This window comes from Desmodus rotundus, chromosome 13 (assembly GCF_022682495.2).
Source record: "Desmodus rotundus isolate HL8 chromosome 13, HLdesRot8A.1, whole genome shotgun sequence".
NCBI lineage: Eukaryota > Metazoa > Chordata > Mammalia > Chiroptera > Phyllostomidae > Desmodus > Desmodus rotundus.
The window spans coordinates 39125512-39366358 of record NC_071399.1 but is presented as its reverse complement, the minus strand read 5'-3'; the positions used below and the strand labels follow the sequence as shown (position 1 = coordinate 39366358).

Below are 240847 nucleotides of genomic sequence, written 5' to 3'. Positions count from 1 at the left end.
AGATGACTGTGATTGAACAACAATAAAAAAATGAAAATGAAAATAATGAACAGAGACCAAAAAGAAAAAAGAAAAAGGGAAAATGTGAAAATCTCATTTATTTATTCAAGTTTGTCCCAAGTTACAGTGGGATTAATGTCAACTGAAGAGGATGCAACAAGTTTGTAAGTGATTTTGACACAAACCCTGCTGGTTTGGCAAACCATCATTGAGAAATCCTTCCAGTAGGACTTTTCAATAAAATTCTATTAAAGTCGTAAGACCTAAGAGAAGAATATTATACTCCATTTTCTCCCTGGACTCCTTGAGCTGATCTAGAGTCTTTCAATACATTCAAAGGAATGACCTCACCAACTCAAAGGCAAACACAGTCTCTACCAGCAAACATCAGAATTAGACTGAATGATATGGAAAATCCAGAAAAAACAAAACTAAACAAAACACAGCTCAGCCTTTGTTTGCAGACTCATTTTCAAAACTTTGAAAACCTATTCAGTATTCAAGAGCCAACAGGCCCTGTACCACTTTGTAAGCTAAGGAACTTAAGCTATGAAATGTATTTCACTACAAAGTAACACAATTTACATCTGGATTTTGATATGACTCTATTTAGCTCAATTGCTTTCCCTGGATATAATCTTGTTATGAAATGAAATTGAAATTAATTTTCAAATATTTTTACTTTATTCTAAAATAGATTTTATAGTCTGTTCTCTCCCTGAAATTTTAATTCTCTCTATAATACTAGGGAGAAAACTTTAAATAAAGTGATACATATCTAACGTAAAGAACGAGAAGGTTTTTTCTTGTTGTTGTTCTGTTTCTTTTAAAAGATAACCTAATCTGATATTGGTCATCCTAAAAACATTTGACTGTTCTAGTGCTTTATGTATTAATTAAGCAGCTGGCCAGGTGTAATAAACTCTGCTTACTCTCAAAGGCAAACAATTAGAAAGACTGTAGCAGGATACTTATGGGCCCACTGTGGAGCTCCTGAAGCCACCCACTACTCCAAAACACTCCGGGCAAGTGAACATTTACAGCAAAGAATTTCTAAATTCTCTATGATTTATAATGAAATGATGCTCAATACAATTTACTCTTTACATAGATAGGGTGGACTATTTGAATTTCTTCTATAATTTTTCTAGATAAAGTTTTAGCAAAACATTTTAGAAATCAAACTTATAAGAAAATAAAAATGATGTCACTTGAAATATCAAACCATTCACATTCCCAAGTATTGCTGAGGGATGGGTGAAGAAATCAACTGTCATAATGAATCAACAGAAATAACCCTCCCACACCAGATATGCATGCAAATGGAATGTGATATTAGACTCAATACAATTGACATATGTACATGTAGGTACAAAACACACAGTCTGTAAATACAAATGAGTTCCATCATATTTACTATACAGGACATCAATGGTGACAGACTGCAATTAATAACAACAAGGTTGATTTTTGAGGGGGAAAAGGGAGAAGGGTCTTATCCTGGAAAAATAGTGAGAGAGAGAGATAATCAAAGAGCTAAAATTTTCTTTGGCATGGTAAAGGGGGAAGTTGACTTTACCAACTTATATACATGACATGTCTCTATATTTGTGGGTGATGCAATGCCATTTCATTACATAAAGTTGTTTGATGTTTTCTAATATGCCTTCATATAAATATTTTATTCAATGTTTGTGAATATAACAAATGATATTAAACACAGAAACTATACAATGCAAACTCTTTGTATGTAAATTGAGTAGTATATACCAACAGTTCTTGATACCAACAACCTATGACATGCAGTTCATTAGTGCTGCCCTTGTTCCATGCAACAGATGAGACCAGACACAAAGGAAGTGATCAGAATAATTTACAAATAACAAAGACCTTTTGCAATATGTCTAAACATATATTAGAAGAAAGTATTTTGACATCCACTCATAGGGATAAATGACCTTGTGGAGAAATCTTTTCTTAAAAAGTGCACATTTTCATAAATCTCAGTCTTCAGAGAAATAAATCTTGTCAATTTTAACCAATAAGCAGCCTTGCAGGGGAAAAAAGAAATCAGTAAATAAGGCTGACTACCAAAAACAAATCAGTGGGTTGTTTGGGGCGTGTGTGTGTGTGTGTGTGTGTGTGTGTGTGTGAGTGAGTGTTGGGATAAGCATTTACTTGGAATTTCAAGTTAAATTATTCATAGTTTGCCACATGTGATGGATTATATGTCTTCCCTAAATAATTAGTTATAAAATTCATCTAATGTATTTTAACTAATCCTCTTAAAAAACAATAGGCTTCAAAATGGTATAACAAACCAAGAATGGTCCAAGGAATCATTTGTTACATTTGTATTTTAGCCATTATCAACAATAAATCTACTCAAACATTATGCTAACTTTTTATTTATTAAAATGGAATCCAATATGAAAATTAAATAAGCATAAACAATTAAATTTATACTAAATCTTTAATCAGCTAAGCAGGCCAATATTTTAAAATGCTGGGCAAGAACTGTCATGGAGACTTAGAAAAGCAGTGACAAAATCATTTCCCAGGAAATACAGTGCAGATGGGGGTAAATGGTGACTGGATCATCCTTCCACATAGAATTAATAACAAGAGGCCAGTATAATGATCCCACATGTAGTTTTCTATAAATGAGGTTCAGTTTGGTCTCAACTCTTCTGAGGACAAAACATTGAATTTTATTAAGTATACACGGAATTGACAATGTATTTCCAAACAGTTTAGTATTAAACATTTTGCAACTCTTTATATCCAATGTTGAACATTTTGCACGGTTTCTTCACTGTGCAGTCTCAACTATTTATGGCCTTTCTTGGGAGTCGTTTTCCCTAAGCTCAGAGTTATTTAAAAGGAAATTAAGAAAGCAAATAAAACAAAAGTAAGTTGGTTGAATGGGCTGGCAACCAGATGTTTGAACATGTTGGTTTGCCTTTAATTTTATCTAGAATAATTCAACAGACTGAATTCTGAGATCATGGCAAGGCACCTCTATCCCAGCCATTGGGCAACCTGGGCCCCAAGATGTTGAGTTAGAGGTATGGACTGGTGAAATACACAGTACCTGACTCAGCATGCTGAGCTAAAAAAAAAAATTTTTTTTCCTAATGTGTCCAGTTTAAAAACTTGTCATTAAACACCAAAAAATATTAAAGTCTAATTTGTAACTAAGGTTTGCATTGCTGCTGCAGAAAAGAACACAACAGCCGCCTTGCCCATGCTCTGCTGAGTGTGAGTGGAATGCAGCCAAAACCCGAGATGGCATTAAGTTTGGTTCATTAAAAATAGGAAGGATTATATCTGAAATATATTTAGGTAGCGCAACTCTTGTAAGTTGTAATTATTGATTTTTTCTTTTTTTCCCAAATAATGAAGAATAGTAGATGAAAAATGAACCTTAATCAGGCCTACAAGGCCTACAGAGTTCTTTGGACCCACTTTCTCAAAAACCAGTGGGTCTTGCTCGCTGGGCAAGGCAAATGTTACCATTACCAGTAAGCTTGTGATATGTATAAAACACACACACACAAAGAAACTATAGGGGGATGTCAAACACATATCGGAGAGAACATCCAAGGACAGTGTTTGACCCATTTCTCACCCCAGCAACGCTGACTTCAGGAACACAGTACCTGCCAATGAACAGAGCATATATGTGTGTTTAATTACTAGTGTGAGCCCGAGACACCGCTCTTAATCTTTATGATACAATTTGTAGTAATGGGTTTAGAAGGCTTCCTGATTCCCTGATCACTTTCTGAACTAAGCCAACTGCAACATTTAAGGTTTAGAGAAACACAATCCCTGCAATAGGTCACAGACAGTGGAGCAAGCAGCCTGTAAAAATGGGAAGGAGAGAAATCCATAAGAGCACAGGTTTACAGCTTCTACCTAGAAATTACTCAGTATCTGTGTGCTACAAAATTGAACTTAAACACATGGAGGTTGCTGAAACAGGACTCAAAAAGGATTATGGGTAGCTGTCAGCAGGCAAGGTATCGAGTGTACTTGTGAAGTATATCATTCACATGAAGTGTCACAGTCACAGAAAAGGTATTAAAAAGGCATTCCATATCTGGTAGGGCATTCCATGGTCTGAGTTTAGCTGGTTATCCAGGTGTCTTCTTGTTGGAGGAGGTGCAACAGGTTGAGATTTATCCACTTGCAACCAAAAAGTTCGAAATAGCAAATAGCAAGCATCCACTTACTTCCAGCTGCTCCTCAGCCGCAGGAGCAGGAATGTTTGGCAAGGATAAATCACTCAACTGTGCTCAGGATGAGTAAGTCACAACACCTGTGAGGATCTGGCTATGTTGTCTTACTTTTGTTGACTGGTTTGCCTCCATTCATTATTGCAGATGCACTTGTGCTTTTACTTGGCGTCACCCCAGCCTTTGGGACCGTTTCTCCAACATCATGCAAAGATGGTTCTCGGTACATGGCAACTAGTGACAGGAAGGAGAGCATGAAGAAAGGAGGAAAAGGAAACGTTACCTAGTTCAGTTTAAGAATCAGCATATGTGCAGACCTCAGCAGTTTGCCCAGTCCTGTTTTCCTGTAGTAAATCAATCCCATTGAAAGGGATGCAATACCTTCCAGCCCCCAAACAGAACACATTACTACCTACACGTTATCTGGTTTATATAACTAAAATATGTACATAGGTGTGCATGGACGTTTGTGTAGGAGAGGTGGTTTAAATGGAGCTATGGCCTCTTTTAAAAATATGAAAATATATATACACACACAAGAAGTAGAGGAGAATGGCAAGCCTAAACCTAATTCTCTTTGTACAGCAAGAGAAAATCAGACATCCTTTCCACTGCACACTAACAATACTTGAACCACCCATTCCTATCCAGCTTTTCAAGTATTTACACCCTAGACCATTAAATTTTTTTTCTCTCAAGTGGTTCAAAAGCAACTCGGTCACACTAGTGTCAACTTCAAAGCTATACAAAGCAATAACAAAGGACAAGGGCCTTGGGAAGATCATTGTTTAGATTTCCTCTCCCGCATCTATGAATCGTGATTTTTCAGCATCACATATATGTGAAAGTGCTTGTATACATCAGACCTATATTAAATGACTTGGCAAAGTGGTAAAATACATATCCTTGAAACACTTTCCAATCTCTTACTCCCACTACTAATCCAATTAGGAGACAATAGTATCCTAGCATTAACTTTGATTGTCTAGTGTGAAGTTTTATAAGACATATGAATGCCCCAGAGCATCACTAATTAATCAAGTAGCTAATTTGCTCTGACACTTTCAATGATATAATTTATATCCTGTATGGGTCTTGAAAGCTTGAAATTAATTTACTCTATCAACTGTACTATGTGATAACCTCTGTCATTATAATACACTCTTAATTGTTTTTTAAGAGTACTTCTATCTGCTAATTATTTGAAAATATTGTTTCTCTCTTCCTCATATATAACACACACACACACAACAGTTCAGTGCGTGACTGAAATACCAAGTAATATTATTGTACTACACCTTTAGAGTCTCAGATATTTGTTACTGGATATACAAAATAGTTGGTTTCCAAATTTTGCTTCAGTTAAGAGAGACATTTAGGACTTTTTGCTTTTCATTACATTTCTGCAGCTAAGAGATAAAGTTTTAGAAATTTAGTCAATTCTTAAGTGTCCATATTACAAAAAATTAATGTAATGAGACAAAGGAAGGTAGAAAATAAGATTTGTTTAGAGCTGTTATTGACTAAGTTTTTAACTTTTCACTTGCATTTAAATATTAGTTAATCTGATGCTTTCAAAATTCATTTAAAGAGTATAAAGCAAATCATTGAGGTGTTATTTTAGAAGAGAGAAACCCTCTAATTCCTTATTTATTCTCTAATTTTCCTTATGATTTATCATATAATGAGAATAATTTACTCATATTTCAGTCTGGCATGAGTTTTCTTTTTTTAGATAGACCCTGGTGGTTAATTGTTTGGGTTTCAACGACTTGTTCTAGAGACAAATTTAGTAGAGGATGATAGGAAGTCAATATCATTGAAATTGTAAAGATGGTTTTAGTCAACAAGACTGCTTTTCCAAACTTAGGCAAACTGACAGCTGAATTATAAATTTACATATAATTAATATTTTAATTTTCAAAATTTTAAATTAGTTTATTCTCATAGAGAAAATGTGGATTTATAAAACTAATGTGGATATTTTCTGATGGATAAGGCTTTCCTGTAAGGATAAAAAACAAACATAAAGTCAAACTGTCTAAACTACCTTACGGTGTTTATTTAGTTATTGTATATCTAATTTTCTGTGAAAAATAAGAAGCGTTTAAATAGAAAACACAATGGAAAAGCCTCAATGACAATTTTTTTTGTAATTCACAAGCAACTTTATAAGATGAAAGTCAATGATACTTCTGGCCAAATCCTTGATGAGAAAGGTGCAGATATTTCTGATTAACAAAAGTTTGTAGCCTGCTTTCTGAGAATCTGATCAAAGTAAATGACTTCATTGTTTGCAGGTGAATGTAAAAAGAAGATAATGCCACAATTAAGAATACTAAACAATTATGCAGTTTGGAAGGGAGATATGTAAATCAACAAGTTCTTTAAAAGACAAGTTATTAACCCTTCATTTTCTATAATTAAAATAATTCACAATAATATGACTACTTTAAGCTAGATAACATCAAAATAGGCAAATATATTTATTCCATAATACTCTAAACTGAGTTTTCCTAATATATCTATTGTCACAGCCACAGATTTGTAACATCATTACATCATTTAAAATTTTTTATGTAAATTAATTAAATTATTCTAGGGGCTACAGAGGTTGGAGCAGTGAGGATTTGAGACATTAGAAATAGGTAGACAGGGAGTTTTGCTGGCATTTTTTAAATTAATGGAATATATAGGTGTATATATTCTATCAAATTGTGAATATCAATATGTGTATGTATATATATACATATATGTATAGACACAGATACACATACATACAGCAAAGTGTACACATCTTAAATGTACAATGTAACTATGCGATGTGCAACCATCACCCAGGTCAAGATAAAGAATAGTTCCAGCATTCCCTGAGGGTTCCCTATGGCCAAAGCAGAGTTATCAATATGAAGAATAAGTGTGTAATCAATCTGATAAGGATATGTACACATAACACTCACCTTCCAATGGCTTGGGTAGAAAATGAGCTGCTGGTTTGGTTTTCTTTACTCTGTTTCCTTTCATAGCTTGCCCTTCTTTATTCAATCCCAAAAACCAGGCTCTACCAGATTCCTGTTGTCTGTACAGCATAGATGAGTAGATTACATAATAGTTTTCAAAAACAGATTCTTTAAACTTGCATTCAGGGGTAAAAAGTTCCTGCCGAGAAAAATGGGAAAAAAGAAAGTTAGAGGCAAAAATGGGAGTTTCACTAGCATTTCTCTTCCTTCCTCCAGAACCTCATCCACTATGGTTAAGGAGTCAGGACGCCCTTGGGCAGGGATGACCAGACACTCCTTCTTGCATGCATTAATTGCCCATACGCTTTTTTCAATATACAATGAATAGAGAATCTGCTATTATTGATAATATATTATTGATAATAGGTAGAAGTATAGATGTTCTTTAATAAGAAAATAGAAGACATAACCAAATTCAAAATCCTTTTACTTAAACTAAAAATAATGCAATCAGGCTATAATCAGAAAGAGTACCTTAAAGTAGTATCATATTCACAATACACTAAACAAAAGTCAAATATATATTTAAGGTATTTGCTAATCTGTTTTCAATATTTCCATAGGAATAAAATATGATACCTTAACAGTTGCCAATTGTTCATTAGATCAGTGATATTATAAGGTGGTACATTTTAACTACAGAGACAAATTGAAGCCCCAAACTAAAACTATGACAGTCAGCTGGCACATCAACTAGACACTGGAGCTGAGGCTGTGTGTTAGCTGTTCCAAGTGACAGAAGCTGAAAATAATGACCTAATTCCATGGTTTGGAGCCCCACTGGAACTCTTGAAGAAAAACATCAGAAGCTTCCTGAATGAAATCCACCCAGCATTTTGGGAAAGAGAATAATGAGTTAAATGCTGTGACTCTCAATGCCATGATCTATATTGATTAATGAGTAGCACAAAACTTTACTACTTTATGGATTATCATTAATAACATAAATATTCATGGATGGCTTTTGCATATTTCTGAGATTTAACCTACAAAGGCACTTCTGATAGACCTCTATTAAAATTAATTTAAAAGTTTAACCTATCTAGTTAAAGACCTTGGAAGCTCCTTAACTTGTTTTTATGGCTATTTTTAAAAGGCTCAACACTTTGCTATTATATATGTATATATACACAAATGGTACTATTTATATAGGAAATATACAAAAATATTATATATGTCATATATAATATCAACACTGTGCTATTATATATATATTTCATTTTTATATGAAATATAATACAAAAGAGCTTTATTGTCATTAATCTTTTAAAAATATCACTGTAGACTGACAGCTATGGTGGGGGTGGTGGTGAAAGAAGGTGAAGGAACTTGCCAAAGAACATGTATGCATAACCCATAGATATAAGCAACAGTGTAGTGATGGCCAGAGGGAAAGAGGGGTGGATGCTAGGTGGAGGTAAATGCGCAAAGGGGAGGAAAATGGGGACATCTGGTAATAGTGTCAACAATAAAAATAAATTAGAAATAAAAATAAAATAAAAAGTAAAATTAATATATTCTATTTGAAAAAAATTACCTTAATAATTTTTATGACTGCAGAAATAATAACTTGTTTTTCTTTCAAAGAGCAATTTTTATACACATTCTGAAAAACATCCTTTAGGGTCTAAACATTAAAACTTTTAAGAGTTAAAGTTATGCTAACTATAATAAGGGATATGACATTGTTGCCAGTAAAAACTTTCTTTCAATATTTTCCATGAGAGTGTGAATTATTAAACAGTGACTCTTACAGGTTATAATTTATTCAGAGTTACTTTATCCATAACTTTAGGTAATTCACTGAAAGCTAGTAGTTTTCCAAGAAGAACAGATTTTGTTAATGGTAGATGCTTTTCATGACAAAGATGATGGATCCAATGATTAATTTGATATTAAAATAGCCAAAAGAGAGGCTTAGACTTCTCTCAAAGGAATTTATGTAGACCTTAGTTTCTTCTGGATTATTCTACCTTAGGCTTGATGAAGATCTCATCGAAATAAATGTCATGGTCTACCACTAAGCCCTATTTCTCCAAATCCCTCTTATTAGTTACCTCACTAATAAAAACTGAGTCTCACTAATAATAACTCAGTCTTACTGAGTCAATCTCCAGAGGAAAAACTAATAAAAGGGTGTTTGTTCATACATTTGTGGTGAAGGAAATAAAATGGAATGCTGTAAATCTAGCTTATCCTCAAAAGACTACTAAATACAATATATTGGTTGAAAGTATACCAATATTTCTAGGACAAACAGATGAGACATACTTTTACTGAGATATACTAAGACATCCAAGCATATTACTTATTAGTTAAAACCTATCTCAAATCCAGCTGGAGTGGGATTGGTAAAAGCTGATGCAAGCTGAATTCACTCATGGGTCAGAGGAGCTGGCACCTGCCTTCTAAGAAACCTGGTCTTTGCCCAAAGCCTTTTTCACCTTATTAATAAGATTGCTGATAACTGACCTTTCTCTAGAGAAACCAGGGCCTCCATCTTTGGAAATGCAGGTCCATAGGGTAGTCAACGCTTATTAGTATCTGATTCCCTCTTATAATGTAAGAAACAAGGAAGACAGTACTTCATTACCTTAGCAAATTAGAAATGTGTTGTCTCCACCATGGTAAGTTGACTGGGTTGAATATGAAAGAGAATGAAGACTCCTGATGTGAAAGAATCACTTATTGTCAGAGTGTAACTTAAGGACGTCTGACATTAAGTCTTTGTAGGTAAAATGTTTGCATCTTAGGATTCTAAGGAAGCTGATTCCACCTCTTTTTGTGAGCTGTGGTACAGACTTCACAGGCGATTCTTTCTGCCTTCTATAGTGAGAGCTATGGGCTTCAGTTGCTTGTGTTAGTGGAGACTGGTCAGTACATTGTGAATATTCTTCATTCTTGGTTAAATAACTAATGTGCACAAACATACTACATTCAAAGTCACTACTATCTAATACATTTTGCTAAACTTCACTAGACTTTTCAAGAATTGAATCTGCTCATCAAACATTGGAGCACAGAAAGAATCCCTGCACTCCCAGAAATACTGATAGGACAAATGAAAGTTAAGATTAGTTACTATTGTGTTGACCAAAAAGTTTGTTTAGTTTTTTCCATAAAATAAAAGACACATTTTTCATTTTCACCAATGACTTTATTGATTTGTATATTTTGAGTATGCTGGCTACCCCCTGCATGGTGTAACATAATTTTCAGTTAATGTGTTGATTTGACTGTTATCAACTTTAATTGGTCTACCCAAACATGGAGCACCATCCAGTGAGGGATCTCCAGGAAGAAACTTCACAAACCACTTTTGACACCTTTAATCAGTCATGTGAGCTTCTCCTTTTTTTTTTTTTTCGTTTCAGTTGCCTTTTTACCTTTCTGGAAATATTAAGCATAATTTGGCAAAAATGTTGCTTATTTTCTACCATCTTCAATATTAAAATGACTACCAATTTTGATAAGTTTTTTTAATACATGCTGATATGACAGCTGTCACAATACAATCCAACAAAATTGTTTTGAATGAAGTTAAAGACAACTAAGCACTACTAGAGCCATCTTACAGAAAAGTCCAAATGAACTTTTGGCCCAATACAATATGTATTGGATGTCATAAGTATTAAATACACTTTCAATACATAAATAGGAGGCAGTGGAGGTGTTCACCCTACTCCACCTGTGAACCAGTAAGTGAATGGTGACTATGAACACCTGTGGAACCAGATCTCCTGATTCAGCTCTGGCCTACTTCTTACCAGCTGTTCTTGGTGAAATTACTTAATCTCTGGCTGTCAGTTTCCACCTCTCTAAAATGAGTACAAAACCATAGGATAATAGAATGGTTGGGAGGATTGAGTGCATTGATACACGTTATATGTTTAGAGAAGAATGTGGCATATAGTAAAGACTCACTACTTTGTCTAAAAATATTAGTTATCATCTAAAATATAGCCCATATCAATTATTTAAATTATATCAATATTTCAGCAAACCAAAATTTAGGTAAATAATTATTGAATGAGAATATTTTACACCAAATATTGGGCTCAGCATCAGATACACCAAAATGAACATAAACAAAGCAAACAAGATTCTTCACTGGAAGAATTTTGTTAAAATTCTTGTGCTTAGAAAATGACAGTACAATGAAACATCTGCTGTGGTAGACTTACCTTAAAAAAACTACAGGAATAATAGGTGTAATAAATGCCGTGGTGAAAGACAATGGTGAGAAATGCCATGGTACATTTGGAGAACTATAATTAGTCCATTACTGAGACTTTGTGGAGGCAGAAGTGAATAGGAAGGATTCAATAAATGTGACAAAGGGTCTTGGACAGTCTGATAAAAAGGTTAGATTTCTTATGAGCAAGAAGTATACATGAGACTTCTTAAATAAGCAAGAGAAAAATAGTGGTCTTATCAGTATTTTATAAACACCAGTCTGTTGCCAATGTAGAGGATAATTTTGAGAAGTTAGTGTGCATATCACTCATATACTGATGTATTGAAGCCCGATCTCTTGCAGAATGAACTTGAAAATTATCAAACCTCAAAATTATTGTATATGTGCCCATTTTAGCAATTAGTTTAATATAATAGTCAAGGATACACAAAGTCAGGGGAGAAATATGACCAGAATTATGTCACATTATAAATTGAGTTCTGAACTTCTTGGTAGCCAAGATCAAAATATAAAAGCTATAGGTTATAATAAAAAATATGGAAGAGAGAAAATATTTTCTTTTCCTTGTCACTAACTTCTAAAAGTCATTTCCTTACAGGAAAAGAGTGACACTGGCTAACATAAACAAAAAATTGCTCTTGATAGTAATTGTACAGCTAATGACTTTATTAATTAATGACTTTAGTTTTGTGTTTGAGTCCAACAATACGGTTTGGGTAAGAAATTAAAGTGAAAAGTCCCAGAGGTGAGACTTGAAATAATTGTAATTGATGAGGTCCCCAGGGATCATGTACACAGTGGGGGCCACAAACTCAATGTCCTTACTGACCAGGTAGATCAAGAGTGAAGCAAGCTAGAGTAATCATTGTAGCTTTATAAGGATGAATGTCCCCTTATTGATCTTGGTGGAAGAGACAGAGAGAATAGTAGAAGGGATGGTAAAAGGAGCAACTAGAAAGGAGCAACTAGCTGTTCCCTACATGACTTTCATACAAAAATGAAAACCTTAGACCTTTAGTGGAACTGAAGTAAATTAGAAATCCAGGTTTCTACATAACACCTCCTTTTAATGTGACAACTATTTCTTGTTTTTTTAAACTTTATTTTTATTTTTTACACTATTACAGATGTCCCTATTTCCCCCCTTTGCCCTCCTCCATCCAGTCCCCGCCCCCTTTAGGCTATTACCGCACTGTTGTCTGTGTCTATGGGTTATGCATACACTGTGAACCAGAGGGCTAATATGGGGTTCATGAGCCTCCAGTTTGAGCAGTCCACTGTAGAGTGGCAAAAGAAGTATTAAAAAAGAAGGAACCCCAGGTGGCTTATCAAAGCATCCTTAATCTCACTTAAGGTTTTTATATATTTGAGTGATGTGATAATTGTGCCAGTAAAACTCCAAAATGGGCAGTGATAATATCTGAAACCATTTCTTGAAATTTAAGCTGAAATAAAAACGTTTTCTATTCTTTGGGGATGTTGTCTACTAGAGTTTATCCTGAAATCAGCAGAGATTTATCCTACTTTCCCTCATATTTTATAGTAGTTTTAAAATCAATCATATCCTTTAATGATACTGTTATGACGCTTCCCAGTTCCTTAAAAAATGCAGAGCATTATTAAGATTACATATAAAAGAAATAAAATTCTCACCTTTTAGAAGATTTTATATTTATAAACTTTGAAACAAAAAAGAGTTTGTACTTAACACTCCAAAGTAGAAAATTTAGTTGTCTAATGTGTTTTATTTATCTAAACATAATCAAATATTTATAATATTGGGTTATAACTAATACCCACAGGAAGAAAAATAGTAAATTATTTGTGTATATACTTCAAACTAAAGTATAATTATATATGTGTTTAAGAGACAGCTTTTATTTAATTACAAGACCCAGTAATTTTAACTATATTCCCACTAACAAAGTAGGTTCTACAATACTTATATTTAAAAGACCAGAAGTTGTTACTTCAGTAGTTTCTATGGAAACTAAATTTTAAATGAATGTATATTTTTTGCCAATAAAGATATTATATGATATTTAGAGATATTACATATGTATAAATAAATAAATACATACATATCTTTAGACATCTATTTTAAATTTATTATATGATATTTAATATTGATTTTCTTTTTACAATTTGTTTAATTTAATTAATATAATGTATTTTTATATATTTTAATATATCTCATATATACACAAATATATAAAATCTTTAAATATACATTATTTATTCAGGGTCCAATAGCAACTTTTTTTACCTGGTCACTTAGTGATGCATAATGATAGACCTCATCTCAGACCTATTAATTCAAAGTTTGCATTTTTTTACTTTCAACATGTTTATTTTATTAATTTTTTAAATAATAAAATTTTAAATTGTTGTTCAATTACATTGTCTGCATTTTCTCCCCACCCCAGCCAAGCCCACCTCCTTTCCCTGCCTCCACCCTCCCCTTTTGTTTTGTATTTTAGCAAAACCCCAGATGATTTGTATGCACATTCCAGTTGGGAAGCTTTGGCATATGTTCCAGTTACCATACAGAAAAAATAATAAATGATTGCAGAATTTTTGGAAATACCAATTAAATTGGTGTTATCCATACCTTGTTACCATTTCTTAATATTGGCCTAAAATATATTAAAGTAAGAAAATTGAAGCCAGTAAAACTGTGAAGTATTTATAGTACATAATTAAGAAATTTGAGGATTATAAATAAAAACAGGTACCAACTGACTCTACAATGTTAAATCTGTTTTCTCTAGAACATAGGTATGTACAAATTACTGAAATAATAATGCTAGTAAAATGAACAGATGGTGCCTGTCCTATAAATATTAGCAAGAAATATCACAAAGAAATACACAAGAAAGTTTTGATACAACCATATACCATCTCCATCATATGTAGGGTCATATATTAACTCAATAGAACTTTGCCTAAAAGGGAAATGTAACACTGATAGTGCAAGTGCTTTATGGGAAGGGAACCAGTTTTAGTGTATGTAATAAACTCCAGAAAAGTGCTGTTATGAGTTTTTAATTTTTTTTCTGGATGATCTGAGTGAATAATGCAATTATATAACAGTTGCATACAGTGATATACAGAGTCTCATGGTCTGAAAAATACCCAGGAGCTTCATCAAAATAGAGATTAGTGATGTCTTGAAGTCAGATTATCTGCACTGCCTCATCCTTTATTTTAAGGGTTTTCAGATTGTTAGTGATTTGTTACAGCAAAAAATCACATTAAGTCAATATTACATTTATTATATATATACATATATATGTATACATATATAATACCTATTATACATATATTATATATGTGTATGTGTGTGCATATATATGTATGTATGTATATGTATATATATTAGCCATGATAATATCAGTGAACATTTGAACATTTTAGAAATGGGATTATCTCACTCAGGAGGTAATAATAAAATATATTAGATAGTCTTCATTATAGTACCACTTGACAAATGGTCCATGACCTTGGGCCTGAGTACAAATAATGCCTGTCTGCAATGAAACAAGTGCAGAAAGTGAGCAAAAACAATTATAAACTTCTATAGCTATTTAACAATACTTTTATGAGTTAAATATAAATATTAAAAACCTGGGGGTTTAATTTGTATTTTTAAAAATACTTTTATAGTCATTTAATTTTATTAGATTTTATAAAAATATCTCTGAAAAAATTGGAAATTAAAAAAGTACTGTTCTTCACCATAGACAATCTAGGGAATACTACTCTATTATATACAAGTGTAAATATAAATCCAGTTAAATAACTACAGTGAGAATTAATAATAATCATCATTTACTTATTTATCAATGTAAACCAGTCACAGCATTACATGTTTTACATGCATTATCTCATTTTGTTTTTTTTTAACAGTCCATGACGCTAAAGTTAACTATCTCGATGAGAATTTATACAGCTAGTAAGTGGAAGAGCAGACTTTTGATCTCAGGCTGTCTAAGTCCATGACCTGGAGTCTTCATCACTAGTTATCCCACTGGTCAACCCAGTCTGGTCTAAAAGAGAATCAAAGAGAGGAGTGTGACTTTACAAGAGTTAGGGAAACCACACGGAAAGTTAAAGTAGTTCCAAATTAAAATTTCTGCTTCAATGAATGACCCTTAAGAAAGGAGTGAAAAAGATTATTATATTTATTTGGATATCTAAAAACTGTGAGTCAGCATTTGTACAAAAATTGAATTTTTATAGTTAATGTAGTTAGAATAGATAAACTCAGTATCTTGCCATGTCCTATCAAAACCTGTTCTAGTTACTTTATCTCTCTTTATTAATGTTTTTTTCATCTACTTGTACTTCTCAGCCCATGTTAAGTAATTGAATATCAAATGGCAAATATTTAGATGTGACTTTAACTCTGCTAGATACTATGAGTGAACATGTACTTGTTTTTATCAGTTTTTTCTTCCACTTAATTCCTTGAACTATATTTTAATACTATTCCTACAATTCTATATACTACCCTCCTTAAGCCTATTTCTGCATCTTCAAGCTTTTTCTACTTTCTTTAAACCTCATTCTACATTAGACATTACACTTGTTTTGTATTAAGCTTATGTGTTATAGATGTGTCATAATAAAACATACCCAGTCAAAACTACATACTTATATAAATAAAAAGCAAACTAAATCAAACAGATCAAAAGTACCTTTATCCAACCTTTAAAATGCAAGCTCCCATAGAAAAATAAGAGAAGCTGCCATAGAAAAATAAGAGAAGCTATATAAGCAGACTGTACAATACTCTTAAAATATAATATTCATTAAATAAGTTTTGTTTGTATGAAGCTTTATTATTTCCAAAGACTATTGACATGTTTTGCTTATTTCAATAATGCTATTAAAAATACTTTAAGAAGAAAAATAGCATTACCCCACTTCATAGGTGATAATTTTTAGTCTCAAGACAACACAATTCCCAAAAAGCAATTGATTAAGCTGTTTTAAAATATATCTGTGCATGTGAAATTTTCCCTATACCATGCTACTATTTAGCACATATTTATTAATTATAACAGTTGATAATATGAACCAAATGAAAAAGGTCTAATTTTTTCCCAAAACACCAAAGAAATCATCTTACTGGAATAAGAGGAAAGTCAGCATCTGATACGAATTACCAAAACTAAATGTGTAAACCCACATGGTGCTAAAATTAACCTGAGGATTATGTTATCTTGATTTTGCTTTATTAGCTAAAAACATGTGGGCCATAATTTCCTAGATTCTGGTAACGATTTGTTCAATAATTCCAAAGTTTAACACCAAAGGACAAATATTGAACATGAAAGAAACAGGCCAGGAAAGTAAGAAAAGAGGCAATAGCAATACCCTTCGGGGAAGAAGAGGAACTAGGAGAGCAAAATGTCAACCTGTTGTCAATAATTAGATGAAGCTGAAGTCCCTAATATTCATTTCAGTTATGGACTTAATTCTCTCTAAATTATCCCTGAATGATTTTAATGTTATATTATAAAATATTACAGGCATTGATGAATATGTTGCCTCAGTTTCTAGATTGTTGGTTGAGAATATGACACTATGAAATGGGAAGAATTATTTTATTTAAAATTGGTAAAATAAAAGTACCATTACAAATACTAAACATTATGTCCCAGATATTAGATAATAAATTTTATTTGAATAATAAAATTTGAACATTATGAGCACATGGAAATAATTTGCCACTTATTTCTGTAAGTAATCACGTCTACAATTCATTCATTCATTTATATAATAAATATTTAGCAAGCTTTAGTATTTGCCAATCACTGTTCTCAATCTTGAGACATAACAATGAGCAAAAATTGATATAGTCTGTCCTCTCTTGGAGTATACAGTGGGGGAGACAGATGGTAACATTAATAATCATATAATTACAAAATAAGTTATTACAAGTAAAAGAATGATTTCTGTAAGACTACACAACAAAGAAATGTGACTAAATCTGGACTGGTAAGGAAAGTCATTAAATTCTGATCCGATATCTTAAACATCAGTATGAGTTAACTATGCTTAGTGCAGGATGAAGAATATATCTGCAGACAATTGTAACCGAATAAAAATAAAAAAATTAAAAAACAATAAAAAATAAATATTTTCTTAAAAAAAGAATATATCTGAAAAGGATAATATATGCAAAGCCCCTGGGGCAGGAGCAGGTACAGATCATTTGAAGGACAAAAGGAAACAGTGAAATTGTAATGCAGAGTCTAAAGGAGACAACAATAAGAGATGAGATGTGAGTGTTAGGTCTGAACCAAACAAGTTGTCCTGTTAAAGGCTTTGGTCTTTTCCTAAAGACAATGAGAAGACATCAGAAATTTTATGCAAGGGCATGGCATAATCAGGTAGGCATTTGAAAAGACCACTCTGTCTAATTATGAAGAAGAGAAAAATAATAGAATCAGTTTGGATACAAGAATGCTGATTTAATTACTGCAGTACCCTGGGCCTTGGGAGTGCAGATAGAGAGAAAAAGGTATATTAGAGAAATATTTAAGAGGTCAAATAGTCAGTGCTATGTGATTGTATATGGAAGCTAAGGAGTATCAAGCACAATGTGTAGGTTTTTTGCTTGTGAATATAAACCAAATGAAAAAAGTTTATTTTTTTTCCCCAAGACATGAAAGACGTCATCTGGATGACACTTGGTATGTGTTCACTGCTATTTGTGAAAGATCAAATATTGTAGTTTTGTATTCTTGAGCAAAATAAGCTTACATGTATAACAAGTTCACGTGGTGCTTTCTGTCCTCTTATGAAATGTTATTTCAAATATTCATAAAGTAATTTTTCCACAGAGTTGTATTTATAATTTTTTTAGGTATAGGTTAATTTTATTACTCAACTTATCACCAAATCTATGGCTAATGATAAAAATTAAAAACACACACACACACACTCACAAAAATAAATAAATAAATAAATAAATATAAATAAAGCATGGAGAACAAGTCTGATACAGACTTGATCACAGTTCATATAGTCAATGTTTTTTTTCATTTTTTACATTTTATTGTTGTTCAAGTACAGTTGTTTGCCTTTCCCCCCACCTCTTCCTACCCCAGCCATCCCCTCCTACCCTCCCCTGATTCAACCCCCCCTTGGTTTTTTCCATGTGTCCCTTATAGTTGTTCCTGAAAATCCTTCACCCTTCTCCCGCCATTATCCCCTCCCATCTCCCCTCTGGTTATTGTCTGTTTGTCCTTAATTTCAATGTCTCTGGTTATATTTTTCTTTTGTGATTTGTTGATTAGGTTGCAGCTAAAGGTGAGATCATTTGTTATTTGCCTGGCTTATTTCACTTAGCATAATGTATTTTCAATTTTATCCTGAAGTAGCCTGCTATGTGTGTGTGTATGTTTTCAATTCCAGATAACTTTCTAAAAATGTATTCATTCCTAGAAAAAACCCAAATCACAGTTGAACCATTATTAGTTTCAGAGCAAATAAAGTTGGAAGAGAAAATACTGGAATTTGGTGGAAATAGTTCCTTAAATTCCTTATCATTTTTTAAGTCCCAGCCAGCAAACAAAGTGGTTCCCAGATTAACACTAAAACATCATATGATGATGGCCATTATAGACTTCCCAGTTGTGGGAGAAAATTGCAAAAGGTTTATCTCACAAGTTTACTATAGTAAGAAACTATTCAATTCCCAGTCAGTTTAGTTAAATACATAAGAATGATCCAAAATCTTACCAAAAGAAGTACATTTTGGGACATTTTTAGAAAAAAAATATGAAACAGTTATTCTTACTGATGCCAGAGCAAGGGATTAGTGGTAGGCTCCTATTTGTTTTCTTCATAGATGTTATTTATCCATTACTCATGAATTTAACCCTTTTAAAAATAATTTTCACTTTCATGATGTATTACTGTAAAATAACACAAATTCCATCCTTGTTCTCTGTATTATTCTATACACTTTTATCTTTACTTGCTACATTTATCTTTCTGGATTGAATTGTGTAAACTTTCAGGTCTAGTTTCATAGATTAGTTCTTCCATTCACTCAATTGGTCCAATTTGCTCTCACAACTAAACAGACTGACCAAAAGGTAGGCACTTTGAGGAGGAAAACTAAAAATAAATTAGCAAGTATCATTACATCTTACAAAGCACCAATGAGCTGGCCCTTAGAGAACTATATGGTCCCTCAGGCACTACACTTTTAAGGATAATATATACATGATTGATTTAGAGAAAGACAACTAAATCAGTCCAGGGTTAGAAAGTATTTGGAATTAGGAGACCAATAAATATTAATGTGGTTGTGTTAAAGTCATAAAGAGAGAAAATTACAGATGAAAACCAGTGATCATTGAACACAGCTCACTCTACATGTAGTGAAGGGGTTAAGGTTGAGAAGTTGGAAACTAAATAGACATGGTTTTGTAACCAACTCTGGATTCTCACTAATAATGATCTTGAAAAAGTCATGTAATCTCCAATATAAAATACTTATTCCCATGGACTTGTTAGCTTGAACAAGCATTTTGATGCAAAGTGCACTCAATAAATGTTAGCTATTGTTCTTATGAAAAGACTAAAGATGAAGAGAATTCCAATAATGTCTAACAAGACTCCCCAAAATGAAGAAACTATATAAACAGGTTCTACAATACTCCTAATTGCCATATTCATTGAATAAAGTGAATTCAGATCTGTTTATCAATCATCGAATTCTGTAAATAGGCAAAAATGCAAAGAGGGAAATATAGAAAAATAAAAGTGGGATTTACAGGGGAACAGGAAAGTGGGAGTCACTAGCAGGGACTTCCAGGAGGGAATGTTACCAAGTAAGACCTTGCATAGTCTTAAAATCTGACCTTTGATTAGTAAGGTCATTTGAGTAGTCTATGATTGGGTATCACAGTTTCAGTTAATGTGGCAAAGATCACATTTGTGTTTAAATTTCTTACAATTTTGACCTTATAAGGTTGATTTCATGCCCCATCCCATAATAATTTTAACCTAAGCCCGTCTTTTGTAAAAAAGATGGAAACAATATTCTGTGTTTTGCCAGTCTGGCAATAAGACATTTGTATGGTAGCATCAAAGGAAAACGTGGATCAGCTCAGCAATGTTGTTATAGCGTACAGCAAGATAAACATTGAATATGAAACTAGCTTTGAGTAGTATATGGACAATTAAATTTATAGCAAATACTGAAGGACCTATATTTGTTTCTATTTTTCCAGTGTTATCCAATTCATTAATTTACGTAACAAATATTTGACAATCTACACTGTGCCACTCATGTACTAGTTGCTGAGTGTGGAAAAAGAGATAACATGTAATAATCCCTGTCCTCTAAGAATTTCAGTTTCATTTTAGTGAAGGGAATCAACCACATATTAGTAATCACAATACAGAGACACTGCTATGCTGGGGGACATTAGAATGAGAATCTAGAGAGAATAGCTATTTCTGCCTAGAGGAATGGGAAAAATCTTTATTTTTCAATTTTTACTTTTCTTGTTTTTTAAATGCTCTATTATTTTATTATGATGAAATACAAATGAAATTTATCCTTTTGACCATTTTTAAATGTATAGTTCACTAGCATTAAGCACATTCACATTGCTGTGTAACCATTAGCATCACTCATCTCCAGAATTTTTCATCATCCCAAACAGAAATTTAAATGTGGTGCTATTTAGCTAGGGCTCGAAAGGTAAGTTACAGCTTGTTAGGTGAAGGAAAAAGAGTAAGACATTCCATTTGAAAGGAAAAGAACTGCCCAAAAAGCTCTCTGAGGTAGAAGTGGTTGGAAGTTGTGATTCCCACTCTACAGCATTCTTGAAAGACAAAATTATGGAGAGAGAGTAAATAGATCAGTGGCCGAAAGGAGTAGTAGGGGGAGGAGTCAATAGGTGGAGCCTGGGTATTTTTAAGGCAATGAAACTATCTATATGACACCATAGTGGTAGACACATTTTATTATACATTTGTCAAAATCCATAGAATGTACAAGACAAAAAGTGAATTCTAATGTAACAATGGACTTTAGATAATAATAGTGTGGCAATATTGGCTCATCAATTGTGACATTTGTTAATAAAAGGGAAATGGGTAGGTGGTGATGGTGGCAAGGAGGTGTATGTAAACTCTACTTTCTGCTCAATTTTTCTGTAAGCCTAAAACTACTAAGAAAATAAAGTCTTCATTTACATAACAAAGTCTACTAATTGAAAAAAATTAAGAAAAGAAACTCCCTCAGAGTGGAGGAAGATTTTAGTCCAGAGGCAGAGATATTGCAGGCTCTGTCCCTTCATCAATGTTTTAATAAATTCTCAGTACTTACTCATTAAGGACAATACGTATATTAACAGTACTCAAGAACAATATTTGAAAGTCCAGGTTCGTGAGTCAAAAATGAAACCTCTAGATCAGGGTTGTGCAAAGTACAACCTGTAGGCCAAATCCAGCCTGCCAACTCCTTATGTAAATAATGTTTTTTTGGAACTCAGCCAAGCCCATTAATTTACATATTGCCTAAGGCTGCTTTTGAGCTATAACAACAGTTTATTATAAGAAACTGAGACCATATGACTTACAAACCTAAAACAACTTGATCTGCCCCTTTCCAGAAGAGTTGGCCACCCCCTACACTGGATTCTGAATTGGGGCTGGCTGAATATAGCTTTCATGGGATTCCTTTATTTTAGAACAGGGGTATCAAATGCATTTTCAGCAGAGGGCCACCTCGTGGGTGCCTTCAAAGGCCCAAATGTAATTTTAACTCCTTAACAGTTAAGGAGCAGTTACATTTATACAGTCCTAAAATTATTTTGGCCCCTTGAAGGCAATGGTGAGGCTGATGTGACTCCCAATGAAAATGAGTTTGACCCCCCTGTTTTAGAATAAACAATATGGAAATACAGAAACCTTCTCATAAAAATAAATAAATGTCTGTGGAGAGATCCCTCTGAGAATATCTGGATTTGGAGATGTGATTCTGGAGATCTATAGGGGTAACAGAGTGTTCATTCTGATTCATTAAATAGCCCAATTGTGAAATAGATTGAGCAGCATTCTACACTATAATTTTATTTTTATTTTAATTATCACATGGATACATTTTAACTTCTATTGGTAAATTCATAGAGACACATTTCAAATGAAATCTGTAAATAAAGAAGTATCACTAATTAAAATTAAAAATAAAAATATGAAGCATTTGCTTTTATTTAACCAGAAATAACATTCATGAGACAGATTTATGTCATGTGTATCCTTTCAAAGGTCTCATACACTGTTGATCAGAGAAATAAAAATGAGATCACTAGAATTTATGTAAATAATTTTTAAAATATTTAATATAAATTTTAACCATAAGGTTATATAAAATACAAAAGGAAAAAAGTAATTTACATGTATAAAATACCAAACTAGTTATGAATGATGATATAAAACTGATCACATGAATAATTAAAAGTATTTGGTAGAGTCAATGTTTGTATCATTTTAGAATGCTTGCACCTACAAGGAATGAACCACCTGAATTATAGTAGTTTAAAGAGTAGAATTTGAATTTGTCTCTCTTGTAAAGTCTCTAGAGATCGGTGCTTACAAAGTTGGATCAGTGCCTCTGATTTCACCAAGGACTCAGGCTCTTAGGATAGTTTTCACTATCCTAAGTATTTTGACAATTGTCTCTCATAAAATAATTGTAGCTGAATCATCACATTTTTATAGAACAGTCTCCCAATTAAGATAAAGGGGGGAAAGGGGAAAAGCTTTCTCTCCTTTTTTTTGTGAGGGAGGAAATATTTTCTCAGAAACTCAGTCTTAAAATAGTACTTATTTCATTGGTCAGAATAAGGACACACAGACATACCTAGAATAATTGCTGGTTAAATTGAATGGGGATGCTAATATGTGTCTAAAGTTTAAGCCTTTAAACGAAGCATTATTAATTTACTGTATTAGAGTATTAAATACTGTACTGTATTTATATGTTGCTCAAATAAAAGTGGGGCTCTGTTATTGTAAAAAAATGTTACTTTGGAATTTATATAACATTAAACCAAATTTTCTTATAATAATTTAAACATATGAGCAAACATATTTAATGGCATGATTTTATTGTACGTAACACAGTTTTAAATCAATGACATGCAGATGCAATTCAGTAATACCATGCATTATGTATATGCAAACAAACACACACATATATATGTGTGTGTCTGTATATATGTGTGTATATATATACACACATACCATATACAGGCACATACATAATATGTGGTATTATACATAGCTTTCATAATTTGATCTGTAATAAAGAGCAAATAACTTTTCAACATAAAATCCTCAAGTATTTTTTTAAAAATATTGCTTTTATTCCTTTCAATTTTGTGGTTTGCAAAATTTATTGTTGAAAATTTAATTTAAAAATAATCATTAATAGTGGTTTAAAGAATGCTAATTCTTAAGATATTCTGTGCAATTTGACATCATAAAATACTCTTTCCATTGCCTGGCTTATTTCACTTAACATAATATTCTCCAGTTCTATTCATGCTGTTGTGAAGAGCAGGAGTTCCTTCCTTCCTTCTGCTGCATAGTATTCCATTGTGTAAATGTACCACAGTTTCTTGATCCACTCATTTACCAATGGGCATATAGGCTGTTTCCAACACTTGGCTATTGTAAATAAAACTGCTATGAACATTAAGATGCATAGGTTCTTTTGAATTGGTGTTTCAGGATACTTAGGATACAATCCCAGCAGGGGATTGCCCAGTCAAAAGGCAGTTCCATTTTTAGTTTTTTGGGGAAATCTATCATATTTTTCCACAGTGGCTGTACCCCACCAACAGTCTATATTCCCACCAACAGTATACTAGAATTCCCTTTTCTCCACAACCTTGTCAGCACTTGTGGTTTGATTTGTTTTTGTTGGTCATTCCAACTGGTGTGAAGTGGTATCTCATTGTGGTTTTAATTTGCATCTCTGTGATGGCTAGTGACTTTTCATGTGCCTAAGGGCCCTCTGCATGTCTTCCTATCAGAAGTGTCTGTTCAGGTCCTTTGACCATGATTTAAATCAATTGTTTGTCTTTCTGGTGTGGTGTCTTGTAAGTTCTTTATATATTTTGGAGATCAAGCTTTTCTCCGAGGTATCATTGGCAAATATGATTTCCCATACAGTTGGTTCCCTTTCCATTTTGTTGATGTTTTATTTAGCTGTGTAGAAACTTTTTAGTTTGATGTAACCCCATGTGTTCATTCCTTCCTTTATATCCTTGCCCGAGGAGAAGTATTGGTGAAAATATTGCTGTATGGGATGTCTGAAATTTTCTTGCCTATGTTTTCCTCTAGTTCTTTTATGATTTCATGACTTATATTTACATCTTTTACCCATCTTGAGTTTATTTGGTGTATGGTGTAAATTGGTGGTCTAGCTTCATTTTTTTTCCTGCATTTATTTGTCCAGATCTCCCAACACCATTTATTGAAGAAGCTACTTTTCCTCCATTTAATGTTCTTGCCCCCTTTGTCAAATATTAACTGACCACATTGACATGGATTTATTTCTGGGCTCTCTATTCTGTTCCATTAGTTTATGTGTCTCTTATGCTAGTACCAGAATGTTTTAATTACAGTGGCCTTGTAAAATAGTTTGATATCAGGTATTGCAATCCCTTCTATTTTGTTCTTCTTTCTCAAAATTGCTGAGGGTATTCAGAGTCTTTTATGGTTCTATATAAATTTTTGAAATATTTGTTCTAGGTCTGTGAAATAAGCCATTGGTATTCTGATAGGGATTGTCTTCAATCTACATATTGCTTTGGGTAGTATGGACATTTTAATGATGTTAATTCTTCCAATCTATGAATACAGTATATGCTTCCATTTATTTGTGTCTTTCTTAATTTCTTTCTTCAGTATTCTGTAGGTCTTTTACCTCCTTGGTTTAGTTTACTCCTAAGTATTTTATTTTTCTTTTTGCTATAGTACATGGGATTTTCCCCTAATTTCTGTTTCTCATATTTCATTGTTGGTATAAAAAATGCTTTCAATTTATGAATGTCGACTTTGAATCTCACTGTCTTGTCAGATTCACTCATTACCTCAAGTAGTTATTTGGTGCAGTCTATAGGGTTTCCTATGTATACTATCATGTCATCTGCAAACAGTGACAGCTTTACTTCCCTCTTTCCAATTTGGACACCTTTTATTTCTTTTTCTTGTCTGATTGCTGTGGCTAGACCTTCCAATACTATGTTGAATAGAAGTGGTGAACACGGACACCTTTGTTGTGCCTGATCTTAGGGGGAAAGGTTTTTGTTTTTGCCTGTTGAGTATGATGGCAGTAGATTTCTCATATATGGCCTTTATTATATTGATTCATGCTCCCTCTACTCCCACTTTGATGAGTGTTTTTAACATGAATGGGTGTTACACTTTATCAAAAGCTTTTTCAGCATCTATTGATATGATCATGTGGTTTTTGTCTTTTGTATTTTTATGTGCTGTATTATATTTATTGATTTGCATATATTGTACCATTCTTGCATCCTTGGGATGAATTCCAGGTGATAATAGTGCATGATTTTTTAAAATATATTGCTGGATCCTGTTTGGGTAGAGAGATTTATTGGAAATGCAGCCAGTGACAAAGTGGATGGATCTTAGAATAGATGTTCAAGAACTTTGATCTTTTCTGTCTGAATGTTATTGCTTTATATCACAGATTTAGCTTCAGTTATATAGCATTTGGGTTTAGAAGAAGATGTGGTTGATCTTTACAAACCTAGTTTAAGAAAATAAATCAATTGATTCATGTTTGTGTTAGGTTTTTAGGATGGTTTATTTCAATTGTGAGTCTATAGAGACTATATAGGGTAGTAGTTAAGTGGGCAGGATCATGTTAAATCCCAGCTTTGCATTTATTAGTTGTGTGTTCTTTATTAAATTACTAATTTATTAAATTATCCCCATGACTTCACTTCCTGATCTCCAGAAAGGGCTTCCTATTAAGTAATTTGTGGTGAGAATGCAATGAGTTAACCCTGCAATGTGCTTAGAACAATGTGTGATACCTGAGAAGAACACAATCAACATTATTATGATTTCTAAAAATAAAATACCAAGTAATGTGAAAATAGATACATAGAAATTAATTTGGTATTGTTTCCTTGAAATTAAATTAAAGCTAAAAAACACAACTTCTTATTTTACTTAAACTTCCTTATCAGAAATGAGGTGTATTAAAATAGGGCCCTCTTAGCATGATGTCCCCAGGTTCATCCATAGGGACACAAATGGTAGGATTTCCTTCATTTTTTAGTTGAATAATATTTCATTGTGGTGTGTGTGTGTACACATATTTACTTGTTAATGAACACAAATATCCTGCATATAGTGAATAATAATGCGATTCATAAACATGGGATTGCGGATATCTTTTTGAGATAATGATTTAATTTTATTCAGATAAATACACAGAAGTGCAATTGCTACATTATATGGTTGACTTTTTGAGGAATCTCCATAATTTGTTTATGGTTCCATATATATTTTTGAAATTTTTTTCTATATCTGTGAACTATGTATAACCTGATCAAAACAAACATGCGAGCAAAATAGAACCAGAGGCACGGAAATAGAGAACAAACTAACAGTGACCAGAGGGGAGGGGGAAGAAGGATAGTAGAGGAAAGAAGGGGGAGTCAAGTCAAGGAACATGTATAAAGGACCCATGGACAAAGATAACTGTGGGGAGGACTGAATGTGGGAGGTGTGGGGTAGGTAGGGCAGGGGAGAGTAATGAGGGAAAAATGGGGCAACTATAATTGAACAACTATAAAATATTTATTTAAGAGAGAAAAAAGGATAGCTATGTTGTGCTTCTCTTAAAAACCTAATAAACGATTTTTTGATAACTTAAAAAATTAAAATCCTATGAAATCAAAATTTACAAAAAAAATCACTTTCCAAATACTATTCTTAGCTGCATTCACATAAAAGATATAAAAATTATATTATGAAGTTCTAACCAGAACCACTCATATAGTTTAACAAAATTAGTGTTAACTGAAAAAAAAATTTCATGGTTGACACATATGGCCATATAGTTACAATTTGTTATGGATTGAACTATTTGTGGCCCCAACCCACTTCAAATTCATATGCTGCAATCTATCCCCAATGTGATGATATTTGGTGGTGGTGCCTTTAGGAGGTAATTAGGTCCTGAGGGTGAAGTGCTCATGAAAGGGATTAGTGTACTTTTCAGAGGCCAGAGAGCTAGCTCACTCTTTCTGACATTTGAAGACATAAGGATACCCCAACAGTCTGCAACCCAGAAGAGGGCTCTCACTAGGACCCTACCATGTTGACAAACTGATCTTGGACTTCTGGCCTCCAAAACTGTAAGAAGTAGATTTTTGTTGTTTATAAGCCCCTGAGTCTTTGGCAAGCAGCAAAAATTAAGAATGGAAATACTTATTTACTCTCCTTTCAAACAGTTTTTGGTTAGACTCTTTTAAAAAAACATTTTGATTAGCACATTCATATTGAATGTATTTTCCTTTTTCCAATATTTATTGAAAGATAATGTCATTATGTAATATACATAATTTATCAGGATAGTAGATATTAATAAACTAAAGAGTTGGAGACCTAGAACAAAAATTTAAAAAGTCACTTAGATCATTCAGGTAAAGGATTGGCCAACTTATTTTTTTGTAAAGCATTGGGTAGTAAATATTTCAGGCTTTGTGGACCATATGGTTTCTGCTGAAACTACTAAACTCTGTTACAGCATGAAAGCTGTCATGGACAATATGTAAATAAACAGATTTTGGCTGTGTTCTAAGAAAAATTAACTTATGGACACTGAAATTTAATTTTTATATCATTTAATGCATCATAAAATGTTATTCTTCTTTTGATTTTCACAGTAACTTAAAAAAATTAGAAACTATTCCTAGCTTTTAAGCTGTCCAGTAGCAGAAAGGGGCCAGTTTGCCAACTGGTTTTCCAGGTATTTAGTATCAGAAGGGCCTAATTTGTCAAGAGTTTTGGTTTGGAATTAATGGAGTAGTTCATACCCATTGATAATTTCTAATATGAGAGAAGCTTGCTGACCCCTGATCACTTTATTTAATGTTGCAACCCACTTAAATCTTCCTCAGTACACCCCAAACTCTTCCCTCACTCTACTCATTCTTTTTTCTCTTTATGTTTTTATTTAATTTCTACTATAATGTAGCCTCCATGAAGGAAAGGATCTTTGTTTTATTCCCTTACATATCCAAAGTGTGTAGAAGAGCTACTGGCATATAGTAAGAGTTCCATAAACATCCCTAGAACATCAGGCAGGGGGCATGGTTGGAAGACCTATGCTGGGAGAACATTACAGATTATGGTGACCATACACTCCAGTGCCTGGAATAACCCTGTTTTTTTGACTTTGTATCATTTAGGCTACTTTTGGGATGGATGGTATCATCATCCCAGCTTACAGATGGGTTAAATGTCCCCTAGGCTATTTATCTACTAACCTGAGCTGCAAGGCCTTGTGACCCAGGACCTCACTCAGGCTCTGGGGCTGGCAGTGGCTGGTCCAGGCTACTGCCTTATAGAGAGTCAGCATTTCAGTGCAGATGGCTGCAGACATGGGCAATCTGCACACGTGTCCCTCCTCCTGCCTCAAGGAAACCATGCATCAAAATAAATAAGCAGAGAAAAACCTGCTGCTTCTTTGTTGCCAAGAGTTATAACAGAGTTCTTCCTAGAAGGTACTCTCTCATTTTTAGTGTTTTTAACACTTTTAAGCCTCATAGTTAGAGTATACCTTTATTGTTATGATAAAAATTAAGTTGTCTTTTTTACAAAAAAAATGTGATATTGCCTATGATTTTAATTTTATAAATGGAAAACTGAAAATACAAAATGCCACTAATGATAAAGAGAAAGATAATAGTTTTTAAACCTGGTGAGAAATCAGTAACTGATTCTCCTCATTTACCTATAAACTAAGGTTAAAATGCTAAGTAGAATGCTCTTCTCAAGAGTAACGGAAGTTAAAGCACTTAGATAAAAAGATACTCTATATATCACATCAACCGGGTTGGAAATAACAGGGAAACTATATGTGTGTGTGTGTGTGAATGAACATATGTATATACATAAACAAATACTATAGAACTATTACTACTTATAGTAATCATCGTATGATCACTATACTCTAATGATTCATATAGTAATCAGTAGATTACTATAAGTAATCAATTTATAGAAATCATTAAATTGTTTGGAAACATAAATGGTCAGAATTATTTTTGAGTTTTGTCCACAAAGAATGCAGAGGAAACATTCTATTAATATTTGGAATACATTTATATGCACTTTTTTCTCACAAAGATAAACAAAATAAGAGAAAAATGAGGCTTGGCAATTCTCACTCCACACTACCCACCCCTTAATGCTCATCTACTCTCTTCTAATCATCTTTCTTTATGTCTTTCAATTACCTCTTAAAGTTTATCTTAAAAATAAAGAATAAAAACAGTTGGCTAAAAATAAATAAATGAAGCCTTAAATCTTCAAGAAATTCAGAAAATTACAGCAATCTAATCTTAAACTGGGGACAGAACTGAAGATCCTGCCTGATTAGTTGCATAGGAACTGTCAAATCTTAGCAGGGGATAGACAACTAGTTATAGAGTTTAGTCATAATTTACAATTGGATGGAAAGTCTGAGTGGCATCATCATGAACTAATTAAATTTAATGTTCTTTTTCTGACTCAAAATGAGAATTTAGCTCTATATCATCCTTAGCCTGGAGTGGTTATAAGAGTGTATGCTTAGCCCTGGACAGGTAGCCCAGTTGGTTGGAGTGTTGTCTGGTACAACAAAAGGTTGTGGGTCTGATCCCTGGTCAGAGCACGTACCGAGGTTGTGGTTTTGATCCTTGGTTGGGTGTGTACGGGAGGCAACTGATTGATATCTCTCTCTCACATCGATGTCTGTCTGTCTGTCTCTTTCTCCCCCTTCTTCTCTCTCTAAGGTCAGTGAGTATATCCTCGGGTGAAGATTTTTTTTAAAGAGTACTTTTACACATAACCCCAACATAATTTTCAAGAATGTCTTTTATAATTGTAAAATAAGAGTTATTTAATTAATGGAAAAATGCCTAATCTTAAACATAGAAGTAATGTTACCAGGTAAATAATGTATTAACTAGAGAGAATTGCAAAGTTATCACAGTAGTTCTTAGCAATTCTATATAAAAACATATGCAACTGTACATAGATACTATTTTAATGTGAATTCACAACAAAATTATTTTTTCTTCTGAGAAAAAAGGGTTCCATTCAGTCTGCAGTGTGTTCTTTCAAGAATACAACAATAGTAAAATCACCCATCTTTCAAGGAAAGACTTACAGGTACTACTTCTAAAGGCAATTTCTAGTCATGAGCTTAGATGTAAGTTAAAAACTAATTCAGACTAATTCATGCCACAGAAAACTTGTCTTTTGCATTTTAATAGGTATGCATTTTATAAGACATTGTTTTTTTCTGGGTTTATAGAGATGGATAACAATGAAAATCTGTATCTGAGGACCCAAGTTTAATTTCTGTATTCTTTTGCATAAGGTTAATTGATTTTCTTCTTGGTAGGGTAGCTATCATGTGTTCTAGAAACATTCTTCACAATATGCTGAGAAAATAAGCAAATTTCAGTACAAACTACATATTTTAATAGAATTAGAATAGCCTATGCTAAGCTTTTCTTTATGTTAAAATTATTAAAAATCAAAGTAGAAAATATCTCGTATCTAAAGAATGGAGAATAAATAAGTATTATTTGAATTATTTGTGTTGCAAAATATTGAGTTAATTGTACATGCTACAAAAAGGTATATATACCAAGTAGTTTTTTTAAAATAACATTGCATTCTGATATCTAATTGAGAGATTTTTAGTATTTATAACATTTATAAATATTTTATTTCTTGAATCTAAACTTTGAAAAAGAAACCCAATCTGGCGGTGAATATTAATTTCTTATGATTTGATCAAAGCTGAACCCTTTCATCATGGTCCGAACATCCTGATAGTGTCCTTGTTATTTGGTATATAGAGAATTTGTTCGCCTTAGTTTTAAATCACAAAATGGAACTTCACAATATCCTGCAGCCTTTTGTTTTATTTTGTTTTTATAAATCAAAAACAGAGTTCCCTTTTTCCATATTTTCAGTTGTATCTTTTCCCTGGGAAGGTGGTGAGGAGCATTTGAAAAGGGACATTTGAGAAGAATTAAAATAGATAAAAAAACATTTTTAATCACACCTGCAATTATTAATAAAATAAGTTTACCCTAAAATGCAACAGCTCAATTTTAAATGTCCCCACCAGACAACAAGATTACTTAGAAAAGGGCAGTAATTCAGGTCTGAGATGGCCGGAGATGTATCTATGGCCTCTCCTCACCTTGAATAAAAGGGCAGCACGATCTAATTTAGAGATGGCTGCCAGGATGCCCTTAGTATATCTGCACCCTGACTTAGATAAAGGTCACCCTCTAGTGGGGTTGACATGTATTTCAATCTCAATCCTCAGGCTTGGAGAAGAAAAGTCACTGAACATCCATTTGAGTTTGAAAAACAATTGATTTTGAAAATCATAGGCAAATCCAGTTTCATGGATTTTTATGTGGGTGTCAAAGATGAAGAGATAGAGATTATTATCCTTTAGCCCCAAGAAACTGGTCCCCACCTAGGAGTAAGACATTGAGAGACCCACTAAGCCTATTAATGCCATGCTAAAGTCAAGTCACATGTGAATGTCTTAAAATGGCTTTAAATAATAGTAGAAAAATAGATGGCATGGTCCTAATTTTTAAAATGGAGAATTAAAAAAATAATTTCCATTGTTAAGTACCACAATTTTACAACATCTGGATCCCTTTTATAACCTTTATGTAAAATTTGGAACATAACTGCTTATATTATAGGCAACCTATGGATTTACCTAAAATTAAGCAATTAGAAAATTGGAACAGCTTTAGAAAATTAAACATAGACTCAATGATATTCTTACTATGTTTTGAACACTTACTTTGGGCCAAGTGATTTTGGTCCATTAACTGAGTTTAACAATAATAGGAAATAATATGAAGAATAACTATGAGGTATGAATTATTATTACTATTATCATTATTATTATTATACTGAAGAAAAGGAAGCTTAGAGCAGCAGTCTCAAACTTTGGCATGCATCAGAACCACCTAGAAAACTAGTTACTATATCGGTCTGGCGGTGGTTAGCCAAGAATTCACATTTCTAACACGTTCTTGGGTGATGCTGATGCTGCTTGCCTGGGACCACATTAGAAAGTCACTGCACTGATTGAGAATACATATTTAACTTTTGCAAAGGCAATTCCTTCAGCATAGATATAAGTGCATAGTAGGAGCTTAATATATTTTAGTTTTCTTCCCTTGCAGACCATAAAGACTTAGTATAACTGTAAAGACAAAGTAACCATAAAGACAGTAATGAAATCATTGCAGGGGCTTTGCACAAAGGAATCTAAAGCTAAAAATTTTCCCCATTCCTGGATCTAGTTGATGAACTCCCTAGTTCTCTGTGTGACTGGCAACAAGTTGGGGAGTTAGTGAAAGGATGTAATACCCTATCAGAATATAGATACTTAAACTGAGTATAGATCAATGGTTCTCAAAATTCAGCATGCATCTGTGTTAGGTCCCCCAAATTTTCATTCAGCAGTTCTGAGTTGGGATAAGGAATCTGCTTTAATAAGCAGATGATTCTGATGCACGCAGTATTCCAACATGCTTTGAGACACTCTAACTTACAGATTTAACAGATGTCTGGTTGCTTCTGACATGAGAATAACAATGACAATGACAATAATCACAAAAATTGCCTTTTCTATCAGGGCTACAATTTTGAGTGAAATCTTGGTTCAGGCTGCCTGACCATGCTCTACCCTAGCCCTGGGACTGCTCTAGGAGTCAAGTGCAAACCAGAGTTACATGCAGAAATGTACAGGCATGCATTGGGTACTGTTAATATTGACTACTCCACACTTGAAGGGAATCTCAAGATAAGCTAGAGGTAGGGACCCACCCGCTCCCCCTTCATACCCCTTCTCCCTCTCCTAAGCACTAGGTCACTGCATATAATCTAAGGTGGCTGGTCAGATGCTCTCAAATGGTAGTCTGAATCTGGAGGGAACAAAGCACAAACCCAGTGTATGAGAGCCTGAGCAGAAAATAAAACCATGAATCAAAGTGTGATTGTGATTGGGGCAGCTAAGGATCATAATATCATCAATGGGAAGTAAGTGAGTCATTGGAAATGTCATCAATGGTACATCATATATAGAATATGTCTGATGGGACTGTGCTTCTCTTGGCTCCCATCAAATCTTGGTTATCCTGCATATCTTTGAGTGCTCAGTATGCTGCCAATACAGTTCTATAATCCTTAACCTCGGATTCCTAGGTGGAAGTGTCAGGTTGATATCATTCAATGAATAATTTTCTCATCTATTTCAATTTTATATAGGTCCTTTCTATTGGCTTTGCTTTTGGGGAAATGATTTAATCTCTTGGGTCTAAGTTTGATGAATTGCAAAATTAAAAGGAAGGATGCAATGATCTCTAAGGCATTTCCCTATCTTCAGATTCTGTTCTATTTTGCTTTAGAATAAATGCCCTTGAATGGGACCTATTACGGTGGAGCAAAGTGTATCAGATTTATTATCTAGATCTTTTCTGAAGAAGAAATGGAGTTTATATAAATGAAAGGATTACCCTGGAAGTTTCAGAGGCTGCTCCCTTCTATTATATACTGAATTTAGTGACAGCTAAATAGCCTAATAAACTCCTAAGACAAAAAAAGGATTTCCCAACTGATAGAGAAATCTCATGTCTCTTTATCTAATACCACCCCCTGAATCTACCAAAAAATAGAGGTGACTCCAATGATTTTTTTTTTGTACAGATTACAGCACTAGCAACTCAAGAGAAAATCTACATTTTTTAATTAAGGTAGTATAACAAAGTGTCCTTAGGTGAAACTATTTTTGACAGAGATAAATTTGAGTGAAATATGAAGCAGTTCTGAGAATGAATGGCAAGACTCTTCCAATTAAATTCTTTGGAAACATTTCAGTTCCTGGAGTCTTAGAAATAAATTATATCTTTGTGGGGCTTACTCTATATTCACTGCTTCTTGTCTAGCTTCTACCCTCCATTAAAAACACCTTTGTCTAAAACCTCAGGTTGTTCATTGACTTAATTACCTATCAACACCTATAGTTGCCTATTCACATAATTTCCAGATTCACAAAGACTCTTCCAGGGAGAGTTAAAGTGGCAAAAAAATATATGAGAAAAAAGCATGAAGTGCACTTTTAAAATGGCTTCCCAGTATCTGGTGCTCAAGGCACTGTTCATGCAGTTCCCTTGATTAAAAGCTGTCAGCAGCACCTCACAACTTAAAATAATATAAAGTCTAAATGTCTTTTCATGAGTAATGTGATAAAAGTGCCTTAATCACCCACTTGTTTATCCATGTATTTATTCAAATAACTAACAGGTAGTTACTGAACACACTGGTGTGTTAATTGCCTGGTATTATTATTTTTCTTTAATTCTTTCTAACAAACACTCACATCCCAGCAAAACGGCACTTTCTCATTATCACGTTTCAGATCATCCACTTACTGCATGAATCCTCTATAATGACTATAATGAACACTTCTCTGTATTTTCCTGATAGTGGTCTTATAATTGCATTATAATAATGGCAGAGAGGGAGGGCTGGGTGAAAAAAGTGAAATGCCTTAGCAAAAAACAACAACAATTCATAGACACAGGTAACAGTATAGTGATTACCAGAGGGAAAGGGAGTAGGGGGAGGTATAGGAAGGTGAAGGAGGATAATGGTGATGGAAGGAGAAAAAATAATAGTTCTAGTAACTATCTGCCAGTTATTTTAGTGTATTAAGTGAGCAAAAATCTAGAAATGATTTTTTAAGGAAAAAATCAATTTACAAATTGATTTTGTGAGTAAATAGAAAAAGTCAATATCCTTAAAACCTGCAATGTGTACCCTAAAAGAAATCATTTCAGACTCTCAAATTTCATTCCAGAGGATTACCAGATTGTGATTAAGAATCATGAAGCAGGTACAGCATGAGACATTTGACTAGGGAATATATCTGCTAGAAGTTAACAGTAGCTTGCATGGTTGTATCTAAATAATTTTGAATCTGTGTCAACCTGCCCAGGTTGATAGTGGTCCTACGTTAAGCTTTCAACTTTTTTCTAATCTTAACAATTTTTCTGTTGAATATTATATTTAGCAAATTGAAGATATCATAAGACTAAGAAATTAGTACATATACAGGGTAGGCAAAAGTAGGTTTACAGTTGTGAATACATAAAACAGTTTATTCTTTTTTTTTTTAATTGTTGTTCAAGTACAGTATTCTGCCTTTTACCCCCACCCCAGCCTGACACCCAGCCCTCCACACCTCCCTCCCTTTTCCACTCCCCCTACACCCCCATTATTGTCTATGTGTCCTTTATAATTGTTCCTGCAAACCCTTCACCCTTTTCCCCTGAAATTCCCTCCCCTCTCCCCTCTGGTCACTGACAGCCTGTTCTCAATTTCAGTGTCTTTGGTTATATTTTGCTTGTTTGTTTGTTTTGTTGATTAGGTTCCTGTTAATGGTGAGATCATATGGTATTTGTCTTTGACCACCAGGCTTATTTCGCTTAGCATAATGCTTTCCACTTACATCCATGTTGTTGCAAAGGGTATAAGCTCCTTCTTTCTCTCTGCTGCATAGAATTCCATTGTGTAAATGTGCCATAGTTTTTTGATCCATTCATTTACTGATGGGCACTTAGGTTGCTTCCAGCACTTGGCTATTGTAAATTGTGCTGCTATGAACATTGGAGTGCATAGGTTCTTTTGGATTGGTGTTTCAGAGTTCTTATGATATAATCTCAGCAGGGGAATTGCTGGCTCTAAAGGCAGTTCCATTTTTAGTTTTCTGAGGAAATTCCATACTGTTGTCCACAGTGGTTGCACTAGTCTGCATTCCCACCAACAGTGCACTAGGGTTCCTTTTCCCCCCCCAACCTCTCCAACACTTGTTGTTTGTTGCTTTGTTTATGATGGCTACTCTGACCAGTGTGAGGTGGTATCACATTGTGGTTTTAATTTGCATCTCTCTGATAGCTAGTGATACTGAGCATCTGTTCATATGTCTTTGGACCCTCTGTATGTCCTCTTTGGTAAAACAGTTTATTCTTGTATTATTATTTATTAAATATTATATTATTTCCATACAAACAACTGTAAACATATTTTTGCCCAGCTCTGTATTAAATGATAGAATCTAAATCTAAAAAAAAAAAATTAAGAATTTGGAGTGACAGGTTAGATATAATAAAATGAGATTCAGTGAGGATAAAGTTCTGCCCTTGGGTCCAACTTCACTCTTCACAAGTACATGATGGCATACTCATGGAGCAGTAGATCTGAAAAGCATCAGATGCATGTAGTTGAAAGCAGGCTTAATTACCAACAGAGGGATATGACTGCCAAGGCAACAAAATTCAACTTTAGGCTCTACCTGTAACAAACACTATTAAGGCAGCATTTCTCTGCGCACTCACCAACTAGGTCTACTTGGGAAGTTGATAGGCAACTGCTATGTCAGCTGAGCCAGCCTGGCCCAGAAACTGCTTTTTAATAATATCTAAAGGTTTTCTTCACTCAATTCATGTCTTCTTAGGATATGACAAAGTTCAATGAGAAGAATGAAACATATATTTGTAATTGATGATACTTATGTTCAATGGATAATTTAATCTACATATATCTCATCAATATTCAGACATTTGTGAAAAGAATAACTCTATTCAATCCATTACCAATTGGTCTAGTTCACAGCTATCTTGTTGCCTTTGATTCTCAGTTCCTCACTCTGAGATGACAAAAGACAATGTGAAACAAACATGGGTGTAAGAGAGATGACATTCTCATTTCATACAGCTTTGACTGCAAGAACCATTGAATAAAACTCATCATGTAACAACTTTTAGCCTAATATAAGGAAGAAACTTCTGTCTGAAATAGAGTATAGAGTCATGGAAGTTCATCATTAGAAGGGAGAAAACCCAAAGAGTGGTAGGACCAAGGGTGGGAGGTGGGGATGGCTGGGGTGGGGGGTAGAGGTGGGGAGAAAATGGAGACAACTGTATTTGAACAACAATAAAAAAGGAAAAAAAAGAAGAGAAATATATTTGTTATTAACATGTCAGAAAAAAGAGATCAATCATTCATGAGATGGATGGTTGTTGTAGGTCATGTTATGAACTGACAGTGTGTATTCCCCCAAAATTCATATACTGACATCCTAATCCCTAAAGTGATCATATGTGAAGGTGGAACCTTGGGAAGTCATTAGGTTTAGATGAGATCATCTGGGTAGGGCCCCCATAGTAGGATTAGTGCCCTTAAAATAGGAGGTAGAGACCTGAAAACCATCTCCATGCACATGGAAATATGGGGAAAGGCAACCATCTGCAAGCCAGGAAGAGAGGTCTCACCAGAAACCAACTATTCTGTCATCCTTATCTTGTATTTATACCCTCAAGAACTGTGGGAAACAAACTCCTGTTGTTTAAAGCTTACAATCCATGGTACTTTATTATAGCAGCCTGAACTAAGACAAGTAGCCTTTGGGTTCTCTTCTGATGACTTTGTCACTTTAACATCAACAGAAGAAAAAAAATGCCTATGTTAACAAAATGCTACTATAATTTAATTTATTTCATCTTTAAATGTTAGTGTTTCAATTGCATTATAGTAATCTATCTCCACAAAATACTATTTTATAAACTTTATTTTACATCAACTGCCAAAAAATTCATTACATTCAATTCACTAGGAATTAATGGAAGGTTGTAGGTGATCTGCAGCTCTGATAGTTCTCTGACTTCACCTTGAACCAAATCCTCCTTATTTAGCCCATGTTGGCTTCCGGAGCTCAAAGGTCTCTTTGTACTTTATCATCTATTCTAAGTAATTCCCCACGACAGTGATTCTGCATTTACTTTCATCTGCCCAGAATGCTCTAGCCCTCATATCTACAAGGCCCAACCAAACTTCTCCCTCACTTTCTTAATGTTTCTGCTCATACGTCCCATTATTAGAGAGATTTTTGGAATCATCCTTTATGAAACAGATCCTTCCTCTCATCTTTTATATGTCCTATCTTGCTCATATTACTTTACTTTTCTCTTGCCAATAACTACCATGTTTTTATTTTTTTGTTTAATATCTGTATCCTTCCACTAAAATTCAAGCTTCAAGAGAGAGCACTGATTTATTCACTAGTATTGTCAACATCTAGAATAATCTTTACCTTAATTTAAAAGTGTTCTTAAAAAATTCAAATTGAGCATGCTTGATACTATGTAGAATTAATTATTGTCTTGAAGGGTAAAAACATAGTATTACTTCATCCAAACTCCCTTTAAGAATTTAGACCTTGGATAAAATTCTAATATAGTAATCTTATTGTCAAACCAAAATATAAATTTGGTATATTCCTTCTCCAATACTATTTATTAATAAATGTTATAAATCAAAAGGCTTTAATTTAAAAACATTTGTTACACACAAACCACCAAGTACTAGTGTATGATTCTGTGTTTAATTTATATTAAAATAATTTCTGACTCAAATAATACATTTTATAAATCTCCCAAAAAACAGATCATATAGGGCAGGAGTGTCAAACTTATGTTCACCAGGGGCCATATCAGCCTCGAGGTTGCCTTCAAAGGGCAGAATATAAGTTTAGGACTGTATAAATGTAACTACTCCTTAATAGTTAAGCGAGAGCTCGGTACTTCTGCTGGGTAGAAACAAGGTGCCAGGCCAGATAAAGCAAGGTGGAGGGCCGGATTCTTCCCAAGGGCCTTGCATTTGCCACCTGTGGCATAGACCATGAAAAGTCCTGTGTGCCAAGATAAAAATTTTGATTTTATTCTATTAGCAATAGGAAGCCATTGGAAGTTTTTAGGCAGACAATGGCATTTTCAATCTGATTTTAGAAGGAGAATGCTGGCAGACATGAAGAAGAGGAGGGATTAAAGCTGGAAGTATCTGGAAATAGAAAAGTCAGTTAGGGTATTTTGCAATAATCCAAGGGAAAAATGATAAAGGCCTGAACCAGGACTGTATGGTGGGGATGGAAAGCAGGAATGGAGTTAAAGTTATTTCTGATAAAAAGCTATACAACTTGGTGACAAGGTAGATGTGCAAGGTGAGAGAGAGGGAGGAGTCTAAGCTGATTTCCAGGTTTCCGATTTGGGTGTTTGTGCATCCAGCAAACAAAACAGGAAAATACAGGAGGAGGGGCAATTTGGGGAGCAGAGCATGTGCTCAGCTTTGACTTGACTCTAAGTAAATGGGAAATATTCAGATGAAGTGACCAGAGGAGATATGATGGGCTCAAGGATGGGGACAAGTTTAGGCAGGAGATATTGCTGTGTAAACAATATGGGCTCAAATGAGCTGAGCCAGAGATAGGTTAGGAGTAAACATAAACCAAACTACTCATTCTAATTTAAATAATGTTTAAAAATGAGAAAAAATAAGATGGCATACAGGTTTTCTAAGTAATTGAAAAACTCTAAAGAGAAAGTCATAGCATCATATATGTTGTACTTTGGGATATTTTTAATGCCTGTTATTTGGTCAGCTAGGGAAGAGATCAAAGCTTAGAACCTACCTGAGGATGGGTTCTCTCTAACAAGAGCACTTTTAGTGTTCTTAGCTCTGTAGGAAGTCTGATGCCAGACACTTATTTAGGTTTCTTGGTCAACTTCATAGCAATGAAAAACTTCATTATTCCTCATTGGCTGCAAATGAGTGGGCATTTCTCTGCATATATTCAGTTCACAACCAAAAGACTTTAATCACAATTAAAGTCTCCCATTGCTGGAGAAATAAGCCAGCAAAAGAGTCTGAGGGACAGAGAGAGGGAGAGAGAGAGATCTCTGCCAAAGAATTAGAATTGGGAGAAACCTTTTGATTTTGCTGATTTCAATTTACATTTTTTAACACAAACAGTATGTACTGATGATCTGTTTAGGAAGCAATACCCGGTACTGTATTGTACTGCAGGTTGGTTCATTGTGAGAAGACTTGAGTAAACTCGAAGCCAACACACAATGTGTTATTTTATCCAATCCCTAGTTACAATTTTAAACTTGTTTTTAAAGAGCTTAGAGAGATGTGTGTTTACTTGAAAGAGGGTTTATTACAGAGTGCCGCATAAAATCTCCCCTACAATGCCATATTTTGAAATAGCATGCCTTAATACAAAACTGGTGATATTTTCCATTGGCTGGATAAATTTTTCAGTGAACACTGATAACCCCACTATAGAAAATATAGACATTCAGATGGAATTTGAGGTCCTAAACAATAAACTCATTAATTATTATACCAAAATAGCTTTTTGTTGGAAGGATTACACTCATGTAAAGGCAGGTATCATTGCCCTTTTCAGTCCATGTGCTTCACGCTATCAATTTTAGAGACTAAAAAAGAAATATAACCTTAGACAAAACATATAAACATAATATCAATTCAGTCAGCTATTTTTCATCTATGTTATTATATGAATGAAGAAGTTGAAAAACGGCAAAATGAAAAATAGCTGGCCCATAAGAAATTATTGTAAATGACACTCCCCTAGTTAAATGGAGATAACCATAGCTCTGTCAAAATAACTTTAACATTTTTTACACTTTAATACCTATACACCTTTCTATACACTTAAATACATGTTGGGAACATGAAATATGACAATTTTCATTAAACTTCATGGTATTAGCAATTGTCACATTTCTTTTTCCCAGATCTGTATCATGTCAAATGCTATCTCCTGCCTTGTCATGTTTTTCTATTTGCCCTGAGGAATATTTTCATGCTAGTCAAGGAGTTCTATTTTGGCAAGATGCTGGTACAGCCAAAGGGAATGTCTTTTAGTGCTGTGCCAAACACACACCCAGACTCACCTTTAGCCTTCCATCCCATCATGTAAAGGTCAGGGGCTATCTTTCAGACTACCAACTGCCATTTTTCTGTCTCATCAAAAGAAAAGTCAAATATAGGGCACTGAGCATGTTGAAAGTTTGCAAAATGCACAGAAGTTAAGTGTTTGGCCTAATGAGTTTGGTTAGGTTAGAAGTTGAAAGAATAAAGAGAGAGGAAATGGAAGGCACAGAACAAGGACCTGTAATTACAGCTATAAAACATTACTTTACCTGTCAAAAAATAAATGACCCATAAAATTCCCCAGCCAGTGGCAAGTTCCCTAACAGTGGCAAGACCAACAAAAAGGCAGGAAGATCTTTATGCATCACTGATCGGTATAAAAAGGTTAGTTGACTCAACTGGACCCTATGTACTACTATTAATGTGTAATCTGCCCAACCTATTGGATTTAATAGCATTTTATGGGCCTATGACTTTTTTCCCTAAAAAAAAAGTATACTACTTCAATTTTAAGATTTAGACTGGAATGATGAAGGACCTTTGTGTGCATGTAGAGACACCAGATGTGAAATTTGATTCCATATCTATGAATTCTCATTTCCTCTCTAGTTTGGATTTGGGGCAAGTTACTTAACCTCCCAAAGCAGTGGCGGAACAAGATGGGAGACTAGAAGAGCCTGTCTCAGAGAAATAGTGTTTTTCCTCACTGACATTGTTTAGAATTAGTAATTAATACAAAGCACTGCAAATTTCAGTTGGTTTCACTATTACTCTTTCTTAATTCTCTACCGACAATGCACTTTCCTGCTGTCTGAGCACAGAGACTGCTCCCCCCAACCATGGACCCTGTACCACATCTCCTTAGTGGGTCTCTAATCTTCAGTTCTGTAATTTGCATATGACAAATTCAGTACCTGCTCCTACTCCCTCACAGAATTGTGAAGATCTTATGAGATAAGGGGTGAGAGAGTGTTTTCTAATTGTCAAGAAAATTTTAGCAGTTCAGCTCTTATTATCTCGTGGTATGGAACAGAGTGAATATGGTGAAAGACTGAAACTGACTGGTGATCTTCTAACACCATATTTGCTCCTGGTTTAGAATAGTCCTCCAACCCACAAATGTGTAACAATAAAATGAATTAACTTGAGTGCCAGTTTTTTCATTCTCCTTGATTATTTTAAAGCAAAGCATCTCAACATGGGCACTATTGACAATTTGGACCTGATAAGTTTTTGCCAAGGGGGTTGTTGTCTGAATTGCAGGGTATTTAGCAGCATTCCTGGCCTCAGCTGAGATGCCATCAGCAGCCCCTCCCAAATTTGTGACAATCAAATGTATCTCCAAACATTGACTAAAATTTCTTAGGGTGCAAAATCACCCCAGATTAATAACTCATCTAAGGTAATGTCACTCTTATGATGGAAGATGGTTTGATTTTGGGTGGTGTACACACAGTACAATATACAGGCCTTGTACTATGGAAGTGTATATTTAAAACCTATATGATCCTGATAACCAATGTCACCTCAACAACCATAATAAAAAATTTTAAAACAGAATGAAATGGACAAAGGTAGAGGTGCTCTAGTAAAGGAATCCACAAATTTTTCAAAGTATTTAATTATTTCCAAATAATCTCAAATTACCTTTTTAGGTAACTACTTCTACATTTTAAAACTGCTTATATGGAGTTTAATTTGACCTTGAATGATAATTAGCACTTTAATACACCACTAAGTGATAGTGATACCACTGGTTTCAATATAATCACTCACAGACAGTAATTTTCCCTATCTAGATTCTCCATGTATCTTCCGTAAAATAATGTGTCAAGCACACAATATATGATTGGCATTTTGTGAGCCAACAGCTCTTAATGATCCATTTTGGCTTGGTTCATACATTCTACAATCTGTATATGAAGGCAGTAGCAAAGAATGGTGTAGATCAGTATGACCAAACAGTGGGCTACATTATATTACTATGCTTCTGTCACATGTAGCCCTCTTAATTCTATTCCTTTTCTTCCCTTGTTCATACTTCAGTTGTTGGAAGTTTTCCAGTTAACACAATTTGAATTGATTAAGCAACTCACACACACACACACAAAAGAAAAGGAAATAATTTAAAAGTCCCTTATACATGCCAATTACATACAGATCGTCACTTGGCCAGAGCTATATACATGTCTGAAGACTCTGAATGATGCCATCCAACAACTGAAAACATTGGTCACTGGGACCAGTGCCATAGATGGTAGTAAATGGTAAGATTATGGAAGGTGTTTTGCTGTGAACTCTCAGATTGTGCAGGAAGATTAGGACATTTTCCATTAAGTCCTGCAAGTAAACTGTTTGACTAAGTGAACATTTCAGAAATGGTCTGTGTTGTATGTTACCATTCTTTCTTTGATAGAACCCCTATTTGCTAAATAAATATTTCATTCTACAGATTTCTAAGTTGTGGAACTTAAGATCATATAGCTGGATCAACATATAAATCAAATCCTTTTGTATACATATAGAAGCATTTTATTCCTTGAACAAATATGTGGGGATTATATTTCCAAAAATCATGAGCCTCAATAATTAAAAAAACAGGCCTCCATAGTCATCAATCCTGTTCTGCTTTTATAATCATAAACTGTACTAGCAGACCTTCGTCTTACTGCTGTGTTTAGGTGAGTGGCCACACATTCTTTTCTCTCATTTCCTCTGTCTTCCTTCCAAAACTTACCGAGCAAGGGCTTGCATAAGCCATAAACTATACTAGGTATTCACATACAGACCCGAATAAGTCACTCCCTTTGCCTTGTAGGATTTCACAGATTATGGAAAGAAACAGGTATATAACATACCTTTGCAATATGTTGTTTGGGGAATTATGACAGAATTAAGCAAAAGACACAAAATATATACAGGAGACATAAGGTGGGGAATTTTTAGGAAGACTGTTGAACCACATCAAAAGTTGCAGAGAAATTAAGTAACATAAGGACTGTACTAGGCTCAACAGTGTCCTCTCAAATTACATGTCCATGTGAAAATTCACAATGTGACTTGACTTGGAAGCAGGGTCCTTGTAACTGGTTAAGTTAAATTTAGGTTATACTGGATTAGGGTGGACCATAAATATAATAACTGGCATCTCTATAAGGAGAGGATGCATATAGATGTAGAAATACAAGAGAGACAACATCATGTGAAGATGGGGTCAAAGGTTGGGTTGCTGCATCTACAAGCCAAGGATTGCCAGCAACCACTAGAAACTAAGAGAGAGGTTTCCTTAAAGCCTCTAGAAATAATCAACCATTATTTCAGATTTCTGGCATCCAGAAATGTGAGAAAATGACTTCTTGTTGTTTTCAGCCACCAAACTTGTGGTAATATTTTACAGAAGACTTAGGAAATGATTATAAGGACTAAGATGAACTTTCTTTCTATTCATTCGGTAAAGTAGTGTTATCAATAAAAGAATTCCCCTATGTTATACATAAATTTCCTAAGCTAGAAATGCAATTTGTCACTCTCCTGGACTTTTCTCTATCTTTCAATTTATAATGATAGGAGGTAAAAAATAACTTTCTTAAAGCAGCCTAACTTATTGCAGGCCTTTAATAATCTCTTTGTTCCAAAATATTTTTATAGCTACCTATGTGGAGATTAATTAATGTGGACTAATATTAAATAATTATAAATATTAATGTGATTAATATTTATAAAGACATAAACTGTTCTATTGTGTGTAGCCATGATTTGCTACCATCACTGCATTTGAGAATCATCAGAGAAGCTGTTTTAAATACTGCAACCAGAATGCTGGCCTCTAGAGATTCTGATTTAATTGTACTGGCATAATGCCAGGTCATACTTATCTTTTTAAAGGCCCCCAGGATTTCAGAAGTGCAGCCCATGTTGAAAAATATCAATATAGAGTGGGGTTTTACTAGAAGCCAAGAATGTTAAATGATTACGTGAAGGCACTAAGTTGAAAATACAAATAAAATCAAAGAATAAGCTTTAAATTTGCGTTTATATTTTACTATGTCTCTGTTTTTATACACTCATGCAATATTTTATCCCTTTTTGATTTTAATAGAATCTGGGAAAGTAAAAGATCATGGAATGTGATCTAAACCAGAGAGAAAGCAATATCTTATTGGCTTGGAGGAAGGGCAGACTACAAGGTTGGGGTAGAGAAAATGGTCTTCCCAGAGTAGCAGCAAAAAATGGGGGTGAGAAATTAAAGACAATAATAAAAACATTATTACCTTTTGGGAAAAAAAGAAAAACAAAAACACTCCAGAATAAGCAACTAAACAGAAGGGAAAAAATGGTCACTTTTGTTTCCAAATACATTCTGAAAATGATTATAATGCCTTTTACATTTATCAATGTGGATTTAAATTTAATTACATTGTTACACAAATGAGGTACTTTAGAATACAAAATTGGTACTGTATCTCGATAGCTTGAAATATCTTCCTCATTTTTCTCTTTGCTGCCCATACTTATATTTTAGTGTTTACAAAACTTATAGGAAAGCACTGTTGTTTCTGATATGGACATTTAACTGAACCATAAAAGTCAACAAATTGTAGACATTTTGATGTGAAGAGGGAAGTATCTAATGACATAAAATATTTGTTACCGTTAGAACCATATATTCTTAAAATCATTTTACTAAAAAAAAACCCTGAATCAAGCATAAAATGTGATGAGTATCCACATAAAATATTAACAAGATGTTCTAAAAAGTACATTGTTATTAAAGTTTTTATTCCATTCATGGTGGTGGATCCATTTATAAGTGGTTTATTCTGATCATAACCTTTGAACCAAACATTTGCTACAGACTAATGTGTATTGACACATTCAGGATAAGTAATATTAGTAATTTCCTCATCTTTTATATATATTTGCATCTCCATCATATCACAGTGCACATTAGTAAAAATTAAAGGTACTTAAATATTTTAATTGGAATATTAAGTATTGTTTTATAAGTGAGGCTTATTAAATGTTTGAATAATACATGACAAGTTAAATTTTATTTGGTAATTAGTAAAATAAATATTACATTTTAAAAAGAATTAGCTTGAAATACTGGTGGTGGTCCTATTGCCTAACCTGGGAGTTGAGTAGTTAAATTATTAGTAAGACAAAACATAGTTCTCTAATTATTTTCTTGTATGAAATTTCTGTAACTACTATACAAAATGTAAGCCATATGTTGTATTGATAAATAATTACTATTAAATAGCATAGTCTAAAATACCAAATAAGAAGCTTAAAAAATTAAAATGGTTTAATGCAATGGTCAGATATCGAACCTGATGCTTTAAAAAATTTTTGTTGTTTATGTTTTGGAGAACACTACATTTCTAAACAGCTCAATTAATGGTATTCAGCTATATATTGTAGTATGCCAGAAACATTATTTTGAACCAAATAATGACAAAGAATTGACTATCAAGGAATTTACTGGGAAAAATACAGCAAACAATAATAAAAAGACATATATAAAACCACATGGAAAATTAAATTGAAAGAGTGCATCAATAGTATTTTCATACTGCCATTGTTAATATGAGAACAATTTGTACAACATCTATATAACCTGGCAGCCAAGGAGAATGGACTGGACTGCACATGTGTGAACAATGATGACTGCACTGTATTAGTCAATGGGGGTGGTAGATGTCATTGAGTGAGCATGTGTACTGTGTGGTCATTGCATTCAAAATTACTGAGGAAGTAGAGCAACAACTCTGCATCAGATTTTCTGTTAAACTTGAACATTCCTCTGTAGAAACTATTTAGATGATTCAGAAGGCTGCAGCTATGGGCAACTGGTGATTGGCAGCTTCATCATGACCATGCACCCACTCGTGCATCACGTCTTATGCAGAGGTTTTTGGTGAAACATTAAATCAACCAGGTAACTCAGCACCCCTAAAGCCCAGAGTTGGCACCCTGTGATGTCTGGCTTTTCCCAAAACTAAAATCACTTTCATTTTAGAAAGATTGATTTTAGGAAGAGATTTCAGACCATCATTGAGATTCAGGAAAATACAATGGGACAGCTGATGGCAACTGGGAGAACTGTGTGAGGTCCCAAGATGCCTAGTTTGAAGGGGACTGAGGCATCATTGTCCTGTGCACAATGTTTCTTGTATCTTGTATCTTCTACAATAAATGTCTCTATTTTTCATATCACATGGCTGGATACTTTATGGACAGACTTCATGAGTGCATGTGTGTGTGTACATGGATCTCTGAAGTTCCATAAAACTCCAGCTGAAAAACTTTGCAGAGTTTTACCTAAAAATGTTCTGTCAGCCCATTCTCTAAATTCATAGTTCAGAAAATTGTGCTATATTTTATATTGTGGACCTAATAAATACACAACAACCCTGACGGGGTAAAAAGCCAGACATTTTTTTTTAATGTCTAAAATTCTAAATGAATATAAATTCATTCAGGCTCTCTATGTCATGTTAAAATGCTTCATTTTGTTGGCATGAAAAGATATACACAAGTAAAATTAGTTCACATATATTATAAATATCTATTAATGCTTTTATGTTGATTTCTAGCCTAACCTTAATAAAAATAAATTTCTTATCTCAGGTCAATACTTGAAAAAAGAGGGGGGATCCATTTTTCACATTAAATAATTAAAGCTTGCAACATGCTAAATTCACCTTTCATCATGTGTCTTACCAGCTTCAGTATATTGGCTAAGGTTTTCTTAAACCCTCTTTATGCATTGTGAATGCAGAGATAGAAAACTAATTAAATATGTTACCAACTGAAGCTAAGTCTGTAGAGACTTGAGTCTTTCCACATGGTGGGGAAATATGAATATCCATGCTAATGTATACCGAAATATCCTTCTGCACCATATACATATATGAAGATATTAATGCACTTTTAAGTATCTTCTAAAATCCCTTATGCCCAATGTAAATCAGCTTATAGGGAAAAAAAAAAAACTTAAAAAAACTCTTAAATTGTTAAGTACTTGAACCTCTTTGTTTTGCATATACATTAAAAAAATAATGCCCTTAAACAGATGCTTTTTGATGTCTGCCTTTGATACATTACAATAAAACACAGTAAATGAAAATAAGACACTCAAATACTGCAGCATTCACGTTCCCAAGAAAGAAAAGGCATTGTTAGAACCAGGCATGGATTTCCATGCTGACAAGAACACTGGGGAAGCTTCCTGGCTTAGAGACAGTCTGGAAACATTATGAGAAGCCTTCAAAGAAATGAGAAACTGAAAAGCAACAGAAGAATTTTTTTAACTACAACGTCCAAAAGCTAATTCATTGCAAGTTGTTATTTAATCCACCACGGTTTCATATAATTAACACGACGTTATCTTTAAATGAAGAAATAAAATATTTCCAATATTGTTATTTATAAATGTGCATTCTGAATAGTCTGTCTTCAATAACTTTGTTTTGGTTTTATTTATGGATTTTTAGAGAGAGGAGAAGGAAGAAAGAAAGAGATGGAGGGAAACATCAAAGTGTGAAAAAAACATCCATAGGTTGCCTCACACACACCCTCAACTGGGGACCTGGCCTGCAACCCAGGCATGTACCATAACTAGGAATAGAACCAGTGTCCATATCCTTCACAGGCTAGTACTCAATCCACTGAGCCACACCAGCCAGGGCATGAGTACCCTGTCTTTAAATCACAGTATCAGGACAGAACTTTCCATGTAAAGAGAACACTCATTACATTTTGGGGTGGGTGGTCCCTTATTTTCTTTTTTCTTTGGCTTCTACAATTACTTCCCGTTTATCCCTACTTGAAAGTGGGTGTGTTGGGAACCACCCTGCCTGGTTTCAGAGGCTGTAACCCCCCATGGTTAAGGCTGAGTCAGAGTTGGGACCATAAGCCACTAAGGAGACAAAGCTTATCTCCCTGGCAGAAGTGCCACCTCTGCCCACTTCACCTTGCTTGGCCCTGAGCTTGGCCAGTTAGCCAATGACGGGTAAGAATCCTCAAGGGAGGATCAACCTAAGACAGGCTCTGGTCACCAGGGATAAGCTCGCAGGGAAGGACTCGAGGGGCTGTGGCAAAAGGGGGTGATGGACCCTCGCCCCTCGGCTTTGAAATAGCCTGAGTCCTTATTCTGTCTGCAAGAAGTCTCCTAATCTCTTGGCTGCTTTACTTCCTGGTCTGACTGGAGCCTGAAGCTGATAACAGAGGGCGGTGCAGTCCTGTGCTGGGAGGGGCGGATTCCCTGGGGAATCAGGCCTAAGGAAAATAGTACATTCCTGTGAAACCTACTTAATCTGTACCCTCAGCTTAAAAGATAAGGGTCCAGACTTGTGATGAGTCTGTCGCTTAAAGTTTTATGGCCTTCTAGCTGATTGGCTCAGACTAAGCCCTGGAGGTTCTCTGTAAATCCTGTATTGTTTAACCCTTACTGGCTGACAATGATTGATGAGCTTTATCTGCATTCCTATGCCAATGAACCTAATAAAAGTCCATAGATAGAAAGGATCAAGACCCTTCTCCTCTGAGAGATTGGCCACCTTTCCTCCCCAAGCAGATCACGTCTTGGTAGTCTTTTTCTTCATCTGTGGTGGAACCGGGGGGCTGCGTTAAAGCCCCCCGACATGGGTGAATTTTTTTGTTAATTAAATTTCAATTCTCTCTTACTGACAAATCTAAGACAATGACAAGAATAAATTTTAGCACATATTGCAACCAAAATAGAGTTGATGTAAAATAGGTACATTATGTTACTTAATGAAGCAATATTAAGAAAAAAGCAATCCACAAATTACTCAAATTCAAAGACATAAATAAACTATAGCATTAAATTAAAGTTAGAGAATAAGAATTGATTTTTACTAGGCTGATGTTTGAAAGAGACCTATGAGTAGTACCAGCTGTAATCATAGATCATTTTCCTACACAGAGGAAAAAAAGGGTACTACAGGAGACCCCAAATTATAGATCATTTCTAAGTAACTAATTTGGTTTAATTATTTATAATCAGTCTATTCATTGTTGGTTTCTAAACATTTTTTATTTTTGTATTTTATTTTTTTTACTATTACAGTTGTCCCACTTTTTTCCCCTTCCCCCCACCTCCACCCAGCCTGACCCTCACTTCCATAATCAGTCTCCTCACCATTGTCCATGTCCATGGGTCCTTCCTATATGTTCTTTGACTAATCCCTTCACCTTCTTTCAATCAGTCCCTGTCTCCCTTTTCCCCACTTACAGTTGTCAGTCTCTTCCATGAATCTATGCCTCTGGTTCTATTCTGCTCATTAGTTTATTTTGTTCATTAGATTCCACTTATATGACTCAACACCAGGAAGACAAATAATCCAATTAAAACATGGACAAAGGACCTGAATAGACACTTCTCCAAGGAAGACATACAAATGGCCCATATACATATGAAAAAATGCTCAACATCACTAGCCATCAGAGAGACGCAAATTAAAACTACAATAAGATACCATTTCACACCAGTCAGAATGGTCATCATTAATAATTGATAAACAAGTGTTGGCGAGGATGTGGGGAAAAGGAAACCTTAGTGCATTGCTGGTAGAAATGCAAACTGGTGGTCACTGTGGAAAACAGCATGGAATTTCCTCAAAAACCTAAAAAATGGAACTGCATTTTGACCCAGTGATTCCACTGCTGGGAATATACCCTAAGAATCCTGAAACACCAATCCAAAAGAATTTATGCATTCCACGTTTACAGCAGTGCTACTCACAGTAGCCAAGATTTGGACATAGGCTAAGTGCCCATAGGTAGATGAGTGGATTAAAAAAAAAAAAAAACCTGTGGTACATTTACACAATGGAATACAATGCAGCAGAAAGAAAGAAGGAATTCCTACTTTTTGCAACTGTATGTATGAAACTGGAGAGTATTATGCTAAGTGAAATAAGCCAGTAAGTAAAAGATGAATATCATATGATCTAAATAGTTTTTAAAAATAGATAACTAAAAAGGCTATTGGGGACTTCATGAATCCATTGTCTTAGAGTAAGGTAAGTTTGACAACTATTATACCTTAACTGACCATTGTGTATGATTTTTGGACCAGTGTTTGCTTCTTTCCATTAGCTGATGGGGGCATGATGCTCATCAGTTCATGTCGGTGTATATTATGCATTTTCTTCTCTCCACACCCAGAAAAAAAAGTATTTTAATACTCAGCATATATCTTTAAAACATATTGTATTATAAAACTTTTAATGCAGGGAAATCCCTTTAAAATTCTCAGCCTGGTTTCTTTCATTTCACAGATGAGTAATCAGATGCTTTGGGAAAGGGTGGTATCTGTCCAAGGTCACTTAACTAGTAGAAAATCTCATTTGCAACTAATAACAAGTGTATGCTCTTTCTTTCACAGCAAACACTTGTGAACATTTTTTGCCAGTGATATGGTTGAACATAATTTCATAAAATTTGCAGATGAACAGAAACTGAAAGAAAGAATTAATATGCTAGAGATGATCAAATAAGAGTTTTAAAAATGTTGGCAAGTTAGAGTAATGGTAAGAAAATGGCAAAATAAAATTTGATAGAAATCTATGGAAGGTTCTCCTCTCAGCTGACCATAAACATGCAGACCCTACACAGTTCCACAGAAACAAGATACAGGAGGTCAATCTGAAAAAGAGCTCATAAAAAAAAAAAAAAACTCGTTGCCAAAAAGACTAATATAATTGAGCCTCATTAGTACAAGTGAATATTCACTTCGGTGAAGGTGATGATCCTACTGAGTTTGTTTTGGAGACAGAAGACTTGGGCTAAAGTTTAAACTGTTTTACAATTGTGACTATTATCTGAATATCATGTAATAATTTTTTAATGTATGATATTTCCACAAGATTGTTAGAGCTTTGAGGGTGGCACTACACTTGTTTTATTCCCTCCTATATCCTAGGATTTTGAGTAGTAGGCACGCAATATGTATTCATTGAATCAATTATTAAGGTATATGATTTATCTTCCCTAAGCCTTAGGTTCCTTGTTTGTAAAATTAAGAACCTATAGTTGTTGCTGTGTGTAAAATAAGAAAGTGAAGGGGAGTGTTTGGAAACTACAAAGTACTAACAATTAGTACTATTATTGATAAATGTTACTAATGACACTTAAGAAAACTAAAACAATTCAGCCTGGAAAAACGAAGATTAGTGGAATGTTAGAGTTGTCTCCAAATATTTGAAGAAGCGCTGTAATAAAACAGAGATCAGACACACGTTTGTACATTGTTCCGGAGGGGGCCAATTATCCAGACAGATATGCCTTAATGTAAGGACAGTCTGTACTAATTACAACATATTCTATAATTTTCTCTCTGTTGCTGGAAGTTGGTTGAGGCTCCAAAATTTTTTAATGTAAGGGCTTAAAGGGTAGAGCAACTTTTCTGGCACCAGGGAACAATTTTTCCATGAACCGGGGTTGGGGGGACAGGAGGCGGAACTGAGGAGGATCAGGAGGCGGAGCTCAGGCATGCTTCCCTCGTGGCCCAGTTTCTATTAAGGCCACAGACCAGTACCAATCCGCAGGCCAGGGGTTCGGGATCCCTGTGGTAGGGCATAAGAGATTCATCTTGAAGCAAGCTCAAATCATCACATGGTAACCCCAATGTTTCATTTGGCTGTTCCCTGTACTTATTGTGGTCAGAGGGGCTGAAGGAGAGTATGTTTGTTGAGAAGTCCTGCCAACCCACACCCCCATTCCTATTCCTGTCAACACTTTGACACCACCATTGGTGGAAATTTTTTAAGGGAGCCAATATAAATGATAAAGTGAATCTTTCATTGGCTCGACAGTGAACTTTTGAATTTCAAGCTCACATCCAGCTGCAAGTCTTTGGATATAAGCTAAAGAAACTACAATTTTTGAAGGTGACAATAAATAAATGAGCTTTAAAAGGACTGAAAAGAAGGGATACAAACTTCTTTTTTTGTTTCCCTATAGTAGAGAAAAAACGTTTAAGCAAAATATTACATGGGCTATACTTCCTGCCATCCTAAAACATCATTATATAAAATTCAATTTAGGAAATAATCATAATTGTGTATGAATAGATAATATGACACTTTTATATTTCTAAAATGCATATACATGTAAACACATACATATAATGCAATTACATAGAACAATTCTCTAATTCACAACTTTTATTTTGGCATTTATGTAAACTTAGTTGTCAAATCCATTAACCTGCAGAAGACTTTTTGGGAGTTGATGAACTTTGAATCCATTTAGAACCTTTCTGTGCTAGAAAAAAAAAGGGTGTATGTTTTTAGAAAAACATTTGGCCCAAAGTATAAGGGAAAGCATTTCCCATTTAAATAGCTGCTATTTTTATAAATGGAACCAAATCAACTTATCCGTAAGGAGAAAACACTCTTGTGAAGAGCTGAGAAATTCTGGGAGACTGGGGAGAGAGGGAAAGGAGTTAAAGTTGCCAAGTAGTTTTCTCCTACATTTTAGCAACACATCTTAGGGAAAAGAGAGATGTACTTAGACTTACTTCCTTGAACCTGTGGAGATTAATATAGCAAAGAGTGAAATCTTAAGGGACAATGATGACACTCTGGAGAAAGTGTGATTATGCCTAAAGGATTTCATGGAAGTCGACAGGTAATGTAAAAGCAAAGAGGATATTTTCTCCTTGATGCCAGTATGTGCTTTCATTTGATATTAACAGCCATGGAGAATAAAGCATCTTTATCCTTTAGAATTATTGCTACCAATGTTATTGCTACCAAATTATACATATGAGCTAGAATGCTCAAGCCATATCCACACACTTCTCAGTTAAAAACACTGTATTTCTTGTTTTTTAAGATTTTATTTGTTTATTTTAGACAGAGGGGAAGGGAGGGAGAAAAAAAAGGGGGATAAAGAGAGGGAGAGAAACGTCAATGTGTGGTTGCCTCTCATGTGCCCAATACTGGGGACCTGGCCTGCAACCCAGGCATGTGCCCTGACTGGGAATCGAGCTGGCCACCCTTTGGTTCTCAGGCTGGCACTCAATCCACTGAGCCACACCAGCCAGGGCAAAGACACTGTATTTCTCAGAAGAATTATAAATTATATCACATGGAAATATTTTTCCAAATTAAAGGAAAGTTCATAAAAGCAATGTGTAACTCCCTGAAATTAAAAAACTGCCCAGTCAATAGGGACTATCTTCTGAAGTTCCATTTTCTCATTCACATGACACATTTAGTAGTTCCATTAATATAGATGGAAATTACACCCAGGTGACCAGAAAAGATGTCTCAGGCTTTCCACTTTCCCCGTTGTTATCAGTGGAAATGTCAGAGGGCAGTTTTCTTTCTGTATGATTTTTCTTTCTGAGTGAGAGTTTGTTTCTTAACTGCATTTTTTGATTAATCAGTCAGAACATGAAAACATTAAAAATAAGAATGGGGCTCCAGAAAGGTGGTTTTTCTGTGAAACACAAAAAGAAAAATTGCTTGATGTTATTATTTCCACCTTAACTTCAAGCCACAACTATCAGGATTCATTTCTTAAGAGTAGTGTCTAGGGAGCACAAAGATAAGAATCAGAGTTTATTTTCTCCTGAAGATTGCCATTCAGGGACTCCATTTTCAGTTCACTAAATCCCTTCCCAATTTCTACAGATCAGTGGCAGATCTCAGCTTGCAAAAGGCAGCTTTCAAGCTGACCCCTTCAAAATGTAGAAGGCCACAGCTCCTGATACAGTCACTGAAATCTGGGAAGAGCTGAAGAAAATTCTGGCCGCTGAACAAAAACCACACTTTTTCAGATCACATCCTGGTGTCAAGTTCTGATCACACAGGATGCGTCCTAAAGCTATGCTTGCATCTAAAGTTATGTTTCTGGGTCCCTCCACTCCTCCCTTGGTAATTCTTATGCTATGCAAAGCCTTGTAAGGTACACCACTCCTACTGAATTATCTGTCATTAGAGGCCAAAGAACAAAGGCCAGTGACAAAACAGGAGACTACAAGTTCTTTCTCAATATAGCAAAATGCCCAGGTCATTGCAAGTCTTTCAGGATATTCCCATGGATCCAAACCCTGCCCAGAGAGCTTGTATGGCCCTTCCTGTCTATAGACTGGCATAGAAAGTTAGCCAAGATTGAAGAAAAAAAGTGATAAAAAGAAGGAAAAGGTGTTTGTATTGGTTCATAATTAATTTAACACAACAAGCAGAATAAAACAAATCTTTATTTCTGAAGGGAGAATACTGAATGTCATTCGTCTCACCTTAGAACAAGCCAGCCCTGCAAACCCTTTCCTTCTGGTGTTGGTCTTATCTCTACATCTAACTCCTAGCTTCCTAGAACAGAGCACCACTGGTTTTATACCTCTTTTCCATTGAGGTTTCTCTCTACTGTTGTCAGCAGAAACCTGCTTTGTTACAAAAAGGATTTGTTCTGCACTAGTGAAAAAAGTAGTAGTTACTAAGAGTGGTCATTTGTTAAAGTACCAGTCTTTGTCACACAGGCTTTGTAATACCATAATTGACAAAATTCAGAAATGATGTGAGACCTAGCATAACCATGTTAAAGATCAGGCTGTCACCAAAGAGCCAGGCTGACATCTGAATTTAATTGACACTGCTTTCTTTGAGGCTGCCTTCCCATTGTGTCTCTAACTACAAAGGAGAATGACTCCCTGAGGGAAGCCTTTGGGATGGCAAATGCATAAACATCTGGGATTCAAATCTCTTTTAATTACATTAATGATCTACTATGTGTAGGAGAAAGTTTTGAGTCTAAAATAACATTAATTTAATTTCAAGGTTAGAGAGAGATTTTAAACTTTCTCTAATTCCCTAGTGACCTTTAAAACCCCAGAGGGGAAACATCTATATGCATACAGTGAAGAAATTGTGATTAGACATGTGAAGGAAAACACATCCTTGAGCTACTTTGTGAGGTAGCTGATACATCAAATAGCTATGATTCTTGCTTCAATAAATCAGGCAAAGCAAAGTCCAGACTGCCAAACTATTTACGTAAGACGTGGTTGTCTTATGTTATTTTACCCAATATAAATCGTCCATCTACACACAAGCTTATTGCTCAAATATAGTTAAATTCTTCTGTCCCTTCCTTTGAAATCTCACTCTCATTTTGCTGATCTAACGACGTCCATTGCCATCAGCTTAGCCAAACTATTGTCTACCTATTGCCAATATTACCCAGACCATTTGAATATTAATTATAGCCTTACTTCCAGCATGGCTCTCCTTGTGTAAACAGTCCACCTACAAGAACAAGTATAAGCCTTCATCACATAGCCTCAGTTTGCAGCCAAAGCTCTTTTGCACCATTCCTATAGGCAGCCTCTTCCTGCAGGTACGCAGGCCTCCTTGCTGATTCACTAACATTGACATTTCTGATTCACTGACTCAAGTTTTTATATATACTATACTATGTTCTCTGACCAGAATGCCTTCCTTCTTCCCCAGTTGCCATTATCAAGTGCTCATCAGTCCCAACGTCTAGTCCAAGTTCTATTCCACCTAAGAACTGCAGCTCTAGAAGGCCCTCAAAAATCATCCCTTCTCTGTAAAGCATTTATAGACTATTATGGGTTTATGGTTGTGCATATTTGTGGATATGTATGAGTAAATGTGTTTCCATAGATAGGCACAAACTGTAATTTCTTAAAGTGGCTTATACATTTTTTGTTTTTTTTTCCAAACATCCTGAGACCAATTTGTGGATTCCTCTGTACACATAAAATATTCCCAATACCATGGATTAGTTCTATTCTATTGCCAAGTAACAAAAATAAATGACTAAAAAGTTATAGAATATGTCAAAGCATCATCTTTTTCTCTTGTCCTGGCCTCCTAATTTTTAAGTACCTCTCCTAGCAATCTCATTCCCTTATTTTTATATGACAGTGCAAGCAATCTAAGTGCCCATCAGCAAATAAGTGGATCAAAAAATACTATGGTACATTTACACAATGGAATTTTATGCAGCAGAGAGAAAGAAGGAGCTCATACACTTTGCAACAGCATGGTTGGAACTGAATATCATTATGCTAAGTGAAATAAGCCAGGCGGTGAGAGACAAATACCATATGATCTCACCTTTAATTGGAACATAATCAACAAAAGAAAAAAAGCAAACAAAATATAAACAGAGACATTGAAGTTAAGAACAATCTAACAATAGCCAGAGGGGAGTGGGGAGGTGAAAGTGGGGAGAGGGGATTACAGGAACTACTATAAAGGACACATGGACAAAATCAAGGGGGAGGGTGGAGGGGGGAAGGGAGGTGGGTTTGGCTGGGGTGGGGTGGAGGGGTGGGGAGAAAATGCAGACAACTGTAATTAAAAATTTAAATAATAAAAAAGAATCATTGAAATGGGACACATGCTGCAGCTGGTACAAAAGTTCAGTGAAAAGTGATGTCATTTGTACATATCAACAATAAAAGTTCCCTCCTAATTTGGAAATAACAAATCTAACATTTAAAGCCACAGACAGGTTCAATCTCTCATAATTTTAATCTATTTTATGACTAAGAAAACTTTTAAAGAAAAAGCAAGTGAGGAAATAATGTGCCTCAACAATATTTTTAGATAAAATATTGGGTTTACATGAATATTAGCTCCATTTTGAAATACTTAAGTGTTTTTCATAAAAGTAAAAAAACCCCTAAATATAAAAGGCATAAAAATCAATGCATTTGCATGTGTCTAATATGAAGTTATATAAGTAAATATTTGGGATTTGAACTATTAATATGAATATTCTACTCAAGACACTTCTATCATTATCATCTTAATATGTTCATTTAATGTCCAATGTATTTTAACATGATTTAATATAACTTAATGTGATCTAATAGTAATTTGACTATATTTATTAAACATATTTAATTTAACATAATTTAATGTGCTCTAATAGTAATTTGACTATTGTATTTGTTAAAAAGTAAGCTATCAGGTTCTCTTATAGCAAACAGTAATGATAAAGAAGAACAGTGATATAACTTACTTGAACTATGTTTTTCACTACAGAAAAGTTGGGGGGATGGCAAATTTAAAGTAGTATCTCTTTATTTTCAAAAAATTAATTCTCTGCAAAACTTCTCCACTCTGCTGTTCTATGGTAAGTAATCAAGGGCATAGATTTGGACCCCAATGAACCTGAGTTCAAGTGTTGGCACAGCTGTTTATTAACTGAGTGGCATTGGATAATTCATTTAATATCCTGGAGCTTCAGTTTTTATATCTGAAATGTATAAGGTAGTGGTAGTTCAATATCTACTATTTAAAGTTAAGATAAAGCTAAGATAAATAATTATTAGTAATTTGTCCCAGTTGATTGATAGAAAGAATTATCTCTACTAGCTAAAGGGAAACAAGGTGTAAAATACCACAAACTGTGTGGAGTTATGAAGGTATCTTTGGTTCCTCTGTTACCCTCTGTCTTTGGAAATAGTTGTCACAGCCTCTCAGAAGCCAGAAATATTGCTGCTGATTTTGTGGTTTTCCAGAAGGCACTTGTGAAACAGCATATGCTCTCATTTTTTAAAAGAAGTTCTTGCAACATTTTAAAGAAATGAATTCATCCCTCACCGCCTGGCTTATGATCTCACCTTTAACTGGAACATAATCAATAGAAGAAAAAAGCAAACAAAATATAACCAGAGACATTGAAGTTAAGAACAATCTAACAATAGCCGGGGGGGGGGGGGGGCAGTGGGAAGAGGGGATTACAGGAACTACTATAAAGGACACATGGACAAAACCAAGGGGGAGGGTGGAGGTGGGGGAGGGAGGTGGATTCACCTGGGGTGGGGAGAAAAGGCATACAACTGTAACTGAATAACAATACAAATTTTTAAAAAAAGAAATGAATTCATTATGTGAATGCCAATCTACAACTTAAAGTCTTTGCTACTTTTCTTAAACATCAAGTCAAAGTCTCCATCACTAACTGGTAATGGCTGGTGTCTTTGTCTAAATAATAAAACTATAATGGCATATACTGGGATTTTCATTTATGGTTCTTTGTCTGTTTGAAGTATCCTAAAGGAAAGGTGTGGTGCCCTGGAAATTTGTTTTTCTTAAACCTTTTATTAAACTTTCCTAAACCTTTAACATAGTGTGGTTCCTTTTTCCTAATTTCAGACTTGGAATGGCCTTTGCTGTAGTTCACCAAGAACAGAACTCATAGTACAACACTGATACACAGACTATGTGGTAGGGGAGGAGGTAAGAGACTCATAAAAGCACAATTGAAAGGTTTAGTAAGCATTTCATTAACTGAACTTAGGAACTCTGATTTTCCTCAAAAAAACATAATATTACCTGCTTGGTCTCAAATCCCCAATGAATGACTTCTCATCACCTTTAAGGAAAAAAAAATGCAAACTCTGGATTCTAGCTCTAGGACCTACATGATCTTAACACTAATAACAGTTCTGACCTCTACCCATTACTAATGCCATTCCAACCACAGGGCCTGTCTTCTTGCTGTTCCTCCTAATTACTACTCAGTGCCACCTCATGGACCTTACACTTACCATCCATTACACATGCCTTCTTTCCCCAAGGCGCTGTCTCTCTCTCTCTCTTTTGTCACTTCATTTCACTGTCTTGTCACTTGAGTGTCACATGTAAAATAGAGGCACTCCCACACAAATCCTGCCGTTCTCTTACACTGCTTTATTTTACTTCAAAGAGTTCATCACTGCCTGAAGTTATATACATTTTCAATTTATTTATTTTGTCTTCCACTACTCTATGACCTTCAAGAAGACTAGAATTTGTCTATCTCTCTGTCTCTCTCTCTGATGTATATTCAGCATCTGGGGCATCACTCGCCATGATAGAAACTCCACAATTAAATGAATAAATGAATGAATGACTGTTGTACATAAATATTGAGCAGTGACTTTTTAACACTGCATTTTATAAAAAAGTAGGGAACAGTCATGAAGTAGTATTTACTGGCTATGCTGGAGGCCTTGCACAGTTTCTTTATCTGTATTATAACATTTAATTTTCTATACATAAAAAAATCATTGTGGAGCATCTTTCATCCTCATTTTATAGCTTCAGATTTTAGAATTAATAAACTTGCCCAAGAGTATACACTTAGCAAATGACTGTCAGGATTGGAGTTCTGGGTGAAATAAGAGAAGAGATTAAGCAAAACAAAACAAAACAAACAAAAACACTTCTTATGGTTTTTAAATACCACATTTGATCATTTGTCTATGTGTGTGATACAGATATAGATGTAAAATAAGTTTTAAGGAATCTTAGAGAATGTGACAGACTTTATTTTTTTTAGTTAATTGATTAACATTACAAGGTAACTGACTCAGAATCTGAGATGAGAGAGAAATAATTAAACAAATGTTTATATAAAGAACCAAAACAACCAAACCAGCAAGTGAATCAATAAAACCTAGTATTTCTCATTCTTCTCTGACTTTATTTCTTCCTAATTTCCCTTGAACATAGGTATCTCTTAACATTCAATATGTATTCTTTTCAATCTATAACTTTTCTTGAGATGACTAATTCTTTTTTTATGGCTTCACAACCTTAATTCTGTATTTGTATGACAACTTCCACCTGTCAGCCCTATCTCCTAATATCTTGTGAACATTCTCCTTTTAGGTTCTAGCCACTATGTCCCCAAACACTATTTCTCTATGTCCCCAACTGACTCCTTGCCCTGAATTTTCTCAGCCAACGCCATCATAATCCAGTTACTAAAAAGACTAGCCATATTTAACTACTTAAGTAATAAGTAGTTATAAGTAGTTATATTTAATCAACTGTTATTTGAACTAAGCCTATACCCTGCATTTATCTCATCTTTATTATTTTAACTGCCAATATCACATTTCTAATCTATGTAGACTTACATGGATTATTAAATAGCTTATTAATTGATTTATCTGGTTTGTCTCCCTATTAAAATTCATCTTGCACATCACTGCAAATTAATATTCTTTAATGTTTTCTGAAAAAGTTACTGTCTACAGTTTAAAGTTTCACACTGTAGCTTGGAAGTAGCCATCTACAATGTGGTCCTAATATGCCCTTTCATCATAACTCTTACTATTACTTAATATCCTCCAGTTTAGGGAAGTCTTTTAAATATGCCTTATTCATCTTTGTTGGCAGGACTTTTTTCACACTCTAACCATTTCTTGGAATGCAGTTCCTTCTTCTCTCCATTTGTTCAAATGCATCAAGGCTCAGCTTATGACCTACTGTAGTGAAGACTTTTCTGTTTGGCATGCCACATGACTCAACTCCAGGAGATACCATTACCATATTTGTGCTCCAGGATGCACATTTCTTTTTCATTCTTAGACATTAGCTTTTCTTCCTCATAGCCTTTATTTTAATGTAATGTTTAATTAACATCATACTGAAGATTCTTTAATCTTTTCAATGTTTGAATTGTATCACATCCTGAATGTAGTCTTTCTATTTCCTATCTATTTGTTCATTCTTATCTGGTCTTTCCCTTCTTCCATTTGCCAAGTCCAACCCTGGCTTTTAGGGGTTATCATGTATTTATTAAACACCTGCTTCTTCTCTTGGATTGTTTAAGGTAATGGGTATATAGTATTAAACAAATCTGACTGATCTTTTCTTCTCTTTTTAAAAATTATTTTATTGTTATTCAAATACAGTTGTCTGCATTTTCTCCCCCCCCCCATCCAAACCCACCTCCCTCCCTTGCTTCCACCCTCCCCCTTGGTTTTGTCCATGTGTGACTGATCTTTTCTTAGGTTTGAAGGAAAGGCATCACTGACATCATTGTGCATTAGTATATGCATTCTATGAGGAAGGCATACCAGATAGCAGAGGAGCTGAAGAGTGGGCAGGGGGTCATGAAAGGACTCAGCATTTATTTTATAAATAGCCCTCAGGATCTCTGCTAGCTTTACCCAAACTTCCCCATAAACAAGGAATGACATACTCAACACCTGTTCAAAATTTGTCCATTTTCCCTCATTGCCTCCTAAATGTTCTTTCTATTTGAGCAGTATTACAAGTGAAGTTGTTACATCTTCTACATTAATATACACTTCTCCCAAATATATGGTATGTATGCAATGTGCACATGGTTGTGACATTCATATATCTTCACTTTTAATTTTTTGAATTACACATAGATGTGCAAACTACTCAAAGGTAGGGAACATAGTTTCTCTACGCTTTGGAAGACATTTGTAGTGGGGTCAGCAAGCGAGCTCATGACATCCTCTACTTTAATATTCAAAATTTCAAAGGCCAGTACCCCTCACAGGCTAAAAGATAGAACAATCAATCAAAAAAATATAAAGTAAAACAATACTATTTCTGTGTGCTGGGCAATTTGATGTATAGTTTTTTGCAGCTTTTAACGTCATTGCAAGCCATTCTTGATGTTAGTTAGTTCAGTAACTGGGAACTGTAATTAAATATATCTATCTTTATAGTTGAAAAATTTATATATTGCAACTTTATTCAAATATCTAGGTTCCTATTTTGATAGTAATATATGTCTTAAGGGGGCTTCTTCTTCCTTTCATAAAATGTTTCTGGGTCTTTTCTAATGGGTAGAAATAATTCAGTGTAAAAAATTAAGTTAATTTATAGTGCTTTTTATTTGGGTATCAGCATTGTCCTAATGTTCTAATATTAGCACCTTGAAAATCCTGCTACCCATGCTTGAAAACATAGACCAATTGCAAATGTTATTCAAGTTTCATTATTACCAACCATAGAACTATACTGGGCAAACATTAATGAGTGCTCCTAAAGACCCTTCTTGGCATATGACATACTCTGTGAGTTGGTATCCAAGAGCCTGGCTAATATAACCAGCCACTGGATGTCACTCTTACTCTATACCACCTGGACAGGACTGTCTGGAATAACTGCCATCAACGCATCTATCACTAGCCTGACATCCTGGTACCAAGGCATTGCTTCATGGTTCAGACAATGTCTTTTACCCCATTTTATAGAATTATAAAAAGTATTACTTTCATTAAGTAGTATGAACTGTTTCTGGGTTTTTTTACCCATTTATCTATAAGAATAAAGCTTTTACATGTGATTTAACTATTTGCATATGAAGTTTCATTGATTTTCACTATGAAGAAAAATCACGTTTTCTATCAATTTTCTAGAGTTTCCTTAAAGCACCACCAAGTGGGTGGCTTAAACAACTAAAACTTATTTCCTTACAGTTCTAGGGGCCAAAATCAAGATGTCTGTAGGGTGTTTTTTTCCTGAAGCTTCTCTCCTTGGCTTATGGATGGCTATATATTCCCTGTGTCTTCACATGGTCTTTCTTATTATTTTCCTGTGTCCTAATCATCTCTTTATATTAGAAGGATGATGATGTGTCTTTTAAGAAACTTAAAAAAATCAGCAGTCTCCATGATGGAGAAGTCACCACTGTAGCCCAAGTCATGTTATTATTTAATCCTGTTTCACTTGCTGATATACAATGTTTCATCTTCCCAATTACATTATGTTGTGTACTATCTAAAAGCCAGAAACCAGGGCTAATTTTGCTCTTTATCCAACAAGTGAATATTAAAAACATCGAATTGTAGAAAAGCACTGGACTATAAATGTGACATCTTGTGTTACTAATTAGAGTGTATCTTTCAACATAATTGTCCAAGAGAATTGTCCAAGAAGAGTAAAACTAAGAATACTTTCCCTACCTTTCTAATACTAATACTATTCTACTAAAGGAAGTTAGAATACATATAAATGTCCTCTCAAAGTCATAAAATACTATTCAAACACTATATTTGAGAGCTATTATTATCCATTTTGTGATGATAATTGCATGAATTAATGCAAATTGAATATTTGCTTTTCCCATGTATTCTCATAACTCTCTCAACTTACCTTTCTTATAGTGTCTATCATACTATATTTTAATTAAGTTCATTACTCTGTTTTCCCACTGAATTATAAACCTCTGAAGAACAGAGACAGAATCATGGATGTGGAGAGCATTTTGATGGTTGCCAGATGGGAGGGGCATGTAAGGGGAATGGGTGAGGAGGTGAGGGGATAAAGAAGTACAAATAGGTAGTTACAGAACAGGAAATGGAGTAGCCAAAGAACTTATACATGTGATCCATGGACATGACCAATGGTGTGGGGATTGCCTGAAGGAGAGAGGAGTGTTGGGTGGAGAGGGGCAAAGGGGGAAAAACTGGGACAAATGTAATAGTATAATCAATATAATAAGCAAAAGAAACATTAAAAAAAGAAAGGATCTTGTCTACAAGCAAATCTGCTCCTTCAACGCATAACCCTATGTGGTTCTCAGTAGAAACTCTGTGATTTCTCATTACTGACTGCATCTCCTCAGAGCACGTTAGCCTGATTTTCATTCTCAGTAGCAAACATCCTGTCGTCCTTGCTTCCTCCTCCCCAGAGAGCTCAGGGCCTCCATCCATCTGTAGTGGTTGTCTAGGCACACTTCCGAAGCTCTGATATTGTCACCCACAGCGTGTGGTATGTAATTGGTTTTGGTATTTTCACCCCTGCCCACTGAGAAGATTAAATCACACAGAAATGCCTGGCTCTTTCCAATTACTCCCCCCACCCCAAATCACCTGGGCAGTTCTGCTGTCACACAGAACATACAAAATGCAGGTACTTTAGGGTACCTCAATGATTTAGGAAAACCACCAGATAATTTGAGGTTGTTGAAATATCTGCCTTCTGATTTCCCATCAGTTTGCCACTGTCAGATTAGAGCAATTAACTGGTAATTAGAACTCTGAATGGGAAAATTAATTTGGGGGACTGCAATCACTATCCTTCCTCCAGGAAATCTATACATGTGCATAAGCTCGGAGGAAAATTCTGAAATGTTTGCTAGTGTAATGAAAAGCAGCAGTCTTGAGATGTAATGCTTAATTAACTTATTGTGAACACAAAGCATGTAGTTATCAGAAAGAACTAATCAATTCTTTTAAGATAACTTGGATATTACATGCTTGCCTTCCTTCCTTACTTTGAATGTGACTAAATTTAAAATCAAATACAAAGGGAAAGAGATGTAAACATTTCATTGGATTTTTAAAGTGCAAGTCCCTTATTTTGTATTCGAAATACCATCCAGAAAGATTTGCTTTGAGTTCTAGAAGTATCAGCAGACCCACATATCTAGAGTTTTGGATATTCATCTTTTAAAAAAAAATTTCTCCAAGATTCCCCCTGATTTGTATATGTATATAAGTATTCTAAACTTTCCTCTAGTCATTTGGATCACTTCAAAAGTTAAAGCACCTACTATCGGTCACTTGAGATTCATGTGTTTTAGAACTTTAGAAGATCATAGTATATTTCTAAGGACTATAGGAAATTAAGATCCTGTGAAAACTAGTGTGCGATGACTAATTTTTAAACTGAACATATGGAGTCACACTTTTTCTTTTTTCCTGACCATTTGTTTGGAATATTTTTTTCCAACCCTTCACTTTCAGTCTGTGTACGTCTTTTGCTCTGAGGTGGATCTCCTGAAGGCAGCATATGTGCAGGTCATGTTTTCTTATCCATTCACCCTATGTCTTTTGATTGGAACATTTAATCCATTTACGTTTAAGGTTATTATTGATAGGTACTTGTTCATTGCCATTTTATTCCCTTATTACCTTTGTTCCTCTCTCTCTCACTCTTTTTCTTCCTTTTTGTAAAGCATTCCCTTTAGCATATCTTGCAATGCTGGTTTGGTGGAGGTGTATGTTTTCAGCCTTCTTTTGTGGGGGAAACTCCTTATTTCGCCTTCCATTTTAATTGAGAGCCTTGCTGGATAGAGTGGTCTTGGTTGCAGGACTTTGCTTTTCATTACTTGGAATATTTCATGCCATTCCTTTCTGGCCTATAGTCTTTCTGTTGAGAAATCAACTGCTAGCCTTATTGGAGCCCTTGTATGTCACTTCCTGTTTCTCCCTTGTGACTTTAAGATTCCCTTTGTCTTGGAAGTTTGCCATTTTAATTATGACATGTATTGGAGTGGGCCTCTTTGGGTTCCCCTTGATTGGAACCCTCTGTGTTTCCTGGAATTTGTGTGTGTGTGTGTGTGTGTGTGTGTGACTTTTTCTCTCATCAAACTGGGGAAGTTTTCCATCCTTACTTTTTCAAATAGGGGGAAGGGATGTCAAGGAACATGTATAAAGGAAAAGTGGGGAATGAGGGTGGGAGGTGGGGATGGCTGGGTTAGTGGGGAGGGTAGGGGGAAAATTGAGACAACCATACTTGAAAAAACAATAACAAAATAAATATATATATATATATATAAAAGAAAAGAGGAACATATGAAAATTAATATAGATATTATTAGTTTCCTAAGATGGGATAATGAAGATTGTATTCAATAAAAACAATATCAATGATATTTTATAAGGATCAATAATAGAAAGAGCTGTCTACTTTAAAAAAATTGTTATCCATTGATCGCCAGATACTCTTGACTTTCTTCCCATTGATGTTTCAATGAAATGTCTCTCTGTTTGTTTTTTCAAATAGAAAATATTTGGTCAATCCCTTCACCCCCTACCCTTCTTCACTAGGTGTCATTCTGCTCTCCATCTATGAGTCTCTCCCTATTTTCCTTGTTAGTTCAGTTTGTTCATTTGATTCCATATATGAGTGAAATCATATGGTATTTGTCTTTATCTGACTGGTTTATTTCACTAAGCATAATATTCTCTAGATCCATCCATACTGTTGCAAAAGTAAAATTTTATTTGTTATGGCCGAGTAATATTCCATTGTATAAATGTCTCATAGCTGTTTTATCCATTCAACTACTGATAGTCGTTTGGGCTGCTTCCATATCATGTTGATTGTAAATAACATTGTGATAAAGACATAGGGTAGCTGAATAGGTAAGAAAACAAGACCCATATATGTGCTGCCTCCAAAGGACCCATCTCAGATTGAAATATGCACACAGACTAAAAGTAAGGGGATGGACAAAGATATTTCATACAAATGGAAAAAAAAAAAAGCTGGGGTAGCAGTACTTGTATCTGACAAAATAGACTTTAAAACCAAGGCTATAGTAAGAAACAAAGAAGTACACTACATAATGATAAAGGGAACAATCCAACAAGAGGATATAACCCTAGTAAACATTTAAGCACCCAACATAGGAGCACCTAAATATGTAAAGCAAATCTTGATGGACATGAAGGGAGAGATCAACAGAAATACAGTCATAGTCAGGGATTTTAACACCCCATTGACTTCAATGAATAGATCTTCTAGGCAGAAAATCAACAAGGAGACAGCAGCCTTAAATGACACACTAGACCAAATGGATTTAATTGATGTCTACAGAGCATTTCACCCCAAAAGCAGCATAATATGCATATTTTCAAGTGCACATGGAGCATTTTCTAGGACAGACCACATATTAGGGCACAAAACAAGTTTCAATAAATTTAAGAAGATTGAAATTATATCATGCATCTTCTCTGACCACAACACTATGAAACAAAAATCACTCACAAGAAGAACACCGAAAAACACACAAAGACATGGAAGCTAAATATCATGTTATTAAACAATAAATGGGTCAACAATGAGATCAAGGAAGAAATCTAAAGATACATTGAAACAATTTAAAATGAGGACACAACAAGCCAAAACCTGTGGGACACAGGGAAAGCAATCCTAAGATGGACATTCATAGCATTACAGGCCTATCCCCCCAAAACAAGAAAAAGTTCAAATAAAAAATCTAACTTTACACTTAAGAGAACTTGAAAAAGAACAATAAACAAAACCCAAAGTGAGTAGAAGGAAGGAAATAATAAAGATCAGAGCTGAAATAAATGAACTAGAGTCTAAAAAAAAAAAAATCAGCCCTGGCTGGTGTGGCTCAGTGGATTGAATGCCAGCTTGTGGCACATGCCTGGGTTGCAGGCCAGTTCCCCTGTAGGGGGCATGTGAGAGGCAACCGCACACTGATGTTCCTCTCTCTCTCTCCATCCCTTCCCCTCTCTAAAAATAAATATATAAAATCTTAAAAAAAGTTTTTCTAAAAAAAATACAAAGGATCAATGAATCCAGGACTTAGATCTTTGAAAAAAATAAACAAGGCTGAAACCCTTTAACATGAGTCATGAGAGAGAGAGAGAGAGAGAGAGAGAGAGAGAGAGAGAGAGAGAGAAAGGACCCAAATAAATAAAATCAGAAATGAAAGAGAAGAAATAACAATCGACACCAAAGAAATACAAAGGATTGTAAGAAAATATTATGAACAACTATATGTCAACAAACTGGACAACCTGGATAAAATGGATAAATTCCTAGAAACATATAGTCTTCCAAAACTTTATCAGGAAGAATCAGAGAATCTGAGTAGACAGATTATACCTAGTGAAATTGAAGCAGTAATCAAAAAAACTCTTAACAAATAAAAGCTCAAACCTCATTTTTATAAAGCTTAATTTATTTTTTACAATTACATCTTTTCACTCTCTGCTATTCATCTATTTCACTTCAGAATAAGTGTAATTTTATGCCTAAGACATAAAATACCTAAATTCTATAGGCTAGCTATATTTCTCAGACTTCAGTGTGTCTCACTGTAGCTTTTGAAAAAGTTTTAAAGGCTGTTCCTGGGTCCCACTTCAGTGATGCTCACTTAAAAATGTGGGGTTTTTGCTAAGAAATAAATATTTTAAAGGTGGGTTCAATATAATTTTGATGAAACTGGACTTTGGATCATTTTATGATAAACATTGATATAAGATAGAAAGGAGTCATTAGTTGTACATCTTTAGAATATCAATGATCTACCACTTGTTTTCATTATACCAACTATAATGTGTATTCTGTGTAAAATTTTGTGCCCCAAACTGTCTAGTTTGTTTGCATTTGAAAGCACACACTGTTGTTTTTAAAAAAAATATTGCTTATTCAATAAGCAGAATGAAGTCTAGGATTGACAGAGGTGATGGGAAATATTTTCTGTGATGAACATACAGATTAGATAATCCTGAGGGTAGTTATGAAGAAGTACCAACTGTACAAAGAAACCCTTTGTTCATTCCTGGCACTTTCTTTTTCCAGCTCTGTGGCTTTTGATGAACAACAAAGCCTCTCAAAACTTACTCAAAGGGTTGTTGTGAGAATTGAATGAAAATTTCCTACAAGGTGTTAGGAACAGAAAATAAATATTAGATGGCATTAACATTTTGGGGTATGAAGCAATTTGAGACTGAATACAATATATGAGATGCTCTAGCGTTAAGGAACTGATAGTTCTACCCTCCTCCATTTCTACAACCTCCCTCCCACCCCAATTTAAATTACAATTTTTATAAGTTCAGAAATGCTGTCTTATTCCTTAGGAGCTCTCCAAAATATAGCAGTCTATTGAGGACAGTGGTTAAATAATTGTTTCAAGTGAGTAAGTTTACAAATACATCTACACTTCAGTAAACATTTTTTTTTTTGCTAAATTATTTTCAAACACTTTCTCCAACATATCCTTAGGAGATAGGGGGTTATTATCTGTGAGTCTATCATGACCTTCAGCAAATGTCTGTGGAAGAAAAGGAGCTGTATATTAAACCTGACATGCCAGGAGAAGCCTCCATGGTGGCCTTACACACTTAGATACCTTAAGTAATCACATAGAATGGTCTGAAATTAAACATTTTCTAACTAAAAGCATGTCATGGTAGGTTGTCTATCATAAGCCAGTATTTTACCCTAACAAAGGTCAATCTTTACCTTTCCTGAGCCTATCTATTGTCTTTTTGTATCTATGATAACATGCCTTTGGAATGAAAAATTTCCTTTTTCTGGACCTCTCAAAGCACTGTGCCAGGGGGAGACCACAAATCCCCTCATTGTTATCATTATCATGTAAATTGTTGACTGTTAACTGTCTTATACTCACCTGTGTAAAAAATAAGTGTCTATCATTTTACTTTTTATCTAATTCTAGAGATTTGCCCCATCCATTTTCTAGCCTCCCTAATCTATCACTAATAGGTTTCATGTAACCCTTTATGCCCCCTCTTTTGATTACAATGTATAAAATAAGGTATAAAACTGCCACTCTCCAGTGCATTTCTTAACTTACTGAGGTTTTGATTCCCAGCAATTGTCATCAATTGGGCTCAAATAAACTCATAAAAATTCTTACAGGTTTAAACATTTTTTACATTGACATATCAAAGACAGTAGAATGGCAGATTTCTAGAAACCTAGCTTCCAGTAAAGAACCTTGACCTTATTACCCATCATCCACCCATTAGTATATATTAAATTATACCACTTTCATGGTAGATTTCAAGTAAACTTTACAAATGTTCACTGAAATCCACAGTATAAAAAGGTGTCTAAAATTTAAGAATTTGTGTTTTTTAAGGAAATAGGTGACTGAGTTTACTCATTCCTTTGGAGAGTAAAGTTCCCTGGATATCAAATGACAAGCTGGATGTGTTTACGTATCAGCATTCAAAAAGAAAATTAACACAGAACTAGCTTTTCCTAGAGAATGAATATAATTAATTGCAGCACCTAATAAAATCAAATAGAAAATATTATTGAAGGCTTATTTGGCTTTTGTGATAATGAGAAAATAAACTGTATATTGAAATGGTTACAGTAAAAATATTTTCAGTTCTAACAGGGAATAATATTAAAACTAGAACCCATCTTAGTAATAAAAGTTTAAGAAGAATTCAGGTAGAATAAGTTAAAAGAATGAAAAACAGAAAACAATTGGCCAGGGTGATGTAAAGATGTACTACAGTGAACCATAAACTATCTTCCTTTGTGGGATAAAATCCTTAGATCGGAGTTAAAGAACCATAATTCATACCAGATACTATCATCACTTTGGCTCACTGGAAAAAAAACAGGAAATAAAGCAAATAACTTTTTGACACAAAATGACAGCTTTTCATTTTGGTGTCACTCAGGTTAACAATTGATATACAAGACACATGTCACATCTCATCAGTGCCAATCTTGCAGATATGGGCTTTGCAAGTTTCTGGCAAAACATGGAAACTCTGAACAACACAGTGAAATCCTATTTCATGAGATGAACTAAGATCAAGGTCATTTTTGTAAAGTAAAAAAATCATATAAAGTAGTAATTGATTTATGCCACAGACTGCCATTGCAAGAAGGCTATCAAAAATCAGGCTTGTTGTTAGTTGTAAATCCAATATCATAAAAGAAAGCTCTTTGCTTAAAAGTATTTTTGTCTCTATAATACTTTTTCTTCACCAATTGCACCTACATTTAAAAACCAGGAGAACTAATATAAAATTGAGATTTCTAGCTTCTCTTGAACAATGAGAGGATTTAGCAACACAGGCTTTATATGCCTTTGACACACAGTCAGATGAAGCTGAATAGAAGCTGCCTTCTGTTTCCACCACCCTCTGTTGCTTCTTACACCCAGACTGATTACATTGATCTACCTGCCTGAGCTCATAGACTTATAAGTTTGAGATCCTTTGTTAAACCACAAATGGGACTATTCTCTGATTATTGCCTCTACCTTTTTTTATTGAAATGATTAAGTAACCTTGCTTCCTAGTAGAACTCTAATGTTAGTAGCTCTGTTGACTTTAGCTAATAAAGCTTCTTGGAAAGATGCAGGGAGCTACATGGAGATAGCTAAACATACTGAAGAAGAACTGGATCGGTCTTTGTGTCACACATACACACACACACACATGCACACACAACCCTCCAGTGTCACATCAGCAACCCAAGCAGTTATATCCTGGGAAATGGGTGTACTCTACTTCAGACCACATTCATTTGGTCACTTTTATGACTCAATTTCTTTCCTTGCTTCCTCTGTGTCTATTTTATTTCCTCTCCTTCACTCTATCCCCTCCCACAAGGAAAGGCTGAGTTAAGAAAATTGATAATAGTTAGCAGTATATAGTAAGATTTTAAAAAATATAAAAGTATCTGCTAAAGGCATTTCCTGTCCTTAGATAAGATGGTCTGAACTTTTCCCCCTTTGTCTCCTGTCAGTGTTTGGGAAGCATTTTGTTTTGTTTGTTTGTTTACTTATTTATTCTCAGATTTGGTTGTGAAGGACCTCTGCATTGTTATACAAAACAAAAACAAAAACCTAGATTTGAAATGCTATTTTTTCTAGTGGAAGAAAACAAATAGATCCCAATCTCAACATATATTTCATATTCTCCTTAGTATAATAATAAAAATAAAACATATTAAGAGCATGTAGTGAACAATTTAACTTCACACAGATGTGTTGCTGTGTTGTAAAGCCAACAAGTAAGGAGGTAAGAATTAGTTTTTTAATTAATGATAAGCGCTCTAGAAAAGCTCTGACAAACTTTCTGGTTTTAATCTCACTGTTTGCTCTGAAAATATCCTATGATAAAAGAGTTTGACATTAAAATAGTTAAATTATGTTGATTCATAAATAGCTGACTTTATTGACATTGTAACTCATATGACAATTTGTCCAGAAATTAATAGTTGGGAGAAATCTAAAGTTTGAAAAACACTATTCCACATTTCAGATGTCTAATAGGTCTTTTTGTGGGAGGAAACTGTGCTCAAAATGGATTATGCCTACAAGACAGGAACAAAATTGCTGTGAATAAGCTAATGAAAATTTTAAATCATATACGTCTTGCAAATTGTCATTGTAAGTGTTGTGTGGGAATACCTAAGGGCTGTGTTTCCGTGTGTCTTATGGAGGGTTGCTCAAATATGTGCCTATAGAAATACCTAAAATATGGGATTAGGTAGAGGGGATGTGTGCATGTTAGACTTATGACTGTGGTTTTGGAGTAAATGGAAAGTGAGTCAGCATAACCAATGACTTTTGTAAGATTTTGTGCTTACTTCAATTTTGAAGTTTTATTTCCTAAAACTAGTTACAGTAGTCTGTTATTAGACAAAAGTGTTATTAATTAGAGTACTAATCACTTGGTGAAGAGTTGATCTGAGGAAAAGATTGTCTTGTACAGATAAACACAAAATCATTATTTACTGTATATGAAAGACTTCCACTGAATTTTAATGCAACATGAATATACAAAGTTCTTACACATCTAGTCAAATCTCAGTGTTATTTCACTTTTTCTTTAATTCAAGTCCATTTGGAGATGGAAGGTTGGATTTATTTTTCTCTATCTGATCTTTCTCATTTCATATTTAAGCTATTCTCTCTAATATCCCTTTTGTCTTTTAAATGAAGTTTCTTAGGATGTATGAGCCCAAAGGATAGAGAAGTCACATCAATGCCTTGGTGTGACATTGATGTGATGTTTCCTAAGCCTTTCTTCTCTTTTTCTCCAGATTCAGCTGTTGTTCTCTTTCTAAACAAAGGGGTGCCTGCAAGCAGTGAAGGCACATGCATTGTTGAGGCAGTTTGCTACAACAAAACACATCTTTTCATAGTTTGGTCCTGGCAGGAAAAAATAGATATGGAGCAAAGAAACATGGCTTTAGATTTTATTTTGAATAAAGTGTGGCACTGACAGAAACACTGAGCAGTCAAATGTTTGAAGAAAAATTAATAAACATATGGTGTGTATGTATTGTTCTGCAATAGTCATTATTTTTTTCATGGTGTTGATTTCAGAATTATTATTCTTCTCTGCTTGGAAGACCACTCTCCACTCCCTTCCCAAAGTGAACTAGTCTTAGGATAACAGGAAGTCTACCTAAAGTTAGAAGAAAAGTGAGAGGACAAATGATATGATAAAACTTGAGAAAATAAGGCCTTTATAAAAATCCTTACAATTTCAAAGACTATTTCATCTCCTCAAAAATGATTCAGAAATATAAAATATAAAAACTAATAAGAATTGATCTATTCATCTAATTTAATTGCTAAATATAAAAATCATATTTTATGTATGAAATAATGTGATAATGTAGGTATACAGTAATAATAAATATATATTATAATAATCTTAAAGTATATCCAAGCCTAAAGATAATTAGCCAATATTATTTGCCTTAGTGTAAAAATCTAGTCTCAAGTAGCAACTAGTCATAAAGCCTCTCTTGACCATAATACAAAGAATGATTTCATCTATAAAAGTATATATACTTTGCAAAATTTAAATCAAATTTATCAACAATTTCTATAGCTTGTGTACATTTCCAACTGACTTTTTCTTGGTGATATAGTTGGTAAGATAATTTGACAAAGAGCAGCCCCACTGTATTGTGAATAATCTTCGACTCCCTTCTTGAGAACTTTGGATATAGAGTTAGTGCCTTAGTAGGGCATCATTCACTACCATAATCAAAAGATGGAACAGCCTAAACTTTCACAAGTATTTACTTAATGATGAAAGTGCCCAGAGGATGGGCTGTTAAAAAGTTTTAGAAAATAGAACATACCACTCTGGCATAATTCCCTTAAAAGATACATCAAAACAGGGAGCTAGTATCTCAGGAAGAGACAGTGTCTTAGACCATTCCAGTTTCAGTAACAGAATCCCACAGACTGTGTGGCTTATAAACAACAGACATTTACTTCTCACAGTTCTGGAGGCTGTAAAGTCCGAGATCAATATGTGGGCAGATTTAGTGTCTAGTGTGGGTTTTCTGGTTCACAGATTGCTAACTTTTTGCTAAGTTCTCACTTGGTGGAAGGGGCAAGGGAATTTTAGGGGGTCTCTTCTGCAAGTACACTGATCCCATTCATAAAGGCTTCTCCCTTCCAGCTTAATTACTTCACAAAGGCCTAACCTCTAAATATCAGCACATTGGGTATGATGTTAGGATTTAACAAGTGAGTTTTGGGAGGACGGAAACATTCAGTCTAGGGGAGACATAAGCTGACTCTCAAAGAGCACATATCTGAACGCTAATTCAAATAACTCTTTGGTTCTGTTATCATTGACGCTACATGCACAATTCTTGTGCTCATATGGTTGAGGTCTGAGCAGAACACAAAGTCTGAACTGAACAGAAGTCTTTGTCTACAAGGAAAATTGTAAATAACTACGTGGAGTTCATACAGCAATGAGTCCTATGCAGTATGCAGAACATAGAGCAAGGGTGTTAAACTCATTTTCACCGGGGGCCACATCAACCTCACGGTTCCCTTCAAAAGGACCGAAATAATTTTAGGACTGTATAAAGGTAACTACTCCTTAACTTTAAGAAGTTGAAATTAGGCTTTTGGGGAAGATGGCGGCAACATAGGTGGGAGCGGAGTCCACTTCCCCTCAACGCCAGGGAAATACCTAGCTGATCTGAGGAGCAGAGCGAACAGCCAACAGTATTCCAGCATATACGAAGATCAGAGACCAAAGATAGAGGACACTGAAAGATCTGACGGTAAGAAGAGTGCTGAAGGACAATAAGGTCCACGGGACCCAGGACCGCGCGGTACAAGGGCGGCAGAAGCGCCAGCCCTGGCGCAGGGGCTGCGGCAGGAGTCTTGAGAGAGGGCCAGGCTGCGCTGTGAGCAGCCAGGTGCTTGATTAGACCAGGGGGGCTTGAAAAGGAGGAATTTCTCAAAAAGAAAAAGAAAATAGAGACACTCAGGGGCTAATTAGAGAACTCTCGGTAGTAGCCGAGGCCCCTGGCGCCCCTCCCCCTCCACCCCTGGACTGCTACGCTCACCTGAGGTCCGGTCGCGCGCGCGAGCAGATTAGTGAACGGGACCCACACTTGAAACCCCGGAGGGGCGCCCACACCTGAAACCTCCGAGATAATTTGGACCAGAGTCTAGCTGCTCCACCCACAGGCCCAAAACCTTGGAACCGAGTGCCGCGTGATTCAGTCCCAGGGCGGCCCCGCCCGCCCGAGAGTCTCCAGCCCAGGGCGGCTGGATCGGGCCCCCAAGCACAGAGCCTGTGGCTCAGCGGGCTGCGCGCGCTCACCAAGCACAGGGCCGGCTGGGTGCCTGTTTTCTAAATACAAAGCTGCTGGCGAGTGTCCTAACCCCAAGGCGGTTGAATCCGCCACCTGCGCGCCAGCGTTCCAAACCCTGGCGGCTCTATTGGTCCGCCGGCTGCGCGCTCAGGGCACAAAATAACGTCACAGACCCAAAGCGGCTGGATTCCCCTGCTACGCGCGCACGCGTCACAAGCCAAAGCAGCTGGATTGGCTGATCAACGGACTGATTGACTGCCAGGGACCACACTTACAAAACAGCGAAGAGTGTGACCCAGGAAGAGAGAAAAGTGAAACCAATCCTTCCAAACACCCCCTCCCGTTGCACAGACAGGACACCAGCAGAAATAACCTGACCGGTTTAAAGCCAACAGAAGGTTTTTTTTTGTTGTTGTTGTTTTTTTTATCCTTTTTCTTTTTTTTTCCTTTCCCCCTGAATTCCTTATTCCTCTCTTTTTTTTCTTTTTTTTCATTCCTTCTTCCTCCCATCCTTTACCATTTTTATGTCTTCTTCCTGCCTTCTTTTATCTATTTCTATGTTTTAATTTTTGCTAAAATTCCTTCTTATCTTGCCTCCGATCTTTCTTTATTCCTTCTTCCCTCCTTCCTTCCTTTCCTCCTTTCCTATTTCCTTTTTCCCTCCTTCCCATCTTTCTTTTGGTTTGTTTTGTGTGTGTGTGTGTGTGTGTGTTTTTTTTTTTTCTTTTCTTTCGCCCCCCCTTTCTCTTTTTCCCACAGGTGAGACAACAAAACCTGGAGTGCTGAAAAGACTAGAGTTAGACCGTGTTAAACACATAAACGTCAGCTCAAGACCAGTGAGCACAGGAGAGTAAGGAGACAGCACCACCGAATCCCATTGGCATTCTACCATAGAAGTTCATATCATAAATCCAGGGAGTCAGAACAAAGCAATTTAAGACGCAGAGGCCAACAAGAAGAACCTCACAAACAATGGGAAGACAAAGAAACAATTCCCAAATGAAAGGAAAGGAGGAAGTCTCAGAAAGAATACTAACCGAAAAAGAGGCAAGTCAACTATCAGATACTGAGTTCAAAGCAATGGTCATCAGGAAACTCACTGAGCTCTCTGAGCTCAAAGAGAACTACCAGAAACTACAAGGAAACTACAATGAACTCACTGCAAACTATATCAACATGAAAAAGGAAATAGAAAATATCAACACGAGCCAAGCGGAAATGAAGAATACAATTTCTGAATTGAAGAACACAGTAGAAGGAATTAAAAGCAGACTTGATGAAGCAGAGGATTGGATCAGCGAGCTGGAGGATAAAGTAGATAAAAACACCCAGAAGGAGCAAGAAAAGGAAAAGAGGCTCAGAAAGAATGAAGAGGCAATAAGGGAAATGCAGGACAACATGAAACGTAACAATATCCGTATAATAGGAATACCAGAAGGAGAAGAAGAAGAGCAAGGGATAGAAAACCTGTTTGAAAAAGTAATGATGGAAAATTTCCCTAATCTGAGGAGAGAAAAAGTCACCCAAATCCAGGAAACACAGAGAGTCCCAAGCAAGAGGAACCCAAAGAGACCCACTGCAAGACACATCATAATTAAAATGGCAAATTTCCAAGACAAAGAGAGGATCTTAAAGGCAGCAAGGGAGAAAAAGGAAGTAACAAACAAGGGAGCCCCAATAAGGTTAGCAACTGACTTCTCAATGGAAACGCTCCAAGCCAGAAGAGAATGGCAAAAAATATTCCAAGTAATGAGAACCAGAGGCCTGCAACCAAGACTACTTTACCCAGCAAGGCTCTCAATCAAGATAGAAGACCAAATAAAGAGCTTCCCAGACAAAAAAAGTCTAAAAGAATACAGCTCCATCAAACCAGCTCTGCAAGAGATGCTAAAGGGACTGCTTTAAGGAAAGGAAGGAAAAGAGAAAGACAGAGGAACACAGGTAGGAAATAATGGCAATGAATAACTACCTATCGATAATAACCTTAAACGTAAATGGATTAAATGCTCCAATCAAAAGACATAGAACAGCTGAATGGATAAGAAAACATGACCCACACATATGCTGCCTACAAGAGACCCATCTCAGGACAAAAGACTTACACAGACTGAAAGTGAAGGGCTGGAAACAAATTTTCCAAGCAAACAGACAGGAAAAAAAAGCAGGGGTAGCAATACTCATATCTGACAAAATAGACTTCCAAAGAAGGGCCATAAAGAGAGACCCAGAAGGTCACTTCATAATACTCAAAGGAAGAATCCACCAAGAAGACATAAACATTGTAAATATATATGCTCCCAACATAGGAGCACCCAAATACATAAAGAAAATATTGGAGGATTTCAAGAAAGATATTGACAGCAACACAATTATAGTAGGGGATTTTAACACCCCACTATCAAAAATGGACAGGTCTTCCAAACAAAAGATCAACAAAGATATTGTGTCACTTAACAATACCTTAGAGGAAATGGACTTAACTGATATATACAGAGCTTTTCATCCCAAAGAAGCAAAATACACGTTCTTTTCAAGTGTCCATGGAACTTTTTCAAAGATAGGCCACATGATAGGACACAAAGCAAGCCTCAATAAATTCAAGAAAATTGAAATCATATCAAGCATCTTCTCTGACCACAAGGGTCTGAAACTAGAAACTAACGCCAAGGGTAAAAACCCAAAACACTCAAAAGCATGGAGACTGAATAGCATGCTATTAAACAATGAATGGGTCAAGAACGAGATTAGGGAAGAAATCAAAAACTTCCTGGAAACAAATGAAAACGAACTCACAACAACCCAAAACCTATGGGACACAGCAAAGGCAGTCCTGAGAGGGAAGTTCATAGCAATACAGGCCTACCTTAAGAAGTTAGAAACAGTTCAAACAAACAACCTAACCCTACGCCTACAAGAACTGGAGGAACAACAACAAAAACAGCCCAGAGCAAGCAGAAGGAAGGAAATAACCAAGATCAGAGCAGAACTAAATGACATAGAGACTAAAAGCACAATTGTAAGGATCAATGAATCCAGGAGCTGGTTCTTTGAAAAGATAAACAAAATTGACAAGCCTTTAAGTAGGCTCATCAAAAAGAAAAGAGAGAGGATCCAAATAAACAGAATTAGAAATGAAAGTGGAGAGATTACAACTGATACCACAGAAATACAAAGGATCGTAAGAAATTACTATGAAGACCTGTATGCTAAGAAATTTGAAAACCTAGATGAAATGGACACATTTCTAGACAAATATAATCTTCCAAAACTGAATGAAGAAGAAGCAGAAAACCTGAACAGACCAATATCAGCAAAGGAAATTGAAGCAGTCATCAAGAAACTCCCATCACACAAAAGCCCTGGACCAGATGGTTTCACAGGAGATTTCTACAAAGCATTTAAGGAAGAACTAACCCCTATCCTTCACAGACTATTCGAAAAAATCCAAACTGATGGAAGACTCCCAAACTCTTTTTATGAAGCCAACATCATCCTAATCGCAAAACCAGATAAAGACACAATGAAGAAAGAAAACTTCAGGCCAATATCGCTGATGAACATAGACGCTAAAATTCTCAACCAAATATTAGCAAACCGCATCCAGCAATATATTAAAAAGATCATCCACCATGACCAAGTGGGATTCATCCCAGGGATGCAAGGATGGTACAATATTCGCAAATCAATGAACATAATACATCACATCAACAACAGCAAAGACAAAAATCACATAATCATATCAATAGATGCGGAAAAAGCATTTGATAAGATACAGCACCCATTTCTGATAAAAACACTCAGCAAAGTGGGAATAAAGGGAGCAGTCCTCAACATAATTAAGGCCATATATGAGAGACCTACAGCCAACATCACACTCAATGGACAAAAACTTAGAGCTTTCCCACTAAGATCAGGAACTAGACAAGGATGCCCTCTCTCACCACTCCTATTCAACATAGTATTGGAAGTCCTAGCCACAGCAATCAGACAAGAAAAAGCAATAAAAGGCATCCAAATTGGAAAGGAGGAAATGAAACTGTCACTGTTTGCAGACGACATGATAGTGTACATGGAAAATCCTATAGACTCCACTCAAAAACTTACTCGATCTAATAAATGAATTTGGCAAAACAGCTGGATACAGAGTCAATACCCAGAAATCAAAGGCATTCCTGTACACCAGCAACGAAACTGCAGAAACAGAAATCAGGAAAAAAATCCCATTCAATATAGCAACAAGAAAAATAAAGTACCTAGGAATAAACCTAACCAAGGAGGTAAAAGACCTGTGTTCAGAAAACTACACAACACTGAAGAAAGAAATTAAGGAAGATACAAACAAATGGAAGCATGTACCATGTTCATGGATTGGAAGAATCAACATTATCAAAATGGCCATACTACCCAAAGCAATTTATAGATTCAATGCAATCCCTATTAGAGTACCCATGACATATTTCACAGATATAGAACAAACATTGCAGAAATTCATATGGAACCATAAACGACCTCGAATAGCTGCAGCAATTTTGAGAAAGAAAAACAAAGCAGGAGGGATCACAATACCTGATATCAAAGTGTATTACAAGGCCACTGTAATCAAAACAGCCTGGTACCGGCATAAAAACAGGCACATAGACCAATGGAACAGAATAGAGAGCCCAGAAATAAACTCAAGTCTATACGATCAATTAATATTTGACAAAGGAGGCAGGAGCATAAAATGGAGCAAAAACAGCCTCTTCAACAGATGGTGTTGGGAGATCTGGACAGCTATGTGCAAAAAAATGAAACTCGATCACCAACTTACGCCATACACGAAAATAAACTCAAGATGGATAAAAGACTTAAATATAAGCCGTAACACCATAAAAGTCCTTGAGGAAAACATTGGCAGGAAAATCTCAGACATTCCACGCAGCAACATCCTCACAGACACATCCCCTAAAGCAAGGGACATAAAGGAAAGAATAAACAAATGGGACCTCATCAAAATAAAAAGCTTCTGCATGGCTAAAAAAACAGCACCAAATTACAAAGAGAACCAACAGTATGGGAAAACATATTTGCCAACGATACCTCAGACAAGGGCCTGATCTCCAAAATATATAAAGAACTCACTCGACTCCACTCCAGGAAGACAAACAACCCAATAAAAAAATGGGCAAAGGACTTGAACAGACACTTCTCCAAGGAAGACATACAGAGGGCCCAGAGACATATGAAAAGATGCTCAGCATCACTAGCCATCAGAGAGATGCAAATTAAAACCACAATGAGGTACCATCTCACACCAGTCAGAATGGCCAACATAAACAAATCCACAAACAAATGTTGGAGAGGATGTGGAGAAAAGGGAACCCTCGTGCACTGTTGGTGGGAATGCAGACTGGTGAGGCCACTGTGGAAAACAATATGGAATTTCCTCAGAAAACTAAAAATGGAACTGCCCTTTGACCCAGTAATTCCGCTGCTGGGATTATACCCTAAGAACACTGAAACACCAATCCAAAAGAATCTGTGCACCCCAATGTTCATAGCAGCACAATTTACAATAGCCAAGTACTGGAAGCAACCGAAGTGCCCATCAGCAAACGAGTGGATCCAAAAACTATGGTATATTTACACAATGGAATTCTACGCAGCAGAGAGAAAGAAGGAGCTTATACCCTTTGCAACAGCATGGATGAAACTGGAGAGCATTATGCTAAGTGAAATAAGCCAGGAAGTGAGGGACAAGTACCATATGATCTCACCTTTAACTGGAACATAAGCAATAGAAGAAAAAAGCAAACAAAATATAACCAGAGACATTGAAGTTAAGAACAATCTAACAATAGCCAGGGCGGGGGTGGGGGGTGGGGTCGGGGATAGTGGGAAGAGGGTATTACAGGAACTACTATAAAGGACACATGGACAAAACCAAGGGGGAGGGTGGAGAGGGGGGAGGGAGGTGGCTTCACCTGGCGTGGGGTAGAGGGATGGGGAGAAAAGGCATACAACTGTAATTGCATAACAATAAAAAAAAAATGATAAAAAAAAAAAAAGAAGTTGAAATTACATTTTGGCCCTTTGAAGGCAACTGCAAGGCTGATGTTGCCCTCAGTGAAAATGAGTTTGACACCCTTGAGTCACAGACTATACAATAATATATTATTATTTATTGCAGATTTAATATGTGCTGAATGCAAGGGTCAATAAACTTTTTTCTGTAGATAGTCAGATAGTAAATATTTCAGACTTTATGGGACATAAAGTTTATTTCACAATTTCTCAGCTTTGCTGCTGTAACATGAAAGCAGCCATTGATGGATAATACATAAATAAATGAATGTGGCTGTTACAAAACTGAAGGGCTTCCTGAATTTGGCCAGAAGATTATATCTTGAAGACCCCTGCTCTATTGTATCAACGAAGTAAAGGGGGCCATATGATGAGATTTGGATGTTCTTGAAAGCTCTTTCTAATTGACCTGTTTAGTGGGTTAATTAGAAGACAGTTAATTTGAGATGACAGTTAAGAACTAATTTGTAATTGAGACCTTAGCAAGATAGAGATTGACTTGGACGGGTTACCTTGTGTATTGCAGAAATGGAGAGTAGTTCATGGATTTAATAGCTATGTAGTTGGTAGAATATATGTCTATAAAACTTTATAAACAATTGACTATAGGATCTGGTAGATGTGTCCCAGATGGCCCCCAGTCTCCTGGCATCAGGAATTGGGCAGATGTTGCTGCATTTACTGAGACAGGAAAAACTGAAGGAAGCCAGGTTTGGGGAAGAAGAACATGAATTCAGTCTAACACATAGTACATTTCAGATACACATAAGGCATTGATGTAGAAATTTTGAGCAGGCAGTTGAATCAACATGCAAATTTGGAGTTTAGAAAAGAGATCTAAACTAGAAGTATAAATATAGAAGCCATTGCCATTTAAATGGAAATTTCAACCATGGAATTAAATTAGTAAATTTTTTGTTTTTGTTTTCCTTTTTAAAAAATTATTGTTATTATTTTATTTTTAAAAATTTTTACTGTTATTCAATTACAGTTGTCTGCATTTTCTCCCCATTACTCCACCCCACCCCAGCCAAAGCTACCTCCCTCCCCCACCTCCACCTTTCCCCTTGGTTTTGTCCATGTGTCCTTTATAGTAGTTCCTGTAAACCCCTTTCCCCACTGGCCCCTCCCCTCTCCCCTCAGGCTATTGTTAGATTGCTCTTAACTTCAATGTCCCTGGTTATATTTTGTTTGCTTTTTTCTTCTGTTGATTATGTTCCAGTTAAAGGTGAGATCATATGGTATTTGTCCCTCACCGCCTGGCTTATTTCACTTAGCATAATGCTCGCCAGTTCCATCCATGCTCTTGCAAAAGGTACAAGCTTCTTCTTTCTCTCTGCTGCATAGAATTCCATGTGTAAATGTACCATAGTGTTTGGATCCACTCATTTGCTGATGGGCACTTAGGGTGCTTCCAGTACTTGGCTATTGCAAATTGTGCTGCTATGAACATTGGGGTGCACAGGTTCTTTTGGATTGGTGTTTCGGGGTTCTTAGGGTATAATCCCAGCAGTGGAATTGCTGGCTTAAAAGGCAGTTCCATTTTTACTTTTCTGAGGAAATTCCATACTGTTTTCCACAGTGACCGCATCAGTCTGCATTCCCACCAACAATGTACTAGGGTTCCCTTTTCTCCACATCCTCTCCAACATTTTTTGTGGATTTGTTTCTGTTGGCCACTCTGACTGGTGTGAGATGGTACCTCATTGTGGTTTTAATTTGCATCTCTCTGATGACTAGTGATGCTGAGCATCTTTTCATATGTCTCTGGGCCATCTGTATGTTGTCCTTGAAGAACTGTCTGTTCAAGTCATTTGCCCATTTTTTAAAAAACATATTTATTGATTATGCTATTACAGTTGTCCCATTTCCCCCCCTTCACTCCATTCCATCCTGCCCACCAACTCCCTCCCACATTCCCTCCCTATAGTTCATGTCCTTTGGTCATACATATAAGTTATTTGACTTCTACATTTCCTATACTATTCTTACCCTCCCCCTGTCTATTTTCTACCTACCATTTATGCTACTTATTCTCTGTACCTTTCCCCCCTCTCCCCACCCACTCCCCTGCTGATAACCCTCCATATGATCTCCATTTCTGTGGTTCTGTTCCTGTTCTAGTCGTTTGCTTAGTTTGGTTTTGTTTTTGTTTTAGGTGTGGTTGTTAGTAATTGTTAGTTTCCTGTCATTTTTATTGTCCATATTTTTGATCTTCTTTTTCTTAGATAAATCCCTTTAACATTTCATATAAGGGCTTGGTGATGATGAACTCCTTTAACTTGACCTTATCTGAGAAGCACTTTATCTACCCTTCCATTCTAAATGATAGCTTTGCTGGATACAGTAATCTTTGATGTAGGCCCTTGCCTTTCATGACTTTGAATACTTGCCAGCCCCTTCTGGCCTGTAAAGGTCTCCTTTGAGAAATCAGCTGACAGTCTTATGGGAACTCCTTTGTAGGTAACTGTGTCCTTATTTCTTGTTGTTTCTAAGATTCTCTCCTGTTTAATCTTAGGTAATGTAATTATGATGTGCCTTGGTGTGTTCCTCCTTGGGTCCAGCTTCTTTGGGACTCTCTGAGCTGCCTGGACTTCCTGGAAGTCTATTTCCTTTGCCAGATTAGGGAAGTTCTCCTTCATTATTTGTTCAAATAAGTTTTCAATGTTTTGTTCTTCCTCTTCTCCTTCTGGCACCCCTATAATTCGGATGTTGGAACGTTTCAAGATGTCCTGGAGGTTCCTAAGCCTCTCCTCATTTTTCTGAATTCTTGTTTCTTCATTCTTTTCTGGTTGGATGTTTCTGTGTTCCTTCTGGTCCACACCGTTGATTTGAGTCCCAGTTTCCTTCTCATCACTATTGGTTCCCTGTACATTTTCCTTTGTTTCTCTTAGCATAGCCTTCATTTTTTCATCTAATTTCAACCAAATTCAACCAATTCTGTGAACATCCTAATTACCAGTGTTTTGAACTGTGCATCTGATAGGTTGGCTATCTGTTCACTGCTTATTTCTGGAGCTTTGATCTATTCTTTTATTATGGCCTTTTTTTTTTTTTTTTTTTTTGGTCTGGGTGCACCTTTTCAGTAAAGGAGCGGAGTTTTAGGTGTTCTCGGGGGCTGGGTAACGCTGGTTGCTGTGCTGTGATGCTGTACATGGGGGAGGGGCTGAGAGGGAGGGATGGCGCTTGCTCCACTCTGCTGGATTTCAGTCACTCCCTCCACTACCCACAATCAAACTGGGCCCCTCTAGCGCTGATTCCTGAGTGGGTGGGCTTGTGCACGCTCTAGGCCCCTGTGGGTCTCTCCAAAACCTCTCCTGTGAGGCTGGGAGTTTCTCCTGCTGGCGCCTCAACCCCCATGGGTGTTTTCAATCAGAGGTTTGAGGCTTTATTTCCCCGAGCTGGAGCCCTGGGTTGCACTGTTGCGCTCCCCCGCCATTCCTCCTGGTTTACCTATGCGTGAATGTGGGGTGCAGGGTCTGCTAGCAGCTACACTGCCTGTCCCGTCTGTCCCGCAATCTGCCAGTGTCTGGATCCGGCCGCAATGTACCAAGTCCTATGTGCCCCAGCTGCCCTTCTCAGCCCCACCTACTGGTCTGGATGAATGTTTCTTCTTTATCTCCTTGGTTGTCTGAATTCCATGTGGTTTGATTTTGTGTCAATTCTGGTTGATTTTTTTGTTTTTAAAGTGTTGTTGCCCTTCTTTTGGTTGTGGAAGGAGGCGCAGTGTATCTACCTATGCCTCTATCTTGTTTTTCTCCCCATTTGCCCATTTTTTAATTGGGTTGTTTGTCCTCCTGGAGTGCAGTCGTGTGGGTTCTTTATATATTTTGGAGATCAGGCCCTTGTCTGAGGTATCATTGGCAAATATGTTTTCCCATACTGTTGGTTCTCTTTTCATTTTAATGCTGTTTTCTTTAGCCATGCAGAAGCTTTTTAATTTGATGAGGTCCCATTTGTTTATTCTTTCCTTTATGTCCCTTGCTTTAGGGGACGTGTCTGTGAGCATGTTGCTGCATGGAATGTCTTACGACTTATATTTAAGTCTTTTATCCACCCTGAATTTATTTTTGTTTATGGCATAAGTTGGTGACTGAGTTTTATTTTCTTGCATGTAGCTGTCCAGATCTCCCAACACCATTTGTTGAAGAGGCTATTTTTCCTCCATTTTATGCCCCTGCCTCCTTTGTCAAATATTAATTGACTGTAAAGACTTGGGTTTATTTCTGGGCTCTCTGTTGTGTCCCATTGGTCCATGTGCCTGTTTTTATGCCAGTACCGGGCTGTTTTGATTATGGTGGCCTTGTAATACAGTTTAATATCAGGTATTGTGATCCCTCCTGCTTTGTTCTTCTTTCTCAAAATTGCTGCAGCTATTCGGGGTTGTTTATGGTTCCATATAAGTTTCTGAAATGTGTGTTCTATATCTGTGAAATATGTCATTAGTACTTTTATAGGGGTTGTTCCTTTAATAGATATTTGTTCCTTAAACAGCATTAATAGAAGTTTGATGGGGAATCAGAGGGACTAAAACAATCATTGGGCTTAATTTAAATGGTCACTGAGAGTGGTCCAAGTCAGCAACAAATATTTCAAAGGTCTAAGGGCCTAGTACTGACATCACTAAAAAAATTTATTCATTAAGCGGGGTTTTTTTTGCATATCATAAATGATGTCAGATGAAACTATGAATGTTTCAACTTATTTATAATGGAAGAGAGGTACTCCTTACAAGCCAAGCCAATGGAGAGACAACAAGAAACTTCCTAAAAGTTGTGTTCCCAGACTAGAAACATGGGAACCACCTGGGAGCTGGTAGAAATGCAGAATCTCGACTCCAACCACAGAACCCCTGAACCATTAAACATTAAAGTTTAAGAAGCATTGGCCAAAGAAGAGTGAAGCTGGGGGGGGGGGAGGTGGAATGGGATATTTAACAAAAATATGCAAAACATAACTATGCAAAAGCATAGTTTTTGGAACTTTAAAAAATTGTATCTACACATTTTCAACAGCTCTTTTGAAGCAGAATTTGCATATCATCAAATTTACCCATTAAGTGTACAATTCAATGAGTTTTAGTAAATTTGTACAATCATGCCTTCATACAACCACAATTTAGTTTTAGAACAATTCCATTATCCTCCAAAGTTCCCTCAGGCCTCTTTGCAATCAGTCTTCCCTGGGTAACTACTTATCTGCTTTAAGTGGTTATAATTTTGTCTTTTGTAGCAATTTCAAATAAATGGCCCATACAATATTTAGGATTTTGTTTAGGACTTCATTCACCTTACATGACATTTTCAAGGTTCACCTATGGCAATCAGTAATATGTTCCTTTTTATTGTTGAATAACATCCCCTTGTATAGATATGCCACATTTTAATTAACTATTTACCAGTTAATGGATATTTAGATTCTTTCCAGTTTGTAGCTGACTATACTACAATGAATAATTGCATATATGTTTTTGTGCCTCCACAATGGTTTTGATAACTGTCAATCAGCAAACCAATTTATAACAATATGGAAGTAAAAACAAAACAGTAGAACCAAATAAACTTATTAGTCTCCTTGACAGTTTGTGCCAATAAAGTGGGTATCTCCTCATATGGAGAGAGAACCCCCATACTACCAAACGGAGGAAGGAATGGAGTTGTATAACTCTGTAAGAGAGTTGGAGGGAGATTGACTTTGCTACTAGATCTGGATACCAATATTTGGACTGATGGAAGGGTGGAATAATAATTGGATATTAAGCAACTTTGTCCATGTGAAAGTCAAATAATTGGATTGGCATGATGAGGAGATAAAAAGGTGGACTGAATTTTGAGAAACAAATGGCATATTTGTGAAAGGCAATACAGGAAAAGCAATCATGATGTACTTTTAAAATCAAAGGTAGGCTTACTTTTATATCCTAAAGAGTATCCAAGTCTTAGGTCTTTAAAGAATGCTCAATGACTAAACAATATGGCATTTCCAGTGGGCTAATGACACTGAACCTCCATCAGCTCATAGATGCTCATTTGAAATTCCTTAATGAAGCTGCAGCTACTAGGGATGGGACTCAGGAACCTGAGGCTGCCCTTAACCTTATCTTTTAAGCAGCACTAGAGACAAGAGGAGAACAGAATCAAGACTTTAGCAAAAGAAGATAAATGAGGTAAAGTAAGGGACATTACATTGTTAATCCCCTCCCTTTGTTGATGTGTGAGGGATGTGTTTTCTAGTAGACTTACTCAAGACACTAACCAGTTGCAGCTGGAGGAAGAGATGATGCAGTCATTGTTTCTAATAAGGAACTAGGTGTGAGATGTGGGACGTAAAGTGTCCTCACATGTGAGTGTGCAGAAGTCAAGGATGACTTGGGAAAGAACTAAGAAGTAGAGAGCCGACAGGTGAGTGGTGGGTTATTATTGAGAAAAGGGATAACTTCTCTTAGCTATGGACAATAACAATTTCTTCAAATTTAACACAGAAAAATTCAAACACTGATTATTCTGGCATTAATGTGAAAGTTAGCTTGCCTGAAATCTAAAGAGAGCTTCAAAGTTTAAACATTTTATTTAACATTTACCTCTTTGACTTCTGGAACATCTTGTTCTTTCTCCCCTACCTAACATAGTGCAAGACTGGGAATAAAAATTCACCTAAAAGTGAAATAATATAATTGACTTAAAAATAACATTTATTCCTTAGAATATAATTACCTGGGTCACCACCTTGATCTAAGTTTTTTATTAAAATGAAATTATGTAAAAAACCCTACAGCTACAGATATCTAAAAACAATTACAGAGCATAAATAGTACTTTAGTTGGACTAGAAAAAATTCCATTTATCTCAGCATGATTTTTGTATATTTTAAATAAAGAAAAATATTTTTGTACTTTATTAACCTTATTATAGCCTTATGCATAAGTATTATTCTATTATATATATATATATATATACATATATATATGTCTGATTACAAAACTCTAGGTTAAAACAGGGAAATCCAACATATAATTTATAATCTTTATTTTTATCATAAAATAAAACTCATACATATTCATAATAGAAAGTATATTTTAAAATCATAGTTATTTCCATAAGATAAACACTGCTAACATGGGTAAAATGTTTCTATTGTAATGTTAGGCATAATTGTTCCTTTGCTAAATTCAACTTCTTTATCAATTTTTACTAAATGGACAGGTTTTTAAAACTACGTGAAATCATTTTATCTTCTTTAAAACAAAACATGTTGAATTACCTCTTCCCCTCAATTTCAAAGAATTTTATAACAGGACAAACCAAGCATTCTTTTTTAGATTGCTCTGAAGACTTTAAGGGGCTATGTCCAAAAATGTCCAGGAGTTTATCTTGGTTATAATCTTCTCTATAGAACGTAGGGCCTGGGAGTTCCAGCCAAGATGGAGGCTTAGGTAGAAACCCTTCAGTTCCTCACACCAAAAGGAGGATAACAACCAATCTAAAATCACTAAACAACCACAAGCACCAGAATATCAAACTGCATGGAACTCCAACAACCAAGGAATTAAAGAAAAAATCAACCAGAACAACCAGACCAGTAGGAACCCGAAGCAAGGCTGTGTGGACGGGTCTGGCTCAAAAAAACCGGGGAGAGGCAGTGGACCATGTGGGCATGGCTGGCTGAAGACAAAACTGAGACTCAGAGCTGACTGTGGACTATGGCAAGGGTTGCCATGGTGGGAGAAACTTCCAGTCTCACAGGAGAGTCCATTGGAAAGTGCACTAGAGGTGAGCAGGTGAGCTGAGTTGCTCCCTCTCTGGCCCCTCCCCTACAGGCAGTGCCACAATGAAGCAAAGAGGATTGCCCTGCCTGTGTGAATACCTAAGGCCCCGCCCACTTACAACTTAATAGGTATGCCAAGACAAGGAAATATGGCCCAAATAGCAAAACTTCAGAAAGAGAGCTAAGCAATGAGGAGAGAGCCAAACTATCTGATGGAGAATTTAAAACCCTGGTAATCAAAATGCTCACAGAACTGACTGAACTGATTAAAATGAAAAAAACAAATGAAAGATACACAAAATGAAATAAAGCAAAATATTCAGGGAACAAACAGCGGCAGTAAGGAAACCAGGACTCAAAACTATGACTTGGAACAAAAGGGAAAAATAAACATCCAAACAGAACAGAATGAAGAAACAAGAATTCAATAAAGTGAAGAGAGACCTATGAACCCCTGGGACAACCTGAAACATTCCAATATCCAAATCATAGGGGTGCCAGAAGGAGAAGAACAGCAGCAATAAATGAAAAACTTATATGAACAAATAATGAAGGAAAACTTCCCCAATCTGGTGAAGGAAATAGACTTCCAGAAAATCCAGGAAGCCCAGAGAGTCCCAAAGAAGTTGGACCCAAAGAGGAACAGACCAAGGCACATCATCATTAAGTTACCCAAGATTAAAGATAAAGAGAGAATCTTGGAAGCAGCAAGAAAAAAGGAGACAGTTACCTACATAGCAGTTCCCATAAGAGTACCGGTTGATTTCTTCAAAAAAATCTTGCAGGCAAGAAGGGGCTGGAAAGAAGAATTCAAAGTCATGAAAGGCAAGGACCTACATCCAAGATTACTCTGTCCAGCAGAGCTTTCATTTAGAATGCAAAGGCAGCTAAAATGCTTCCCACAAAAGGTCAAGTTAAAGGAGTTCATCATCACCAAGCCCTTATTATATGAGATGTTAAAGGAACTTATCTAAGAAAAGATGATCAAAAATATGAACAGTAAAATGACAACAAACTCACAACTATCAACAAATGAACCTAAAAGAAAAGAAAAACAACAAAAACAAAAACTAAGCAAACAACTAGAACAGGAACTGAATCAGAGAAATGGACATCACATGGAAGGATTTCAGTGGGGAGGGGGGAGGGATAAGGGGAAAGGTACAGGGAAGAAGAAGCATAATTGGTAGACATAAAATAGATGGGGAGAGATAAAAAATGGTATAGGAAACAGAGGAATCAAAGAACTTATATGTACAACCCATGGACATGAACTAAGTGGTAGGGGGGCGATGCTAGATGGTTGGGGGGCAGGGCAGAGAGGGGGATAAAGGGGAAAATTTGGGAAAACTGTAATAGCATAATCAATAAAAATACTCAAAAAAAGAAAAGAACATAGGGCCTGATTTTCAAATGATATTCTGGAATACTTTCAATATTCAGTCCACACTCCTTTCATTTAATATTCTAGTTTCTTCTGCTCCTCTTTACCCCACCCTGTTTTTCTGGTTCTTTCCTTTAATAAATGGATATTAAATTATTCTTTTAATCAGTTAATTAACCAACCAAAAAACTTTCAAGTATCTGAAACATAAAGAAATGAAGAAAAACACTAAATAAACCTTAAATACAAAATATCCTCTAAAATGTATACAGTCATTACTTATTTGGAACTTCCATACACATTTAAAAGAGACTGACTTTACTTCATTGTATGTTGTTGCCTCCTTTGTCAAATATTAATTGGCCATAAAGTTGTGAGTTTATTTCTGGGCTCTCTGTTCTGTTCTATTGATCTATGCACCTATTTTTATGCCAGTAGCAAGGTGTTTTGACTGGAATGGTAGCATAGTTTAATATCAGCTATTGTGATACCTCCAACTTTGTTCTTTTTTCTCAAGATTGCTAAAGCTATTGGTTCCCTGTAAATTTTTGGAATATTTGTTCTAGATCTGTGAAATATGCCATTGGTATTTTAAAACATCTTTAGATAGTAATATTCCTGGACCAAATCCAAACTCAGCAATTTTAATAAATAAATCAGTCCCTAAACAAATGATTCATTTCTTTGACAGTTTTGGCTCTTCCAAAGAATTTGAGCTTGGATGCCTGCCAAAACAGGGTCTTCCCTCTGATACATAGGATATTTTGGATAATACACTCCATCTTAACTTCTGTTAATCCTCCAGCTTTCTTATAATGTTGAAAAGCCACTGGAAAAGATATTTATACACACACACACACACACACAGAGTCAACTCAAGCAAAAATTAAACTAACAGGAAAACCTTGTTATAATGTAAGATTAATTTAAAATCCTCCTGGCTTCTTTTAGGTATTATAACTATGCTGTTAAGCATTTCAATGTTTTAGAGAGTTTTATGAATATTTATTAATAGGTATCATAGGCAGAATTGCAATCCATCAACAGTATTTCCCAATAAATTCTATTTCAAACTCTTTCAGAATAGTTTAAAATCTTTCAGAGAGTAACACAACTTAATAAATTAAAGATGAACAAAAATCTATTTTACCAAAGGAAGGACAACATGAACATTTTATATATAATGATCTCTATGTAAAGCTAAGCCTATCTTTATGTGTTAGCCTGATTCATTTTTATTAAGGATTTTAAGTCTACCTATTATTACCAACTTCAGCTTCTCTAGACATTATACATCTGTCACTCCAGATCAAAAATTACTTCTTTATCCATTTATTTAGCTCCCTTTCTGTGAGGTTTACCCACACTCCCGGCTGGTCTTAACTATTAAAGTTAAGAGTCAGTTAACTATTTTTAAAAAATAACAAAAAGTGGTGGTCAGTTGTTAAGCATTTACACCAAGTACTTCATATACATTTACTTCTCATAATATAAAGTCTATAAAATAATGAATGTTTGTTACAAATAGAGAAGAGAAGAAACCAAAGCTCAGGCTGTGTAGGAACTCATCTAGTACTGCAGAGTTCTTACATTAATTGAGGTGTTCTATTAACTGGTGGCAAATTAAACTGTTTAGAGAAGAGCAACAAGAATAGGGGAGAAAGATAGAGAAATAGTCAAAATCCTTCCTTTATAGGCATTTTTCTTATGAAAAATAAAATAGACTCAACTGAAAGACCCAGAAGGGTGGCATGTATTAGCCCACATATCTATTATGATAGCCATGTGTAGAAATGGAAGGGCTTGCATAAAAATAGGTCCAATGACTCAGGGTAAAGATGAGAGAAATCCATGTTTTAGGAAAGAAATAATTATCGTATTATCATATTTAACACATCAATACCTGAAAAGTTTACCTACATTGCTGATCAATAGTAAATGATAATATGGCAAAATTGTAGTACTTAAAATAAGAAAATGAAATTAACTCTTTCAAGTAATAACTGTACCACCAATTATCTGCATTATTTTAATTTTGGAATTGAAAATGATGCAGGAATCTGCATTTTTTCTAGGATTGTTGCCCCATTCATTCCCAAACTATCATAATAATGGATTTTTAGAATTTTTTTGAAGATACATGATACATCTACTACAGGTCTTATAATAAGAAAGTAAATGTGTCTTTCTATCTTCCATCTTGGGATTTTAAATCCACATTTGCGTAGACATTAATGTCTCCCTCTATTGTGGAATGTCCTTATTGATGTATATATAGGGCACAAGCTTTATAATTACAAAAAAGGAGAATACTTGACCCTCAACTTTGCACTCATTTTATCATCTAACATCTAGAAGCTTTTGGCAAATCAATTTTCCCTAGCTATTTCTTGTCTGACAGCAGGTGAAAAGATTTAAAATGAAAATTAATTATGCCATAAAGTTACCAAGGGACAAGAGAGATGCTCATTGGCCCCAAAACTATATAAAATACCAGGGAAACAGCAGCAGCACTATATCAGTGAACAGATGATTTCGATACTTGACAAAACACGTATGTCATTAAATAGTATTTGTGGCTGATGTGGCTCAGTGGACTGAGTGCTGGCCTTCAAACAAAAGGGTTGCTGGTTTGATTCCCAGTCAGGGCACAGGCCTGGGTTGTAGGCCAGGTCCCCAGTAGGGGGCGCATGAGAGGCAACCACACATTGATGTTTTTCTCCTTCTCTTTCTCCCTCCCTTCCCCTCTGTCTAAAAATAAATAAGTAAAATATTATTTTAAAAAGATATGTGTTCTATAATGTGATTGTATAAGAAAAAAACAGCACCACTTATCAGCAGATACACTATTTAAAGCTACAGGTTTCCTGATGTATAGCACCAATGGTAAATAAATTAGTCTTATGCAATTATAATATCTTTGCTTAATTTTTAATTAAATGAAGAAATTAATAAGGTGAACATTGTTTAATAAAGTTAAAATTGTGAAATCACACCAAAATTAACATATCCAAGGGAAAATTAATCCTTCACATTCAGTTTTTGCTTTTGAGTTGAATTATTACAGCAAAGTCAAAATTAGCATTTAATAAGTAAAGGTAAATTTGAATTTTGAAAAACCTTACAGGGGTTCCCACACCAAAAACATATCAAAATATAGCTGTGCCACTTTTTTGCATGTAACTGGAGAAAGAATATATAGCAATCCATAGTGACTGGGAAAATAAACATTGAAAGTGATTTTTGGTCATGTTTAGACCCCATGTTTCTGGTCTATTGAAGTATAACATCAATCTTAAATACTGCTTTTGATACAAAAGCATCCAAATATTAAGTCTACATCTATAGCTACATTATATAGACACACAAATACATATATACACATACAGACAACACAAAGACACACATCTACACACACACAAACATATGTGTGTGCACACACACACACACCAGATCAAAATATAAAGCATTTTTTAACTCCTCAGTAGACTCACTGTGCTTCTTCCTAATCAATGTTTTCTCTCCAGAAGTAATCACCATTGTCACCTGGATCTTCAAAGACTGGATTTGCTTGTTTTTCATTTTCATTGATTTTGAATCAATTAGCATGTATCCGTTGGGTTCTGGATTTTTTTGCTCCTTATTATTTCTGTGATATCTGTCCATATCCTAGTGTGTCATGTTTCATTGTGTGGTATTTGATAATATGAAAATATTATAACTTATTTATTTATTGTATTATTGATGAATATTTAGGTTGTTCTAGTTTGAAGCTACTATTAATAACACTGCTATTAACATATTTATGCATATGTTTTTAGGAGAAATAAACACTCATATCTCTTGAATATATACCCAGGAGTGAAATTACTATTTTTTCAGATATATGTATGTTTGAATTCCTGGAACTTGTCAAAAAGGTTTCCTAAATGGTTGTACCAAATGATGTCCCAGTAGAAATATATCAAAGTGGTTGATATCAAATATATCAAATAAATATAACTTTATTTTTTCTTTTGTTTTCCTTTTTCCTCTTTCCTTTTTCCTTTGATCATTGTCAATACTAGGTATTCTCAATCATTTTCATTTTAGCCATTCTGGTCAGGGTCTGGGGGCATCACTTAGTCATTTTAATTTACATTGCTCTGATCATGAATGACACTGAGAAACTTTTCATAATCTCGTTGACTATTTGGACACCCTCCCTTCTGAAAGGCTATTTCACTTTATTTGCCCATTTTTAAGTAATCTGTCAGTCATTTTTCTCATGATGCTACATGAATTCTTTATATATTCTGCACATGAGTTTTTATCAGATATGTACTGCAGATATCTTTTGGTCTGTACCTTGCTTCTCATTCTCAATAATGCTGTCTTATGATAATCATAAGTTCTTGGTTTTAAGAAAGTTCAATGGATTGATGATATCTTAAATAGTCCTTTATACACCTTAAGGAAACATCTATTCTGAATCATCAAGATATTCTCTTATGTTGACTTATACAAACCTTTTTTTGTTTATCTTCTGCAATTTTGTATTCTTAAGTATATTCATACATATGCTTAAATTAATATATGTATGGTATGAAGCAGGTGTTAGGATTTCTTTTTTTCCATATAGATAAACTATTGACTCAAAATCTTTTTATTAAAAAAGATTATCCTATTCCCACTGAATTGCATTGGCAACTCTATAATAATTGATAAAACTCTATATTTGTGCAATTTGATATCAATTGTCTGTTCCATTATTCATTGTTTATTCTTGCACCAAAAGTGTAAATTGTCTTACAATATTTCCATACTAAATATTGAAACCTGTAGTGTAAATCCTCCATATCTATTCTTCAATAACATTGAAATTTTCTTATAACTTTTAGAATCAGCTATAAATTTCTTCAAAATTCCTGTCTGGATTTTGATTTGGCCCATAAATAAGTCCATTTGGGGGATTGAGTCTTCCTGCTCATCACTGATTCCTTTCTTTTTATTTGGGTCTTCTTTAATTTCTATCAGCAATCTGTTGTAGTTGTTCATTATGAAGTCTGGAATATTTTAGTTAGATTTATTCCTAAACATCTAATGCTCTCTGTGGATATTGCAACTGACATACTAAAACATTTCATCATTTATTTGTCCATTGCTTTTATATAAGAAATGGAGGATATTTTTGTATGACGACTTTGTATACAATAAATTATTCAGTTTACTTATTAATTCTAAAAGAGGAGTTTTAGAATCTTTTGTATTTTCTGTAGTTACAATCATATCACTAAAAATAATGACAGCTTTACTTCTATTTTCTCATCTTCATAACATAAATTTATTTTCCTTTTCTTCATGTACTGGCCCAAACTGCCAGTACAATGTTGATTAAAATAGGTATTAGACTTTTTTTCCAATCTCAATGCAAAGTATTGATGCTTCTTTATTGAATGAAATATTACCTGTAGGTTTTGATATGCAAACATTTTACTGTAGGAAAAAAGTTCACTATTACTCCTTATGGACAGAGATCTTTTATTTTTATTTACTATAATGTATAATTGGTTTTTAATGTTATTTTCAATTGGATATCTGTGTTTTTGTGTTATTGATGTATTTTTTACAACTTCATTGAGGTAAAATTTACATGCCCTACAATTCACCCATTTAAAGTTCAATGGTTTTTAACATATCTAGAGATATGAGCAACCATTGCCACAGTCAATTTTAGACTGTTTGCATTACCTGAAAAATAAAATCCTACACTCTTAGTTATCCCCCGCTATTTCCCCATCCTCTCACTTTAGCCCTGAGCAACTACGAATCTATTTTCTGTTTTCATAGTGTCCCTTTTGTGAATGTTCATGTAAATTGAATCATATATCTTTTGTGTCTGACTTCTTTCACAAAGCATATTATTTTCAAGGTTCATCCATACTATAACATGTTTTATGACTGGATAATATTTCATTGTAAGAATATACTACATTTTGTTTATCCATTCATCCCTTGATGGACATTTGGGATGTTTCACCTTTTGGGTATTGTGAATAATACTGCTACAAACATTTGTGTACAACTTTTTGAGTGGACATATGTTTGCACAGCTGTTGGGTATAGATCTATGAGTGAATTTCCTTATGGTTACTGCATATTTATAGCCATATTATTACTCCGTGTTTAATCATTTGAAAAACTGCCTTCTGTTTCCAAAGAGGGTGCTCTTTATACTATCACCATTATATTGTCATTATATATTTAATACATATTCTAAATATAAATTTTGTGAAATATTGTTACTCATGTTTTAAATAATCAATATTATCTTATATGTATGCATATTTAACATTTGGTGTTCTTCATAATTCTTTGTTGTTCTTCATACCTCTCTCCTCCATTTGGTGATGATTTTATTTTATCTTGAAGAATTTTTTATAATAAGCTTTGTATTATGGGTTTACTGGTAAAGAATTAACCCAGGTATTATTCATCCCAAAACGTATTTCAATTTATTTTTAAGCATATCTTTGCTCATTATATAATTCTAGATTGATTTTTAACATGTTATAAATGATTGTTTTTTTATTCCCAATTCCAAACTTTCTGTTGAGAAGTCAACCTAACATTTTATTGTTGATCTGTTGTCTTTTTTATTGTGACTGCTTTTAGAAATCCATTTACTTTGGTTTTCAACATTTTGAACATAATGGAATTAGCTAAGTTTGTTTGTTTGTTTATAGTTATTCTTCATGGGACCCTGAACTTCTTACATCAAACATTTTGTATCTTGTTTTGTTTTTTCCCAAAGGTTTTGGAAAATGCTCACCTATGATATCAGCAATTATTTCCTCTCCACTCTTTCTTTCCTCTTTTGAGATGATGCCACTAATTATATTATTTGTTTTTTTAAATTAATATGCCATCTGCTTCTAATGCAAATGATCATTTTGATATTAAAATCATAAAATAAGTTTAGGATTTTTAACTTGTTATTTTGTGTCTACAATTTAAATCTCTGGCTACAGTAAAAAAACTGAAATAGATTGTGGTAAGCCCTTTCATACCTACATGTTATGGTATATAATAGCCATCACTATGGTTAATCCTGCAGGAAAATCCACTCTGATAGGAGTGTGTATCCTGAATCACATTTTGAGTTATAAATACCATCAGAATGCATTGTTTATCAATAGAACCTAAAGTAGATGGGCCAGATGCTATTAGAATATTGTGAGAAGGTATGATGCAAGTGTCACAAGCTATTTGTAAGGTGGTTGTGAACGTAATTGAGACAACACCATCCAAGAAATCAATCACACTAGTAATATCCGATGAGGATTGTAAGGTAGTTAAGAAGAAGGGTTGAACATTTCCTGAAATAGAGATAAAATTCTAAAACTAAGAATTGTATCCCATATATCCCTAAAAGGCAATATGAGGAATCCTCTGAAAATTGGTTGATAAGGCCATGACATTAAATTTATGCCTTTATTATATATTTGTAAGACATATCTTGTTTCTCAAGTGATAATCCAGTATGCATATGTATATATGTGTATGCATATATATTTTTTTGTAAAGCATACCAATCATTTAAATATGCCTCTATTTTCTTTTGAAATAAAGTAAAAGAGACATTATATTTTGAAAATTAGAAAGACATTTTCTTTTTTCCCAGTTAAAACATGCAAGCCTGGATATACAGTGTGAGGCAAATGTAGGTTTGTAGTTGATTGAATGGAAAATAATGCAATAATTAATAAACATTATTACATGAATGAACTGTGTTTCACATACTCACAACTTTAAACCTAGTTTTGTCCCACCCTGTATTCATTTTCTAGCCATTCCTTTCTGCCATTCTCTCAATGTTCCAATAATTTAATACTCTCATCACCAAATTCTCCGCCTCTCACATAGAAACACTTGACAATGAAGTTTTATACTGAGGCACATTCAATAGAAATTTATTTGGGCTGGATCTAGTTTGACTCATTTGTCTCATCCTATTGCTAAATATCCATATTGATGTGAATCAAATTCTGAGCAGCCAGATCATAAACAGACAACCAATAAAATAGTTATCCTATTTAAATTACAGGCTTTTGTTAGTTAATTAATGTTTACTTAAGTGAATTCATCAACTCAAACCTTCCATATCCCTCCCAAAGCTTTCAAAATTTTTTAAGGAAAATATAATATGTGGAAAAGAAAGAGCACAGAATCATCTTATATTAGTTTAAAATAAAAATAAAAATAAAAATAAATAGGAATGTCACATTAGCTCATGTAGTAATATCTATTAATTGGCAGTCTTAACTCAAATGATGTTAACTTAATGACAGATAAATAAACCTGCTAAATGGTATAAGTAGTGATTTTAAATTATTTTAATTTAGTCTACTTTTAAAGGTAAGTATGGAAGTTTTAGGTAACTGAATCCTTCAAATATTTCTGCAACATGTTTGTGAGATTTTAATTGGTTGATATGAACTAATATTAACTTTTCTGAGATGTATCACTTCATAAGAGTTCAACTAATTGTTTCTGTATTTATAGCAATAACTCCAAATTAAAGAAGTCTTACATATAAGGACAGCTTAATTTCTGAACATTTATTAAAACAGTAAATTGGCTTATAAGAAATAAAATATTTATATATGGCAATTTATATTCTTAATAAAGTAATAGTTTATATTCTTAAACAACTTACATTCTTTGTGTTTAAAAGAGAAAACACTTTATATTTTTCATCAATATGTAATAATACATAGGAGTTTCTGAGACTCTAATGTTAGTTTTTAAAGAGTGGATGTTTAGATAGTATATGTCATCTTTTAAAAGTAAGTTTTGTATAGTGCTATAAAATGTCCTTCTTTTCATTTAAAATGCACATAGCTTGGTATTGATGACAAAACAGTTACCACTGTAATACAAATATTAATATATATTCACACTTAATTAAGGATAATCACGTGTTTTAGCAACCTCCAGCTGTTCCAGTAATTAGGCATTCCAAATTAAATGGGATTTTATGTGTGTGTGTATATATATCACTGCATTAAAACAATTGAAAATCACCTCTGAAAGGGATAAGGGTCAGGAAGAGATGATTTTCAGTTATATTAATGCAGTTGTTGCACTACCTGCTACAAGTCAATTTGCAAACCTCATTGTGTCCAAAATGCCAATAGTTTTGCTTCTACAAGGCTGATTCAAGCTCAGTATAGTAAATCATTTCCTTGAGAATGACTTGGAAACTGCTCATTGAAAATGGAATATCCTCAATTGATCCTCCAAGCCATTTACAATTAGCATACTCATTCTTGGTAGTTGTTTCTGCCACTATTCTCCACTTATTAACTATTGAAAAATTCCTCAAGCTATTTCAAAGACTCTAACAATAAAATAGACATTTCTTGTCAAGGATTTAAGAGAAGGTAAACCTCCTAAAAACTGTTTCTGAGTTCACATGGTATTAATATTACCATGAAGTTTCCACATTGAGAACTGAAAGGATACCTGGAGTTCTCAGTATGCAGCACAGTGCATTGAGTTCTATATAAGCACATGGCCAACACTGATTTTTAGATTAGACCCACAATAATCATGCTATCCCAAATGTATAGGTTTAATCCATGGATTAATTCAATTTTTTATATGATCTAATTTTATTCCAATTACTTTTGCTGGGTTGAGATAAAAATATCTCTGACTTTAAAACAGAAGGAATGCATTTTATAGAAATGTCTACTGATTTGCTTTTGTTGCATTTATTTTTATACACATACTCAGCATGAGAAAGCCAAAAATGAAGGCCCACCCTAGTTCTCTCACACTTTTCCTGTTTTCTCATTAGAAATTCATTACCAGTGTCACACCGGGCTCTATGAACTCCTGACGGCAAACTAAGTCAAGGTCATTGAAATTCACTTGTGGTCTCTGCTTTGATCTGCAATGCTATGTTCCTGATGCTTTCAAATTCAAACCTTTGCTATTTATCCCTGATCTGAGACAAATGTAATTCTAGATGAGTATTGACATCCAGGTAAAAAAAGCAGAATCAAGGAATAATGTTATTCACATTCAAAAACCTTTAGAGAAAGCATAAATAAAGTAAGTTGAAAAAAGAACCAACTAGCTTGCTGCCAGCCTGCTTATTATACATTCTTGTGGAGGAAGCACCTTTAAAGTGCATATTTCAGGGAGCAGGGAGATAACAACTCTGATGGAATCTCTGTGAAAGTAGTTCTATTCAATACCTTAAGCTGTTGTCATAGGCTTCCCCTGTGTTTAATTTATAAGGAAACACTGCAATAAGAGAAAGAAATAAAAATTACATAATTGCAAACAATGGAAGTCTGAAAAGAAGAACTTTAATACTGGTTTAAAAAGTAGTGTTATATTTCTTGTACCAATTACGAGTACATTATTCAGTCAGCGTTGCCAAACATTCTTCAAAGTGTTTTGTTCTTCAATTGTTCTGGAGGTATTGGGGACAACTAAGTCTCTCCTACCTAAAACCCACTTCCAGCACCATAAAAAAAACAAACAAACATGTTCTTTAGGGGAACTGATGACACAAGGCTGAAGTAAACACTAGGATTTGGAGGACTGGAAGAACTTCAGAAATAACTGTTTTGGCTGAATAATCACATCATAAAATGACCCTCTAAAGCATAGGATTCTGAAAACTTAACATTTAGTTAACTTTCCCTGTGACACAAATTTTTATGGCATTATCCTATTCAATCCTCATAGCAAGTATGAGGTGGAATCTTTATCTCCATTGTGCAGGTACTTTTAGACTCGAAATAGTTAAGTGATGTTTCCATGATCTTTAAGCTAATAAGTACTAATAATACTATGCCTTAGAAACAAACAAGGTTTATGGATCTTGAAGTCTTTGTCTTTTTCATTGTAGTATAAGGCACTGAAGAAAATAGGTGGTCCTTATTTCCATCTCTTACTCCCTAGGGGATCTTGGGCAAACTACAGAATCTCCTTGAACATTATTTCCCTTACATGTAAGTTTATATAATGAAGACCATTCCTCACTACTGTAGAGTTGTTATGTCTGAAATGCACAATAGATAGATAGATAGATAGATAGATAGATAGATAGATAGATAGATAGAATATAGATAAATAGCTATAGTGAAAACCTCAGAAAGCAAAAATTAGCTATATGGAAGTATAGAGTCTCCATTTAATTTTTCTTCCACATAACTATCATCATCATTATAATCATTTTTGAAGAGGCTCTTATAGTTATCTAGTAATTGGGGAGGAGCCAGCACTATGAGAGACGGTGATATAATTAAGGGCATAAGAGGGAGAGAAGCAGAGATTTTTACATCAGCAATACCAACTAGAGGTAGACACCCCATTACTTGTCATGCACCCTGGAAAATGCAGATCCCTAGAGGGTCCAAATTTTAAAACTGCTGGAAGTGATTCCAACATGAGACAAGGAGGCCTAAATTCAGAAGGTGGATCCAATTTTTGGTTTTAGATGCCCTAAAAGACAAATTAATATGAGTTTAAAAACATTATCTCTAGAAGAGGACCCCCTGAGTTTGAATCCTTCCTGATCCACTTTCTAGCTGCTTCACTAAGCAAGTCACTTATACTCTCTGTGACTCATTTTCCTAATTTATAAAATCAGGGTAGAACTTGTCATATGTATTAATCTCTAATTATCACTGTGGCATAGACTTAGAGGTTGGATAAAGTACAAGTTTATCTTGGAGTTTTTCAGTTTAGAAGTCTGAAATGGCCTCGCTGACTAAAATCAAGGTGTCATGGTGATTTTACCTTCTGGAGACTCTAGAGGAGTCTTCTTATTGCCTTTTCTACTCTCTGGAGGCTGCCTGCATTCCTGGGCTTGTGGCCCCTTCTTCTATCCTCAAAGCCAGTAATGGCAGTGAAGTCTTTATCCCATTGCATAACTCTGCTCTCTTCTTCTGCCTATCTTTTCCACTTTTAGTGATCCGTGTGCTTATTCCACCTAGATAATCTAAGTCTCATCTCATGGTCCTGAATCACATATTCTAAGTCTCTTTTGCCATGTAAGGTAACATAGTCAATGGTCTTGCAAGTTAGAATGTGGACATCTGGGGGGCAGGCATTATCTTGACCACCTCACCATCTTATATGGTTTGTGAGAATTGAATGACAAGATGTTTGCCAGGTATTTAGAAGAGAGCTAGATATAGTAAGTGCTAGATATGTTAGTTATTATTGAATTTTCACCAGAGAGAGATATAGAATATTCATTCATTTAACCACATATTCTATAGGATACTTTGTGAATATTTCCTATTGAAAAAGCCCAGGATTATTAAAGAGAGGACCTGGATTCAAGAACACTGCCATGTACGCACAGGAGATTCTGTAGGTTCAAACCCAGCATGGCATTCTAGGTCACTGAAAAGTCAATTTCCCAGGATGTAAAAAATGGCTTTGGTATCCCAAGATTTTTTTGGATTGGGGAGTTCATTCATTCATTTACTCATTTAATAAGCATGTCTTTATTTACTGTGTTGATATATTGGCCTCACTTCACCTATTAATGAGCTAGAAAGTTAAATCAATTTCTGGATTCAAATAAAGGTAACTGTCAACACACTCTGCTGCTAACCCTGAATAGGCCAACTGGTCTGCACTAGAGTTGAATCTGTGGGATTATGGGGAAATGGGTAGCAATCCAGTGTTTCTGGAAAAGGCTTGGTAAGTACTGTATAATGGCTACCACACAATCACAGATATGAAATCCTAACTTCTGAAATTTGTATATGTCACTTTATAAGGAGAAAAGAGACTTTGCAGATGTGATTAAGTTAAAGATCTTGTCATGAGGATATTATCCTGTATCATCTGAATAAGATCTGTGTTCCAGCATATGTCTCCTATAAAATACAGGCAAAAAGAGACATGATACACACAGAGGAAGAGGGAGCAATGTAACCAAGGAGGCAAAAACTGAACTGATGGAACCACAGGGATGTTGGCCACCACCAGAAATCAGAGGCGGCAAGGAAAAATGAATTCTATTCTGAATCCTCCAGAAGGAGCATGGCCCTGCAAATACCTTGATTTTGGCTCATTGAAACTTATACCACACTTCTGGCCTCCGAAACTGTGAGAGAATAAATGTGTGTTGCTTTAAGTCCACAGGTTTTTGGTAATTTGTTACAGCAGCCTTTAATACAGGCAGTATTGATCAGATGGGACATTTAGAAGATCACATTGAAAAAAAGTCACTAAATCTAGTAATAAAAGGGCTGAGTTAGTAATTTCTCAGACCAGCTAGACTTTGCAGAGAAAGAAACAAAACAACAAGAAAAAGCAGAATAAGCTACAGAATGCTTAGCATTCTTTTCACCAGAAAAATTAAGAGAACTTAAGAGAAGAGCAGAGTAGAACCAAGTAGACCTAGATAGCAGCTGAAACTGAAGTTATACCACCTTCCCCTACTATTGTGTATCTTGGAAATGGGACTACTTCTCCATGATAATGACATTATGGAGAGAAAAAGTGTGCGTGTGCACCTTTGAAATAAACAGTAAGATAAGATACCACAAGATTTCCTGAGGGAACGTTGTAGGAATGGTGTAGGATAAGTTTATATCATAAAATTAAGATAAAGAAGAAATATTGGAGTTACTCATAAAAGTTATTCTATATTCTCATAAAGAATTTCTTGATATCACTTTTCCTATGGTTTTCTCACAAATTCTGGTCAATTCTGTGTAAGTAAGTAAACGATTACTTTGCCTAATCTCATTGGCACTATTGCCAGAAATGGTTTACACACCAGGAAAACACCTGTTATTTAGAATCAAGCCTAGTAACCCAAAGAAGAGGTTGCTTTCCAGTTCTTGATTGCTTTCCAATTGCTCAAGATGGCTGCATCAAGCTAGTTTGGGTAGGAAATAGAATCCTTCCACACAGTACACAGACTCTTTTCTTACACCTTTCCAAATAGGCATGGCAATAACAACTTACTAGTTTTTAAAGTTTAAATATCCATGATTCTAAACTATTTTAATACAAAAATACTTTTCAGAATGGAAACATTTTTTGTAATAAATGCCTAAAGAAAACATATATTTTGCAAGTCTGCTGCTTTTTTTAATATGTACTTACCCTTTTAACCTGTGAGGGAAAAGAAGAAGGATTTCCATTTAAGAAATATTATCAACTATATTCATTGAATGGTTACTATAGTCATAAACTATTGAACACTTGAGAATACAGATATGAGGAAGTAGGGTTCTTTTCCTTCAGAAAAAATATTCAGTCTATAATTTTTGTTAATTTATAATGAGAGGACTGAAAGGTGGACTCTTGCAAGTTGTTCAAAGGCATGAGATGCTTGCATTTTTAAAAGGACTGTATATAAATATTGCTAAATATGTATCTATATATAAATTATATATATATATATGTATACAGACACACACACAGTCATGTGCCATTTAACAATAGCACATGTTGTTCTGAGAAGTGTGGCATTAGATGATTTCATCATATTTTGAAAATCAGACAGCATACTTACACAAACCTTAATGGTATAGCCTACTACTGTAATTACATGTGCTATAGTTTTATATGACTGGTAGTTCAGTAGGTTTGTTCACCACAATCATGTGAGTAATGCATTACACTATCATATGGCAGCATCACTAGGTTATATAAATTCTTCTGCTCCATTATAATCTTATGGGACCACCGCCAAAATGTTGTTGTGTGGCACATGACTGTATATGCTATATAATAATATGTAATACATGCATCTATAAACATATACATCAGTAGAAAAATTGTAAACTATTTGCTTTACGATGGCTAGTCTACACACTGTTTAAATCTGTAAGGAATTCATCAATGCCACTGGTTTAATTACATTCAGCATCTTGCCAACTGCCATTAAAATTCAAATCCTGTTGTTGTATATTGTTACTTAATTGTAGACTCGAGTAACTAAACTTAGGCTAGATGCAGAAGTTAGTAAACCTCCTAGGCTGATAAATGCACTTTATTATATCTTGATATAAATCCATGAAATTTAATAGAATATTCTCCCAAACAAGATTGCAATTTTAATTCATACTTATTGAAAAGAGAACACCACAGCTAATTTATCAAACCAATAATATATTCCCCTAGTGATCAAACAATTACATCTAAGTGGGAGTATGACATACAAGTTGAAAGATATAATATAGAACTGGAACTGAAATATGAAAGTGTTCCTAGCAAATTTTGATCTGTAAGTAGCACATCTTGATTTAATTTACATCTACTCTGATTTTGCAAATTCACTCATTCTAGTTATCAATGGCCTATTATCATATCATAGTGTTGACCTCTGGATACTTTCTATATTTGCATCACATCAAAGCATTGTTATAATCTAAACATTTGAAACTGTGGTACCTTAAAAATGTCTCCTTTCACAAACAAAATGAAACATTACAAATCAAAAAATAACTAAAGAGCTGGCAAATATGTGGACATTTATGACTATAAGTAGGCACTACCTGAAACAATAAATATAGGCTTTCAGTAATTCAGCATCAGTTCATTAAATGAAGTAAAAAGATTTTTCCAAATGCCATCTTAAATGTTCTAAATGGTAGGGAGTATATACTAATTTCAACACTAAAATAAGGATACTGAGTATCATTCATCATGAAGTAGGATTTCAAAGAAAGATCTGGGGAAAGAACTGAATACTTTTAAATCTCCATTATCAACAGAACAAAACAAAACAGAACTTGAAATTATTGCAGAAGGCAGTCACTCAAAATTTCCTAGATGTCAATAGCGACAAGCCAAAATATATATAAGAATTAGGAATGTGCTAGGGACCTAAATATACTCATTAAGATATCCTGGCACCACAACTTTCTTGCTAATCTTGGTCAAGCCAAAGTACGTATGTAACATTTCTGTAAATAGTACTCATATTTATAAGCTGCACATGGACTACACAGCAAATATTGGTTGCTGGTTTCACAGGGAGAATGAGTTTAACAATAATGGAAAATATACATTTGGAAGCAAGAGAAAAATTTTAATTCTGTCAAAGAATTGCACTTCAAGTCATTTAGGATAAATTTATATATTCAGCTTATCTTATTCTTTCAAAATACGAAAGCTTCAAATTTGCCTTTTAGACTGATACATTGTGATTGGGCAGTTAAATGTTTCTGAAGATAAATGAATAGTGTTGCTTCTACTCAGCCTTCTTAGTGACATGAGTGTGCACATGTGTGATTTATTTTTTCCTTTTCAAAATCCTCAATGTTAGAGAAACTACTTCTAAATTTACCCAGACTGGTCAATTTAGACAACAAACTTTTTTACTCTAAGAGCATGATACAACATTGCAAAACCAAATAAGACTATATAGACACATGATAAAGTTTTCCAAGCTTATAAAAATAGGATAGAATTAGACAAAGACTATGAAAGGAGCAAAGAACAAAATGTACAACATTCTTCCAGCATGTCATAAACCAGCTTCCTTGGTAATAAACTTTACTACTTCAATTCAAATGTTCCTCTGGTTTGGTGTCTCTCCCCCTACCTCTGTGCACATATACCACTCTACACTGGTACCTGAGGGTCATAAGGACCACCTGCATGCCTATTTCCATCACTATTGTATCTTCAACACGAAGAACAATGTGTGGCACATAGTAATTATGTAAATAAATAAAATATAAATAAACTACTTGTTGAGGTGAATGAATGAGGGAACATATTTTTCCATTTAAAGTCAGATTTGAACATGCAAATTGTATATGCTGATTTTCAAAAAAATATATATGTTTCATTTGTGTTGACTCAATAAAAAGGGCAAGAACTTATCTGACTTGCCTAACTTCCTATGACATAGAATGTATCTCAAAGGTTTAATAGTTTTTCTTTCTTTGTTGTATGCAGTTAATGAAATGTTTTTAAAAAACTATATATAAAAGAATGTTGCCTAATTAGTCATTTAGGATGACAATGGGTGAATTTTAATCATGTTCTACTAATCAAAATACTTAACCTCCCCCCGCATTCCTCCCTCTCATCTTAACGCAAGCTATTCTCAAAACACCCAGTCCTGCCTTTGACTGATCTTGTATTTCACATTCTCATTGCTTAGTGGCCTGGGGTGAGGGACGAGTCATGATAAGTGTACATATTGCCAAAATAAAACATATTCTGAAAGTCCTGTGGACATTTGTGATTGTCCAAATACAATGTTTAATTGTGATCTTAACTCAGTCTTAATTATCAACTAAGTTTAAACTTCTCTGACCAGTATTTCATCTTCTCTGATCTGATTGAATAAATCACAGGTATCAAATAGCTTTTATGTAAAATATTGACAGGCTGAATTTATGAGAACTGTATGAACTTTTATATGTTTTACAACAAAAGAATCTCATATTTAAACCAGAAGAATCCATAAAACATCAACAAACCTTATATGGTGTGCCATCAATTTTTTTTATGAGAAGGTAAAACATCTGAGCTCACATTTGTTTATCAATAAAACAAACACTTCATATTAAAAAAAGACATGAAATGAAAGTCAATACAGATCTCTGAGTACACTCTAAACTACCAAAGTTAATTAGAGATCTAAGGGTTATTACTCATTTATTGCCAGCTGAGACCAGTAAAATCATTTAGGTTCCAAACATGTATTAGCCTTATATTTCAGAAATGTTTGCAGCAAAATGTTCAGCTATGACCTGCCAATATTCTTTAAGAAAGTAAGTGGTATAGCTCTTTACCGTATTGTAAAGAAACAATGGATTATTTCATCATTATATATTTAAAAGTGAAATATGAACAATAATATTATATAAAATACACACAATCCAAATTATCCCATTTAACTAAATATTTATTTTTAAAGAAATATGTACAGGGTCTGGCAGAAGTAAGGCTTGCTTGAGTGTGGTTGGTGTGGTTATAACATGGGTATAATAATTTGTAATTTTAATTTGGACAGTTCATCTAAAATGTCATATGGTATACTTGAGTGTGATATTGTTATGTTACATGCTTATGATTTTGTAATAGTTTGTAATAAAAAGGGGATTATTTGTGCCAGACCCTGTATTTTAATAGGAATTGGTCTAAAACATTGTGGTTTTTAAAATATTCTTCTATGAATTTTCCCAACTGTAACACTCAAATGACCTAATCTGCAGAAAAGTGGGCAAAGAAAAAAATTAAAAAAATCCCCCATTCACCAAAACAAACAACCCTGCTCACTCTCACCCCCCTCCACAAACACACACACAACAAGGTAACGGAAGAAAACACAAAATTCCTAATGCTGGGTCAAAGATTTACACTAAATCATTCTCTTGAGGTCTATTGTTTTTGTTTTCCTGAATTATTTAATCATTCTATACCACAGGTGGCAAATACAAGGCCCTCAGGCAGAATCCAGCCCTCCACCTTATTTTATTGGGCCTGGCACCTTGTTTCTACCCGGTGGCAGCGCTGAGCTCTTGCTTAACTGTTAAGGAGTAGTTACATTTATACAGTCCTAAGATTACATTCAGGCCTTTGAATGCAACCTCAAGGCCCCTGGTGAAAATGAATTTGACACCCCTGTTATACTATAAAATCAGCAAAAACCTCTTTGAAGCACTGTCTACATATAAATTGTTTGGGGATATAAAATTAATGTGTTGGAAATATTCAAATGAAAAAAACCTATTTTTGATATGTAATTAACCTTATACACGAAATTTCCTCATTTTGCAAAAATGTAACTAGCAATACTTAAAATTTGCATAGCACTTCACAAATGATACAGTACCAACAAGTATTCTTGACTTATCTAAATCACAACCCTAAGAGACAGGTATTAAAAACTATATATGAAGAAAGCTCAATTGAGATATCTAGCTGGAGAATAATTGTTAGGCTTTACACTTTAGGATTTAACTTAAATTTTTTGAGATAGAGTTTAAGAATTTTACACCTACACCTCAGTAATTGGTTAAACACTGCTAAATTATTTAGTAGCATAAGTAAAATTACAACACACATCTGTTTTTTTCACATTGCTGTAATCCAAATGGAGAAGTCAATGGAAACAAGAAAGTTTAGTATATGTCTTACCTTACACATACTGAATAAATACAGATAGTGGTTAAATAAGAAATAAAAAACAGTACCATATGTATTTATACCTAAAACACAAATCATGGAAGCAACAACAAAATAATCTAATAATAGAGTCAAAATGGTTTGAAAGAAAATATCACATCATAAAACCACTGATTATCAAACTTAGTGTATGCAAGTTTCATATGAAGTGTTTCTTAAAATCAAAACTACAATATTCCAAGTTTTGCTGTATTTGAGGATTCCCTGGGATGCTTTTAAAAATCCCAATGCCCAGGCTAAACCCAAAGCCAGTAAATCAGTGTCAGGAAGGAGCCCATCCATATCAGTATTTTTTTAAGTGTTTTTTTCTTGTGGATTAACTTAGAGTGAGTATTCAGACATACGTATTTTGAAGAAAAATCTAAAATTTTTACATAATTATCCCAATATATTTTGAGATACAAGTTCTATCTGGAGAAAGTCCAACCATTGTTAACATAACGAGAACAGTTTGCATGACATCTATGTAACCTGGTATCCAACAAGAGTGGACTGGAATGCACATGTATGAACAATGATGACTTCTCCATCACAGTCAATGGGGCCATAGATGTCTTTGAGCGAGCATGTGTACTGTGAAGTCACATTCAAAGTGACTGAGAAAGTAGAGCAACAAATCTGCATCAGATTTTGTGTTAGGCTTGAACATTCTTCTGCAGAAATTATTGGGATGATTCAGAAGGCCACAGCTATGGGGAACTGGTGATTGGCAGCTTCATCACGACAATGTACCTAATTATGCACCACATCTTGGGCAGAGATTTTGGCAAAACATAAAATGACCCAGGTGATGTGGCCTCCCTACAGCCCATATTTGGCACCCTGCAACTTCTGGATTCTACCAAAACTAAAATCACCTTTGAAAGGGAAGACATTTCAGGCCACTTATGAGGCAAAATACAATTTCCTCAAATACATTTATTGAGGAAAATACAATGGGGCAAATGATGGCAATTGAGAGAATTGTGTGAGGTCCCAAGATGCCTGCTTTGAAGGGGACTGGGGTGTCATTGTCTTATATAGAATGTTTCTTGAATCTTCTTCAATAAATGTCTATATTTTTCACATTACATGGCTGGATACCTTCTAGATAGACCTCATATATTCCAATTGCCCCCTCTCCAAACTTAATCCTAACTTTGTGTGTGTATACACACACACACTTAATCCTAATTCTGTTCCACATATATATGTTATATATATGTGGGTTCGTCTCTCCATGACCCTGTAGCTTCTCTCAGTTCCTGGGAGTTTTGTTAACCTTCTGCAAGAGGAGGGACCTGAAGCCAGAGGGCTCGCTGGTGACACTTGGTTGCCTCATGGGTGCTTTGCTCCTCCCTTGACAAAGATTTTGTTCCAGGCACAGTGATTCATCCTGAACACTAAAGCCAAAGTGTGCATGGAAGCCACTATTTGGAGATTAAAGTTTATATTTAAAAGAGAAACAGTGGTGTAACCAATGAATGCTAATGCAAGTGATTTTAGTTGCATGGTAATCATATAACCTTCAAAGGATCTCCTTGAGGTGAATGTACTTCTCACCCTTTGCTCTTACAAGGATCTAAAGTAAATAGGCAAGAAGTTGTGGTGCTATACAAAACAGACCAAAAATAAAGCCTTCACATAAATACACGCTGGCATAACATGAGCTTAAACTAACAAGCAACTCAGAAAAATCAATCTTTCAGAAGAAGCAGCAACTAGTGCAAATGAATTTTACCTGATTAACACTCTCAAATAATGATAAAGTTGATAAAGAATGCCCAAGAAAAATTCTGAGGGTTATATCTGGTCAACAAGGCAGAAACTTTTATTTTCCTATGGTTTTCAAAGAAGATTTCCTTTTTTGGACTTGTCTACACTTAGAGTCATAGGAGATGAAACCCAGGGTGTATATTAGAATTATCTAGGGAACTTTGAAAATTATCAATGCAAATTACCATATCCCTTCCCAAACCAATTATATCAGATTCTCATGCAATGCATCAAGGAAGCAATATATTTTAAATGTTGCTCAAGATGCAGCCAAGGCTGAAATCCAAACCTTTAAATTAACACCAAGGATATAGTATTAATAATGGTGTATGTTTATTAATAAACAGAATCTAACAACTTAAGCACTTTTCTATTTCTCTGCACTGTGCAATATCCAATGAATCCAATTTCAATACAGTATTTCAAACACTAAATAAACTTTACTGCAGAGGTAGGTTCTTTTTGTTTCACTCTACCAATAAAGGCCCATGAAATACCATGCAAAATTTAATTTTTAGCCCATATACAAATGTGATATAGAGAAAATCTTTGATATCATTACTGTAAAAAAATAAAAATTCAGTATGTGAAGAAGATACTTGGAAATAAAGAGAAAGATAAAATTATGAGAATCAGAAAAAGAGGTAAAATTAAAGTAAAATTCAACAATCAGTAATACTAGCTCAAGAAAGGCCACACAATGTGAAAGATGAGTTTGGGATATTCTCAAAAAAACATAATTTGGACATAAAGTTTCAGCAAACATTTTTTTCTACTGTGTTTTCCCAGTTGCTCTTTTTACTATTCAAAGCAAATTATAGTTCAAGGAATATTAAAGAAAGCCCCAGGAATATAGCACATGATTTAGAATATCACTCCATGTATTCAGACTGAAAGTGAATAAAATGTAATGTTTGTTCTAAGCTTGGAAAACCTAGTATACAGTCCTTCTTCACTTGAGACATGCTTTTTAGATGAGAATCAATTCTCCTGCACAGTAGTGAGTAAAGTCAATTCTACTCAGGAATAACAATTGATATGTTTTTTAGTGACATTAACACTGGTAGTTTAATAAATACTCATGATTCAATGCTAAATGAAAATATTATTGAAGGAAAATCACTTTCTTCTTGGCAAATGAGAAAAATATTTGTCTTGAAATATAAATAACAGTTCAATTAATTTCAGTGTAAAGTGGATACCTGCTGATATGTCATATCTGCTTAGAGAACACGTATTGACTATATTTAAAAGGGGATTCTAATGTTTTAAATTGTGAAATAATTTTCAGTTCCTCTAGTCTATTCTTCTATTCAATTAATGAAAATTGATGTGGTCATTTTATATAGGTCATTTATGGAGAAGCAATTTCCAATTTCCTATAACTTATTTTATTACTTGGAGACTTCTCTTTACTTCTCATTAATTCAAATCTTAAGTATCTTAAGTGTCAATTATTTTATTTTACCTCACTAATTAAAAATATTTATAAATGTCTTTTAAGTGATATGCAATAACTCTTATCCACAAATATACTTTCTAGTAATGTGAGCAAGTCCATTATGTACATTGGATTTACAAGATACACATTTATAAATTGATAGTTAAAAGATTCACAAAGGGATATTATTGAAGTAATACTAAAAAAAGCATGGCTAATTCTTTAAGTCAAAGAATTTTCAACCTGCATTTAAATCTTTCATTCATAGTAGCAAGTAGATAAAAAGAGATGATTAAATACATACAACAAAGCATGTTTTTCTAAAATGGCTTATACATTCTGTTACCATAACCTTAACTATTCCAAACTATCTACATCCAGAGATAATCAAGAATATGTGCTTTTATGTCTTAATAAATATTCTCACCATAGTTTAGTAGTTTCAAAATTGTTATCTCTAGAGAAAGGATGGATTCATACAAAAATGTCATTCTCAGGACATTTATCATCTGGATCTCCTTTTAATAAGAAGTTTACCCTTCAAGTGTGCAGCTGTTTATAACTTCAAATGTGGGGCTCAAGCAGAAATCTTCCTTGGGCAATATAATGGATTAATTTTGGGTCAATATAATGGACTAATTGGCAATATAATAGATTTATATTTTCCAGTATGGACACTATGAAATCAGGGAAGTCCATATAATTTGTAAAGAGAATGCATCCTGTTGGTATTTGCAATACAAATGGGTATCTTTGTTATTGTAATGGTTATCTTTTTATTTTGAAAACTAATCTTATATGGCATATACAATAGAGAATTATAACAAAGGGATATTTACATTGCTTATTTTATTATTTGGAACCTTTACATGATGTTGCCCACTTAGAATACACTGTGAACTCAGCATAGGGGACAGTGGTTTACCAGGAAATACCACAATGGGCCACCGATTGAACTGAATTAGATAATCCCATCCATATAATATTATACTAGTTTCAAGAAATCAAGATCTGTATAACTGTTTTTATAGAATCTAAACTCTTTCCAAGTTAAAGACTTCTGAGTTAGTCCACTTTAAATTAGATGTTAGCTAGTAGATTTGTTTTTTAACATAACTTACTATTAAGAATGCATACTTGTTATTCTCAAGCATAATGCAAAATCCTATCATGTTAAATGCAAATGAATTGAGCATCTTCCCATGAAGTCATGAAACCTAAGACAGGACAAATGTTCAGAGAGAGAAGGTCGTTGCCATTAGTTATTGAGAATTGGACCAGTAAATACTGTACCTAGAATTAGTGGCTAAGAAGTCAATAGTGACCCTATAGAAGTTGCAGGGAGGCCACTTTCTCATGGCTCTTACTCTGCAGGACAAAAACTATCATTTTTATCAATTCTCTCTTTGAAGCCACCCTCAGACTTTTCTGTTGGACCAGTGAATGGGTTGATCTTCTGAGGGCCCTTGAGTCACAAATGCAAGAATTTCTGCTTCTTCCAGATCTCCTTTGTCCCTCCCACCTTTTCTACAGAGAGTCCATAAATATGCTTTTTGATACATGAAAAGGATATTCACTGTACTCATTTATGTAAACCAGATGATTACTGTGAACAAGATAACTAAGTGTACATGTAATTAAATATATATCAATGTTTAAATATCTTAAGGTTTTTGGTTCTGCTTATGGTATACGAGGTCTGTGCAGAAGGTATCCAGCCATGTAATGTGAAAAATATAGACATTTATTGAAGAAGATTCAAGAAACATTCTATATAAGACAGACACCCCAGTCCCCTTCAAAGCAGGCATATTGGGACCTCACACAATTCTCTCAATTGCCATCATTTGCCCCATTGTATTTTCCTCAATAAATGTATTTGAGGAAATTGTATTTTGCCTCATAAGTGGCCTGAAATGTTTTCCCTTTCAAAGGTGATTTTAGTTTTGGTAGAATCCAGAAGTCACAGGGTACCAAATACGGGCTGTAGGGAGGCCATGTCACCTGGGTCATTTTATGTTTTGCCAAAATCTCTGCCCAAGATGTGGTGCATAATTAGGTACATTGTCGTGATGAAGCTGCCAATCACCAGTTCCCCATAGCTGTGGCCTTCTGAATCATCCCAATAATTTCTGCAGAAGAATGTTCAAGCCTAACACAAAATCTGATGCAGATTTGTTGCTCTACTTTCTCAGTCACTTTGAATGTGACTTCACAGTACACATGCTCGCTCAAAGACATCTATGGCCCCACTGACTGTGATGGAGAAGTCATCATTGTTCATACATGTGCGTTCCAGTCCACTTTTGTTGGCTATCAGGTTACACCAATGTTGTACAAAACAGTCTCATTATATTAACAATGGTTGGGCTTTTTCTGGACAGACCTTGTATTGCTCTTATCATTTAGTTTTAGGCTAACATCTAAACTTTTGAGGAACTTTATATGCTAAGAGATTGAAGGAAAAAATTAAACTCTGATGAGTGCAAAATTTCTTCTGTCCTCCCAGTATTCCTCTATGCTCTCAGAAAATAGTCACACATGGTTGATATGGCATCCTCCTTTTATCTTTGGGCTACTTGTCTCTTTTTCTACTCTCTTCATCTTAATAGCACATGGGGCTTTCCTTGTTTCTTCCTTATCAGCCCGTTAGAAATTCTTTTTGTAAAGTTGACCCTCACTTTTCGGTGTTACTTCCTGTAAAATATTAGTATTACAAGTCGTAAATGGAGAAATAAAGATGCTCCTCCAAGCAGAACCCCACTGGGCAGGAATGCTGATAAATTCAATAGGTCAAAATTCATACCCAGAGAACTGGGTAAGTGAATAAATGTCAGAATTTGTTGAGGAAGCCAAAGGGTAATTGCTATTGGATGATTGGATATGAGGCATTGAAAATACTCTGTGAAAGGGAAAGGGCTGTAAAAGAGAATTATTTGAGTATAAAAATAAATGCTATTCATATATATACCATGTAAGGAAAGGAGAGAGTTGAGAGGAAGAATACAGAAGTCAAGTAGGCACCATTGTAGTTTGAATTGCAACAAGCATCACTAAGCAAGTCTTATCACAGTTTATTATTTTGCTGAAGCATTGTTTATTTCCATGTCATGCTTGTCAATAGGTAAGTTAATTACAAAACAACTTTAAATATAATTATACTTTGGATGACCGTATAATGAATCCTCCAATTTGGAAAAATGTAAGCATTAAAGAGGACACTATCAATGTTTATACCACAACAGCTTATCTGAACTGGAATGGTCCTGGGAAAACAAAAACAAATGGTTATCCCAATTACTATTCATCTACATGGAGACACACATATAATAAAAACTTTCAACAATAAATATGCATTATACATCTGTAGTATGCCAGGTATACAAAGTTGGAAATGGCATTAGGGATGATCAGGTTCTAAAATTAGCAAGTAAGGCAGCAATTAAATTTAGTCAAAACTATTTTTAAATATTTCTTAGGGCTATAACATTTTTGGAGGTTAATATACTGTGTTGATATATTTTAAATAGAGCCAGTTGTTCCCCCACACTAAAAACCAGTCATTACACCTCCCTCCTCATTGTGCGCCAGGCAGTTTGCATTTAGGAATCAACAATGACCAATGAGTGGAAGTTTTTCTAACAGAGCAAATAAGTAATGGCTGGAGGAAGAGAAGGAAAGTATACAGAGAAACAGTAAATTTCATGTAAAAAAGAGCTTTCTGAAAATCTAAGGGATTTACAATAAAAATATCAGACATAGCAAATTTAAAAATGATTTCAATTATCTATATCTATAATTGTGAAATTGTTATGAGAAAGAAAGAACCCTAACAAGAGACTCATGAAATTAAACTATAGTGTCCTATTATGGACAGACAAGAAAACGATTTATATTAAATGAGTTTAAAGGGACAAGGTTAGTTTCAAAGGTATAAGCCTTTTCAACAATGAACATAATTTTGCATATCTTCAAAGCTTATTATGACAAATATCAGGACTTACATTCAAACCATTAAAACATTCTTAAAATCATGACAAATAAGTCACAGAAAGAAGATCTCTGCATTGTTGACATACACACATTTACTAAATAAACTAGGATGGCTGGATACATGACAAGAGTAGTGTTATGAGTGCTTTTTGATGTTATGCCACCTATACATAGACTCACTCTACCAAGATGTGTTCCCTGTACTTTCTACCTCACTAAAAAGCATCATCCCTTGAAATTATCTTGAAGAGTATGCATGAGGACATCATCACCTTCCACTGAAACCTTTTTGCTTTGAAGCTCTGCTGGCTAAAGAACTTATATTTAAACTATTTATCTTAATTTATCACCTTATTTACAGGTTCCAACCCTTTTATTTAACACATTTCACAGTTCTTCTGTCCTACAGAATGGCCAAGTTACATTTTTTTTTATCCTTTGCACTACGGAGGAACAGAATTGTCAATTTCATAATATATGGTGCTCTAGGCTTTGCATTGGCAGATCATTTGTGTTTCTCTTTTATAATACCTAAACATTAAGAGAGAAAACACAATCATTACAAATATTCTCAATGTACATTCTCACTGACTGTTGATTTAGGAAGAACCTAATTTCCTTAAATCATATGAAGCTTTGTGTTTGGGAGATATTTCCATGGAGGTATGCATGTATACTTGAACATACTTAACAAATCAAAAACAATTACTCAGAATACAGAATTATGATGTTCGAAATCTGCAAGTATTGCAAGAGACCAACACTCCCACCTCCCTTTCATTGCAGAAATTTACAGAAATGTATTTAGATCAAGAAGAGTCTGTCATTTGGGCTGATTCTCTCCTAGTGTTTGGTAGAACAATGATAACTCTGCATGATCTACTTAAAATGTGAGATCCTAGCTTGAAAGGACTTGGCTTACATGGTATTTTTCACCATCTTATAATACTTTGTAAATGGCATGTAATGCCAAGAATCAGCAAGTAGAAAATAAGGTACATTCACAAAGAAAATATGCAATACTAAATGTGGTTTAGGATTTAGTGATATTTTTAAATGTCTGAGATAAATTATTATGTCACTTGTAACTAACCCAACCTTAACCGATAAAAGCAAAGTTTCTTAAAAAAATTAATGTTAGTGAAAATTTAGACATCCTGGATTTCTCAATAATCATCACAACTTTCATAACCTGTTGCATCTTGAAAGCACTGTTAATCTAAGACCTTAAATTTTTTGCTTTATAAGTCTTCAGGTGCACATAACTTGCAAAACAAAAAATAACAGCTATAATCTGACATGAAAACTTATGAAACCATTCCTTTAATTTTAACAGCTGGATCAGAAACATTGCTTCTGGCATGGAAAAGAACAGACTTCTAAAGTGCCCATTATAAAGATACATATGAAGGTGAATGATTAACTTGAAAATATCCAGTGGCAGAAACTAATTATGACCTGGGGGTAGTGGTGAACATCACAGGGAAACAGAAAGACCACAATACAGACATGCTGAGAGAGAAAGAAAATCAACAATGCAAGGGAGAAAGGTAACTATGTAAAAGAATAACTTGAGAAAGAATCTGATGCTCACAAATAAATGTCTGTAAGCAAAGAAATAATTGCATTAGAGATATTAATTATGTAAAAATAACATATGGGTGTTGAAAGGTTTCTCCTTGTTTGGGGATGTGGTAGGAGGAAAGACAATAGATCAGAAAGGCTTCATAGGTTAAGTTGGCAGGGAGCTTTGACCTCCAGGATTAGGAGTTTTGGCTGTCCCTCATAGGGGGCAGTGCTGGTGGCAGAGGTCAGTCTACGGGTGTAATAGTGTGGATAGGGAACATATTTGTTCCAAGTGCCAACAATCTGGTCGGTATACAACTGTGTCTGTATTTCCAACATTTCCCCACACTGCCCTATGAAGCTCACTTGAAATCCTGTGGATTGCAACTTTATCTAAATACAAGTTGTGTCTAATTTATTTGCCAAGTAAAATCACTTCATTAGAAGTGCTATCATGACACCAAAGACAGAAGAAGTTAAAAAACAAAGATTACTAGAGAGATCCAGCTACAACAGAGGTGTAGGTAGAAATGCTTTGCTTCCTAGCATAATCTAAAGAAGGATAACAACCAATTTAAAAATAATAAACAACCAGACTGTGAGAACACCAAACTGCATAGAACTCTGACAACCAAAGAGTTAAAGAAACATTCACCCAGACTGGTAGGAGGGGCAGAGACAGGCAGCAAGGCAAGAGGGAGGAGAGGACCCATGGTGAGGCAGGGCTGCCTGACCAGGAATCTAAAAACTCAAAACCTTTAGCTGTAAAATACTATGGTGGTCACAAATGTGGGAGAAACTCCCAGTCTCACAGGAGAGTTCGTTGGAAAGTGGGGAAAGAGTGGAGGGAGCAAACGTCATTGTTCCCTCTCTGACCCCTCCCAACAGACAGCGCCACAACACAGCAAAAGGGTGGGCCCACCCCAGAAAAAATCTAAGGTTCCACCCCCTTACAACATAACAGTTGCACCAAGACAAAGAAATATGACCAAATGAAAGAACAGAACAAAACTTCAGAAAAAGAGTTAAGCAATGAGGAGATAGACAACCTATTTGATGCAGAGTTCAAAACACTGGTAATCAGGATGCTCCCAGAATTGATTGAGCTCGATTGCAAAATGAAGGAAGAAATGAAGGCTATGCAAAGTGAAATAAAGCAAAATATACAGGGAACCAACAGTGAAAGTAAGGAAACTGGGACTCATATTAATGATTTGAGATAAAAGGAATAAATAAACATCCAAACAGAACAGAATGAAGAAACAAGAATTCTAAAAAATGAGGAGAGGCTTAGGAACCTCTGGGACAACTTTAATTGCTCCAACATCTGAATAATAGGGCTGCCAGAAGGAGAAGAACAACAGCAAGAAATGGAAAACTTATTTGAACAAATAATTAAGGAAAACTTCCCCAATCTGATGAAGTAAGTTTTCTTCCAGGAAGTCCAGGAAGCCCAGAGAGTCTCAAAGAAGTTAGGCCCAAAGAGGAACACACCAAGGCACATCCTCATTAAGTTACCCAAGATTAAAGATAAGGAGAGAATCTTGGAAGCAGCAAGAAAAAAGGAGACAGTTACCTACATAGTTCCCATAAGACTACCAGTTGATTTCTCAAAAGAAACATTACAGGTAAGAAGGGGCTGGAAAGAAGTATTTGAAGTCATGAAAGGCAAGGACATATATCCAAGATTACTCTATCCAGCTAAACTATCATTTAGAATGGGAGGGCAGATAAAGTGCTTCCTAGATAAAGTCAAGTTAAATGAGTTCATCATCACCAAGCCATTATTATATGAAATGTTAAAGGGACTTATCTAAGAAATAAAAGATCAAAAACTATGAACAGTAAAATGACAACAAACTCATAACCATCAATAACTGGACCTAAAAAATTAAAACTCAGCAAACAACTAGAATAGGACCAGAATCACAGAAATGGAGACCACATTATCACTGAGGAGGAGGATGGGGAGAATGGGGCAGAAAGGTACAGAAAATGTGAAGCATAACTGGTATGCATAGAATAAGCAAGGGGAGGTTAAGAATAGTATAGGAAATAGAGAAGCCAAAGAACTTAAAGGTACAACCCATGGACATGAACTAAGGTGGGAGGGATGCTGGAGGGTGGGGTACCATTTTTATTACATTGGTAATAAAAGTCATTGCCTGCTAACCCATGTTTCATCACTGGGATCTCTCAGCAGCAGAAGACATGCCAGGAGAGGAAAATATTGCTTCTGGCACCATGCCCACCAGGTCAACTGCACAGTTGGAGAAATTCTGACTTGTTGTAAATGTATATTTTAGGCATTGCAATGTTTGCTGACCTAATGTAATTTATTGCCATCATCATGCTAAAATATAATCACAATATCTGAATATGAAAGAAAACATAATTATTTTATCTACTGCTTGGAAAGCATTTCAAATGTCATCATTATTTTACAAAAATTCATTTGGAATTCTCAAGGTCACCCAGAGGGTTTGAATGCCTAAATTAATGCTGGTGGCACTGCCACTTTTCATTTAGTCTTCTCAGCTGGGTGTTTTCTCCTGTCATTGTACTTGTCCACTTATCAATACCACTATGTAGTCTGACTAAGAAATGAATTGGGCAAGGCATTTGCCTTTGAGGAATTAAAAATAACTGGAGTTGTAAATTACATGTACAGATCCTGTACAATAAAAAAGGGATTATATTTTCACAGTACTTCACAAATGAGTATGAAGAAAAATCCCTAAATAATAGCTAAGAGAAATATACATATCATATTTTTAATTACTTTGGGTGTCCTTTTCATTGTATGATAAAGAATATCTCTTAATGCTTTATGGTTATAGGATAATTATATACAAATACACATATATCACACAGTGCCCATAGTACAATAATTCTACTTTTCCTTGGTGGTAATGTACCCATGTGCTCTGCACTTACCTTTTCATGTTATTGAATGACATTTTACAAACTCATTTTGAATTGGAATGAACAAAAATAATTCAGTAATAGAGTAAAAACAACTCTGGGGTTTTAGCATTCCCTACATCATAGAATATGGGTATTATGGTTCTTCCCTTTATCTTGCCATCCTCATCATCTCTGTCTCAAATATAATAAAATCATCTCAAGTAACTGATAGTGCAATCTACACATTCTTTAAGGCTGAAAAATATTTCAAATGCTTCTAGGTAGAACACTATCATCAATAGAAAGTACAATTAGGTATTAAACAGAATAGTGAAGGCAATTTTAACACACTATTGGGTCAATTAGCACATGCTAATTTGCCAGATATAGAGTGTTGAAGCATACCCTTGGGCAAGTGTCTTGTTAAGAAAAAAGATTGGAATATTGGATGGTTGAAATTAAGTGCTACAATGTGTCACGTTCCATAGTTTTCCATAGTCATACAAGGTGAATAATGTCTAATGAAATTATTATTCATATAAGTTTTTACAGAACATACTTTATTGTGCTGGCAGTTAATGGTTTAATTATTCTGAGGCATTTCTAATTGGTCTAACACTGACCATTAGAGAAAAATTAAAATCAGACTGGTTTTTGTGGCTCAGAGCATCAAGGTAGGACTTAACATCTTGTGATTTTAACTAATCTGGCATTACTGACATGGTGTATTTTTCTCTTTTTATTGTCATTGTATGAATGATGCACAAAAATTATTAATAACTTTGTTTGTATTCAAATTCCTACAAGGTGTTATTTGATTTTTTAGATAAACACAAAGGAACTCTTGCTCAAGACAATTCTTCTGTCTACCCATTTCAATGTGCAATCCCTGTCATGTAATACAATTTTAAATTAAATAAAGGTTCACTTCTATTTCTCCTGGGTATACATTTGGCTTTTCTAAGTCAATAAAATAGTCTTTCAATGGTCTCCAACTTCATTAGGAAAATAGCTAACCCTTTTATGGCACCCATGGAACAGTTTCCTCTTTTATTTTAACATATTTTACATTAGAATTTATTATTTATTGGACATTAAAAGAATATCTGTTATCTCAACTCTGGGTAGGAGTTGTCTAGAGACCTTTAAAAAGCTTAAACATTAATTTTTCTGTTATTAATACAGCTCAAAATATAGATTCTAATTGATAGTAGAATAAAACAATGAAGTTTGGATAGCAACCATTAAATGGTAAGTAGAGATATTTATTTATTTTTTATTTCTTTATTTTTTATTTTTATTCAGTTAGTAGAGATATTTAAATTGCAAATTCTTAATACAAAAGCAATTTTCCATTTCCTTTATTGATATCATTAAGTTAGGATTACAGGGTATAAAACAAATATCAATATTTAAATAATTAATAATATAGTAGATACCATGTCTTCCAAAGTGATGTAATTTTTATCAATCATTTTACCATTTAATACAATAGCAAAAATAATATGTCTTGATTACAGAGGAGGTGCATGAAAATGAATGCTCACTGTACACATTTAACATGACTTCTAATAAAAAGTTGTTTCTCATATTATAATAAATATTCATCTTTCAAGATAATATATCCTCTCATCATAATTTTACTCTTAATTATCTATAAGGAATAAATATATTGATTTCTTCCAAACTATGTCTGAAGTCTGGGACAGCAAATCAACACTCTTGAACCATAACAGTATTGTTCACCATAGAAAAGAATTTGCATGAGAAGAATTGCATGGAGTCTAAGGTTTAGGTAAGCAGAAACAATATCACAAAGTGTTCATAGTTGAGAGACAGATGAGTGAATTGGAGAAGTTTACATTAATGGGGAGTCATTTAGTATCAACCTTTGTTGTTATACCCTCACCAAGGGCACTCACAGTCACTGTATCACATAATATCAGTAAACCTTCTGTTCTCGGTTGTCAGGTTAGTACCTTTAACTACTAATTAATTTTAACAGGTTAAAAGCAAAGAGGATAATGTTTCCTTTTGCTCTGATAACTATTTCTGCTAAATAGTGGACTGGATCTAGGATAAATGACCAAATAAAACGTCTCCATCTTGTCAGAGATGTAGCCTCAAAAAAATATATTGTTTCCATTTACTCTCTGACTTAATTTAGATAGCAAAGAGCAAAGGATTAGGGTGCCTTTGCATGGGATGGGACATGCCTATTTACAATTGACTCATCTCTCTTTATTTCATACAGCCATCACCTAATTCCAAAGTAAACTCTTAGAAATCTACTACATCCTTGTTCAGAAGTGCATTATGTAACCTGCCATGAACTTGCATTCCAAACTGAATACATACTTTAAGATGACATCAACCTTCAGTGAAACCCTAAGTAGCTCAGAGCACAAATGCCCTTCTAAAATGTAGATAAATAATTCAAAATTAGAATACACTGTGCATGGAACTAATATCTATTGAAATTGTATGTTCCATGAGGCCAGGGGCCATGTCTGCTTTTCACCATTATTTCTCTAGGTGCATCTATATTGATTGACAGTTAATATTAGAATAGAAATGTGGTCAGTATTTTCAGCTGAATAAATGGTTATCATTCTTGCAATAATACTATAACTCCAATACCAGTGGAAACAATCAGAGAGCATAAAAAAGAGGAAACAATAAAAATTATCATTAAAGGAACAGTTTTGCCAATTTTTAGTATATAACATACAAAGGAGAACAGCCAATATAACTTTTCAATCAAGGTTGTTATAATTCCTTCTCAAAAAAAGAAAAAATAGTTTTTGTATTTTTATGAATTATTTCATAAATTTTTTCGTTATACTTCTCAAGTGATTAAAAAATGTGTTTTAGCCCTGGCTGGTGTATCTCAGTGGATTGAGTGGCCTGCGAACCAATGGGTCACTGATTTGATTCCAAGTCAGGGCACATGCCTGGGTTGCAGGCCAGGTCCCCAGTAGGGGGAGCACAAGAGGCAAGCACCCATTGCTATTTCTCTCCTTCTCTTCCTCTTTCTCTTCCCTTCCCTCTAAAAATAAATAAAATTTTTAAAAAAAGAAATGTGTTTTAAATTATTGGGGCTATGTTGAGAAAACTGAGAAAAACACCCAATTCCTGTTCAGAGCAACCATGAACCCATGGTTCTTGGATTTTCAGAGTCCCTGGCAGGTAGCCCACATAGAACCCCACTCTCAGAAGTAAGAAGAAAAAAAAATCTCTAAAAGTAAAAATAATCAGAAATAAAAACCAACTGGGATGAATGGGGTATAGCAATTTCAATCATGAGGTTTCCCACAAATGCAAAGAAAATTTTAATAGGTAGAGTCCACTCCCAACTTTAGAAGCTATTAATTGTTGCTTTGATTTTTTTTATTGTTATTCAATTACAGTTGTATGCCTTTTCTCCCCATCCCTCCACCCCACCCCAGCTGAACCCAACTCCCTCCCCCACCTCCACCCTCCCCCTTGATTTTGTCCATGTGTCCTTTATAGTAGTTCCTGTAATCCCCTCTTCCCACTGTCCCCACCCCACTCCCCCCTGGATATTGTTAGATTGTTCTCAACTTCAATGTCTCTGGTTATATTTTGTTTCCTTTTTTCTTCTATTGATTATGTTCCAGTTAAAGGTGAGATCATATGGTATTTGTCCCTCACCTCCTGGCTTATTTCACTTAGCATAATGCTCTCCAGTTACATCCATGCTGTTGCAAAGGGTATAAGCTCTTTCTTTCTCTCTGCTGCATAGAATTCCATTGTGTAAATATACCATAGTCTTTGGATCCACTCATTTGCTGATGGGCACTTAGGTTGCTTCCAGTACTTGGCTATTGTAAATTGTGATGCTATGAACATTGGGGTGCACAGGTTCTTTTGGATTGGTGTTTCAGGGTTCTTAGGGTATAATCCCAGCAGCGGAATTGCTGGGTCAAAGGGCAGTTCCATTTTTAGTCTTCTGAGGAAATTCTATACTGTTTTCCACAGTGGCCTCACCAGCCTGCATTCCCACCAACAGTGCACTAGGGTTCCCTTTTCTCTGAATCCTCTCCAACATTTGTTTGTGGATTTGTTTATTTTGGCCACTCTGACTGGTGTGACATGGTACCTCATTGTGGTTTAAATGTGCATCTCTCTGATGGCTAGTAATGCTGAGCATCTTTTCATATGTCTCTGGGCCCTCTGTATGTCTTCCTTGGAGAAGTGTCTGTTCAAATTCTTTGCCCATTTTTTAATTGGGTTGTTCGTCTTCCTGGAGTGGAGTCGTGTGAGTTCTTTGTATATTTTGGAGATCTGGCCCTTGTCTGAGGTATCATTGGCAAATATGTTTTCCCATACTGTTGGTTCTCTTTGTAATTTGGTGCTGTTTTCTTTAGCCATGCAGAAGCTTTTTATTTTGATGAGGTCCCATTTGTTTATTCTTTCCTTTATGACCCTTGCTTTAGGGGATGTGTCTGTGAGGATGTTGCTGCGTGGAATGTCTGAGATTTTCCTGCCAATGTTTTCCTCAAGGACTTTTATGGTGTTACAACTTACATTTAAGTCTTTTATCCATCTTGAGTTTATTTTCATGTATGGCGTAAGTTGGTGATTGAGTTTCATTTTTTTTGCACGTATCTGTCCAGATCTCCCAACACCATTTGTTGAAGAGGCTGTTTTTGCTCCATTTTATACTCCTGCCTCCTTTGTCAAGTATTAATTGACTGTAGAGACTTGAGTTTATTTCTGGGTTCTCTGTTCTGTTCCATTGGTCTATGTGCCCGTTTTTATGCCAGTACCAGGCTGTTTTGATTACAGTGGCCTTGTAATAGAGTTTGATATCAGGTATTGTGATCCCTCCTGCTTTGTTCTTCTTTCTCAAAATTGCTGCATCTATTTGGGGTAATTTATGGTTCCATATAAATTTCTGAAGTGTGTGTTCTATATCTGTGAAATATGTCATGGGTACTTTAATAGGAAATGCATTGAATCTATAAATCATTTTGGGTAGTATGCACATTTTGATGATGTTAATTCTTCCAATCCATGAGCATGGTATATGCTTCCATTTGTTTGTGTCTTCCTTAATTTCTTTCTTCAGTGTTGTGTAGTTTTCTGAGTACAGGTCTTTTACCTCCTTGGTTAGGTTTATTCCTATGTACTTTATTTTTCTTGTTGTTATATCAAATGGGATTTTTTTCCTGATTTTTGTTGCTTTGATTTTAAACCTGATTTGTCATTTTCTATATCATATATTGGCCTTCTTAGCATTTCTGTAGTTTATTGCAATTATTTTATGATTTTGAAAGTGAAAAAGGGATATTCATTCTGAAATATTATTTATTTATTGTTTTAGGACTCAATCTTTTTGGTAGTTTTTAAATCTCCTTATATATACAAATTTATTTCACCATGTACACACTACTATCCACCTCCACACATACAGATTTTTAAAATTGAAATGTTCTGATTGAACCTAATTTTACTACTATTTATAGTATTTTATAATGTTTTCAACTTAGAAAAAATTAACACAAAATTGCAAACCTTATTGATATTTTTTCTTTGACACTAAAAGGAAATAAGACAAAAGCATTTCATGTCATTTTATGAACATGTAGAAATAATAAAGCCCTTTCTCTAATTATCATTATTCATGTACTTTCTTTGAAATGTTCAAGTTTACATAGTAGCAATATTTATTAGAAATCAAGTTTTATTTTTTTTGCCCTGAGATTCTCTCTTAAGATGAAAATATTACCTCTCACCTTATCAATGCAAATATGACTACATTAGAAGGCAGACATTGCATGTCTGAGTTCTATCTCTGTGAGTTGCTCATGCTCTTTCAGGAAAGAAATGTATAAATAAGTCCTTTTCTGCAATTCTAAATTGAGAGATAAACAGGCTCACATCTCTTCTGCCAATATTTAATGTTTTTCAGTGGAGAGAAAAAGATAAGTGACATGCATAATAAATATCATGAACAGGAGAACACACAAGAAATAAATTAATAAAATAAGCTAATAAAATTATTTCTACCTTAATCATCAATCAAGAATTTCAAACTGAATACCTCCTACATTTACATTACTATTAAAGTAGTGATAGGATATATACAAATAAAATCATGGAAATATAGATTCTGGGGAAATGCAGGAGTCTTAGAATTCACCTAGTCAAGATGTACTCCAAATGATTTCCTTCTGCCTATTGGACTTCAAGGGGTTTTAGTTTGTTTGTTCATTTTTTAATCAGGAATTTTTCATCTATGTTTGAAGCCCCAGCATTTACAGAACAATAGCTGTCTTTGAAAGACATACAGTATTTTCTGTTGAATGAATGAATACATAAGTTCATTAATTCACTCATTCATTCCAAGTACTTGACTCATTCATCAGCCTATATGTAAGTCCTGAGTAATAATATAGTGCAGAAATGGTCTTTCACACATTTCAGGCAAACACTTTTGCTATTAGATACATTAAATTTTTGTTAGGTAGATATTATGGGCTTTGGTAAAGTTAAGAAATTTGTATAATGATGGGCCCATATGGGATCAACCCACTCTCTTTATAGGACCCAGGAAAAGAAGCTCAAAGGTGGGTTGAGCACCAAGGTATTGCTGATCATCTAGGGAAGGAGAAGGAAGTCTCCTTTGCTCCCAGAATGGGACTTGTGTGGGAAGGCCCTGCTCAGAAGAAAATAAAATTATCTCAGACAAAATAAAGGGTTAGGAAAAACAAATGGTGTATTAAATATTGATATGCAAGGGAAGACAAAAGTACATTTATACTTGTGAGAACATGAACCAGTTTATTCTTGTATTATTATTTATTAATTATTGTATTATTACTATCTGTTACAGCTATACACCTTTTTCCTGTCCCTGTATTTATTTTAAAATATTAGCAATATTTCTAATTAAATATTTTTTATTGATGTTCAATTACAGTTGCCTGCATTTTCTCCCCACTTCACCACCCCACCCCAGCCAAACCCACCTCACTCCCTCACCTATACACTCCCCCTTGGTTTTGTCCATCTGTCCTTTATAGTAGTTCCTGAAAAACCCTCTCCCCACTGTCCCCTCCCCACTCCCCTCTCGTTATTGTAAGATTGCTCTTAATTTCAATGTCTCTGGTTATATTTTGTTTGCTTTTCTCTTTTGTTGATTAGGTTCCTGTTAAAGGTGATATCAAATGGTATTTGTCCCTCACCTCCTGGCTTATTTCACTTAGCATAATGCTCTCCAGTTACATCCATGCTGTTGCAAAGGGTATAAGCTCCTTCTTTCTCTCTGCTGCATAGAATTCCATTGTGTAAATGTACAATAGTTTTTTCATCCACTCACTTGCTGATGGGCACCCAAGTACTTCCAGTACTTGGCTATTGTAAATTGTGCTGCTATGAACATTGGGGTGCACAGGTTCTTTTGGATTGGTGTTTCAGGGTTCTTAGGGTATAATCCCAGCAGTGCAATTGCTGGGTCAAAAGGCAGTTCCATTTTTAGTTTTCTGAGGAAATTCCATACTGTTTTCCACAGTGGCCTCACCAGATTGCATTCCCACCAACAGTGTACTAGGGTTCCCTTTTCTCCGCATCCTCTCCAACATTTGTTTGTTGAATTGTATACTTTGTCCACTCTGACAAATCTGAGGTGGTACCTCATTGTGATTTTACTTTGCATCTCTCTAATGGCTACTGATGCTGAGCATCTTTTCATATGTCTCCAGGACCTCTGTAGGTCTTCCTTGGAGAAGTGTCTGTTCAATTCCTCTGCCCATTTTTAAATTGGGTTGTTTAGCTTTCTGGAGTGGAATCGTGTAATTTCTTTTTATATTTTAAAGATCAGGCCCTTGTCTGAGGTATCATTGGCAAATATGTTTTCACATACCTTTGGTTCTCTTTTCATTTTAATGCTGTTTTCTTTAGCCATGTAGAAGCTTTTTATTTTGATGAGGCCCCATTTGTTTATTCTTTCCTTTATGTCCCTTGCTTTAGGGGATGTGTCTGTGAGTATGTTACTGCCTGGAATGTCTGAGATCTTCCTGCCAATGTTTTCCTCTAGGACTTTTATGGTATTATGACTTATATTTAAGTCTTTTATCCACCTTGAATTTATTTTTGTGTATGGTGTAAGTTGGTGATTGAGTTTCATTTTTTTGCACGTAGCTGTCCAGATCTCCCAACACCATTTGTTGAAGAGGCTATTTTTCCTCCATTTTATGCTCCTGCCTCCTTTGTCAAGTATTAATTGACTGTAGAGACTTGAGTTTATTTCTGGGTTCCCTGTTCTGTTCCATTGTTCTATGTGCCTGTTTTTATGCCAGTACCAGGCTGTTTTGATTACAGTCGCCTTCTAATAGAGTTTGAGATCAGGTATTGTTATCCCTCCTGCTTTGTTCTTCTATCTCAAAATTGCTGCATCTATTTGGGGTAATTTATGGTTCCATATAAATTTCTGAAGTGTGTGTTCTATATCTGTGAAATATGTCATGGGTACTATAATAGGAAATGCATTGAGTCTATAAGTCACTTTGGGTAATATGGCCATTTTGATGATGTTAACTCTTCCAATCCATGAGCATGGTACATGCTTCCATTGTTTGTGTCTTCCTTAATTTCTTTCTTCAGTGTTGTGTAGTTTTCTGAGTACAGGTCTTTTAGCTCCTTGGTTAGGTTTATTCCTAGGTACTTCATCTTTCTTGTTGCTATATAGTATGGGATTTTTTTCCTCATTTCTGTTACTGATGTTTCATTGTTGGTGTACAAGAATGCCATTGATTTCTGAGTATTGACTTTTATCCAGCTGTTTTGCCAAATTCATTTATTGGGTCAAGTAGCTTTTTGGTGGAGTCTATAGGATTTTCCATGTACACTATCATGTCATCTGCAAACAATGATAGTTTCATTTCCTCCTTTCGAACTTGGATGCTTTTTATTTCTTTTTCTTGTCTGATTGCTGTGGCTAGGACTTCCAATACTGTGTTGAATAGGAGTGGGGAGAGAGGGCATGTTCCTGATCTTAGTGGGAAAGCTCTAAATTTTTGTCCATTAAATATGATGTTGGCTGTAGGTCTCTCATGTATGGTCTTATTATGTTGAGGAATACTCCCTCTATTCCCACTTTGCTGAGAGTTTTTACCATAAATGGGTGCTGTACCTTATCAAATGCTTTGTCTGAATCTATTGATATGACCATGTTGTTTTTGTCTTGCTTTTGTTTATGTGGTGTATTATGTTTATTGATTTGCAAATATTGTACCATCCTTGCATCCCTCAGATGAATCCCACTTGATCATGGTGAATGATCTTTTTAATGTATTGCTGGATGTGATTTGTCAACATTTTCTTGAAAATTATAGCATCTATGTTCGTCAGCGATATTGGCCTGAAGTTTTGTTTCTTCGTTATGTCTTTATCTGGTTGTGGGATTAGGATGATGTTGACTTCATAAAAAGATTTTGGGAGTCTTCCATCTTCTTGAATATTTTCGAATAATCTATGGAGAATGGGGGTTAGCTCCCCCTTAAATACTCTCAAGAATTCTCCTGTGAAACCATCTAGTCCAGGGCATTTGTTTGTCAGGAGGTTTTTGACTACTGTTTCAATTTCATCAGGTGTTAATGGTTTGTTCAGGCTTTCTGATTCTTCTTCATTGAGTTTGGGAAGGTTATATTTTTCTAGAAATTTGTCCATTTCTTGTAGGTTTTCACATTTATTGGCATATAGTTCTTTGTAGTAATTTCTGAAAATCCTTTGTATTTAGGTGGCATCAGTTGTAGTCTCTCCTCTTTCATTTCTGATTGTGTTTATTTGGATCCTCTCTCTTTTTTCCTTGATGAGCTTGCTTAAGGGTTTGTCCATTTTGTTTATCTTTTCAAAGAATCAGCTCCTGGATTCATTGATCCTTACAATTGTGCTTTTAGTCTCTATGTCATTTAATTCTACTCTGATCTTGGTTATTTCCTTCTTCTGGGTTGCCCTTGTTTTTGTTCCTCAAGTTCTTGTAGGTGTAGGGTTAGGATGTTTTTTTGAAATATTTCTATTCTTTTAAGGTAGGCCTGTATCACTATGAAGTTACCTCTCAGAACTGCCTTTGATGTGTCCCATAGCTTTTGGATGGTTGTGAGTTCATTTTCATTTGTTTCCAGAAACTTTTTGATTTCTTCCCTAATCTCAGTTTTCACCTATTCATTGTTTAATAGCATGCTATTTAATCTCCAGGTTTTTTCCTTGAGATTTGTTTCTAATTTCAGTCCCTTGTGGTCAGAGAAAATGCTTGATATGATTTCAATTTTCTTGCACTTATTGAGGCTTGCTTTGTGTCCTAACATGTGGTCTGTCTTTGAAAATGTTCCATGTGCATTTGAAAAGAATGTGTATTTTGCTTATTTAAGATGAAATGCTCTGTAGATATATCAGTTAAGTCCATTTCATTTAGGGCATTGTTCAATGCCACAATATCTTTGTTGATATTTTGTTTGGAAGGTCTGTATATCTTTGACAGTAGGGTGTTAAAATCCCCTACTATTATTTTGCTGTCAATATCTTTCTTGAAGTCCTCCAAGATTTTCTTTATGTATTTGGGTGCTCCTAAGTTGGGAGCACATATATTTACAATGTTTATGTTTTGTTGGTGGATTCTTCCTTTGAGTATTATGAAGTGACCTTCTGGGTGTCTCTTTATAGCCCTTTTATTGAAGTCTATTTTGTCTGATGTGAGCATTGCTACCCCTGCTTTTTTTCCCCCTGTCCATTTGCTTAGAAAATTTGTTTCTAGCCCTTCACTTTCAGTTGTGTAGGTCTTCCATCCTGACGTGTTTCTCTTGTAGGCAGCATATCTATGGGTCATGCTTTCCTATTCATTGAGCTATTCTATGTCTTTTGATTGGAGCATTTAATCCATTTACATTTAAGGTTATTATTGATAGCTAGTTATTCATTGCTGATTTTTTGTAGCTATGTACCTCTCTTTCTCTCTCTTTTCCTTCCTTTCCTTAATGCAGTCCCTTTAGCATCTCTTTGATAGCTGTTTTGGCGGAGGTGTATTCTTTTAGACTTCTTTTGTCTGGGAAACTCCTTATTTGACCTTCTATCTTGATTGAGAGCCTTGCTGGGTAAAATAGTCTTGGTTGAAGGCCTCTGGTTCTCATTACTTGAAATATTTTTTTTCCCTTCTCTTCTGTCTTGGAGCATTTCCATTGAGAAGTCAGTTGCTAACCTTATCGGGGCTCCCTTTTATGTTACTTCCTATTTCTACTTTGCTGCCTTTATGATTCTTTGTTTGTCTTGTAATTTTGCTATTTTAATTATGATGTGTCTTTAGGTGGGTCTCTTTGGGTTCCTCTTCATTGGGACTGTCTGTGACTGCTGGATTTGTGTGACTTTTTCTCTTATCACATTAGGGAAGTTTTCCATCATTACTCTTGCAAACAGGTTTTCTATCCCTTGCTCTTACTCTTCTCCTTCTGGTATTCCTATTATACTGATATTACTTCATTTCATGTTTTCCTGTATTTCCCTTAACCCCTCTTCATTCTTCCTGAGCCTCTTCTCCTTTTCTTGCTCATTCTGGGTGTGTTTTTCTACCTTGTCTTCCAGTTCACTGATATGATCCTCTGCTTCAGGGAGTCTGCTTTTGATTTCTTCTACTGTGTTCTTCAGTTCAGAAATTGTATTTTTCATTTCCTCTTGGCCCTTGTTGATAGTTTCTATTTCCTTTTTAATGTTGATATAGTATGCAATGAGTTCATTGCAGTTTCCCTGTAGTTTTTGGTAATTCTGTGTGAGCTCATTAAGCTTCCTTATAACCAATGCTTTGAACTCAATATCTGATAGTTGACTTGCCTCTTTTTCATTTAGCATTATTTCCTAAAGTTCCCCCTTTCCTATCATTTGGGGATTGTTTCTTTGTCTTCCCATTATTTGTGAGACTCTTCTTGTTACCCTCTGCTTCTTAAGTTGCTCTGTTCTGAACCCCTGGGGTTTTGGTGTAAACTTCTGTGGTACAATACCTGTGAGATTCAGTGGGATGGTCTCCTTGATCTCCTCAGCTTACTGATCTTGGGCTGTGGTTTATGTTGGCTCTGTTTATGTCTTTGGTTTTTGGTTCTTGTTGGGTCTTTCTTTGGTGGGGCCTTCTCACCAGCTGTTTATCTTATGGTGAGTCTGTCCCCCACATCTTGTTTTCTGTTGTGCAGGTGTGGGCAGGTTGTGTTGGAGCTGGTTATTCCACGTGTACAAAGTTTTGAGGCTTTTCTCTTGCTCTTGTTCAGTTGTTTGTTCTCAGTAATTTCTTCAGTATTTAGTTGTATTTCCAGATAGGTCCTGGGTTGAGTTAGTGTGACTTCCACTCCCTCCTCCACTTTCTCCTCTTCTTACCTGTTGGTGTTACCTTTGTTGGTGGGTTTCCTCTTCCAGCAGGTACCTGGTGTTCACGGCTTCTACCTACTCTTTTTCATGGTAGGTTGTAGGGGGAAGGTGAAATGGTTTAAGAGAGCAGGAGTATATTAAATGATATTTAAAGTACCAGCCCTTAGAGAAGAGATAGGAGATCCTTTGGATATATATATATATATAGTGTTATCCGTTACATTTCATCCACCTAGTCACTTTTTAGAAAGGGTGGAAAGAAGATAAGACTCTTGTGGTAGGGGGCAAGGATTGTGAGTTGGATCTAGAAAGCTGTGAGCTTGTGGGAGGTCAGATTATGAGGTAAATTGAGAGTAAAGGGTAGAAAATAGGTGTAAGAGAATAGATTTAACCACACCTGTAATATAGTCCAGGAAACAGTGAAGTGGACTGAGATCTGGGAGAAGTTCTGTGTAGTATTTACAGATGTATGGAACAGCTATTACTTACAATAGTAATGGAGCAACAATCATGTGACAGAATCTTTGTGATCTGGATAACTAGAATAGGGAGTATAGGTCCTCGAGTAGTGTGCTAATGGAACCCAAGTGAAGTGAAAGACAGTTAATTAACAATACACTGTGGTCTATAGGAGCTACTATAAAAGACACAAGGACAATTCAAGGGGGAGGGTAGAGGTGGGGGAGGGAGGTGGGACTGGCTGGGGTGGGGTGGAGGGATGGGGAGAAAATGCAGACAATCATAACTTACTAAAGATAAAAAAATTAAAAAATTAAAAAAATTAAAAGAAAACCAGTACACTGTGAAAGAGAGAACAAGGGGAAACCAGTCAAGCAATGCAAATTAACCAGTCAAGTGAAGATGATTTAACAGAAACAAGAGATATACAAAAATATTAATAAAATGAGTGATATAAGGATAATGAAAAATATATAATAATACAAATATATAATATCTTGCAATTTCTCTGGAGTAGGAAAGTGAAATTTGTTTCACTGTCTCAGCTGTTGGGATTCCCCCTCTTTGGGTCCAACTTTGGTCTTTTCAGAGTTCCAGGTTTTATTGTGTCACTTGTGGGGATTTAAAAAAAAAAAAAAAAGATGGAAGGAAGAAGAGATATAAAGGGAGAGAAAGAAGGAGTAGAACAAGAAAGAAGGAAAGAGAGGAAAAAGGTGTTAAAAGAAAGAATATATAATAAAAAAAATAATGAATTACTTAAAAAAAAAAAAAAAGCCTGCTGGCCAACCCAGTTTTACTGGTCTTTTTTGGCTGTAGCCTACTCAAGCAGCCTAGCCCAGCTCTTCTGGGTTCCGACTTGCACTCCAGCAGCCTCCCGCCCAGCTTTCCAATGGCCCTGGATCCACCCATTCAGGCACTCACACTCCTCTGGGCAATGGGTGTGTGTGTGTGTGTGCGCAGCCTTCCTTGATTCACACTCTCTCTGGTGCTTTTGTTCTCACGTCTCTCTGATTTGCACTCTCCCTGGTTGGTGCCTGTGGTCTAGGTGTGGTGTGCACTCCCCCCGCAACCCACATGCTCAGGATTTGGGCTCAATATCCCCCACAGCCCTGTGGGGGCACTGGGCAGCCGGGTGGAGAGGAGACTGGAGCTGCTGCTGCAGGAGAGTTCCCCAAAGTGCCCCTGATGTTTTTTTTCTGTTTGATAAAACCCTCCTGCTCAGTCCTACTGTTCCATACAAGGAAGGGTCTGTCCTCTCACACAGCCCGCCTCTCCATCTAGGCCAGGGACTGTCCGGGTCAGAGCTCCACAGGACCAAACTCTCAAGTCTCCCCAGCCGGCACCCATGGTCTCCCATGTGTTTACCACACTTTGTCCTTATTCCCTTCCCTGCAACCTCAAGCAACCAGGCCTCTCTTGGTGCTGCTCAAGCCTAGTTTGGCAGAGGAGGGAGCTGTTAACCGGCTCTCTCCCAGTAGTCCTGCAGCAGGCCCCACAGGCACAGGCCTGGGGCTGCAGTCACCCTGGTCCCTGCACTGGTCCCAGGGACCTTTTTGTCCTGAAGCAGTCCCCTTACCGTCTGTTTTTTCAGTGTCCTCAATACTTTTTGGTCTCCTATCTTCATAAACTCTGGGGTGCTGTTGGCTGCTTCCTTTGTTCCTCAGTTGATCAGGTAAGTGTTTCACCCATGTGCAGGGGAAATGGACTCTGCTCCCACCTATCTTGCCACCGTCTTTCCTCCTAAGCATCTGTTTTGATGATTATAGCTTTATAGTATAATTTGAGTACACGGACTGTGACATCTCCAACATCGTTTTCTCTTCTCCAAATATACTTGGCTACCTGGGTTCCAGCAAAGGTGGGAACAGTTTTGTGTGGAGATACCTGATAAGAGACTGGGTATGGAAACTTTGGGGAGAGTGCAGAGAGAGTACCCACAGGGAACCCAGTCATTAGTAATACTTTTAAAAATCTAAAAAGCATTCACTTTTGAAGTAAACTGTATTAGTTGTCATTGGAAACCTTCTCTGACAAGATACCTTTGTCCTAAATCGCACCCTTTGATTCAGCAGGTGTTCAGTGGCCCCAGGCTGATTCTCAAGATGATTTACCCCCCAAGCTTTATGTGATGAAAACCACCTCTCTTTTTCACAATTGTAAACCACCTGTTATTGGTTTGGAATTCAACGTCATACTATTTTTTTCTTACTTCATTTTCTCAAGATTTAGCAAAGTTCCTGTTTTTCTCTATATTATCTTGATGGTCAGGGACACATTTCTCGTCCTAATCTTTTCAGGCTAAACAGAGTAATCACAGCCAGGACTTTTCTCCATGTAAACTCTCAAAGGCCAGCTCACTTGGTAAATGAGAAAGATGAGCATTACTTGTGGTTATGTCATTCTGCCTATTCAGGGTTCTTGAACTGGACCATGAATTTGTCATCATTATCATCATCATCAACGACAGCATTATAATCAATGGCAAATATAAAATAATATAATGTTAAAGTCATAGTTCATGAGACAGTGATGTATATTGTGTTTATCAAGGTATGCTCTTTTAGGTTCCTACACTAGAAATGCCTGGGCTACATATTAAAAATTCTGATTCTTGTGGCATATTGAACTCACTGAATTGCATTCTTATAGACTAATGTTCTGGGATCTAGATATTTACAATATTATTAGAATAAGTCTTATGTATGTTGAGAATTGTGAACCACTATGAAAGTATCTGAGGGCTAATGTTTGTTCTCATATTACTGTCACTATTTTTATAAAGACACAGATTATACATTTTACTCAGCTAGTTCTCTCCTCTATATCCAGTGTCCAAAATCACCTCTATTGATTATGTATACTTAGGAATTAAGTAAAATATATGAGGATGTTTTTCAAGAAGTTATATTGTTTAATAAACTTTTTTCTCATATAGAACTTTACCCATGCAGATGTTATTTAATCTGTTTCTTCGTCTTTGACTCACATCAGGAGGAAAGGTAAGATAATCATCACCCATCACAGATAACCCTTTATCTGTATACCATTCTTAAGATAGCCTTTAGGCTTGTTTCTTCCTGATAAATGAGCTTGGTCATCATCCAGCAGTCATTCAGTGGGATTATAACCCACTTGGCTAAAACTGAGTGAACTACATTCCTCCATGCCAGTCCCCTCTCCTTCTGGGTTTTGTTTTCTCAGGAAGAAACATCACAACTCACCAGATTCTGAGTTAGTCACATCAGAGTGAGCTGTGACTTGGTCATCTCCCATACCCAGACAACCAGAGTTTTTTTTTAAAACTCCTCCAAAGCCACTTTCAAATATCTCTCATGCTTTACAGTCCCTTCACTGAGGGGTTGGCAACACCAGTGTCTCCAAGCCTAGCAACAAAGTTAACATGGTGCTGTGTCTTCCTTTCTAAATTTAAGAAGTAGTTGTCATTATAGCCCAACTGTGGACTGTAGAGTACATGCCCCACCTAAAGACATTCAGATCATAGACACACACACTCACATACGCTGCCCAAACAAATGTTTATAGTTTGCAAGCCCTATTTAGTTTGCTCTTCTTTATTTTCTTTTTCTTTTATCCCTCCATTTCCCCTACCTTCCTGCTCTTAACAACCATTGTTCAAGTCTCTGCTTCTATGTATTTCACCTGTTTAGACTGCACAAGTAGTCATGCAGTCTTTAGATGTCTCTCTTACTTAGATTTAGTATGTCCTCCAGGTTTATTTATGTTGTTGTAAATGGCAAAATCTCCTCTTTTTAAAAAAAATGAATAGTAATCAATTGTATATAGGATCGGGCAAAAGTAGGTTTACAGTTGGGAGTACAGAAAGCAGTTTGTTCTTGTATTATTATTTATTCATTATTGTATTATTTTTTCATACAACAACTATAAACTTACTTTTGTCTCACTCTGTATACTCAGCATTTCTCATTTGGACTATAGACTGCAGTGGTTTCCACACTGCCACTAGCCCATTTCCACTAAGTCTCACTGTCACTGGTATAATCCTTTGGAATTTGGATATGGCTATATTGCTTCCTTGCTTAGAGAATACATTAAGCAAGCATACCTAGCATTCTGAAAGACGAGGTTAAAGGCAATAAGTGAACATAGTATGGAGCTAGAGCAGAAAAGTATTGTAGGTGTGGTTGGAACCTCCAAGAAGGAGGATTTCATTTTCTCCACCTCAGAGTAGGAATCTGGCACGGGGGTCAGATGGGTTCCAATAACATGATGGAGTGAACAGGAGACATGGGCCTCTTCTTTCTCCTTGTGATGTCTTCCCCACTTCCTTCCCTTTGCTGTCTCCTCTTCCCATCCTCTCATCCTCTTTTCTTTCTCTTTCATCTCTCCTTTTGCTAATGCTGTCTAAAACGGCTTCCTGTTGCTGACTTATCTCCTTTTTTTTTCATTTCTCTTTTGTTCTCTTCTTCCTCTTGAACTCTGAGTATCGTCTGTAGCTCAACTCCAATTCCTTCCTTCAGACTCCATAAAATGGTACTTTAAGTTGGATAGCCTAAAAATTACATTTATTGCTTTATATGTATTTCTTATAATCAACCTAACAATAGAAAAATATTATCTTTCATATTTTTCTTTAGTCCAAAAGGCTACTTAAATTTAATTATATGTAGTTCATCATTTGCATTTGTTTCTCAATAGATTTTTCCTTCTGTTTAGTGACCGAGTAGAATGACAGTGTGCATTAGTGTTCAGTTTTGTGAGGATTATGTGAATACTGGAGGGAAATAAACTGAAGTACTGCACTTGCTTCAGATTATCTTAGCCAAAACACCAAAAGCAGATAATAGCCATTTTCAACCTGTAAGATATACATAAGTAATAATGTGAGAGAAACCACAGGAAAACTTGATGAAAAATATTTTTAAACATAGTAAATAATGCTTTAAAATATGTGTAAATTTAAAAGCTCTCATTTAATATTTATAAAAAGAAACAGAAATACTCTGACCAGAGGTGTAATCATGTGAATAAATGTGTGTATATTTAAGTACAATGCATAACTTCAATGAAACACACAAATATATATACAAATTATATATATTCTCAAAAGATATTAGATATTGTTTGTACAGAAAAACATACATATAGAACCATAGATAGCTAGGATAAGAGAGACATAATAATCATCACAAGTTTGATATTCTTTTTAAAATAACAAAACTGACCATTCAGAGAAATAAAGAATGAAGAATGAAAGAAAGATGAAAACATTTCCATTCTGAAATTTTGTGTGTAGAGGAATGCTGGAATCTCGTTTGTTTATAGTTTTGTTTCCCTCCTCCCAGAGGTCATATCAGATAACAAAAGGCTGGCCCTGAGGATAAGCAGTCCTCAAATGCCCTTAGTTCCCCTACAATAGTTATTGATGGCCAGTGATGCTCCCTGTAGCTCAGATTATTTGGTTAATCCCATGCACTGCCTATTACCTAAAGAGAAAGACACTGGAAGGCATGGATAGGATGCCACCTGCACTGGGATAAATAGCGAGTGGTTTCCTGAGGATGAATGTCCATAGATCTTATTCAGAGACAGGATGGGTACCAGAGATTGGCAAAGAACACACAAAACACACCATGAGCATAGGCATACAGGTGAATGGTTTTGTATGCCTTTGTATTAGTAATTCTCAGGGAAGAATAGAAACATTTTGAGTGAAATTGGGTGAAATTTGTGAAAACACAAAACAATTCTATTTCTATGGTCCAAAGTTGAACAATGAACACAAGAGCAAATGTAAAGAGGAAAATAACATTGTTCTATTCCCTTTTGCTAGAGTTATAAGCTCTGCAGGGAGATGTACAGTTGATGGTAGAATGAGGCAAGGAATTCTGAGGTTTTCCTGTCTGGGAGCCCTTGAAAAATTGAGGAGGGACAACACAAACCAGTACACATGAGTAAGAGATGACTGCTGGCACAGAGGAAGGAAGGTGGAATCATCTGTGTAAAAGAGGCTCGTGAACATATTTTGAAATATGACTGTGATATCAGAAAACTGTCACATATAAAGTAGATAAGATTTTGAAGTCTTGGAAAATAATTTTTTGCATCCTCTTTTCCCCATTAATTAAATAACATGTCATCCTTATGCAGACATTCATTGTATATTGTTCGGTGAGTATATCCTGGCATGTAGAGGTGGCAGTATCCAGGTGTCTCAGGGCTTCTGGGTTGCTGTATTAGTTAAGAATATTGAAGAATTTCTGTAAACCTCAACTTAGTGGTAGATGAAGTTAGGAAAGACAAATGTTTTATTTTACTCAATGTTGCTTTCTCAGCCTGGTTAACCCATCTACCACTCTCCCCAACTCTACTCATACCACTAGGTCTAAAGCAATCATAATCTTCCCCCACTGGTCATTGTAACAATGCTTGTTGAGTGGTTGTTGATTGCTGAGCTTTAGAATCACCAACTAGTGGGTAGATGGAAAAGGCAGGGGAATCCTCGAACTGTAGATTCCTGAGCCTCCCACCAGACCTACTGAATTGAAGTATCCAGAGCTCAATACAAAGAATCTGCATTTTGAGAGAACCAAGATGGCGGCATAGATGGACACACTGTGCCTCCTCGCACAACCAGAACTGACGGAAAATCAAACTGCAAGGAAGTCTGACACCAAGTAAATAAAAAATAAACATTCATCCAGACCAGTAGGAGGGGCGGAGAGGATTCGAGTTGCCCTGGTGGGACTGAGACTGGCTGAGTGTGGAACGAACAGGGCAGGCAGTCTGACCACTAGCAGACCCTGCGGCCCCACATTCACGCAGATAAACCCAGAGGGCCGGACTCAGAGTGGCGGAGAACCGGGCAGGCAGAGCGTGGGTAGCACACTGCGGCCCCACACTCATGCACAGATAAACCTGGACTAACAGAGGGGAGCTAAGCAGACCACATAACCCAGGGCTCCAACGCTGGGAAATAAAGCCTCAAACCTCTGATTGAAAACGCCCTTGGGGCTTGGGGCAACAGCAGGAGAGACTCCCAGCCTCACAGGAGAGGCCCTTGGAGAGACCCGCAGGGGCCTAGAGTGTGCACAAGCCCACCCACTGGGGAACCAGCACCAGAGGGGCCCAATTTGATTGTGGGTAGCAGAGGGAGTGGCTGAAACCCAGTGGAGAGTGGAGGGGGCACCATTGTTCCCTCTTGGCCCCTCCCCCACATACAGCCTCACAGCGCAGCATCACAGCACAGCAACCAGCATTACCGTCCCTGTGAACACCTAAGGCTCCGCCCCTTAAAGTAACAGACGCACCAAGACAAAAAAAAAAAAAAAATGGACCAAATGACAGACCACTTCAAAGCTCCAGAAAAAATACAACAAATACAACTAAGCAAGGAAGAGATAGCCAACCTATTGGATGCACAGTTCAAAACACTGGTTATTAAGACGCTCACAGAATTGGTTGAATCCGAAAAGTAGATGAAAAAATGAAGCCTATGCCAAGAGAAACAAAGGAAAATGTACAGGGAACCAATAGTGATGCGAAGGAAACTGGGACTGAAATCAATGGTGTGGACCGGAAGGAACAAAGAAACATCCAACCAGAAAAGAATGAAGAAACAAGAATTCAGAAAAATGAGGAGAGACTTAGGAACCTCCAGGACATTTTGAAACGTTCCAACATCCGAATTATAGGGGTGCCAGAAGGAGAAGAGGAAGAACAAAAAATGGAAAACTTATTTGAACAAATAATGAAGGAGAACTTCCCCAGTCTGGCAAAGGAAATAGACTTGTGGGAAGTCCAGGAAGCTCAGAGAGTCCCAAAGAAGCTGGACCCAAGGAGGAACACACCAAGGCACATCATAATTACATTCCCCAAGATTAAAGAGAAGGAGAGAATCTTAGAAGCAGCAAGAGAAAAGGACACAGTTACCTACAAAGGAGTTCCCATAAGACTGTCAGCTGATTTCTCAAAAGAGACCTTACAGGCAAGAAGGGACTGGCAAGAAGTGTTCCAAGTCATGAAAGGCAAGGGCCTACATCAAAGATTACTGTATCCAGCAAAGCTATCATTTAGAATGGAAGGGAAGATAAAGTGCTTCTCAGATAAGGTCAAGTTAAAGGAGTTCATCATCACCAAGCCATTATATGAAATGTCAAAGGGACTTATCTAAGAAAAAGAAGATAAAAAAATGAACAGTAAAAATGACAGCAAACTCACAGTTATAAACAACCACACCTAAAACCAAAACAAAAGAAAACTAAGCAAACAACTAGAACAGAAACAGAACCACAGAAATGGAGATCACATGGAGGGTTATCAATAGGGGATTGGGAGGGGGAGAGAAGGGGGAAAGGTACAGAGAATAAATAGCATAAATGATAGGTGGAAAATAGACAGGGGGAGGGTAAGAATAGTGTAGGAAATGTAGAAGCCAAAGAACTTAGAAGTATGACCCATGGACATGAACTATAGCGGGGGAATGTAGGAGGGAGGGGGTGGGCAGGATGGAGTGGAGTGGGGGGGTGGAAAAGGGACAACTGTAATAGCATAATCAATAAATATATCAAAAACAAAACAAAACAAAAATCTGCATTTTCCCTATCTTTTCAAGTAATTATTATAGGCCCTAATATTTGCAAAACACAGTAGGAAAGCATTCTATTGATTCATTTAAAAAATCTACATCAAAGGGATTTTCTTCCTCTCCACTTTTATCACTTGGTTATGAGACTCAAATGAAATATTAATTTTAGGAGCACACCAGGGCTTAACTGACTCCCAGATGCCAGTGTTTAGGTAACAGAAACATTTAAAGCACCATTAGGAAACTAATATTCTCATAAATGTCAGCCAGTAGCAAGACAACAATAATGAATATACAATTTATGTACATTTCTTACCTCATCATTAAGAAAAATCAATCAGACTAAAACTATAATTTTAAACCCCAGTATTAACTTACATCATCCAGGGAAAGCCTTAAGTTATACAGATGGGAATCCCCTTCCCCTCTTTCTTTTCTTATATCAGAAACACAGTATGACTTCAACTGTTCTTTATCTATGGTCAAATGATGAATGATATTTTTCTTTCATTTCACATTTTTCTTCAATGTTCAGAATTTACATTTGAGAATTTTCCTTAGTCTTTCTAAGTTATAGGTTGTTTGAAAGAGGAAAAAAAAAACTTGACAGTTCCTCACAGCACTATAAATAGTTTATAGTTGATCAAAATACATTTTCACCTAAACACCATTTTAAACTCATTTTTAGCAAAGTATTTCTTTGTCAGTTTCTGTTCTGCAACCCTGTGGCCTGCATTCTATCTTCAAGCAAACTGTTCATATCCAACACTAATTTTCTTGAGACATATTTGTAAGTAATATATCACAATCATTATGACCACAAAAGAGATCATCTCATATTAAAGAAAAGATTCCACAGGGAACAAGCAGCTTCATCATTAGAAATGTGATTATTTACATCCCAGACAAGATAACTTTTTTGTTCTCCTGAGGTGGAATTATCTGACAAATTAAATATCTTATTTGGATGGCAAGGGATTATGAGAGTTACTTCCTGAAATATAAACAGAAGAACTTATATACCTTGAGTGAAATCACTAGCATGATTTTTATTTAACAATTTACTGTGATCTGAATATTTTCTTGGCTAGATTCTCAATAAAATTAGTCCCATATTAGACATTGGTTTACACTGCACAGACATTAAGTTGATAGTTTCAAAGTGGGCATAAACTTAAAACAAATTTCTTCATTTCCCAGACTTAAATGTTTATTAACTTTTTTCTTTAAACCTGAGTTCGACTAGAGTTCTTTTAAAAAATTTACTCAACCTAGTTCAACATTTCTTAGTTGGGCTAGTCATCCTGGGTTTTAAATTTTAAACTCAAATGTTACATATAATAAGTGTTAAGAATATTTAATGCTCAGTATTTAATATCAAACATTATCTAAATAAATAGAATTGTCCATGAATTTTACTGTTTTAGTTGAGACTCTCTGAAGAAAACAGATAGGTTCAAATTACACTTTCTCATAACTAAAATGAGGTTTCTTCCTCAGATATCAAATCTGTAAAGGTTTTCATTAAATCATCATGTTTTTATAAGTTATTAAGATATGTGCCAGACTATATTATGAAAATGTCTGGCACGTGGAAGCAATATTGTGTAATGAAACAGTTAAACATGTAAGCCATGGGTAAAATTAATAGTGCTCAAATCTTTTATTTTCTATGTCTTACTTGGTGACTTTGCACAAGTTCTTTAACATTCTTTACATCAATATCATCATTTTAACATTTTCTTAATAGGTTGCCTCAAGGATTAAATAAGGCAACCTATAAATACTTAAATCAGTGCTAAGCAGAGTAATATATATATATATAACATTTATATAATAGCTATTTAGATGTAGTTATCATCATTATTTCATTAGTATAACTATTATATATAGTATAATAATTTTATATTATGTTATTATATTATTATTATTTTAGTAGGCTCTCAGTAACTAATTATGGAATAAATGAATGAATATGCAAAAACGTTCTTTTTACTAAAATATTTGAAGTTCAGTTTTTATCACAAAATATTTTAACTATGGAGTGTTAGTAAAAACTGGAAATTACATTTGATTTTTATCTAATTCCTTTCCTACAAGATAGGTGATGATTCCAAGGGTGTGGCCTAGGCAGAGGGGATCTCTTAGCATCAGAGCTGGGTCAATACAGTGCCTCTTACCATATCCTGGGTTCAGTACAAAGTCAAAGATGGGAAAAGGAGGAAATCAAGATCTGAAAATCAGAGAACCAAACCACTGGAAGGGTAGTCCAGAAGCCAAGTAAACTGGAGAATCAGGGAGGTAAGGGTAGAAATCAATGGATTAGAGAATATGCTTGAAGTTGTCACTGGGACAAATCCTGGGGCAGGTGTGGCCAACAGATCTGATTCCTGAGCAAGGAGGCCATATTTAAGATGCTGAGGACTGGACCAGGCAGTTGGTGCCTTCCTCGCTTCTATTCCTGCTGCACTGCTTAGATTACACCAAATATAACCAGTACTTACTTGTATTTTAGGCTAACACATATACTCCTACCTTTAAAAAATGGCATACTTGTACAACCTTATCAAAAAAATTATAAAGCATCTTTCTCAGTAGAAAAACAAACATTTAAATTTCTCCTGAATCAACACATATACCAGAGAACAACAAAATGATAAAATCATCAACAGAAACCAAGGATTAGAGGCTATGGCAGATACTGAATCTAATAATTTATAAGCTTCTCAAATTACTTGCAGGAAGAAAAACAAAAGTAACAGAATGAATGTCAAATCAATAAAATTGATTTGTATCTGCAATAAGGCATTTTTAGAATCTTATCTGAATAGGATTTTTGCTCAAGAGAGGAGGATAGGGAATTCTAGTTTAATCTTGCTAGCAGTATGTTGAATATTTATTTTCTGCAACAGAATGCAATTTGCATAATGTGGGGCCCAGGTCTGTTTGCAGGAACATCCTTCAGGGAACTCAGAAGAAGATTCCAAATTAACAAGAGAGTTTTCCAGCTCACCACAAAGGAAATCCACAACTCACTTTTTATTTTCTCTGACAAGACTTTCCAGAATTCTTACAGAAAACATATCAAATTTTATGGGAAGCCACAGAGAATGTTTCTGCTTAAGTCTGTGTGCATGTGAATACACCTGTGCACATGTTTCTATGTATGTCTGTTCATATGTAGTTTTTTTGATGATAGTACTTAACGACAGAATTTTAAAGAATGTATATGCTTCTGTTCTTTCAAATTAATGTTTTAAGTTTCTTTGGGTAATTTCCCCAAAATGGAATTGCTGGGTCATAAGGCAGTTTCATTTTTAACTTTTTGAGGTATCTCTATACTGCTTTCCACAGTGGCTGTGTAAATCTGCATTCCTACCAATAGTGTAAAGGGATTCCTCTTTCTCCACATCCTTGCCAGCACTTGCTGCTTGTTGATTTATTGATGAAAGCCATTCTGACAGGTGTGAGGTGACTTTAATCTCATTGTGACTTTAATTTGTATATATATGATGATAATTGTTGAGCACCTTTTCATATGTGTATTGGCCATCTGTATGTCCTCTTTGGAGAAGTGTCCATTCAGCTTCTTTGCCTATTTTTTAATTGGATTGTCTGTTTATTTTGGCATTGGGTTTTATAAGTTATTTATAAATTCTGGATATACCCCTTATCAGATATAACAGTGAATGTGTTCTTCCATTCTGTGGGTTGTCTTTTTGTTGATGATTTCCTTTGCTGTGTAAAAACTTTTTAGTTTGATAAAGGTCCATATGTTTATTTTTTCTTTTGTTTCCCTTACCTGAGGAGATATATCAGATAAAATATTTCTACAAGCAAAGTCTGAGATTCTACTGCCTGTGTTTCCTTTTAGGATTTTTATGGTTTCAGGTCTTACATTAAAGTCTTTAATCTCTTTTTGAATTTATTCTTATGTGTGGTGTAAGAAGGTGGTCAGTGGTCGAGTTTCATTTTTCTGCATATTGGACATATCTGTCCAATTTTCCCAGCGCCATTATTGAATAAAGTATCTTTAGCCCACAGAATGTGTTTGCTTCCTCTGTCAAATATTAATTGACTATAAATGTATGGGTTTATTTCTGGGGTTTCTAATCTGTTCCATTGATCTATATGCCTGTTTTTGTGCTAGTTCAAGGCAATTTTGATTACTATGGCTTATAGTATACTTTGGTATTAAGTAGCATGATTCGTGTAACTTTATTCTTCTTTCTTAAGATCACAGTTGCTATGAAGGGTCTTTTGTGGTTTCACACATATTATTGAAATATATATTCCAATTCTGTGAAGTTCATCATTGGAATCTTGATAGGAATTGGCACTGCAGCATTATTTACGATTTCCAAGATATGGAAGCAGCCCAAGTGTTTGCCAGTGGATGAGTGGATAAAACAACTACAGCACATTTACACAATGGAATACTACTCAGCCATAAAAATATAAGAAAATATTAACCTTTGTGACAGCATTGATTGACTGGTGAACATTATGCTAAGTGAAATAGGCCAGTCAGAGAGAAACAAATACCATATGATTTTGCTTATTTGTGGAATCTAATGAACAACCTAAACTAACTAGTAAAATAAAGACAGATTCATAGAGAGCAAGATGACAGCTATGGTGGAGGGGAGGGGTTAGGGGGTAGAAGGATTAACAAAAAGAAAAAAGAACTCATGGACATGGATTACAGTGTGGTGGTTATGGAGGGGAGAGTGGTATAAGGGTAACAAATGCCAATGGAAAAAAATAAAAAAGAAAATAAAAAAAAGAATGTATATGAAGATGGCTTGCAAACCCAAATAAGAGCATTTTTCTTTGAGGCACTATTGATTTGTGCTCAAAGGATAATAGAAAAAATTAGTTTAATTTAAGTGTGTATTGCTGAAACCTGAAGCAGAAATGAATTCTAATAGCACTATAATGTATGAATACAGCACATCTGAATGCAAATTATTTGCAAATAGTAAATATTCCAAAAAAGGTTATATGGCTGGAAAAGTGCTCAACTTCTGTCTACATTAACACAAAATGAGACTTACTCAGAGTTAAAGGCAATATACATTTTGATATTAGAATTATTTTCCTAGTAAAATGTTTATACAATTTGAATTCTTATTTTAAAAGAACTACTCCCTTTAAAACTTTCTCTTTTCTATTTAGAAATCACATTAACTTTTTATTTTTATAAAATAATCTTTTATAAGACACTCTCTAAATATATTTCTAAATAGAAATAAAAAGATTACATTAACATTAACTCAAAATTGCTCAATTTTCTATGAACTATGTCACTTTTTGAAATATGCAAATATACAATTTAAGAGGCAATATCACTCTTCTGCTTCATATGCTGATATTAACAAAACTGATAAATAATGAATAAACAGCTCTTACAACACTGTAGTAAAGACCAAAAATGTCACAGTCAATGGACACAGAATTTTCTTATTTGGTTATTGCTGCTATTGTTATTTTGCAAACACTGAATGAAGGACCAATACCTTTGGCATGTTACTTACTGAGGGGTAGAGGTAACCTTCTCCATTCATGGCTATGTACAACCCTGTCTTCACTCCCTGGATGGCAACAACGCGCAGTCCCACTGGTATGAGGTTGAACAGTGCTGGAAAGATAAACATGTTCTGTCACAAATGGGCAGAAAGAAGCAGAGCACTGCCATTACTGTTCTCTGTCTCATTTATTTTGTTTGAGAAACATCATCACTGTTACAAACTTCTGAGAAGTGCCAAATAACTAAGTTTATTTTTCTTTATATTAAGAAGTTTCTGCTATGAATAAAATTAGCACTTGAACTTCAGTTTCCAGATCTTTTTTAGCAGTCTTCCTACAGCATTTTGAAGAGCTGGTGGAAAACCGAAAAGAATCAAGCTTGTCATCATACTTCTAGTATCACAATCTCTGACACCACTTGGTACCAAAAGTAATTAGCTGTGAAGTTTCTCAAAGAGTAGAATTTTAAAAGTCTAAGCCAGCTGTTTATTCTGGTCTTTCATGCAAAAGGTACACTTTGTCATTACAATGGAGGACAGGGCATAGTTAAAAAGGTAATTCCAAAACTCTGTTACTCTTGCTGAACCAACCTGATATGCTAGCAGAGCCCAGAAAGGATGTGCATCTGCTAATGTGTTAAATTTAGAAAGAACTAATCAAACTGAATGCAATGTGAATTTTAGAAAGTCAATTTTCTTTATTAATATTTCATAGAACTCTGAGTGCCAACTAAAATGAAAGAGGGAAAAGTGCTCAGTTTTACCTATCATAGAGATAAAATTTTATTTGTTTCCATGTTTCGTTTCTTACCTTATTGACAAAAAGTAATTTTATATATTTTTCACCTAGTGTAGAAAACAATATTATATTCATTTTTTAAAAAGTCTTAACATCTCTTTAACACATTTCCTTGCCAGTGTCTCAACTTGACTATTTAATGAGTATTCTAGCATCATCCTTAGTAATAACTTGATGATTTGGGAGACTATATTTTTGATATCTTTATAAGAGAACTATTAATTATTCACAGTGTGGTTGTATGCTCCCATACAAGTTCTTTTTAAATTCACATCTAATTCTGAGCAATAGAACCATGCCAGAATAGGTAATGTAGCACTAAAATGTTGAAATAAATGTATAAATAAAATATTTTTGGGTTTAGGCTGTCAACTGTATTTCACAAAAGACAAATAATTTGAAAAATGTGACCAATTTTTACTTCAATCTATGGGTCTACTCAGTACATGGCCAAAAATGGACTCTGTAAATTGGGCTTGATTTAATTTGCAGGCATATATTATTTTTTTTGATGAAGGTGGAGAAAGTTAACACCTTATCTTCCAGGTATTACATGTTACTGATCCCAATACTCAAAGATGTCTGTGTTATGCAAGTGATAAAAGGAAAATGGCAGGCCATGGCTATAGATAATTCTCTCTAGAAGAATACTCAGGGGCGTATATGGTTAGGTAGATAGTTAGCTTTCATAATGCAAACTAATATTGTATTGTCTTCCATAGGATTCTAGGGGTTTATGATATCCTTACAGAGAAATGGGGTTTATGGTTGCTTACTTATATTATTTAATATTGAACATGAGTGTGGAGTTGGTGATTACCATGAGGTACTTGTGCCACTGTAACTCAGTATTCCTTCTTTGTGGAAGAAGACCATTGGCCATCTTCACTCTCCTCTAGAATATCTAAACTGTTCTATACTTTGAAAGAATGTGCATCAAGATAATTCCTAATTTATGTGCAAAAGGTTTTTGGAGAAAACATATTTATAAGTTTGCTCATGCAAACTAGTTTAACCTAACCTATTTAAACTTAATTATTCTAAACTTTATATCTCTTAATGGTATTTGTAGTTTCCACATATTTGGTATAGACTAGATGGTATAACTCTAGAAGGTAAGTGCACGATGGACTCACCAAAGTAATGAGATATGGGAAAGATAAAAATTATAGAATATATTCTAAAATGACCATACTGAAAAATACCACTCTGAGTTTTTCTTCCAGGAATTTGTTTTGGAGCTGAATTATAAATATAAGTTATTATCATTTATAAAATGATAATAAGTGAATATAATGGAAGTCCCTTCAGATTTGACCATAATGGACCCATGATACTAATTAAAACCAGAGATCCCCACATTAATTGAGACATCATTATTTTTTTCATTCTTTTTGTATTTTACATAATTATAAAGCAATGTTACAAAGCTTGGGGGAGTAATAATAATGAAGAAATCCATGCTATTTTGTTTATTCTATGGACTACTCTAGTTCTCCACACCATAATGACTTTCAAGTCTGGCTGTACTTTAAAATTAGGACAGCCCTGCCCAATCCTAAACTAAACCAGAATATCAGGAAGTGAGTTTAGGGCATAAATTTTTTTTCGAAAGCTCCTCAAATGACCCTAAAGTATAGCCAAGATGAGAACCACTAGCTTAAGGCTTGTGGAGTGGTGGTCACTGTGAGCTACTGGCAATTTTTAGCACATTAAGCTATTATGTTGGGAATTTCTAAGATGAGAAGGATTGGTTTGTTTGAGGTCTTAACATTGCTATAGTTACTAGCACATTGATATTTATATAATTCTATTCTGTTGGCAGTACCTATTAAGTCTAATAACTAGAACAATGTAGGTTAGCAGCATAGAAAAATCCCAGGGCATCCTCAAATGCAAATTGAGGGAAAGAAAATTACTCCTTAATCAAATATCCTAGTTCATGGTGATGTTGATATTTACTTAACAGAAGGGAAGTTCTACAAATTTTAAAGGAGTTCACTCCTGAAAATAAGTGTAAGTCATGATGTAACCAGGGTGTTCACTTCATTTCATAAAAGATCTTTCCAAGGTATACAGAAACCAATGATAAACAGTCAAGTTGCTACAGTATCCCCTCTATTAGAACAATTATCCATTATTGACCATTTTCTTGCCATTTTTCCTTCAAGAGATTTCTAAATCTCAGACTGGCAACACTGGGAAGACGTGTATCAGGTTCATCTGCCTGCTGGCCTTTTTCCTCTTCTGAACTCATGTAAAACTTCTGACAAATTCAGCTTAGCAGGGTGGTTCTGACTTTATCTAGTTCTAAATAATTTCATATTTAGCAGGGGATATGTTTTGAACTCAAATCATGAAGATTTGAAGGTTTAAGCCTCAGGCTTGTTATTTGGTCATTTTTGGGTGGCATCAGGGAGACTTTGGGGATATTTTTCATTATTTTTCTTCCTTATGGATGACCAATCCTTGTTTTGTGTTCAGAGAATTATCAAAAACTAAAACACATTGGTGAATAATTATATCACACCCTTCCTCAAACCACAAGGACAGTGGTCTAATTAGGACCTGTCAGTATCTCTAATGCTCACTCTCATTTAAGAATACCTTTCTGTGCTAACAATTTCCTTAAGATTTATAAGACTACTGTAAGGAACCAGAGAAAAAATATCTTAAAATTCATCATAAAAACTATACATTTCAACTTAAAAAGTGATATTACACAAAAATAGAGTTAATAAGTAATTATTTTTGCTTTTATAAAGTTTCTATAATTCTGCCGTTTTATTAAATTTTATAGTTGTACAATTTTTATAGCCTTTTGAGAACAGAACCTGCATCTCACCCTGCTTTATACTATTCTGCTATCTTTACAAATGTTGAAATGGTAAGAAAACTGACCTAACTGAATCAAATTACACAAAAAGGGAATGTAACTTGTAAGAAAAAGAAGCTGTGGGCCAGATCTTTGTATAGGAATTTAAGTCTCTCAAGAGAACACACTAAAATTTGGTTTTGATTTGCTTTTACACAGGTGCTCCTGTTCCTGCTTCATGCCCAGGGCTGTTCTTCATCAGCATTTAGGGAGATAAGAGATGATTTCAAGAGTTACTCACAAATTCTGTTCCTGCTAATATAGTTACAAAATAGTACAAAAGAAGCCTCATACATTTAGAGAGCAGAAGGTCAAGTATCTTTTAGTATCTGAGATTTCTAGTTTAGTAGTTAATATCATTCAGATAGCCAGATGTAATCACGTGTGTATGCAAACAATGCCTACATATGCATTTTCACAATTTAGGAAATATTGTGGCACTTATTTAATTCTGAAGCAATATGTTTTTAAAAGACAATATCTACTTGACCATCTGAATTTGATATTGATTGTAACTATTGATCATTAAAAGTAACTAACAAATTTGGCATTATAAAAACCGAAGAAGGTAGGAAAAAATTCATAAAACCTTTATTGGAAGGAAATTATTTTCCCAAGCAGTCCAACTACACAGCATTTTCATACAACTATTTTATTTCCTTTTTTGAAAACTTTTGTCATAATAGGTGACACCATCCTCTAGTTTGTTAAGTCAGAATGTCATAGATCTTAGAGTAATCAGAGTTATGTAAACTAGTCCACATACTCTGCCAGACTGTGGCCAAAGGAAATCAGAGATCATTGAAGACATCAGAATTTAAGAATCTCTCAAAGTTCACGACTGCCACAACTGTAACACATAAGTAAAACAAACCACCTTTTGTCAAAGAATGGGTAAGGTAAAGACAAGGAAAAAAAACCTTGAGATATATGGGTGAGCTTGAACCAGAAGAAACTGACATTTTTAATAGGTCAAATATGGTAAAGTACTAATAATTTTAAGGTTAAACCTAATATCAAAATCCCAACAAGTAAACAATGACATTGGTCTTATAATGAAAATGATTCCTCTTTATTTCTTGTGTCTGAGTTAATTTACCTTTTTTTCTTAAAAAAAGAAAAGAAAGTAAAAATAAACTGATAGATATGATAGGGAAAAATTTTAAAATACAAGGACAATATAACAGACACAAAAAGAGAAAAAGATTAGAGATTGAAACAGAGTAAAATGTAGATAAACAAAGAAAAAATTTTAAGTTGAAAGAAAAATAAAAATAAAGCAATATACAACATTCCAAAAATAAATACAATGGCTATAAAAATATTGATATTTCACATAGTAGCAACAAATGAAAATAAAGTCTATTTCATATTATTAAGGTGCCCTCAGAATCAGTGTTATTGAAAATTGGATTACTAGAATTTAAAATACAAAATGCCTATTATAATTTGTTTACATGCATTCAAATCCTACCTTCTTTTCATGGAATGAAAAGAATAAATAATATATAAAGAATAAATGATAAATGGGTGAATCATATCCATTCCTGATCCACTGGTAATATATGATTAAATGCTACTTTAAAAAATATTTTTTACTGTTGTTCAATTACAATTGTCTTCATTTTCCCCCATTACCCTCCCCTGCCCCACCTCCCACCTCCTACATTCAGTCCCCTCCCCCCATTGTCTTTGTCCATGGGGGCTTTGTACATATTCCTTGACTTGACCTTTCCCTTTCTTTCTAATAAAATCAGTTTTTGCTTTTCACTAGTTTTCCTTAGCAGTAGCAAGTGTGTCTATTTTTAAACTGATGTGCTAAATTAAATGAAATCAGATGCCTGTATAAACAGAAAATTGGAAAGAAAAACATGGACAATTGAATAAGGAAGGACACCAGAATAAAATTACAAAGAAAAACTATTTATAAATAAATAGTAAAATGAAGACAGACATTAATAAAATAGAAGGCGTGTGGCTTTTTACTAAAACATGTTATCACATACCCAATTTTATAACGTAGTTAAACATTATATGCAAAGTATTTAGAGGCACACAACTTTCATGTTCTCTCTATAAAGATAGATCTTTTCTTGCTGAATGCAAAAAATATTAAAAATTAAATTTTTATTATTTAAAATAACTAATCCTTGTAGCTTTTGAGTTGCCATAATAATCATTAATAAGCTATAGGCCTGATAAAAATAACACTTTCAAAATAAACACGTAGTCAACTTTTATCTGAATGCTCTCATGTAGTTATTTAACTTTTATGACCATGAGGTTAAAAGTAGCAATAATATGTGAGTTATGACAATTGTTGGAAAAACTCAAAATATTAATAGAAATATCTTTTGTTACACTATTAATATTTTCATCCATGTGGTCCAAGTAGAATTCTGAATGTCATTCTCCTGTGTAACATTGTAAAAATGAGTCAACATAACCAAATATTTGCAAATGTATTTTTTGAAATCATTTAAGTAGCAGTGTATCTTCTACCAACTGTGTTAACTGGAGGCCTGAGGTTGTCACTTACTAGAATTAGTGCTGTCATCCTTGGTTCCATCGAGAGCTCCATCGGGGTGCATTTGCAAGTAGTAGCCTTGCCTGCAATATAACCTTGTCACTATACCCTTGAGCTGGGGATCTGAAAGGCAAACATAGTTATCATAAGCCTCACATGTGTCAATAATTTTTTTCTTTTCTGTTTTATTTTCTTTTTCAGAAATAAGAGGGTATTTTATAAAAGGACAATCTTATATCTTGTGTTTCTCATATTTCCTTGTATTTATCAAACCTGAAGTATACTAATCATAGAAGGTGAAGAAAATGCTATTATAAGCTGCATTTGTCAACTGCAAAAAATAACTCATTTTATAAAACTAATACATGTGTTTAAACTTTTAGTTAAAACAATTACTTACTCTATTAGTTTAATTATTACTGAAGTCCTAAACTAATTAAAATAATATTTAAGCTAATATCATTCAGGATGGTGGTTACAAGAGTTCTACAAACTTCTGGCTCAAACAAACCATATTAAAGGCTTTTTAATGGATTTTTAAACTTAATTTAACAAGTAATCCCCAAATGTGAAAGACCTATATTAAAAAAAAAGTTCATGCTAAAATTCTGATGAACATTCTTAGAAAAAGCCCTGATATGGAAAATGTTTCCTTGATGTCTAAAGGGTCACCCTAACTTGCATGGAGGAATCTGTGGTACTTATGCATGATCCATAGGAAAATGGGAAAATTGAACTCTGAACTCATGAAGAGAAGCCATAACAAGCCTACACTGTGAGGTCAGCTCTGACTACAATCTGGACAAATCAGACAAATTAAATAGATAATCTAATTTGTAATAGAAAAAGGAGAGTTAAATTATACAATGTGGATTTTAATTCTTGGCCGAAAGGTCTTGAGGTAGAGCACAATGAAAGTTTATTAAAACAGAAAGGGAAATTACATAATAACAGACTTCTTATTTAATGATTTATTGAAAAAACCAGTATAGTGATCCAATGCTTCACAAAAAGTTAGTTATACCTTTGAAAATAAATATTTGCATGTGGCTTTTCAAAGGCTATTGCCAAATCATAACTAGATTTTATGTGGGGTATCTTAATTCTTGCCATGGCAACTGACATCTCCACAACTGCTGAATGGGATGTGCAAATCTGATCATGCTGTCAAAACAATAGGATGTTACAGAATGATGAAGTTTAGTATCTTGTAATTGATAGAAAAATTGTAGTCACCTCTCTAAGTCAAGTCTCCTACCATTACCCCCATTGGGGTGGTGTACATACAACACAATATACACATTTATATCATAGACTTGTACACCTGAAACCTATATAATTTTATTAATCATGTCACCCAAATAAAGTCAATAAAAAATTAAAAATTAATAATCCTTGTTATATTACAAGTTAAAAAATTGTGGACTTGCAAAAAGCTGAACACAAAATACATATGCAAAACAATACCAAAAAATAGCTGTTCAAAACCAGAATATTCTTAGCCTTTGTTTAGTCCTTTAAAAATTAAAAAAAAATGCTAATATCTATTTCTTTGTACATCTGATAAAACTAATAACTTGAAAATGACTTCATGGTACACAGATTTTCTTCAAAGGTAGTATAGTATTATAGAAAATGTGAAAAATAATGCATGAACACCACAATATCATAACATCAGTGTGATTACACATTCAAATATAAATATTTTTAGAAGACTAGGATTTTAAAAAGGAACATCTAAGTGATTATTAGATTGTGTTACATATGTTGCTTATCCTGTAGTATATAACTTTAAAAATCACATCATTCCATGATATGCATTAGTGGGAAAAAAATCACTCTTACACCTTAGTCTTCCCATCACTCAGTAAAACTTGACTGGGCAATCAGCCCTCTAAATACTAAGGCCTTCCTTTTTTTAGGTTTGCTGCATCAGATTTTTGCTTGTCACTGAAAATAGAGCACAGAAGACAACAAAAGTAAAAAGACAAGGGAAGGGGATAAATTCTTGATTGTCATGAAAACAGAAAATTTTGGGATTGACAGTTTTTCTATAGAACCTTTATGTTCTGAATCACTTATATTAAACAATGGTGTATTTTACCTACTATATCTTCTGAACTTCAATAAACTATGTCAAGCAAATCAGTAAGAAGATACATAACTCCCTCACACTTATACAAAGAGAACCCTTCTTTTATGCTCTTTTCTATTATCAGGAAAAAAGCCTAAGAGATAACAAGTATTGATGAGAATGTAGAGAAAAGGGAACCCTAATGCACTTTTGGTGTAAATATAAATTGGTGCAGGAATTGTAGAAAAAATTATGGACGTACCTCAAAAAATCAAAAGTTAAACTACTATATAATATAGCAATTCCACTTCTGGGTATTTATCTAAGGAAAGTGAAATCATGACCTCAAAGAGATACCTCTATCCCTGTGCTTATGGATTGCATCATTATTCACACTATGCAAGATATGGAAACAACTTGTGTCCATTAATAAGTAAATATGTATACACACATCATAATGAAATATTATTCAGCATTAAAAGGAAGAAAATCCTGCCATTTGTGTCCCTATAGATGAACCTGGGGACATCAGGCTAAGAGGGCCCTATTTTACTACACTTCATTTCTGATAAGGAAGTTTAAGAAAAACAAAAAATTGTGTTTTTCAACTTCCATTTAATTTCAAGGAAACATACAAAAAAATTTATATTTATCTAGCTCCACGTTATTTGTTATTTTCTTTTTCAAAACCATAATAACATTTATTGTGTTCTTCTCAGGTGTCAGGCACTGTTCTAAGCACACTACAATATTAACTCATTGCATTCTCACCACCAATTATTTAATAGGAAGTCCTTTCTGAAGTTTGGACTTCACTTCTGAAAGAAGTGAAGTCAGGGGCAATTAAGTAATTTAACAAAGAACACATAACTAATAAATGCAAAGCTGGGATTTAACATGATGCTGCCCACTTAACTACTACCCCTATAGAGCCTCTATAAACTGGTTTGAATTTAATTGAATTAAACCATTCTAAAAACCTAAAATTAAACCCAAACCAATTGGTTTTCTTAATCTAGGTTTGTAAAGATCAATCGCATCTGCATCTAAACCCAAATCCTGAATAACTGAAGCTAAATCTGTGACATAAAGCAATCATATTCAGACAGAAAGGATCAAAGTTCTTGAAAATCTATTCTAAGATCCACCCAATTTGTCACTGGCTGCATTCCAATGAGCAATGGAATGATTCCAATAAATCTCTCTACCCAAACAGGATTCAGAAATACATTAAAAAAAAAAATTTTATGCCATAATCAAGTGGGATTCATCCCAGGGATGCAAGGATGGTACAACATACACAAAACAATAAATGTAATACACCACATAATATAAAAGACAAAAACCACATGATCATATCAATAGATGCTGAAAAAGCATTTGATAAAGTATACACCCATTTATGACAAAAATATTCAGAAAAGTGGTACTAGATAGAGCATGCCTCAATGTAATAAAGGCCATATATGAGAAACCTACAGCCAATATCATATTCAACAGCCAAAAACAAAAAGCTTTCCCTCTAATATCAGGCATAAGACAAGGGTGTCCAATATCACCACTTCTATTCAACACAGTATTGGAAGTTCTAGCCACAGCAATCAGGCAAGAAAAAGAAATAAAAGACATTCAAATTGGAAAGGAGTAAGTAAAGCTGTCACGGTTTGCAGATGACATGATAGTATACATAGAAAACCCTATAGACTCCACGAAATAACTACTCAACCTAATAAGTGAATTTGGCAAAATAGCATGATACTAAGTCAATATTCAGAAATTGAAAGCATTTGTGTATATCAACAATAAAATGTCAGAAACAGAAATTAGGAAAAATTCCATTTATGATAGCAAGAAGAAAAATAAAATACTTAACAGTAAACTTATCTAAGGAGATTAAAGACCTATACTCAGAAAACTACAGAACACTGAAGAAAGAAATTAAGGAAGACACAAATAAATGGAAGCATATACTGTATGCATGGATTGGAAGAATTAACATTAAATTGCCCATACTACCCAAAGCAATCTATAGATTCAAGGCAATCCCTATCAAAATATCAGTGACTTATTTCACAAACCTAGAAAAATATTTCAAAAATTTATGTGGGATGAAAAATGAGCCTGAATAGCCTCAGCAATTTTGAGAAAGAACACAGTAGAAGGTATCACAATTCCTGATATCAAAATATATTACAAGGCCACTGTAATCAAAACAACCTGTTACTGGTATAAGAACAGACACATAGACCAATGGGACAGAAATAAAACCATGTCAATATGGTCAGTTAATATTTGACAAAGGGGGCAGGAACATAAAATGGAGGAAAAGTAGCTTCTTCAATAAATGGTGTTGGGAGATCTGGACAAGTACATGCAAAAAAATAAATAAAGCTAGACCACCAACTTACACCATACACCAAATAAACTCAAGATGGATAAGAGACTAAAATATAAGTTGTGACACCATAAAAGTTCTAGAGGAAAACATAGGTAGGAAAATTTCAGATATCCTACACAGCAGGATTTTCACCAATACATCCCCTAGGGCAAGGGATATAAAAGAAAGAATGAACAATGAGACTACATCAAACTAAAAAGTTTCAACACGGTTAAAAAAAATCAATGAAACGGAAAGGGAACCAACCATATGGGAACACATATTTGCCAATGATACCTCAGACAAAAGCTTGATCTCCAAAATATATAAGAACTCACACAACTCCATACCAGGAAGGCAAATAATCCAATTATAACATGGGAAAGGGCCTAAATAGACACTTCTCCAAGGAGGACATAAAGAGGGCCCTTAGGCACATGACACAATGCTCAATGTCACTAGCCATTAGAGAGAGGCAAATTAAAACCACAATCAGATATCACTTCACACAAGTCAGAATAGCTATCATAAACAAATCAACAAACAAAAAGTTCTGGCAAGACTTTGGAGAAAAGGGAAGCCTAGTACACTGTTGGTGGGAAGGCAGCCTCATGTAGCCACTGTGAAAAACAATATGGTATTCCCTCAAAAAACTAAAGATGGAACTGCCTTTTGATCCAATAATCCCACTGCTGGGATTATACCCTAAGAATCCTGAATCATCAATCCAAAACAATCTATGCATCCCAATGTTCATAGCAGCATTATTTACAATAGCCAAGTGCTGGAAACAGCCTAAGTGCCCATCAGTAAATGAGTGGACCAAAAACTGTAATACATTTACACAATGGAATACCACACAGCAAAAAGAAAGAAGGAACTCCTACTCTTTGCAGCAACATGGATGCAACTAGAGAGCATTGTGGTAAGTGAAATAAGCCAGGCAGTGAAAGACAAATACCATATGATCTCACCTATAAGTTGAACCTAATCCAGAAAACAAACAAATGAGCAAAATAGAACCAGAGACTTGGAAATAAAGAACAAACTGACAGTGACCAGAGGGGAGATGGGAGGGTGTAATGGGGGAAAGAAAGGGAAGGTGCAAACAAAGAAACACAAATAGAGGACTCATGGGTATGGACAATGAGGGGTGATTGACTGGGATTGGGGAAAGGTACAGGGTAGGGGACAGCAAGCAGGAAAAAGGCAGAACAGTAACTGAACAACAATAAAAATTTGTTTAAAGGTAAAAAAAATAAATCTCTCTACCCAAGAAACCCTCACCCAAATTGGAAATATAATACTGTAAGTTTAAATTTCCTCCAATATTATTTTCACCTCAATTCTCTGAACTCTACCAATTTCATCCAAAGGTATTTCTTCCCCAGACATGACTATTCTTATTAACAGTACTTGTCCCCTAAAGATCAAGACCATGCTTGCCTTTTTTATTCTACCCAGTTCCTACAGAGGCTGTGTCCACAACCCCCTCATTCTTTTTCTTTTTTTCCATTTTTACTGCTAGCAGTAGTTAAATGCCTCAGGGCCTCTTTTAGGGCGTCTTTCTATCTGCATTATGTGTGTTCCAATCCATCAAATCTAGAAATACACAGGAACTCTTTTTTGCAGGCTCAATTACTCACACACCCTGCAGCAGTGGGGCCTCAACTTATCCACCAGGCTTTGTTTTCTATTGCTCTGACACCATTCCCTGTTTGTAGCACAACCCAGGTCACCATGGGCTGCCTACAAATATTCTACAATCTTCCACATTTATTCCATTCCCTTAACCTTACATGTCTCAAACATGGTTAACTGTGTAAAGATGCCTTTGCACATCTGTGCACACACAACCACATGCATACATCTTTGTGTAGTTAACTCTTCTTCCTCTTTTCTCAGTTCAGCTGTATCAATACTTCTCTGCTGCACTTTCCTAACATCTCAGACAAAGTTAGATTCCTCCTTGAGGAATTCCTCCTTTTACGGCAGCATTTTTCATCAGTGTAACTTATCTTTTAAACATCAAATTTATTTCATTTTGAAATGTTTTTAATACATTGCAAGATACATAATGCAATCTACATCCAAAATATTAAATGGATTTAATATATTTCTTTATAATTCATGGTTTTAAATCCACATTTATTTGTTTAATTATATAATTGATGTCATTCTCCAAACAGGAATGTAAGTTTCAAGAAGAAAGTTTAAATATATGATATTGCTCACCATTACATCTCCAGGGTCTAGATAAATAGGAGCTATGCAATATATAAGTCTAAGATGGATTCTGATAAGAAAGTAATTTATAATTTCACATACTTCTGGTAGGAATGAAAACTGGAACAAGAAAACCAAGAAGTTAATCACAATGAAGCCTTAGAAATGTTCATGATTTTTGACTAGGTAATTGTCCTTTCCAGAATTCTTACCATTAAAAAAAAAAAAAAACCACTTTGCCTCCTCGCACAACCAAAAGAAGGACAAGAACAAATCTAAAAACAAAAAACAAGCAGAAATGACAGAAAATCAAACTGCATGGTAGTCCAACAACCAAGGAGTTGAAGAAGAAAGATTCATCCATACCAGTAGGAGAGGAGGAGATAGGCGGCCAGGGTGGAGAGGGCTTGTGGCAAGGTGGTGGTTGGAGGACTGGGCTGGTAAGGTGGCAGTTGATGATGGAGCAGGAGGACCCACATTTAAGTTCAGATAAACCAGGAAGAAAAACTGGGTATCAGTACAGACCACTCAGCCTAGGGTTCCAGCATGGGGAAATAAAGCCTCAAAACCTATGACTGAAAACACCTGTGGGTGTTGAGGCATCAGGAAAAACTCCCAGCCCCACAGGAGACTTCACTGGAAGGACCCACAAGTTCCTAGAACATACACAAAACCACCAACCCAAGAATCAGAGCAACAAGGGCCCAATTTGCTTGTGGGTAGTGGAGGACATGACTGAGAGCTTTCCTAGAGCAGAGCAAGCAGCATTGTTCCCTCTCAGACCCCTTCCCCACAGACAGCGCCACAACACAGCCATGCAGGTTACACTGCCCTGGTGAAAAAATACAGCTAAGTGATGAAGAGATAACCAACCTATCAGATGCAGAGTTCAAAACACTGGTAATCAGGATGCTCACAGAAATAGTCGAGTATGGTCATAAAATAGAGGAAAAAGTGAAGGCTATGAAAAGGGAAATAAAGGAAAATATACAGGGAACCAACAGTGAAGGGAAGGAAATGGGGACTCAAATCAATGGTTTGGAGCAGAAGGAAGAAATAAACATTCGACGAGAGCAGAATGAAGAAATCAGAATTCAAAAACAAATGAGGAGAGGCTTAGGGACCTCTGGGACAACTTTAAACATTTCAACATCTGAATCATAGGGGTGCCAGAAGGAGAAGAGGAAGAGTAAGAAATTGGAAACTTATTTGAACAAATAATAAAGGACAACTTCCCCAATTTGGCAAAGGAAATAGACTTTGAGGAATCCAGGAAGCTCAGAGAGTTCCAAAGAAGTTGGACCCAAGGAAACACACACCAAGGTCCATCATAATTAAGTTACCCAAGATTAAAGATAAGGAGAGAATATTAAAACTAGCAAGAGAAAAGGAGGCAGATACCTACAAAGGAGTTCCTATAAGACTATCATCTGATTTCTCAAAAAAGACCTTGCAGACAAGAAGGGTCTGGAAAGAAGTATTCAAAGTTATGAAAGGCAAGGACCTATATCTGAGATTACTCTATCCAGCAAAGCAATAATTTACAATGGAAGGATAGATAAAGTGCTTCCCAGATAAGGTAAAGTTAAAGAAGTTTATCATCATCAAGCCCTTATTATGTGGAATGTTAAAGGGACTTATCTAAGAAAAAGAAGAAGATAAAAATATGAACAGTAAAATGACAACCAACTCAAAACTATCAACAACCAAGCCTAAAAAAATAAAAGAAAAAATGAACGGAGCAAGCAACTAGAACAGTAATAGAATCACAGGAATGGTGGTCACATGGAGGGTTATCAGCAGAAAAGGGGAGGGGAAGAATGGAGGAAAATGTACAGAGAATAAGAAGCATAATTGGTAGGTACAAAATAGACAGGGGGAGGTTAATAATAGTATGGGAAATGGGGAAGCCAAAGAACTTATATGTATGACTCATGGACATGAACTAAGGTGGGTGAATGGGAGGTGGGTGGGATGGTGGGAGGATGGGACCAGGGTGGAGGGGAGAAAAGAGGAAGAAAAAATGGGACAACTGTAATAGCACAATCAATAAAAAATATTAAAATTAAAAAAACAACAAAAATTATTCCATGTTACAAAGTTTTATGTAATAATATACATGTATATAACATGAGCATGCCCATATGAAAATATTTTCAATAGAGAAAAATAATGAGAGAGAAGATACAAAAATGTTAAATATAACTGTATTTTGATAGATGAAACACTTATTTTTTAACATTTTTTATTTGCAAAATTTACTATAATGATGATAAGCTAATTTTATAATGAAAATGAAGAAATGTTAAGAAAAATCTATTAATCTAGATATGAATAAAAATATCATCTCATCTATACTTGCAAAGAAATATGCATACATATATGAAAATAACCTAAATATGTATTATGGTTGTAGATTAACTGGTTGCCCCAAATTTTCAAAGATTAAATTTATTAGTTTCTTTTTGTGCATGGTCACAATCGATGAAAACCTTCACTATGATACTTTATTATAAAATTGACCATTATGCAATGTGGCCCTTTATAGCTGAAGGTCATTCTTTCAAATAAGTGAAATCATTTAAAAATTTCCCTCACATCAAATGTATGCAACCAAATAATCATAGCAAAAACAAAAACAAACAATTTTACTGAGAAAACGACCACATCAGTTATGTGCAGTCAGCACAGAGAAGATGTAACTAAGCTTCTAGATCTACCGTGTATAGTAGGTTACAGGTGTGAAACAAACTTATTTTGAGATATATACTCACTTTTTTCATTAAACTGATAGGATGAGAGGGTTTGGTGACATTCTTTTATGAATGTTAAATATAACCCCTACCAGGAAAAGATTTTGTATTCAATATACAAATATATCCCAAACTTCTACAAGTCAGACTTCCAATTAATAATTGAAGAGTGAAAAAATATCTAAAGTCCCATACCTACATTTGAATTAGCCATGTAAAACTGCAAAATATTTTTTGTGTCATCCTTGCGCAGGGGCCATGCTAATCTTCTCTGTATCATTCCAATTTTAGTATATGTGCTACCTAAGCGAGCACGCAAAATATTTTTCAATTCATGAAATTGCTAGGGTTCTTCATTCTCTTCCAAAACACTAATATATTAAATATATCATTCTGCTTAAGAAAATAAGAAAACTGGCCTGCACAGTCTTAGAATGTATGCAAACTAACCCACTCTGGGATTCACTACCAGGGCAACAGCTGGAGGGGGGGCATCAGTCACATACAGGAGTGGATGAAGTGACTGAAAATGGGACAAGCACCAGCAAACCTCCAGAAGCCTGGCAGCAGCACTGTCCTGTCTTTGAACCCTTCTGCCACAAGTTGGTGAAGCAGATTGCCCCACCCTGGCAACTACCTAAGGCTCCACCCCACACAATTTACAGTTGCCTTTTCTACAATAGGCCATGTTTCTAAGACAGGGAGTCAGAACAGCTCTACCTAATAGACAGAAACAAACACAGGGTGGCTGTCAAATCAAGGTGACAAAGAAATATGGCCCAAATAAAAAAAACAGAAAAAAAACAACAACAGAAAAATAAATAAATGAAATGGAGATAACCTATCAGAAGCAGAGTTCAAAACACTGGTTATCAGGATGCTCAAAAAACTCATTGAGTATGGCAACAATGTACATTAAGTGAAATGAAATGAAATGAAAGTTACACTAAGGAAAAAATGAAAGTACACTAAGAGAAATAAAGAAAAACCTACAGGGAATGAACAGTGAAGGGGAGGAAGCTGGGATTCACATTGATGATTTGGAACATAAAGAAGAATTAAGCATTAAACCAGAACAGCGAGAAGAAACAAGAATTAAAAAAAATGTGGATAAGAAACCTCCAGAACATCACCAAATGTACCAACATCCGAATCATAGGGATGCCAGAAGGAGAAGAGGAAGATCAGGAAACTGAAAACTGATTTGAAAAAGTAATGAAAGAAAACTTCCCCAAATTGGTGAAGGAAATAGACATACAAGTCCAGGAAGCACAGAGAGTCCCAAACAAGGTGGAACCAAAAAGGACCACAAAAAGACACATCATAATCAAAATGTCAAAGGTTAAAGGTAAAGCGAGAATCTTAAAAGCAGCAAGAGAAAAGCAGAGAGTTACCTACAAAGGAGTTCCCATAGGACTATCAGTTTATTTCTCAAAAGAAGCTTCAGGCAAGAAGAGACTGGCAAGAAGTATTTAAAGTGATGAAAAGAAAGGACACACGACCTAGATTACTCTATCCAGCAAAGCTATCATTTAGAATGAAAAAACAGATAAAGTGCTTCCCAGACAAGGTAAAGTTAAAGGAATTCATCATCACCAAGCCATTATTACATGAAATGTTAAAGAGACTTATTTAAGAAAAAGAAGATCAAAACTGTGAACATTAAAATGGCAACACATTCACAACTATCAACAACTGAATCTAAAAAAACAAACTAAGCAAACAACCAGAACAAGAACAGAATCATAGATATGGAGATAATTTGGAAGATTACAGCTGGGAGATGGAAGGGGGAAAATGGGGTTAAAGATACAAGGATTAAGAAGCATAATTGGTAGGTGCAAAATATACAGGGGGATGTTAAGAATAGTATAGTAAATGGAGAAGCCAAAGAACTTATATGCACCACCTTATATGCACCACCCATGGCCATCAACTAATGCAGGGACTGCTGGAAGGAAGGGGAGCAAAGGGAGAAAAATTGGGACAACTGTAATAGCAAAATCAATAACATATATTTTAAATATAAAATAAGAAAACTTAGAATGCTGGAACTCAATTTTCTCTTCTATTTTTCTTTTATTTTCTATTTCCTGCACATGCACATTTTTCTAAAAATATTTTGAGGATAATGTTTGTGTGAAACTCTGTTCTATACTCTCTGATATTAATTAAAATAGAAATAATGAAAACTAATGTGCATGTAAACCAAGAAAGAATGCTTCATAATATATTAGCCTCAACACTCAGAACTGAAAGAAATGCAAATCAGTGCAACTGCCTTCAGATACAGGGAAAAATACTCAACATTTTTAATTAATACAATCACTCTCAGAAGTGGGTTCATTTAAATCAATCACTATCACAAATTACTTTCATCCAATGTGTAATACTGACAAAATCACACATATTATGTTTATTTACATACAAATCTCAGTACTAATTGGTTGTCAGTGTAGGTAGGTTCTTGATGTCACTTCTGTTACCTATGGAAAATTACATGTTTTTTACAGGGTAAAAGGCAACTTTTGGAATATACATTTTTGTGGTTGATCTAAATAGATTTTGGCACTCCTAGTTACAGAAAATAGTATTGTGAATAATTTACTCAAAGCCATAAATTATCATATTATTCAATTATAAAAATAAACCATGCCCAGGAACTCTTCCAAAGGGCTGAGAAAAAGGGTGGGTTGGAGAGCTAAGGAAAATTATAAATAAAACTAAAAGAATGTAAAAAATTGCTATATCTTCTTTTTTTTAATTCCTTAGGATGCCATTTAGATTCTCCCAGGGATTGACCCCATGCTACCTTGAAAGCCCCATATGTCTAGGAACATTAGTTTGTCCATTTCAACATCCTTGCTCAACCCACCACTTCAATCCAATGCATTAGCATGCATATTAAATTTTAATTGCTGACTCTACAGCCTAGAGCAGTCTCTACATCTTTGACTACCAGAATCCTATGTCTATAGACACTAAGGATAAATTCTTGCATTAAAACAATAAAAACAGTTCTTGCCCTCAAATAGCTTGCTCTCTATTGAAGAGAGATTGGAAGAACCTGTGGTATAGCTTTATGACAATTAAAATGTGTTAAATTTTTGGTTTTACAAATCTTCTTCCCTTCAAATACATTATTAATCCCTTGATAATCTGAATCATATATTATTCAAAGTAGCTTATCATTATGCTTTACACAGAGCAGATGCTCAATGAATACCTATTGAACTATATTCATTTTATTTTATATTTTAAAAGAATCTATATATAAGCCTTAAAAGGCATTCAAGTCAAAATGCATTTTTAAATATCTTATTTAAGAATTGGATAAGTTGAGAATACTTGAGATAAAGATAAATGTGGGTTTTGAAATGGAAACACCAATACTTTTTTACATTTTTCTTCTCTTTTGGCCTCCCCAAAATTCCCTCTAGGTAAAGTATTAAGAAAACAAAATCAAGTAAAACCTCTTTTTTGTGGAAAATATTTGAGAACATCAGTAAAAGGAAGGCAGGCAGTAAAGATCTTGCTTAATTATTGCCATAGTTCCAAGAAACAGGCAGACCTAATAGTGACATCTTGGGATTCCTAGCACAGGGTTGAACTCTTCGCTAGTTTTATTAATATATATTCAAGATCGACAGGGTACAAATGGAAGCAAATATTTGGAGTTCAGTTAGAAAAGCACCTCTTTTCAATAATACTTTCCAGAGAGTCTCTCTAATTGTAAGATTCCAACATATTTAAGATACTTTAGAGCTACAATTTTCCCCACATGATCCGATCCAGAATTGGACAATAATATGGTGAAAATCTATTGTTCTACCTTACTTATTCATCACTTACAAAGATGAATAATTATATCATAAAACATTGTGTGCTTCAATCAATTAATGTATTCCATCTAAATTTTAAATAAATATTAAAAAATTAAATTATGTTAATTATATAATTGTAAAGTTAATATAGAACATTTTTGTAAATAATTAAGAAAAATATGTCCTTTAATGACGACATTGGGTATACAAGTCAATTCATTGTTGTTCTTACATCCAGAAAAAGCTTTCCTGATAATATACTGTCAGGAATTCCTAATTTATGAATGACTTTATTTGCTCCATGCCAGAGCACATAAGTGCATTTGCAAAGAAGGGCTATGCTCTGTCTCATTCAGTGTGCTGATATGTCACTCTGCATGGCATCTGCTGCACTTACAATATGAGAACATTATTAATGTTCAGATTCCTCATTAATATGTCAATGACACCAACTATTAAAAAGAAACAGTATTACTTTGAAGATATTTTATATCTTCTTTTTTAGCATAAATATTAGGAAGAACTATTCTGCCAGATGACAAAGTGCATAATATTTCTTAGACTACTAAGCAAATAGGTATGCATTTTACTTAAATTTTCAAATGCTATTATCATAGAAAGAGTAGAATCTGAGATATATTAATGTAATTGCTGCCTAGATATTATTATGTTTAACTCTATATATACATTTTGGCATATGTGATCCTAGTGTTGTTTTTAGATAAGAAACTCAAAAGAGGATTCAAAATCTTAGCAATGTATTTTCAATAAATACACATAGTTAAATATTAAATTATCAGAATATTCCATGTTCATTCAGACAGTCTATAAATGTTTAGTTAACAATCTTCTTTCTACTGCCTACCACAGAATATTTTTTTTATTATTACTAAGAAAACCACTATGGCAATAACTACTGCAGAACTCCTTTGGAATAACTGATTCTGAAAGAAAATTGCACCGTATCAAAACACTCACAAGTTCTATGTTTAACTTGTGATATCTTGTCACAATAAAGAAACACAAACACATGCATGCATGCATAACCAAAAGTGAAGATGAAGACAAAGTATTTACTTTGCCATATAAGTGACCACAATTATATTCTTTAAATTTAATAGACAATCCTGCATATATATGATGGTTTACTACTCAGCCATAAGATGAAATACTGCCATTTGTAACAACATGGATGGACCTTGAGAATATCGTGCTAAGCAAAATGTCAGACAGAAAAAGTTAAGAACCATATGATTTCACTCATATATGGGATATAAAACTGAAATCAACAAATGAAACAAGAAAAGCAAGCAAAACTCAAAACACAGATAACATTATGGTGAAATGTAACTTCATATTATAAATATTAATCATTCTTCTCATAATGTTCTTCATAAAGTATAAGCCTAATCAAATATAACTGAATGACTTAAGGAATAAAGGGCCAAGAGTATTATTACTATTTGCTAATATTTTGTAGTTGCGTATTACCAAATTAAACAAATTTCAATGCTGGAACCATGAGTGAAAATGAGTATGAAAGTTACAAGAGTAGTAACCATAAGAGTAGTATACCATAATCTAAGAGAGGTAAATAATTATGCAAACTTTAAAAATGGAGTAACAGAGACCAGAAAGGCCCTCCCTCATAAAATAGAAAAAATAATTGACAAATTGAATTTTTTAGGAAAGTGGCCATCAGCAAATGAAGGACAGTGGTCTCTGAGAAATGGGGAAAAATGTGAGCCTTACTATTGCCTGAGTTTAAAGCCTTGACAGAAATACCAGGACATGAAGAAGGAAGGAACCCCAACGGACTCTGTAAATTGAGAAGATGGAGCAGAGATTCCCAGGAGACCAAGGTAGACACTGTACAGAGTAGTAGAGAAGAGAGAACTGTAGAGATAGAGAACTTCTAGGATCTGCAGAAGATTCCCTTGGGTATTCAGCTGTGTACTGATCAACAATTTTATGTGAGAAAACTACTCCAGGCTGGGGAAAACCATCTGAGAGACTTAAAGTTTATAGGTGGCACTTCTTCAGACACACACAGGACTTGAAATAGTACCTATTCCCACATAAAATGAAAAAAATCATAATTCATGGGAAATACAAGAGTATAAATAAGGGTCTTGCATCAAGTGGGGAATAATTAGCCTTAGTATGATCACTAATTCATTCTTACCTAACAAATTCTGAAAGAATAACTAAAAACAGAACATGTACTGTTTCCAAGTATTTAACCACATTCCAGAATAAGCTCAATAATATTTATAGGAATACAAAAATATCAAGCACCCAACAAAATAAAATTCAATAAATAATAAATAATTACCAGGCATAAAAAAGAAACAGTGAGATGTAAATCGAAACAAGTTGAAGAATCAATGAGCCAAACTTGACCCAGCACACCCAGTGGGCAGTTACAGACCACGTCAGAGCACCACGACCCTGTCTGTGCACAGCTGATCCTCCACCAGAGGCTGGAAATCAGTGGTAAGTGTCACAGCCAATACTTGTAGCTGACTGGCCTGGGTAAATCCCTCTCATTGATCTGCCAACAGCCTGCAAGGCTCAACTACAAGAGGAGGGTGTACTCAGCCCACACAAACAGTGTACCTCAAGTACCCAGCTTGGGTGACAGGGTGGGGGCTGTGCCACTGGACTCTACAGTATACCTACTGCATTAGGCCATGCTACCAAGACATGGAGTCAAAGCAGGCCTACCTAATACATAGAAACAAACACAGGGAGGCTAGCAAAATGAGAAGACAAAGAAACATGGCCTGAATTAAAGAACAGATCAAAGCTCCACATAAAGAGCTAAACAAAATGGAGATAAGCAAGATATCAGATGCAGAGCTCAAAACACTGGTTATAAGAATGCTCAAGGAACTTAGTGAGGACATCAGCAGCATAAAAAATATCCAGTCAGAAATGAAGGATACACTAATTGAAATAAAGAACAATTTAAAGGGAAACAACAGTAGAGTGGACGAAGCCAAGAATCAAATCAGTGATTTGTAATGTAAGGAAGCAAACAGCAACCAATCAGAACAACAAGAAGAAAAGAGAGTCCAAAAAATGAAGATAGTATAAGCAGCCTCTGGGACAGCTTGAATAAGTCCAACATTTGCATCATAGGGGTGCCAGAAGGAGAAGAGAAAGAGCAAGAAATTGGAAACCTATTTGAAAAAATAATGAAAGAAAACTTCCCTAATTTGGTGAAGGAAATAGACATTCAAGTCCAGGAGGCACACTGAGTCCCTGACAAGATGAATGCAAAGAGGCCCACTACAAAACACATCAAAATTAAAATGCTAAAGGTTAAAGATAAAGAGGGAACCTTAAAAGCAGGAAGAGAAAAGAAGTTAGTTACCTATAGGAGAGTTACCATAAGATAGTCAGCTGATTTCTCAAAAGAAAGTTTGCAGGCTATAAGAGACTGGCAAGAAATATTCACAGTCATGAAAAGAAGACCTACAGCCAAGATTATTCTACCCAGCAAAGCTGTCATTTAGAATTGAAGAACAGATAAAGACAAAAAACTAAAGGAATTCATCATCACCAAACCATTATTATATGAAAAGTTAAAGGAATTTATTTAAGAAAAAAAATCAAAACTATGAACAATAAAGCGGCAATAAATTCATATTTATCAACAATTGAATCTAAAAAACAAACTAAGCAAACAAGAACAGAGACAGAATCATGGATACAGAAAGCATTTTGATGGTTGCCAGACGGGAGGGGATTGTGGGGGAATGGATGAAGAGGTGAGGGGATTAAGAAGTACAAACAAGGAGTTACAGAATAGCTATGGGGATGTAAAGTACAGAATAGAAAATAAAGTAGCCAAAGAACTTTGAGAAATATTAGACAAGGACAAGCAAACAGTCATAATAACCATATTCCATGTATTCAAATGTTAAGTACAGACATAGAAAATATAAAGAAGGCCCAAAATCAACTCCTAAAGATGAAAATCACAACTTGCTAAATGAAAATATAATTTGGACAAGATTTTTGATTAGAAATTGAAAAATGTAAGTGCTAAACTTAAAAATACAGCAATACAAATGGTTCCAAATGAAATCCACAGGGAAAAGAGAATTTTTAAAAAATTAACAGAGCTGCAGGGAGCTGTGGAATAACTTCAAGTGACTATATATATATATATTAATTGGAGTCTCCAGAGAGAGTATTAAAATGATAAGAAAAAATATTTGAAAAAATAATGGCTGAATAATTTCCAAATTTGTAAAAACTATAACACCAAAGATCCAAATAGGTTAACAAACTCCATATAAAGGGAACATGAAGAAAACTATACCAAGACACATCATACTGAAAATGCTCTAAACCAGTGATAAAGAGACAATCTCTTCTTTCCTCCACAATGGGAAAGTTACAATACATACACAGGAAAAAAGATAGTACAGAAGATATCTTTTTTGTACCAACTGAAGTAAGAAGACAATGAAGTAATACCATCAACATACTGAAAAAAATAATAATATCCCCAAATTCTAAAAAAAGTAAACATACCTTTCAAAAACAAAGCTAAAATAAGTGTTTAAAGACATACAGAGCATCTTTTCATATGTCTCTGGGACCTCTGTATGTCTTCCTTGGAGAAATGTCTGTTCAAGTCCTTTGCCCATTTTTTAATTGGGTTGTTTGTCTTCCTGGAGTAGAGTCGTGTAAGTTCTTTATATATTTTGGAGATCAGGCCCTTGTCTGAGGTATCACTAGCCATCAGAGAGATGCAAATTAAAACCACAATGAGGTACCATTTCACACCAGTCAGAGTGGCCAACATAAACAAATCAACAAACAAATGTTGGAGAGGATGCAGAGAAAAGGGAACCCTAGTGCATTGTTGGTGGGAATGCAGACTGGTGAGGCCACTGTGCAAAACAGTATGGAATTTCCTCAGAAAACTAAAAATGGAACTGCCCTTTGACCCAGCAATTCCGCTGCTGGGATTATACCCTAAGAACCCTGAAACACCATTCCAAAAGAACCTATGCACTCCAATGTTCATAGCAGCACAATTTACAATAGCCAAATACTGGAAGCAACCTAAATGCCCATCAGCAAACGAGTGGATCCAAAAACTATGGTATATTTACACAATGGAATTCTACACAGCAGAGAGAAAGAAGGAGCTTATACCCTTTGCAACAGCATGGATGAAACTGGAGAGCATTATGCTAAGTGAAATAAGCCAGGCGGTGAGGGACAAATACCATATGATCTCACCTTTAACTGGAACATAATCAACAAAAGAAAAAAGCAAACAAAATATAACCAGAGACATTGAAGTTAAGAACAATCTAACAATAGCCAGGGCAGGGGTGGGGGGTGGGGACAGTGGGAAGAGGGGATTACAGGAACTACTATAAAGGACACATGGACAAAACCAAGGGGGAGGGTGGACGTGGGGGAGGGAGGTGGGTTCAGCTGGGGTGGGGTGGAGGGATGGGGAGAAAAGGCATACAACTGTAATTGAATAACAATAAAAATTAAAAAAAAATTCATAACTCACATAATCTAAGACAAAAAAAATTATGGTACATTTACACAATGGAATTCTATGCAACAGAGAGAAAGAAGGAGCTTATACCCTTTGCAATGGCATGGATGGAACTAGAGAACATTATGGTAAATGAAATAAGCCAGGTGGTGAGGGACAAATACCATATGATCTCACCTTTAACTGGAACATAATCAATAAGAGAAAAAAGCAAACAAAATATAACCAGAGACATTGAAATTGAGAACATTGTAACAATAGCCAGAGGGGAGTGGGGAGGGGGTAGTGGGGAGAGGGGTCTACAGGAGCTACTATAAAGGACACAAGGACAAAATCAAGGGGGAGGGTAGAGGTGGGGGAGGGAGGTGGGACTGGCTGGGGTGGGGTTGAGGGATGGGGAGAAAATGCAGACAATTGTAACTGAATAAAAATAAATTAATTAATTAAAAAAAAGAAAAAAGATATACAGAAATAGAATATCATCAGGCAACCTTCACTAAAAGAAATATTAAAGGAAGTTCTTTGGGAACAAAGAAAATGATACCATTTAAAAAAAAATATGGGTCTAAACCAAGGAACAGAGAATCCTGGAGGTGGTAAATACTCAAGTTAATACATTTATATTTTTCTTGTTATTTACATATCTTTCAAAGGCAATTGACTGAATAAACAAAAATAATAACTATACAATGTGGGTTTCATAAAACATTAAAATAAAATGACAACAATAATATAAAAATGAGAGGGGATAAATGGAACACTATATGAGTCTGTTCAGAAAATATCCAGCCAAATACTGTGACAAATAGATATATTTATTGAGGATACAAGACACAAGAAACACTGTACATAGAACAATGACACCTCAGTCCCCTTCAAAGTAGGCACCTTGGGACCTCACAGTTCTCCCAATCTGTATCAGCTGTGCCATCATATTTTCCTGAATCTCACTGATGGTCTAAAATGTCTTCCCTTTCAAAGGTGATTTCAGTTATGGCAAAAGCAAGAAGTCACAGGGTGCCAAATATGGGCTGTAGGGGGCCCGAGTCACCTGGGTGATTTGATGTTTTGCCAAAAAAACTCTGCTTGAGATGTGATGCACAAGCAAGCACATCATGGTAATTGTCATGATGAAGCTTCCAACCACCAGTTTCCCATAGCTGCAGCCTTCTGAATCACCCCAGCAGTTTCCATGGAGAAATGTTCAAGCTTAACACAAAATTTCATGCAAACACGTTGCTCTACTCGCTCCGTCATTTTGAATGGGATGGCCACATAGTACACATGCTCACTCAAGGGCATCTACCACCCCCCACTGACTAGTACACTGAAGTCATTGTTTACACATGTTCATCCTAGTCCATTCTCCTTGGCTGCAAGGTTACATTGATGTTGCACAAACTATTCTCATTATATTCACAATGGTTTGACATTTTCCAGATAGATCTTATATGTACTCAAATATATATTACATATGCTATTAGAAAGGCCACATGCTATGTATAATGCTCTGCTGAGACTATCTTGAAATTCTTTTTTAAACTTTATTTATTTATTACTTACTTACTTACTTATTTATCTATCTATCTATAGAGGAGGGAAGGGCAGGAGAAAGGGAGAGAGAGAAACATTGATGTGAGAAACATTGATTAATTGCCTCTCATTCACACTCTGACCAGGGGCTGACCCCACAATCTAGACATGTGCCCTGACTGGGAATTGAACTGGCAACATTTTGCTTTGCTGGATGATACCCAACCAACTGAGCCACATGGATTAGGGTGTGAGATTCTTAATAATTTTTCAAAACTAGTCTCTAAGTTTTCATTTTACCCTGGTCTCCTGGATTTTTATATACCTGGTCCTATTCTTAAACAGGACAGCATGATCCACTGAAGAAAAAATTGATAAACTGAACCTCATAACAATACAAAACTTATTTCCAAAAGAAATTGTTGAGAGAATAAAAGGACAAGTCACAGACTATGTGAAAATATTTGTTCATTTTATACCTGATTAAAGGCTCCACAAATATATAAAGACTTAAAACTCATAACAAGAAAACAAACACTGATGGTGATGATGGTTTCTTATGTCAAAATTCATAAAATTATATATTTTAAATATGTACAGAATATATCACCACAATTATACCTTAGTAGAGTTATTAAAATTAAAAAGGATAGGAAACAATAAACAATGTTAATAATAATATTAATAAAGGAGAAAATAGATTTCTGGTAGAGGATCTTTTTTTTAATTTTTTATTGTTATTCAATTACAGTCGTGTGGATCTTAAGTTGGATAAAGAGGGATCATTTCATAATGGTAGAAGAGTCAATTTATTAAGAATACATAACAATCTTAGATGTTTGCACATCTATGACAGAGTTTCAAATACACAAAGCAGAAACTGATAGAACTTCAGGGAAAAATAAAAAAAAATAAAATTATGATCAGATATTGCAAATCTCTTCTCAAACAATTACATAACAATAGAAAATTAGGATGTAGAAAAAGTGTCTAAGACTTGGAGTGTTATATTGCACATGTTAAACTTAACATATTCAGTTAAAGCACTACAAAGTATGATTCATTTCTCCTTTCATAAACTAAAAATGGGATTCCCTACATGTAAGGAATCTGGAAAATAACTACTATTGACTCATTCACAGAATTTCCACAGCCAGTAAAACCTATAGCAGGACACATTAATTTGCTCTCCAGCTGTAAATATATTATTTGAAATTGAGGATTAGCATGACAAATAGTGCAAATTAAAGAATCTAGGGCATCCGTTGAAATTAAAGTGCAGTATTGTTTAATAAAATCCAGTGTCAGAGGCCTTTCAGTGAAAATGATATTGTAATCAGTATATATCATATCACATTATCCAAGAGAAAATGAATTATGCTAGATGTGTACTTTTATATGTTTTTGTAACAAATTATAGAGGAGTATACTCGTACCTTTACATAACAAAAAATGTATTTTTTGTGTGTGTGTATACATATTTAATTATATTGTAACAAAGTAACTTGTACATTTTTAACGTTTAAAACTGAGCATCCCCTTTCCTTTCCAGTGAAATAAAAAGAAAATTTAAAAATAAACAGGAACAAACTTACAGTAGAGAAATGTTAATTCCAAATAAGATCCTACAGGTACTGCTAATTCTCCCATTGAAAAAAAGTATTTTCAATTTTTTTAGCACACATTTGCTTTAGGATCAGGAAGCATTTCCCTAGAGGTAGTATAAGAAAATCATCTAGACAGTGTCTAAAATTACAAAAATAATTGCATGTGACAATAATTAATACATTCTCCAGAACTGAGGCTCATACATTTGAGAAATAGTATTTTTCAGAGGAAGTATAAACTGATTTTTCCTGTTCACATCTAGAACTGCACAGAGACCTCTACCCAAAAGGCAGAGTTGGCTTTGTAAATAGTTGGAAGTGGTTCTGACAAATTTTTAAAGGCTACTTCCATTTAAAGAAGGTGCAAATATCTGATGACTGTTCCTTCTAAGTTTCTGTCTCAGACACTTGTCTTCCAAATTCTTCTAGGAAGGGACAAGAATCATGACCAATGCCACTATCCAATACCTCCAGAGCAGCAGAGTAAGGAGAAGGAAGAAGAAGGCATTCAGGAATACCTATTTGTCACAGCAGACATGGACACTTTCAACTAGAAGGGAAATACATTTATGTGAGACATTATGAAAAGAAAAAACAAAAATAAAAGATATTGATGTAGCAGTTCCATAAAAGACGATGTAAAATTTAGTCTCTAATTTATATATTAGTTTTGACTAGGTACATGTACATTGAAATCCCAAACCTTCTGTACATTTTACCACCAAAAAATGGTGACCTCTCCACCATTTTTATTTAAGGTTTAAAATGAATGGTTGATCATAACAATTTCCTCAAAAATTTCTTAATGGCAATTTAATAACAAAAATTCAATAATATAGCTACAAGAATAGATCATTTCACTTGGGAAAATAGGAGGAAAATTCTTCCCATGTTCTGTTTAAAAGTATTTTTAAAAGCCAAGATGCTTAACTTGCTTATTTAGCAATCATTTCTTAAACATATACTTTGTCCCAGGCTCCTTTCTAAGAACTGAGAGGAATTTATAACTAAATCAGATTGTTCTCCATTATTCCCACCACCAGCAGGTCTTAAAACAACAAGTCTGCATAAACAGAAAAGTAGTATCCGCTACTAATTATAACAACAGTAAGAATAACTGTCATGTCTTAGGCATATACTTTGGGCCAGAAACTACTCAAACAGAAACAGAAGATCTTTATCTATATTAACTCATTTGATCCTAGAGCAATTTTTAAGGTAGGTGGTATTATTATTTCCTCTTTACACATGAAGAAAGTGAGGCACAGAGTGGTATGTTACTTGTCCAAAGTAACACAAAAAAGGAAATAATGGAGCTTGTGTTAACCAGGCTTTGATTAAGGATCCCAGTGTACTCAGACCACAAAGAAGTCAACGTGACTCATTAAAAGTACACAATGAGGAGACACTGACAGATTAGAGAAGTGCAATTGACTCAATGGGTCCTGGAAAAATTGTGTTAGATAATGTTTAATTGAAAGGTGAAATGTATTCATTTCCCAATATTTGTGAAGCTGTCATAAAAAATAGAGTCAAATTATTTAGTTTTGCTTTGAAATACAGAAATAGAACAAATAACTAGAGTGACACCAGTACAGATATAAACAAGGGAAGTGATGTCATCTATCTGGCCACTACTATATTCCATGTGCCTAGAATAGTGTCTGTCATAGTCCGGGTGCTCAATACATAAATGATTAGCATGTGAATACATGGATTAATAAGGACAGAGAAATTTCCAACTCTCTTAGCTGTCCGGTGAAAAAAAGGCTACATTTCCCACAAAGTCATGGTTCCCTGGCACTGAAAGTGTTCAAGAAAAGGTTAGATTGTTGTTTATTAAGAGAACTATGGAAGTAACTGCTGCTTTTTGCTCTAATTTCAGGTTTGCTTTGAAAAAATTATCTAAAGATAATTTTTCACAAATTTCACAAAGAGTCAACTGCCCCTCCCTTTTCACACAGTGAAGTGTGGCAAGCACTACCCCTTTCCTCTCACTATGGTTGGGCCATGAACAATTACGAGTGAGGAAGGGTGAGCAGAAGTGTTGGAGCCAAGAGGAGAAAGAGAACCTATTTGTTACTAATTTTTTAAAGGAAAACACACAGATCTTGGTTGGTAGGACACAAGTTTAGAAAGAGGAAATCTATAGCAATTGAAAGACTGAGAAGTTTCCATTCCTCATAAAGCAAACTGTGGGGTGTAGAGCTGTACAAAAGCAAGGCATATTTTCAAAGGAGCAATATCTACTCAAGTCTAGGAGAAAATTTGCAGTAGACTATGTGTTCATTTTTTTCTATTTCAATTTCCTTAAATTTTACTTAACTGTTTCATAAATACAGTTATGTAAACACAGCATGCTGATTTAATAAGCAATTTTGTTGTTTGGACATGTTTTCAGGGTGCAGACTGGTGAGAGGAAGAGAAATCAGGAAGCTGATGGAGAATAAAATTGTCCTTCTGTCCTACCCAAACTCTTCTGAATGCACACTTACGTCCTTAATCTCTATTTCCTTTGTTCAAATTGGAATTGTGGTTTGTGGCTTTGGCATCTGATCCATACCTTTCATTTGTACAAAAGAAACAAAAATCCTGGGAAAAGCATTATGCAGAGGGCACATTTGGCCACACTCCTTTAGAAATGGCAAAGAGAATTGCTTATTCCTTATCTCCATAGTTTCTAGGCTGTCATCCACCCTCCAGCTCTGTTCAGTGCATTAAGTTCTTTATCCAAAAGCCTTCTGACCTGTAACTGATCTAGGACTGGAAAAAAAATCAGTATCCTGGAAAAGAACCAGCAGGGCCAGAGTAGCCTGGAGTCACTGAAGAGTTCAAGATCAGGAAGGTGTGCAGTCACTCCTCAGTGAGCTTGGTTTCAAAGGACAAAAAATGGCAAGAGAAAAGGGAAAAGCAAAACTTTAAAACACCGCATTAAGAAACATCACTTAACTATGTGTATTTCCATACCATTCTTTCTTTTATAATATAATTTAGTAAGTCATAGAAATTCCAATATTTTTACCAATTTAAAAATCCCAGTTCAGTCCTTCAGCACATGTGTATAAAACAAATTAAAAACTTATTTTAATTCCAACTCTGCACAAAATACAGTGTTAAGATCTAAATTTACCAGGAAGTTTATTTTCTTCCTTAAGGAATTTAGTTTAATGCAGACTTCAAGTTGGATTAGATAAAAAACATATCAACAATAATAAAACACTTACACATTCATCTATAGAATGCCACTGGCCCAAAAAGATGGCCATTCTTCATAACTAACTGAAAAATGCATGGTATAAATACAAATGCATAGTAAGAGTTTACCATCCTAATCCAGGTGGTTAATGGAAGGCTTCACAGAGAAAATAAGATGTGAGCAAAGTTAGAGACGGTCAGGATGTGGATAATAGAATGAGGAACTATGTTTCAGGAAAGGGAAATGTCCTCATGGGGGATGTAGTTTCTGAAGACATTTTGACTGACAGGATGGGTTACAGCGTTTAGGGGTTGGTGGATAAGGCTGGAGGCAGCCTGCAGGTAGCTCGAAGCATACATGAAATTCCCGCTAAGCAGTTGGCACCTTAAACAGTGGAATAAAAAGAAGTATGTTTTCTCTGTTTGTTTTTCTTAATTGAAAAGTGATCTGATGTTGTGACATTTTAGAGATCAACTCCTAACTATTGCTCTACAGAAAATGAATGCTATCTAAAATAAATTTTAAAATATTAACCTTAGAAATTCATTTGTATTTCTGAATTTCCAAATCCAAAACTCTAAGTTTTCCCCTGGAGAATTTTAGTGCTGGTGTGTGTGTGTGGTGATGAAATTTAACAACAGAATGTAATCTAGTATTGGAAGGCTTTTTAAATGCTGTGACTTCAGGTGATTCAAGATTATTCCTGACAGTTCTACCAGGGATTAATTTAAATAATAACAAGGAAGTTTACCCTGCTGTTTTATGAAGGGAGGGTATATAATAATATCATTGAAAGAAAGAAAAAGCTTTAAATCCCTATCAACGTTTTCCTGAAATGTGCACATGCAGCTAAACAAATTAGTATCTCTCTGATCAACTTAAAGGAAGACAACTTTAAAAGACCATGTCTACTTATGGAGATTATCTTCTGATGTAAAAGAGCCACCAAAAGATACTTCTGTAAACAAATGTTATAAACAGAACCACTTTAAATGGAGTTTGGAGCTGCCATCCCAGAAGAACTGCCTTGCACATTGTATGCCTCAAACTTTTGGAATGTCAAAAATGGCAAAACAACCTTTGGACTGGACCTAAAGCAACATTGTGCCTCAAAGAACTATTTGCAAAGATGACAAGAAAGCAGTCATTTTGAATACTGGACTGATGGCTCGCAGACTGAAAATTAGAAATACACTTTAAAATAAACATCACTATGTTATGCTACCTACACAATAGGAATATGATCCTTCTACTGATTTAATTGGTCCCCTTCCCTTTCTCATCAACACATCTTGCCTTTGTCTCCTAATCAGAATACTATTTGGGCTTCTGGATGAATCATTGTGTCCACATAGCTATTCTCTTTGCTCTCAAATAAATGCTATTGCCTCTCACTTTGAAATGCTTTTTATTTTTAGGGTAACACTTCTTATGAGATTTATTTTTCTTATTTATGTACAATAGTGTGAAAGCCTCAAAGGGAGTACCAATTAAAAAATTAAGTTTAACTATCATGATTATTGACTTAGTGTAGAAAGAGATGAGAAAAATCTGAGCTATAATTTCCACCTCCCTGCAGAGCTGTTGTCTTTTTTCATGTACTAACATATTTGAAGAAATGAACTTGATGTAAATTTTCTGTCTCAACAGCAGTAATACAACACATTTTCTAGAGTTTAAAGTTTAAAGGAATTATAGAATTATATTATGTGCCCAAATTTAATCATGGATGCATAACTAAGTAAAAGAGACACAACTGAACATGTTTATACAACTACACTTGAAGAAATCTATCCATTTCCACATTGGAAAGCAAATTACAAACCATAGTTCAAAAGCTAAATGTCAAGTTGATGTTTCATTACATTAAAAGAAAGGGAAATAGAGCTTTGGTATATGTCTATATGACCTAGAAACATTTAATAAATGTTACCTACTTCAATCTTTGTATACAATCCATGTATACACACAGAAAACTTTCCTCTGGGAACATATATCATTGCCTATTGTTGCCCAGTTAGTGTGAGAGAGAGCTGATTCTAAGTGCAGCATGTTTTTGACTCTGAGAGTGCTTTTGCTTTGTGGTGCTGCTTTGTATACACATACTCACACTTATTACATGTATCTTTATTCAAACTATTTCCTTTACCTTTGCACCTGTCGAAATACTGCCCTACATCAAGGTTCAGCTATGTATCCCACTGTCTATGAAAGGTACTTTTATCCACCCTGTAAGGAACTAGTCTTTGTTTTCTTGATTATATATTTTACTAAACTATCTTTGTTGAATTTTAAAGCTCAATTTATTTAGACAATACAAAGCAAAACAGAACCCAAAACAAAACTTTTCCATAGTGAAAGATATTATGGTTGCATTGATATAAACCTTGACTTCTGCCCAGGCCTGAACACAAGGTAAGAAGTGCTTATGTGCAGATTTCTGTGACCCTCTTGGGAGGAAGTTTGGGACATTCTTGCACAATGATTTTGTTTTTATCCTCATCGGCTCAAATCTGTAGAATACCAATAAGTTTCATTTGCAAAAAGCATTTCCTAGCTCATCTGAGAAAACATTGATTTTGTGAATGGACTAATGTTGATTTCTTAGGGCTCCTTTATGAAACCTTTACGTCTGCTTTGCTCTGCAGTGTGCCAGGGAGAGCCATTTGGTGACTGCTGTTCACATAAGTTCCCCCATTCAAATGAGATCTGTACTTCATAAGGTCACCTCAGAAGGCAAAGCTTTAAATAAAATCAGAGCTTAAAAAAAAAGAACTCTTAAATCTCAGAGAAGACAGAGGAAAATAGCTTATAACAATATGAGTTGTAACAACAGTGCTCTAATCCCACACAGACGACATGCTGGAACAAAATGTTTCCCAGTCAGAGACCAGAGTTTATGCCTCTGTACATTCATGAAAGCAGACCAGAGCAATGGGGGAACCTGGAACTGAGCACTTCCTTGGCCACACCTTACACAGTAAGAGAGAAATCCATGCGCCTCTGCCTGCCCTCTTCTTGCCCTCTGCTCAGACACCTGCAGGTCTAATTCCAGAAAGAATGGGATTTGGGGTGGAGGGGAAAATGCCTGGATTTGGGGCAAAGGTGAACAGACTCAAGTACTGTCTCTACAGTTTGCTTTATTGCTTAACCGTTCAGAGCCTGTTTTTGCATCTGTAGGAAGACAAGTGGAGTAATGTCTACCCATCAAGGCAGTACTACCCATCAAGGCAGTACTACAAAAGACCACATATGTACTGGTTTAAGGACTATACCTGGCATTTAAGAGAAGCTAAGCAGAGGTAAAATTCCCCATTTTCTACCATTTATTTTCACTGCTCCTTTTACAGGAATTTAAATTAGGATCCCTAATCTCCAAATCTCAGGGGAAATTGGAAACAATAATACAGGGAAGTGAGTAGTTTGTATGGGAGACTCTCTAGTCTCTGTCTGTGCCTCTTTCTCTACAAGAGCCCCTCTGTTCACCACATTATAGACCCTGGGACCTTCACAAAGCCCTCACCTACCTCTCTACCCAGCTGTGTGAAAAATAACCCTATTCTAGTTACTCTAGGGAGTACTAAATGGGTCCTTTTGTCTCCCAGCATTCAGAGAAGAGCATCCCAGAAGAACAGGTCATAGCAGCCTATTTCCAAAAAGCATTCAGGTCTAGAAATAGCAGCATACTTCTTTCTCTCTCCTCATTCTTCTATGATCCACACAGAAAGAACAGTTCTCATGTTTTGCTCCGTTTCTTCCAAAATATAATAGCTGTGGTAATGCTAATAGTAATAATAAAAATAAAGACAGCCATTATTTAGTCATTATTCAGTATGTATCAAGCACAATACTAAGAATTTCATAAGCATTACTTGATATAATTCTTAGAAAACCATAAAAATCAATTATTATTATGCTAATATTACTTATTTAAATATGTATTTGAGATTTAACCAAACAAATAATTTGACAATGTTTACATAATAAATTGTAAATCTAGGCTTTGGTCCATGTTTTCAAAGCTGCTGGATGTAGTAGAAAACAATTATGGAGTTTTCATTTATTCTACCAGTTACAGAGAAATCTTTGAATTAATGCTTCTTATATGTTATATTAGAAATAGGGGGAAGAGATGCAGGATGATAGCTATATGTGTAAGTGCAGAACCCAAGAGTGTGTAGGTCAGAGATAAAGAGACTGAGACATAGATAAAGAAAGGGAAAATTAACCAATTATTTCATATGACATACAGCATAATTGCTAATAGTATCAATGGTTAAAGTTTAACATACCTAGAGTTTACATAGCAGGGAAAAGAAAATAATAAGGAAATAGAAAACTCACAGCCAATACAATGATGCAAAAGAAACAGGTTCCTTTTTACATTTCTTTGCTTACAAAAAATATGTGCTGTGTTAAAACTCATGATTTTTCCTTAAGTGCCATATATTACATAAAGGTTTTTTGATATGAAGATTTCCATTCCATATAAGTTCTCATTGTAAATTCTTTAAAAAGTGCTTTAGAAACAATGGAAAACTGTCCTCACTTTAATTGTTTACCAGTTAGCCACATATATTATTTGGGCATCAGAAAAGGCTTAGTAAGAGCTAATTACGATCAGACATTCTTAACCGGATAATTCTCTTAACAGCAGAGAGGAAATGCCTGTGCTTTGCAATTATGCGGGCTATTGAACAGTGAAGTAAAAGAATTTAAACTTCTTATGAATCACTACACTGCCCCCCCCCCCACAAAACCCCAATCTCAGTGTTATCTGGTTTAAGGGAAAATGAATTTGCAGAAAACAATGAGGCAGTTTGTTCCCAAATCCCTGAACTTCCCAGGAACAAAATCTTATAGTTTGACCATAGACTGGCCTTACCCCACTCTTGGTAAGAACATTGGGGCAACAGCCATTTATTGGCTGTGTGGTTTGAAGTCAGTCATAGCCTCCCAAATCTCTGTAAAGTGGACAGAAATACTTGGCTAACCAATTTCATACTTTATTTCAAGGAAGTAGGGAACAAAACCAAGGAATGAGGCTGAAATGGTGGGTAACTGTCCAAATCTTAAGAGGTCTGGTTAATTACATCAAAATGAATCAATTATCTTAAGTCTATGGTAGGTCAGTAAATTGACGAGATCCCATGGGGATGCTTAAGCATTGTCTGGTCACTGAACTGTCGGATATGATGCATGTAGTTAAAATACTATCCCTTTGACCATGCTTTAGACGGCAGGGCCTTCCTTGGAGGTGGGAGCAGTGGGATGGGGATGAATGCGCAGATGTGAGAGCTATGTAGAAGTTAGAAATGATAAGATGAATTTTAAAGAAGGCCCCTTCTCTGCAGTGGCTGCCTGCTGTTTAAAGTTAGTCTCAGCATCTTTTCAAATGGCTATTTCTTATGCTCTCAGTCATCACCTCTCCATTACCTCCTTTCCCAGATATTTCCTACCCCCACACCCAGAACTGCATGATGTCAGCTTGCATTATGTTCTCATAATACCTTATGGCCAAGTGCTGAGGTTGCACAGACTTGCATTATGATTATCTGTTCTTGGGACTGTGTTGCTGTGGTTGACAGGATAATGGTTCCCCAAAGATGTCCATAACCTATTCCCTGAAACCTGTGAATATGTTACCTTATAAATCCAAAGAATCCAGATGGCCTCTAGAAGTTGCAAAAAGCAAAGAAATGGATTCTCCTCTAGGGTTTCCAGAAAGGAATGCAGCCCTACTGACACCTTGATTTTAGCCCAGAGAGAGCTCTGTCAGAACTCTAACCTACAAAACCATAAAATAACATATTTGTGGTGTGGTAAGTCATTGAATTTGTGGTAATTTGTTATAGCAGCAATAAGAAACTAATACTAAAGCTTGCAATGCACTGTTAGCATCTCAAGGGGAGGAACTATATCTTTGTCTTTGAGAGGCATCACATGGGTAAGCCCTCTGGTTTGTGAAAGCACTTTCACTGAATACTGCAGCCTCTCCCCATCTTTTCTGTCCTGTCCTTGTAGAAATATGCAAAGATATATGAAAAAGAGTGTTAATAACAACAGGTTTCCTTCTCCTTTGGAATGGCCTTGTAGAGTTTTAAAGCTGCTTTTATACACCTTAAATCAATTGAGATTTGCTTACTCCAGGTAAGATTGGATTGTATCCACATAATAATTAAAATAATGTACAGATGTAAAAGAGAATGTACAACAGTGAAAATGCTGCATGAGAGTAGTGAAACTTTAAATTTTCTCTTATGTGATTATTGTAATGATAATTTGTTTTATTTGCTGGCACTGCTAATTGAAGAAACACCACCTGTGTGGGCCACAGACATAAAATAGTCATAACAGACAATATATTAGAAATTATATATTCATGCAGTGAACCTCATAGTTTTCATAAGAACCAAGACCCATCTTTGGCTAAAGTATAAGGAAGCAGAGTCAGAAACAAAGTCCTGCCTCACACCCAGAGCTACTACTATGAAGCTGTAAAAATGTTTATTCCAATTTGCTACATATGCCAAAATGCTGTTTATGACACATCACATTGCTCACATATACCTATTGACAAACTGTTATCAATAAACTTAAGAGTGGATATCAATTGAGACACTGAGCTTCTCAAAATTCCTAAAATGGTTTTGGATATTGAATAAATTTTTTCTTCAGATTAAAATTTTTAAAAAGGAAGGCAGGAAAATGAGGAAGAATTCTACTCAATAATAATACCACATTAAACAAGACCATCAAATATATTTGTGCTTCTTTATTCTAGTACTAGTCATCTTTTAATTTTGCATTTTAACACAATTTGTATCATTGAGAGCCTACTATGGAAAAAGGAAAAATATTAACTGTATTATAACCTAAGATGACAAAGTAAAATAGACAATGAAACTTATTTTTCCCATTTCAGAGAAACAGAAAATATTTGTTTATCCATTATAGATCTTTTTTCTCAAATCATTAAATCTGAACTTTTAAAACGAATTATTTCCTTAATATATCTTTCATAATTAAACTTTTAGGACTGAGTTAATATTAATATCTACATCTAGATTTCCTTACATCAAGGTCTAAATGTACTTCATTTTGTCACAATTTTTATGTGGATATAGGTTTCAGAGATCGTATGCCATTAACCTTTTAATGACTGCTTGAGTAATATACAATTATTTTAGTTAGTTCGTTCAAATAACATGGTCATTTTTTTAGAAAATCCAATGGATTTTTAACATTTTGAAGTTTGATAATTTACTTTCATGTGCTTTGAGTCCTTTACAAATACAAAGTAGGCTCATCACATTCAGTATTTAATTCTATTAGGTGAAGCATTTTATGCATTTCTTCTCCATTTCCCCTTTACTTTTCTTCCCTGTTCATTCATTCAAATCTGGTTTCATGAAATACAAATGCCTTGTTCTTATTATGGACATAAATATAACATAGTCTTTTAATTTTGGCAAAGAATCATTCAGATTTGTGGAATCTTTTAAAGGCTGATGAAAAATAATTACTCTCATTGAAAGAGGTACAAAGATACAAACTCTTGTCTGAGGTATTATTGGCAAATATGTTTTTCCATACTGTTGGTTCTCTTTTCATTTTAATGTTGTTTTCTTTACCCATGCAGAACCTAAAGATCCTGTTATTTTTATTTTGATGAGATCCCATTTTTTTTATTCTAGGGGACATATTGGTGAAAATATTGCTGTGTGGGATATCTGAGATTTTCCTGCCTATGTTCTCCTCTAGGACTTAAGTCTTTTATCCACCTTGAATTTATTTTTGTGTGTGGTGTAAGTTGGTGGTGGAGTTTCCTTTCTTTGCATGTAGCTGTCCAGATCTCCCAACACAATTAAAAAATGGGCAAAGGACTTGAACAGACACTTCTCCAAGGAAGAAATACAAAGGGCCCAGAGACATATGAAAAGATGCTCAGCTTCACTAACCATCAGAGAAATGCAAATTAAAACTACAGTGAGATATCACTTCACACCAGTCAGAATGGCCATCATAAAAAAATCAACAAATAAGTGTTGGAGAGGATGTGGAGAAAAGGGAACCCTAGTGTACTGTTGATGGGAATGCAGACTGGTGCAGCCACCATGGAAAACACTATAGAATTTCCTTGGAAAACTAAAAATGGAACTGCCTTTTGACCCAGCAATTCCACTGCTGGGATTATACCCTAAGAACATCAAAACACCAATTCAAAAGAACCTAAGGACCCCAATGTTCATAGCAGCACAATTTACAATACCTAAGTGCTAGAAGCAACCTAAGTGCCCATCAGCAAATGAATGGATCAAAAAACTATGGTAAATTTACATGATGGAATTCTATGCAGCAAGAAAGAAAGAAGGAGCTCCTACCCTTTGTAACAGCATGGATGGAACTGGAAAGCATTATGCTAAGTTAAGTAAGCCAGGCAGTGAAAGACAAATATCATACGATCTCACATATAAGTGGAACCTAATCAACAAAACAAGCAAGCAAGCAAAATAAAACCAGAGACAGTGAAATTAAGGACAAAATGATAATAACCAGAGGGGAAGAGGGAGGGGGTAATGGGGGCAAAAGGGTTTCCAGGAACATGTATAAAGGACACATGAACAAAACCAAACGGGGTAGGATCAAGGGTGGGGATAGTTGGGATGGGAGGATAGGGGGAAAATGGAGACAACTATACTTGAATAACAATAAAAAAAGATTTTTTTTCAACAAATCCAAATGACTTACAAGAAAATTTCGTACTGAAAAGTTGATTATACTTATTAATCACAAATACTCTCAATTTGTCTCATAATACTTATTTTCTTTCTATATTCAGGAAATAGAAACCAAAATGGGAGATAATAATTTATAATTGCCAGTTTCTCTGAAAGTTAGAATGTAAAATTGGAAAAGTAATATCACTGTTAGTTATAAATACAGTGGAATATCAGCTTTCCTACCAAATATGAAAGCCAGATGTTAAATAAATAAATAAATAAAATAAAAGAGATATAAATGTACTTGAAGACCCTAGTGAGTTTCCCAAGCAACCAAGACTTGAAAGTCCAACATTCCAAAGAAAATGAGAACTTAGGGAGGTGTGCATAGAATTGTACATGCCTGTGTCTCCCAAGAATTTGCTGTTATAGAATTGGTAGAAGAAAAAAGGCTGAAAATCAAAGCAAAGGGTTTGGCAGTCCACAAGGTTAAGTAACCAAAAATTAAAGTTCATGTTTGCCAATGAGTAGTAGCAGCCTTGAAAAGTATCCAGGCCTTCGAATGAAGCCTCATTAAAGATATACTTTAGGCAAAAAAACAAACCAAAAATAGACAAGTTAACACATACACACATATTTGAAAATAATCTTTAAATACATTTTGTATTAGAATAATTTGGAGGTTTCTGCTCCTCCAAAATCCTTTATAAAGAAGATAATATCATAGGTAGCCTCCATTGCTTTCTATCCAAAATATTCAACACTAAATAAAAATTATCAATATTACCAAAGAAAATATAAAAAGACACAAGAGGAAAACAAAAACTAAAACAGATGTTTAGGTGGTTCAAATAGTAGAGTTACTATTTGACAGACTTCAAACAGAAGCAGATATCAGAATAACTGTGACTGATATGTTTAAGAAAATAGAATCAATTATGGACCTCTGATAAAATGAACTGAAGTAATAATCAGATGAAATGTCTAAACAAGGCATAATAACATATAACACCTAGAAAAGAGAATAAGAACATGTGGGACATAATGAAAAGAACTAAAATAAAGGTAATTGAAATCCTAGAAAGATAGAAGTAAGAGAAGGGTGAAGTAATATTAAATATAATTTAAAAAATCTGAAACTGACATTAAACCTTATATCCCAAATTTCAGAAGGTGCTGCAAACCTCATCCAAGATAAATACAAATAAAATGACAGGTAGGCATATCATGATAAAAACTGGTGAACTAAAAGACAAGAGAAAAATCTTAAAAGCACCCAGAAAAAATGATTGCATATCCCCTTCAAATAAGAAATGATAAAATGATAGCTGAATTTTCAATAGGAAATAATAGACGCCAGAAGAAAATGGAATGGCATCATTAAAACGATGAAAGAAAATAATTTCCAATCTATTGTAGAATTATATGCCCAGTAACAATACCATTCAAAGATAAAAACAAGATACATCTTTATGCAAACAAAACTGATAGAATTCATAACAAATAGACTGCACTAAAATAATAGTAGTAATAATAGCAATAAAAACAAGAGACAGTTAGGCAGAAGGAAAAAAATGCAGATACAAACAAAAAAGGTAGGAAGAAATCAAGAGCAAACAAAAGTAAAATATCAAATTAAATATTGAGTATTAAACAATAATAATAATTTATATGAGATATAAATGTACATATAAATAAAAGCATGACAATATTGAACAAAAAATAGATTAAATGACAGTAAGGTTTCATATTAAAAGTAGTAAGCATTTAAATTTATATTAGAATCTATTAAGTAAACATTAAATGTGGTAGTATCCAGGATAATTACTAAAATGTATTACAATTAATTGATTTATAAGCTTCAGGATAATAATAGTGGATAGTGAAGTAATAAAAATATTCTTGACACATTAAAAGAATACAAGAAAACAAACAATAACATAGAATAGGTTAGATAAATAAAAAACAAATGTTAAGCAATATAATTAAACTCAACTGTATCAGTAATTTCATTAAACATAAATAGACTATAAATCAACAAACAAGTGCTGAGGTGGATGTGAAGAAAGGGGGACACTTTTGCACTGTTGGTGGGAATGCAGATTAGTGCAGCCAAAGTGGAAAGCAGTATGGAGATACCTCAAAAAATTAAAAATGGATCTGCCTTTTGACCCAGCAGTTCCACTTCTGGGAATATATCCAAAGGAACCTAAAACACTAATTCAAAAGAACAAAAGCACCCCTATGTTCATTGCAGCATTATTTACAATCTCCAAGATATGGAAGCAGCCCAAGTGTCCATTAGTAGATGAATAGATAAAACACCTATGGGGCAGTAAAGATGGGGGCGAAATAGGTGGGAGCTTCAGGACAAAAAGGTCCCTGGGACCAGAGCAACTGCAGCCCCAGGCCCATGCCCACCAGGCTGGCAGGAGGACTCTTGGGATAGTGCCAGGTTAACGGCTCCCTCCCCTGCCAAACAAGACTTGAGCAGTACCTAGAGAGACCTGGTTACTTGAAGGTGCAGGGAGGGGAAGAAGGATGAAGTGGTAAACCCACGGAGACTGTGGGCTCCGGCTGGAGAGAGTTGAGAGTTGGGCTGTGTGGGGCCCTGACCCAGACAGTCCCCAGTCTAGCTGGAGAGGTGGGCTGTGTGAGAGGACAGGCCCATCCTTGTATGGAGTGGCAGGATTGAGCAGGAGGATTTTCTCAAAAAGAAAGACCCTTGGGGTAGTTTGGGGAATTCTCCTGCAGCAGCAGCTCCAGTCTCCTCTCCACCCAACCACCCACAGTGTGCTCCCACTGGGCTGTGGAAGGCATTGAGCCCAAATCCGAAGCACTGGGGAAGGAGAGTGAACACCTGGGTGGGGGGCTGAGATGACAGGCACCCACTGGAGAGTGTACACACCTTGGGTGGACCTGACACCACAGGCACCCACCAGGGAGTGTGCAACTTGGAGAAACATGAGACCACAGGCACCAGAGAGAGTGCAAATCAAAGAAGACCATGAGTACACACCTATAGCCCAGAGGAGGGTGAGTGCCTGGAGAGGTGGGCCAGAGGCTGCCCCAGTGCTGGTTGGGACAGAGAAGAACTGGGCTAGGATGCCTGAGTTGGCTGCAGCCAAAAAGACCAGCAAAACTGGCTTGTCCAGTCTAAAGGCAGCAGGCTTGTTTTTTTTTTTTTTAAGTAATTCTTTATTATCATTTTTTTAAATTATTTTTTCTCTTTTAACACCTTCTTCCTCTCGTTCCTTCTTTCTTGTTCTACTCCTTCTTTCTCTCTCTTTATATCTCTTCTTCCTTCTATCTTTTTTTTTGAAAATCCACACAAGTGAGACAATAAAACCTGGAACTGTGAAAAGACCAATGTTGGACCCAAAGAGGGGCATCCGAAAAGCTGAGACAGTGAAACAAATCTCACTTTGCTACTCCAGAGAACCTGAAAGATATTGCATATTTGTATAATTATTATTTTTTCATTATTCTTACATCACTCATTTTATTAATATTTTTGTATCTCTCTTCATTCTGTTCAGTCTTCTTTGCTTGACTGGTTAATTTGCATTGTTTGGTTTCCCCTTGTTCTCTCTTTCATAGTGTATTGTTAATTAACTATCTTTCACATCACCTGTGTTCCATTAGCACACTACTCTAGGACATGTACTCCCTATTCTAGTTATCCAGATCACATAGATTCTGTCATGATTGTTGCTCCATTACTATTGCAAATAATAGCTGTTCCATACATCTGTAAATACTACACAGAAACCCTCCCAGATTTAGCCCACTTCACTGTATCCTGAACTTCATTACTGGTGTGGTTAAATCTATTATTTCACACATATTTTCTACCCTTTACTCTCACTTTACCTCATAATCTGATCTCCCACAAGCTCACAGCTTTCTAGATCCAACTCACAATCCTCCCTCCCACAACAAGAGTCTTATCTTCTTTCCACCCTTTCTAAGAAGTGGCTACATGAATGAAATATCACAGGTAACACTATATATATATCCAAAGGATCTCCTATCTCTTCTCTAAGGGCTGGTACTTTAAATATCATTTCATACACTCCTGATCTCTTAAACCATTTTGCCTTCCCCGTACAACCTAGCATAAAAAGAGTAGGTAGAAGCCAAGAACACCAGGGTACCCGCTGGAAGAGGAAACCCACCAACAAAGGTAACACCAACAGGTAAGAAGAGGAGAAAGTGGAGGAAGGAGTGGAAGTCACACTAACTCAACCCAGGACCTGTCTGGAAATACAACTAAATAATGAATAAATTATTAAGATCAAACAACTGAACAAGAGGGAGAGAAAGCCGCAAAACCTTGTACACCTAGAAGAACCAGCTCCAACACAACCTGCCCAAACCTGCACAACAGAAAACAAGAGGTGGTGGACAGACTGACCATCAGATAACCAGCTGAGGGGAAAAACCCACCAAAAAAAAGTATCAACAAGAACTAAAAATGAAAGACATACACAGAGCCAACATAAACTACAGCCCGAGATCAGTAAGCTGGGGACATCAAGGAGACTGTCCCACTGAATCTCACAGGTATTCTACCAGAGAAGTTTACACCATAAATCTAGGGGATCTGAACAGAGCAACTAAAGAAGCAGAGGCTAACAAGAAGAGTCTCACAAACAATGGGAAGACAAAGAAACAGTCCAAAAAGAAAGGAAAGGAGGAAGTCTCAGAAACGATGCTAAAAAAAACAGAGGCAAGTCAAATATCAGATATTGAGTTCAAAGAACAGGTTATAAGGAGGCTTAATGAGCTCACAAAAAATTACCAAAAACTACAGGGAAACTATAATGAACTCACTGGAAACTATAACAACATGAGAAGGGAAATATAATCTATCAAAAAGGGCCAAAAGGAAATGGAGAATACAATTTCTGAACTGAAGAACACAGTAGAAGGGATCAAAAATTGGCTTGATGAAGCAGAGGATTGTACTAGTGAACTGGAGGACAAGGTAGAAAAGAAAAAACCCAGAAAGAGCAATAAAAGGAAAAGAGGCTCAGAAAGAATGAAGAGGGGTTAAGGGAAACACAGGACAACATGAAACGAAATAATATCCATATAATAGAGATACCAGAAGGAGAAGAGGAAGAGCAACGGATAGAAAACCTGTCTGAAAAAGTAATGATGGAAAATTTCCCTAAGTTCATGAGAGAAAAAGGCACACAAATCCATCAATCACAGAGAGTCCCAATCAAGAGGAACCCAAAGAGGCCCACTGCAAGACACATCCTAAGTAAAATGGCAATATTCCAAGACAAAAAAAGAATCTTAAAGACAGCAAGGGAGAAACAGGAAGTAACATAAAAGGGAGCCCAATAATGTTAGCAACTGACTTCTCAATGGAAACCCTCCAAGCCAGAAGAGAATGGCTAAAAATATTTCAGGTAATATTTTTTGAGTACCAGAGGCCTGAAACCAAGACTACTTTACCCAGCAAGGCTCTCAATCAAGATACAAGGCCAAATGAGGAGTTTCCCATACAAAAGAAGTCTCAAAGATTACACCTCCACCAAACCAGTTCTGCAAGAGATGCTAAAGGGACTGCTTTAAGGAAAGGAAGGAACAGAGAGAGAGAAGAACACAAGTACAAAAAAATCACAAATGAAGAAGTACCTATCAAAAATAACCTTAAATGTAAATGGATTAAATGTTCCAATCAAAAGACATAGAATAGCTAAATGGATAAGAAAGCATGACCCACACATATGCTGCCTACAAGAGACCCACCTCAGGACAGAAGACCTACACAGACTGAAAGTGAATAGCTGGAAAAATTTTCCAAGCAAATGGACAGGAAAAAAAAGCAGGGGTAGCAATACTCATATCAGACAAAATAGACTACAAAAAAGGGCCATAAAGAGAGACCCAGAAGGTCACTTCATAATACTCAAAGGAAGATTCCACCAAAAAGACATAAACATTGTAAATATATATGCACCCAACATAGGAGCACCCAAATACATACAGAAAATCTTGGAGGACTTGGAAGAAAGATATTGACAGCAACACAATTATAGTAGGGCATTTTAACACCTCACTGACAAAGATGGAAAGATATTCCAATCAAAGTATCAATAAAAATATTGTGGCATTGAACAATGCCCCAGATGAAATGAACTTAACTGATATATATATATATATATATATATATATATATATATATATACATATAGACCCTTTCATACCAAAGAAGCAAAATGCACATTCTTTTCAAATGCACATGGAACATTTTCAAAGATAGACCACATGATAGGACACAAAGCAAGCTTCAACAAGTTCAAGAAAATTGAAATCATATCAAGCATTTTCTCTGACCACAAGGGACTGAAACTAGAAACAAATCTCAAGGAAAAAACCTCAAAACACTCAAAATCATGGAGATTGAATAGCATGCTATTGAACAATGAATGGGTGAAGAATGAGATTAGGGAAGAAATCAAAAAAGTTTCTGGAAACAAATGAAAATGAACTCACAACAACCCAAAACCTATGGGACACAGCAAAGGCGGTCATGAGAGGGAAGTTTATAGTGATACAGGCCTACCTATAAAAGAATAGAAACATTTCAAACAAACAACCTAACCCTACACCTACAAGAACTCGAGGAACAACAGCAAAGTCAACCCAGAGGAAGTACAAGGAAGGAAATAACCAAGATCAGAGCAGAATTAAATGACATAGACACTAAAAGCACAATTGTAAGGATCAATGAATCCAGAAGCAGATTCTTTGAAAAGATAAACATAATTGACAAGCCCTTAAGCAGGCTCATCAAGAAAAAAAGAGACAGGATCCAAATAAACACAATCAGAAATGAAAGAGGAGAGACTACAACTGATACCACCAAAATACAAAAGATTGTAAGAAATTAATACAAAGAACTATATGCCAATTAATGTGAAAACCTAGATGAAATGGATAAATTTCTAGAAAAATATAACCTTCCACAACATAATGAAGAAGAAGCAGAAAGCTTGAACAGACCAATAATACCTGATGAAAATGAAACAGTAATCAAAAAGCACTCGACCTGCAAAAGACCTGGACCAGAGAGTTTCACAGGAGAATTCTACACAGCATTTAAGGGGGAGCTAACCCTCATACTCCACAGATTATTTCAAAAAATTCAAGAAACTGAAGGACTCCCAAACTCATTTCATGAAGCTAAAATCATCCTAATCCCAAAACCAGTTGAAGACATAACAAAGAAAGAAAACTTCAGGCCAATTTTGCTGATGGACATAGACACTAATACTCAAAAAAATATTGGCGAACCATATGCAGCAATACATTAAAAAGATCATACAACATGATCAAGTGGGTTTCATCCTAGGAATGCAAAGATGGTACAATATTCGCAAATCAATAAACATAATACACCACATAAACAAAAGCAAGACAAAAACCACATGATCATATCAATAGATGCGGGAAAAGGTTTTGATAAGGTACAGCACCCATTTATGATAAAAACACTCAGCTAAGTGGGAATACAGGGAACATTCCTGAAAATAATAAAAGCCATGTAAGAGAGACCTACAGCCAACATCATACTCAATGAACAAAAACTTAGAGCTTTCCCACTAAGATCAGGAACAAGACAAGCATGCCCTCTCTCACCACTCCTATTCAACATAGTATTGGAAGTCCTAGCCACAGAAATCAGACAAGAATAAGAAATAAAAGGCATCCAAATTGGAAAGGAGGAAATGAAACTGTCGTTGTTTGGAGATGACATGACAGTGTACATGGAAAATCCTATAGACTCCACCAAAAAACTACTCAACCTAATAAATAAATTTGGCAAAACAGCTGGATACAAAGTCCATACTCAGAAATCAAAGGCATTCTTGTACACCAACAATGAAACATCAGTAATAGAAATCAGGAGAAAAAAATCCCATTTGATACAGCAACAAGAAAAATCAAGTACCTAGGAATCAACCTAACCAAGGAGGTAAAAGACCTGTACTCAGAAAACTACACAACACTGAAGAAAAAATTAAGGAAGACACAAACAAATGGAAGCATGTACCATGCTCATGGATTGGAAGAATAAACATCATCAAAATGTGCATACTACCCAAAATGATTTATATATTCAATGCATTTCCTATTAAAGTACCCATGACATATTTCACAGATATAGAACACATACTTCAGAAATTTTTGTGGAATCATAAATGACCCCGAATAGCTGAAGCAATTTTGAGAAAGAAGAAGAAAGCAGGAGGGATCACAATACCTGATCGGAAACTGTATTACAAGTCCACTGTAATCAAAACAGCCTGGCACTGGCATAAAAACAGGCACATAGACCAATGGAACACAACAGAGAGCCTATAAATAAACCGAAGTCTCCACAGTCAATTAATATTTGACAAAGGAGGCAGGACCATAAAGTGGAGCAGAAACAGCCTCTTCAACAGATGGTGTTGGGAGATCTGGGCAGCTACATGCAACGAAATGAAACTCGATCACCAACTTACGCCACACACGAAAATAAATTCAAGGTGGATAGAAGACTTAAATATAAGTAATAACGCCATAAAAGTCCTAGAGGGAAACATTCGCAGGAAAGTCTCAGACATTCCATGCAGCAACATCCTCACAGACACGTCCCCTAAAGCAAGGGACATAAAGGAAAGAATAAACAAATGGGACCTCATCAAATTAAAAGCTTCTGCATGGCTAAAGAAAACAGCGCTAACTTACAAAGAGAACCAACAGTATGAAAAACATATTTGTCAATGATACCTCAGAAAAGTGTTTGATCTCTGAAATATAGAGAGAACTCACAGGACTCCACTCCAGAAAGACAAACAACCCAATTAAAAAATGGGCAAAGGACTTGAACAGACGCTTCTTCAAGGAATACATACAGAGAGCCCAAGGACATATGAAAAGATGCTCAGCATCACTAGCCATCAGAGAGATACAAATTAAAATCAGAATGAGGTACCATCCTACACCAGTCACAGTGGCCAACATAAACAAATCCACAAACAAATGTTGGAGAGGATGCGGAGAAAAGGGAACCCTAGTGCACTGTTGGTGGGAATGCAGACTGGTGAGGCCACTGTGGAAAACAGTATGGAATTTCCTCAGAAAACTAAAAATGGAACTGCCCTTTGACCCAGCAATTCTACCGCTGGGATTATACCCTAAGAACCGTTAATCACCAATCCAAAAGAACCTGTGCACCCCAATGTTCATAGCAGCACAATTTACAATAGCCAAGTACTGGAAGCAACCTAAGTGCCCATCAGCAAATGAGTGGATCAAAAAATTATGGTACATTTACACAATGGTATTCTATGCAGCAGAGAGAAAGAAGGAGCTCCTACTCTTTCCAACAGCCTGGATGGAACTGGAGAGCACTATGCTAAGTGAAATAAGCCAGGTGTTGAAGGACAAATACCATATGATCTCACCATTAACTGGAACATATTCAAGAGAAGAAAAAAGCAAACAAATATAACCAGAGACATTGAAGTTAAGGACAATGTAACAATAGCCAGAGTGGAGTGGGTATGGGATACTGTGGAGAGGGGTCTTCAGGAACTACTATAAAGAACACATGGGTAAAACCAAGGGGCAAGGTGGAGGCGGGGTGGGGGAGGTGGTTATGTCTGGGGTGGGGTGGAGAGGTGGGGAGAAAACGCAGACAATTGTAATTGAACAACAATAAAAAAATAAAAAAAACAACAAAAGAAAACACCTATGGGACATTTACACAATGGAACTCTACTTGGCTGTAAAAAAGAAAGTATTACCCTTTGGAATAGCATTGGTGCACTTTAGAACATTCTATTGAGTAAAATAGTCTAGTCAGGTAAATACAAATGCCATATGACTTCACTCGTATTTGGAATATAAAGAACAAACTGAACTAACAAGGAAAATAGAGATAGGCTTATAGATAGAGCAAGACAACAGCTAATGGAGGGGAGGATAAATAGTGGATGGTTTGAGCTAAAAGGAAAAGACTCATGGACATAGACAATAGTGTGGTGATTGTAGGGGGAGAGGAATATAAGGGGGCATATGGTAATGGGAAAAATACAATAAAAAACATTGAGAGTTAAAAAATTAATTAGATTAAATCAGATATTTAAATAGACTAAATTTCCAATTAAAAGCTATCAATTGTCAGATGGTGTTTAAAACGAAAAGTAAAACAAAACCATGTAAATTCCTGCTTACATGATGTCCACCTTAAGTATAAGGCTATAGAAAAGTTAAAATTATGAAAAATAATCACCATGCAAAGCTGGTGTAGTTATACCAATAGCAAACAAAGTAAACATTAAAGCAAAAAGCAAGGCATTACGATAAGAGGGCATATTTACCAGTAAGATATAATTTCAAAATAACCTATGGCAAAAAGCTGACATATCTGAAGGAGATATGGAAAAATTCACAATCATATTGGGAGGTTTTTAACACAGCTATCTCTCTAACTAACAAAAGAGGAGACATGAAAGCAAATTTATAAAAGAGAAAATTTGAACTACACAATTAACAAATATGATGTAATTAACCTACATAAAATGTTGCACCTGACAATTGAAAAAAAATTTGTTGCCATTTCACATATTTCTTTGTTATCCAATTATATTGGATTTAACCTAGACATTTATTGATTTATTTTTATAAAATAATAAATATCATTAGATAATCTATAAATATATGAAAATTAAACAAGCATTTCTAAATAATCATGAGTAAAAGAATAAATACAAATGGGGTTTAGAAAACATTTTATTAAATGAAAATCAGTATTAGAATAATTTGGAGGCATGGCACTAATTATATAGCACAGCACCACTTATTTGTATTTCCCTGAATCTCAATGATGGTTTGAAATCTCTCCCCTTTCAAAGGTGATTTTAGTTTTGGGAAAAGCCAGAAGTCAAGGGCACCAAATCTGGGCTGTAGGGTGGCTAGGTCATCTGGGTGATATGATATTTTGCCAAAAAATTCTGCATGAGATGTGATACATGAGAAGGCACTTTGTTGTGATGAAGCTTCCAAATCACCAGTTGCCTATAGTTGTGGCCATTTTCATCGTATTGCATCACTAAACCAATGAAAAATATTGAGGTAGTACTCCTTATTAATTGTTTGGCCTGGAGGTGTGTACTCATGATGGACATCACTTTCCCAATCAAAAAACATGGTTAACATGCGTTTGATCTTGGTATTACTTTGCTGCACCTTCTTTGGGTGTGGAGCACCAGGTGACTTCCATTGGGAAGACTAGGCCTTTGTTTCTGGATCATAGCCATAGACCCATGATTCATCTACAGTTATGAACTTCCTGAGGAAATCTGGTTCATTGGTAGTGGTTTCTTTTGCTCTCATAGCAGAAGCTGTGGAATGAACTTTGCCACAACACATTTAATGCCAAGATCCTTTGTCAAAATCTCAGACACAGTAGATTTTGCACTGCCCAGATCAGCTTCTAGTTCTTACACTGTCAGTCACCAATCTTTGTTGATTGCAGCCCATACACATTCAACATTCTCAGGTGTTCTGCTTATTGGAGGCCTTCCAGAACATGGGTTACTTTCAACAGATTCTCGACCATCTTTTCTCTTTTTCCATTGTTGTTCAATTACAGTTGTCCCAAATGTTTGTGCTGTACTTTTATTTGTGCTGCACCCATTTCTTCATCCCTGAAAGCCTTCTGAATCATCTGAGTAGTTTCCACTGAAGAATGTTTGAGCTTTAGGCAAAATGTGATGCAGATCCCTTGCTCTACTTGCTCAGTCATTTTGAATGTGATGGCCACACAGTACACACACTCACTCAATGGTATCTACTGCCCCCACTGACTAGTACAGTGAAGTCATCTTTGTCCATGCATGCACATTCCAATGCACTCTCCTTGAATGCCAGGTAACATTGATGTCATGCAAACTGTTCCCATTATATTAACTAACAGTGGCTGTACTTTTCTGGACAGATCTCATAGTCTTAGATGACATACATGACATACATATCATCTTCAATTTATAGGTCATTTAGTAAACCTTCTGAAGTGTTTCATGCTAGGAACTCATTAAATCTTTAACTATAGTCTTGCCTGAGAAATACTCAGAGAATTTTCTGATCCACAGAAAAACAAACCCTTTTAAAAAAATGAAAGCCAAGGATGGACAAAAGGAAGGATTATAATGTTTCCCAAAAGTTAGGGAAGAACATTCATTATGTTAGGTTGTCTCCTGTATTTTATAGTGTTGCAAATTTAATAAAAATAAAGAAAATTTTTCCAGAAAAAATTGGAGTGGAATTGTTCACAATTATACAGAGACACATAAGAGAAAGAAGGGGTGGGAGAAGGGGAACTAAAGCTATACTTCTTATCATCTCTCTCCCATTTACCAAGGGGGAACTTCCAATCCTGACTGGGAAGAATGTTCTCTGCACCTTTTTCTTTTTCATTATCAAGAATTCTTCAGGCAACAAGGTATTGTATCATAAGAGAGCAGCTCTCACACTAGAAATCTAAAAATGCAAAGTTGGTAATCCTACTACTCCTCTGGTCTAGACTAAATGACCCAGAAAAAATATTAATGTCCATAAGTTTTCATTCTTTCACATGAAAAATAGCCATAATGTTTTCTACTTTAAAGAGTTTTTATGTGGTTCAGTGCAGATAACACTAAAGTTTGATTGGCTAAGGTATTTGTTGTCTTATATTTACTTGCCACAATGAGAATATCTCAGGATTACCAGTTTAGCAACTCCCTTAGGTTATTCAAGGCCAACAGATGCTTAAAGAAGATAAGATAATATAGACACTTGGCCAGGGCAATACATATGAGACTTAAGTAAAAGATAGTACAAAGTTCCAACCTTTAGAATTCTGCTTGCTGACCACATTTTCTATCCTTTACATGTGTGTGTGTATAATTATATATACACATATATAATTTTTATCCTTTTATTCTTTCCCTTTTTTAACTTCCTAATGGTGTTTCAATTTAAGTTGTTTTTGGGGGGAGTGGTAGGAAGCAAGTCCAGAGATATATAAATATATACAAAAGAGGCTCTTATTATTTTTTAAGAATAAACCCAACAGGCAAGTATCAAAAATTCTTCTTTGTGTAATGTAGTTTCTTAACTACAACTTGAAATCCCATATTAGGACATGCACTATATGGATCATCCACATTTTTCCTCATGAATCAAGATGATTGCAGCCAATATTAATATAGCAACATTAAGCTAAAATGTTTAATCCAACTATTTGTTGGATACACTCTTTAAACGGAATAATCTTGGATGTGAGTGTTTATAACTACAGAGTAACCACCTCCCTAAAGCATAAAGGAATCCTCTTGACTTATAATTATTTTCTTCACCAGGAAAATTAATATTTACTGAGATTCTTACCAAAGGATGCTTTTCATGTTCCAAACCCTGTTTTTAAGGGTGCTTTTTAAGAATCTGAATTTTCACTAGCTGATCACTAATCAGAAGCAGTTTCAAAACCGGCCCTTTTGATACAAGTCTGCTAGCTTTAGTCCTATGTTTGATTAATTCAACTTTTTAAAATTGAGAACATCATTTTTAGTGCTTCTCCCTTGCTTTTGAAAAGATAAAAGCTTTCTGCCCCTGTTTAACTGATTAATATCCCAATGATCTTATTTTTCTATCCCTTCAAGTGTTGTCATGAGATTACTCTCCCCAGTTTTCTGTTTTATTTTATTTTTCATTCCCTTTAAATGCATTCTAGTTGCTATTGGGTATGGTATGCTATTATTGATGAATGTGTTCAGTACTACTAAAGGTAAAATTGAAGATAGAAATGTCTATGGCACCTTAACATTCATTTAAGTTTCAGATGATTGTTGGCTGTGTGTGTATAGTCATCCATTTTAGTTATATCTTTCTAGGCATGTCATGTTTTCATATTCCTTCATTAAAGCTTTATTCCTTTCATATGGGTTTTAATTTAGTACCTAATATGACTGGGTCATGTGCATCAAGGCCATAATTTTTTTAAAGAAAATTCTGTGCAGACATCAACTCCAGAAAAATATAATGTGGTTTGTTAAGATAAAACAATAACAACAACAACAACAACAACAAAACCCAGAGGTGTTTAAATGCGTTGAGTTCTAGAAGTACTGGGAGAGATTAAACTGACTTTTAGGAGAGACTTAAATAACTTCTTTTTTATTTTCTGTCTCAAAATTCACATATGTGAATATAGGGGAGTTGTAGCTTTTATCTGCATAAAGATGGAGTGGGATAATAACAGGTATGGGAAGTTGGGGGGGTGAGCACACCAATTTTAGGTATATATGTATATTTAAAATTTATATATATATTTGAATACATATATTGAATTTATCTATATATATATATAAATGTGAAATTGAACATACTTATTTAGTAATTTTTTATGCCTTATATTGTATCTGAAACACATAGCATGCTTCCCATTGTTTTGTTTATATACTCATACCATTTCCCACACACACACTGATTGATACACAGAGAAACACCTTTAGTTGATGTCGTCTCAAACTTGACCAACAGACAAGATTGTAATTATATGATTAAAATTTTTAAGTAGCAGAATAAGTGGGATATACAAGAATTAATTAACCACCTACTTTCAGGCTTTATTTAGTGAGCAGCCAACAGGAAGCACGGAACCAAAGCAAATCCAAAATCACAGGAAGCACTAGGAGATGGGATTTTGGAGCAAAGGGACAGGGAGACAGACACTGAGAACGGACCATTGAGAAGACATTTGTGCCCTATAGATGGATAGCTTTTTAATTTAAATGTAATCTCTGAGGCAAAGGAATGTAGTTCTGTCTTGGTCTGTCTAAGGTGTAGCCCATGTGGGCTTCTAAACAAGTGAGCAAAAGAAGAATTTAAAACTAACATGAGTCTTCCAAACCATCTTATGCAAACTGCACATGGCATAGAGGTCTCCACTTATTAACAGACATGCTGGAGTTTACTCAGCCATTAAGGACTCAGCCAGTAAGAAGACAGGCAGGCTTAGGGTTTCTCATGTCTGAATCTACACTCTCACCATTACACAAGTGCATCATGGAGGGATGGTGTTGCTTGCGGAGTGTTGGGCTGTACAAGGATAGTGGTATATAATAGTGATGGAAGCATGTGACAGAGGCAGTGCAGGTGATATTTGAGTATTTCCTTTCACTCACATTTTAAGGGAAAAAATCAATCTATAAGACAAACTTAGAAGACAATGGACATTTATAAGGGAAAATGGAAAAAAAGGAACAACAGTATGAAAAGCCAACTATGATGGCATTGTAGTTAACGTTAAAAAGCAGTAATGTTAAAAAGTTGCAAAATGCTGTTTCCTCTTTTAAAAGTGAACCATTAAGAATATTTATGTTATAAATGAATGTGCCTAGGAAGATTGTGCTGAAATAATCTCTTGCTACTACTATCACGGGACAAAAGAAAAACCCACACAGACATGAAAATTTTACCTTTAGGTTGATTTGTTGGTGTAGAAGTTGCTAAGTGCTTAATACAGTACTGTGAGTCTCAGTTTTACTTGACTATACCACAAAAACCATCAAGAAACTAAAAAATATCACTAACTTACGCCATACACAAAAATAAACTCAAGATGGATAAAAGATTTAAATATAAGTTGTAACACCATAAAAGTCCTTGAGGAAAACATTGGCAGGAAAATCTCAGACATTCGACGCAGCAACATCCTCACAGACACATCCCCTAAAGCAAGGGACATAAAGGAAAGAATAAACAAATGGGACCTCATCAAAATAAAAAGCTTCTGCATGGCTAAAGAAAACGGCGCCAACTTACAAAGAGAATCAACAGTATGGGAAAACATATTTGCTAATGATACCTCAGACAAGGGCCTGATCTCCAAAATATATAAAGAACTCACACGACTCCACTCCAGGAAGACAAACAACCCAATTAAAAAATGGGCAAAGGACTTGAACAGACACTTCTCCAAGGAAGACATACAGAGGGCCCAGAGACATATGAAAAGATGCTCAGCATCACTAGCCATCAGAGAGATGCAAATTAAAACCACAATGAGGTACCATCTCACACCAGTCAGAGTGGCCAGCATAAACAAATCAACAAACAAATGTTGGAGAGGATGCAGAGAAAAGGGAACCCTAGTGCACTGTTGGTGGGAATGCAGACTGGTGAGGCCACTGTGGAAAACAGTATGGAATTTCCTCAGAAGACTAAAAATGGAACTGCCCTTTGACCCAGCAATTCCGCTGCTGGGATTATACCCTAAGAACCCTGAAACACCAATCCAAAAGAACCTGTGCACCCCAATGTTCATAGCAGCACAATTTACAATAGCCAAGTACTGGAAGCAACCTAAGTGCCCATCAGCAAATGAGTGGATCCAAAGACTATGGTATATTTACACAATGGAATTCTACCCAGCAGAGAGAAAGAAGGAGCTTATACCCTTTGCAACAGCATGGATGGAACTGGAGAGCATTATGCTAAGTGAAATAAGCCAAGCAGTGAGGCACAAATACCATATGATCTCACCTTTAACTGGAACATAATCAATAGAAGAAAAAAGCAAACAAAATATAACCAGAGACATTGAAGTTAAGAACAATCTAACAATAGCCAGGGGGGAGTGGGGAGAGGACAGTGGGAAGAGGGAATTACAGGAACTACTATAAAGGTCATATGGACAAAATCAAGGGGGAGGGTGGAGGTGGGGGAGGGAGGTGGGTTCAGCTGGGGTGTGGTGGAGCGATGGGGAGAAAAGGCATGCAACTGTAATTGAATAACAATAAATTTTTTTTTAAAAAGTGGTAACAGTCATGGGAGCATTTGGGTACCAGGAACATTTCTAATGATAAAAATTGCATCAGGTCAGCAGCAGTAACATGGGAAAAGAAGATGTTTGCTTTTTATTGCTATATTCTTGAAACTTCAGCAATTTTTAATACTTTTATAATTTTCCAAAATGCAAGGGCCTTGGGCTGAAGAAATAAAAGTTCCACAAACATAAAATACTTCAATTCTTACAAGGAAACTTCAACATTGCCACATCCTCTGTGATGGCTTACTCCAAAAATAAATCCAAGAGATTATGGAATGAGTGTGACTGGGTTCTGCAAATCCATACAGCTCGTTGACCTGGTGTCCAAAGTATTGGAAAGAAATGGTAAAGTGTATGCATAGCCATTGACATCACTTCTATGTGAGGTGGTTCATGTGTGCAACATTGCTGGTCACAGTGGCTGCTGAAGCACCCTTGTTATCTCAAACGGAGGCCGAGAGAATGAACAGAGGTAAACGTTGTAGCTGATAGTCTAGCTCACCCCAGAAATGAACCCAGAAAGACACTGGAATATAATATTGGATTTTGTTATTACTTAGGTTCCACTTAGTTAATTCTAAAATGTACACCCAGTATCAGTTAGACCTGCAGTCAAATACTATTTTTGCCAAGAGTAAATAACTGGGAAAATTACTTTATTTCCTCTCATCTACGAAAATGAAAATAATGCCACCTATTTCCTGTGGTTGGGAGAGGTAAGAGAAATGACATATAATGCCTCTAATCCTAGAAGATGTTTGCTTACTTTCCCTACATTTTCCTGTTATTTTTCAGGCATGAAGCCAAGACACATACTTCTGCATTGCATAGTCTTGCCCAATTGCCTCATCCCTCCATGAAATCCCATGCCGTCCCCCAGAGAGGAGGGATACAATTCATGCATCCAGTCCTCTACACCAAAGTTGGCCTCAGCTTAAAATTCTCTTCATGAAAACAGCAGTCACCTCATTTGATGAATAAGGATGAGGTAATTATTGAACAATCTAAGCCACAGAAATGATTAAGGTGCTGGTGACATTTACTTATGCAGAAAGATTAATAGAGTTAAACAATTTTAAGGTGGACACATGGTAAGGAGGGTAAAAAGCCATGAACAAATATTTAAAGCACATAATGTAACAAGGGCTAGGCAGGCATTATTTACAGAGACTTAAGGAGATAAAGTGAGGCATGTGGCAGAATAAAAATGCATTAAGCAATAAGATTCTGACTATTTTGAAGAACTTTTCATAAGGAAGAAATTTATTGGATATGAAGAAAACAAATAATTGCCCACCAAAATTTCAAGAGTTCCCTGAGAAAAAAAGACCATATTCATGGATTAGCCACTGAACCATGAGGACATAACCAGGAGAGATAATAGAACTATCTCTAAATTTATTCCTAAACTTGAATTGCTAGTGTTTCACCATTTGTCATTCCTCAAAAGTTCAGGATATTTAAAGAAACCAAAAGGCAAATATAAAAAAGTTAACTATGTTACCGCACTTCATTATCAGTTACTTAGGAAGCCTGTCCAGAAAGTATACAGCCATGTAATGTGACAAATAGATACATTTATTCAAGAAGATACAAGATACAAGAAACATTGTACATAGGACAATGATGCCTCAGTCCCTTTCAAAGCAGGCACCTTGGAACATCAGTCAGTTCTCCCAGCATCTTTTTTACTGTTCTAAACACTCTGCAAAATCCTTTGGTGGAATCACCACCACTGTTCCATCATATTTTCCTGAATCTCATCGATGGTCTGCAATCTCTTCCCTTTCAAAGGCGATTTTAGTTTTGGGAAAAGCCAGAAGTCACAGGGCATCAAATCTGAGCTTTAGAGGGGCTGAGTGACCTAGGTGGTTTGATATTTCACCAAAAGACTGCACAAGACATGATACATGAGTGGGTATGTTGTAATGAAGCTGCCAATCACCAGTTGCCCATAGTTGTGGCCATTTTCATCATATTGCATCTCTCAATGAACGAAGAACAATGAGATAGTACTCTTTATTAATTATTTGGCCTGAGGGGGTGGGAGTACTTGTGATGGACAACACCTTCTCAGTCAAAAACACACAGTTAACATGCACTTGATCTTGTTATGACTTTGCTGTACCTTCTTCAGGTGTGGAAAACTGGGTGACTTCCATTGGGAAGACTGGGCCTTTGTTTCTGGATCATAGCCATAGGCCCGTGATTCATCTCCAGTTATGACCTTCCTGAAGAAATCTGGTTCATTGGTAGTGGTTTGAATCAACTCATTAGCAACTGCTGCACGATGTTGCTTCTGCTCTCATAGCAGAAGCTATGGAACTAATTTTGCCATGACACTGTTTCATGCCAAGATCCTTTGTCAAAATCTCAGACATAGTAGTTTTTGTGCTACCCAGATCAGCTTCTAGTTCTCGCACTGTCAGTCACCAATCTTTGTTGATTGCAGACCATACAGGTTCAACATTCTCAGGTGTTCTGCTTACATTCAGCATTCTCAGGTGTTCTGCTTGTTTGGAGGCCTTCCAGAATGTGGACCACTTTCAAGAGGTTCTCGACCATCTTTGACATTTTTGTGCCACAATTTTATTTGCACTACACTCATTATGTCATCCCCAAAAGCTTTCTGAATCACCTGAATAGCTTCCACGGAGGAATGTTCAAACTTAGCACAAAATTTAATGCAGATTCATTGCTCTACTCACACAGTCACTTTGAATACCACAGCCACACAGTACACATGCTCAGTCAATGGTGTCTACTGTCCCCTCTGTCTAGTACAGTGAAGTTGTCATTGTTCACACATGCACATTCCTTGGCTCCACTCTCCTTGGTTACCAGGTTACATCAATGTCACATAAACTCTTCTCGTTATGTTAACAATGGTTGGACTTTTTCCAGACAGACCTTGTATACCAACGGTTCATTTGATGTTATTGATTACAAACTTAAAATAGAGCCAATTCATGTATATGTGTGTTTTTTCTTCAGTCAAAATCAGCTGTGTAGATGAAGGCACAAAGTAGGTTGGCATTTGGATTAACCAATTGGTTTTACCATGCAAGGTAACAAAAATAAAAAAGCCATGTAAGTCAATAAAATATTTTAATAACATATAACTAGATTTGTAAGCCTCTCCCAGAGTTAAATATTCATCTGTGTCAATTTCTACAAAGTGTACAAGACAATTTACAAACAACTTAGATTTGACTACATTATGTTCTTCTGATAATCAATATTAAGAACAAGATCTAATAACTCATTAGAAAAGGACTCTGAAACAATGTGTTAATTCAAAAGCAGCATTCAATGCATAGTATCTAGATTCCTAACAGTCTGTAGTTTTTGTGATTAATGTATAACCTTGATGGTTTGTTTGTACAATACAGCCAATATCAAATGTAACAAATAAGGTATCTGATTATAAATGAGAAGTGTCTAAAATACCTAGTCTTGAAAAATTAATGAAAGACTTAACACAAAATTCATTGCATGCTAATGAAAGCACACTAAATTATTTTCAGATTTTTGGGTCAATTTTGCAATTCATTTAGGACATAATATTAACATGTGTCACCTGCCAAAACTTGTAAAACCAAGTCAGCATTCCTATGTCAAAAAAGGCTTGATAAAATTCAGCACCTTATGTGTGTCTTCTCCCAAATTTCACAAAAATGTCTCTACTTTGAGACAAATGTTCTCATAACCTCAATTAAAAAGATAATAATACACTATTGCATGCATCTAATCAACAGATATATGTTGAACATGTACTTGCCTTGAAGTAATATCTTCTATTAATGATGAGTTCAAAATGACATAAAGAATCAAAAGAGTATAAAGTGGTGAGAGAATAGAGGATTTAAGCGCAAATTGTTATTGAACTCTGGTTGTGTAATATGCTAGTTTTAAGTATTCTGGAAAAACATAAATTTGTTGAGCCTCATTTTCCTTTGCTGTGAAATGGCAATAAACCTCAACTAACTGAGATGATAAAAAATATGCAGCAATTGAGAAGGGTCTTTGGTTAAGAGCAGGGACTCTGGAGTCAGCCTGGCAACTTGTGTTTTAATCCCAGCTCCATCCTTTTACAGTTCTATGGATTTGGACAATTTATTCAATTGTTTTGTTGTTGTTGTTGTTGTTAGTTTCAGATTCTTCATTTATAAAATGGAAGGATGGATAATATTAGTGTATCATCCATTGATGGTTAATTTAATGTATCAATGGATGGATTCTGTAGTGTACCTACTACTTAGGTTTGTTGCGAGAATAAAGGGTACCCAGTGGTACAGAGTCTGGCACACAGTCATATAAATTAGTTGCTAAACACATTAATATGTACTCAGTCAATCATAGCCATTGCAATGTGCACACTTATCTCAACTGTCACTCTATACCACTTCTACATATAAATCCTGAGAAATACAGGATTTTTCCTTCACCCAACAAATACTTATGGAGTGTTAATTATATGCCATACACTGGTGAGACACTGACTTTTAAGTAGGTGTCCGCCATCATCATATTATATGGATCCCTATTAAACTTGATATCAGAGAACTATAAATGCATAGAATGAAACATATTCAACACACACACACAAATTGCAGGCAATATAGCTTCATAAAAAGAGGTTTTCCCCTGAATGACAAAGTAGTAACTACCATAAAATGTTTTTTTAAGTATCTAGATTTCTGCTAATACTTTCTACTGCCATCTTCTCACCCCCCCTCAGTAAACAGTAAATTGTGACACGTGTATGTAATCTGTCTTAAAATGAACATTGGAGTTATTATAAATAAAATTACTAAATTACCTGTTTCCTAGTCATGCCAACAAGTGTAACTGACTAAATTGCATCAACCTCCTGAAAATGTCTCTTATGTGTTTATTATTATATTTTTGGTTTTTTAGTTCTTAAGTGCTAAAATGATAATACATAAAACATCATGTACAACTAGTATTATCAAATTACATAGTCACTTTTGGCTAAAGTTTCTCACCATTTGGGGGAAAATTAATATAAAATATACCTAGAAATAAACCTAGATTTCCAGAATTAAATAGATAAATCAGACTGAAAAACACTACATCTACATTATCCCTTAATTTTCTGCACTATTTTTAAATTAAGTAAATAAAATTTAGAAGATATAATTTAACACTGAAGAGAGGGAGATTCATGTCTATTTCAAAACAATTTTTTATGGTAATATTATACAGAATAAAGTTATTCATAGAAAAACAGAATTTGGGGGCTAAATATAAAACTATACTAATAATTCTAATAATTTGAAATATAAAATGAATTCTGTAACTGATACTGGTAACCAGGGGGAATGACTTGAAGGGAGTTGGTGCTTCTAAAATTTTATATTAGGAAATAACAAAGGACATTTTCATCAGCTAACAATACTGTTTTCTCAATATATGTGAACTCAATTTAGTTTATGAATATATCTCAACCCAAAGCAAATCATTGTATTTAACATTATTTATAGCATACCTAACCTACCATGGTATCTTACACTTTACTTATCACACCACTTCTGAAGTTATTGCACACTGTGGCATTAACCATTTTCAGAAGCCTATAGAAAATGTGGAATGTTGAAATAATAAAAGTTAAGCCTCATAAAAATATATAAGAAAGGGCAACATTAAAAAAAAACTTTAACATTATTATATTTACCAGCATTCCCATAAGATATCTCATTTAGAAACTCTGCATTTAACAACATACCCTTGTTAAAAAATTGGATATTACAATTTAGAAAAATCATAAATTTGTTTTACTTTAATACAAATAGTAAAACTCTGATTATCAAAAGGTTAGCAACAGGTATTATCTAAAGATATGCAGAAAAACTCCACAAAATGCTCCCAGAAAACTAAAAACAATACACTTCTAAAAGAAAAGAAGGATGATCCTTTGGGGGAAAATATTCTCTTGTCTTATTTTGACCTTAGGGGGAAAAATATTTTTTGTCTTATTTTGACCTAAACAGCCAAAATAAATAGGTGGCTTTGTATTTTCACATGGTAATGTCTCTTAAACATTAGCAGAAGAAAAAGTGGTCTTTTGAAGACTCTTTATTGTGGATGATTCTCTGAGAGGGTGGACAAGTCTTTCCTTCTACAATACTTTATAGGAATGAAGACAACTTCTCTTAGGCTCGCTGATGAGTTTCACTAGCACACTGGAGTAAAACAGTTTTGCTTTTATTGGTGTACATGCACTTATGCTTTTTATAGTACAGAATAACTTGAAAACAAATTTTAAGTAGCTCATTTTTTCATTCCTTACTTCTTATGACATCCTGCGATTTATTTATGGTAAAATGTGTTAGTGAAAAACCTATGCAATTACTGATTAAACATACATCACACACGACACCATGGTTCCTATGACAGTAGCAAAAAAAAAAAAAGGTACATTGCAAGAGCAATTGCCTTAGCCATAAGGAAGGTTTTAAAAGGTTATTATCCTACAGGCAATCATGGTTCTTGTTTGGTTTTAAAACTCCTAATAAAAATGCAATGCTTTTAGGATAACATGTTCATCATACATCGCTGCATACAGTTTCTATTTTAGTTTTCATTTTTTGTTAAGATTCAAAAAATAAAACTATTTGCACATTGTTTACTGCCTTGGGCCTTCTTTCTTTAGCTAAATTAGAAGATATCTAAATATCTATTATTATGAATTAATTAAGCCTTAAAATAAGGTTGGTTATATGCTTACATCTTTGAGAATAACTCTCAAATATATAACAACTTCCTAATTCTTTAAAATGGGATATAAATTATATGTATATATTTATGAAAAGTAAAACATGAAAGATATAAAAGTTAAAAAAGGTATAAAACATAAAAGATATAAAAGTTTAAAAAGTAGATTTCTAAAATGGTCCAGTTAGAGCACTGTAGTTCAAAGACATGTTTTGGGGTTTTTTTTTAGCTTTAGAACTGTTGACCTTATTTATTTCACTTCAATTCAAGGTCAGTGATGAGTACCTAGAGCACAGAAGATACTCTATCAATATTTGAGAGTTTATAAAATACAGAAAACATAGACTTTTTACATTGTGTACTGGATTAAACAACAATGTGAAGTATAAAATACCACGGTAGTATTATTTTTACTTATCTATGATGAGGAAATACTTCTCAGAGGAGATGGCATTTTCACCAAGCTTTAAGAAGTGTGGATAATTTCAACAAGTGAATATGGAAGACAGAGGATGCTATGCATAGAATAAAGCACAAAAAAACACAGGGATTTGAAAGCATGTGGCTAATCTGGGGAACTCTGAATGGTGTTTGTAGTCTATGGAAGTAGGAAAAGAACAGAGGGAAATGAATATTTCAGGATGGGATAGAGTCACGGTGCTCACACAACCACGAAAGACCATCTTGCAAATTTCTGTCCTCTACAAGAAGATGAAATGGTACAATTGGTACTTAACTGGTGTAAAAATCACTCTCCTATAGGAGTTGGAGGTGATCAGAGTGAGAGATAGGACTCTACCCAAAAGGGCATAAGTAAATATGTCATATTCTTCACATTAAATTAATTACTAAGTAAGGAAGCATTAAAAAGAAAAAAAAATCTCTACATTTAAGAAATGTGTATTACCATTCTCAAACCTACAAAATATAAAAATATTCTTTATTCTGTTTGCCAACATGTCAAGTATATTTGTATGTATGTGGCGAAATATAAACTTCAGCAAAAATAGACCATGTTGCAAAACAAAAGTGTATTTAGTTTATACACCTCCTTTGCTTCTCCCAACAGACTACAATTTTTCCCATGTCAGGGTCTTCATACACACAAACACACACATTATTTTTCAAATCTTTGTATCCTTCTCGGAGGTCAGCCCTCAACCTGTAGTTCTCAGTGTGGCCCACTCTAACTACTTGATCTAATTAAGTCCCTCTCCCCATGGATCTCCACCTCAGCCTCCTAATGCTTTTATACTTTATAGGATTTTGAGTTTTATAATTTCTTCCTTTCCATATGCAATGACTTTCTATTCCATATTTGTAAGCTCCATGATGTAAGGGACATCATCTGTTCTATATAATACCTGAAACAGAACCTGGTATGTTAAAAAGATTTAATAACTATTAGTCAAATTAATAATTTTCAAATATGAAGACATAGAGAGTTGTCATACCTAAAAGTTTTATATTTAAATATACAAAATTGAATTTTTAAAGTTCCTGAGGGTCATTCCTATGCAAAGAATGAGTATTGAAGGAAAAGGTAAACATGCATTAAAAATTTCCTAAAAGAGTATTTAATAAAATATTGAAATATTATATAGAGTTATATATAAAATAAACTCATGTAATTATATTAATATATAATTTACATACTAAAGCTTTAGTATTTATTTGCCTAAATTAATCATAATAAATTAATTTTTCTGATACTCAAGAGATATATCTATATTTTTCTTTATTAAAAATACATTTCTTTATATATAAGAAATATAAGGAGAATAAAAGAAGAGATTTTGATGAAACTTCCCTCTAGTCTATCTTGTTTTCCATCCTCCCATCAAAAAGAAGGGAGCAAAAGTGACCTCAAAGATATTTTTCTTAGAGATCACTGAGGCATGCATGTCACTTTGAACTCATGAATACCAAGAAAGCAGTCAGGGTTGAAGTGGTGAAACAGCCTATTAGGGAGCTCATATGTGTGTTTATATCTGAGAAAACGTACAACCCCACCTTAAAATTCAAAAGTGTAAAGCAAACCCTCCTTCATCACCCATTATGATATAAAAATTTATTATACATATTCATAAAATAACCTATTGGTTGTGTATTTAAAGAAAAGATACAAAGGTTTAATAATTGTTTATATTAAAATAATCATCTTATCTAGAAGAGAATATGTTTATTTACTTCAAGTAGATGACAAATTTGTATCTCTACCTGATGAGAATGGTGTTCTAAAAGTTAATATGATGAAATAAAAGGAGAAGCAAAGACTTTAAGCCATGATAATGTGACCTTCTATAAATCAACTATATTTAAAACAGTCAAGTTGGTGTCTACTAATATACAGGTTTGCTGGATAAAGCTCTAGGCTAAAGTGGAAATTAAAATCCATTTTTCTTAATAGCTTCTACACTGTTCTGAAAATATCCTTGCCCCCAAATACTTCATCAAAAAAGTTATATGTATATAATTATATATTAATATAATTTAATCTCCCTTAAAACAGCCACTCTGATTTTTCTCAGATGTTTTCCTTTTAAGCTTGATTCTAAGAGCAAGTATCTCCAATTTCTAAATGTGACACAATTAGCTATTTTCCTTTGAAAATATTTAGCATTGGCCTTTTTAAAAATGAGCATTAAAACTTTTAGTCTTAAATCTGTAAGTGTGTGGAACACTCACATAGATTCGCATGTGTAGCATATGCTTCTCTCTCTTGTCTTTGGAACAACAGGACACTTAAAACAAATACAGCTGGGCACTGAAAATACAATGTGCTGGGCAAACATATACTGTTATTAACATAAATACATCCTTTCATGTTTCCTGACAAGCCCACATAGTTACAAAAAGCTAGCAGCCCCCATTTTTCCCATAGAACACCCCATATTTTCTCAAAGCAGCTGCCCTTAGCAACTGGATGTGGAGACAAGCAGAGATGAACAAAAGCCACTGGGCTCTGGCTCCTTAGTGGGTTGCTTTCTCAGACCCTGACATTTTAAAGGCAGGAAAAGAAAGTCATGCCAGGCACTAGTTGTTTGCTTTAAAAAAAAAAAAAAAGAATAAAAGAAAAGAAGAAAAAGAAAAAAAAAAGTATAGTAAGGCAGCTACTCTAGTCATCCGTATGTAGTAACTGCTTGGTTTGTCTCATGTAGCTCCTGAGACCTTGAATTAAAACCGATACATACTGGGGATGTATACTTCACCAGACCCCCAATTAAGACTCATTCTTCCGTCGTCCGTGCCCCTTTGTGATCTGAAGATGTGACCCAAGGGTTTCAGAGCGCTCGATTCTGCAGGCTAAGCAGTTTTCCCTAAATCTCAATTGAACTAGCCCTTAACTCACACATACACACCCTCCACACACTTACACTCTGCTGAAAGGCACTGTGGGGTTCACCGCATTTCACCAAGGTCTAGGAGCCAAGGAGGTCTCCAGAAGACCTGGAACGCCAAGTGAGGCCAGACACAAAGAAATTCATGACACCTCCAATCAGACTGAAAGCTGCCAACGCGACACCGAGGTGTTGCGTAGATCTTTGCCCAGCATTCTGGTGTCAGACTCTATCCCTGCGGGGAGCTAAGACCCTCCGAGCAGAAAGATTTTCTGTGGAACCCAGCCTGCTCGAAACTCAAGAGCCCAGAGAAAGCCGGCGGGAAATGGGCCAACTTGCCAGCTTCTGACAGGGTTGAGTTTTCAGGGGCTACAGGTTGCCTGAGTGCAGGTTCCCAGCTCCCGCGGTCTGCAGGAGCTCGGAGCACTAGCAAGAGAGACTTGGGGTGGGGGGTGGATACTGGAAGACCCAGGGAAGAAAGGGGGAGCCTGAAGAGGCCCAGGCAGGCGAGGAGATAGGGAGATCCGAGGGTGCACCTCCCAACAGTGACCCACACAGACCTTGACGCCGCAACCTGCGCTTCTTGAGACCGAAGATGCGCACTTTAGAGAAGATATCCACCAGGTTGCTGTTGCAGAGCCCGCGGTTCTTGCTGGGGCTGCTCCGCCTCCGGCTGGCGGACGGCCGGTCCCAGTGCTGCTCCCGTGCCTGCCGCTTCTGGCGAATCAAGCCGCTGGCGATGGCCGCGGCCATGGTGGTCCCGGAATGGGTCCGGAGGAGGTGGGGAGAGAAGAAAGAGGAGCTCGGGCAAGGGAGAGGGAAGAGGCGGTGCGGACTGCGGTTTGACCTCGGGGAAGCGGACTGGGGAAGCCGGAGGGGCTGGGGAGAAGGGTAGGGGCGCTCAGTCCCGACTGGGATCCATGTTCTCTCCGCGGGTCCAGGTGCGCAGATGAGCCTGGGTCGCAGTTGGGCAAGCCCAGGAGCCCTAGGTCGTACCAGCTGCCTTCCAGCCGAGTCGGAGCCTGGATGGGGTTGGGGCTTCGGGCGCCGGTCACCACTCGATTCCTGAGCCCTGTCGGGAACAGCCGCCGCCACTCACGCTGCTTTTTTGCCCTACCGGCCTTCTCAGCAGTTGGTAGAGCTGGCCACCGTCCTCCAGGGCACTGGATGGAGGGCAGGTCCTGGCCTGGACCTGGCGCCCCTGTCTGAACAGTGAGCACTGGGCAGGACTCAGCACCTGGCTGGAGCTGTCCTGCCGCCGCCGCCTGCTCTTGGGTTTTCCCGGTGATTGTCAAGTGCTTTGGAAATCAGCATCTGGAGAGAGCAATCTTCTCCTTGGAGATCTCTAATCAAAGCGCTTCGTTCCCATCCCACTACACTACCCCCACGTCCCCCTCCTCTGTCTCTCTTCAGAAAGAAAAATATGTATGTATATATAATAATATTTTTAAATATTACTACTACTAATAGAGACAGCTAAAATGGATTGCAGGGGGTGGGGCAGCGGGGGCTAAAAGGTTGAGCCAAAGAAGATGGAATTGAAAGAATATCACTGCGCTTTCTTTTAGATGAAACTCATAAGCTTCCAAGGCATCCGTGGCCTAGATAGGGCTTCTGGATCTTAACGTGTCTCTGGGTCCACAGAAACTCTAAGCTGCGGTTGGAGGGTGAGGTGGTTTCTGTCCTCCTCGCTAATCACTTAGGCACCAAAGCCACCCCACCCAGGGAAGGAGGAGGAAGAAGGAGGGAGGCCAAGAGGGAGGAGAGTGTGTCGTGAGGAGGGAGGCGCCTCCAGTCCTTACCTACTGCACTCAAACTTGCCGGACTCTGCCTTCGCTTCCAGGAAGGGCAGACTTGTTATTTTGCACCGGCAGCATGGAGCAAAACTGAGGGAGATGGGGAAGATGACAAAATGTGGCAAAGTGACTTGGGAAGACCCCTTCCAACATTTGCTCTCTTGCACTTGGAGGAGAAGATACAGCAGCTGTAGCTGATACAAAACAGCAGCAGGATAGGATAAACGCCCAATGGCATATTGAAGAAGTCCCAGCAGAACTATTAAGGTTGGGGAGGGTGCCACAGTACTCCAGTGACAACAAAAGGCAGTCAGACTGAGGAAGAGTCTAAACTGAATTACTGACTTTTGCATCCCTGAGTAAAAAAACTCTGTCAGAGGGCAAAGTCACATATACTGTGTTTGAAATTCCAGTACAACAGTGCTGTCTCCTCTCCTTGATTTCCTATCTGTGCCCCAATAGTGTTCTGTCTTAGATAACTGAAAATAATGAAGGCCCGAGAGGAAGGGATCAAGTGGAAGGCAACCAAAGAAAGGAGGTTGGTGGGGAAAAAAAAAAAAAAAAAAAACACTTCACGCTTGGATGATACAGATCTGTGGTTTCTAGGATACGCTGCCAGTGACAGACTGAGTGTAGCTTTTGCTAATGTGGCTGCTTACCTTTCCCTCTTCCTTTTAGCTGCTTTGCTTATCATTACAGGAAAGTAAAGAAAATAAATGCTCAAACTAGACTCATTTGGCAATCAGACTTGTAACAATCACTCCTTTGGTAACTGCTTTACAGCTGGAGAGAAGAGGCATACTCTAAAAGCAACCCTGGGAACATTTCTGAATCACCACACACTTTCTCTTTGTCTCAGGAATAAGCAGTAAAGACTGAAAAGACTTGCAACCAGGCCAGTGAGAGAAGTTCAGCCAAGGGCTGACTGCAGAGAAGCTAGACACTTTTTGCTCTACGGAACTTTTCCCGCAATCCTCCATGTAAGCAATTGCTGCTAGGCTGCTATTTGTTCTATTCACTCCATATTTGCTAACAAGTCTCCTTTGGGGAAGAGACTTTAATGTAAATGGAGTGTGTAGATTTGAGTCCAAAGCAGTTAGAACAATGTATATCATATTTAACCTTAAAGAACATAAGCTGTTAGCTTATTTCCCCTACCTTGCTATGCTATATCTACAAAATAATCACAATTATTAAAAGGAATAGGTAGGAGTAATTTTGCCAGAAATTTACAATCCCTAATCACCCACGAGATAATAATAGTAAGGAAAATGGGTGTGTTAACTATTTTGCTCTCTATCTCTACCACTTTATTTTCAGTTTTACCTGTCTTTGTTGTTTTATGTTCTGTTGTCATGCTCTTGCTTAAAAAGAGAAGCCCATCTGCAGAGATAGATGCATCTAATAAAAGGCTATTAAAGTATGCCTTAAAAAATTTACTAAAACAAGTCCCATTGAACATAAAGAGTAGCTACTCCTGACTTCCAATATTGAAGACAGGCCATTTGGACTTTTCAGATGGTATAGCTTGGAATATCCAAATGGCTTTATAATAAAAGCAAACATATTTATCTAAAGCTACTAGTGACTTTTTCAAAGAAATATGGTACAACTTCTTCAATCAACATATCCTAGTTTGCAAGTTTTTTTTCCCTGTTTGTCTTTATATGTGTCTGTTATATTAATTTGAACACAGTGAGATTAAGCTTAGTATTATTATAGCTGTGTTAATTATTTTTTCCAGGTATTTTCTTATACTGCAGTCTCTCCCCAATTCTTTGGTTTGAAAAATTGGGGAGGTAGGTTTTTTGGCTCCTTTGTTCCGGCAACCTACAGGCAAGGCTGAGATTCAGCACCGCGGACAGGGATAATGCTTTAGCCGCTGCTCTCAGAGCGGAAGCAAGTTCTCCTGAGTGTAGGAGCACGCTCTGTGAGTGTCTGAAAGCTTTCTACATTTCTCCCCCTCTTTTTCAAGGTGGAAAGAAAATTAATTCTCACAGCTTCCACTCACATTAATAACACACATCTTGGAGCATAAAGCTTTTCAGCTTTTTGAAAACTACTCTGTCTTTCCTGAGGAATTCCTACTCCTGGCGCAGCGCCTTAAACAACAGGCGGCTCAGTCTCAGGGCTTCCACTCAGACTGTGAATTTCATAAGCCTTGAACGGTTGTGTCTACTTGATGTGGTTTCCTGTTTTGGTTTCCTGTTTATAAGGGAGATTGGGATGGGGGCAGCATTGACATAATCAAGGTCATTTACCTTAATCCCCGTGTTTCCCTTTTCTCTTCCCAAAACGCTGTTTAGTTGTTTACGGATAGAGGTAAGCTAACGAAAACGCAAGAGAGCCATCTGCTGTTTTAAGCTGTGATAAGAAGCGTGTGCAAAAGTAGAGTGAAAAGCCGTTCAGGGCCAGTGCACACAAGTCCACACTTTATTGTGATTTAGAAAATAATTTCTCACTCATGAGAAGTTCCTCGCAGTTGTTAATTTCATGCTTCACTTTATAAAACGAACAAAAAATTAAGTACTGCCCAGGTAGAGTGGCTCCTGACCAACCTCTTAGGAGTCTGAACTCTTCACACAGTTTTGGTTCGTGTCTTGATTTTGGTACTACTTGACTATGTAATAAAACAACTCCAGCAAGTGTCTTATTCTCTCTCAGCTTCAATGTTCTCATCCTGAAATTGAGATCCTAATAGAACCTCCTTTTCAATTCTCATGAGACCAAATTTAGTAAATCAATATAGAAGTTTTAGTACATTGTGTCTGGCACACAAGAGTTCAAAAATGACAGCTATTATTTTCATTATCTTTCAGATCACTCATTTCTATCTTGTAAATTCTTTTTCAAATTTCTTTTTTTTCAATATCAAAATATATGTATTCTCATGTATATTTCCTCACCTCCCAAATGGGTACTTTGGCAAGATTTACAAGAAGAAGTGTAAAAATATATATATTTTAAGTTTTGGTGAAGGAAGTCCAAGTTCAAACCTTAGTTTATAATTGACTAAATTTGTGAATTCAGCTCTATATATCTATTTCCCTACTCATTGAATACTGATAATAAAAACATTTTCCTTCTTGATCTGGCCTGTGTGGCTCAATTGGTGTAGAGTGTTATTCAATAAACTGAAAAGTTGTGGGTTCAATTCCCGATCAGGTCATGTGTCTAGGTTCAGTTCTGGTCCTAGCACATTGGAGAGGCAATCAAGGGATCCATGTTTCTCTGCCTCTGTCTCTCCCGCCTTCCCGCTCTCTTTAAAATCAATTAGCATGTTGTCCTGTCTGGTGTGGCTCAATGGATTGAGTGCCTGGCCTGGGAACTGAAGTATCACCCGTTTCATTCCCAGCCAGGGCACATGCTTGGTTTGTGGGCCAGGTCAGGTTCCCAGTAGGGGGCCTGTGAGAGGCAACCACACATTGATGTTTTTCATCCTCTCTTTCTCTCTCCCTCCCCCTCCCTAAAAATAAATAAATAAAATCTTTAAAAATAAATAAATAAATAAAATCAATTAGCACATCCTCAGGTGAGGAATGTTAATTAAAAAAGCATTTTTTCTTCCTTACAGAGATTAATGTGTACACATGAGAAAACAGGTCTAAACTGTAAGGCACCATAAAAACATTGGTTCATTGGAAGCTGATTATTTAACTACTTCTTTATGTTTTCAGGTCTCCTGAAGATGTCATGTTCCCATTGGCCCCTCTACTTTGCATATGTTGTTCTCTCTGCCTGGACATTTTTATTGTCCCATGTCCATAGTCCTCTTGGTATTATAAAATTATCTAAAACCATAATTGGAGTAAGGTAAACATAGGCTTGACTGTATTTCTTTGAGCAATTCATTTAAACCTAAGTTTCAATGTCCTCTTCTGTAAAACTATCATAATAATATAATAAGGCTATTAGGATGATTAAATGAGAACATCTATGTAAAACACTTAAAGCAGTGCTTGCCACATAGTGCTAATTCAATAAATGATAGCTACTGGTAATCACTTAACTCCTCATAACTCAGATCTTCATTTTTTCAATGACCAAGTTCTTCATAGATAGCTCAGTAAAGATGTCTGAAACTATCTAGTGAGCATCTCATGCTAAACATGGGAAGATTAAACTAATTCTTTCTCAAACCTGGTCTCTTTACTTTTTCTCATCTGTGGAATGACAACACCATTTTTTCTTGATGCTCAGGCCTACCACCTTGAAAACATACTATTTTCATTTTTTTCTTTAATATCCATATGTAACTTCTCAGCTAAATCTATTCATGCTATTTTCATAATAAATTTAAAATATGATTGTTTCTCACTATCTCCACTGCTACCTACCACTGTCATCATTTGAACTACTACAATAGCTACATGGTTGGTCTCTTGTGATCCAACATTGCCTTTCTTTGATATACTCTCAAAACTGTGGCTAACATGTTGAAGGTATAAATCAGATTATGAGAGGCCCTCCCAAAAACCTCAGAATTTATTTATTAAAAAATTATATTTAGTCTTACATGTTAACCTTCAGTCACCTTCAAATTACTCTCCATTTGATCTAATATACCTATTAAGACATTTTTGCCACTACTCAAAACAGTTTTTGAACTAATCAATTTTGATGCCTTTTAGGGCTTTTGCTTTTGTTGTTGTTGTTTGTTTGCGTTATCTCTTCCACATGGGCAAAATGTTTCCCTTTGAGGACTTTTTTCTTCAGGGGAAAGAAACAAACAGAAAAGTCACTCAGGGCAAGATTAACAGGGACTCTGGGTCATGATGGTCATGCCATTTTTGGTCAAAAACTACAATACTCAGCATGGTGTGGGCACCTGTGCTTATAAATCACCCATTATAAAAAGGGCAAACACATTGAAAGAGTCTTCAAAAAATTTTCACTGGAGGCAAATGGAGCCTCTCACAACAACACCAGCCGACACACTGATACAGATGGGCTCCTAGAACACTCTCCTGGGGGATGCTTATACTACAAGGGGCCTGCCCTCCAGAAGACAATAAAATCCCATACCTCAATAGAAGCCTAAGACCTCACAGTGCCTACAATGCTCAATAGAATTTTTATTTCACATGTGCCTTTATTTGGTATCTGATATCTCTACGTCTTTCTCTTTATTCACCAGTTGCTATTCATCAAACCACCTGTCATGCCCCTGGGGCAGGACATTTATACTTGATCTTCTGAGTCTAGTAGACTCACCACCTTCAGTTCTTTGCTCATATATTATCTTCTCACTTGATATTTTCTCTAAAATGTCTATTTAAAATTGCAACTTCCAAACACAGTCAATCTCTACTTCCTTCCCTGATTTCTGGCTCTACTTAGCACTTCAAACTTTTTAAAATTCTGTGCATTTCCTTTACTTATTTGGACTAACTTGCTCTCTTAACATATAAGCCTATGTCTACTGCCACATATCCAGTGCTTAAAATAGTGTCAAGCAAATTAGCTACTAAATAAATATCTGTTTATTGATAGCATTAAGTTGTATATGTAGACATAAAAACAGTTCATACCAAATAAGAGGAGCAGAAAGTCTTGCTTAGACAAGTCTTTCAAGGACAAATTGAAAGACCATAGGATCTTGCTCCTTTGATCTTATGGGGTCAAAGATCAAGGATCCATAGATCAAGGACCCTATGGTGCTTGATCTCATTAAACACCAAGACATCTAAAATTCTATTTGGATTGCACATAATCTCAACCCCGTAAATAGGATATACAGAGAGTACTTTAGCCTTTGCTTGATGACTTAGGCTCAACCTAATGTGACATACAATTGGGTTCTGAATTCGAGGGCCCAGGGCAGCAATTTTCAACCTTTTTCATCTCCTGGCACAAATAAACTAATTACTAAAATTCTACAGCACACCAAAAAATGTATTATATTTTTTGCCAAACTGACAAAAATAGGTATAATTTTGATTCATACACACTGAACAGCTATTGTTGTGTTGGCTGCTGTCATTTTTTATTTGACAGTCTAAGGGAAAGGAGGTGAGTACCCTTGAGCAATTAGTAAGGTAATGCATCTTTTAAAAATTCTTGAAGCACATTGGTTGAAAATCATTACCCTAGGGGCTTATTGAAAGATGTGAGACTGATTCTACCTCAATTAGACAGGACTGTACTACTGACTTTTGTGACTCATCCCTCCACACCCTCTTTCTCTCTTACTTTCAAGTTACCAGTTAACAATATGCCCCTTTTCAATTTGTCACATTGAATCTAACATAATTTGGGAATTGATGAATATGTTCATTAGAATTTTCTATATGTATAAAAGTAAATGAAATCTAAGGGAAGAGAGTATACAAACAAATACAGCCTTATTGATATTGATTTAGTTATTAATAAGCCTTTTTCCCATTACCTTCTTAGTTTTTTTTATGCTCTAGTGGATTTTGTTGCATAGGTCACTTGAGTTCCAAATAGATAAGTTTATGCATGGCTTATCAAAAGCAAGTACATAATTTTGTGTTTATTTAAACTTCAAATGAACAACAAGTTCAAAGAACATATTTTGTGACATAAATGTTTATATTAAGTACTATCAGTTATTTTTCACAAAATAACAATCTGCCTATTTTCTTCAATTTCTGCCATTGCCACAGACATTATTTAACCTTAATCAAATTAATCAAATCTAAGAAATCATTTAAGATGCATCATTATTTTAGGTGTGATGATTTAAAAATCTTATTTTATTAAATTATATCCTACCATAGATTATGAGATGTATACCAATTTCAGAGATGTTTATACATAACATGTATTTGCATCTCAGAAATAATGAAATAAGGTGTAGTAGGATTTTATAAGTCTATGAATGGGAGTTGTACTCTTATTAACTCCATTTTACTCTGTTTTGCTTAGACATCTCACATCTTTTGGTTAAAAATATTTTAAGTGTCCTGGAGCATCTGAGGTCTAAAACATCTTTAGTTCTGTGACTGTTGTCCTGTTGTTAAGTCTTTTATCTCCCAGTGGCTCTACATTGAAAAGATACACAGGGTAGAAAAATGTATTGTCAAAATGTTTCCCATTTGCTTAATTTGTCATCTCCATATAGTGAGTGACTGACTCCATTTTGTCACATGGTCTCATTTGTGAATCACTTTTGAATATTTTAAACATCTCTTAAGGATAAAATATGAGGGTCCAACTTTTTTTTTCACAATAATTTTTTTATAGACTAATTTGGCACAAACTTGATTAGAGTTTTCAGAATAATTGGCATTTATGTTTTTATCCACTGTATAATTTTATCCACTAGATAAATGGGTTGAATTTAAAAGTGGATGAGGTAATTCTGGAAATGTAGGCAATATTGATGTCCCTTTCCGATTTTCACTCATGTGGGAAAACATCAAAAGGAAAAGTTAAGTTGCACTTGGGACAAAATTTCAGCTAAACTGAATGTGGAAGGTGGGGTTGGGTAGGGTGGGGGAGAGTAATGAGGGGAAAATGGGGACATCTGTAACTGAACAACAGTAAAACATTATAATTCAGATTCAAAGCTATATTTTTACAGTCCAAATTCAAATCATATTATATTTTTATTATAGTTCAAATTCAAAATCACTGTACATTTTTTCTGTGATGGTATTATTGACCTTTAGATTCAAAGGACAATATAAATAGATGTCATGGTATTTAAATTATATTTTTAGGTTGTGAGTGTATTAATGGTATAACAGTCTTGTTAATTAACTTTAATGAATATATTTATTTCTATTAGGAACAGATTTTAGGATATTCATAAAAATCTGGAAGGAATTTTATTGTTGCTTAATATTTTGATTCAATAAAGAAAAAGTGCAAACTGTTGGTACCAAAAACTTGTGAACATTCTTCTCTATATAAGTAATACCAGATTGATAATAGCAGATGGCTTAGCTTTACAAATCTAGTCTATTTTTTAATCTTGCTAATATGTTGGAAAAATATTCTCAGTGGCTTTCAGCCTTCTATATTAAAATGAACCCAAAATGTGCATAACATTCATTTCAGAGTTATTAATATTGATTTATATTTTCATATGCTATATCAGTAGTGGGAGATATAACTATTAATTTTAATGATCTATCAGTGAATTGGTTGTAAAAGGACTATTGAATATCTCAACAAAAATTTGTACTTAATTTCCATAAAAATTTGAGAAATGAATGTTCATTAGTAACTTCAATGCAAAGATTTTGTGCACACATATGATATAATTTTATCAATATTTAACATTGTGACAAATTTATATTTGATGATTACTAGAATGGTCACTTTTATAACAATTAATTGTTCTATATTAATTGTTCTTTGTATTTAGTATATACGAGTTAAACATGTATATAAACATTTGCACACACATGCACACACTCACACAAATACATTCATGCACCAAAAAATAACTAAATTCCTGAATCTAGCACAGATTATTGTGAAACATTAGTGATTTTCAAAGAAAAATGACTTCCGAGACTCTTAGAAAACTATTTTCATCACCACATAAAAGTATAGGTTACCGGGAATCAATAGAATAATTAAAGTGTATGTTCTGGAAGTCCACCAGGAACTACTGTATTGTACATGCCTCAAAAAACTCTTCAACTCAGAGATCACTTCCTTCTAATCTCTGGGACTAATCTTTGTCTTAGTGTTCAGGGTTTAGGAAGTCTAGGTAAATACCTTAAGCCTTAGGGTTCTGGAAAAGTTGCTATTAACCTGTTTCTGATCTTGTAATCTACTTCTAAAATATGTATGTGAAAGTAATTTCAAAAGTGCAGTGAACTTAAGAAATATTATTATTATAAATTGATGTCATATTACTGAACCTAGTCCCTACTTTGTAGATAAGAACTGAAAATCAGATCCTTAATTATTCGAGTCCCAGTAGCCTACAACATGTTTCCCATTGCTTCTGTAACAAATCACCACCAATGTAGTTGCTTAAAATAATACATTTATTCTCTTACAATTCTGGAGGTAGTAAATCTCAAGTAAGTCTCACTGGGTTTTAGTCAAGATATGTACAGGGCTGGGTCCTTCTGGAAGCTCTAAGGAAAGAATCACCTTGCTTTTTGTTCTGGGTTTTTTTTTCCCCCTTCTAGAGGCCAGCTTCATTCCTTGGCTCATTGTCTTTGTCTTGCATTGTTCTATACTCTTGTTTCTGTGTTCACATCTCCTACTTCTGATTCTGATCCTCCTGACTCCCTCTATGAACCTTAGTGGTTACATTCGGTGCACCCAGATAATTCAGGATAATCTCCTTATCTCTAAATCTCTAATTTAACCACAGCTGCAAAATCTCACCACATAAGCTAACATATTCACAGGCTGCTTGAATTAGGACTTGGGCATCTTTGGGGACTATAACACAGTCTACCATACCTACCCTTATATCTAAAGAGCCTTGCCTAGCATTTTACAATCACCCACCCAACCCAACTACCTTGGACAGGATTGCTCCAAAATGTCAGTTTTTAAATTAAAGTCCTGTTTACTGCATATATAATTGTTTTAACACCAGCTGCTTACTTGATTGAATCTGTGATGACTTCCAGCTTCTGTATTCTCTTTGCTTTATTCCCTGCTCAGAATGATGTGTTATTTATTGGCTGAGTCTCTCTGATACCACCTACTTACTTGAATTTCTTGACTTTAACTATTTCATCTCTCAGAAAGGAATGTACATAATTCTCAGTAGTTGTGGAAACAGCCATTTTGCTCCCCTTTGGGTCATGAGGATGCATTTTCTGAGTCCCACATAAACCCATGAAGAATTTAATTTCTTGAGTTTATAACATGCATTTCATGAAATTTAGGGCCATAAAATTGAGCTGAATAAAACTAAAGTTAGACATGTGATGCTCTGCAAGATGAGATTTGAGGCCTAAGGCTATCACCAAATGAAGGAAATAGATGCTGAAAGTCTTTTTTCTCCCATTCCATTTTCATTCTTATGTAACTGTAGGAACAGTAGATAATTGCTGTTCCCTTTTAGAAATTTAGACTAGCTCCTTCAGTAAGAATTTGCCTTAACTCTAGATTTAACTACAAATTAAAGTGAAATATTTTTAAATGAATCAGAAGTATTTTTCATGGAGTTTGATGTGAACAGAGTATGAGGAATCTCAGGAAAATAATAATTTCAGGTATAACACCATAAAGAGATTTACATAAATAAATTTTAGGGCCCTTGTCTCTAAATTTCTCTCTGCTCACTCCTTTGCCCCTTTTGTCCTTTCATATTGTCACTTATTTTACCTTCCTCTGGGTCCCTCTAGAGATTTGAAACTGATTTCCAGAGATGAGTGTACCTAATGGTTGCAAAAAATCTTTGGCTGTGAGTCAAGAATGCAGATATTCTACTTTATGGATAGATAAAGATATAGATGTGTGTGTATATATATACATAAATTTGAAACACCAAGATGTTTTAGTACGTAGATTTCTCCCCATTAGTAGGAATAAAGTACCCAAACAGAATTATTCTCCCCCAAGCCCTGGCTGGTATGGCTCAGTGGACTGAGCGCTAACCTGCAGACCAAAAGAATTATTCTCCCCCAGATACCTAATTGATTCAGTCACCTGGGCTAAGGAGAGGATAGCGCTGGCCACACTCATAGGCTTGTGTTCATTTCTCCATAAAATGGGCTTAGTGACCCTCTCAAGAGATTCAGTTCTAACAGGACAAGTCTCAGAGGTAGTTTATGTCATGGATTTTTGACTACAAACAGGAGACAGCACTTTAACATATCTTTTTACTATAAAGTTTCAAGTTTAGCCTTTGGTGTCCTCTTACAACAGTCAAAGCAGATATTTAAATGCTGCTTTTTACTTTTCAGGCCTACTTAGGCAGAGATAAACCAGGTGTCCTGATTCCCAGACCTTTGTTGTAGCTTCCATTTCGTGACTGAGAAGTGTTCCTTTACTTGCCCTTTGAAACGACATTCTATCATCTGTCAGTAAATTCATGCCCACCTACTCCCACCTTCTCAAGCTCCTCTGGAATGATCTGTTTGGCTCCTAAACATGCCCAGTCACCCCATCTCCTGGCACATGCTGACACACCATAAGTCCTCAATTAGTGGTTGTGGAAGGAAGGAAGAGGATAAGAAAGAAATAGTCTGTTTCTAGACTTGATCTCTTTAATTCTTTACCCAACAATAAAATATACCTACCCTTGGTCCCATTTCCCAGGTAACATTGTAACTGGGTTGGGGGGGGGTCTTCAGATACCCTGATTTTGGCTAATCTCAATAAGCTGGAAAAATTACTAATATGTGCATAAGAATTATATTTCATTCCTTAGTCTTAATTATTTATGGATTTCAAGTGAAATCTTAATTTGTTACATTATATCATTATTCCCTATCTTTAAAAATTAGAGCAGGAAGTAACTTTAAAGATGGTCTAATCTAGGGAGGGGGGAGTGGGGGGAAATGGAGACAACTGTACTAGAACAAAAATAAAAATAAATAAATAAATAATAAAGGGTTTCCAGGATGGCGGCGAGATAGGTGGGAGCAGAGTCCACTTCCCCTCAACACCAGTGAAACACCTAGCTGATCTGAGGAGCAGAGCGAACAGCCAATGGTATTCCAGCATATATGAAGATCAGAGACCAAAGTTAGAGGACATTGAAAGATCTTACGGTAAGAAGAGTGCTTAAGGACAATAAGGTCCCAGGGACGTGCGCAGGGACCAGGGCTGCTGAAGCCCCAGCCTGGACACAGGGTCTGCTGCAGGATTCTTGGGAGAGAGCCAGGCTGAGCTGTGTGAGCAGCCACGTGCTTGTTTGGACCAGGGGGGCTTGAATAGGAAGAATTTCTCAAAAAGAAAAAGAAAATAGAGGCACTCAGTGGCTAGTGAGAGAACTCTTCCCAGCAGCCAAGGCCTCTGGGGCCCCTCCCCCCTCAGCCCCTGGAGAGTGAACACAGGATAAGCAGCCCCAGCGCTCACCTGAAGCCCAGTTTCGTGCACCCAGATTAGAGGACTGGGGGGCCACAACTGAGACCCCAGATGGCTGCCCACACCTGAGACCCCCGAGGGGCACCCACACCTGAAACCTCGGGTGGGTGATCACCAGGAGCAGAGGCTAGGTGCCCCCCACACAGGCCCAAGGCAGCAGACCAGCTGTGTGACTCAGTCCCAAAGCAGCAGACCAGCTGGCCACTTGCCACCCAGACCCAAAGCAGCAGATCCACTGATCAATTGCCTGGCTGCCTGCCAGGGACCACACCTAAAAGCACTGGTCCTGAGCAACTCCTACCCAGCCCCTGCGCACAGAGCCCTCCAGGGCCTACTGGCTCTCTAGGACTAAGGCAGAACACCCAGCAGAGGGGAGCTGCAGGGCTAGGGGAGACTGCATTCCCCGGAAAGACTCGACCCAGTAGGGGGCTGAACCACCCATAGCATCACCGAGAGCCCCTAGCATCTAAGACAGCAAAGAGCAAGAAGGCGGAGTGTGAGTTGCCCCTAATTGGTGCAACTCAAGGACACCACAACTGGTGAACTAAAGGCCTACTGGGGAGCAGAAGGACCATGAGAACTGGGCTGGAGGCTGAAGAACAGTGAAGAGTGTGGCTCAGGAAGGGAGAAGAGTGAAACCAATCCTTCCAACCACCCCCTCCCATTCCACAGACAGGAAGACCAGAAGAACTAACCTGACCGGTTTAAAGCCACCAGAAGACTTTTTTTTTTTCCTTTCTTCCTTTCCCCCTGAATTCCTTCTTCCTTTCTGTCCTTCTTTCTTTTTTTATTCCTTCTTCCTTCCATCCTTTACCTTTTTTATTCCTTCTTCCTGCCTTCTTTTATTTATTCTGTTGTTTTAATTTTTGTTAAAATTCCTTCTTATCATGCCTCCAATCTTTTTTATTACTTCTTCCTTCCTTTCCTTTTCTATTCCCTTTTTCCCTCCATCCCTTCTTTTTTTTTTCCTCCTTTCTCTTTTTCCCAAAGGTGAGACAATAAAACCGGGAGTGCTGAAAAGAACAGAGTTAGACCTTGTTACACCCATAAACGTCAGCTCAAGACCAGTGTGCACAGGAGATTAAGGAGGAAGCACCACTGAATCCCATTGGCATTCTACCATAGAAGTTCATACCATAAACCCAGGGAGTCAGAATAGATCAATTTAAGAAGCAGAGGCTAACAAGAAGAGACTCACAAACAATGGGAAGACAAAGAAACAATCCCCAAATGAAAGGAAAAGAGGAAGCCTCAGAAAGAATGCTAACTGAAATAGAGGCAAGTCAACTATAAGATATTGAGCTCAAAGCAATGGTTATCAGGAAGCTCACTGAGCTCACAGAGAACTATGAGAAACTACAGTGAAACTATAATGACCTCACTGAAAACTATATCGGCATGAAAAAAGAAATAAAAATTATCAACAAGGGCCAAGAGGAAATGAAGAATACAATTTCTGAACTGAAGAACACAGTAGAAGGAATCAAAAGCAGACTTGATGAAGCAGAGGATAGGATCAGCGAGGTGGAAGACAAAGTAGAAAAAAACACCCAGAAAGAGCAAGAAAAGGAAAAGAGGATCAGGAAAAATGAAGAGGGGTTAAGGGAAATGCAGGACAACATGAAATGTATTAATATCTGTATAATAGGGATAGCAGAAGGAGAAGAAGAAGAACAAGGGATAGAAAACCTGTTAGAAAAAGTGATGATGGAAAACTTCCCTAATCTCATGAGAGAAAAAGTCACACAAATCCAGGAAACACAGAGAGTCCCAAGTAAGAGGAACCCAAAGAGGCCCACTGCAAGACACATCATAATTAAAATCGCAAAATTCCAAGACAAAGAGAGGATCTTAAATGCAGCAAGGGAGAAACAGGAAGTAACATACAAGGGAGCCCCAATAAGGTTAGCAACTGACTTCTCAATGGAAACCCTCCAAGCCAGAAGAGAATGGCAAAAAGTATTCCAAGTAATGAGAAACAGAGGCCTGCAACCAAGACTACTTTACCCAGCAAGGATCTCAATCAAGATAGAAGGCCAAATAAAGAGTTTCCCAGACAAAAGAAGTCTAAAAGAATACACTTCCACCAAACCAGCTCTGCAAGAGATGCTAGAGGGACTGCTTTAAGTAAAGGAAGGAAAAGAGAAAGACAGAGGAACACAGGTAGGAAAAAATGGCAATGAATAACTACCTATCAATAATAACCTTAAATGTAAATGGATTAAATGCTCCAATCAAAAGACATAGAATAGCTGAATGGATAAGAAAGCATGACCCACACATATGCTGCCTACAAGAGACCCACCTCAGGACAAAAGACCTACGCAGACTGACAGTGAAGGGCTGGAAACAAATTTTCCAAGCAAACGGACAGGAAAAAAAAGCAGGGGTAGCAATACTCATATCAGACAAAATAGACTTCCAAAGAAGGGCAATAAAGAGAGACCCAGAAGTTCACTTCATAATATTCAAAGGAAGAATCCACCAAGAAGACATAAACATAGTAAATATATATGCACCCAACATAGGAGCACCCAAATACATAAAGAAAATCTTGGAGGACTTCAAGAAAGATATTGACAGCAACACATTTATAGTAGGGGACTTTAACACCCCACTGTCAAAAATGGACAGGTCTTCCAAACAAAATATCAAGAAGGATATTGTGTCACTTAACAATACCCAAGATGAAATGGACATAAGTGATATATATATAGAGATAGAGCTTTTCATTCCAAAGAAGCAAAATACACATTCTTTTCAAGTGTACAAGGAACATTTTCAAAGATAGACCACATGATAGGACATAAAGCAAGCCTCAACAAATTCAAGAAAATTGAAATCATATCAAGCATTTTCTCTGACCACAAGGGACTGAAACTACAAACCAACCCCAAAGGAAAAAACCCCAAACACTCAAAATCATGGAGACTGAATAGCATGCTATTAAACAATGAATGGGTGAAGAATGAGATTAGGGAAGAAATCCAAAACTTCCTGGAAACAAATGAAAACGAACTAACAACAACCCAAAACCTATGGGACACAGCAAAGGCAGTCCTGAGAGGGATTTTCATAGCAATACAGGCCTACCTTAAAAAGATAGAAACATTTGAAGCAAACAACCTAACCCTATGCCTACAAGAACTCAAGGAACAAGAACAAAGACAGCCCAGAGCAAGTAGAAGGAAGGAAATAACCAAGATCAGAGAAGAGTTAAATGACATAGAGACTAAAAGCATAATTGTAAGGATCAATGAATCCAGGAGCTGATTCTTTGAAAAGATAAACAAAATCGACAAGCCTTTAAGTAGGCTCATCAAAAAAAAAAGAGACAAGATCCAAATAAACACAATCAGAAATGAAAGAGGAGAAATTACAACTGATACCACAGAAATACAAAGGATTGGAAGAAATTACTACGAAGAACTGTATGCCAAGAAATTTGAAAACCTAGGTGAAATGGACACATTTGTAGAAAAATATAGTCTTCCCAAAGTGAATGAAGAAGAGGAAGAAAATATGAACAGAGCAATAACAGCAGACAAAATTGAAGCAGTCATCAAAAAACTCCCAACACACAAAAGCCCTGGACCAGATCATTTCACAGGAGAATTCTACAAAGCATTTAAGGAAGAGCTAACCCCTATCCTTCACAGACTATTCTTAAAAATCCAAACTGATGGAAGACTCCCATACTCTTTTTATGAAGCCAGCATCATCCTAATTCCAAAACCAGATAAAGACACAACGAAGAAAGAAAACTTCAGGCCAATATCGCTGATGAACATAGATGCTAAAATCCTCAACAAAATATTGGCAAACTGTATCCAGCAATACATTAAAAAGATCATACACAATGACCAAGTGGGATTCATCCCAGGGATGCAAAGATGGTACAATATTCGCAAATCAATAAACATAATACATCACATCAATAACAGCAAAGACAAAAATCACATGATCATATCAATAGATGCAGAAAAAGCGTTCGATAAGATACAGCACCCATTTATGATAAAAACTCTCAGCAAAGTGGGAAGAGAGGGAGCATTCCTCCACATAATAAAGGCCATATATGAGAGACCTACAGCCAACATCATACTCAATGGACAAAAACTTAGAGCTTTCCTACTAAGATCAGGAACAAGACAAAGATGCCCTCTCTCACCACTCCTATTCAACATAGTATTGGAAGTCCTAGCCACATCCATCAGATAAGAAAAAGAAATAAAAGGCATCCAAATTGGAAAGGAGGAAATGAAACTCTCACTGTTTGCAAATGACATGACAGTGTACATGGAAAATCCTATAAACTCCACCAAAAAACTGCTCGACCTAATAAATGAATTTGGCAAAACAGCTGGATACAAAGTCAATACTCAGAAATCAAAGGCATTCCTGTATACCAACAACGAAACTGCAGAAACAGAAATCAGGAAAAAAATCCAACTTGAGATAGCAACAAGAAAGATGAAGTACCTAGGAATCAACCTAACCAAGGAGGTAAAAGACCTGTACTCAGAAAACTACACAACACTGAAGAAAGAAATGAAGGAAGACACAAACAAATGGAAGCATGTACCATGCTCATGGATTGGAAGAATTAACATCAGCAAAATGGCCGTAGTAGCCAAAGCGATTTATAGATTCAATGCAATCCCTATTAGAGTACCCATGACATATTTCACAGATATAGAACAAACATTTCACAAATTTATATGGAACCATAAACAACCCTGAATAGCTGCAGCAATTTTGAGAAAGAAGAACAGAGTAGGAGGGGTCACAATGCCTGATATCAAACTGTATTACAAGGCCACTGTAATCAAAACAGCCTGGCACTTGCATAAAAACAGGCACATAGAACAATGGAACAGAACAGAGAGCCCAGAAATAAACTCAAGTCTTTAGAGTCAATTAATATTTGACAAAGGAGGCAGGAGCATAAAATGGAGCAAAAACAGCCTCTTCAACAGATGGTGTTGGGAGTTCTGGACAGCTACGTGTAAAAAAATGATACTCGATCACCAACTTACGCCATACACAAAAATAAACTCAAGATGGATAAAAGACTTAACTATAAGTCGTAACACCATAAAAGTCCTTGAGGAAAACATTGGCAGGAAGATCTCAGACATTCCATGCAGCAACATCCTCACAGACACGTCCCCTAAAGCAAGGGACATAAAGGAAAGAATAAACAAATGGGACCTCATCAAATTAAAAAGCTTCTACATGGCTAAAGAAACTACATTAAAATGAAAAGAGAACCAACAGTATGGGAAAACATATTTGCCAATGATACCTCAGACAAGGACTTGATCTCCATAATATATAAAGAACTCACAGGACTCCACTCCAGGAAGACAAACAACCCAATTAAAAAATGGGCAAGTGACTTGAACAGACACTTCTCTAAGGAAGACATACAGAGGGCCCAGAGACACATGAAAAGATGCTCAGCATCACTAGCCATCAGAGAGATGCAAATTAAAACCACAATGAGGTACCATCTCACACCAGTCAGAGTGGCCAACATAAACAAATCCACAAACAAATGTTGGAGAGGATCCGGAGAAACGGGAACCCTAGTGCACTGTTGGTGGGAATGCAGACTGGTGAGGCCACTGTGGAAAACAGTATGGAATTTCCTCAGAAGACTAAAAATGGAACTGCCCTTTGACCCAGCAATTCCGCTTCTGGGATTATACCCTAAGAACCCTGAAACACCAATCCAACAGAACCTGTGCACCCCAATGTTCATAGCAGCACAATTTACAATAGCCAAGTACTGGAAGCACCCTAAGTGTCCATCAGCAAATGAGTGGATCCAAAAACAATGGTACATTTACACAATGGAATTCTATGCAGCAGAGAGAAAGAAGGAGTTTATACCCTTTGCAACAGCATGGATGGAACTGGAGAGCATTATGCTAAGACAGGCAGTGAGGGACAAATACCATATGATCTCACCTTTAACTGGAACATAATCAATAGAAGAAAAAAGGAAACAAAGTAAGCAGAGACATTGAAGTTAAGAACAATCTAACAATGGGCAGGGGGGAGTGGGGAGGGGACAGTGAGGAGAGGGGATTACAGGAACTACTATAAAGGACACAGAGACAAAATTAATGGGGAGGTTGGAGGTGGGGGAGGGAGGGCGGTTCAGCTGTGGGGGCGTGGGGGGATGGGGAGAAAAGGCACACAACTCTAATTGAATAACAATAAAGAATAAAAAATAATAATAATAAAATTTTAAAAATTAAAAATATATATGGTCTAATCTAATAATCACATTTTACTCATCAATAAACTCAACCTCAAGATGGTTAATTAATTTACTTAATTAATAAGCTATCAGGAAGCAGTTCCAGGCTTGGATTCCACATCTGCTGAGGTAATATGCCAGGACTTCTTGATTACACCTCTCACTTTCTTAGAAGAGCTTGGCTACAATTGAGAAGAGTGTTCACTATATTGTCCCCAGAGCAATTCTGGAACACAACTATCCTCTCTCCCTTCTCATTAGCACAGCCCTTTTCTTTCCCTATGTAGATATACATACTATCCTTATATCACCTGAGTTATCTATGATTTACTGTTCCTATCATTTGGAAAATAGGTTCATTTTGGTTGATGTATTTATTAAAAGATAAATTTCATAAAGGCATATATCATAGTTTACATGACTAACCTTCATTCATTAATTCATTCATTAATTCATTCAATTAAAAAATCTATTGAATACTAACTCTCCATCAACATTCTTGACCCAGTACTCAGACATCAATAAATGATTCTACCCTCAAGCAGGTCAGAGTACAGGTGATTGCTATGTATGTATGTGGGAATAATTATTATTGGTGTGGAGTGTAAAGATGGTGCAGAAGTGAAAAGAAGGGTCAGTTCTACCTGGTGTGGGTCAGAAAAGGTGTCTTGGAAACAAGTAACATGACAAGGTAAGATTGAAAAGATGGGAGGTATTTACCAGGTAGACAAGGGGGTCAAGGGGATTTCAGAGGGAAAACATCAAATGAGAGAAACTCCAAATCAAGACACAGCTTAATGTGTAAAGGTAAGTAAAAACAATTTTGTCACCCAAAATACCCATTCTGTGTGAAAGGAGTACAAAGAGTCTCAGCTGATGACCATATTAGGAACCATATACTGTTTGGAGGAATTTGCACCAGCTTCAGAAACAGCAGAGCAAATAAATATTAGGTAATAATTCATGGAACTATGTTTGCAATGTGACCAACTTACCTGGATATTTTCATGTCATCTCACTATTTTCACACTGCTTTTTTCCCATGCTTTTCCATTCACCTGATGAGCAGGATCATTGAAGTTAAAATGTATGCCAAATAGGATATATATGTAATATATCATTAAACATATTGTACTTTTCTCCCAATCTTTTACAAGGAGTGTGTGCTATCTTCATAATCATAGAAGGTTGTATATTTTTTAAAACAGAGAAGTTGATTTAGAAGAAACAAGGGGAAAACACATACATAAAGGAGAAAGTATTTATGTTTAGCTGAGGAGCTATCTGTGGATGTCCATTAGCTGATTAGACTCCTGTTACACCTTTTAACATAAAAGCATATTCTATTTATGTGGTATCAAAAGCTGTGTTTAGAATTGTTAAAATCAAAGACTATCCTTTTCCCTTTCTATGTTGAGATATGAAATATTACTGTTCTAATAAGATCATTATTATAATAATATGACAAAAACAATAAGATCTTGTAGCCTTATTTGAAAAAAATAAGGCTGCAATGTTATGGATAACCTTCAATATAGTTTTTTAGGATATAGGTAATATAACTTATAGGTTGAGAGTATTTAAAAGGTTGGTATCATAAAGAGCAAAATTAACTTCCTGCAATAAAGTATTGCTTTCTTAACAGCCATATCTTGACTTCTAGTTTAATGACCTGATTTTATTTGCAATACTCATGTTCCCATATTCCATTATTAAAGGCGCATTGATAACCACAGCAATACATCTCCTTCACTGAGATACTCAGTTCTCATGATGCTCTGTGTGTGGTTATGCAATCACACGGATTTTTTTTTTTTTTTAATCTCAGAGAGACTTAGTCACTTGCAAAATTTCCTTCATCAATTTTCCTGGATAGTTGGTATGAACAGTTCAATTTCATTTTCTTCACAGAAGTAAATTACTTTATACTGTAACAGTCCTTGCACATTCCGTCTAGATTAAAACTCACATGCAGCTAAATAAACATTGCTAAACCCTCTGGGTCTGTCAAGGAAAATAAAGATAACTGCTTCTACACAGAGTTCCAGAGACTAGATTGTTAGATTCACATTTACTCTTCTGCTCAGAATTTCCATAGAAAGGGGCTTTGTACTCATCTGGTGCTATTTTGTACTGACAATGATGTTGAGGATGTCTGATTTCCTCTTGAATTCTCCAATAATTTAGGACCCAACAGGTCCAGAGTCACCCTCTCCTTTTTCTGATGGTTCTAACTATAAAAGGTTCTTCCCAGGATTGGGTCCAAAGCCTGATTTTGTATTGTCCACTAAAACAAAATGTTTCCCTCTTCCATGTGACAGTATTTAAGTATTTTATTATAACACATAACTTCTATTTATTTCTGTCCCTCTAGGGTTTTATTTTTTTTCATTTTCACCAATAAGTTTATTGAACAACGTATTTGCCATTTTGTTCCACTACCTTCTGCCATCATTCAGGCAACTTTATAATTCCATCTTCCCAAAACTTTTTCTCTTTTTGAGCAAAGAACTGTTCCAGGTACCTATTGCAGTTCTCCAGGGTATTGCAACATTTTCTTCTTTAATTTTTTTAAAAATTTTTATTGTTATTCAATTACAGTTGTATGACTTTTCTCCCCATCCCTCCACCCCACCTCCACCCTCCCCCTTGATTTTGTCCATGTGTCCTTTATAGTAGTTCCTGAAATCCCCTCTCCTCACTGTCCCCTCCCCACTCCCCCCTGGCTATTGTTAGATTGTTCTTAACTTCAATGTCTCTGGTTATATTTTGTTTGCTTTTTTCTTCTGTCCCTCTAGTTTTAATATATTTAAATAGCATTGACCCATCCATGACAGCTATCAACAAAGTCACACAAAACTGATGGGTTTTTTTATGCTTGTCTGTGGATATTTTCTGCTTCTTTCTAGAATTCAAACTAACCCTTTGACTCTCTACTTTTCTTCTTCCTTTCTCTTGCCTTCCTAAGTCCTTTACATCCCACCCTCATGTTGTCTCAGGCTACACATTTTGATGTTCTGTTTAGATGAAAATATTGAGACCTCAAAATAAAGCTGCATTTATCTTAATTTTCTTAAAACTTTTGGACTGGCTGCTCGCCTTCCTCTGCCATGTTGGAAAGATAAGGGAGATTTTCAGCTTCACAATATCAAGGAACTTGTCTATTTTGTTCACTACTTAGCAACACCCTTGGCCCCAGAAGTGATTCAGTGATTGGTTGTTGCACAACTTTGAAAGGTTGATTTCCTCTGAGCAAGCTGGGCAGGGTTCTGATGGCCATATTAAACCCTCAGATCAGAATTTAACACTGCAGAGACAAGCAGGGTAAATATCTCAATGGGTATGTACATTTTGTAACTTTTGCTGGGCTAAATGGATAAAAAAACATGATTGAACCATCCTGAACTTCCCTGTTGGATGCTGTCTTCTTCACATTGTTCCCTATTATAGATTAGTTTATTATTTTAGTCTAGTTGAGATCCACAGCTGGTGCTTATGAGAAGCACAATTTATAAAAAGAATTTCTGGGTGTGGGTATGTTCTAATTATGAGAACCTTCTCCAAAATTTCTCTAAGATCAATTCAAAATATTAGGATATGCCAATGATCAGAATATTCCATTAAAATTAAGAGAATGGCTATTCCAAGCTATTGTGGACACATAAGATTTCTTTCATGTGCCAACCTGTAGATTTGCTTTGTCATTTTTCTCTTAGCATACAGAAAACAAAGTCCTTTAATGGAAGTTAGTCTGGCCCTTATTCTGAACTAACTGAAAAAAAAAAGAAGAATGTTATTTTTTTCAGCATTTTTTGAAAGAAAATCATAAATACATAAAATACCATTACAAAATTTCATAAGAATAGTTATGGAAAGCTTTGGTTTTTGGATCTCATGTAATTACTGGTTGAATTGAATTAGGCTGCAGATAAGTTTTCTAATTTTCTTTTTAACACATAAAGTTATTTGTCAGTCTGTTGTCCTTACTTTTGCTAAGCCTCTTTTTTTTTCTTTAAGTACAGTGAATTAATTTTTTTTAAAAAAGCACTTCAGAAGAACTCTAAGGACAAGAAGCAGGTTTTAAAATTCCAAGTCAAGACTTATTTCGCTTTATTATTTAACACAGGGACACATTTAGAGGGAATGGAAACCCCCAATCAAATGACTTTGAGGTCAACTCTGGTAAGGTAGAAGATAGAGGCTGAGAGAAAGATGAAGCAGCTAACCAGCTACAGTGATACATAAAGTCTTGTTTTCTCTCATTTCTGCTTATTTTCCTTTTTTA

General features: G+C 35.5%; 1 protein-coding gene and 1 pseudogene across 1 annotated transcript; both read right to left on the bottom strand.

The window, feature by feature from the left end:
* Positions 1 to 2381: 2381 nt before the first annotated feature.
* FGF14 (fibroblast growth factor 14) lies at positions 2382 to 217266 on the bottom strand. Its single transcript, XM_024578873.3, has 5 exons — positions 217074 to 217266; positions 155710 to 155820; positions 149506 to 149609; positions 7202 to 7400; positions 2382 to 4475 (listed from the first exon to the last, which is right to left on the bottom strand). The coding sequence occupies exons 1-5, from the start codon at positions 217264 to 217266 to the stop codon at positions 4339 to 4341; spliced, it is 744 nt and encodes a 247-aa protein (XP_024434641.1). The 3' UTR covers positions 2382 to 4338.
* Positions 165342 to 165442, bottom strand: LOC112321565 (U6 spliceosomal RNA; annotated as a pseudogene).
* Positions 217267 to 240847: the final 23581 nt, after the last annotated feature.

Excerpts from the sequence above, each read along its gene's own strand:
- FGF14 (XM_024578873.3), bottom strand. The coding sequence starts at position 217,266 with ATGGCCGCGGCCATCGCCAGCGGCTTGATTCGCCAGAAGCGGCAGGCA. Across the intron at positions 155,821-217,073 it reads GCGCAGGTTGCGGCGTCAAG|ATCCCCAGCTCAAGGGTATA; the intron begins GTCTGTGTGGGT and ends TTTGCCTTTCAG. Across the intron at positions 149,610-155,709 it reads GGATGACAGCACTAATTCTA|CACTGTTCAACCTCATACCA; the intron begins GTAAGTGACAAC and ends TTATCTTTCCAG.